Here is a 206,152-nt window from a genome sequence, read left to right as displayed (position 1 = left end):
TGGAAAACAAAGGATAAAATTGTTATTTCCAGATTCCTTGAAGCCTCCACCCCACTTCTTTGGTTCCCTTACTGCAAAATATCTCAAAATAATAATCTAGTCTTATTGCCTACACTTTTTCTCCCATTTTCTCTTAAATGTACTCTAATCAGGCTTTTGTCCCCATTCCGCCACTGAAACAAGGTCACTGATGACCTTCATGTTGCCAAATCGAATAGTCAAATTTCAGCCCCCTTTACCTGCCAGATGAGCCGTTTCTGACCCAGTTGATGACTTCCTTCTCCCAGAAACCCTTTCTTCACTTGGCAGGTGGGGCACCACACTCCTGGTCCTCCTACCTCTTTGCCTTCTCTTCCTCTGTATTCTTTGCCAGATCTTCCTCACTTTTCCAACCTCTAAGTGTTAAAATTCCCCAAGACACAGTCCTTGGATCCCTTCTTATCTACATTCTCTTCCTGGGTTATTTCATCCAATTCCATGGCTTCAAATTCTGTTTCTATTCTGACAATCCCAGATTTGTATCACCAGCTCTGACTTTTCCCCTGACCTCCAGACAAGGAATTCCACTGCCACCTAAACTTTTCCACTCCGCAGTCCAAATAGGCACTTCAAACTTAACCTAATCAAAATGGAATCTTGAGGGACTTCCCTGACTGTCCAGCGGTTAGGACTCGATGCTTTCACTGTGGTGGCCGGGGTTCGATCCCTGGTCAGGGAACTAAGATACCGCAAACCTCCCAGTGTGTCCAAACAAAAAACCAGGAATCTTGATTTTCCCTGCAAAGCCGGGTCCTCTCCCAATCTTCCCAATCTCATTAGTGACAGCTCCATTCACCGAGTTGTTCAGGCCAAAAATATAGTGACCTTCTTGATTCTTCTCCTTCTCTTATGTCTCCCCTTTCCAATCCATCAGCAACGCTGTCAGCTCTGTCTTCAAAATATACCCCTAACTGGGACACATCTTACACCCGTACAATCACTGGGAGAGCTGCCATCATCTCTCTACTGAATTATTTAATTTGACTCCTAATTGCTTCCACCTTTGCCCCCATAGTCTATACTCAGCAGCCAGAGTGATACTTTTAAAACCGGTCACTTCTCTACTTAACCCTTTATCCCCCAAACACATCAAGCACATGCTCACCTAAGACCTTTACCTCTGCCAAGAATATTCTTCCAGTAATTTACATGATTCGAGTCACTACTAAAATGTCACCTGATCACAGTGGTCCTCCGTGATCATTGTATCTAAAATAGCCCTGCTGGTCACTCCCTACCTCTAAGCCTGCTTTATATTTCTTATGGCAGTTTATCGTCCCCTGATAGATATCGTCCCCAGATAGATTATGTATGCCTGATTATCTATCTCTCCCCACTAGATTGTAAGCTCTGTAAGGACAAGAAGTTTCCTATGTTTCACATATTAATGGTATCCCAACACCTAGAACCTTTGGCCCATAGTAGTCCTTGCCTGATAGTTGGTGTTCAGTAAATATCTGCTGAGTTAATGAATGCTGAATGATATTTTTATTTACTTAGGAAAACCCAGTAAACGCTAGTTAGAAAAACAAATAACAAAAAACACCAAATTAGCTGTGGTAGGTTGAATGGTGGCTCCTCCCAAAAGATATGTTTACCTCCTGGGTCCTGTGAATGTGACCTTATTTGGGGAAAGAGTCTGCAGATGTAATTAAGCTAAGGATGTTGAGACAATCCTGAATTATCTGGGTGGGCCCTGAATCCAATGACAAGTGTCCTTATAAGAGAACACACAGAGCAGAGATGGACAGAGTAGAAAAGGGACCATGTGAGACAGAGACAGAGATTAGTTATTCAGCCACGCCAAGGAACACCTGGAGCCACCAGGAGCTGGAAGAGGCAAGGAAGGGTCCTTCCTCAAACAGCAGGCCCCTGCCACCTTGATTGTGGACTTCCAGCCCCCAGAACTGTGAGAGAGAACAACTTCTGTTGTTTTAAGCCACCAAGTGTGTCATAGTTTGTTATGGCAGCCCTAGGAGACAAATACACTACCAGACTATTAATGGAATTTGGCAAGAAGGATGACTGCAAGATAATGACAACGGACGACAAAATCAAGAGTTTTTCTTTGTATTCTCATCAATCAGAAAAAATTAGGGGAGCCACACACACAAAGTTACTGCACCTACTTGCAGAAAAGTATAAAATTTTGTAGAACAATATAAAATAGGACCTAAATAAATGGAAAAAATATACAGTTATTTCAGACTTCATGCAGAAGAGTAACATTTTCAACCGGCCAAGAAAATGATAAAAAAAAGAATAAGGATGGGGTCTTGCCATACCAGCTAATAAAACTTGCAGTAAAGAAGTTTGACAAATATTATAACTTAATACATATATTAAATACTATAAAATTAAAAGAACCAAGAGGAATCCAGAAATAGATTTATGTATACACACACACACACACACACACACAAACATTTATGTATGTGTACATACGGCAAGGGTAGCATTTCATTTCAGATCAAAAATATGGTCATTTACAGCTTCCCTGGTGGCGCAGTGGTTGAGAGTCGGCCTGCCGATGCAGGGGACGTGGGTTCGTGCCCCGGTCCGGGAAGATCCCACATGCCGCGGAGCGGCTGGGCCCGTGGGCCATGGCCGCTGAGCCTGCGCGTCCGGAGCCTGTGCTCCGCAACGGGAGAGGCCACAACAGTGAGAGGCCCCCATATCGTAAAAAAAAAAAAAAAAAAAAAAGAAAGAAATTAAATGGAAATGTACATAATATGATCCTACTGTTGATTAAAAAAAAAGACAAAAAAGGGTATATATACTATATATATATAAAATAATTGTGTGAGCATGAGGAAAGACATGGAAGGATATACATTATAACGTTCAGAATGTTGTAATTGATTACCTTTGAAAAGAGAGGGGGAAAGAAGAGGCAAGAAAAGTTTTTAATTGTTCAAACAAGGACAATAATATAATTGTTTTTAAACAAGTATGAGAAATACATTCATAACAAAAATGAGGGAACAATCTAATTGTTTGCTTCGGGGTTTGGTTAAATTAATAATGGAATGGAAATCCCTCCAGAAAAATAAAGGATAGCTATTAGGAAACAGTGCTATACATGTATATTTCCATGCTGAATGTACCAAGTGAAAATAACAGGCTACACAGAGCACACACACGTTAAGATCTCTTCTATTTATGTATGTGTATGTAAATGAAAGGTAGCCTGAATGGATAAGGGCAAGAAAGTTCATGGTAGTACCTGTGCTTTGGCATTCAGGGTTATCATCCCGCCTCCCCATACCTGCCTTAATTTCGTTTACCTGTATTTTCTATTTTTTCTAAATTAACTTCAAATCTAAAAGAAAAAAGACAGGAAGGTGAATTCAGAAGGAAGAAGAATATCTGACTACTAGGAATTACAGAAAGAGAAGAGAGAAGACATGTTAGTCCTTCAGACATGGTCTAATAACACTGACCCTTGAAGAGAAGGGTTGGTGTTTCAATCTGATCATTCCCAGATTGCAAATTTCCTTCCCTCCTCCTGTTTCCATCCAGATACCAAATTGGAGAGGCAGCCCTTGTTAGGCCACAAAGGGCACCTTCACACACACACACACACACACACACACACAAATACATAACTAATAAGGATCACTCCAGGAATCCTTTTCTGGACAGTTCAGCCCCTAGGTAGCTGTCCTTCCAGGCTGAGAAGCAAGCAACAACTTTAAAACAGCAGCTTCTCTTGCTAAACCAAAACTGAACATCTATCTCACCAGGCAGGCTTCTACATTATTAACAGCTAACAGACCATTAAAACCTGCCCTATCATGTCCTTCCCTGACCCCACCCCAGGCCTAGAAGAATCAGAAAGCCCGAGCTAGATGTGTTAGCAGGACCCTAATTTCATATGCCTGGGCTTGTCCCTCCTGTTATTTACAGAGGATCAACCTAAATTTCCAGTCTGGGGAGCAAGTTCAAGGTGGCTCATCTCAGGGGCTACCAAACTCAGATCAGACCTGGTCTCCTGTGCCTTTTCCACTCCACTATTTAGAAAGACTTATGTGGGAATTCCCGGGCGGTCCAGTGGTTAGGACTCCGTGCTTCCACTGCAGGGGGCCCAGGTTTCGATCTCTAATGGAGAACTAAGATCCTGCAAGCTGCGTGGTATGGCCAAAAATAAAAATAAAAGGCTTATATGACCACAGGTGATTCTGCGCAGAAAAGGGTGACCAGCGTGTTGGAGGCTACCTGTGGTGTGCTGGTCAGTGCCCAACGATGGGCTCTCTGGGGAGAAAAGACAGCTCTGGTTTGCAGCATTTGCCAATTTCCTTGGTGTAAATCCTCTCACTATGGCTGATTGCAAGCTGATTTCCAACTTGACGTCCACCTGAAAATTGAACAGTCTGCTCTTGGACTCTAGCACACCATGGTAAACTCAGGGCCCTTCGCAGGGGACATACAGACCCAGGGTTCTGACACCTTCTAGGTCAAGTCTTGCCCTCGTCCCACCTCAGCAGGGCCCTGTTATTTAAAAAAAAAAAAAAAAAAGTCATTTATAAGGCTTTACGCTGAGGCAACGTAAGCAGAATGGGACAGAAGCTTGGGAGTCCAGTAACCTTAATTTCCTACGCATTAAGCAGCCTCACCTCACTGGACTTGAGTTGCCTCACCTGTAAAATCAGGATAATGATTCTTGACAAATTTGTTGTGAAAAATGAATGAGATAATAGTCATGAAGTACTTGACAGTCAATATGACTTCCTTCTATACATTACCATGAACAACTGCTTATGACATGACACTACATGCAGAAATCAGAACACCAAATTCCTCCTAAGTTTTATTATCAGGGATGCACTGGTTGCCTGGGATGAGGGTGAAGAGACTAACAGAGAAGGGCATGAAGAACCTTTTTAGGTGGTGAAAATATTCTTTATCTTGAGAAGCCTGTGGGCTACAGGAGTGTATGCCTTTGTCAAACCTCATCTAACGGTACACTTACAATCTGAGGATATCATTCTATGGAAATTATACCTCTATTAAAGAATGAAAAAAAGTGGGTAAGGGGACATGATTATAGATTCCAAGTGACTTTTGAAAGCATACAAATTAGCAAATGGATGAGAAAGAGCTGGGTGGGCAGGCTTATCATCAGGAAAGGCCAAAACCCTCCACCTGGCTTTGCCGAGGATGGCCCGGCCCAAACTCTCTCAGCAGCGTGGAGACAGCTGCTAATCACAGCTCTGGGGGTTCTGGAGTTAGACAAGGGCACCGTGTGTCAGGCATCATCACACACCAGCTAACATCTCTCCAGCAAGCCACTGCTCTAAGACCAAGTGCTAAGGGAAGCAGAAGTTAAGAAGTTAGTTAAGGCTTTGCCTGGGCGAGGGATGCTCAACCCAGGCAACAGGACTCAGCTGAAAAGTCTCACCCAGCCAGAGTTGGCTGTTGGACCAAGTTTATTGGACAGACACATTCATTGACCCCAGCATACCTTTGAAGACTGTTGAGCAACACCTTCCTGCTTCCTAGATTCCTACAGCCAGTGCCTCTTGTACTGTACTGAATTCAACCCTCTCCAACCTGCTGGCATCTGTGATCTGACCGGAGACTATTGCCACGAAAGAAAAGGCTTAGGAAGCCCAAAGGAAACCTGTCTTGCAACATTTACAAAAAAAAAAAAAAAGAAAAAGTTGTCAGAAACATTCTCCCGAACAGAAATCAATAAGAGCTTGTCTATTTGGACTCCTTCCTAAAAAAAGAAAAGAAGAGAAAAGAAGAAAAGAGAAGAGAGAAGAGAAAAAAGAAAAAGTGCCACAAATAAGTCAGGAAACAGCAATTACTTCAAAATGAAAACTGAGTAATTAGTAAGAAGAACAGAACTTCCCTTTTCTATCATTCGGAAGATAGATACTTGGCCTGAGACCCTAGCAGATATACATTTTTTCATGGTGTGTTCCCATTTCGTTTCCACTGATTGTAATCTGGCTACCAAAAGACTGCAAAAGAATTCAATATTAACATTCAGCTTTTACAGCACTATTTACAATAGCCAAGGCATGGAAGCAACCTAAATGTTCATCAACAGACAAACAGATGAAGAAGATGTGGTATATATACAATAGAATATTACTCAGCCATAAAAAAGAATGAAATATTGCCCTTTGCAGCAACATGGATGGACCTAGAGATTATCATACTAAGTGAAGTAAATCAGAGAAAAACAAATATCAAATGATATCACTTATATGTGGACTCTAAAAAAATGATACAAATAAACTTATTTACAAAACAGAAACAGACTGACAGACACAGAAAATGAATTTATGGTTACCAAAGGGGAAAGGAGGAGGGAGGGTAAATTAGTAGCTTGGAATTACTATATATAAAATAGATAAATAACAAGGACCTACTGTACAGCATAGGGAACTATATTCAATATCTTGTTATAGGCTATAATAGGAAAGAATCTGAAAAAAATATATATATATATAAAACTGAATCACTTTGCTGTACACCAGAAACTAACATTGTAAATCAACTATACTTCAAGTTAAAAAAAAAAAGATTCAGCTTTCACAACTTAAATGTCCATCAACAGATGAATGGATAAGAAGATGTGGTATATATATACAATGGAATACTATTCAACCATAAAAAGAATGAAACATTTGCCATTTGCAGCAACATAAATGGACTTGGAGGGCATTATGCTAAGTGAAATAAGTTAGAGAAAGACAAATACTGCATGATATCACTTATATGTGGAATCTAAAAAATACAACAAACTAGTGAATATAACAAAAAAGAAGCAGGCTCATAGACAGAGAACAAACTAGTGGTTACCAGTGGGGGGAGGGAAGTGGGAGGGGCAAAGTCAAGGGTAGGGGATTAAAAAGTACAAACTATTATGTATAAAATAAGCTACAAGGATATATTGTGCAACACAGGGTATATACCCAATATTTTGTAATAACTATAAATGGAGTACAACATTTAAAAATTGTGAATCACTATATTGTACACCTGTAACTTATATAATATTGTACATCAACTATATTTCAATTTAAAAAAAATAGATTCAGCTTTTAAAAGAGTCTAGGACTTCCCTGATGGCCCAGTGGTTAAGAATCCGCCTGCTAATGAAGGGGACACGGGTTCAAGCCCCGGTCTGGGAAGATCCCACATGCCACGGAGCAACTAAACCCGTGTGCCACAACTACTGAAGCCCATGTGCCTCAAGCCCATGCTCTGCAACAAGAGAAGCCACCACAAAGAGAAGCCTGAGCACCGCAATGAAGAGTAGCCTCCGCTCACTGCAACTAGACAGAGCCGGCACGCAGCAACGAAGACTAATGCAGCCAAAAATAAATAAATAAATAAATTTATTTAAAAACAAAAAAAGAGTCTAATGTGGTTTACTTAGTTTTATCCTCTGGGTGGCCAATTAATACAGAAACATCTAAACATCTAATTAGGGACTTCCCTGGTGGTTAAGACTTTGCCCTCCGATGCAGGGGGTGTGGGTTCGATCCCTGGTGGGGGAGCTAAGATCCCACATGCCTTGTGGCCAAAAAACCAAAACATAAAGCAGAAGCAACATTGTAACAAATTCAGTAAAGACTTTAAAAAGGGTTCATATCGGGCTTCCCTGGTGGCGCAGTGGTTGAGAGTTCGCCTGCCGATGTAGGGGGCACGGGTTCGTGCCCTGGTCCGGGAAGATCCCACATGCCGCGGAGCGGCTGGGCCCGTGAGCCATGGCCGCTGAGCCTGCGCATTTGGAGCCTGTGCTCCGCAACGGGAGAGGCTACAACAGTGAGAGGCCCGCGTACCGCAAAAAAAAAAAAAAAAAAAAAATGGTTCACATAAAGAAAAAATGGTTAAAAATTGTTCACATCAAAAAAAAACCCAACTTTGAACATCTAATTATACTGAACGTAAAATTTTTTTTACAATAAAGAATAAAGGAGCACTTGGTTGTTATCTCTTTTTATCCATAAGAATAATGTATTTATAGTGTTTCCCTATTTTTCTGGGAAAATAATTTTTTAAATTACATAATACTGATTTGGGGGAAAGTATCTCAACAGGGGTTTTTGTACGCACTGATGCCAAAAAACCTCCCACAATTTTTACTCTAGGACACAGTTTGTGATGCTCTATAGCTATAAAATGGAATTCTGAATAAAAACAATTTGACTTACAAATTAGGAATTTCAGAGTATAAATTCACTACTGCCTTTAAACTAAGACACTTGTAAACAAGTTGTCTACATATACTGAATTTATTTTGTTGGTGAATATATTTCAGTTTATCTATTTCAAAATAACCCAGGTAGAATATTCAATAGTCAATCTGCTATAGAAAAATCCATCAAGTGACACTGAGGACAATATTTGTAAATAACTTACTTTTATTTTTCTTTTGAAAGAACATGTGTGTTGAGAGTTATGATTTATGCTAGAAATTGACACCATGATATGAACGCTTGAATAAACACCAAAGTTGCTTGAATTTTCTCCAGGGGCAAGCTAAATTAAATCTTGTGTTATCAGAGGTTACTCAGCTAAAGAAATGTGTGTGTTGCAATCCACTTTCCAGTTTTTCTTTCTGTCCAAATATGCCTTGATGAGTAATAAACCAAAGTACAACAAAAGGAACAAAAGATAACCCGTGGCACTGCGTACAGCAAGCATTCTCTGTCACTAGGAAATAGAAATATAACAAGCGTATCTGAAAAAAAAATCCCTGGACACAAATGGCAGTCATAATTAGTAAACAGGAATAGCAATAAAAAGACTTTACAGGGTTAGGGTCACAGGTTAAGGGCATCTTGGAAAGTAATTTACTTTGCTGCAGAAGGATCTTTGTCTCTGATGAAAGCAGTTGGTATTGGCTAGCTTTCAGGGCCATCTGACCTTAGGGATATTGAGTATAATCCGAGTGGCCATTTTGTCATCATTATGGTACTAGATTTCTAAGTGAGGCAGAGGGGTTGCATGCTTAGGCACAGTGGCCAGGCATGCGGTGGGGCAGAATGTGGAGCAGCATACCAGAGACAGAGTGGTTACTTCCTTATGTATTGATACAAAATGTCCCATTTCACCCTTACTTCACTTGGGCTAAATCAAATTAACATTCACAAGCTGAATGTTAGTCCCTGCCTTTGAATAATTGTTCCCCTTCCTAATATTTTACAAATGCTAGCAATGGTTAAAATACGAATGCTAGGGCTTCCCTGGTGGCACAGTGGTTAAGAATCCTCCTGCCGATGCAGGGGACACTGGTTCGATACCTGTTCTGGGAAGATCCCACATGCCGCGGAGCAACGAAGCTCACGTGCCACAACTACTGAGCCTACGCTCTAGAGCCTGCTAGCCACAACTACTGAGCCCGCGTGCCACAACTACTGAAGCCCGCGCGCCTAAAGCCCATGCTCTGCAACAAGAGAAACCACCGCAATGAGAAACCTGCACACCACAACGAAGAGTAACCCCAGCTCACCACCACTAGAGAAAGCCTGCGCACAGCAAAGAAGATCCAACATAGCCAAAAATTAAATTAAAAAAAAAAAATACAAATGCTAGCAAGTGATTTTTGTAATTTTTTGGTGAAAAACATTTTTCCTATACTTTAAAAATTTTAATTCACTGTCAATCTCTCAAAATGGACAAGACTTTTACAAGGATTGCAACTACATTTTTCTTTTAACATTCATTTCTTTATGAAACTTTCTATATTGCCACATTTTAATATTAATATCACGTGCTTTCCAAAATTGTTGTAGACTGTTTGAACCATCACTACATTCTAAAGCATTCTTTATTGATCTATTATAACACAATCAAAGTTCAGGAAAAAAAAATTAAAGATAATACTAAGAACTTGACCCAGAAACAAAAGAGATGAAGGAAAAGAGAGCGAAATTAAGAGACGTGGAGGCCAGATTGAGAGCATCTAACAGGCAATCCAGGAGTTGAGAATGGGGCGGTTGGCAAAGAGGCAATACTGGAAGAAATAAGGGCTGAAGATTTTTCCAGAATAGAAGAAAGACATAAGTCTTCAGATTGGAAGTGCCCAAGTACTGAGCAGCTTCAATAAAAATAAGTCAGCCAACTGATAGCAGTGGTTACCTCTGAAAGGGTTGGGATTGGCACGATGCCCAAAGCAGATTTTAGCCTTAGCTGTAATGCACGCATTTTTTATAAGGAGACTGCATCTGTGTATTTCATATGCAACCGGGAGCTCTTTTTTTTTTTTTTCGGGAGCTCTTTTTAAAAGAACCTAACCAGACGGAAATGTTGAGTTTCTTACTGGGAGACCAATCAGTTGGAAGCCGGGGAGAGGAGTCTTGAGTGAGCAGCCACTTGGATGACCACCTGGGGTGTCTGCCCTGGAGATGCCGATGCCTGGGGGAGACAGAGCCATGGAAAAGTACACTGTGGAAACTCTCGAAATAGATGGAGACATCAAGTGCTGGCAGCAGCAGCTCCTGTTCATCATCATGCGGATGATAATGCCAGGTGGTTAACAAGCAGTAGCTGATCCGAATCTCACTACACTCCAGCAAGGCTGGGCTCTCGCGATTTTCATGTTAGAGATAAGGAATCTAAGGCTTAGGAAGAGTAAGGTACTTGCTCGAGGATAAAGTTATACATTAGCAGTCACCATAGCCAACACTGAACTGAATGCTCACTACGAAGCAGGCACTGAGAACTTGTTATATGCATGTATTAATTCATTTAATCCTCACAACAACCCTGTAAGACAGCACTAGGTTATCCCATTTTACAGATGAAAAAACTGAAGCCCAGATGTGTTAAGACCCTTACCGAAGCAAGTAGGTGGTAGAGCTAGGATTTGAACTTCAGCTGAACAGAGCCTATGCCCTTAATTTCATAATATTTTGTATATGTGCTGAGGACACAGAAGAGGCTAGGAGATAATCTGCACTTGAGGATGAGGGGTTCAGGTTGGAGCAAGGCAGGATACTTTTGAGTGGGTATTAAAGGGTGAATAGGATTTTGCCAGGGAGAACTGAGGAGGAGATAAAGCCTGAGCAGGGTGGCCAGGGGTGGTGGCGGGGTGGGGGGGGGCAGGAAGGGAGTGTCCCATTGAGGGGAGGGCCTCTGATGTATTGTACTTGAGTTTTAGTCTCAGACAGCAAGGAAAAAGAAACCCACCTGTTTCTTTATCTGTTTTATGGAGAAGATAAAGGGACCTACCTTGAGGGTCTATCGGGAAGATTAAATGAGATTATACACTGAAAACATTTTCACAGTGCCTGGTACATCATAAAGCTCAACACACATCAGTTATAATTATTAATTATTACATAAGTAAGTGTAGTTGCCCTCACACATTTCTATATTAGGCACAGATCTTTATTTCAAATGATGGAAACCCAGATCAGACAAATGTTTTTGGTTTTGTTTTGGGAGACTCACTTGGCCATGGAAAGTACAGGGGTCCAGGGACTTCCCTAGTGGCACAGTGGTTAAGAATCCGCCTGCCAATGCAAGGGCCACGTGTTCCATCCCTGGTCCAGGAAGATCCCACATGCCGTGGAGCAACTAAGCCCGCGTGCCACAGCTACCAAGCCCTCATGCTGCAACTACTGAAGCCTGCGCGCCTAGAGCCCGTGCTCCGCAACAAGAGAAGCCACCGCAATGAGAAGCCCACGCACCGTAACAAAGAGTAGCCCCCGCTTTCCACAGCTAGAGAAAGCCCATGCGCAGCAACAAAGACCCAACACAGCCAAAAGTAAATTAAAAAAATAAAGAAACAGACTCCACGATTCCAATGCAGGGGGGAGTGTGTTTGATCCCTGGTCAGGGAATAAGATCCTACATGCTGCACGGTGCAGCCAAAAGATTCAAAAAGAAAGTACAAGGGGTCCAGCTTGCACTGGATTCAGGGACAGCCGACTCACAGGGCTCAGACACTGCCAAGTCTCTCATCTCTGCCTCTCTTTGCCTGAACGCTACTGTTTCCAACATATGTTGGGATCACGGTGGCCAGCAGCTATAGAATCTCCCATCTTTACCACCCAGGAGAAAGTTAGAGTTGTTCTTTCTAGCTCTGCATCTCAACAATCTTGCGGAGGCTCTGATATAACATGGCCAGGGAGTTGGGGGCCTGTAAGACTGGGGAGCCCCCATTTGAAACACATGGTTTATGTGGGGGACAGAGATAGGACCATTTCCCAGAAGAGTGAGATGTAGTTCTGAAACAGGAGGGAAGGGGGGCAGGGCACAACCTTTAAAAGAATGACATAGCCATAGAAGGTGACAAAAACTGGTCAGAACCAACTAGGTCCAGGACAGTGGAAGATTTGACTTCCAGTGGCCTTGAGCCTCATTATACTCTCATTGTTATACATTAGCATAAGCTAAGTGACATACCCGCCAGCGCGCCATGACAGTTCAGAGGCTGACCATCAAAGATCAAACAGTGGGTGGTGGCCCAATTCCTGGAAATCCCCAGCCCTTCCCCTAAATAGTTGGAATAATCCTCCCACTCATTAGCCTGATAAATTACCCAGCCCATAAAAACTAACCACATATTTCAGGGTCTCTTGCCTGCTGAGATGGCCCACACTTGTCTGTGGAGTGTGTTTCTCCCATGGTCCCTCTCACTTTCCGAGACGTCCCCATGCCCTGGGGCTGCTGTTGCCTTTTGAGACAGACTTTATTCCATCTATGGAATGTACATCTCTATAAATTAATCCACTTCTTACCTATCACGTTGTCTCTCACTAAATTCTTTCTGCAACAAGACATAAAGAGCCTGAATTTCATTAAGTCCTGAGACCAGGTGTGTGATCTCAATTAAAAGACAGTGGGTTCAGGGGACTTCCCTGGTGGTCCAGTGGTTAAGACTCCATGCTCCCAAAGCAGGGGGCCCAGATTCAATCCCTGGTCAGGGAACTAGATCCCGCATGCTGCAAGTAAAGATCCCGAATGCCACAGCGAAGATCCCATGTGTCGCAACTAGGACCTGGCGCAGCCAAATAAATACAAAAAAAAAAAAAAAAAAGGAAAGTGGGTTCAAGTCCCATTCTGGGTTCTGGCTGGGCTTGAGTCCTGGCCCGTGGGTTCAAGCCCCGATATGAGTTGTACAGTTTCACTTGTACATCATGCTTTTTGCGTAGTAACAAAGTCAATGTCCTTTGCTTACCAAGATTTAACATCACAACCAGACTCTGTGTGTGCATGCCTGTGGAAAACTTGTTTTTCTCTCTGGAATCTTGTAACATCTTTTTTTTCCTATTGTTCTGAAATTTCCTGCCGATGTAACGTGGCATGGAGTGATTTTCATCTAATTTTCTGGGAACTCAGTGGACCTCACTATGGTAACTAGTGTTCTTCAGAGTTCCTGAATTGTTTCTTTGAGGATTTCCTCTGCTCTGATTTCCTCTCTTCTTTCCGGAACTCCTGAAACTCAGACCTTCTAGGGTGGCCCTCTAATTTTCTGATAATTCCTCTCTTATTTTCCATCTCTTTGATGTTTAGCTCTACTTTCTGTGACATTCCCATAACAACGTTCTTTCCAACTCTTCTGTTCTCATTTTCATTGCTATTATCATCATTTTCATTCCAAAAGCTGTTTTACATGTGTGTACAACATCATTTGACACAGGGGAAAGAAAGGTTTGAATTTTTTTTTTTGGCCATGTCGCACAGCTTGCAGGAACTAAGGTTCCCTGACCAGGGATAAAACCTGGGCCCCTGCAGTGAGAGTTCTGAGTCCTAACCACTGGACTGCAAGGGAATTCCCAAAAAGGTTTGAATTTTTAAAAGCATCTCCACATGCAAAATAAAGAACAAAGTTCTTTTTACGAGACTGGTTTTCAGAGTATTGGGTCCAGCTCATGAAGGTAGTTTCAACTTCACACAATTAATGGCTGAAAGCAAGATGCCTTTGTGCAATGGCCCAAGTGCTGATTTTACTGGCTTGCATGGAATTAGTGAAAATTGCATTTTGGACCAAGAGAAACACCATGTTTTTGTTTGTTTATTTTTTATAAATTTATTTATTTTATTTATTTATTTTTGGCTACTTTGGTTCTTCGTTGCTGCAGGCGGCTTTCTCCAGTTGCGGCGAGCAGGGGCTGCTCCTCGTTGCAGTGCGCGGGCTTCCCATTGTGGTGGCTTCTATTGTTGCGGAGCAGGGGCTCTAGGCGCACGGGCCTCAGTAGATGTGGCACGTGGGCTCAGTAGTTGTGGCTCGCGGGCTCTAGAGCACAGGCTCAGCAGTTATGGCGCACGGGGTAGTCGTTCTGCGGCATGTGGGATCTTCCCAGGCCAGGGTTCGAACCCGTGTCCCCTGCATTGACAGGCGGATTCCTAACCACTGTGCCACCAGGGAAGCCCTAAAACACCATGTTTAGAAGCAAAAGGAAATGGGAAAGGTATCACTTTAGACTAATACTGTGCCATTAGCTGGACATTGACAACATGTCAGACGATTTAGCATTAGTCCAGAAAAATGTTAAATACAGTAAAGTTTTCATTGTAGATTGATGATCCTACAGACTGTAGTAATTGTTGTATTTATGTGGTACCAGTTAGAATCCCAAAAGAGTAAAGTCTGGAAGAACTTCTGAAGTTCCAAGACAATCTGCTGGAGATGAAATATTCAAAACGGTAATAAAGGCTTTGAAACTCATGAGCTATTTGGAAACACTGGGTGAGTCTGGGTACTGATGGCCAGGCAGGAAGCAGGCAGCTCTACATCAGGAATTCCTTCTGGGAAACCTGCAAGTCAGGTAATGCTTGTCTTATTTGTAAGGAAGCTTTTCTGTATGAGCTTGCAGAAGTTTGCCCATAGATCTGAATCCCACATTAAATGAGGTTAGCAGAAATGATGGATCTAAGGAATACAAACTGCTGCAATCTCTTCTGCTTAGGATCGGGATACCACTTCTGAGATTTCATATCAGAGTACACGGCTTCCAGGGACAAGTTTATAGCTCAAAGAAAGACTTTTTTTTTTTTTTTTTTTTGCGTTATGCGGGCCTCTCACTGTTGTGGCCTCTCCCATTGCGGAGCACAGGCTCCGGACGCGCAGGCTCAGCGGCCATGGCTCACGGGTCCAGCCGCTCAGCGGCATGTGGGATCCTCCTGGACCGGGGCACGAACCTGTGTCCCCTGCATCGGCAGGCGGACTCTCAACCACTGCGCCACCAGGGAAGCCCCTCAAAGAAAGACTTTTTTGTGTGAATAATTCTTACTTTTCAGATTTGTCAAAGGTTATTATTATCTTTGAGAAGGTTTTATTCATTTGACTTTCTTTTTTTTTGAAAACCTGGTTGATCTTAATTAAAAATTGCAAAGATGGCATGAAACTAGTTAACCAGTATTGACGAAAATGTTCATAAAGTTAAGGCAAAATTGAAATTTGGGAAACAGATTGAAAATGATACGTTGGTGGTATGTGAAATAGGAGAAGAGTCTGAGGGTCTTACGCTTCTCAAAGTGCATTTCAGCAAGTCTCCAGTTCCTAGCCCCACCCTCGCTCCTAAGCCAGAGCCACCTGGTTCTACCGTTTCCTGAGCTTTGTGGGAATGCTGCAGTGAAATTAGGTGGCTTCTCAGCTGTGCCCTGGCTGGTTTAGATTCAGCTCAATCACCTTTCTTCTCATTTTAGTTAGAAGAAACACATATTGAAGTGTGCGTACATTCTGCCATATTTAACTAGAAATAGTGATTTTTCAAACTCTTTTTTTTTTTAACCAGAGAACCTTTTTTTTTTTTTTCCAGGGGGAAGTCACTTCAAAGTCCAATTTATGAAAGAGAAAAAGTGGAGTTGCTTTGGTTGGGGTAGGAATGAGGCTGTTTCCACATGGGATATTTTCTATTTCTGAGTCCCTTAATCCCTGACCAAGGATTCATTTGACTCAGTTTGACTCAATTAATTGGCAGCAATAATGTGATTTTTATGAGCCAGGCCTTGTGCTAATTCCTGAGAATACAGATGTGGACAACAAAGTCCTTGCCTCAGGGAGCTTATGGGCCAGTGGCAGAGACAGATGGATAATAAAGAATGACGAGGTTGCAGCTTCCTGAAATGAGATGTGGAGTGGGCATTCATTTTTTTCCTAATGGAAACCCAATCAAACTAGCTTAAGCAGAAAGGGTGGGAGTGGGTGAACCTGAACTGGTGTTCATCGGAATGACACAAGTGCATGTGATGGTTTCCCAGGGCAAGACGTGGGGCTGGAGGCCCTGGACCCAGAAACCGGCAAAGCTGTCTCTGGCAGTCACGTGGGCTTTCTGGTTGCTGGTTTCTCTTTCTCTGCTAGTCATCCTTGGAGTCATCCTTTTTTTCCTTTTTTTGGACGCACTACAAGGCTTGCAGGATCTTAGTTCCCTGACCAGGAATTGAACCTGGGACCTCACAGTGAAAGCGTAAATCTGAACATGTCACTCCTCTGTTCCAAACTTCCCAGTGGCATTTCTCATTCATAAGGCCCTACAGATGCAGCCCCGATGGCTTATCCAGCTCACTCCCACCCCGGGCCTCTGCCTGGACTGTTCTTCTCCCAAGGACCACTGGGCTGGCTGCCTATCTTCTTTCAGAGCTCTAGTCAAACATCACCTTCTTGCTGAAGACTTTCCTGGACGCCTTAACCAACATTTCAGTTCTTGCCCCAATCCTTCTTTCTACCCCACTTCCCAGCTTTATTATTTTTTCTTCTTAGCTCTGAACATCATCTAACTTTTATTTTTCTTATTCATCTTGCTTACTGTCTCTCCCCCACTAACCAAGAGAGCACGGATTTTTGATTTCATGGTTCACTTATGTATCTCCAGCACAGGGAATCATGCCTGACACACTGTTGCTGCTCAATAAATATTTATCAGATCAAAGGAAGTCTGGTCCCTCTTTACTCTCAGTAGCTTCTCTTCTCCCCTGTCCCTTCCTCTTCTTCCTCCTGCTTCTCTTCCTTTCCTCCTCCTCTTCTGCCTTCTTGCTTCTGGAGGTAAACTGCTGGGTCAGTTCTGGAGCTCTATGATAAATTCCAGCTTCTCAGCTCAAGGACTCTGCCTGACCCAGTTTGAGTCAGCTGTTGTGCCCTGGACCAATCAGCTATGGTCACTGGGGTGGGATCATATACACACCCTGCTCTGTGGTGGGGGTCAGTTCTCCGAGAATCCAGGCTGGACACATGGGTCCAAATGTCTCTATGAACGGGAAGAAGCAACAGAAAATTTATCTAGAAAACAGAAGCTGCTATATCCATTTTCTTAAAGCAGAAAAAAAAAATTAAAACCCCCCAAAAAACCAACTTTGTGTTTTTGGTTCCTTTTACATTTGTGGCAAAAATGCAAGTCAAGTCTCCTGCCACATTCAACTTCCCCACTGACTTAAGCTGCCCTGGTTCCCACAGTCCTTCTGAGGCTGTCCTGGCCAGAGAGGAATGGCAGGGATGGTTCCCTGGCCCCAGGGAAACCAATCCTTTTGTTGGGTTGAAACAAAGGAGACTTTTTCCCAGGAACTTGAGCAAAGAGACCCACAAACAACGGTCAGTAGGTGCTGGGCTCCAGGAAAGGTCCTGATGTGGAGGCAAGACCTTGATGGGTCCAGGGGCACCTGAACTGGGGTGGGCGTGAGGGGGCAAAGTGATGGGAGGGCAGCAACTAGCTGTGAGTGGTTGTCATTGATGTGTAGAGAGGAGTGGCCCGGGGTGGAGGGGAGGCCCAAGAGCAAAGCAGAGACAAGAGACAGCCTTGCCTCAGAGAGAGGGAGACGGAGACAAGCTGCCTGCTGACGTCCAGCTCCTCCTCACCATCACTCGGCAGCCAGTTGTTGAGCATCTCTTCCTTGCCCTGGGCTGCGCTAGTCACTAGGGACACGAGTGAACAAGACAGAAGGGGCTGCCCTTGTGGAGCTTGCACTCCAGTGGGAGATAAAAATATGAAACAGAGAGTCATGGGATAATCGATTCATTAATTAGAAGCATAATCACCAATGTGAATTAATGACAAGACAAACTATTTATGAGTGCTCCAAAGATAAAACACAGAGTGCTATAAAGACAGAGGACATGGGATGTCACTCAGCCTGGGACCCCAGGGGAGGCTTTTCTGCCGGGACCTCATAGATAAGTAGGAGTTAGCTAGGCAAAGAGGGAAGGGGAAGAATATTCTAGAAAGAAGAGATGGGCTGTGCAAAGGCACTGAGGCAATAAAGGGTATGGCACATTCTAGCAACTGACTAGAGTCTACTGTGGCTGGAGTGTCATGCACAAGTGGAGGAGAGCGTGAAATGAGATGGAAGTGGTAGGCAAGGCTATATGAGGCCACCCCTGTAGCCGAGGAAGGAGTTTGGATTTTATTCCTCCAAGTGCAGTGGGAAGCATTACTTCAAGGGCTCTATCAGGGGAGCAGCATGTCACAGGCAGTTTAGGAAGGTCACCCTGGAGGCAGGTCTAGATGTGCTGACATGGACATTCAAGACAGATCTTTAAAGAAAAAAGGCAGGTTGCCAAATGCAACACACAGAGTGATCCCAGTTATGAAAAACAAGCAAACAAAATACAAGTCTGAGTGAAAACACATAGTCGAAGGTCTGAAAGGACACACGTATAATCAACAGCACCGTTTGCCCTCTCAGGGAGCAATGGACTTGGGACTTAGGAAATTAATCATTGCTCTGTGCCCAGTTTTGTTTGAATTTTACAGGGATACTAAAGTAAATGTCTGGGGCTTGCCTGGTGGCGCAGTGGTTGGGGGTCCGCCTGCCGATGCGGGGGATGCGGGTTCGTGCCCCGGTCCGGGAGGATCCCACGTGCCGCGGGGCGGCTGGGCCCATGAGCCATGGCTGCTGAGCCTGCGCGTCCGGAGCCTGTGCTCCGCGACGGGAGAGGCCGCAGCGGTGAGAGGCCCGCGTACCAAAAAAAAAAAAAAAAAAAAAAGAGTAAATGTCTATTACTTGTTTAATTCAATAAATAAATAAATGAATTCTGTTTTAATAAAAGCAAAGAAACAAATAGGTGGGTTTTTTCCAGAAGCAGATCCCAAGATAAAGATTCTTCTACAAGTGATTTACTACCAGGAGAAACTGGTTAAGGGAGCATGGGAAGCAGGTCAAGGAAGGGGAAGAGGGCAAACAAGGATGTGATTTCAGACAAAATCCTGAGGTGGCTGTAGCATCTGCTTGACCCTTGAGGGAATTCTGGAGTGGAAGCACAGCCTCTAAGTTGTCTGGGCCTGAGGCGAGGGAGCTGGGCTGCCGTTTCCGTTCTGATCAGTCCTGCCCACATAGGGTAGGGGTGTGGGGTATGAGGCCAGGGCTGGAACTTAAGCTTCCAGGTACTTCTAGCTCTCTGGAAGGCAAAGCAGCCCCAGCAGCTGTGTCCAATCTTCCAGAGCAGGCTCTCAGGGATGGGCCATTGGAAACTATGTCACCAGCACCCAAAGCAGGGGAGATACACACAGAAAAGGATAAATGGGAATCTAGATTTAACATCAACAGTGTCCACTACAAAGTTAAAAAAATTTTTTTAATAGGTAATATGTACAGCGCAGAGTAACTAAGCCCATGCTCCACAACTCCTGACCCTGCGCTCTAGAGCCCACGAGCCACAACTACTGAGCCCACGTGCCACAGCTACTGAAGCCCGCATGCCTAGAATCCACGCTCCGCAAAAAGAGAAGCCACCGCACTGAGAAGCCCGCGCACCACAACGAAAAGTAGCCCCCACTCGCCGCAACTAGAGAAAGCCCGTGTGCAGCAACGAAGACCCGATGCAGCCAAAAATAAATAAGTAAATTTATTTTTTTTTAAAAAAAGGTAATATGTATACACGGTATGTTCCCAGAGCTATTCTGTACATGTACAAGCTTGTATGTATATATTTCCTACCCTCTTTAAAAAAGAAAAGAAAACAAATAGTAGCATACACTGCATATTGTTTCTTTCTTTCCTTATTTCACATCCTGGAGATGGCACATGGCAGTACATTTAGATACATCTCATCCACTTCAGTGACATAGTATTATATTATACGAGCAGACTTTAAGTATTTGAGGGCTTAACATTTGGATTATACCTGGCCTTTACTATAACAAAAAAACTGCAATGAATCTTGCTTGTATATGTCTTTATGTACATGTTAGATCTGTAAGTCAGATTTGTAGATGTAGACTTTTTTTTACATCTTTTTTTAAAAAATAAATTTATTTATTTATTTATTTTTGGCTGCGTTGGTTCTTAGTTGCTGCGTGCAGGCTTTCTCTATTTGCAGCGAGTGGGGGCTACTCTTCGTTGCGTTGCGTGGGCTTCTCATTGTGGTGGCTTCTCTTGTTGTGGAGCACGGGCTCTAGGCACGCAGGCTTCAGTAGTTGTGGCACGTGGGCTTCAGTAATTGTGGCATGTGGGCTCAATAGTTGTGGCTTGCGGGTCCTATAGTGCAGGCTCTGTAGTTGTGGCGCACGGGCTTAGTTCCTTCGCGGCATGTGGGATTTTCCCGGACCAGGGATCAAACCCGTGTCCCCTGCATTAGCAGGCGGATTCTTAACCACTGCGCAACCAGGGAAGTCCCTTTTAACATCTTTATTATAGTTGCTTTACAATGTTGTGTTAGTTTCTGCTGTATAACAAAGTTAATCAGTTATACATATACATATGTCCCCATATCTCTTCCCTCTTGCATCTCCCTCCCACCCTCCCACCCTCCCTATCCCACCCCTCTAGGTGGTCACAGAGCACCCAGCTGATCTCCCTGTGCTTTGCGGCTGCTTCCCACTAGCTATCTATTTTACATTTGGTAGTGTATATATGTCCATGCCACTCTCTCACTTCGTCCCAGCTTACCCTTCCCCCTCCCCATATCCTCAAGTCCATTCTCTAGTAGGCCTGTGTCTTTATTCCCCTCTTGCCCCTAGGTTCTTCATGACTTTTTTATTTTTTTTTTAGATTCCATATATATGTGTTAGCATACAGTATTTGTTTTTCTCTTTCTGACTTACTTCACTCTGTATGACAGTCTCTAGGTCCATCCACCTTGCTACAAATAACTCAATTTCGTTTCTTTTTATGGCTGAGTAATATTCCATTGTATATATGTGCCACATCTTCTTTATCCATTCATCTGTTCATGGACACTTAGGTTGCTTCCATGTCCTGGCTATTGTAAATAGAGCTGCAATGAACATTTGGTACATGACTTTTTTTGAGTTATGGTTTTCTCAGGGTATATGCCCAGTAGTGAGATTGCTGGGTCGTATGGTAGTTCTATTTGTAGTTTTTTAAGGAACCTCCATACTGTTCTCCACAGTGGCTATATCAGTTTTCATTCCCACCAACAGTGCAAGAGGGTTCCCTTTTCTCCACACCCTCTCCAGCATTTACTGTTTGTAGATTTTTTGATGATGGCCATTCCAACTGGTATGAGATGATATCTCATTGTAGTTTTGATTTGCATTTCTCTAACAATTAATGATGTTGAGCACCCTTTCATGTGTTTGTTGGCAATCTGTATATCTTCTTTGGATAAATGTCTATTTAGGTCTTCTGCCCATTTTTGGATTGGGTTGTTTGTTTTTTTGATATTGAGCTGCATGAGCTGCTTGTAAATTTTGAGATTAATCCTTTGTCAGTTGCTTCATTTGCAAATATTTTCTCCCATTCTGAGGGTTGTCTTTTCATCTTGTTTAGGGTTTCCTTTGCTGTGCAAAAGCTGTTAAGTTTCATTGTCCCATTTGTTTATTTTTGTTTTTATTTCCATTTCTCTAGGAGGTGGGTCAAAAAGGATCTTGCTGTGATTTATGTCATAGAGTGTTCTGCCTATGTTTTCCTCTAAGAGTTTGATAGTGTCTGGCCTTACCTTTAGGACTTTGATCCATGTTGAGTTTATTTTTGTGTATGGTGTTAGGGAGTGTTCTAATTTCATTCTTTTACATGCAGCTGTCCAGTTTTCCCAGCACCACTTATTGAAGAGGCTGTCTTTTCTCCAGTGTATATTCTTGCCTCATTTATCAAAGATAAGGTGACCATATGTGCGTCGGTTTATCTCTGGGCTTTCTATCCTGTTCCATTGATCTATATTTCTGTTTTTGTGCCAGTACCATACTGTGTTGATGACTGTAGATTTGTAGTATAGTCTGAAGTCAGGGAGCCTGATCCCTCCAGCTCCATTTTTCTTTCTCAAGATTGCTTTGGCTATTCGGGGTCTTTTGTGTCTCCATACAAATTGTGAAGTTTTTTGTTCTAGTTCTGTGAAAAATGCCAGTGGTAGTTTGATAGGGATTGCATTGAATCTGTAGATTGCTTTGGGTAGTATAGTCATTTTCACAATGTTGATGTTTCCGATCCAAGAACATGGTACATCTCTCCATCTATTTGTTTCATCTTTAATTTCTTTCATCAGTGTCTTATAATTTTCTGCATATAGGTCTTTTGTCTCCTTGGGTAGGTTTATTCCTAGATATTTTATTCTTTCTGTTGCAATGGTAAATGTGAGTATTTTCTTAATTTCACTTTCAGATTTTTCATCATGTGTATAGGAATGCAAGAGATTTCTGTGCATTAATTTTGTATCCTGCTACCTTACCAGATTCATTGATTAGCTCTAGTAGTTTTCTGGTAGCATCTTTAGGATTCTCTATGTTTCGTATCATGTCATCTGCAAACAATGAAAGCTTTACTTCTTCTTTTCTGATTTGGATTCCTTTTATTTCTTTTTCTTCTCTGATTGCTGTGGCTAAAACTTCCAAAACCTTGTTGAATAATAGTGGTGAGAGTGGGCAACCTTGTCTTCTTCCTGATCTTAGTGGAAATGGTTTCAGTTTTTCACCTCTGAGGACGATGTTGGCTGCGGGTTTGTCATATATGGCCTTTATTATGTTGAGGAAAGTTCCCTCTATGCCTACTTTCCAGAGGGTTTTTATCATAAATGGGTGTTGAATTGTGTCAAAAGCTTTTTCTGCATATATTGAGATGATCATATGGTTTTTCTCCTTCAATTTTTTAGTATGAAGTGTCACATTGGTTGATTTCCGTATATTGAAGAATCCTTGCATCCCTGGGATAAATCCCACTTGATCATGGTGTATGATCCTTTTAATGTGCTGTTGGGTTCTGTTTCCTAGTATTTTGTTGAGGATTTTTGCATCTATGTTCATCAGTGATATTGGCCTGTAGTTTTCTTTTTTTGTGACATCTTTGTCTGGTTTTGGTATCAGGGTGATGGTGGCCTCGTAGAATGAGTTTGGGAGTGTTCCTCCCTCTGCTATATTTTGGAAGAGTTTGAGAAGGATAGGTGTTAGCTCTCCTCTAAATGTTTGATAGAATTCGCCTGTGAAGCCATCTGGTCCTGGGCTTTTGTTTGTTGGAAGATTTTTAATCACAGTTTCAATTTCAGTGCTTGGATTGGTCTGTTCATATGTTCTATTTCTTCCTGGTTAAGTCTCAGAAGACTTCTGCATCTCTAAGAATTTGTCCATTTCTTCCAGGTTGACATTGACTTTTGACACATCATCTCATCATGGTATCTTTCCCAGACAGGAAAGGAAGGGAACTATTTGTAGTTGAGTACCTACTAGGCCCTTGACATCTATTATCTAAATTGGTCCATGGTGTTGTGTTTACTCCCCACCTCTCACATCCATTCCACATCCAGGTGATGCAGCCGAGCTGGTCATGATAATTCTACCCCCCTTGACCGTGATGGCTCAAGAATGATCATGGGAACAAATTCTGTCCTGACAGGGCTCTGCTGGTGGGCTTCTGGGTAATGTTTTCCCCGAAGAGAGACTCACAGGATGGTGTGGATCCCCTCTCCCCCTGAGCACTGTGGTGCTTGGACGTAAGGGCTGGAACTGTAGCTCCATCTTTCAACTGGCCTGAGGATGAAGCCAACACTAAGATTGGCAGATCAGAGAGATGGGCAGACTTGGGACCTGGATGGCATTGTGGAATCATCAGCCAACTGGAAGCCCTCCCAAGTCTGGGCCTTGTTTAATGTGAAGTAATAAACATCCTTATCCTTTAAGGCAGTTTGAGTTGGGTTATCTGTTCTGTGCAACAGAATGCAGTGCAACTGATTCATACCAATATTGTCAACAGCCCTTCATCACACAGGTAGGCTGCTGAATTTGGATCAAAACGTAAAATGCTTTTACTATGCTTTACCTGAGGATACATACTGTTACCATGATGTCTGGCAGACAGATGGCTGAGAGGTGTAACAACTTCAGCTGATGCCCAGGAGAGATCCTGTCTGGACTGTAACATGCAAGACGTTAGCCTTCTGAGTATGAGAGAACACAGTGAAAGCAGGAATTGTTCTTCTCCAACAGTAAAACAGTTCTAAAGGCACCTGACCCAGCATGATACCTGTGAGTGTTTTGTAGACATCATGCAATGTCAAGGTTCTGTGGTCATATTGCACTGTAATTACTTCTAATTTGCATGGTGTGATCATCAGTCTTTACATTCTTTCAAGGTTGCTACCAAAAGTTCTTTAAGTTTAAAATGTGAAGGGACTTCCCTGGTGGTGCAGTGGTTAAGAATCCGCCTGCCAATGCAGGCGACACGTGTTTGAGCCCTGGGCTGGGAAGATCCCACATGCCACAGAGCAACTAAGCCCGTGTGCCAAAACTACTGAGCCTGAGCTCTGGAGCCCACGAGCCACAACTACTGAGCTCACGAGCCACAACTACTGAAGCCCGTGCGCCTAGAGCCCGTGCTCCACAACAAGAGAAGCCACCGCAATGAGAAGCCCGTGCACCCCAACGAAGAGTAGCCCCCGCTCGCTGCAACTAGAGAAAGCCTGCATGCAGCAACGAAGACCCAACGTGGCCAAAAATAAATAAATAAAATAAATTTTTAAAAAATGTGAAATAAACATAAAAAGGTCAAGCCTGAACCACTGCTATATAACAATGCTGTGAGTTAGCAATAGAGGCTCAAAGAGCTCAGTGTCAGACCCTGGGCTTGAGCTCAGACATGTTTGCCTCCAAAATCTTGCCTCTTTCCAGTACAAACTGTAGGCACAACTTTCCAGGTTCAACTACATAAAGTCATAATGGAATGGCCAGAATTTTTTGAAGAAGACTTGTTGCACTGGCCTGCCCAATACTCCTTCCCTATACTTTTGGGGATAAAACCCTTTTTTATAAGTATCTATTCTATGTGGTTTGACTGATTCTAACTCACCTATTCCTGCATGACAGGGGTGGGCACATGACCATGCCTTGCCCAACGGAGTATCCTATTGGCCTAGCCTCAGTGATTGGATCAGGGAAAGAATGGGCTCTTGCCTCTAGGTGAGTCAAATGAGTGTTCCTGAGAGATTTTCTTCCAGAACTTTTTTTTTTTTTAACATTTGAATTGTGTCATATTTAATTCTGCATGCTCTTGTAAGTCAGCAAAATATTCCATATATCATTTAAGTTGTCACTTACTTTTTTTTTTACATCTTTATTGGAGTATAATTGCTTTACAATGGTGTGTTAGTTTCTGTTTTATAACAAAGTGAATCAGTTATACATATACATATGTTCCCATATCTCTTCCCTCTTGTGTCTCCCTCCCTCTCACCCTCCCTATCCCACCCTCTCCCAGAAATTTTGGAGAAAATTACCTCTTTTCCTTGAAGTTGCTAAGCTAAATCTTGGACTGCTGGAGGCCGTCATACTTCCCACTTAGACATCCTGTAAGACAAGAGGAATGGAAGGTATCATTTGAGCTCCTGGATCCAGCCATACCTGAAGCCAATATTGTCATATTTCTAGTGTTCTAATCTCATTTTTCTTCAACTTATTTGATCTGAGTTTCTGCTCCTTTCAAGAGAATTAGTCCTATCATACATCACAACCTACAATACTGACACATGTGCTCCTTGAGTCTCTCAAATATATGAAGAGATTTTTACGTGTAACTCAGGGTCAATACTAAGAACTTGCTTGAGAACATTTGGATGTCATTCATTTTGCATAGGTAACTTTTGGGGGTGATGTAAATAGGTGGATGGGATTCTGACCCCTTGAAGGTTCCTTTGGAGTATAAGGCCTCACCCTGATCCATGGAACTAAAAAGGCCTTGGATCCTCCTTTATGGTAGAGCAAAAAGAATTGAGTGCCAGCCAGGAAGGTGATATTAGGCAGAAGGGGGGGGAAGGGCATAGTTTACAGTCATTGTCCAGTAGGGTTAATTGCACAAGCTTCAGGGTTAGTGAGTCTGTCTGAATCCCATCTCTACCTCTTAATCTCTGTATGGCCCTGGGAAGTTCACTTTCCCTCTCTAAACCTCAGTTTTCTCAACTGCAAAATTGGGTTAATTATAGTGGCAATCCCATAGATTTTTTTTAAGGATTAATGAAATAATGCACATAAGCTAAGACTCACTTCATTTCCAAGTGATAGAACCCCAAATCAAACTCTCTTTAATCATAAAAAAGAATTCATTGGCTCATATAACTGAAAAGTCCAGGAGGGACAGCGTCAGGCATAGCTGGATCTAGGGGCTCAAATGATGTCATCAAAAGCAACTCTCTAGTCTCTGCTTTCTTTCTTGTATTTTATTTTATTTATTTGGCCATGCCACACAGCATGTGGGATCTTAGTTCCCTCACCAGGTATTGAACCCACACCCCCTGCATTGGAAGGGCAGAGTCTTAACCACTGGACCACCAGGGAAGTCCCTCTGCTTTCTTTTGCTCGGCTCCATTCCGAAATGAGCCATGCCAGATCACTCTATTTTTCACCACAGCTACTACCCTAGTCCAAAGCACCATTGTTTCTACCCTGATGACTGTAACAGCCTCCCAACTGGTCACCCTTCTTCATACACCCCTACCCCTCACTCCCAGTCTCAACTCCACAGAGTGCTCTTTAAAGAGCATGAGTCATTACATGACTCCCCTGCCCAAAACCTTCCAAAGATCCTTGGAGTAAAATCCATATCCCTCTCTAAGGCCCACCCGGCCCTTCAAGACTGGCCTCTGCCTGACCCCCTGACCTCATCTCCTGCTTCCCTTCTCTCTCACTGTACTGTACTGGCCTTCTTCCCATTTTTCCTCATGCTGGGGGTGTTCCCTCTGCCAGGAACTTACCCCTGTACCTTGTTCCCTAACTTAATTCAAAATTCAGCTTCCTTGATCTCATCTCTCCAGTCTTCCTTCCTCACAATTCCAAGTCCGGTAAGAAAAAGAGAGCTCTCTTGCCCAACAGTTTATACACAAGTCTGGGGCTAGCTTTCGTTGGCCCAAATTGCACTCTGGGCACATCCCTGAACCAATCACTGTTGCCAAGGGACTGAGATGACCTGATTGGTTAGGCTCGAGTCACATGTCCACCTGGACCTAATGCAAGTGTGGCCTGCCCATGGAGGAAGGCAATTCCCCAGAGAAAATTTGAGGCCATGTTACCAGATGGGTGAAGTAATGCTAGGCAGCTGAAATAACAGATGTCTATTTTCTGTGTTTTCATAAGTGCTTGACAAATAAGTGTTTGGGGAAAAGGAAAGAAAAAACAAAAAGGGAAAAGAAAAAAGCTAGCAGCCATTGCCTGCAAACGTCCCCTGGGATCTTCAACAACGTTCATTCATTTAACAAATTTTTATTGAATCACTCAATTCCAGGCTCTGTCCTAAGGGACTCTGCTACTCTCTTAAATCAAAATGTGATAATATAATAGATTATATGACTTGTCTAGAACAGTGCTGGGCATTCATTCAACAATATTTATTGGGCTTTTATTAGCATTGGGGAGGAGCTCAGATCACAGTGGTGAACACCATAGGTGGTCCCTCTCCTCCTGGGGCTTATATTCTAGTGAAAAAAAGACAGATAGCCAAAAAGAACATTTAATCTTAAAGGAAGCACACGACATTCTTAATTAAGTCTGATACTTTCTAGAGAGAAAAAAGGAGTGGCCTGGGCCTCTTCTTCTTTTTTTTTTTTTTAATTAATTTACTTATGTATTTATTTTTTGGTTGCATGGGTCTTCGTTGCTGTGCGCGGGCTTTCTCTAGTTGCATTGACCGGGGGCTACTCTCTGTTGTGGTGCGCTGGCCTCTCACTGCAGTGGCTTCTCTTGTTGTGGAGCACAGGCTCTAGGCATGCGGGCTTCAGTAGTTGTGGCACGTGGGCTCAGTAGTTGTGGCTCACGGGCTTAGTTGCTCCGTGGCATGTGGGATCTTCCTGGACCAGGGCTCGAATCTGTGTCCCCTGCACTGGCAGGCGGATTCCTAACCACTGCACCACCAGGGAAGTCCCTGGGCTTCTTCTTTACTGATGAGCCTTTTGAACCTTTGGAATTGTGTACTCGTATTAATCATTTAAAAAATATTGATTCATTATTTTTAAAAGTAATGCCATAAGGAGATACATTGCACCCACTAGAATGGCTAAAGTGAAAAGATTGGCAATGCCAAACGCTCAGGAGCACGTGGAAGAACTGGAACTCTCTTACATCGCTGATGAGAATGTAAAATGGTACAACCACTGTAGAGAATTATTTGGCAGTGTCTTATCAGATTAAACCTACAACAACCCTATAACCCAGAATTCCACTCCTTTACCTAAGAGAAATAAAAACTCAGGTCCACAAAAAAAATTGAGACGTTCATAGCTTAATACTAGCCCCAAACTGAAAACAACCCAAATGTCCATCAACAGAAAAATGAATAAAGAAATTATGGTATGTCTATATAATGAAATACTACTCATCAATGAAAAGAAACAAATTACTAATCATACGATATGTATGAAATCTCAAGAAGAATATGCTGAATGAAAGAAAGACTCAGAAAAGTCATACTGTATGCTTTAATTTATATGATGTTCTAGAAATGGCAAAACGTATCCAGGGTGATAGAAATGGGAACAGTGGTTGCCTGGGGTGGGAGGTGGGCTTCATTGGGGAGGGAACTTTCTGTGGGGCTGGCAATGTTCTCTGTTTTGATAGAAGTTTAAGTTACAGGGATATTTTCATTTTTCGGTTTTTGGTTTGTTGCTGTTGTTGTTTGGCCACGCAGTATGCAGGAATCCTACTTCCCCCACCAGGGATCTAACCCTTGTCCCCTGCAGTGGAAGCGCAGAGTCTTAACCACTGGACAGCCGGGAAAGTCCAGGGATGTTTTCAATTTCTCAAAACTCGTGGAACTGAATGTTTAAGTTCTGTTTGTGCATTTCATTGAACGTAAATTATACCTCAATTAAAAAAAAAAAAGTAGTTGCAAGTATTTGAATCGGGGAAGTTACTGCCTACTAAGAAATGTGTGACAGGATGACTCCAGGAGCCTGTAGGTGCGGGGGAGATCAGGGAAAGCCCTTACTGAGAAAGTGCGACTTCAAAATCCTGAGGAAGGCCAAGAATTGTCCGTGCAAAATGGGATGAAAGGAAGGAGGTGAACTCAACACATAAGTGTTAGCTTTTTATCAGTGGCGACCTTCCAAAGCCAGGTATTTAGCGTTCACTTTGGGCCTGCAGCTTTCATAGCTGTGTTTTCGCAGTTAATCTCCCAGATGACGCTTCGATAGCAGCATTTTGGTTCCCATTTTACAAGTGAGCAAACTGAGGTTCAGGAAGGTCAAAAGACTTACTCAACGACTAGGACGTGGCAGGAGCCAAGTTTTAGGGCTGCATATTTGGTGTCACTGTCCCGAAACGTAACCTGAAACAGTAACCACAGACTCCAGGTTGGGAAGGCTGGAGCAAAGGAATGTTCTCTGAACAAAAGAAGGGCGGGGCCGGCGCGGTCGCACCTCCCACCTCCCCAGGCGCCAACCTCCAGTTCTCTTGGGAGAGTGGGGTAGGGGTGGGGCGCCAAGGTCTGGTTTCATTCCGCTGAGTCAGCAGCTCCCAACACCCGGGACCCTTGGCTCTGGAACAAAGGAGTCCATGGGGCTGAGGGGCGGGGCCCGAGCCGGGAAAGGAAGGGGTGGAGGCCGGGGCGGGGCTCAGCTCTGGGGAGAGGGGGCGGGGAGCGGCGGGGTAAAGTGCGGAGTGGGCGGGGCCCTACCTGGGGGAGATGGGCGGGGCTCGGAGGGGCCCGGAGCCTAGGAGACGCGCTCCACGGGGTGGGGTTGGAGGCGGGGCCCGAGCTTCGGGAGCTGAGGGCCGGGAAGGACAGTAGTGGCGGAAGGCGTGAGGTTGGAGGGGCGCAGTGGGCGGGGCCCGAGGGCCGGACGCCGAGTCTGAGCGCCTGGGGGGCGGGCCCAGACGTTTCCAGGAAGCAGCTCGCTCCGCAGCTCCACCTGCTGGTCCCGCCAGATCCGCCCGTCTTGAGGACCAGCAGGTCCGATACTCTAAGTCCTGGAGCAAGTCCTCCCCCTGCGCGGGTCCTGCTCCTCTTCTCGTGGTCACAGGTACAGTGACCACGACCTGTCTTGTTTCGCAGGGTCGTTGGAGAGTGGATTGGGAGAATGGAAGTGAAGAAGACGCCTTGTTGTCAGCCCCGTAACCAACATGCATTTTATATACTTGCTAGGAAGAATTGTATTAATAGCTGTACTAATACTTCACACAATTTCCATTTTTCCCACACGACAATCCGTAGAATAGGTAATACTATCATCCTGTTTTACACTGAGAAAACTTGAGGCTGAGAAGCGTTTATGTGGCATGCCCACGTTAACACAGCCAGTAGGTGGCAGAAGCACTTAAACCTGGGGTCTGACTTAGCATTTTTGGAGTCTTTCTTACCCTAAAGCCCATGCTCTTAACCACCATGTAATTACTGCCTAATTATTTATTCACTGATTCATTCATTTAAAAAATATTTATTGATCACCTACTCTGTGTTTGGTCATATAATGGGTGGAAGGTATGTAGTGAAGAGTTTCTATACAAATGCGGCTTACAGTCTAATTGGAAGACAGTGAAAAATTAATGACAAGAATAATTACTCAATTAAAATCGTGACATGTACTTTGGTGGAAAAGTATAGGGAACTATAAAAATGGTGTTTTCTGGGCGATGCGTGCCTATTATGTGCCAGGTTCATGCTAAACCTTTTATGAGTTCACTTGGGTCTCCTGCCCACTTAAGATCTAGATTAGACTTGTTTGAACATTGTGGTAACCAGGATTCTAGCAGTTGCAAGTGGCAGAAACCTACCACAAACTAAAGCCAAAAGGGGTTGGTGGTGGGCGGGGAATTACTGACAAGCTCTACAAGTATACTAGTTTGAGGTGTGGCTCCATCTCTCTCATCATCCCTCAATTCTCTTTTCCATGCAGCCAAGCAAGATGATTACAAACAGCCCTAGGCTTTCATTGAGTTTACAGCTCTCAGTCCCAGAAGAGAGCGCCTACTTCCGCCCAGCTTCAGCATAAGAAAAGAAGTCTTGGGACTGTTTCCCCTAAACTTCCTGAAGTTGTCCTAAAACCTTGCAAAAGCTGAATCCCAAACCAGGTCTGTCTGAGCTCCTCACTGTCTCCTATCTAAGGTTACAGCATTAACTGTTCTTCTTTTATAACAAGTATTGAACTTAATGCCTGTACCATTTGGCTTTAAATTAAGCATTGTTTTATCCCATTCTGGATTACGACCACATTAACAGGTTTTGATTCAGCTCCTCCCCCTTGTGTGTTGGGGGATAGGCACATGGATGTACAATTTATTCATTCAGCAAATATTTGCTGAGCTTTTGTTATGTGCTAGGTAAAAATCATCTGGTGAGGAGAACAGACCCCAATCTTGCCCTCATGGGAATTTATTGTCTGGTGGCGAGACTGATAACAGACACTAAACACAAATGAGTATATAACTATTCTTGTGAGTAGTGCTAGGAAGAAGGGTAGGATGCTCTAAAAGCTTCTAAGCGGGGACACTGGCCTGGTCTGAAAGGTCAGGGAAGACACCCACCCCCCCACCAGAGGAATGTTTGATGTGACATCTGAAGGATTGATAGGTTAATTAGGCAAAATAGGAGAAAGAGCATTTTAGACAGAGGAACCTGCATGTGCAAAGGTCCTGGAGTAGAAGGGAGCATGGTAATGTCAAGAACTTGAAGGAAGATCAGTGTGGTGCATGCAAACAAGAATGAGGACTGGCATGAGATGAGGAGGAAGGGGTGATCAGAAGCTGGTGGATTTTCTCAAAGCGTACAGTCTGAGGAGACAGGGGCTGTGCACAGAGGCTAGTAAGGATAGTGGCTACCATTTTTGTGTGTGTGTGTAAATCAAATGAGGTGTTGTGTGAAAAGGCATAACAGTGCCTGGCATTCAGACAGTAAATGGTAGCTTCTAATATTGTTCCACTGAACTGTGAATTCCTAGAGGTCAGGGATTGTATCCAATCCATTTCTTCTCTGTGTCTACAGGCCCTCTATGGAGGGAGAAGACTCAGCAAATATTTGTGAACCAAGCTGGAAAGGGTGGCGTTTAATCTATGTCTCAGAAAATGAGGAAAAGAAAGAGCACTTCTGGCCAGGGGAGGGTATAGGCCGTGGCCTGGAGGCAGGAATAGACTTTATTTGTTTGGGGAAGGGGGAAGAGACTTTGAAGTTGGTGGAAAGTGGAGGGGGTTTGTACCATAATGGTCATTGGTGGATTGCCTCCCAAGCAACCATTCCCTCTGATTATTTTTTTAATATAAATTTATTTATTTTATTGTTTTCGGCTGCGTTGGGTCTTTGTTGCTGCGCGCGGTCTTTCTCTAGTTGCGGTGAGCGGGGGCTACTTCTCGTTGCGGTGCGCGGGCTTCTCATTGCGGAGGCTTCTCTTTGTTGCGAAGCACGGGCTCTAGGCACGCAGGCTTCAGTAGCTGTGGCTTGCGGGCTCTAGAGTGCAGGCTCAATAGTTGTGGTGCTTAGTTGCTAAGTGCAGGCTTAGTTGCTCTGTAGCCTGTGGGATCTTTTTTTTTTTTTTTAGCCTGTGGGATCTTCCCGAACCAGGGCTTGAACCCGTGTCCCCTGCATTGGCAGGCAGATTCTTAAGAGGGAAGTCCCCCTCTGATTTTTATTTGGAGATCTACCAGTTCCCCTGCACTTAGACAGGTAAGGATAGAGCCATATCCTCAGCATCAGAGCACATGAGGTGGCTTGGCCAATCTTTTTTTTTTTTTTTTTTGCGGTACGCGGGCCTCTCACTGTTGTGGCCTCTCCCGTGGCAGAGCACAGGCTCCGGATGCGCAGGCTCAGCGGCCATGGCTCTCGGGCCTAGCCGCTCTGCAGCATGTGGGATCTTCCCGGACCGGGGCACGAACCCGTGTCCCCTGCATCGGCAGGCAGACTCTCAACCACTGCGCCACCAGGGAAGCCCTTGGCCAATCTTTATATCCATTTTCTTGGCTGTGGTGATTGGCTCATGTGTGGGCACATGACCTACACAGGTCCAATCAGAATGGGTTTCAGGCAATGGCCTGGTGAGGATGGGGGCTGGAGCATGTCCCTACCATGAGGGCCTGTCTGAGATTTGGGCCAATCCAGAAGCCTTGTCACCGAGAGATGAAGAGGGAAAAACCAGTCTTTGGGGACATCATTCGAGAGCCTGCAGCCAGGCCTATACCTGGGCTGTTCAACTGTGGGACCAATAACTTTGTGCTTCCCCTGGTGGGCATTAGGCTTTCTGTCACTTGGCTCCTGAGGTTAAAAAGTTGGTGAAACCAGTCTGGGAAGAGCCTGGATGTGGGTCCAACCTGACTTCAATGAGGAGACAAGTCAGCCCCATGCTATGTCTTTTTTGACCCACAGGAACATGGTGGAGACAAGGGTTCCCAGTGCAGAGTGAGCAGCAGGAGAGGAGCAGGCAGTGGAGGTGTGTGAGCTGAGACAACTGCAGAGACCTTGATGATGACAATTTTGTAGAGAATGGCCTGGGTTCTTGAGTAACTGCAAGGAACAGAGCTGGCCACCCACCTGGACGATTAACAAACTAATTCATTCTGGCTTGACACAAGCTAATTCATTCTCCCTGTGGCCCAGCAAGCTCCTTCTCATCCTTTGAGGCACAGCTCAAATGTCCCCTCCTCCAGGAAGTCTTCTCTGAACTCACCCAGAGGAATAATCAGTTCTCCCTGCTCTGTGTTTCAAGGTTGTGCTCCTAAGTCCCTCCTTCAGGCCTCCGTCACCGGCCACATCTGATTCCGATGTGCTCCAGATTTGTAGAGGGTGCCTCCCCTGTTGGATTGTGACACACTCCCCCACCAAGGGCAGGAATCGTGAACCCAGATTGTGATGGATCATTTGATTCCTCCATTCATATACTCTGCAGAGGTCCCTACACTTGCAAGATGTCTGCAAAATCCTGGAAATGCAGTGTGGGGATGGAGCTAGGAATCTGAGCCCCTGTTCGTGCTTAATTAGTTCAGCTCATGCAAGTATCTCCGTCCTGTTCTCCTGTCTCTGGTACTAATTTTTTAAACCAGATCTAGAACTCAGCCTCTTTCTCTGATTCCCACAAATCCCCCTCACACAGGCCTTTGTGTGGGTAGCAGACTACTGAAGTAGTTGTGGCACGTGGGCTCTAGAGCGCAGGCTCAGTAGTTGTGGCGCATGGGCTTAGTTGCTCCACGGCATGTGGGATCTTCCCAGACCAGGGCTCGAATCCATGTCCCCTGCATTGGCAGGTGGATTCTTAACCACTGTGCCACCAGGGAAGTCCTGCAATTTGTAATTATTACGTTTTTTAAAAATATTTTATTTATTTATTTAGGCTGCGTCAGGTCTTTTTTAAAATTTATTTATTTTTGGCTGCCTTGGGTCTTCGTTACTGCACGCGGGCTTTCTCTAGTTGCGGCAAGCGGGGGCTACTCTTCGTTGCAGTGCTTGGACTTCTCCTAGCGGTGGCTTCTCTTGTTGTGGAGCACGGGCTCTAGGCACACGGACTTCAGTAGTTGTGGCACACAGGCTCAGTAGTTGTGGCTCACAGCCTCTAGAGTGCAGGCTTAGTAGCTGTGACACATGGGCTTAGTTGCTCCACAGCATGTGGGATCTTCCCGGGCCAGGGCTCGAACCTGTGTCCCCTGCACTGGCAGGCAGATTCTTAACCACTGTGCCACCGGGGAAGCCCTGCGTCGGGTCTTAGTTGCGGCACACGGGATCTTTCATTGTGGCACGGGCTCTTTGTTGTGGCATGGGGGCTTCTCTCTAGTTGTGGCATGCGTATTTTCTCTCTCTAGTTGAGGCACTGCGGCATGTGGGATCTTAGTTACCTGACCAGGGATTGGACCAGCGTCCCCTGCGTTGTAAGGTGGATGCTTTACCGCTAGGCCACCAGGGAAGCCCTGTAATTACTATGCTTATCTGTCTTTTTACTTTTTGTTTGTTTGTTTGCGTCCTCCACGAGACTGTAAGTAGGGACCTATCTTGCTATCATCATGTTCACAGTGCTCAGCACTGGTGGACAGGAGATAGACATCAGCTGAATGAATGAATGAGAATATTAGACATCTGTCTGAAAAGTTCTTCTTCCATCGGAAGATTTTCATCCAGCTCACCCCCTGCAGGTTTCCCAGACCTTTTCCCCTTTCTCCCCTTCTTCCCAGTTTGTTCCACAGGGCCTCCAACTTTCTTCTCTCCCTGTACGTGGAAGATGTTCCATTCTCTCTAGCCCCTACTCCCCTGCAAATCCACCCCCTTAGGAATTCAGAAGAAACAAGACGCCTTCTGTACGAGAGAATCTTCACTCCTTAGGACACAGCCGTAGCTTTAAACGTCCCCTCTCCTCCGCCATTACCATTTCATCTTTAGTACCCTGTACATTGGCACAGTTGGAGCTGAGACTACCTATGTTGTATTAAATTCAGGGGAATGGAGAGGCTTTAGATGGTGTGACAGATTGAAGGTGACCACAGATTCTTTGCCAACCCTCTCATTAAGAGGTGGGGTCAGAAATTGCCTGGCGGTCCAGTGGTTAGGACGCCGCACTCGCACTGCCGAGAGCCTAGGTTCAATCCCTGGTCAGAGAACTGAGATCCCACCAGCCGCGTGGTGCGGCCAAAAAAACAAAAGAGGTAGGGTCAGTGGTTCCCTCTCTTGAAGCTGGGCTGGCCGGTGGCTGCTTTGACCAATGGACTATGGTGGGGGTGATACTGTCCCAGTTCCAAACCTAGCTTTTCTGAGTACTTGCAGTTACCACTTTGGTTTCTTGGAGCTCTGAATCACCGTGTGAAACTCCAACCATTCTGCTGGGGAGGCCACGTGGGAAGACCCTGAGACGACACGGAGAGGGCAATATTTAGTGAGCGGTTAGGTTAGTCTGGTCTTAGGATCCAAGACGCCAGGCATGTGAGGGCAGCCTCGTGGGTGCCTTGGATCCTAAGACCAGACTAACCTAACCACTCACTAAATATTGCCCAGTGGCCCGGGTTGACGCCACGGTGCAGAATAGCCCAGCCGAAACCTTCCCAAGTCCTGACCCCCCAGATTGTGAGATATATTAAAATGCTTTAAGCCACTACATTTTGGGCTGATTTGTTAGGCAGCAATAGATCATTGGAACAGAGGGAGCAAGCCCTTTGGGGAGCCAGACCAAGGATGCTGGCTGGGCCAACACCAGGAGTCAGGAGAGCAGGCGAGTGACACTCTGGTGGGAAAAGGGAAGCAAAGAGAGCTTCATTTGCACCCTGATAGGGCTGTGGCTGGAGGCACAGGCAGTCACGGGCCACCCCGTCTCTCCCTGGCTGGCCTAAGCTGAAAGACGCCTTGGCGGTCCATGGCATTGGCTTCACCATGGAGGTGCTGATGTACCTTGTACTGATGACATGGGACGGAAAAGGCACATGTATATTGAGCTCCTACCGTGTGCCAGGCACAGTGACGCATGGCTCCTTACAAACCCAGTACACCCCAGAGACAGACAGAGAAAGAGGGAGAGAGGTGTGCAAATAACAGGTCTGTATAAGTAAAACAGAGGCTTGCAGAGGGAAAGTGATTTGCCCTGGGGCGGAGCTGGGATTGGAGCCTGTGCTGCCTGTTCCATAGCTCCAGCTCCGGAACTGTGGCCTGGCCACATCAGAGGGGTCAGAGGGCCTTGAAGACTTCATGGTGGTGGTGGCGGTGACCACAGATCCCAGTGGGGCCGACCCGTGCATTCACCCAGGGAATTAGGTCAGCTAGTCTTACCAAGCCCTCGGAGAGAAGGAAATGCTGCAGGACCCAGGCAAAGAGGCAGAGTCTCCACCCAGAGGAGGACAGTGGGTTTAGAGTCGGAGACCAGGAGTCCGGTCACGGCTGCGTGGCCTGGCGAGGGAAAGGGCCCTTTGCCTCACCAAGCCTCAGTTTCCTCATTTGTAAAAGGGAATAACAATACTAGCCGCCCTGCTGCTCTTTCACACATTCGTTTAGTCATTCATTCATTCTCTTACTTACTCAGCAAACACCTACTGGGCACCGACACGACCAGGCTGGACACCTAAGGTGCGGCCCCAGCAGCAGCGTGCCCGCGACCTCCAGACCCCCGGCCAGTCCTTGCAGGCATGGAGTGGGGAGGCAGGATGTTCCCCAGACCTGGAACAGTTCCTTTCCCTTCCAGGGGCTCTGTTTTCACTTCTGGGCAATGGGAGTACTTATCACAGTGAAGGCTCAGGACACTTCCTGGGGCCTCTGGACAAAGGCTGCAGGGAGGTGAACAGATCATGGGGTGGAGAGAAGGCACAAGGAGATGGTGGCTGGTTCTCAGGGCCAAGGCCTGTGACAGTGAGATGGGTCCTTTGCCCATTGCCATCCCAGGAGGGCAGACTGGGGCTGCAGAGGCAGATGGAGGAGGCCTCTGTGAGCCCCATGGGGGGTCAGAGCTAAGACCCAGGTGCCACCAGACTGCTCCAGAGTGTGGGGTCTGGCAAGGAGGCCTCAGGCCACTCCCGAATATAATGAGTTCTTTCCCTGTGTACAGCTTTTGCAATTTCCAAAGCCCTTACCCTATAGGGCCTGAAGGTATAAATTATTAGGGTCATTTTACAGATGGGAATCTTGAGGCTCAGAACAGCAGCTGACTTGTCTAAAGTGACCCATTAAACTGAGAAAAGAACTCACCTTCCTGGTCGCTCCCAGTGCTGTATGTCACCGTGACTCCTCCCATCTCCCCATCGACCTTCTCCCAATGGGGTCCCATTGACCCCAGCTCCCCATCTACCTTCTCCTTGGGGCCCTGAAACCTCCCTGTCCCCATCCATGGTAATTCATGAGATGTTATCTTTCAGGAAGAGGGGAGATGCCAGGGAAGGGCAGGGATCCAGAGGGCGCAGGCTGGAGTGGAATCCTACTGCATCCCACTCACTCCAGGCAGGCAGAGAGGACACCTGCTGTGCCTGGAGGCCAAGGGAAGGGAACTCACACTTCATATGTTACATTCAGTACCACCTGTGATCCTCAGAGAACTCTGCCCAGTGAGGGATTTTACAAGTGACACAATGAGCTCCTGAGAAATGATAAGACTTGGCCAAGATTACCCAGTTAGTAAGTACCAGAGCCAGGACACAAACCCTGGTCAAACTCCAGGGCCCATGATCTTTCTGAAGCCGAGAACAAGAAAGGAGAGGGAGAAGGAGGACACTGGCTAGGCCGCAGGATGGCCAGGCATTCAGGAGGACATGGACCCAAGGGTGGGCTAGGTGGTCCCCTCCCAGTCCAGATGTCTGGAGGCAGCACAGATGCAGCGCCAGCCAGCAGATGTCGCTGTGACGCCGTGCTCCCCAGTTTTCTTATGGAAGGTGGCAGAGGGAGATAATGCGAGAGCAAGATTAAGATTGTGAAAACAAGCGAGAGACAGCAAGGGTAAAGCAGGGGCTGTACCTCTGCTGGAGATGGTGGGGAGGATGAACCATATCATTTATGAAGAGTGCCCAGCCAGGCGCTCTACAAACAGGCGTCTTCCCCCTTCACCACCTGTGAAATCTTAATTTCTCTATGCCTCAGTTTCCTCATCCATAAAATGGGAATTACAGCAGCTGCTTCACGGGGTCTCTGTGAGGATTAAGGGAGTTAATGTAAGTCTGGAACGTTGAGAGGACTCGGTGAGTATTTACTATTGATTATTTTCCTCCTGTCAGTAGCATCCTACCCTGTTGGGTCCCAGGCCTTTAGTTCCCACCACCCTCACAAACCCCACCAGTCACACTGAGGACCCTCCCTAGACACAAGAGCAGGAGGCCAAGAATGTGGACAGAAATGCATATAGGGTGTGTTCACCTGGAGAGTGAGAGAGTTTGGAAGTCAGTGTTCTTGGCAGGTGACATGACACGATACTATATATAGAAAACCCTAAAGACTCGACACAAAAACTACTAGAGCTGATAAATGAGTTCAGCAAGGTAGCAGGATTCAAGATTAACATACAAAAAATTGTTGCATTTCTTTACAATAAAAATGAAATATCAAAAAGGGAAAGTAAAAAAAAAAAATCCCATAAAAAAAAAAAACTTCAGAATAAACCTGACCAAGGAGGTGAAAGACTTATATGCTGAGAACTATAGGACATTGATAAAGGAAACTGACAATGATTCAAAGAAATGGAAAGATATCCCATGTTCTTAAACTGGTAGAATTAATGTTGTTAAGATGGCCATAGTACCCAAAGCAATCTACCAATTTAATGCAATTCTTGTCAGTGTCCTTATCTATGAAATGGACACGATATCACTGAATGAAGCAGCGGCACAAGTGAAACCCCAAGCCACGCACGTCCCTGGCACAGTAGCTGCAGGACTTGGTGTTGGTGCTGGGGGCTTGGGAGTCCCTGCTCTCATATAATCATCAACCGATTTGTGATTCTTTTTTTTTTTTTTTTTTTTGCAGTACGCTGGCCTCTCACTGTTGTGGCCTCTCCAGTTGCAGAGCACAGGCTCCAGACGTGCAGGCTCAGCGGCCATGGCTCATGGGCCTAGCCGCTCTGCGGCATGTGGGATCTTCCCGGACCGGGACACGAACTCGTGTCCCCTGCATCGGCAGGCGGACTCTCAACCACTGCGCCACCAGGGAAGCTCACCGATTTGTGATTCCTAATCTGCTATTCGGAAGCCTCTGGTGACAGAATGGGGTCCTTGTGCTCTCGTGGTATTTCTGAATCCAGAGAACCACCCCATATTGATGTGGCAAGAGGTTGTCAAGCCAAGAGGGGAATCTGTTCTGGGCTGGGATCACCAACTCTCTAGGAAGTCATGTAGTGAGTCCTGCCCCACAGAGCTGGGACAGCTGCCTTGGGCAATTGGGAAATAAATTAATCATTAATCAATGCTCTCTTTTTAAAAATGGGACGAGGGTGAGGGTGGTAATTTAAGAAGTTGGGAGTCATTGACCTAGCTTCATTCCTCTTCACCCCAGTGCCACTGTGTGGGCAGAGACACCGAGGCACTAGTTTGGGGCCTAAGGATCACAGTCTCAAAAGCCGCCCGTGGTTTGACGAGACTGGGGTCAGGGGTTGTCATTTTTGTCTTACAATGGAAAGGAACTCACATTTGCTGGGGGCCTTCTATGTGTCAGGTGCTTTACAGGCATTCTCATTAGTTGCCACAATAACCCTGGCAAATATTGTGCCATTTTACAGATGAGAAAAAGGAGTCTCAAGTTAAGTGTGTTACCCGAAGTCCCACTCACCCCTCCTTGATGACTTAACTCACTTTATTTCCTCTGCCTAGAGAGGCAATTCTCCACCAGGGGCAATATTGCCCCTCAGGGATATTTGGCAGTGTCCGGGGACACTTTGGGTTGTCACTGCCGAGGGTGGGGTTACATCTTGTGGGCAGAGCATGGGGTGCTGCTAACCGTCCTCCAGTGTACGGGACAGCTTCCCGCAGCAAGGAATTATATGGCCCCAGACTGGAATAACGCTGAGTTGGAGAAACTCTGATCTACAGAAATCCATGCCCTTCCCTCTGGGTCACTCCAGGAGGCCCTCCCTGAGTGCCCTGGGAAAGGTTGCGCCTCCTTTTAGCCCCTGCAGCCATCACCTCCCCGAATAGGTGCTGATCATGCTGCCTCGAACCAGAGCTCTTTGGGTAAATGGAATTGGATTGATAATCAGTAAATGCTTCCTGCCTTGACACACAAGGTAGTGCCTGTCTTTCTTTTCTCTTTTTAAAAAAGTTTATTTATTATTTTTGGCTGCGTTGGGTCTTTGTTGCTGCGCGCGGGCTTTTCTCTAGTTGTGGCGAATGGGGGCTCCTCTTCGTTGCAGTGTGCGGGCTCCTCATTGAGGTGGCTTCTCTTGTTGTGGAGCACGGGCTCTAGGTGCGCGGGCATCAGTAGTTATGGTACGCGGGCTCAGTAGTTGTGGCTCGCGGGCTCAGTAGTTGTGGCTCGCAGGCTTAGTTGCTCCGCGGCATGTGGGATTTCCCTGGACCAGGGCTCGAACCCATGTCGCCTGCATTGGCAGGCGGATTCTTAACCACTGCACCACCAGGGAAGCCGGTGCCTGTCTTTCTATTAAGGCTTTGCTTCAATTAGGCTGGTGATTCCTAGCATTTCAGGACTGGAATGAAAGACCTCCACGGCCTCTTTGTCCTGGCCGGAGAGATGGTGAGCTTCCCGTCACTCCAAGTGTGCAAGTTGAGGCTACAAGACCACTTAACAATGCAGATGTAGTGCAATGCAGAGGTTAAAAACACAGGCTTGTATGTCAGAAAGATCCTGATTCAAGTTCCAGCTCTGCCACTTACTCGCTGTGCAGCCCTGGCCATGGTACTTAACCTCTCTGAGTCTCGGTTTCCTCAATTATGAACTGGAGATAATCATAATAGGCACCTTATAGGGTTGTTGTGAGGTTCAAATCAGACAGTCCGTCCACAGTGCTTAGCACAGTGCCTGGCAGGTGGCAGTCATCTGAGAATGTTGGCTATTACTATTATGAGGAAAGGCAAGGAGCACTGGGGTTTCCGCTAAATAATACCAGGGTTCCTTCTAACTCTGAAACTCCCCAAACATGCTAGGCTCTCTCACACCTCTACGTCTTTGAACAAGCTGTTCTTTTGGCCTGAAATGCCATTTCTCTCCACACAAGTCTTCCAAACACACTCCTCCTCATTCTTCAAGTCTCAGTTCAAAGTGCCACCTCTTCTATGAAGCCTCCCTCGATTGCCCTCTTCTTCTGCGCTTCCACCATGATTCTCCACTGCATTCCCCAGATCATACTGCCACTTACAGCATCTATTTTGCTTTTTGCTTTTTGTATTAAATTTCCCCCCCTCCAGTCTGAGGGCTCCCTCTGGGGACAGGGACTAGGTCAGCTCTATCTTTGCACTTTAGCACCAGAACAGACATGTGGAGGCAGTTTAGGAACCCATGGGTTCATAAACCCATGGAATGAACCCATATGTCTGATTATAGGAGGTCCTCCAGCAGGTGTCTTCCATAAATATTTATCAAGTGTCTACCATGTCCCAGGCACCATGCACTCTCCACCAATGAACAGATCAGATCCCCTTTTCCCTAGTGCTCAAAGTTTTGAGTTTTTGAATCCAGAAGGTCACAGGGAAGAGTGAAGGAAAGGAGACGGACAGTCCATTTCTTCTATGCACCTGTTTGGTTTCTTAAAAATATTGGGTTGGCCAACAATTTGTTTGGGTTTTCCCATAAGATGTTACAGAAAAACCCAAACGAACTTTTTGGCCAACCCAATAATGTAAACGTATTATAACAACAATCAGAGTCGCTGTAGGGCTTTTAAAGTATGTCTACAAATTCTTTGACAATCTTTCCCTCAAAAGGTGAAGACTAATTGCTTACTCATTCATGTGGATTGGACTTAGTGAGTCAGTTCCAACCAACAGAATGTGGTGGCAGTGGTGGTGTGTGACTTCTGAGACTAGGTCTCCCTAGCCTCCTTGCTCTCTTTCTCAGATCACTTGCTCTGGATCCACTTTTTACGTGGCTCACTTCCTCCATGTGAAAGGGAACTGAAGCCTTCTATCAACAGCCACGTGATTATGCAATCTTGGAGGTGGACCCTCCAGCCCAGGCAAGCCTTCACACATCTGCAGCCCTGACCTAACTCTAAACTGCAAGTTCATGAGAGACCCTGGTCAGCACCACCCAGCTAAGCTGCTCCCGAATTTCTGACCCATAAACTTTAAGACAGTGTTTGTTGACTTAAGCTGCTAAATTCTGGGGTAATTTGCTATACAGCAGTAGAAAGCTAAGAGTATCCTAGAGCAGTGGTTCTCAGCCCTGCCTGGGCACTGGAATTCCCCATGAGGCAGTATGTGTTCAGTGGTTAGATAATGAGTCAGGGGTCAGAGTGGCTGGATTTAAATGCTGATTCTGCCACTTACTAGCTGGGTAACTTTGAATAGGTGACTTAATCTCTCCCAGCTTTAGTGACTCCATCTATAAGATGGTGGTAATGGAACTTCTTAGGATTGTTAGGAAGACTAAACAAGAAAATATATGTCAATTCTGCCTAGAAGCTAAATTGTAAGAGAGAAAGCTAAAGCGTTGTCTGCGTTGTTCATTGCTGTAGCCTCGGTGTCTGGAACAGTGCCTGGAATATAAGAGGTGCTCAGTAAATATTTCTTGATAGAGAGTGAAATCAGTAAACTGAATGAACTCAAAATGCTAGTTTGTATCAGCTCCCTGGTTTGCCTACCTCAGCCTTCTCTGCTGGTTCCTCCTAATGTTCTCCAGCTCCAAATGTACAAGTGCCTCAGGACTGTCTTCAACCCTCTTCCCTGTCTACATTCACTCTCTTGGTGATTTTATCTATTGTCGACTTGAAACACCATCTCAACATTAATGATTCCAAACTTCCTATCTTCAGCCCAGAACTCTCCTCTTTTATACCCAACTGCCTCCCTGACATCTCCACTTGAATGCCTAACAGGCATCTCAAACTTTAGGTGTCCAAAACCAGAACACGGGAGTCTGTCCCCAAACTTTCTCCTCCTGATGTCATCCCATCGCAAGGGCAACTCCATCCTTCTGCTCACTCAGGCTGAAAAACTTGGGGTCCTGTGTGACTCTGCTCTTTCATTCACATCCCACAGCCACCCTCCCAGCAAATCTTCTTGGTCCTACACTCAAAATATATTGGAATCCAGCCATGTCTCATCTCCTCCACTGCTGCCATTCTGACCAAGCACCACCATCCCACACCTGGATTATCTTGATAGTATTCTGACCTGCTCTCTGTGTTTCAGCCCTTGACCCCTTACAGTGTGTTCTCCACACAGTATCCAAAGGGATTCTTCCCAGCTCTGTGTTTTCCCATCTCAGATTAAAAACTGAAGCCCTTATGGTGTTCTTCAAGCCAATACAGCACCTGACACTCCCCCCACCCCTTTATCTCTCGGACTTCATCTACCACTCTCTCATTTCCTTGCTTTGAACCACGCTGGCCTCCTTGCTTCCCTCCAGTATTCAGGCTCTGACTCAGAACCTTTGCACTTGCTGTTCCCTTTGTCTTCTTCTTCAGGTATTTTATCAAAACTTTTTCTCAGTGAGACCTTCCTGACTAACTTGATGTCCAATTTAAAACCAGAATCGATCCCTATCCTGTGTTCCCTTCCCTGCCCTGTTTTGCTCCATGACACTTATCTGACACACCATATACTTTACTGGTTTACCTATGTATGTCTGCTTCCATAGATATCCCCTACGAGAGCAGGGATTACGTTCTGTTTTGCTCACTGCTGTATCCTCAGTGCCTGGCACATAGTAAGTTCTTAATAAATATTTGAAGGATGAATTCAGATGCTTTGGGTCCAATGAATTAGAATCTGGTACATGAGTGGAGCCCAGAAATCTGTATTTTAAAAAGACATCCCAAGTACAGTTAGGATGGAGAAGCCCTGTTCCAGGTCAGCAGTAAAGAAGCCCAGGCATATTCTGCAAAGTCCAGCCCTCTCATTTCACTGAAGTAACCAAGACCGGAGGCAGGAGGAGTGGCCCCAGGTCCCAGGATGAGAAAGGGGCAGAGGAAGAACTCAGACTTCAGTTTTGGAGTATTTCAGTATTGGATGCCCAGCACAGGGCTCTCTCTGCAGCCCCAGTCGGCCTGGGCCTGATCAGTCTGGTTGAATTGCTGAATCCCTGGAAGCAAGGCTCAGGGTGGGGTGTGGTCCCCGGCACAGGTGGTGGCAGGCAGACTCAGACCTGCCTTTGCTCAAACTAACCAAGTGGTAAAGTTGTCAGTTTAAGTTCAAGAGTTGATCCTAGACTTTGAAATTATTAACCCATTTTTTAAAAATTTAAGACTGTAACAATTATTAACAAATGCAATTAAACTTGGGGGAGAGAGTCTTAGAGTCAAGTTCTGATGTGAGGGAGCTGGCAGGCATAAATTGGTAGGCCTTCCATGACACTGGAGGAGGGCAAGTTTCAAAAATGTTTGAATGCCTCTTTACCTGGGTCTAGGATTTCCCAAACCTGGATCACCTGGGGCACCAGTGAAAAACACAAGTTCCTTCCACTGCCCAGATGTTGGGTTCAGTGTGGCTCAGATCAGGCTCAGGAATTTGGATTTTTAAGAGATGCTTATGCTCTGCAAGTTTGAGAAACCCTGTCCAGGGCCATGCCTGTGGAGTACTGAATCTTACAAGGCAATAAGGTCTTGGTGTCAGGCCCTCCCTCATGCCTAGTCTGTTTAGAAACAGCAAGACCCAATTCCAGTGCATTCAAGCAAACACTAGTCTGTCTACAAATCCCAGGAGACTCTTATGCTTGTCAAATGCACCTTGGGGAATTTGTATTCTAGTGCTTCAAAGAATGGCTTGGGGGGACTTCCTTGGTGGTCCAGTGGTTAAGACTTCGCCTTCCGGGCTTCCCTGGTGGCGCAGTGGTTGAGAATCTGCCTGCTAATGCAGGGGACATGGGTTCTAGCCCTGGTCTGGGAAGATCCCACATGCCGCAGAGCAGCTGGGCCCGTGAGCCACAACTGCTGAGCCTGCGCGTCTGGAGCCTGTGCTCTGCAACAAGAGAGGCCGTGATAGTGGGAGGCCCGCGCACCACAATGAAGAGTGGCCCCCGCTTGCCACAACTAGAGAAAGCCCTCACACAGAAACGAAGACCCAACACAGCAAAAATAAATAAATTAATTAATAAACTCCTACCCCCAACATCTTCTTAAAAAAAAAAAGAAAACATTAAAAAAAAAAAAAAAGACTTCGCCTTCCAATGCAGGGGGTGTGGATTCGATCCCTAGTCAGGAGCTAAGATCCCATGTGCCTTGGGGCCAAAAAAACCAAAAACATATAACAGACCAATATTGTAACAAATTCAATAAAGACTTTAAAAATGGTCCACATCAAAAAAAAAAAAAAAAAAAAAAAAAAAAAAGAATGACTTGGGCACCGTTATGACCCAGCAGTTATTGGAAGGTATGTCCTACCTGGATTATTCAAACGTGCAGAGGTTGCCGGGAGATGGCCCCAGGATGGCAGGAGCCCCACGGGGCTTTGTGGGAAGGCCAGCTTGACTGGTTCCAGAGTGATGAATGGGGACCCAGGGATGTCTGACACCTGAAGTTCATGCTGACATTTACCTCCCAAGTTTACATACATACCCACGAGAACACACATTTACACAGGGAAGTAAGAAACCCTAGGCCTCTTCCAGACAAAACACTGCTTCCTGCTTCCTTCCTCCAACCCACCCTTCCAGCCCTGCCAGTTCTCTCTACAGAACAGTTCTAATTGAGTAGCTTCTGCTCAAAATCCTTCAATAGTTCCCCCTGCCACCACACCAGGCCGATGCACTCTGGTTTGACATTCAGGGCTTCTGGATACGACTCCTTCCCTGGGAAGGCAGAATAATGGCCCCGCAAAGAGGTTCACATTCTAATTCCTGGAACCTGTGAATGCATCACATGGCAAAAGGGACCTTGCAGATGGAATTAAGGACTTTGAGAGGAAGAAATTATCCTGGATTATTCGAGTGGGCCCAATCCAATGACACGAATCCTTATAAGTGGAGAACCTTTCCTGGCTGTGGTTAGAGAGATGTGATGGAAAAAGGGTCAGAGATTGGGACTTCCCTAGTGGTCCAATGGTTAAGACTCCACGCTTCCACTGCAAGGGGGCGCGGGTTCGATCCCTGGTCGGGGAACTAGGATCCCACATGCTGCACGGCCAGGGAAAAATCCAAAAGGTCAGAGGGCTGTGATGTTGCTGACTTCGAAGATGGAGGAAAGGGGCCACGAGCGAAGAAATGCACATAGCCTCTAGAAGCTAGAAAAGGAAACGGATTCTCCCCTAGAGACTCCAGAAAGAAATGCAGCCCCCCAGACATCTTGACTTTACCCCAGTGAGACCCATGTTGGACTTGTACTGAACTGTAAGATAACAAATGCATACTGCTTTAAGAGACTAAAGTTGTGATAACTTATGACAGCGATAGAAAACGAATACATTCCCCACTGAGGCTCCCTCCAGCTAGTTCGTCTCTGGCCATTTTTACCCCGGACACTACGGGTTTTCCTCCCTCCACACCTCTGCTCATGCTGTCGGTCCATCCAGGATGTTCAGATCACCTCTCTCCCGGGCTCCTACTAACAACCACCTTTCACGCTAAACTGTCCTCAGCATCGACCACCTGCTATCAGTGTCACCTTCTGCCTGCTCACCCCCTGGGCTCGCCACTAGACCATAAACTCCTTATTTCCCTCTGACTCCACGACCAGGAATGGTCCACAGAGGTTTGAATAGTGGACCTGGGCATCCTTATGTAGAACCTCTGGCTCTTGGCCCCTAACTGCGTCAAGGTCACCTGGGGATCTTAAAAATCCCAATTCTACCAAATCATTGTGGAAGAATGGGAGGTAGCGCCACATGTGTTATTGGGAGAAGATTTCCAAGATTCAGAGTTAGGTGAAAGAAGCAGGGAGTTGAAGAGTGAGTAAAATATGTTACCATTTGTGTGAAAAAGGGAAAAATTTTTTTATATAATTAAAAAAATTTTGACTATCTTCAGAAAGATATGAAAAGTAAGTAAGAGTACATAGCCCCCTGGAACTTTCTGAATCCTGTACCACATATACTTATTACCTATTCACACACAAAAGTAAAATTTTAAAATTCAAAATACTGATTCTTCTTGTACAGTCAGAAAAGGAGCCAGGATGTCCCAGTTGGGATGCAGGAATCTGTGTCTAAAGTACTGTCTGCCAGCTTATTCCAAGTCAGGAACCGAATTTTTAGGAAGAGGACAGAACCAGGATGCAAAGGATATTTGAAAGCATAACCTTAAAATGCACTTAATCGGAAAAATGAAAGCTCTCCAAGGGATTGCAAAGCCAGTTTTGGGAACCCACTGATTTAATCCCTTCTCTGCATTTTATGGATGAGGAAAGAGAGGGAGTGTGACTTGCCCAAAGCTACACAGCCAGCCAGAGGGACAGGCCAGTGCCCCAGCAATGTCTGATAATGACAATGACAGATTCCCAAGCTCTGCCCACCCTCCATGCAAAGACTTCTCCCTTAGAAGACCCTGCCGACTCACAGGGCAGGAGGACAGAAAGATAGAGACGAAAACACCACTTTTTTTTTTTTTTTAAATTAATTTATTTTTTGGCTGTGTTGGGTCTTTGTTGCTGTGCACGGGCTTTCTCTAGTTGCAGCGAGGGCTACTCTTTGTTGCGGTGCATGGGCTTCTCATTGTGGTGGCTTCTCTTTGTTGCAGAGCACAGGCTCTAGGCACGAGGGCTGCAGTAGTTGTGGCACATGGGCTCCGTAGTTGTGGCTCACGGGCTCTAGAGTGCAGGCTCAGTAGTTGTGGCACACGGGCTTAGTTGCTCCGTGGCATGTGGGATCTTCCCGGACCAGGGCTCGAACCCATGTCCCCTGCGTTGGCAGGCGGATTCTTAACCACTGCGCCACCAGGGAAGTCGGAAAACACCATCTTTAATCAACCCACCTGCACAGAAACCAGGGCAACACTCCCTGCCTTGCAAGGTCCCAGCGAGAAGAAAACAGTCTCCTTGAAAAAACCATCTTACAAAAACAAAAGGCTTCAAAGCACCAGTGGCTCAAGTCGTTGAGTAGAAAGGGGCTTGGGGGTGAGATGACAGCTGGCTGGGGGTGGCTCTGAGAAGAGAGGGCTGGAGGCAGGACTTGGTCCAGGAGCAGAGCAGCAGCCAGGCCTGAAGGGAACTGTTGCCCTCCTGAGCTGTACCCATAGCTAACAGGCTCACCATTTGGGACCTTGGGCCCTGTAGTGACCAGAGGGACTCCTGGGTTAGGCTCTTTGGCACAGACCTGCAGATGGGATGGTGGGGTGGGGTCCAAGTTCAGGATATTTTGGCCTTAGATGGGAGGGAATGCTAGATCAGAGGGTGGAGAGCAAGGAATGGTCCCCATGGATGGGCTCAGGTGTGCAGCCGTCTATATTTCCATCTGGTTCCCCCGTGCCTCCCACCCTCCTTCCTAAGCCAGGACCACTCCTACTTCACAAACTGGAAGCCGAGGCCTGATCCTTCTGCCCTGAGATTCACCAGCCAGCGCACAGGATGCAGGGTCCTCAGAGGGGTCTGTGGAGGGAGGCGAGGAGAATGGGCCCTCATCTCTACTTGCTCTTAAGGAAGGGTGCTGGCCCTCCAGACCCCCCACTATGACCTCCACCCCCATTCCGCCTCTTCAGAACAACTTCTGGATTTGTTAGAGGTTGCTTCTGGACACCGGCGTGATCATCAACACTGGTGATCTTTGAACACTGTTGACCAGGCAGCACAGATGAGCCCTTTTCCACTCCGGAACCACAGGTCTTCCAACTGGTGAGGTGGATGGAGCCACCAGGGGTTGGCAGAGTTGCTGAAGGGGTGGGGGATCATGGGTGCAGCAGGCTCAGGGACGTGGAAGGGGGTGGGGCGACTGAGTCGTGTCCCCCCTTTGCTAGAGAGAGCTTGAAAGCTTTGCCAAGGGTGGACAGAGGCCGAGTCTAAGAAGGCTTCCCTGTGGGTCAGGCTGAATTCAGGGCTCTGGGATCCGTCCACCCTGTTCCCAACAAGAGAACGAATATATTGCTTTAAGAGAGGAGTTAGCAAGTGGTGGTGGTGGTATGTGAGTGTGGTGTATATCACATGGGTTCTAGAGTGTCCAAGCTGGAAGGGGGCTTGGAAATGGGTTTTGGAGTCTGAAACTACAGATCATATTCAAGGCCTGCCGCCACCAAAAGCCCAGCTGTGTGGCCTCAAGCAAATTGCTTTACATCTCTGGGCCTCAGTTTCCGTATCTGCAAAATGGGGATTATGTAAAATCCCAGTATAGTCCAGGGAATTGAGAGTCAAGTGAAAAGGCTAGAAAGAGCTCCATTTACGAAGGGATTATTTTAATTATTTGAGGTCGGAAACTGAGGCCCAGAGAGGGCAAGGGCTTTGCCAGATGTCACATAGAGAGTTAGTGATGGAGCTGCGCTTAGAACCCAGAACTCCTGCTTCTAGTTCAGGGTAACTTTCCCCAGGGCTGGTGAATGAATGTGGTGAGATGGGGGTGAGTCTGTCCTGTCCTTTCTCTCTGGACAGGGAACAGGATGCTGGGTGAAGAAGGGTGAAAGGGAGAGGCTGGAGAAGGGCGGGGGGCTCCGGCACACGCCAAGGTGGAGATAAAAAAATACAAACCCTGCGAACCCCCTCCCCCGCCCCACCCCCGCCCCACCCCTTAAGTCCAGGCGGCTAAGCGCCAAGTCCATGTCTCCTTCGGACCCATGTCAAGCCGACCCAGGCTGCAGTCCGGTCAGCGAGCCGCCGGGGGCACGCCTGCCATCTTGGCCAGAGCTCGCGGCTGCGGCGGTCTGTCTAGCCGCGGGGGTGGTCGTGGGGCAGAAGCTACTACCCCGCCCTGCAGGAAACAAAGGCAGGTTAGGGAAGTGGACCCCTAAGTAGGGAGGCGGCGAGACCCGGCTGCCCTCTCCGCTCCTCCCTCCCCTTCTTTCTCCTACACTAACGCCCGAGCCGGGGTCCCTCCACCCCACCCTGCTCCGCGCCGTGACCCACGTGTACAGAGGCTGCAGTTGTAAATGCGACGTCTTCTGCGGCGCCTGGTATCCATAGGAATCAAAACCGCCGATGAAATCAACTGCGGAAGGGCAGATGGCACGTGGTTAGAGACGGGCCTGTGAAGGGGGCTGGGTCCTGAAAGGGAGGAATCTGAGGCCAGACCCTGTACAGGGCCTTAGGGGTTGGGCTTTGTTCCAGTGTCCTGATGGACGGGCCAAGGCCCAAGAGGATAGAGAGCTGGGGGGTGGATGGGGAGGGTGGCCCTTTAAGGGAGAAGGGTGCGGAGAGGCAAGACCTGTTGGGGGTGGGAGTGGGACGAACTGGGAATGGTTGGTGCTTGACAGGAGTGGGGCTGTGGAGCCCCTCAGAGCGACAGGAAGGGGCCTAAGAGGGGCAGGTAGGGGGGCAGTGCTGGAGCCTTGGATCGGGCACCTGGACGTCTGGGCCTCAGCCCAGAATGGGCTGGCTATGCAGATCCCCACTCACCCTGCTGCCTCTTCTTCCCCAGCCCCCAGAGGGGCCCCTTAAATCAGGGATCCCCAACCCCCAGGCCACAGACCGGTACTGGTGTTAGGAACTGGGCCGCACAGCAGGTGAGCGGCAGGCAAGCAAGCGAAGCGTCATCTGTATTTACAGCCGCTCCCCATCGCTCGCATTACCGCCTGAGCTCCGCCTCCTGTCAGATCAGCAGCGGCATTAGATTCTCACAGGAGCAAGAACCCTACTGTGAACTGCGCATGCGAGGGATCTAGGTTGCGCGCTTCTTATGAGAATCTAATGCCTGATGATCTGAGGTGGAGCTGAGGCCGTGATGCTAGTGCTGGGGAGCAGCTGCAAATACAGATTATCATTAGCAGAGAGGTTTGACTGCACAGAGGCCATAATAAATCAATGCACTTGAATCATCCTGAAAGCACCCCCCCACCCCCCGTCCACGGAAAAAATTGTCTTCCATGAAACCGGTCCCTGGTGCCAGAAAGGTTGGGGACCGCTGCCTTAAATAACCCAGGGCTCCTGCTCTGGCCCCTGTCCAGGGTGCTGACTGCGTGGGGTGGCACGCGGCCAGGTTTCCCCAGTTCCCTAGGGGCTCCGCACTCACAGCTGTCCTCCTCCTCCAGGAATACTTTGCTCACGTAGCAGGCGAACACGAAGCCGAACAGCTGGGGGAGGACACAGCGCGTCAGGGAGGGAGGGAGGAGAGGGAAGCTCTTCCTTCACCCCCTGCCTGGCCCTGCCCACCCCCACTGGGGGGTCCATGTGTGCTAAGAGGAAGGCAAACCCATAACAACTCCAAGTCAAATGACTGCGCCTTAAACTTAATATACCTGGTTCTATTCTCCGTTCTGGGAGTATGATTTTGGACAAGTAATTATTTTACCTCTTTGAGCCTCAGTTTCCCCAGTTGGACCTGGGCAATACCTTACTGGCTTGTTAAGAGGAAAGAGGATCATGTAACTGTGTGTGTAAAGTGGCTAGGGCAGGGCTGAGACAGGCAGGGGGACAGAACTCACAGCCAGGAAGATCTGCAGGGCACTGCTGAGTGCTTCAATGTAGGGGTAGTCAAGCAGGCAGCCGGTGACCGAGATGACATGGTGGTCCTCCAGGGCCAGGCGGGAGTTCAGGACAGGTGTCACCAGGCAGCCTGGCCCGTTCTCCATCCACCAGGAGCGGTGCAGGGATGTGTTGAAGGTCATGATGAAGTCCCGGTCCTAGGGGCAGAGGGGCCTAGGATACTGAACTTGGGCCGGAGGCGGTGGGGGTGGGGCGGAAATCCTCCCCAGGCTCCAGGAGACTTCTTTTTTTTTTTTGGCAGCACCGCACTTCTTGTGGGATCCTAGTTCCCTGACCAGGGATCGAACCCGGGCCCCGGCAGTGAAAGTGCCGAGTCCTAACCACTGGACCCCCAGGGAATTCCCTCCAGAAGACTTTATATAAGGTCTGCTTCACACCTGGGTTGTTGTAACAGCTTCCTTTCCTGGCTTGATTTGCGAAAGGTATGGAGGAAGTCTGTATCTGCAAGTCTACATTTGGCCAGTAGGTGGCGCTTGATGACCATGCAGGCCTCACTCCTCTATCAGAGATGGAAGGGGCTGGTTCAAACCCACAGGAGTCTCAGAATTTCAGGGCTGGAAGGGACATTAATGGTGACCGGGTCCAATTATCCAGCTGTTGGTGAAATCCTCAATACAGACCCCTTCACAGCCCGTTCAGCCTCTCCACTGCTCCCTGTGTGTGACCCTGGGCAAACCTCTTTAGACCTTGGTCTCCCCGTTTGAAATGGAGAAGGGGCTGGCCTACATCAGAAGTTCTTACCCACGTGTGCATCTGTTTTCCTCAGTCCATTCACTCAGGCAGTCTGTTAACAAATATTCACTGCATGCTGACTTGGTGCCAAGCACTGACATGTTCGATCTCCTTTCATCCCCGCAGCAACCACATGAAACTGGGGTTTCTATTCACTATACTTACTAGATGACGAAATTGAAGCTCAGAGAGGGTAAGCTACCCTCTGGACCGCGAGGGAATTCCCCATCATTTGTTTTTAAGAAGTACAGAGAATGCCAGAAATGAAAACGTAGGGATAGGGGACAGGGAGCACAGATTACTCGAATGTGTAGAGGGCGGTCTCTTCAAGAGATGATGCCCCTGGGACCCACACCACAGGAGCCCTTGGGGCGGGGGATGGGAAAGGTCAGTCTCTGCTCTCTGGCACTGCCAGGCCTGAGGCTTACCTGGGACAGCTGTCCAACCTCCAAGTAGAAGCAGATGATAAACGCATTCCAGCCAACCCAAAGCACCAGCCAGGCTGCATACTGGGGAAAGCAGAGGTGGGATCAGGGTGGGGCCTGGAGGAGTGGGGATGGGATGGGTCAATGGACGGAGGAGACCTTTGCAGGGGAAACTATGACAATGCCTCACGCAGAAAGCAATATAGTTTACACATCATTTTACAACCATCCAGTCCTTACCAGAGCCCTGCAGGGAAGGCGCTGTCTTTCTCTTTAAAGATCACTAAGTAAAGGCTCAGAGAGGTTGACATTTTCCAAGATCACACAGCTAGGAAGAGGTAGGGCTGGCATGCAAACCTAAGTCCTCTGGTAGCTAATCCTATCCACTCTGCAGAGAACCACAGACACCAGATGGCATCCTACCCATGGCAAAGAACTAGAAAGGAGCTGGATATTTCCACCCAAATCCCATGCCTAAGCCAGTGGCAGCCGTCTGGCAGACAGTGCCGTTTACAGTGGTGCCGGGGGCTTTCCTGAGAACTGGAGAGAAGGGTCCTCTTATCTCAGGTGAGGGAGAGCTTTGGAAGGGCCCTGTTCACCTGGCTTCTGGAACTGAGCCCGTGGGAGGTGTGGAGAAGCCCTAGAATGAGCGCGAGTGGGCTCTGGGGGGGGGCATGACATTACATGGCATTGTTACTTTGGGTGTCAAGCATTTCTGTCATAAATCTATCAGAAAGCCTTTTCCCTCAAGAGAGGTGTATAAATGAGTCACTGAGGAAGAGCAAGGGACAAGGATGAGACTAGTTGAAAACAGGAGTTTGATAATCAAGGACCAGAGCTTGGAAAGAGGAAGTAGGAGGAGGGAGCCAGGGACATAATGCACTCCTGGGATTGGGGCACAGGAGGCACTGGCCTCAAGGCCACACTAGCCACACTAGACCACATTTTTGATGAACATCAAGGGACAGAAGCCAAGCCTTCCTGAAGCAACTTGAGAAACCAAACAAGACGAAGTCCAGCCCTCGCACGGGCTTACTGGGCAGCGTGGTGATGCGGCAGGAGCCTCCGCTCTGGACAGGATGCTCTAACCCTGCCACTTATTAGCTGTGTGACTTTAGGAAGCCTTGTCACCTTTCTGAGCCTCATTTCCTCATCTGGAAAATGGAGATAAGATATACTTCGCAGGGCTGTTGTAAAGATAAGTAAAGCAGGTGAAACTCTTAGCACGTGCCTGGAATATGGTAGGCACTCACTAAATGATATACCTTGTTAATATTTGGAATTTTCTGTAGAAAATTCTTTAGGAAAAATACTAATTTTGTCTCCACTGAGCAAAGAAGCATTGGGATTTGAACATCCACATCACCAGCTGGGCTGGAGCCCAGCCAGTGGCAGGGGTCTAGGTGCCCAGGGTGGAGGGCAGCTTTGGCTGGAGAACAAGGTGGGAACGGATGGGGCTGAGAAGAGGGGGGTTGGCTTGTGGAGAGGCCAAGTGAGCCATACCAGAATGAGGTACCGGGAGCGGTACTGCACGGTACCAAAGATGCCCAGGATAACTGCCATGATGTGCAGGAAGTTGGCTAGGATAGGAGCCCACTGGTAGCCCAGGAAGTCAAAGATCTGCCGCTCCAACGCAGCCACCTGTGGGAAAGAGCAGGCTGAGGCCACAGTCACCACCTAAAAAAGGAGGACAGGTACTCCTTTTCAACCCTGTGGAGCAGGTGACACCAGTTACCATGGTGATGAGGAACAATGACCTGATTATACACAAGTCTCAGCGCCATCCCAGCCCCGCAGTACCAAAGGGATGCTGGGAGGTGAGGACAGGTCTGTGAGGATGAGCGGGACAGAGCCCTGTTCATCACTTTGGGGTGGGCTAAAGGCAGATGGGAGCCGGGGTTCAGAACGCCTTCCTCCCTGCCAAGAAGCCTCCCCATTGGCACCTATACTTTCCCTGGGGGGCAGATCTCTGCCCGTGGTCAGGATCCAGACTGCCTCCCCCTAGCTCTGGCCTAGGGCTGAGCCAGGGCCCTGGAGACCCCGGGGAAGCCTGGGGGCTCAGTCACGTTCTTCCAAGGACCCCTATCTGGAGGTTGCCCTGGCCCACGGGATCCACAGGCTACAGAGAAAAGGGATTTTTTTCACTCCCTGTCCCTGAGGGAGCTGTAGTAGGTTGCACAATTGGCCTCAAATTCTTTCTCTTCCTACTTCCGTGCTCTTTAGCAGTGCCCTCCCACACTAATTTTGTGCTTGGTCACGTGACTTGCTTTGTTCAAGGGGACTTTAGCAAAGAGGAAGCAAGTGAAGGCTTGAAAAACGCCGGTGCATTGGAGCTTGCCCACTTGTTATACTTGTAACACAGAGAACACCTTGTGAAAGAGCTCAAGCCGACCTGCTGGAGGAAGAGAGGCCACAGAGAAAAGAACCAAGGCACCCCAGCTGACAGACAGTCAACCATCAACACACACGAGTGAGGCCATCCTAGATCATTCAGATGCTAGCCAACCCACCAACTGACCAAAGACAGGTCGCCAGACCAAAAATTCTCCCAGCTGACCCACAGAATCGTGAGCTAAATAAAATGGTTGTTTTTTTATTTTTTATTTTATTTTTTTTGCGGTATGCAGGCCTCTCATTGTTGTGGCCTCTCCCGCTGCGGAGCACAGGCTCCGGATGCGCAGGCTCAGCGGCCATGGCTCACGGGCCCAGCCGCTCCGCGGCATGTGGGATCTTCCCAGACCGGGGCACGAACCTGTGTCCCCTGCATCGGCAGGCGGACTCTCAACCACTGTGCCACCAGGGAAGCCCTTGTTTTATTTTTTATTATTATTTTTCTTCAATTTTTGGCTGCGCCACGCGGCTTTCACAATCTTAGTTCCCTGACCAGGGATCGAACCCAGGCCCATGGCAGTGAAAGTGCTGAGTCCTAACCACTGGACCACCGGGGAATTCCCTAAAATGGCTATTTTAAACCACTGCATTTTGGAGGGATTTGTTACGCAGCAAAAGGTAACTGATATAGGACTCAGTCAACACTCCCTTTCCAGAAGCCCCTGGTTCAACCTTTCAGCTGATACATTTAGGAACAAAGGTACCAAGGATACCAGTTGTTATTGACTGTCCCATATTCCTTCTTCTGTTGACAGAACTTATCTCTTTGTTGTGGAAACTGCCTCCCAGACCCTCAGTCCATGTGGCTTGGGCAGGGCTGAGCCCACTTCTAATTTCTTTTTTTTTTAAATAAATTTATTTATTTTATTTATTTATTTTTGGCTGTGTTGGGTCTTCGTTCCTGTGTGCAGGCTTTCTCTAGTTGAGGCGAGTGGGGGCTACCCTTTGTTGCGGTGCGCAGGCTTCTCATTGCAGTGGTTTCGCTTGTTGCAGAGCACAGGCTCTAGGCATGTGAACTTCAGTAGTTGTGGTATGCGGGCTCAGCTGTCGTGGCTCATGGGCTCTAAAGCGCAGGCTCGGCAGTTGTGGCGCACGAGCTTAGTTGCTCCACGGCATGTGGGATCTTCCTGGACCAGGGCTTGAACCCGTGTCGCCTGCATTGGCAGGCAGATTCCTAACCACTGCGCCACCAGGGAAGTCCCCCCACTTCTAATTTCTGCAGTGGGCTAGTGACCCAAGTCTAAGCAAATAGGCAACACACAGTGATCTGTCCAGGGATGGGCACTCAGCCTGCGCCCTGAGAGTTATCCTGGATACTTGCTGGGGCATCAGGACAGAAATGCCACCTGCCAAGATACCTGGATGGGCATAGTGTCAGCTGAGAGCTGTTGGTGGCTGTCTTTGCCACCACTTGGGGGACAGCCAGCTTGAGGAGGAAGCCAAAGCTAAAGGAAAGAGAGTGAGGAAGGAAGAGTGAACAAACAAGGGGAGTGTCTGGGAGACATCGTTTTAGGTCTGAGGATCTAGCCATGCCTAAACAAATTCTCCCTACTTGTACTTCTGATTCTGTCACTTGCACCCAAGAGTCCTGACTACATAGAAGGAGAGAGAAGAGGGTCTGCCTAGGGAGGAAGAAAGAAGATCCTGATAAAGTAAGAAGATCCCAGAAGCCTTTTTCCTGGCAGGGAGGCAAGAGGAGATGGACCTGATGGTACCACACAGATGGCAAAGCCTGGGCAGAGACCCAGGAAGCTGCAGGCCCAACCCTAGCACCCACCCACCTGGCACCAGCCTGCCTCTTGCTGGTGACTCCCCTCCCAGAGCTCTGCAGATTGTAAAGAGCCTTCCAAGTTCATCTCTCACTGGATACTTCTTGGCAGAAAGGCACTGCTGAGATCATTAACTCAGAAGAAAGAAACCATGAGGCTCAGCGAGGGGAAGTGACTTGCCCAAGGTCACACAGCAGGTTGGTGGCAGAGCCAGACAGCCATTCTGCCTTTGTCTGCCTCCTGTCCCACCTTGGCACCAACACACCACCTTTCCCAGTTGGCACTGGCTCGGGAGTTAAGACATGTGGTTTCTGGTTGAGAGTCTGACACTGGTTCCTGGCGTACTTGGGCAGGCTGCCTTCTCTGTGGGTCTTGAGATCGTCTTACATAGAGGCTGCCAGACTAAATGACCTCTGAGGGCCCTTCTGGTTTTGAATCCAGTGGCCTGCCAACCTTGGGGGAGAAACTCCCCAGGCTGCTTCCCCTGCCCAGAGCTCCTGCCCCACTTCTCTCCTCCTTTCTACCCTGACTCTGTTAGGCCTTGGGGAGTCCTGGTGGTTTGCGGTCCAGCTGGATGCTCTCAATTCAGCTGGCACGGGGTCCTGGCAAGGAGGGTGAGCCAGAGTTGCCCAGGCTCATAGTGTATTGGGGAGACACCCTGCCTGGATACAACTACCTAAACCTGACATCACCCCTACCCCCACTCTGGCCCTAGCTCAAAACTCCTGTGTTCTCAGGGACCTCATTGATAAAGTGAGCAGCACTGGAGTCACCAAAACTCAAGTTCAAACTGCAGTTCTGCTGTGTGACTTAGGGCAAATTACTTTCCCTCTCTGAGCCTATTTCTTTAACTATAAATGGGGAAGATAATCCCTCCCCTGAGAAGTTGTTGTGAGGATATGGAGACATCACATAAACTAATAATTAGACTTAATATACGGTGGTTAATTAGTAGGAGACCTAACAGTCAAAGCTTCTTAGTTGGGCTTTGACGGCTGCTAGGATCTGGCTCAATTCTTTATTCCCAGCCAGTTCCTGCCCCCAAGCAGCTGAAATAACAGTTGAGGATCCACCATCATTTCCCTTTCCTTATATCCAAGTCCTCCTTGGTTTTCAAAACATAGCACAATTTTCTCCGTTCCTAGGAAGACCTCCTGACTGGCCCAAAGGGATCTCTCTTTCCACTGAATATGGAACACTGGCTGTTCTTGTCACTCTGAGCCATCCTTCCAGCCTCCCTCCAGCCTCCCATCCAACAACTGCCCACTCATTCATCAAAGCGCCATCCACATCCATTTACTCCTCCATCTGACATCTGACATGCCCTCATCCATCCAGGGTACATCATTTACTTATTCACAGAACGTTTAGTCTGTGTCAGACCCTGTGCTGGCGCGGATATGCTGAAATGAATACGTTGCAGTCCCTGCCCTTTGGGAACTCAGAGCCTAGGAGGGGAGACGGATGGAAAATTGGACAGTTAAAAACCACTGTGATCAGCGGGATAACCCAGGCCTGAACGATGCTGCCTCTCCCTCCAATGGTGAGTGCAGAAATCGATGTAAATAAATAAATAGTTTAATTGAGATTCAGTGTCTTATAAATAACCCCAATTCTAAAATTGTTACCTTTTATTCAAAAACAAAGGCAAATATTCCAGAACTCCTGCTTCTGCAGCAGTGACATGCAGGTAATTAACAAATAAAGATAAGAACAAAAAATAGGAGGAATATCTTCCCCATCTGGTTGCAATGGCTTAGAAACAATAATGTCAGGGCTGCAGTGGTGGTAAATCATAACTGGCCTTGGAGTGTCTCTTTTTTTCTTCTTCCTTCTGGCCGCACTGCTCTGCATGTGGGATCTTACTTCCCCAACCAGGGATGAAACCTGTGCTCCTTGCACTGGAAGTGCGGAGTCTTAACCACTGGACCACCAGGGAAGTGCCTAGAGTGTCTTTTTCACTTTGATGGGAGGACCTGTGTGGAGACAATAGCAACCTACTCCGTTGCAAAAAGTTCAAGTACACGTGCATTGAGAGGGAAAAAGTGACTTCGGTGGGCTTCCCTGGTGGTGCAGTGGTTAAGAATCCCCTGGCCAACGCAGGGGACACAGGTTCGAGCCCTGGTCCGGGAAGATTCCACATGCCACAGAGCAACTAAGCCTGTGCTCCACAACTACTGAGCCTGTGCTTTAGAGCCCACGAGCCACAACTACTGAAGCCCGCGAGCCTAGAGCCCGTGCTCCCCAACAAGACAAGCCACCGCAATGAGAAGCCCACGCACTGCAACAAAGAGTAGCCCCTGCTCGCCACGACTAGAGAAAGCCCACACGCAGCAACAAAGACCCAACGCAGCCAAATTAATTAATTAATTATTTTTTTTAAAAAGTGACTTCAGGGATATTTTTTCCTGGTTAGCCTACAAGTTAGGTGAGGCTGGCTTCTTGGGTCTCTCTCCTAAGTGGGCCAGCACAGAAGCTTCTGTGGGCAACTGCTGTAGCCTCCCGCCTCATCTCCTGGCAGAAGGAGGCTGCCTACCGACCTACCGAATGCTTTTTCTAAAGCACAAATCTGGTCGAATCACTCTTGTCATCAATGCAGCCCAGAGAGCCTGGGGTAATCCTTATGGCCTCTGGGTCAGCCAATCCCCCGGTCACAAGGACCCCAGATAAGCGGGGTGAGTCCCCTGACTGTAGTCCCAGAAAGACAGATGAGATCCAGTCCCCCCAGCCTCACAGCCCTGTCTGGATCTGTCAATGCCCACAGAGTAAGGCCCACTTTCCTGCCCATTGGTCCTCTCTGCCCTTGATCTACACAACGCTCTATGCCGCTTCCTCTGACCCAGCCCTCCCCTGGCCCCCGGCCCCCTTTCATGACCCCTTCCACACCAGCAAGTGTCTCTACGGCCTCGGCGCCTTCCCTAAGGGGTCCCCCCACCCCTTAAACGTTGCACCCAAGGATGCTGTCTTCCCTGTAGTCTTCTCAGTGACTCTGTTTCTCTTCTCTCACCCCATGCTCCTCAGGCCCAAAGGTGGGGCTGGTATCCTCTGGGGTCCCCAAACTGCCTGCAGAACTGTGCGACCCAGTGGCTATCCCACCCTCATCCACTGCTGGACTCATCAGCCACTGGCCTCCGGGTCTTGTCCCTTCCTTGAAAACGATCCCACGACCGCTGCATCATCCTGGTCGACTCTGACATCTGGGGGCCACCCCCTCCAGCACCCTAACCTCTCAAGTCCTCTCCCATGACCTTTGCTTCCATTCTTCCTTGTCCATGGTCACTTCTTGGAATGCGTCATCACCCATAACTGCCCTGCCTCCGAAGTCGCCAATTTGAGAGCCCCTCTCAGACACTCCAGCTTCTTCCCAACACCCTTCACGATGACGGGCCCATCAGCCTGCTGGGATCACATGACCCCTCACTTCACCATCAGTTTTGCCTGTAACCCAAACTGTCATACTCCTCTGCCTTTTCATCACGTCTGTGAGGAAAAGCCCACACCTAGATAAACCCAATTAATAGTTTTCTCAGTTCTCGCAAAGCAGCCAAGCACTTCTGGAGAAAGTCACTCCACGGGGCAGACTGGGGCCACTGGAGATCCGGAATAATCGACTACAAGAAGCTCCCCGATGCTGTCCCACAACCCAACTAGGCTTCTCTGAGGAACTCACTCCTAATATTTCAGATCTTCTTGCTGTCCTCAACCTTCCTGGGTCCCCTTCGCCCCCACCCTGGTAAAGACCTGGTCTCCCCCCACCCCCTATACTTGACGCTCTGCCCCTCCCCGCACTAAAGGTCAGTGCCTCCTCCTGCATTCTGAACCCTGCCTTCTACCTACCCGGGAGCCCACATCACCCACGATCTCTTCTCTTGTAAACCCAATCTCTTCCCCTGCCCAGAATCCTTCCCACTGGCTCCTAAACATGCTTAAGCCTCTTCTACTTAAAAAAATAAAGTAAATTGGGCTTCCCTGGTGGCGCAGTGGTTGAGAGTCCGCCTGCCGATGCAGGGGACACGGGTTCGTGCCCCGGTCCGGGAGGATCCCACATGCCGCGGAGCGGCTGGGCCCGTGAGCCATGGCCGATGAGCCTGCACGTCTGGAGCCTGTGCTCCGCAACGGGAGAGGCCACAACAGTGAGAGGCCCGCGTACCGCCAAAAAAACAGACAAACAAGCAAAAAACAACAAAAAAATAAATAGAAAGTCCCCTTTTCCCCCTCCAACTAATGCCTTATCTAGTCCAATGCTCTCACATCCAAAACTGTTTAAAGGTCTCCATGCCCTCCCTGCTACTCACCCCTCCAGCCACTTGCTACAATTTGGTCCAGGGGTTAGGAGCAGAGCTGGGCTAGAATCCTGGTGCCGCTGGTTTTTCTACAACTCTGGGAAGTCACTTAACCTCTCTGTGCCTCAGTTTTCTCACCAACAAAATGGGTATGATTCATGGTACTTCCTTCATCTGGTTGTGAGGAGAGTCAGCATTATTTAAAATTACATTCCGCTGCCGAGCTCCCTGCCTCCCCCCTTGCTTTATTTTCTCCACGGCACTTATCACTGACTAACCTACTATTCACTCCTTATTTACTGCCTCCTGCATTAGAAGGCAAACTCCACGAGAGTGGGGATGTTCACTGCTGCATTTCCAGCGGCGAGAGCCGTGCCTGGAGCACACATTCTCCACCTCCTTGGCCTGATTCCGGTGCAGCCTATCCTCCTGCGCAGTCAGGCCCCTAAGTATCAGAGCACCTCAGGGCCACAGCCCAGCCCCTCTTCACACTCCACGTGTCCCAGCAAATGCATGTCCCCCCCCAGCTTCAGTTCCTGCAGCCTCCAGCCCTTTTATAACCAAGTATCCATTGGACGGTTCATCACGAACTTAATACATCCAAACCTAGTCCATTTGCAGTGATGTGGGCCCCATGATGTGTCCGGCTGCATGACCAAGAACGGTAAGCTGTAGGCCCTGGTCTTCCTGCTGCTCACCTGCGTTCCCAGTCTGTCATCAACTGGCTCTCTGCTCTTCTGAATCTCTCTCACATCTGGCCACCTTCCTCCCTCTACCTTCTCTCACCTGGCCAACTGCAATACCAGCCCCCAGTCTACTTCAAGCCTAACCCACCCGTTTCCGTTTCCGGAGTGAGGCTTCCACGAGGCTCCCCTGCTGCCCCTCCCCCTGCCCTTAGCTCCCCACCCCCATCCCTGATTATTTATTTATTGGGTAGCTGCCAGCTGAGGGGGATGCAGTTGCCATGGGAACTTTCAGCCCTGAGTCAGGGCTGCCTCTGCTCTCAGTAGGATGCTCTTGTCTGTCTAGACGCCAACCCCAGGAGCCCAACACCAGGTGGGGGGTTGGGGATAGGGAGTGAGAAATGAATAATGCAGATGGGCCCACCCCGGCCCCCAGGAAGCCGGCTGGGGGAGAGGGCGGGCAGAGGGCTGGGCTTGGGGCCACAGAACCCAACAGAAGGCTCTTGTGTCCAAGCCCTTGCCAGCCAGTTCTGCAAGTCAACTACTTTCTGTCCAAAATTCCAGCCATATCGCCATGGGACTTAGATACAGAAGTCAGGCTGTCTGGGGGATGAGGAAGGGGCTCCTGAAGTTTCTGGAGAATAGTTTGGTCGCGCCTGGTCTCCTTTACTGACATTAGTTCACACAGATGCTGAGGTGGGAAGAACCCGCCATTGGGGGTCAGGCACACCTGAGTTCCATTCCCAGCTCAGTCCGACTCACTGTGTGACCTCAGGCAAGTTACTCCCCTTTCTGGGAAAACGTCCTGAGGGTTTGGACAGTGCATGTAAAGCTCTCATCCCGGTACTTGGTACACAGTTGGTGCTCAGGATATGACTACAGCCTTTGCTGCATCCCCAAACTCAAGCCCCCCTTTTCCCAATGGATTTCTGAGGCAGCTGACAAAATTAAACTCGACTCAGCCCCTCATCCGTGAAATGAGGTAGTGGGACTGAAGCTGCAGATGGCAGAACTGGAAGGACCCCTGGAGATCTGTTGGTCCAACCCCCTCATTAGAGAGGTGAGCAAACTGACAGCAGAGAGGGGCAGTGACTCGTCTAAGGAGAGGGTCTTCTCTCTTTCTCTGAGCTCTGTCCCCATCTCCAGGGTCCATCTGGCGTCCATGCCATTTGAGTATGAGTTGAAATAAACACCCAGCAAGAGATTAAAAGGAGTACAGTCATGGAGACCAGGTAGTCTCTGGCAGGGTCAGGGAAGATGGGCCTAAAAGGGACTCAATTCAGTGAACAAATATTTCTTGAGCACCTACTACGTGCCAGGCCCGGGTATACAGCAATGAGCAAGCTGGCGTGGTTTCGGCTCCATAGAGTTCTAGTCTAAAGACAGATACCACAGTCCTCTGGGAGCTGATGAAGGGGGCTTCTCTGCCTGGTTTCCCACCCACTGTGCATAGTGATCTGTGGGGAGTTCTTTCTACCCCCAACACACGCACACATTCTCTCTCTCTCTCCTCCTTTTCCAGGGCTCCCACAGCCCTTCTGCCTCTCTCTGTCCCAGCCTGGATCCTGCTGGAAAATGGCCAAGGCTATCAGAGTTAAGTGAAAAAAAAAAAACCAAAACAAGCTGCAGAACAATATGATTCCATTTATGTAAAAAAAACAAAAGCAAAAAAAAAAAAAGACACATGAAATGCGTGTGATTGTAAATGCAGAATCAAGAGCCTGGGAAACATAACAAACGGTTATGAGAACCTCTCTCCAGGGAGCGGGAAGGGGGAAACTTTTACTTTTAAATACATAAACTTTGGTATTTCTAAGATGTTTTAAAACAAAGCTATAATTTTTAAAAAGTTAAGAGAAATGTTGTAAGATGTTGTTGACTCGTTGTTAGACTGTGTGAAAGAGCACTTGGGTGGCTCAGAGGATCTGAGGTCTCCTTCTGTGATGTGAATGTGCCTTGGGATCCAGGGCAAGACTCCTCTGGGCCTCAGTGTTCTCATCTGTATAATGGGGGCCTCTGCCGCTCCAAGTCGCTATCTAGGCCTGGTGTTGCTGTAGCCCGCCTGCCTTCAGGGGGACTGCCCTTGGGGTCCTGTGACCTCTGCTGAGAGCCTAATGGCCCGTCTTCACCAGAAGGTGGTTCTGCCAGTCCCTGGTACAGCCTGCCTCTAGGTTCTGCCTGGGTCATCAGAGCCCTGCCTCTCCCTGACTACACACAGATCCACCATCACCCCTCCTCCAGGTGCCATCAGCCCTCTCCCCACAGCCCTTGTGTGGCCAGCTTGATATGAGGAGGCTCAGTGTGGTCACTTGAGTCTCCTGAAGTCACTCAGACAGGATGTGGCAGAGCTAAGGTCTGAGCCCTGTCTCTACACCCACTGCTCTTCCCACTCACCAGACATCTCTCCAGAGACAGTCACGGGCATACGAAGGGACAGAGTGGAGGCGGGGGCAGAACCTGCTCTGCATCAAAGGGCCTCTCATGAGCCGCCCAGCCCAGCCTCCCATGGGCAGTGAAGTAACAGCTAATGTTTATTAACCTATTAGTGCCAGGCACTGTCCTGAGTACTTCACACCTGTTCATTCATTCATTCTACCAGTTCATTCATTCGTTCTACCAACAGTTCTTGAGCGTCTTTTCTAGGCTTAGTGCTGAGAACTCAGTGGTGAATACAGAGGGCCCAGCTCCTGTCCTCACGGGATGACAGTCCTGCCCGTAGCCTCCTCAGTGCAGTCATCAGAACACCTGCCCCAGGCCAGAGAGCAGGGGAAGTGGGAAAGGGGCAAGAAGAGAGGAAGCTCTTTCCCACTAGAAAACTAGGGAATTCCCTGGCAGTCCAGTAGTTAGGACTCCGTGCTTTCACTGCCGAGGGCCTGGGTTCAATCCCTGGTTGAACTAAGATCCTGCAAGCCGCGCGATGCAGCCAAACAACAAAACTAAACTAACCTCTCCCAATGGGTCTGAGAATTGTAGAGTCATTTATTGAGTACCTACTGTATACTACCCCTCATACTCGGGTCACATTTCTCTTTTTTTTTTTGGCCTGTGCTGAGTGGCTTGCAGGCCCAGGCCCCCGGCAGTGGAAGCGCAGAGTCCTAACCACTGGACCACCAGGGAATTCCTGGGTCACATCTCTTAATCTTCCCCCTACTGATAGATGAGGAAACTGAGGCTCAGGAAAGCCAAGGGGCTCGCCCACAGGCACTCGGAAGAGCTGAGTCTGCAGCCGGTCTGCCGGGGCAGAGCCCTTGGTTCCCCACCAAGTGGTTCTCTGAGACTAGGCTACTCTCAGCCCTACAGCCCTGCTGCATAGCACCTTCTGCTCTCAAGGGTAACCTTCCTCTGCTCAGTGCTGCGCCCTCCTCCTCGGACAGCTCCCCAGCCCCCAAGTCCTCAGACTGCCATCTGTCTGTCCTCACACCCTCCCACTATGGCTCAGCCCCCTACCTCAGCTGGGCCTGGGGGAGCCAGGGAGCAGCTGGTCACTACCTTCCACGTAATTAGCCCTCAGAGACCATGCCTGGAGCTGTTAGAGAGGCCCAGGACTGTCTCAATGGGCTGGTCTGGCCAGCCCTGAACCTGTCAGGAGGCAGCGGCTGGGGCTTGGCCTGTCTCCATGGCAACCCCATCCCCTCACCCCAGTGATTACTGACCCGTCCACAGCTGGGGGGCTCCTCAGGCCCCTTCTGGGCAGACCTATCCCACTATACTTCTGAGCTGGCAGCTCCATTAGAACAACAGGTCTGGTAGTGGTCTAATTGGCATATATCTACATTAATTTGCATAACTCCCGGGCCTAGCAGCCCAGGGTGATATCAAGGTCAGTCTAAAATCAAAGGGTCCCTCTAATCTCATGGGGTGCCTAGCTCCTCATCGACCATCTGGTCCAAACTCACAGGCGCCAGACTGGGAGGTGGTGTGGGCAGTGCAGAGAAGGGCCTTCAGGCCAGTGACTCTCTGTGACTCAGTCTCTTGCTCTGTAGAATGGGCACAAGGTGCCTACTTCACAGCGGTGTTGAGAAGATCAACACCGGGACTTCCCTGGTGGTCCGGTGGTTAAGACTCCGAGCTCCCAATGCCGGGGGCCCGGGTTCCATCCTTGGTCAGGGAACTAGATCCTGTATGCCGCAACTAAAAGATCCTGCATGCCGCAACTAAAAGATCCTGCATGCCGCAACTAAGACCTGGCGCAGCCAAATAAATAAATAAATATTTTTTTTTAAAAAAAGATCAAGGGGTCTTCTAGATCCATTCCCAAGTCCAGGCCTCACCCCACTCCTCCAACCCCCAATCTCCACTCCTGGAGCGCTCTGCTTCCTGCCTGTAGGGCAGGCCCTTCTTACAGGCCCATAAAAGCCTGCAGGAACCTGCTCTCCCCCAGGAGGCTCCTCCCACCAGGCCCTCCCTCAACCTTAATTTCTGGGTCCTGGCTGGAAGTGGATTAGAAGCTGCAGGCTACCAGCTTTGGCCTTTCATCAGCACCTCTGGGCTTTGACCTGGTTGGTGCACAGCTGAGAAGCAGGGGAACAGAGGGCATCTGGCCTCACCCTGGCCCCCAGCACCACCCACTCCAGCGCACCCTTTGGAAAACCATGTGAGGCAGTTTAGGGCATGCTCTGGAGTCACACTGCTTGGGTTTATCTTCCAAATGAGCCTCAGTGTCTCCATCTGTAAAATGGGGACAACAAGCCACACTTCTTGGAGTCATGAAAATTAAATGAGATAACGTATGTCAAGGGCCTGACATAGTAAGCACTCCTTAAATGTTAACCTTTATTATTAAAATAATGACAGTAATAAGAAAGAAACCTGAGACCACCTTGAGGGTCAAAGAAGGGTTTACAGAGGAGGTGATATTTAAATTTGGCCTTGAACTGACTATAAAAAAAAAAAGCCAACAGCACTGCAAACACTCTGGATGTCCATCAGAAGGACACACAGTAAATTACGCCATCTCCCTGTGATGAAACCAATACAGCCATTACAATGGTGAGGAAAGAGGGCCAACCTGCGTGGTGTGAAAAGGCTGCAGGGCCACTTGAGATGTATGATCTTATTTTTGTGTCGAAGAAAGAAAAAGAGGCTTCCCTGGTGGCGCAGTGGTTGAGAGTCCGCCTGCCGATGCAGGGGACACGGGTTCGTGCCCCGGTCCGGGAGGATCCCACATGCCGCGCAGCGGCTGGGCCGTGAGCCATGGCCGCTGCGCCTGCGCGTCCGGAGCCTGTGCTCCGCAACGGGAGAGGGTGCAGCAGTGAGAGGCCCACGTACCACAAAAAAAAAAAAAAGAAAGAAAAAGAATCATCAAACTGTTAACTCTGGAGAGTGGAATTGGAAGGGGTCTTTGAGAGTCAACTAGAGATATTTCTGTAAGGTTGTTACATTGACGAGTAATACTTTTCTAAGAAAACAAAACAAAGAAGAAATTACTAGGGGCTGAATGAGCATGGGCAAAAGCCCTGAGGTGCGGGCGGGGCGGCCAGCTGCCCTGGCTGGCCTGGGGCTGTGCAGTTTCCTGAGGTGCAGCACCTGCGTGGATAAACCCCAGAGTCCCAGGGAAACTGGGACAAGCTGGTCACCCCAGATGTGGAAGGGTATGGGCCACTTATGGGCCTGGGGACAGCTCTGGATGGATGAAATGAGGGGTGGCAGGGTGGAAACACTGGGCTGGGCCTCAGACCTAGAGCTTTATCCCGCTGGCCCCAGGAGCCAGGGAAGGTTCGAGCAGAGGGACATGGAAGCTGGATGCTTCAAAGCACGGGGCTCTCTGGCTGGGGAGGAGGCTGGAGGTGGGCGATCAGGTGGTGACTCAGAGGCCTTCCTTGGACGGCTGAGGGCAGGGCCCAGAATCCCCCTCCATGCTCGCGGTCCCACTCTCCTAGAAATCCCACCTTCTTAGAGATGCCCTCTCTACCTCTGCCCCCGTCCCCGTGTCCAAACTGTTGGCACAGCCCCAGTGCCAATCCTCCAACAGGCTCCGGAGCGGGCAGTGAAGGCCTGGGAGGAGGGCACCCTCCAGAGAGAAGCACTTCAGACAGGGTGGAGGGGAAGACAACCCAGATGGAGAAAACCCACCAAAAACCAGGCTCTCCCAGGAGACGCCAGCTGCAGACAAATGGACATTTGGATAAATATAAAGGTGATTAACCAGATCTCCCCATTAAGTATAATGAATGACACCACATAATTAAGTCAAAAACTCATGGCAGAAAGCACCTTAATGGAGCAGGCACTTAGGCAGGGAGAATTCATTAAGGAGGTGTGGAGAATTTCAGGAGTGGCTATGAGGATGGAGGCAGGTGGCAAAGACCAGAAGGTTGACAAAAACAATCGGGAGTTAACGTCTGTCCAGAATGGGGCTGAGAACAGAGCCCAGGAGTTATCAGCCCAGGCTCTGGAGACCTGGGATGGAGTCCCAGCTCTCACTTACAAGCTGTGGGACCTGAGAAAGTCATTTCTTGGAGCCTCAGTTTCCCTACCTGCAAAATGGGAATACTACTATTACTAGTAGCCACTTCCTGGGGTTGTGAGGATTCAGTGAGGTAATGTGAGTAAAGGACTTTGCATATAGTAAGTGCTCAGTAAATTATCATTAATTGGACAAGTCACTTTCCCTATTGGGATCTTAATTTCTCACTGACAAAAAGAGGATAATGTCCTATCTTCTTCCCAGAGAAACTGGAGGATGAAGTAAGATCACAACCGTGAAAGCAATTGCTATGCTATAATATGCTTTTTAAACTGTGAAGTGCTCTACCCACATCTGTCATTATTAGGATAATTATTAAGTCCTTGGTTTCATCCCAAGGCCAGATTCTTGCTGTTTCTTCCCAGAGAAGCTACACAGTGTAGTGGTTAAAAGTGTGGCCCAGAAGCCAGACTGTCTGGGTTTGAATTTGACCTTTAATGCTTACTAGCTGTGTGACCATCAGCAAGTCACTTAACCTCTCTGTGCTTTAATGTCTCCATCTGTAAAATGAGGATGATGATAATAGTACCTACCTCATGGGGGTGTCGTGAGGCCTAAATGACGGAAGATGTGTAAAGCGTTCAGAACATTTCCTGGCCGATGGCTATAGGTAAAGCCAGGTTAACTGCGATGATTGTTACCCATCGTGTAGACTCCGGGCCTGAGTCCCTCACAGGTTCAGAGGACTCCTGTTCTGAAGGAGACGAGACCACAGTCGTCCTGGTATGCAGGCCCCTTTGGGGCCAGGTATTACTCCACGCCCCCCCCAAACCCCCACCTCACTCCATCCAGTCCAGCAGCTGCCTGGCCCAGCCTGGCCCCTTGCTCCACCCTTGCTCTTCTCACTCACCCACCGAGCATTCGTGGACACTGACTCGTGCCAGGCCTTCACTGGCTGCACAGACGACCAACTCCAAGTGTCTGCGTAGTGAGAGCAGAGAAGAGAGCCAGGCCTCCACTCTGGGCACCTGCCCTGTACACGTGGCTTCATGTCCATTTCACTGACTCCTTTCACTCTTGAGAAGTGTCATTTTACACATGTGGAAACTGTGGAGCAGGGAGTAAAGTCACAGGCCCCAGGTCACAGAGCAGGATTCAGACACACAGCTGTGGGCTCCAGAGCCTGCACACCGCCCCACGCTTCCCTATTAGCTCCTCTGGTCCATGCACAGCATCGCTGCCACCGTGGCCTGACCACCTCCACCCCTCCGCCACTGCTGAAACTGGTGCCCTCTCAAAGGATCCATGACAGCCACGGAGAATGCTGAGATGTGTTCTGTTCAAGCCCATCATTTGGGGACCTCCCTGGTGAGGCAGTGGTTAAGAATCCGCCTGCCAATGCAGCGGACACGGGTTCGAGCCCTGGTCCACGAAGATCTCACATGCCGCGGAGCAACTAAGCCCGTGCGCCACAACTTCTGAGCCCGCGCCTACAGCCCGTGCTCTGCAAAAAGAGAAGCCACCGCAGTGAGAAGCCCGTGCACCACAACCAAGAGTAGCCCCTGCTCGCCACAGCTAGAGAAAGCCCACATGTAGCAATGAAGACCCAATGCAGCCAAAAATAAGTAAATAAATTTATAAAAAAACAAAAAGCCCATCATTTGTGAGCAGTGTGAAGTCCAACAAGTCTAAACCTCCTAAGCCTCGGTTTCCTCGTCTATTAACAGGAAAAGAATTAAATCTACCTTTCGGAGTTGACATTAAAGGATGTAAAGCAGGGTACCTGGCACAGAAGGTGCACCCAACAGATGCCATTCTTTGGTCCCTCTGGGTCCAATCCTTCCGCCCACCCCCATCCCCACTTTTGTAGATGGTGTTCTGAAGTTTTCTCATTCCTTCAGTGAAGGTTTCTTTCATTCCTTCTGGAGGCCTTTCTTCTAATAAGACAAGGCCTTCCTGCAGCCATTCTGCTATCACCTCAAGCAGGGCGGCCTGCCTGCCTTCACAGCACCCCCGCAAAGCTCCAGTGTTAAGTGTGCTATTCGCTGGGTCCCAGGGCTCCCTCAAAGAGCTCCCTTGAAGCTGACCTGGCGCTCCCTCTGAGCCAGCCTGGCTAAACCAGTCTTTTTTTTTTTTTCTTTTGCGGTACGCGGGCCTCTCGCTGTCGTGGCCTCTCCCGTTGTGGAGCACAGGCTCCGGACGCGCAGGCTCAGCGGCCATGGGTCACGGGCCCAGCCACTCTGCAGCATGTGGGATCTTCCCGGACCAGGGCACGAACCCATGTCCCCTGCATCGGCAGGCGGACTCTCTGCGCCACCAGGGAAGCCCTGAGCCAGCCTTTGAGAGCGGTCAGCCCTTGCCTGTAGCAGAGGCGCTCCGACAAACACCGGACAAGATGCCTCTGTATAAAAACCTCCCGACTTTCCGTGCCTCCTCCCGACTCTGCCTTTTCCTTCCTGGACTCTGGTGTGAGTCTATGACAACCTGTCTGACTCAGAAACTGATGATGCTGAGACCTTGGGCAAATCATTTGACCTTTCAGGGCCTCAGTTTTCTCATCTGTAAAATGGGACTTGTAACCCCTACCCTTCTTGCCTCCCAGGTTGAGGGGTGGATTCAATGGGATAACTGACACCTGGGAACCATCAAGCTCCCCCCCTTGCTGGGGAGACCTCCAGGGCTCGCACTTTCTGTTTCAACTGGGTCAAGAGAAGCAGTGCAGTAAAGCCCAGGCCCCTCCTTCCCACCTGAGCACCCCCAACAGCAGAACTGACCTCCACGGAGTCTGGTGCAAGAGAGGAATCTCCTGGAAGTCTGTTTTATCTTAAAAGAATATGCACCTAATATTGTGCTCTGACACAGAGCCTTCTCCTTCCATCATTTCCCGCCAGGTCAGGATAGAACAGATGCTCTGCAAAGATGCAGATCTCTATCCTGTGGCTCAGCCTCCTCCTGCCCCCAGCCAGGCAGGTACAGGAACTGCAATCTAAGGAGCCAGCCAGACCGGGTGCAAATCCTGCCTCCACACTTACCCACAGGCCACACAGCTAGTAAGCCATTCAGCATGGCTGAGGCCGTTTCCTCATCTGATATGGGGATAACTGATCCCAGGGCCCACGTCTGTGGGTCAGGCCAGGGTAAGGCTGAGGGGAATGAGTGAAGAGAAAGGGTCCAAACCTGAGGTCAGGGACATGGAAGCTGAGTCATTGTAGGAAGGGTCTTGAGAAGACTGGGCTCTTCAGGCCATTATGAGACCTTTTCATTCTCCTTTCATTTGCTCAACCATTACATCGTTACTGAATGTCAGTCCCAATACTAGACATTGGAGATACAGTGGTGAACAAAAGCAAAAACAGACACAGCCGCTGACTCAACCAAACACTCAACGAAATGGGAGCAGAAGGGAACGTCCTCAGCCTGGTAAAAGGCATCTATGAAAACCCCCACAGCTAATACCATACTTAATGGTGAGAAACTGAACGTGTTTCCCCAAAGATCAGGGATGAGACAACGATGTCGACTCTCTTCACTTCTAGTCAACATTGTATTGGAGGTTCTAGCCAGGACAATTAGGCAAGAAAAAGAAAGCAAAGGCATCTGGATTGCAAAGGAAGAAGTAAAACTATCTCTATTTCCAGATGGCATGATCTTTTTTTTTTAATTGAATGAAAGATTCTTTAAATTCTATAGTGCTTTACAATTTTCAAAAGTTTTACCATAATGGAAAAGAATATGAAGAAGAATATGTAAATATACGTATAACTGAATCACTTTGCTGCACACCAGAAACTAACACAACATTGTAAATCAATTATACCTCAATTTTTAAAAAAGTTTCACACAACTAATTTCATATAATAGCCCTTTTTTCCCCATCCCTATATTGCCCCTCCCCCTACCCTCTCCCTACTGTAACCACTAGTTTGTTCTCTGTATCTGTGAGGCAGATGACATGATGTTGTATATAGAAAGCCCTAAAGAATCCACAAAAAACTTAGAGCTACTAAATCAGATCAGCAAAATTGCAAGATCCAAGATCAACATACAAAAATCAGTCGTTTTTCTTTCTTAAAAAATTTTTAAAATTTAATTCAATTTATTATTGGTTTATTTATTTTTGGCCGTGCCACGCGGCATGTGGGAGCTCAGTTCCCCAACCAGGGATAGAACCCACGCCCCCTAAAGTGGAAGCACAGAGTCTTAACCACAGACTGCCAGGGAAGTCCCTCAGTTGTTTTTCTATACACTAGCAATGAACAACCCAAACTTAAATTAAGAAAATTCCATTTACAATAGTATTGAAAAGAATAAAGTAAATTTAACCAAGGAGGTGCAAGACTCATACACTAAAAACTACAAAATATTACTGAAAGAAATTAAAGAGCTAAATAAATGAGAAGACATCCAGTGTTCACAGACTGGAAGATTTAATGTTGCTAAGACTGCAATACTTCCAAATTGATCTACAGATTCGATGCAATCTCTATCAAAATTCCAAGTACTATTTTTGCAGAAATGGCTAAGCTGGTCCTAAAATTCGTATGGAAATGCAAGGGACCCAGAAGAGCCAAAATAATCTTGAAAAAGAACAAAGTTGAAGGACTTACACTTGTTGATTTCAAAACTTACCAACACACTACAGTAATCAAGACAGCGTGGTAGTGAGATAAGGTTAGACATATAGACCAATGGAATAGAATCGCGAGTCTGAAAATAAACCCATATATTTACGATAAACTGATTTCCAACAAGGGTGCCAAGACTATTGAATAGAGAAAGCATAGTGTTTTCAACAAACGGTGCTGGGACAAATAGATATCCATATGCAAAAGAATGAAGTTGGACTCCTACCTCGCACCATATATAAAAACTAACTCAAAATGAATCACAGACCTAAATGTAAGAGCTAAAACTATAAAACTCTTAGAAGAAACCACAGGTATCAATCTGAGTGACCTTAGAAAAGGCAACAGTTCTTAGATATGACACCAAAAGCACAAGCAGCCATAGGAAAACTAGATAAATTGGACATCATCAAGATAAACTTCTGAACATCAAAGCACATTATCAAGAAAGTGAAAAGTCAACCCACAGGATAGGAGAAAATATTGGTAAATCATAGATGTGATAAGGGTCTAGAATCCAGAATATACGGAGAACTCTTACCAATCAACAATAAAACGATAAATAACCCAATAAAAAATGGGCAAAGGATTTGAACAGAAATTTCCCCAAAGAAGATACACAACTGGCCAATAAGCACATGAAAAGATGCTCAACATCATTAGTCATTAATGAAATGCAAATCAAAACCACAATGAGATGCTACTTCACACCCACTGGGACAGCTATAATAAAAAATACAGATAATAATAAGTGTTGGTGTGGTGAGGATGTAGAGAAACTGGAACCTTCATGCATTGCTAGTGGGAATGTAAAATGGTGCAGCCACTATGGAAAACAGTTTGACAGCTCCTCATAAAATTATATAGTTATCACATGGCCCAGCAATTCCATGCCAAGGCATATACCTGAAAATTAAAACAAAGTTCACACAAAACTTGTATAGGAATCTTCACGGCAGCATTATTCATAGCAGCCAAAAAGTGGAAACCCAAATATTCATCAAGTGATTAATGGATAAACAAAATGTGATTCGTCCGTTCAATGGAATATTATTAAGCCACAGAAAGGAATGAAGTACTGACCCATGCCACAACATGCACGAACCTTAAAAGCATTATGCTACGTGAAAGAAGACAGTCACAAAGGACCACATATTGTATGATCCTATTATACCAAGTGTCCGGAGTAGGCAAATCCAGAGAGACAGAAAGTAGATTAGTGGTAGGCAGCCAGGGGCCAGAGGGAGGGGGGGATGAGTTTGAGGTTTCTTTTTTGGGGCAATGAAAAATGTTCTGGAGTTAGATAGTGGCCATGGCTGCAGAACTCTGTGAACATATTAAGAACCACTGAATTGTTAAAATGGTGAATGTTATGGTATGTGAGTTTTATCTCAATAAAAAAAGGAGAAAAAAAACCTCCAGACATTTTTGCCCTCCTTGTCCTTATGGAGGTTCCATTCAGTGGCGGGTAGTGGGAGAGGGAACCCCCCGCACCTCCCCACACTACACACACACACGTGTGCACAGAGACAAACTGAAATTACTATTGTGCTAAGTGCTCTCAAGAATGACAGCTATGGGCTTCCCTGGTGGCGCAGTGGTTGAGAGTCCGCCTGCCGATGCAGGGGACACGGGTTCGTGCCCTGGTCCGGGAATATCCCACATGCTTTGGAGCGGCTGGTCCCGTGAGCCATGGCCGCTGAGCCTGCACGTCCGGAGCCTGTGCTCCGCACCAGGAGAGGCCACAACAGTGAGAGGCCCACGTACAGCAAAAAAAAAAAAAAAAAAAAAAAAGGCAGAAGAATCCACCTGCCAATGCAGGGGACACGGGTTCGAGCCCTGGCCCAGGAAGATCCCACATGCCCCAGAGCAACTAAGCCTGTGCACCACAACTACTGAGCCTACGCTCTAGAGCCCACGTGCCGCAACTACCGAAGTCCGCGCGCCTAGAGCCCGTGCTCGTGCTCCGCAACAACAGAAGCCACCGCAGTAAGAAGCCGGCGCCCTGAAACGAAGAGTAGCCCCCGCTCACCGCAACTAGAGAAAGCCGGTGTGCAGCAACAAAGACCCAATGCGGCCAAAAATGAATAAATTAAAAAAAAAAAATGACAGCTATAATGGAAGTAGTTGAGGAAGACTTCCGGGAGGAAGTGATGTGAAGGAAGAGAGATTAGCAACGAGAGGAAGGGAGGGAAGAAGTTTCAGGCAGAGGGAAGTGCAAGGATCCTGTATGGGAGGAGCTCGGCAAGTAGAAGGGTCCAAGACCCCTGTGTCTAGAGTAGGGGGAATGAGAGGGCGCAGGGCACCAGAGAGAAGGGCTGGGAGGCCCACTGTGGCTGGGGAGGGGCCCCAAGCCCTCTGAGTACTCTGGGTCAAGATTCATGGGGCGGGGGCGGGGGCGGGGAGGAATATGCACCTACTGCAGGGGTCAAGTGCTCCCAGTCAACATCTGGAATGAGTTGGGAGGTCATTTCTCCCGACTGAATCACTCTTCATGTGACCTGATGGAAGGAGGAAAAAATCCAGTTCCCTGACTTATTCAGTGGCACCTCTTGTACTGATGCTCCCAGGGAGGAAATACTGATGAAAACCAGCCTCACTGCTATGGCAACAGCAACCACTTCTCACTTTCCATCCCGATGAAAGGCCAGGTGGGAAGTCTGCCTAGCAGCAGTGCTAGGCGACAGAAGCCCCTCCCAGGGGCTTCAGGAGCCCCTCCCATCACCGTCCAGGCTTTGCTGGGGTCCCAGCTTCTCCTTCCAATGGAGAATCACGCAGCTGCCAGCATCTGAGCAGCCCCTCCCAGCTCAGGGCGTGACTTATGCCACCACCCTGTAACGTGGCATCGTTAGCCCCACTGGACAGATGCAGACACTGAGGCTCAGAGAGGTGAAGGGTGCTTCCAGCGTCCTTCCCTCTGTGCTGCCTTTACTCCCCCATATGGTAAAGGTCTGTTTATCTGTGCGGGTCTCCTGCTCCGATTCACCTGTGGCATGAAGGAATAAGTGAGTGGAGTGAGCATCACCCCCCCACTCTCCTGTCACCCTCTTCCTTCCTTGGTGATCTACAAGTTCCGGGGGACCCCACCCCGCAGTGTTCTGTTCTGGCCAGGGGAGAGGGTCATGTGGGGCCTGTGAGAGCCAGGGCGGTAAGGAGGGATGGCAGGAGAGGGCCTGCATGGGAGGGGGTACCCCTCCACCCCCCTGCCAGGGGACAGGGCTGAAGTGTTTCCCTGCAAAATGCCTGGCTCGGAACTTCAACACGAGCATTAATATCGATGGCTAATATTTGGGGTGCACTTACGGTGCACCAGGCTTTGTGGCAAGTGCTTTGCGCGCGCCCTCTCATTTGAGTGAGGGATTGGTTATCACCCCTGCTCCACGGAGGGGAGTGCAGCCTGAGATCTGAGCTGGAGAGGCGGCAGAGCCGTGGCAAACCAGGTGGTTCTGGAGCCAAAGCCTGGCTCTTAACCAGATACCTGCAGCCCTGAGGAGACCATCTCGTCCTCACCTCCCCATCCCCCATCCCAGGGGCTGGCTGGGAAGATGAAAAGGGAGGGCAAAGGAGCTGAGGAGTGAGAGTGGAGCAGCCTCCTGCAATCGTCTCCTGGCCCCGGGCCAGAAGGCTGCTGGTGGGCCTGTTGCAGAAGAGGTGTGCCGTCTGTGTGGCAGCAAGAGTGGAGGGAGGGCCCCTCCCGAGGACCAGGCCCTGCCAGATCTTCAGGCCTGGTTTACGGGAGGAAGGAAAGGGAACGCATAGTTCTCAAGCGCCTACTGTGTGCCTATGCTGAGCATCGCCCTTTACAGGTGGCATTTCCCTTTACCCCCAGAATGACACTGAGAGAGACTAACAGCTAACGCTTATGATACGTCAAGCATCTCGGACGCTCACCATGCTTCGATTCATTTAATCCTCACAGAAACATGCCAGCTACAGACACTCTGCACATGGGAAAACGGAACCATGAAGAAGAAAAGTATCTTGCCCAAGGTCACACGGCTGGTAAAGCTTTGATCCAGGTCCTCTGGCCCTAGAGTCTATGAGTAACACACTTTGTATCCTGCTAGGGGAGTGTCGTCCCCATTGTCCACAGCGGGAGAGTGAGGCCCTTTCTTGAGGTCACCAGGGGTCGGAGTGGGGTTTGAGCTCCGTCTCCTGGGAATGTCTGTGGCATTTTGACTTCGTGGCACCCTGCCCCTGCTCCCCACCAACTCCTGCCCAGAAACACTGAGACCACAGGAATGGTTCTAGCTGTAGCCGCTGGCCCATGGCTGCCCAGAACTGAGCAAAGAGCAGCCCCCTTCCACCCACCTGGAAAGCTTATGTTTGTTCAGGGTTTCTTTGTCTGGAATCACACATCCAACCGCCATCCTTCCCAGAAATGGCGCCAGCCTGCTTCCTGGAACAGCCCACGAAGGGCCCCGATGCCAGGCTCCCTGACTTTCTTTGGGGCGGCAAGGGAAGGAGACAGGGATTAAACCCCTCGGGCCCTACCGCCTCCCTGGGCCTCTGTGGACCCATCCATACAAAAGGTTGGCACGATGTCTCTGGGGACCTTCAGGCTCCTGCATTCCAGGATTCTCTGCCAGGAGCTTCCCACTCAGCAAACAGTCATAACTGTGCGCCCTACAGATGCACCACCTCCCAGAGCCTCAATGCCATTCCCATTGGCTGTAATTACAGCAGCTCCCATTTCCTAAGTGTTGCCTAAGTGCCAGGTGAGTGACTTTCGTGGATTCTCTCCCTGAATTTGCTGGACAGCCCTAAGAGGCAGGTCCAGTGACCTCCACTTTACAGATGAAGCAGCTCGGCTCAGGGAGGCTGAGCGCCTTGCCTGCGTGCACACTCCCTGGGAGCAGCAGAAGCAGGACATCTCACCGTTGCCTCGTGCAGCTGGGAGGGGGAGAGCCCATTGCGTATGTCAAGGATTTGGCCACAGACCTTGATAAACCACGTCCCCACACCCTCCATCCTGCCCCATCAGGCCTGGGTGCCCACCAGCCCAGCCTGTCACAGCTGACAAGCATGGTGTGATTCCCAGACAGCCTCTCACTTCAGTGGAGGATCCCTGTGTCCCTGGCAGCCTAGCATGAGAATGACAGCTAGTGGCAGCTTGGGGACAGCAGCCCACTCAGACGGCCCATGGGGCTGCTGACCGGCAGACAGACAGTGCCAGGCTGGAGCAGCTGGCATCGCCGGAGGCAGGTGAGGCACCTGGGAGCCTCTCATGGCACCCACCCCCAAGTCCAGACCCTTCGCTAACATTTGGGGGCCTTCAGGACCGAGGCAAGAGTACCAACAGCGCACCATGTGTCCAAATATTTAAGTTACAAATCAAGCTGACTAACTCTTAAATAAAATATGTTATATCTTCCCACCCAGACATAATGGTCTGGAAGGCCAGCCTGTGCGCTGAAATTTCTCAGACTCCCGACTTCCGTGCCAGAAGACAGCAGTGCCTTCTGGGTTCCTTCTGTGCAGGGGCCTCATACACAGGTCTGGACACCCTGGGACACACATGTAGGCAACATCCACACCCGTCCCTCCCCCAGGTAGCCGGCCTTTGTCTATCCCGGGGGCTCGGGGGGCGCACACACCAGCTGCACAGGCTCCCTCTCTCCCCTCCCTCCCTCCTCCCAGGAGATGCCCTGGCAGGTCCTGAAAGTGGGCTTGGAGCTGACCGAACAGGGGACCCTGGGGTCTGTCACGAGCAAACTGGTAAACCCTCACTTGGAGACACGTTCCGAAGAAAGAGTCTCGGACCACACAGGTGCCTGGACTCCGGGCGGCCCAGGGGGAGGGAGAGAGCTTAGGATTGAGCCATCAGGAAATCCAGGCAGACACCAGCTCTGCCATGTGCGTGCTGTGACTTGTGGCCGGTGAATCCCCCTCCTGGGTCCCATTTGCTCATCTGTAAAACAGGGACGACAGTTCCTGCCTGGTGGGGCCGTAGTCAGGAGTAAATGCAGTAAGTCCATGAAAAGGTTCCTGCCTTGCTTTCAGACTGTTCAACTCCACTGAAGACTGTCTCTAAGAAACCCTCCCTTTAACACTGGACTCCTTTACCGTCTGCTTTTCCATATGTCCCTGGCCACACCGCAACATGAACACTGACAGCATCTGAGCCCACACTGGCCGGGTGCCTCCCACACCACAGAATCCCCGGCACCTAGCACAGGGCCAGACACAGAGTAAGCAGAAGCTCTGTGATTATTCACCCGGCCTTTCCGCCTGCTTATGGGGTTCACCCAACCATCGCCATCACTGAGGGCCTTCTGAGGGCCAGATGGCTCAGGCACCTCTCCAGGCCACACGGAGCTCGCAGTCTAGAGAGCGATTTGACGTGGAAATGAGAACAGGTGACAACAGAGGGATGCCTGCCGTCATGCGGGCAGTAGGGGCAAGGTGTTCCCAGAGGCCAGAGGAAGACGGGTGCGAGAGTACAGTGAGGCCCCGAAGAGGAAGTGATGGGTGAGCTGGCCTTAAGGAGATTAAGAGCGGAGGGGACTTCCAGAGACAGAAACAGCAGGTGCAAAGGCACAGAGGTGTGAGGTACAGCTGGTGTGCTTACCTCAACGTGGCCAGAGCTCAGTCTCCTAGGAAGTGGTGAGTGTCGGGGTTGGCGGGGCCGCCAGGGCCACCTAGCGTCCCACTAGCCAGCCCAGTAATTCTCAATGTGTGACTAGCAGCACTAGCAGCACCTTGGAACTTGTTAGGAATGCAAATTCTCAGGCCCCACCTCAGACCTACTAAATCGGAAACTCGGGGCAGGATGCAGAAATCTGTATCTGAATGAGCTCTCTAGGTGTCTGTGATGCACGCTAGTTTGAGAACCACTGGACTTCCTCCTGAAGGCAACAAGGAACCATGTTATAAAGCGGCCCACATCTGAAAGCTGGCCTCACGCGAGTCCTCGCCTCCAGCGGGACAGAATAATCTATCTTCACCTGTGAGGGAGGGGCCACTGGGAAGTCAGAGACCCCTGGTGGGCACAGGGCCCATTATCAGGGTGACCACCTGTCACTCGGAGAAAGGGGGCAGCACCCTACAGACGGTCAACGGAGGGGAGCCTGTTATCACGCCTACCTCCCCTCAGGTGGGACAGGGTAAGGGAAGAGGGGAGCCTGCGGTGTCAGGTATCCACCCCCATCCCCAGGTGGGAGCATCACAGACCTAGGCTCCTCTTCTGACTGAATCTAGCCCACCATCCCCTTCTCTGTCCATCTGGGCCCCAGGTGGCAATTTCCTCCCCTCCCCATCATGAAGCCACACCCTCCTGTCACAGCCTAAGGGCTGTGGGGCTGTCTCCTTGGTTACAGCCTGGGCTCCTTTATCCATGGTGAGCCTCTCTCAAGAGGCCCCACACCCTCATCTGCTAGGTCTTCACTTTCCTTTGCCAAGGCTGGCTCTAGGGGCCGTGACCCAGATCAGTAGCAGGGCTCTCCCACTCCCTCTTCAGCTGTTGGCACATAGTGAGAAAAAGAGGAACCAGAGGATTCAACACGTTACCTTCGACCAGGAGATGGACACAGGGGGTGCGTCAAATAGCTTTACAAGGTGCAACTTGAAGTTCAAGAGAGAGCAAACTGCACCCTCAAGCCTAGTCAAGTACAAAGCGTGAGAAGGGAGGGTTCTAGAGCCCGAAAGGCCTGGGTGTGAGTCTGCACCAACCCTGCGTTGTCCTGGGCAGGCTTTGTTACTTCCCGAGTCTCAGCTTCCTCACCTGCACATTGGAGATAATATTAATATCTACCCCCTAGGCTCTCTGCAAGATTAAGTAAGAAAATGCATCTGAAGTGAGAAACATAGTACCTGGCACCTCGCTGCATCTTACCTTCCTGTTCCTCAGAGAGGGGGAGGAATGCCTGTTCCCGGGTGACCTCTCTCTGCTGGTGGGACACCTGGTGGGGAAGAGCAGTGGCTGTGGGGTTAGAAACAATCCATAAACATCCACTGCTGGTACCGTTATGATTACTATTAATCATGGGCAATGAATGGGGCCCGGCCTGGTAAATTGCTTCCTCCAGGTCATTTCCATTTCCTATTGTCATTGTAGCCTTCATTCACCGCAATCTGATACAGGGATGTTTTCTAGAAAGCGGGAGCCATGTTGTGCTTCTTAGTTATCCTGCAGTGCCTGGCCCCTGGCCCTGGCAGGGAGCACCCAAGCAGCTCAGCGTGGAAGGAACTTGGAAATCACCCACTCTAACTTAGTATGCAAGGCAGAAAGCTCTCCTCCCTGGCTTTATCAAGTGCTTCGATGCCTCCAGGGAGGAAGTCCTTATTCTCTGCTGAAGATGGACTAGTGCCTGGGGCTCCAGGGAGGCTGAGCCCTGCGGGGTGAGCAGGAGCTGAATGGGCAGCCGCAGGATTTGGGGCGATGGGAACTCCTAGGGCCACCCCTACACCCTAGCAGCCCCCCTTCCTCTCCCGCTGAGAGTTGATAATAGGAATGGTTCTAATTATGCTCTAATTGCTTGCTTCCAGGCAGTTTCTCTGGAGCCAAGGAGTTCAGAGTTCATGAATAAATGAAGAGGGAGGAAGCGGGAGGGGATGTTTATTGATCCACAAATCTCCACGTGCCAATGTCTGCCCCACAAATGCTTGGGCGTGCAGCTGCGTGCAATTTTGCATACATACAAACACACAGATATACACACCACAGCCCCCCAGACGCCTCTCTCCAAAGGACTGGTGGGGGGTAAAAGGAAGGTAACAAGAAGTGTCCTACACTGGCTTTGGGTCCCAGTCTCAACTCTGCCACTGACTTGCATTGTGGTCTTGGGAAAATCCTAGTTTTCCCAGCTGTAGAGTACGGAGGTGAAGTGATGTCTGATACCCTCCTCTCAGCCTTTAGGATTTCAATGGGGTATCATCCAGTTAGACAGAACCCTGGGCAGTGCCAGGTGGGCACTGTCGCCCTCAGATTGCCCTTTCACCTGGATGCCTCATTCCCTAAGAACTGGCCAAGCAGTCGGGGGCTTCAGGGAAGTGGTAGGAGGAACACACACATCTCCATCCTGGTGGGACACTTAGTAAAGATGAGTAGGGGCTCTGGACTCGGGGCTGTGGGGGCCCTGGGCAAGGCACTTGAACTTCAGTTGCTTTGTCTGTTAAACGGCAATGAGAGACTCTGTGTTATGAAGGTTCACCCAGGGCATACAGTGGCCTCAGTCGAGCGCCTGGCACACAGTGAGCATCTGGTAAGTGGTAGTTGTTATTGCTAATACTGTCAACACCCTGCAAGGTGTAGATTGGAGCCTCATAACAGAGGAAGAAACTAAGGCACAGAATGGTCAAGCAACTTGCCCCAGGTCATGCATTAAGTGGCAGGATTTTAACCCAAGCCCATCTGACCCTGAAACTTCTGTGTTCCAGTCTTGTTTCTCCACTGTGTCTGATCCACCTGGTCCCCAACTGGCACACAGTAGGTATCCACAACATGCTGAATGACAGAGAAATGTGGAAAAGAAAAACAGAGCATAAAAATACGCTCTGTTTCCAGTGACCAAGGTGGGGGTAGACAGATGAGAGAAGAACTAGACCAAGACTCCCTCCAAGATCAAATCGAAGCGTTGGGTCTGGGCGGACCCCAGGCCTCCCTGCCTCGTGGCTGGGGCTAGTCCAGGTGGGGATCAAGGGGGTCCTTGGTATGTGCTTGAGGAAGTAAATCTTTTCACTCTTTATGATTTCCACTAAGAAGCCAAAGCTAGCAATCCTGGCTTTTGGCATCAGCCCGAACCTGCTATGTCACTGCCTTGCTGTGTGACACTGGGCAATCAACTGCAGCTCTCTGAGCCTCAGAGCCCTCATCCAGGAAATGGGGATAACAGTGGTCCAGCCCTGGGGCTGCTGGGAGGGTGATAAGGGATGACACATGTGAGGCCATACGCTAGAGGTTAAGAGTAGGGCCTGGAGTCCGGCTACCTGGGTTGGTATCCCAGCTCCTCCACTGCCTGACGTAACCGCCCGCAGCCTCAGATTCTGCTTCTGCAAAACGGGGATCATAACTGTCTACCACAAAAGGGTGCAGTGAGGGTGAATGAGCTACCACAGGTAGAGTTGCGACAGTTGGCAGTGCTTTGAAATGCTCAGTAAATCTTCTTTATTGGACATTTCACATATGGGGAAACCGAGCCCCTGAGCGGGCAAGGACTTGTCCAAAGTCACAGAGCCAGTTCAGAGCACAGCCAGTCCTCTATGGCGGCTGGCTGTTGGCAGGGCCCCTTGTCCAGACCACGGCTTCAATGGGTAACCACAGACCTTTCACAGTACCTGGGCTATCCTGCTCCAGCCTTGAGGACTCTGGGGGACTGAACCCCGCTCCTCTTCCTGTCCTCCCCGGTGCCTCTGAGGCTGGCTCAAACCAGTGGGGTATGTCAGAGGGCAGGGAGGGCTGACCTGCCTTCCTGGCCCACCTGGCCGGCCCCTCCACTCCAGGACTGGCTGCAGAGGCCTCAGAAACAAGCCAGGAGTCCAGGACCAGAACACCATTTGTCAGCCCTGCATGGTAGTGGCAGGCTCATCTCCATGGCAACAGTGCAGTGTGAAGGCATCCTAGCATCATTAGGGAGAGCTCTGAGTAGTATAAACAGAGGCTGCAGTAGATTACATGCCTATTATGAGCAGTCTCAGGCTCTGAGCACTGGTAATTATGCCTAATTGTGCATTTAATTCTGTAATTGAAAACCCACATCTCTGGTTCAGGCTGGGGCTGCAGAACCTAACCCCCCAACCTCAAAAGAAAGAGGCATAGGAGCCACCCCTACCCTACTAATCCCAGGGCTGCCTCTCCTTCTAGGGCAAGGGGTAGCCAGAGAGGGCACGGAAGTAAAGCACCTACAGACTCCCATTTCCCCCTGTGCCAGGAGCTCTGCCACGCTCTGTGATTTGGGGTAGGGGGGAACATGCTTAAGGCAAAGGGACGTGGTTAAAAAAGCACAAAAATGCTCACAATTTTCATTATTCATAATAGAAACCATTTTGCACTATTGCCACTGTCCTCTCAGGACCCAGAATCAGCCTCTGGTGGTTCCAAGGGACTCGGATCATCACTAGATCCATTACACATCCAAGTCATCCAACCTACATATAAATTCTTAATCACTGCCAGAGACAGGGAACTCACCACCTGATTGTCAGTCCACCACTGCAGAGCCTCTGTAGATAGTTTGAAGACCGCTGATGGAGTTCAACACTCTCTCCTCCATCCCCTGGTTTCACAGACTGGAGAAAATGAGACCCAGAGAGGGGCAGGGCCAGCTCAAAGTGGCACAGGAAGTGAGTACCAGAACCCTGGGATTCTGACTTGCAGCTCAGGGTATATTTTGTACCCTAAAGTGACCCAGCACCAAGAATCGTACCCAGCACTTTGTAGGTGCTTCATAAATACTTGCTGAATGCAACTCAGGGTAGCGTTAGTTGATGGCCAAGCTTACTCTCTTACCCAACAATATTTTGCCTTTCTAGGGGTCAGGGAGTTCCCCTGTAGTGGCTCAGGGGTTAATGATGGGCTAGAACCTCCTGCTCTGAACCTCTGGGGTCTGAGACTTGATCTTACAACCAAATATGCCATGTAGGCATTTGGGATGGGGATAGTACCGACACTCATTCAAACAGAGGAAAGAACAGGTCACCTGAGTCCCTGACAGCCTGACACCCAGGTGTCAAGCCTCAGGCACACCATTGGAGGCAGGAGTCTCCTCCTCTCCCCAGAGCCTGATACTCCCATCTGTCATCGCTGCCTGCAGCAAGGTGGGCTGATGTGGCAGCAGCTCTGATCTCCACCTAGGAAAGGATGGAATTCACTGATGAGTCAGGGCTGGAGGAGTCCTTTGAGATGGAGAGTCCAACCATCTCCCTTTACAGAGCGGGACACAGAGAGCCAAGATTCCTCTCTGATTTCCTCTGAATGGGCACTGGACTCTGTGCCCAGAGCTCTCCCTGCCTTATCTCAGGTCACCCTTACTATAGTCCCATGAGGATGTGCAATTATTATTCCCATTTTACAGAAGAGAAGATAAAGGGACAGTAAGGCCAAGGCCACAGAGGTTTAGCAGAACCTCTGCTTCAACTTGGGCCTTCAACTGGTTGAAAAAAAGGACATGTCCATTTCCCATCCCACAATATTCACGTTCATAGAACCTGCTGTCTCACTTCCGGGGCATTGAAGAGTGTGAACCCTTTGTGAGCTCCTACTCAGTATATCTTACCTGCGGGAAGGACAATTCTCTGAGGACGATTACTAGTATCCTGATTTAGAGAAATGCAGGTGGAAGCTCAGAGAGGTTAAGTGTCTTGCCCAAGGTCACTCAGCTATAAAGAGGCAGAGATGGAACTCAAACCCCAGCCTGACCGCACAGCTCAAGCTCTTCCCAGTTGAACTCCCTGCCTCTGGACGTACCAGCTGCTCTGAAAGGCAGTGGCCAGGAGGCCAGAGTATCCCATTAAAACCTGCAACCACAGTAACTGCTCTTCCAAAACCCTGGTACTTGCTGGCAGGAGCACATGTCCCAGAGAGGCGTGCTTTGCTGCCTGAGTCTCTCCCTCAGTCTCCGAATCACCATCCCTCTCCCTGTCCAGGACCAGCAGGGAGACCAAGAGCATTGGGACTGGCGTTCCCCAGACCAAAGCCAGCTCCATCTGCTGTGGCCAGGAGTTAGCTTTTAAAAACACATCTCTGGTCTCATCGTGCTCTCCTATCACCTACTCCTCCCTGAAACTAGATGAGAAAAGAGACTTCAACCATTAGAGCTGACCATCTCCACTTGGTCTAGATTTTGCAATTGTTCTCAAACCCTTTCCCTGTGATCATTTATGTGAAGCCTAGACTGTATCTCTTGTTTCCTTGGTAACAAGTCACTTCATTCTTCTGACCTCAGTATGCCCATCAGTAATTGGGTATAAAGACCATCCCTATCTCATAGAGTTGTTATGAGGGCTGATAACTCTTCAATACAGGTTAATTTCTTTCCCGTATAACTTGTTCTTAACCTGCATCACAGTTCCTTTAAACCCAACACAGGGCTTGGGGTGAGGAGAAATGGGGACGGGGGATGGGGTTAGCATTTGAATAAGCAGCTCAGAAGGTCTGGCATCTAGTAACAACCCTTTATGGATGAAGAAAGCTTTAGATCTCTCCATCGGTTTCCACATCCAGCATCGCCACAATCCTACGGGGGAGCAGTAGGGCATCCAAGGCAGAAGCTGTGGAGTCCTGATGTGTGAATGCTCACTCTGTCCCTACTATTTATGTGGCCATGGATAAGCCAGATAGTAACAAGGGACAAGGCATACAGAGCACTTAAGCACAGCGCCTGGTTCATAGCAGACACCAAATACAAGGAAGTTGTTGTTATTATTTCCCACAGAACCATTCGTTTTCCATATAAAGAAACTAAGACTTGAAGAGTTTATGGGTATGAGTCTGGTCACTAAACTCTCTAATCCAGGCAGAGATGGGGGCTGAAGTGACTTATCCAAACTGCAAGGCAAGTAACAGCCAGCCGCAGGGAGCACTGCCTGGGCCAGTGCTGTCTGGGCACCATCTCAGGGAACCCTCCCAAACTACCACGGGGTAGGAGCTGTTGTCCTGACTACTTTACAGGAAAGAGGCAGAGGCCCAGAGAAGGTAAGGGACTTTCTGGAAGTCACAAAGCAAGGCAGCAATGCCTGCCTGATCCCAGAGGTCCTTCACCCCTCTGTGCCAGATGTCAGAGCGGCTGCCATTTATGGGGTACTTATGTCAAAATCCCCCAGCCACCACCCCTGCAAGGGAGCAGAACCAGGGCCGTCCACTGCACCTCCCCCCCGGGCGGGGGGCCCTGCTCCATTCCACCTTGCCCACCTCATAAGGGTTTTGAGGGCAGTTTGGCCTCAGTCTGTCCATCTGCAAAAGGGACTTGATCACCCCAGCCTCTACCCTGTCAAAGAGGTATAAAGAACAAAGAGGGTCAGTGGCCTGGACGATTTCGTGCTCTGACTCTGAAGCCCGGCCCAAGGACCTGAAGCGCCCAGAGCAGAGCCAGCCCCTCCCCAGGAAGCCATGAGCTTGCAGATGCAGCTGCTTCTGAACGCAGGCCCCTGCAGAGCCTAGCTCCCTCCGGTCTTCACGTCTTCACCATCCGCTGCTAATAACGACATCAATCAGGTTGACCACGTTTCACACCATTACTCGCAGCTCAGCAGGAAGCAACATATTTCCCCCCTCACCCACCATCTTCCAGAAAGCAAAGAGCTTTCCAGAGGGGAAAAGAATGAAACCGATGTGTTTTCTGAGTACCTACTGTGTGCATGGCAGCTGCCTAAGCCCTTTTTCTAACTCTGAGAGGTAAGGAAGACGCTTTTTCTTTGACAGGGAAAGACATTGGGGTCCAGAGGAGCGAATGCATGTGTCCAAGGTCACACACAGCTGGGACAAGTACAATCATGGCAGTGATGTATTACTGACCACTCACTGGCTCATGGTGCCAGGCACGTGCGTGATCCTATTGAAACAGTATCATTTTCGTTTTCAGATAAGGAGACTGAGGCCTGAAGCAGTGAAGAGACCTGTCTGAGGTCACGGGCTGCTTAACGTGAGGACCAGAGTGAAATGGGGCGGAAAGGGTGGCTCTCTGCTCCGGCAAAAGAGCGCATGAATCTTGGTGCTGTCACTGACTAGCTTAGAGACCTCTCTGAGCCTCAGTTTCCTCATCAGAAAAAGGGGCTCATAAAAACATCTATCCCATTTTGTAGGATAAAAATAAGAAGGATAAAAACAGTAAAACAGCTAACGTTTATCGATCGCTGAACATGTACCAGGCAACTTTGCCAAGCACTTGACATATGTAAGCTCACTGGGTTTAATGAGGTTATGCATATAAACTGCTTAGCACAGAACTCCAGAAATGGGACCGATCATGGTGATGATGAAGAAATTGATGATGATTCCCTTGGGCAAATCTCCCTGGTTCATCCTTTTACTGGAAGAATAGAGTAGCCTGTAAGCTTTCAGGAAGGAGGTGGACCAGGAAAGAAGGGCAGGGTTTGGACAGGAGAGGGAAAAGGGAAACACATAAAAATTAGGGTGTGAATAGCATTAGTAATGTTAAGATGATATGCCAAGTAGGGAGACAGCAAGGCACCCAAGACGTTCTACAGAGTGGAACTAGACTGAGACACACGGAAACCTCCAGGCCAGTCCAGACATCCTCCCAGGGTCCCAGATGGGCAGAACTGGCAGGACCCTAGAGACACAGACCAATGGTTGTTCCCATTTTACAGATGGGGAAAAACCAAGGCTTGCAGTAGGGAAAAGACTTGTCCAAGTTCACAGGATGTCAGTGGCAGAGGCAGGCTTGAATCCAGGCCTCCTGACTCTTAGCTCCATGCACAACTACCTGCTGCTTCCCACAAAGGAAAAGTGCAGGAGGGCATTTGGATATGTCTGGGTCACAATTCCAGGGAAGCATACCAGGGTATACATCATTAAGATAATAACAATCAAAAACTATAGTTTATTGAATGCTCACTCTGTGCCTGGCACAGTGCTAAGCTCATCTGCATTAAGCTATATGCATTTCATCCTCACAACAACCCTAAGACTTGGGAACTGTTTCTATCATCTCTATTTAACAGATGACAAAACTGTGGCTCAGAGAGGCTAAGCAACTTGCTTAAGATCACACAGCTAGGAAGTGACAGAGCCAGGGCTCAAACCCATGTCTGTCCTGTCAAACTCCAGAGTCTTGTCTCCTTTACTTGTCCACCTGAACGGTCCAGCCCCCACCTCCTTCTCCCACCCTCCAGTGCACCCTCACATCCTACTCCCTCACCCAAATCAAGTCTACCCCAACTACAGAACAGTGTTTAGAACTGGCCTGTTATCTTGTAATCATCAAGCCCCACACAAGTAGTTCCTCTTCTAAAGTTTTCAGCTGAGCAGCATTTAACAGTCCCTTCCTTCTCTGCGCCTGTCCACTGGATGAGAAAACAGGCTCCCTTCTCCCTGGAATGATGTCAGGCTGGTGAATTCCAGCAGCCGGGCGCACATTACCAAAGCTGCCAGGCAGCGAAGGCTCCTGGGGGTTAGCGACAGCTGAAGGGACCCACTCTGCAATCGGACCAGACAGAGCAACAGACTCAAGAGACCAACTTGCAAGTCCCTCCTCAGAGCACCTCTGCAAGTTATGTCATGTAACCCTCACAAGCTGCCCAAAGGCACCCAGCCAAGATGTAGAAGGATCAGAATCCCACCCAGGTCTTGTCTAACTCCAGAGCCCCTTGTGCTGGTGAGCCCTCCAAGTGGAAGCGTGGCTTTAGCTGAGCTGGGGAGAGCTATGGAGGCAGATGAGTGAGAGGCAGGGCTACTGTCTGGCCACCTTCATCTCTCTAGAGTAGGAAGCACCTCCCAAGGGACCCCTGAGTCACCAGAGCCAGAACTACTTCTACAGTTAAGAAGGCAACAGAGGATGCTGGTCAGCTGTCTGGCTTCACAGCCTGGCCCCTAACTGTAGAACTTTGGGAAAGCTACTTCATAGGGTTGTTAGGAGGATTAAATGAGTTAATACACGGAAAAGTGCTTACAGAGTACCTAGCACCTAGTAAGTGCTCCCCAAAGCTAACCACTGTTATTATCATCAACAGAGAATGACCGTGGGCCAAACTGTTAATAGTGCTTACCTTTGGGGTATGGGACTGGGCATAGAAGGAAACGTCTTTAACTTCTGCTCTGTTTGGTTATTTATTGATTTAATCATTTTATAATATGTGTGTGTTACTTTTCTAATTAAAAAAAAAGTCCTAGTTTAAAATTTTAAAATTAACACAGAAAAAAAAATTCCTTGGAAAATTTCAGCACTTCTTGGCATTTTACGTTCCTCAAAGGAGATAAAGAGGAACTGGGAGCCTGGAGTTGCCAAATAACTGATTCACTCATTTATTTTACAAATATTAATGGAGTGCCAGGCACTGTTCCAGCTGCTGCGGATTTAGGGGGAACAAGGAAGGTAATCTCTGCCCTTCTGGAGTTTCCATTCTACCTGATCTTAATTAATCCCCTGTGCCACACTCAAGGATGAGGAATTCACCGAGAGGCCGACCAAGATGGCCCAGCCCGGGGAAGTCACTTGCCCTGCAGCCCACAGCTGGGAGCAGGGCTACAATCTTCAGGGCCCAGCTGTTTCAACCGCTGCCCAAGAGGGCAGGTCTGTGGATGCAAGTTTGGGGCTGGGGTCCACAAGAGGAGAGAAAAAAGATGAACGAGGAGGTCTGTATAGCCACACGCAAAGCTTCATTCTACATTACTGTACACACCTGTGGTGGAGGAAGGGCAATGGATGCAGGCAAAAGTGGAGACGCAGACCACGGAGTCAGGCAGTAGTGAGGCTCAGGTTCCCCCAACTCAGACTCAGACCTGAGTTCCGTCCATGGAGGTCCCCATGCACCTCTGCCCCCAAAGTCCCCAGTTGTTGGGCCTCAGCTCTAGGGTAGGCAGGAGATCCTGGCCTCTCCTTAAACACCTTCCCAAATTCACCTGCCAGAGTCTGAATTGAAGGGCAGAGCTGGTCCCCTTCGGCCCCCAAATTCACTCCACTGGCCTCCCTGAGACAAGAACCTTAGTTCCCTGGGCTGGGATTAGGTATAGTGTCCCCAGATGCTCCCATCCTCCCCAGGGCACCCAAGTATCCCACCCCTATCAGTGCCAGCCCAGGCAGAGGAGCCTGCCTCCCCCCAACCCCCACTCTGGTGGCAATGGTGACTGACAGAATGCCTGTGGCCTCAGCCAAAGCAGGGAGGGCGATCCCCACCTGGTTGGTCAGACTGGCCCAGGACCTGGTAGCTCCTTGTGACCCTCTCCAGGGAGGGGCTCTCCATTCCCAGGCCTGCCCAGTCAGGAGGATAGAGGGAGGCAGGAAGAGCACAAAGGAGTGAACGGTTCCTGGAGTCTACGGTCCCGACACACACAAATGAACATGGACCAGAAATGGTCAGAGATCTAGAGACATACCAAGGAGAAACCAGGAGAGAGACACACACAGGAGCAGAGACTTTGTGAGAAACACTGGGGCGGAGACCAGAGGCTGAGACCCACGCAAACGAGTGATCTAGAGGAAAACACACGGCAGTGACCTCAACGGATCCACATACCAGCCTCGGAAACACCCCCAAACCCCGGCGAGCCACAGTCCCACAGCGCATCTCCCCAACAGAAGGCCGCTCGTACAGTGCGGGCGAGACGCGCCGAGCCCCAGGCGCGGAGCGGGCCGGGGACTCGCGCACAGGACGCACTCGGGGACTGGGGAGCGCCGGGCGAGAAGCGCACACAAAGAGACAGCGGGCCAGCCCGAGCAGGCTCCGCCCGTCCGCTTCGTGACTCCAGACCACCCCCCAACCCGGGCGCTCGCCCCAGACCCACACACAGAGACACACACCCCACCCGCACGCCCCGGGACCCCGCCCCGCCGCGCCCCGCCGCGCCCCACCCGGCCCGGGCGCCCGGGCGCGCGGCGCTCACCAGCTGCAGGCAGCAGAAGGCGACTAGCGTGCAGCGCCCGCTGCACTTGCCCATGGCTCTGGGGGCCGCGCGCGCCGTTCGCCGCGGCGCCCCTCTAGCTCGGCGGCCGCCGCCTCCTCCGCGCCGCGCGGGCTCCGCGTCCTCCCAGCTGGGCGCCCCGGGCGGCGGGGCCGGGCGCCTAGGGCCGGGCCCGGGAGCGCCGGGTCCTCAGGGCTGCGGCCGGCCGCTCGCGCTCGGAGTCCATGGTCAGTCCGCCCGCGCGCCGGCTCTGCCGCGCCTCCTTTGTCTGGCCGGCCGGCCGCCAGGCGCGCCTCCCGCCCCGGGGCGGCTGGCGGGGAGCGCGGAGCGGGGAGCGCAGGCACCGAGAGCGGCGCAGCGCAGAGCAGCACTGCCCAGCAGGGGCAGCCGCCCGGGCGCTCGGCGGCCGCGGCTTCCCGGCCCCACCACGTGGCTCCGCCGCCGAGAGGTAGGGAAGGAGGGAAAGAGGGGAGGGAAGAGGAGGGGAGGAGAGGGGTGGGGCGGGGCGGCAGAGCACGCGGAGGGAGGGGAGAAGGGGGAGGGAAGCGCAGAGCAGAGGCGAGAGGCAGGAGTGAAGTGAGAAGAGTGCAGGCTTGGGGACTGATGGCCCTGGGTCAAACCCAGCTTCACTGCTCACTCGCTGTGTAACCTTGGGCAAATCACGTCACCTCTCTGGGCCTCCGTTTTCCTAACAAAATAGGAATAATAATGACTGCTTCAGTGTTGCCACAAAGGTGAAATGCAGTTTGGTGAATAAAGCACTTAGCTCTGTGCCTGGCCTCCCGAGGGTGCTGGAGCATTCCTCTGTCCACCTTGTCTCTAGGGCCCGGCGGCTCCAACCTTGGCCCTCTATTTCCACTCCACTTCCCAGATCTGCTCCCCATCCCAGCCTCCCTCCTGAGTTCTTCCTTCCCTCTTTTCTTCTACTGGCATTTATTGAGCCCGACTGACTACATACACACCCCTGGGAGCCCTATGATCCAGAGATGAGCCCTGCAGCACTGTTCCAGAACCCACTGAGCTTCCCAGGCCGGGGAACAGGCAACCCCCAGGGGCATAAGCAGGAGATGCCTGATGGCAGCGGTCTGCCCAGAGGGCTGAGGCCAGCCCCTCACCCAGGCTGCAGTGGGGAGGGAGTCAGGAAGGGCTTGCCAATAGAAGACTGCCTTCTTCAAGGCGCCCCCTCCAAAAGCACTCAAGCTCTCAAACACATCCCCAGTCCACTGAATCATCCCAGCCCCACTCCTAACTTCTTATATAGGGATTAGCATCACTCAGGTGGGAATCCCTGCGGCATCCTCCCCGCTCCTCTATCCCATCTGACCTGTCATTACATTCTGTGAACTTACCTTCCAGCTGTTATCTATGAAATACCTGCTACCTACCAGGCTCTCCACTGGGGATTAAGGGGATGAACCAGTCCTGCACTCACTGAGAGAATAGTCTAGTGAGGAATTGTCATTAAAACCAGAAAACGTGCAAATAAATAATGAAATATTCTGATGAGTACCTTAAAGGATAACAAAAAGTGAAAGAATAAGGGGGCCATAACTCAGGTCCGGAGACCAGGAAAGGCCTCCTTGAGGACATGGCATTGATACTGAGAAGACAGTAGGAGGGAAGGAGAGGCCAAGGCCTGGAGAATAGTGTTCTGGCAGAAGAAACAATGTTTCTTTTCTTTTCCTTCCCGTCAGCTCTCACTGGCCCTCTGGACTCAGAAAACAGTATGACACAAATTAAGACCCATGGTTCTGGAGCCAAGCAGCTTGGGTTCCAGTTCCAGCACTGCCACTTAGGCGCTGTTTACAGAGTCAGCACTCAAATGCATGATTTCTCCTAGGACTGGTGACATAATTTGTGGGGGCCAGTGCAAAATGAAAACGCAAGACTCCTTAAGGCCCATTAGGAAGGAAGACACAGCAGACCATAAAACCAAGCACAGGGAGGGCCCTGTGTGGCTGCAGAGGACACATGCCCCTGAAGCCAGTCGTGTTTTCTCCCTGGACTGTCAGAATGGTCTCTTCACTGGTCTCCCTCCTCCACCCACTTGTCAGCCGCCACTTTTATTTTATTTATTTTATTTTTCGCCACTTAGTTGTGCTTTTTTTTTCTTCTTTGACTGCGTTGTGCGGCATGTGGGATCCTAGTTCCCCAACCAGGGATCAAACCTGTGCCCCCCGCATTTGAAGCTCTGAGTCTTAACCACTGGACCGCCGGGGAAGTCCCAACCACTTAGTATTTTAAAACACACAGAATATTCGTAGAGTTGAAATTATGGGGGGGTGGGATGAATTGGGAGACTGGGATTGACATATATACACTACTATGTGTAAAATTGATAACTAATGAGAACCTACTGTATAGCACAGGGAACTCTACTCAGTGCTCTGTAGTAACCTAAGTGGGAAGGAAATCTAAAAAAGAGTGGAGATATATATACATATAACTGATTCACTTTGCTGCACAGCAGAAACTTACACAACATTGTAAAGCAACTATACTCCAATAAAAATTAATTAAAAAATTAAAAAAAAAGAAATTATATGAGCTGAGGTTTTCACCTGGAATAATAAGCCGAGATAACAGTGGGAACTTTTCTCAGCCATGCTTGGCGAGTAACAGCTGTGTCCAACCAGGTTCCATGACTAGACAGGCCTCCAGGAGTCTGTGAAGTCCCTGAAATAATATGCAAATCTTCATCTGAGCAGATGTGTCATTTTCTGGGGAGAGGGTCCACAGGTTTCATCAGATTCTCCAAAGTATATTTCCCACAAAAGAATAAGAACCAGCCCCGCAAAGTCTCAGCCCAGATGTAACAGTTCTCTAGGAGATCCTCTTTAGGGCCTCTTCCACACAGAGTGTCTGCCAGTTCCCTCTGTGACACTAAAAATGCAGTTCAGTAATAATAACCATCATGGCTCCCACTTATTGAGTGCTTACTCTGAGCCAGGTACTTGGCATACATTGTCTCATTTAATCCTAAAAACAGTGGATTCCCCTGGGGCTGTGACCTGCCTTTGCCAGGCTGTTGGCTGTACTACATCATGCCTGTGACGCCCTGTTCCAGGGCCAGGCTGACTCACCCTTAAGTTTGTCCTATGGGACCAGGGATGATGGCCTGACATCAGCAGAACTAGCCTCTGCCCCTGAGCCATTCCGTTTAGTCGAAGTCTTGCCCACACCACACACACACAGCATGCCATCTCTCGCTTCCATGATTTGCACGTGTAGTTCTGTCTAGAATGCATCTCCCATCCAAATTTTCAGCCTGGAGGTCTCCTATTCAAATTTCAAATCTCAGCTCACCTGTCACTTCCCCCACCCATCCCAGACCTTCCTTAACACTCTGTGACCTCAAGGAGGCACCCTCCTTTGGGATCACATGTGGTCTGTGTTATCTCCATGAGAGATTTTACTGGGATTTACTGTCCTTGTCTGATTTTGTTCCCCCAATAGACTGAGCTCTATGAAGACAGTGACTGTATCATAAATTATCTCTATATTCCACAGGACTTGGATCACGTCACGAGTCAACAAATACGCGGTGAATGAATGATCTTCCTGCCTTGGGCCCTAGCATACCTTGTGCTCTCTTTACCACGGGGAAGTCCAGGATGCTAAGGGGGAAGGCAATCTAACTATAGGAAGAGATAGAAACATCTTTGGCAAGAAATTGGGGATGTCAGGAGCTGAGGATGATGTCAGGAGGGGCTTGTAGTAGTCAACACAAAAGATGACTAACCCTTGGACTAGGGAAAGAATGTGGGGGAAATGAAGCAGGATTTAGAAGTAAAGGACAGAGATGATTCAGAACATTCCCACGCTTCCTGAGTAAGAAGGCAGGATCATGGTCAGCCCTAGAGAGAGGCACATTGCGGAGCTGCTGAAGTGAGGACATTTCTGAGCTGTTACGTCCTTCCCTTGCCCTAAACCAAGCCTAGTCACCATGTCTGAATCTTCCACCATTAGTCCCTCTCTGGGTTAAAACACTAAAAGCTTCTGAGAAAGTTCATTCATAAGATAGCAGAAATGTTAAACCTATAAATTTCTCCTTCCAAGTTAGAGGACTGAACGTGCTCCCTAATTATAGTTTGTGGGGTGTTTTCTGACACCAACCAATTCTCCAACACCAGCTGGTTGTCCAACAATTCAATTCAATTCAATGCGGACACTACCCAGAGTTGGCGCAGACCCACAGCTTAAAGGTTCAGTTCCACAAGACTGCCTCTCCTTCAGATGCTAGTTGCAAATCTCCAGCCAGCCCTACTTTTGACCAACCAGCTATAAATCAGGGGTCCCCATGACCTCCTCCTCAGGTTGGATAATTTGTTTGTGAACAGCTCACAGAACCCAGGAAGGTAGATTACTTACATTTACTGGCTTATTATAAAGGAAACAAATGAATAGCCAGACAAAGAGGTCTGTAGGGTGAGGTCTGGAAGGGTCCTGGGCACTTCTGTCTCTGTGGAGTAGGGGTGCACAACCCTCCCATCTGGTTCACCTACCTGGAAGCTGCTCTGGATCTCATTGTTCTAGAGCTGTTAAAAAGCTTGGTCACCAGCTACCACCCCTCCTCCCTGGAGCTCAGTAGGAGGGGCTAAAAGGTTCATCTCTAATCACTTGGTCTTTCTGGTGACCAGTCCCATCCTGAGTCTGTTGAGGGGTCTCTTTCTAAGTCATCTCATTAGAATAAACTCAGGTGTGATCAAAAGGGACTCATGAATAACAAGAGACACACCTGTCACTGAGGACACTCCCGGAGTTTTAGGAGCTCTGTGCCAAGACTAGGGACAAAGACCTCATTATATCACAGTAGCTAACACCTTAAGCATTCTGTGCCAGGCACTGTTCTGAGCAACTTCTATGCATTAACGCGTTAAATCTCACAGGAGCCCTCTGAGGTGGGTACTATTATCACCACCAGCAGTTTCTAGGAGAGGGGACTGAGGCTCAGAGAGGTTAGATCATGTGCCTGGGGTCATACAACAAGGAAGTAGCAGAATCAGGATTTGAATCCAGGCAGAACTACCTATACCATTCCTACTGCATTCCTTACGGTTTTTGAACTTTAATTTTTTTAGCAGCAAACGCTTCTCTTCAAAAGAAATCATATATTTCTAAAACTGAAAAAATGTTGGACCACTCTGGTTTTGTGGAGCAAGAGGACTGGGAACCTGCTGTCTCAGTCTGCCCCTGCATCCTGTGAAGATCAGCCCCTCGAGCCAAAGTCCCTCAGGAACAAAGTGAAAAAGCCACTGACTGGCCTAGATGATCTGCAAAGTGCCTTTTCTGAAGAGGCGTGAGATAAAGAAAGGGAGAACCTGAATGGCAGAGAGGTTGAGTGAGTTCTGTAATGTCACACAGCACGTTAGGGCAGAGCTGGTTCTCAAGACCTCCGGGTAAGTTCCATTACTGTATCAGGCACTGAGCTAGGATCTTTGGAACCAAAGATGAAAAGGATAGGTGCCCCTGACAATCCTTGGGCTAAAAGCCTGAGGGTTAGCATACTGGCCAGCAGGGTGACATCATCCACTGCTTGTTTCCCTAAACCCAGCAACTTCACCCATTTGCTTTTCCTCTCTGGGCCATGATGGCATCTGAGTTTGTGACTCTTGGGCCTGTGGGAGAGGCAGACATATAAACAGACAGTTATGAGTGATACACAGAAGGGCATGGTGCCTATGAGGTACAGAAATCAAATGGTGGAAAGAATGGCTAACTCTGCTTGGGAATAGGCAGTGATGGAAAACTTCAGAGAAAGGATGATGCCTGAAATATAGGCTGCCAGACAGAAAAAGAAGTGCAAGAAAAATTAAAAATAAAAGAAAAAGAAGTGCAGACACAGAAGTATTTAACAGCAAGCTGTGTTCAGGAGCTATGACCCCTTCTCTTTAATTTCTGTGCATACTTTTTACTGTTGTCACCTCCTTCCTGCCACCACCCCTGTCCAGCCAACTTCCTTCAAATCTTAAAAGGAAAAAAATTTCTAAGAAAGAATGATTGAGGGACTTCCCTGGTGGTCCAGTGGTAAAGAATCCTCCTTACAATGCAGGGACACGGGTTCGATCCCTGGACAGGGAACTAAGATCCCACATGCCATGGGGCAACCAAGCCCACACGCCACAACTACCGAGCTCGCGCGCCTCAACTAGAGACCCTGAGTGCCGCAAACTACAGAGCCCACGCACCCTGGAGCCTGCGCGCCACAACTAGAGAGAAAACGCCCACGCCACTAGAGAGAAGCCCACGCGCTGCAACGAAAGATCCTGCATGCCTCAACAAAGATCCCTCAACAAAGATCCCACATGCCGCGATTAAGACCCGATGCAGCCAAAAATAAATAAAATAAATAAATAAATAATAAATAAATCTTAAAAAAAAATGATTGAGAATAAAGGAATAGGAAGAACAGGGTGTATGTGAATGGGCAGGGTCTAGGTCAGGAAACCCTAAACAGCTCTGATGGCAGGCAGTAAAGCTTGTAGAAAGTTGACTTTCCTTGTCTCGTTCCAGAATCCCTAGCACACAATCTGCTGACAGCCAAGACAAATCTCCCTTTTCACTAGCCCTTAGCAGCTGCCTGGGCTTTCAGTTAAAGTCTGCCCTAAGGCCAGCTGAGCTGGGGACTTTGAGAGATGGCGGGAGGCCCTCTCCAATCGGCCCCATACTTCGCTGGGCCTTTATTATGCTGCACTGGGCTTGCCCAAGGGCCAGCTGGGGATAGGAAGACAGATGGGGTCAGCTCAGGCCTGGCCACTCCAGCAGGTCCCAAATGCCCTGATAGGATTCTCAACCCCCTGCTGGCTCCCCACCCTGTTATCATTTTCCATAAGCCCTGACTGACCCAGACATCCTTTCACAGCCAACAATTCACTGAATCCTAAAATTACCATCTTAGAGTCTGAGGTAAATGGCATGTAAAATCATAGAACAATGGTGTTGGAAAAGACCACAGAGGTCCTCTAATTGAGTGGCTCCCAAATATTAGTGTGCAGACCACTTGCATCTGAATCAGGGCCCCACACCACTTCAACTTCAGCAAAATCTCTGGAGGTGGGACCTGGTTACAGGTATTTAAAAAATATACTCCCCAGGGATTCTGCTGAGCAGCTCTAACCCTCTAAATCAATTATAACACAGGCCTTCCTGTCAAATGGTCACCCAGCTTCTGCTTGTACATTCCAGAGAGGAGCACCTCTTGACCATTCTGTGTTTGGACAGCTCTGACTCAGCTGCTTTCTTTGTTGAGTGTAAGTCTGTCTTCTTATAATCCACTTGTCTTGGCTTTGCACTTTGAGGCTTCCCAGAATAAGAGCATCTTCTCTTTTCCAAGGTAGTCTTTTGATGTTTGAAGATACTGATCTCATCTATCTCCCCTGGTTCCTACAACAGTTCCCTATAATGATTTTCTGGGAGGGTACCCAGAATCAAAAGCATCCTCAGGTGTGGTTGAGCTCTTGCGCAGAGTACTGAGAGAACTTTGCTGGCTTCCTTCCCATGGAACAAAGCCCAGAGCTGCCCCACCTGGCTTTTAGACTCTTTGCAATCTGGCTCCAACACTTTCCAAGGTTCCTACTCATCTGTCACTCCCCCAACATGCTGTTACCACCACCATGTGCTGTGTGTCATTTTTGATCGCACCAGGAGTTCTGGTGATCTGTGAAGTTGTCCACTATTCAGACTGTACTTACTCCCCTCCCAGATCCCTCTGCTCCCCAATTTCCAATCTTCCTTTAAGATTCACTTAAAGTGTCATTTCCTCAGTAAAACTTTTTCTAATTTCTCCTGAGGCACTTCCTCCTAGTTTGTAGGTATACCTCAGACAGTATGTATTAGATTGAATTTGAATCACTTATTCATATCTGTTTCTAAAACAAGGACATAAGAAGACACAGAGCACAGATAAATAAGGTACATCTTCCTGGAGTGTCAGTTTTACTTGGTGCTCAGTCATTTAAAACATTTATTAATGTAAAACAAGCACAGCTATATTATGAAGCAGCATACAAAACCACATACATTTAAGTAGTCAGTTTCACTGGGGAAGAAGGTATGGGGGAATGTTCTAGATTAAGAGACACTAGAGCGAATACCCCAAAGCATAAAACTTGAATCTAGATTGAAAAATTAGCTATGAAAGACATTTTTAATACTGGGGAAATTTTAATATGACCATAAGATGGTATTATGGAATTGCTGTTAATTTTCTTAGATGCGGTAATGGATTGTGGCTATGAAAGTGAATGTTCTTAGGAGATAGATACCTGCTGGAGTATTTAGGAATATTTGGGAGTAAGGAATTATGATGTCTGCATCTTACTTTCAATAGTCATTGAAAGTTGTACATATACAATGTGCGTGTGTGAGAGACAGAGGAGAGATTATTGAATCTAGATGGAACATATACAGATATTCACTATGTTAATCTTTCAATTTTTATGTTTGAAACTTTTCAGAAAGTTGAGAGGGGGGAATCATACATTTTATAGATTCAAGGTGAGATTTCAAAGTTATTAATTTCAGGAGTCCCTCCTGCTCCAGTTCATTCTCCTCTGCCATTAAGGCACTTACGGGGAAAAGTTTGAGAAGCCCTGATTTTTGTTTCCCTCCCCACTATTCTGCCCTGTGAGCCTTCAAAGGTGAGGCTATGGGGGCTTCCCTGGTGGCGCAGTGATTGAGAGTCCGCCTGCCGATGCAGGGGACACGGGTTCGTGCCCCGGTCTGGGAAGATCCCACATGCCGCGGAGGGGCTGGGCCCGTGAGCCATGGCCGCTGAGCCTGCGCGTCCGGAGCCTGTGCTCCGCAATGGGAGAGGCCACAACAGTGAGAGGCCCGCATACCGCAAAAAAAAAAAAAAAAAAAAAAGGTGAGGCTATGGGCTTCCCTGGTGGCGCAGTGGTTGAGAGTCCGCCTGCCAATGCAGGGGACGCGGGTTCGTGCCCCGGTCCGGGAAGATCCCATATGCCGTGGAGCGGCTAGGCCCGTGAGCCATGGCCTCTGAGCCTGCATGTCCGCAGCCTGTGCTCCGCAACGGGAGAGGTCGCAACGGGAGAGGTCACAACAATGAGAGGCCCACGTACCACAAAAAAAATAGATAAGGCTATGACTCAGTCATTTCTGTATTCTCGGAGCACAGCACAGGGCCCACCACAGAGGCCTGTTGAATTAATGTTTCCTGAATGAGCAAAACCTCTAACTTAATATGCATGTGACCTTGGTTAAACAGTATCTCTTTTCAGTTTCCCCTTCTGTAAAATGAGGTTGGACTAGATGACCTAAGTACCTGTAATGTCCTTTCTGGCTCTAGTATCTTTGGATGCTATACTTTGAAGGAAGATCAGAGGTCATTTTTCTGCACAAAGCCCCACAGTCAGTCAGGCAGAGATGACCACAGTAGATCAACCTCTGCTTCCTGGCCAAACTCCTAAGTTGCAGCTCAGCCATGGGCACTGGGAGAAGTGTTCTTAAGTTCACACAGACCACATGTCAGAGCAGTGGTTTCCCTGAGATCCAAGGGGTGCCAGGAGAAGTCAACTTGGCTTTATGCTACCCTCCTGTCTATAGTTATAGCCATGGCTAACACTAGTATCAACTTTAAACTGCACATTGCAATCAAAAAAGAAAGCTTTAAAAAATACTGATGTTTACCCTGGAGATTCTGATTTAATTGGTTTGGGGTATGATCTAACATCTGGATTTTTAAAGGCTCCTCAGGTGCTTCTAATGTGCATTCAAGGTTAAAAGTCACGAAGGCCTACACTGTGGTGATGGGGTAAGATCTCTAGCTGGGTTCTATGTCCTGGCTTTGCCACTTCCTAGCTGGTTGATCTTAGATGTTACATCTCTTTGGACATGTTGCCCCAAATGTGACAAGTGAGATAAAGCATGTAAGCCAAAAAGAACAGTTAAATAGTAAAGGACAACTATCACTGAATAAACAGGAGAAGCCTCTGTGGCTCTCCCAGGAAAGATTAAAACTTTGAGTCTATAGAGCAGTGGTTCTCAAACTTGCATCAGAATCACGTGGAGGACTTGTTACACCGGACTGCTGAACATTCTTTCCCCCAAAGTTTCTGATTCAGTAGGTCTCAGGCAGAGCTCTTGAGTTTGCATTTCTAGCATGTTCTCAGATGTTGATGATGCTGCAGTTCCAGAGACCACACTTTGAGAATCACTGCTCTAGAGCAGAGTTTCTCAACAGCAACACTAGGGACATTTTGGAGCACCTACTTCTTTGAGCATCCCTGGCCTCTACTCACTAGATGTGCTAGCATCCCTCGAGTTGTGACCATTGAAAATGTCTCCAGACATTGTCAAATGTCCCTTAGGCAGCAAAATTGTGCACAGTTAAGAACTACTGCTCTAGAGGATATAAATTAAAGAAGAATCTAAGAGTGTAGGTGAGTTGCAGAGGCAAGTGAGGAAAAGAAATTGAAACCTAGAAGAAAGGAGGAATTTGGGATAGCTCAGGGCTTGACGTGGAAAGGGTGGGCGCCCACTCAGGGGTTTTTCAAAGGATCATTATGTGTCTGGGGTATAGAGACAATTGACCAGAGGGCAGAGGGCAGGCTCAGAGGTCAGACTTGGCTTTATTTGGTTCCACAGGAATAGTAGCTGTCTTTTAAGTCTGGCCCCTCCTTCCGTCCTGGGACACAGCTGTCAAGCTCTAAAATCTCTTGGAAGAAATCCTGTCCTAACTCAAATGGCCTTCCCCTAAGGCTCAAATGCCTGCAGCCCCAAATTGTTCAGAGCTCTCTCTCTTACCTCTATTTCCCATCCACACCTTGAGATGTTAACAAGCAGCAGACTTCAGGTCTATCAGGAGAAACAAATTACTCTGTAGTTTTGCTGTGAAGAAGCAACTCTGTTAAGAGCCCTGACCTGTCCAAATCCACCTCCCTGACAGTTCAGCTCACAAAACTTAACCACCCAGTGAAAAAAAGATTTGGCTCTTTAAGTGCCAATGGTATTAAGTGCTAGAGACTGGAAGTCATAAAGGGAAATTAACTGAAAACCAGAGATGGCATTACTCATTCGGGAGCAATCTATCTCTCCCAAAGTGAGAATACAATTTGCACCCTCTAGGGATGTTTTATACTCAAATCTTTATTCCCCAGGCTAGGGCCTCTATTCCCTACAAATTCCAAGTGGTGCTGCTATTTCCTGCTAATGGGTTTCTACCCAGCCTTCGAAGAAGGCACTTGGGAGGAGTGAAGAGGCTGAGGTTAGAGGAAAGCCCTTGCAGCCTCCAGGACCTTGGTTCTTCCCAATCATTGCCAACTTCTCAAGGGATTGGTAGGCTTTTAAAAGTGCAGCGTCAAAGTTCAAGCCTTGTTTTACCCCAAGCCAAGAAAGATGAGGGTGTGTGGAAGGGACTGGACTAATAGTGAGGTATGTAGCCCGGGTATTTATAAGGGATTAGGGAGTGAACTGTGATTGTGATAGAGGTGTGAAAAGTGGCTTGCAAACTATCTTTGGCCAAGTCTCTTCTGGTTAAAGGCATAACCATATCTATAATTACTGCTTAGGTCTGAAATCTGAGTCACCATTCCTTTTGAAGATCTCACTCTACTTAGTAAAGGTTCTAAGCATTCCTGTAGTAAAGGAATGCTATTTCCCTTTATTTAACCCAGTCTTTCCTGAACTTATGTGAGCATGGGATCTTTATGCCCAAAGTACCTAAGATACCTGGGAAACAGTGTTCTGTGGAATACACTTTAGGAAACCTCAACCTGTAAGATAAATTATAGTACAAGCTCTCCAGCACTTGGCTCCTACTTAATTTGGCCTCATCACTAACCATGCTGAAGTTCTTTTGGTTCATGAAAACACACCAAGCTTTCAAGCTTGTGCCTGCTGTTTGTTAGAATGCACATGTTTTTTGCCTATTGGCAAAGTCCTACTCATTCTCTAAGTCCCAATCTAAGCATAATCAATCTGTGAAACTTCCTTAACTCCCAGGAACAATAAAGTGCTTTCCATTTCCAGTGTAAAGTGAATAAACTTTATACTTTATTCACTGTACTAAAAGTAATTAGTTTGACAGGTTTATCACCCTGCTGGTTCCTTCATTAATGAGTTAAATCTTGGACATGTGCTCACTTAAAACTATCCTCTTTCTTTTATAACTTAAGTAGATGATTCAGTTTGTGAGCTAAAAGTATAAAACCAAACACGTTGAGAACAGGTTGGAGGTGTGAAGACCTCTGTGTTGAGGTAGGAGATTCGGAAAAGACACACTGCGCTCCCCAGTGCCAGATGAGATTCATCAGTGCTGATCTGTGTGCCGGGCAGAGTCACCCCGTGAGCCAGAGACAGTACCTGTCGTGGGGGTAGAAGGCAACTAATAGCATTTCTTAATGCCTGTCAGTTTAAGAAAGACAAGCACAATGATAAAAAAAAAAGTCTTAGACAATGTCATGGCCCAGCAGCACCAAAACTTTCTCATATTCTTTTTGAGTTGAGTTTGATACAGCATTCCAGCCAATGCTATTGCTACCAGCTGAGAATGCCCCAAATCTGCCCACTTTAGGAAACCAGAGGGGAGGGACTGCTGCTCAGAAAAGTGCTTTTGGCAGGAGGCAGAGTAGACACAGACTATGTTCAGCTTCTCGGAAGTTTAAATGGACTGTATGTATCCCCTGGCCATACCATGCTCTGCTAAGATTTACAGTGGTCAAGCCTCAAAGAAAAGACAGCAATAAATCCAATCCACATGGCTCTTGTAAAAAGGCATCAATTTGGCTTTTAATACAAAATGAGTCAGAGAAACAAAGAAAGAAAATATCATACAAGTTAACTGAGTTAAAAAAAAAAATCCCCAACGAATAAATTTCGGTCACATTCCCTGTCTTCAGCCTAAATTAGGAAACAGAAGACTATGCACCAACCAATGTGTGTCCCTTTGAAGAAACCTTACTTAAAAAAAAAGGAAAAAAAAAAGTCAATCCCTGAAATCTGGCAGGTGGTTTTTAAGAGGCCACTGTAAGGTTGCCTTAATGATCCTGATGAAATAGGATACTGGGATACTTGTGGTTGCTGGAATATGGCCACCTCCTCCTTGTTTCTTGCTAGTAATGATCTTCATCTGAAGGGAGGATGCTCGCTTGGGCATCATTTGATGCCACTTATGCTGTCTGAGGTCTCAGGGTCAAGCAGCCTTGTGGAGTCTTCCATTCCATATCTTCACTGAATCTCTCCCATATATAGTCTCTTGTCACTGGATGCTGAGAGAACTGAGGTGAAAACAACAGAGAAGATAACTGGAAATAATGAAGGCTAAAGGAGACCTGGTGCTCAAGGGCTCTTACGTTAAGAGGCAATTTTGGTATAAAAAAGCAATTGGATTTAGCTTAAATTCCTCTCCTCTTAAACACCATTCACAGGAAACTACAGTATAGTCTGACTTTTCAATCCAAGTCCTCTCAAAACCATGAGGGTGGACTGTGCTATGGGAAATACATTATCAGGGTCTAAATCCTGATGTCCCTTGTCACTCAAACCTTAAGAAAAAGACCTTCTCAGTCATTATAGAAGAGAAGAATCAATGTCTTTGTCAGTCATTTTGTAAACGTGCGTCTGCTTGGAGAAAGTTACGTTTTCTCCTTAAATTCAGAGCTCATTATCTAGTTTAGCTAGCCAATAAAATGTTAAGTTGAAATTTATATCTGAACATTAAGAAACATCATTTTTTTTTTTTTTTTTTTTTGGCGGTACGCGGGCCTCTCACTGTTGTGGTCTCTCCCGCTGCGGAGCACAGGCTCCGGACACGCAGGCTCAGCTGCTCTGCGGCATGTGGGATCTTCCCAGACCGGGGCACGAACCCATATCCCCTGCATCGGCAGGCGGACTCTCAACCACTGCGCCACCAGGGAAGCCCCGAAACATCATTGTTTTATCCAACTACATCACTGAATCATAGACCTGAAGCAAGTAAACTCAAAAGAACTAGAAATAAACAGACTAACCAACCCTGCTTTGAGGTTAAGAAAATGGATCATTGCTCTTACCCTCACCACTTAGAACAATGGTGAGACTGTCAACGATACCCATAAAGACTGTTTAAAAGGAAATTCACATAAAACAGATGCCCACCTCTGCCTCTGTATTCTTAGGTCTCTTTAGGGAGATTCCCTCACTTTCCCTTTCCCCACAGTCAGGACAGACTTACTGATGGGTTCGTCGGGGTGGAAAGCCACTTCATTGATGGAGCCAGCGTGGCCGGGTAGCTTATACAAGATCCTCCTGCTTGTGGTATCCCACACATACACAAACCTGCAAGGTATCATGAAGAGCAAGGCTAAGGCCTCCCAGAACTGAGGATAGAGGAGAGGCATGGCTTTTTCAGGGAAATGGAAGCAACCCTTTATTTATTCAATCCGTATTTATTGAACTGTGCTCTGACGTTTAGAAACTAGGAATATAGATTTTAAATAAGGCATGGATCCTGCTCTTGAGCAACTGAGTGAAAAAATAGGAATAGCTAAAAATATCAGCATTACTGGTATTTTCAAACACAAGCTTCTGAAATAGGAAAGATCATGGAGAAGAAAGACAAACGTTTTTCCTACAGATCCCACACAGAAACCTTCTTTAAAGAGCATCCAATATAATTAGGGTGTAGTTAACTTCATATGCACCTAGGAATGTCTTAAAGGTAACCCAACTCATGGCAGGTTGCGAGACTAGGCTGTAGATCCACCTGAATTTCTTCGTACTGTATTCAAATCACAGAGCCCAGAGACGGGACAGGACATTTCTGCTATATAAACAAAACCCAAACACACACTTGATCCAAATCTTGCATTGAATTCATGGACAGAAAGAATACTGAATTCTAGCATGGGAAGGGGCCAACAGAAACCAGCTAGTCTAAACTCATTTTACAGAAAAGAAAACTAAGGTACAGTGACTTTTCCAAGGTTACACAGTTCATTAGTGGCTCAGTGGCAGAATTAAAATGAGAACTCTTAATATATTCCGGTATTCTTTCTCTTACCACCCTCAAATACCTTGTGTCCCTTGCCATCCTCCATTCTCCCCCACCCCTGCCAAAAGAAGTTCCTTTGACCCTCAGCCTTGCTTGGGTCATTTTAAACTGAAGGTAAAATAAATAGATATTATCTTCATATGACCATGCAAAGACAATCTGTTGGTAAATTTAAAAGGCTGGTTGTTTTCAAACAGGTTATACCAATTATTTACGTATTTGTTTTGTTCAGTCAACACCTAAAAGGGTACACTCATCAGCACTTGATTATAAAATACCTACTTCTGAACAACGTTACACTTTTGGTCTAAAATGCAAACAAACAAGAGCTTATTAATTACACTGTTTAGCTCACAAGGGCTAGGCTCTGTAGGAACTAAATAAAAGTTCCACGCAAGGTGGAAGAGAAGGAACCCCATCTGTCTACAGACTCCCTGGCTCTCATGCTCATATTTTCCTCAGTGTCTTCTTTCTTGCCATAACTGTCCTCATTAATCCATCTACAGCTATGTGGCCTACTGAAAAAGTGTATAAGTTCTGGGTTCAAGTCTCAATGCAACTATTTAATAGTTAAATAACCTTAGACATTCATTTAACTTCTCTGAGCTTCTCTTTCCTTAGTCAAATGATGGAGTAATGATGGAGACAATGTTGATCTCACAGCTTTGTTGAGAGAAATAATGAAATAATGTATGCAAAGTGCCTGGCACAGAGAATTAATGATAGCTATTGTTATGATGAATAAATAAACGAGCAAAACAGAATCACATGAAATCAACAGGCTGAATATGAATAAATCACTCACAACAGAGAGACTGACCACTCTTCTCGTAGTCCTTGATAGGAACTGTTGAAGGGTTTCAAATCTGAACATAAGGAGGTAGGTGAATTGCAAGTAGGGAGAAGAAATTTGCCAAATTCAGGCCAAGCTGAAAAGCAGTTTTCTGAGAAGGAACAATACATTTTCCAGGCACATAAAAGCCAGCAAAACCCCAGCGCTCCAAGGGTTTACTTTGAGGCCTCACTCTGCATGGCTGCCGATTAGATGCTAAATTTAGAGGGGTTCCTTATCCTCTCCTTACTCTGGCATGGCAACATTTGGGAGGAACCAGGCTCCTTATGTAACAGCGCTGCTTGTTGACTTGGGGCTAATTGGTGAGGTGGCCAGTGAAATGTGGCCAACCCTCAGCAGGTAGACATACAGGCTCTTCCTAGACAAGAGCCATGCTTCCACATGTAAGGTTTAAAGGAACAGTGGGGAGGGAAAGAGGGAAGAGAGGACACTGAAAGTTAGAAAGGACCAATGTCAGAAACAAACTGCTCAGAAGAAAAGCTAGGCAGATATCATTTAAAAGCTTAATTACATAGGAAAGATATATCTCTGCTGAAAATCATGTAAAAATACTTAGAATGGTTCTTACTCTGTCAGAATGTAAGACATCTTAGGCTGTGGGCCTGTTTTTCAAGGTCTTTAGAAACCTGGCAACTGAAAATCCCTTAGATTCCCTCTTCAGAGCAGCTTGCTAAACCACCAGGACTCAAACCAGCAATGTGGCATGGTTTTACCTGTGCCCTTTTCCCCCCATAAAATACTCAAATACTTGTCCATTTTTCCTGGCATTAAACATGCCAGGGAAAAAAAGTGGACTCTGGAATCTTCAGGTATGTCCAGCATTGTTCACAAGTCAGAAAGGGTGGGACAGACCAAAGTGAGGTTTCTTTATGGTTGTGCTAGAGCCGCAAATAGGAGAAAACTCTGGCACATGCTGAAAGCCCAAGCTAGCCTAGGAAAGGCTTCATGCTTATAGGATGGTGCCTGTTTTAGTCAGGTAGCAGGAAAATCTCTAAGGGGGGGAGAAAGATGGGGTTAAGCTAAAAAGGGTTAAGACACCTCCCACTGGGAGCTAAACCTAGAGTCTGCCATCAGAGGGCCTCATCATTCTTTACCATTCCACATTTGCAGCCCTAGGCACTTGAACACCCCTACTCAACCTCTGACTCCCAATTATAGGTCACCACAGACATGTCAAATACAACAGCATCGGAATGAAGAATTCTCTCCCTTCTGTTTCTCATTCATCACCTAATTCCTCAGGCAGTTTAAATTGATAGTTAAAGCTTCACAGTCTCTTAATTCAGCTCAGGGTTGGAAAATACCTAGCCCACATGCTGCCATACCCCTCACTTAGCAATCTTGACACTTTTCCCATCGAACCCAGACCCAGCTCTGAATCATCCCCAACATAGGCAGCCATTACCAATAGATGAGCTGATATGCAGGGCAAAATTTGACTACCATCCTTGAGCTAGGAATTTATTCATGTAATATTCACTAGCTGCTTACTCATTCAGAGATGAGTAAGACTCATTTCCTGACCTCTAGGAGCATATAATTTAGTAGGGGTGCCCCACTATGTTTGTCTTACTATAAGATGTAATAAACGTTAATAAAGGTTAGATGTATACAGTGTGACTACAAGCCAGAACAAAGAGCAATTAGTAATGCTTGAGAGGTAAGGGAAGGAGAGAGCCAGGAAAGTTTATAGATATAACATAGGTGATTACTGGAGAGATATAGGAGTTTGGATAATGGAGAAGAGGAGATATAAGAGAGAAGCCTGGAGGCATAAGGGATGTAAGAACAGGGAAAGTTCCATGTGAGTGAAGCATTGTGGTGATGGTGGGGGAGGAGTACACAATATGTATCTGAATGAACTGAAGCATGGCAGAAGAATCTCATGAGGGAAACTGGAGCCAGATTAGGAGTTTGAATTTTACTTTGATGGCAAAGGGAATCCAATAACCAAAGAAACTGTTCACACTCCAGGTGTAAAATGTATCCAGAGAGGGCAGAAATGATGTGTTTGTTCACATGATCCTTAAACTCTTCAGACCACACATGACTTCATCTCTGAGTACAGCTATAACTCTCTGTCTGCTATAGCTCAGTATCTGCACTTAATGTATTAAACATGAGAAGATACCTGCACGGCTACATCATTCTTTACCTCATGCCCAGTAATCCTTACCTGTCGGCTGAGCCAGCTGCTATCTTGCTTCCATCAGGTGACCAAGAACATCTCAGAAGATTCTATAATGATGAATAAGCAGGAATCCAATGAATATAATAATGCCCCAAACCCCTCTTTATTAGACTACAGCATCACTAAGAGACTTTAAATTTCCTGAGTTTTTTCTTGGCTGTGCCAGACGGCTTGTGGGATCTTAGTTCCCTGACCAGGGATCGAACCTGTGCCCCTACAGTGGAGGCATGGAGTCCTAACCACTAGACCGCCAGGGGATTCCCCCTCTTAAATAGAGTTTTAATTATTCTCCTCAGCATATAATCAATAATTATCTTATATTCTGTGGCCCAAGACAGCCTAATTTGATATATTTAAAACCATATAAAAACCAGCTGTAGAAACTGCTTAATTTACAGTAAATTAAGAGTGGACCTGGCAACAAAATTTTATTCTGCCTACACATGGAGGCTCCCCTTGCTCCTTTATCTTGATCCTCATTAAATTTTTTGTTTATATTATAGGAAAATAAAAATAAAACCAATTCTAACAAAAGATAAAATTTGATTTATAAAATGAAAATGAATTTTAATAGGTTCTCAAAAGAAAAATATTAGTCTATATTAACAAACTATCTGGAGGAAAAGCTTTTTTGAAGAGCTGACCTGGGATTTGAGAGTTTAGAAAAAATTTCTGTCTCTCAGAACTTGGCCTGTGGTGCTTACTGAGGGAAGGGATGTATTCTCAGGGCTCTAATAGCTGGTCACTGGGAGGGTGAGGGAGGTCATCTGGGTAATAGCCATGGGAATCTGAGCCCCATATGGAACACTGATCTATGAGGGTCAAAGTTCCCAAGGAATTAAAAAGATAGGAGTGTCTTGTTGAAGCCCGAAGTCCTAAATTTGAGGGGGGCCCCATCACTATCTATCTATGTGATTGCCTTCTTGCCTATGCTTCTGTTAGTTTTATTTCTGGCAAGAACAGTTTTGATGCAGAACAGTGTTACTAGAATGCAGCCCCTTCTCAGTAGAGCTGTTGTTCCTTATCGTTAGCACCATCCTAAATGTTTCTTTGAATCAAATGGACAGTAAAATTCCTCTACCATGCAGAACTCACCTTTTCAAAGTTGTGCACATTTCCTTGAAATATCTTCACACACCTTTCTTTGGGAGCAAATGGCCGGACATCCCAGACGCGCACTGCAAATTCAAACAAAGCAAAACAGCTATCAGCCAGGGGCCTCCTGAGAACCCAGCTGAAATCAGTATCATGTCAATGACAGATGCTGTTTCCTGGGTGGAGAAAGACCAACATGATACACTGCTACCTGACAAGGCTTTTTTATTTTTCTAATGGGAACGAAATGCATCCAAGTTCTATTAACAGGGACTAAGGACACAGAGGAAAACTGAGAAGGTAGGAAGGGAAAATGTCAAACACATTGCTGGGGATCTGCAACAGAAAGTAGTTGGGTGTGATACTGATTTCAACAAAACATTCTGCAAATGATTCCTCTGCCAACCCCAAGAGTCACACCTAGCAAAGTTTCAATATGACAATCTAAATACCACTGACTACTGTGACAATCAATCTATAAAAATCAAACTCAGGACTAACCTTTTCTAATTTTGCTCATAGGAGAAACTGACAACTACTAAACTACCAAGAATTAGAAAAAGTGAACTTTGATTCCAATTCTAGCTCTGCTGTATGTATGGGGGATATCAGGAAAATAGTGAGGTTCTTTGTGTTTTGGTCGCCTTTATAAAACGAGAATACCACTTGCTCTTTTTTAAAAAATAAGAATATTTTAAGGGTCAAATAAAATGATACATGTGAAAAAGCTCTAAAAGATTGGCAGCAATAAACAAAACAATAAAAATAAACAAAAAAATTTGTTATTTTATTGTATAGCTATAACAAGAGATTCTTATTTTCATTTTAATAACCATTTAGGGAATCTCATCTTTCCTTACTATGCACAAAGCTAGAATTAGACAATGGCAAATCTATTGAAATAGGATATAAACACCCACAGTAAGCAGTGGCCACAGCCATTGTTAACTAAAGCTAAGAATCTCATCTTTCCTTACTATGAACAAAGCAAGAATTAGACAATGGCAAATCTATTGAAATAGGATATAAACACCCACAGTAAGCAGTGGCCACAGCCATTGTTAACTAAAGCTAAACCTACAGTGGAATTTGAGTGATGTCATTTTATTTGACTGTGAAAAAACAACAATCCTTGAAGTCAAACAGGTATAAAAAGGTGAGGCTATGCATGAAAGTTTGCTATTCAGCTGAGAATACAGTCAGAAGGTAAGGATGTTCATTCATTCAACAAGTATTAATTGAGCACCCATTGAGTGCTAGGCACAGTTTTCATTACAAAATGTCAGTGAAAACATTTTCATCTATCAAAGGGGCAGTTCCAAACTCTCCCAATATTAAGCATATAATCCAACAGGTCATCTTTCTTTTTTGCTATAGTAAACCCACCCTCCCATCCAACAATTCAAAAATAAGCAAAGAAAGGACAAGTGTGTGTGTAAATCCAGAATACTGAGGTGTTTTAATGAGGACCTCTTGTCACATAGGGAAGGGAAGATAGACTGGCAGAAAGAGCACAACTGAGATATCAATAGGTCTACTGATCATCTGAGCTTGGTACTCTTTGAAAATGCTTGAGAACTGCCTTGGATGGATCTCCAGACTCATCTTCCTCAGTAAACTAATCACTATGAGTTTTTTGTACACCGCTTGAATCCATAGCCTTGGATTCATAACATACCAGAGCTGAAATGGGCCTTAAAAGTAAAGTCCAGGTCTCTTATATTATCAGTATAGAAACTGATGCCCAGAGAGGACAAATGCTATGTGCAAAGTTGCTCAGGGATTAGATGGCAGATCGGGGACTAGAATCCTGGCCTCTTGACCATCTCTTCTAAAGTTTTTTCTTTTTCTTCCTTTTCTTTTCTTTTCTTTTCTTTTTTATGCCCCTGCCTCCTCCCCTCAAAAGTCAATTTTAAAAGGTTACATATTCCAAGGTATTTAAGATATAGTTCCAACAGAAAAACACAAGCTCTGCAGCAAGAGTTGTGCTGTCTCAAGATAATCAGGTTTCACAGTTCAGGCAATTCAAAATTAACTCACTATTGCCCCCAAACTGATTAAGAACTGTTCACTGGCAATTTAGAGAATCTAAAGAAGTCATATGGAAACAAAAGCATTTTGTAGGTTTGCATGTACCTCTATCAGTTAGATAATGAAAATGACTCCTGCAAAGTTAAGACAGCCGCACACATAAGGCAGTGGTGGTTGTGACACGCAGAACGAGTCGCTTAGTAATGTCAGGGTCGGTTTTTTCTTACGCTTCTGCTTAAAATATGAGCACTTTCTTGTTCCAAATAATTTTTACTAAAACCTAAAATAAGAATAAACTACATAAGGACTAAAATTCTACTGAGATGACCATGATTTAAACAAAAATCACTGGAGGTTAATGGGGAAGGCACTAAAGAAAGAACAACATGGTGCCTGCTTCTATTTACCCACTGCCTTTCAGAGTCTTTATATACCACCGTGTTAACAAGGAACTGATTTCAAACTACAGTCTTTACAGACCAATTTCTACGTAACACTATTTTTAAAAGCTAAAAAATGTTCAACTTCAACTGCTGAAATTCAGAGATACCAGTTCATCAGAAATGCCTAAAGCATCCTCTGAACTCCTTTGTCCCTGATCACAACAGAAGTAAAAAAGTAAAAGGTTTCCCCTAGGCCCAGATATCACATGTCCCTTAGGATCTATCTCACCAAGCAGGCAGGGAACAAATTTATTTACTTTCTTCCCTATCCACTGACTAAACATTTAAAAAAATTACTTCCCAACTGGTGCCTTATAATGCAGTATGCTGGACATGTAAACATTCGTCTTTCTGTTCAGGCTTTTATACTTTGGGAGCAGCAGGTTCACTCCTGATGTCTTTGACATCATTGTTTCGGCCCATCAGATAGAATTCTTTGTTGGGAACAAGACTGACAAAATGAGCAAGGTGGCTGGACATGGCATAAAAAGGCTGAAATTGCAGCTATATCCCAGGCATCTTCTTGGTTGAAGACATGCACCTCGAGCTTTTTGAAATGGTCATCTGTTATGTCATCAGCTCAGGAAAATAGCAAGAGCAAATTCCAGCATTGCCTTTTCCTGGGCAGGGAGGTCAGACTTTCTCCAGTTCACACAGACCTGGTCAGAGAGCACTGGGTTCTTTGAGAAGACCCTGTACCGGGCACTGTGGACAACCACGCTATAAGAGCACCTGTCAGCCAGGCTGGTTACCACAATGATGAGTTCCTTGTCAGCTTTGCTGAGCTGGCCTGTTTCCTTGTTACAGATGGCACTGTAGTAAGCAAAGAAGGCTCTGAATTCCAATGGCCGGTGACACAACGCTTAAATACATTTGTTAAAAATCCTGTCTTCTTTTCTATCTCCTCCATGAGCTCTACAATATCAAAAGGCAGGTCCTCTTTGTAGTGAATGGGGCAACGGCTGATGGGTTTGGACTTCTCTTCCTGCTGAGTCTCATAAAGGTGCAAGTTCAGGGTCATCATAGGCAACTTTTTCCAAAACCTATTTGTCACAGGCAAAGAAGAGACATCTGCCTCACAACGCCGAGGCGGCAAAGCATCGACATGGTGGCATGTGGCGTGGAGGCCAGGCTGCCTTCCCGCGCACCCAGCCCTCTGGGCCTAAAGTTTTTTCTATTACAACCCGTTTTCCTAATTGTCCTGGTGGACACCTGCAAGCCATCCTGGACTCTTTCCTTGGACCCTCATTTACCCAGCACACATTTCTAGTTTCTAATGCCCACTTTCTTCAGGGTCTACAGTGACTGGGCACTGGGAGAGCTTTCCTTTCCAAAGTTACCTGTATTGTCCATTGCATTGGACAAGAGGTAAGAGCCTTCAGAGCTTAAACTCAGGCCAGTCACTGAATCTGCATGGCCTCTCATCGTGTAGGTCAGCTTATTTTGGCGCAGGTCCCAGACCTGCAAAACAAAACAAGGCAGCACTCCCAGAAAATCAAATTGTGAACAGCAAAGAAATAGTTATTAAAGAGTCAACTGCCTGGGAAAATTAGTATGCCTTCTTAATCTGCCTCTGGGCCAAGCATTACTTTACCACAAAATATAGGATTTCTACCAAAGAAGAAAAAACTCTTGCCTTTCTAAAACAGAGTCAAAGTTACTAAGTTTGACTAGAAAAATATGAACTAATGAATGTCAAATATTAAGATCAAGTTTAACAAAAAATAGAATTTAAAGAGGTTATTTTCAATTCATAACAAAATATATTAGGAATTAAAAAACAAAATAGCATTTAAAACACTTAAACTATGATTCTTAGCAACTAAAAATAAACTATTATAACTATATAAAAACAAGTAAACAAGTCATTTGAAAAAGGCATTATGATTGCATGTAAAATGCATATAACAAGGTAATATGCAAAAATACAGAGGCTTAAAATTTTTCATTTAACGTCATAACATGTATACAATGGAAAAGCATATTTATTAAAAGAAAAATAAATTGTAGGTTCACTGTTCCCTGGGTAGGAAAGGTAAGAGAAACAGTTCAGCTGAAAATAACCTAATGTCAGACAGAAAAAATAAATTGTTCATTAAGTTATGGCTCATAAACACACTGTAACACTATGAGCTCTCATGCTAGCATTCGAAGAGCAGAGTGGAAGGAGTGAGCATTTAGGGTCAGACCGAACCAGTCTTTGCAACTTAAGAGTTATGTATCACTGGGCCACTAACCCTCTCTGAGCCTGTTTCTGGTCTGTAAGATGGGGATAACATTTACTTATGGCTGTTGTGAGGATTACAAATATAATGCCTAGTACACAGCAGGCCCAATAATAATTGGTAGCTATTATTAAGCAACTCATACAAATATTCTGAAGATCAAATGTAAAAATGTTTATAAAATAATCTATTATTAAGCAAAGAAGGAAAATACAAAACAGTATATTTACATAGACTGAAACTATGTAAAAAATATATTAAAGGCAATAGAAATAGTCTGGAATGTCATATGGAAAAAGAACAGCAATTTTGTTAAGGTCATTGTTATTATATAAAATTTCATCCAAATTCGATTCAGTACTGACACATAGTTTTTCTAAATGAAACAATTTTCTGCTGTCCCTTTAAGCAAGGCACCTTCCTCATCTAGAAATGAGTTTGATGTTGTATGTCAAAGCAATACATAAGGCAGACAACTCCACTTTCCCCATCAATAATTCATGTGTGGAACCCAACACACTTCATATACAACCATTTTTGTGTCAGGATGTTTGTTGCCTCAATAATTAGGGAAGCTTGAAGTGGCTGACATTTTTTTGTTCAAGCTATTGTTCCTTCTCTTCAGAGAAGGCATTGTTGAAATCTTTAGCTTTTTAGGAGAGAATGTAATTCATCATCCCTCACAACACTTGGGTGCTCCTTCCAGACTTTCCTCTTTGAGGCCTGCACATGCTGTTTTGCAGAGCCAAAACGTATCTGGGATTTGCCAAAGAAGAGTGAGTAGGGCACTAATTTAAGCAAAATATTTTGCAGATGTCCTAATCAGCTGTTCAGTGAATGTTTGGGCATCTGATTAGTGGCAGGTGCTGCTGGAGATAAAAGAGATGTTGTCCCTGTTCTCAAGGAGCTAAAAAAGTGATGAGAGGCCTGGAAAGGGGGCAGTAGCCAAGACAGCAGAGGGATTAATGTTCCCATGGTACATGGATGGGAGGGAGAAAGGGAAGGTTTCACAGACTTGAGCAGGATATGGAAAAAGGAGATTTTTGTTTGTTTATTTGTTTGCCGTACCACGCAGCTTGTGGGATCTTAGTTCCCTAGTCAGGGTTGGAACCTGGGCACATGGCAGTGAGAGCGCAAAGTCCCAACCACTGGACCACCAGGGAATTCCCAAGAGGTTGTTGGGTTTAAAAAAAAAAATTATTTATTTAATTTATTTATTTTTGGCTGCGTTGGGTCCTCGTTGCGCATGGGCTCACTCCAGTGGCGGTGAGCGGGGACCACTCTTTGTACGGTGCGTGGGCTTCTCATTGCGGTGGCTTCTCTTGTTGTGGAGCACGGGCGCTAGAGCGCAGGCTCAGTAGTTGTGGTGCACAGGCTTAGGTGCTCAGCTGCATGTGGGATCTTCCCGGACGAGGGATCGAACCCGTGTCCCCTGCACTGGCAGGCGGATTCCTGAACCACAGCACCACCAGGGAAGCCCATAAGAGGTATTTTTTATTTAGACAAAACAGAAGGGTATTCCCAGGCAAAGATAATGCATGAAAGCAGAGAGGCATGAAAAAATTACTGGGTTGTAGGGAATTAGGCAAAGAGAGGCAGCAGACAATGCTTGAGTGATAGGCAGGCAAAGGGCAGCTCATGAAAGGTTCTGAATGACTGGCTTGGATTTGATCTCCCTCACTGGGGAGCCACAGAGGGTTCAGAGTAGTGGAATGAGTTGGCCAGATTCCAGAAAGATCCTTCTGGCCCAGATAATCGGAAAGGATGAGAGCAGAGGCGGGAAAATCTATCTTTACCCACTACTTTAAAAAAAATCATCAACTAAACTCCCATTCTGACTAGAGCTCAGGATTACAAGCAATGCCAAAGAATTGCCAATCAGATCTTCAAGTCATTAAGAAGAAGCACATTTTCTTCTTTTATTCATTTTCCTCTGACTCCACAATTCTATGCCCAGGAAGAAAATCCCAAGAGGTTGGCAGGAACAGTATATTTGCTCACAAACATATAGAGAATTTGCTCACTCCAGATTTTAAAAGGGGCTTCCATTCCGTTTGCTACCCCCCTTTCTCAGAATAGGCAGTGTATCTGAGAGACAGAAGCAAACAAAAACCAGGCTAGTCAGGAGTACTTCCTAATGTAGTAAGGCAGTAGGGATTTGTCAAGCAAATGCTCAAGGCTGGTAAGCCCCTGACTGCTTAAAGGGTACTTGTTAACTGACTAGAGGCAATTTGATAGAGGCAATTTGCAAGGGACACAGGTTGGGTTCAAGCCCGGGCCATAGCTACTGAAGCCCACACTCCGCAATGAGAAGCCTGCGCACCACAACGAAGAGTAGCCCCCGCTCGCCACAACTAGAGAAAGCCCGCACGGAGCAGTGAAGACCCAACGCATGCATGCATGCATGCATGCATACATACATACATACATAAATATTTTTAAAAAGAGTCTTTCTGGGTCCAAGGGCAGTTACTCACTCCTAAGCATGTCAGAACAGGATGTTGTTAAATAGGGAGAAGACTGAAATTCTATGGTCTCACATCTCTCAAGCACACCCCTTAGTTATACAAGAGCAAAATGAAGCCAAATAGCTATAGCAACCTGATTTCAAATTATTAACTACTGTCGCCAAAAAACAATCTGGCGACCTGTATCCAAAATGTGAAACATTCTTATATTTGTTAACACATTAATTTTCATCTAGAAATCTATTCTGAGAAAGTAACTAAATATGGAAAAAGTTTCACACACAAATATGTTGGATACAGCAGCATAATTTGTGATAGTGATACATATGAAACAGACTAAATGTTCAGTATATTGATTGCTGCTTACTACATTATGGAATATTCTAAAAATAAAATATCTAGAATATTCTAATATTCTAGATGATGGTAGCTGACATGTGCTGAACACTTACTATGTAACTGCCATGTTGCTAAGAATATTATATTTTTTACCTCATTTAATCCATGTAACAACTGTATGAGGTAGGCTGATTATTCCCATTTAGAGATAAGAAATGGAAACTCAGAGAGGTTAAATAACTTTCTTAAGATAACATAGCTAGGAATTAAGTGGCAGAATCAGAAAAATGATCCTAAGTTCTGGGGATGTTATGTACATCATGGTGACTGAAGTTAACAATACTGCATTGTATATTTGAAAGTTGCTAAGAAAATAGATCTTAAAAGTTCTTATCACAAGAAAAAATATTCTAACAATGTGAAGTGATGGATGTTAACTAGACTTCTAAAGTTACTCATTTTGTGTTATTTAAGTCATTATGCTGTATACTGAAAACTAATACAGTGTTATAAGTCAATTATATCTCAATAAAACTAGAGAAAAAAAGAAACAGAAAAATGATCCTAACTACAACGCTAAGAAGAAAATAAGATAAGAGTGATGTGATGGAGAGCAACTAGAAGGAGGGCCTAGTTTCATCTAAGAAATCCTCCCTACAGATATGTCTGAGCTGACATTTGAAGACAAGACTAAGCCAGCCATGGCAATATCTAGTGTCGGGGGTTCCAGACAAAGTAGTAGCTATATGTTACTAAGTGAAAAGAGCATCATATAAAATTTTATCTGAACATTAAGACATTTACATACTATTACATACTAATAGAACACTATGGCACAGAAAGAGACTGAGAGGAAATAAACTGAAATATCAAGAGTGACTAAATCTGAATGATGAGACTACGAGTGACTTTTTTTCTATTTTTATTTTTTCTAAACTTTCTTCAATGAACAAATGATCATTTTTACTACTAAAAACATTTAAATTGTAATAAATAATTTTATCTCAATTTTTAATAATTTTATTCCCAATAAAGTTGATTTATTAACCATACATTTAAATGCATTTTTACATCTCTGCAAAACTTTTAAGGAAAGCCTACCCAGATTTTTAGCTTGGAAAATAAGACATACTGTAAACAGCACACAAACACGGAGTTCCCAATGCTGACAAGAGAACGTAATGATCCAGAGCAGGTACATGATAAGAATGCTCGAGTTTTTAGAATACTGTGTGCATTTCTAATAAAAAAAAAATCCCTGAAAATGAGCACTGGCAGAAAAACTTGAACGTTTGTGGACAGAATAATGACTTTTTAGTTTAGAAAGATAAAGACTACAAAGCTATGATATGATCCAACAACCCCACTCCTGGGCATACATCAGGAGAAAACTCTAATTTGAAAAGATACATGCACCCAATGTTCACAGCAGCACCATTTACAACAGCCAAGACATGGAAGCAACCTAAATGTTCATCAACAGATGAATGGATAAAGAAAATGTGGTATATTATATAATGTAATATTATTCAACCATAAAAAGAATGAAATAATGCCATTTGCAGTAACATGGATGGACCTAGATATTATCATACTAAGTGAAGTAAGTCAGAAAGGGAAAGACAAATACCATATGATACATCACTTACATGTGGAATCTAAAATATGACACAAATGACCTTATTTACAAAACAGACTCACAGACACAGAAAACAAATTTATGGTTACCAAAGGGGACAGGGAGTTGGGGAGGGATAAATTAGGAGTTTGGGATTAGCAGATATAAACTACTATATATAAAATAAACAACAAAGGTCCTACGGTACAGCACAGGGAACTATACTCAATATCCTGTAATAAGCCATAATGTAAAAGAATGAGAAAGAATATATATGTACAACTGAATTACTTTGCTGTATACCAGAAACTAGCACAACACTGTAAATCAACTATATTTCAATTAAAAAAAAAAGTTACAAAGCTATGATGTAGAGTTATCAATTGCCGTACTCATGGGACTATATTTATATATTACTCATATATGAGATATATTTGGATTTCAGAAAAAAATTGGTATATATCAAAAGACAAAGACTGAGATTAGCTATCTGAAAAAAAGCTGATCCTAAGAGAAGGTATAACATATAACGTGTGTCTGAGAAGACATGGAAAACCTTCAAAACCTGAAAAGGGACTCAGTTCCCTTCAGGACTATAGTACAACTGAATATATTTGTTTATAAAACGCCCTGGAACAGTCTACACAAAGAGCCCGGAATAAGCCACACTACTTGTGGTAAGAAGACATTACTGACACAAGAGTATTAGGCTAGTCTATCCCCACAGTAGATATGAAAAGATCAAATTCTCATAGTTTAAATTTAAAAAGCCAGTCTCAAAAGGTTACATATTGTATGATTCCATTCATACGAAATTCTAGAATAGGAACTATAGGACAAGGAACATTATCAATGGTTGGTAGGGGTTAGGGATGGGCAGAGGGTTTGACACAGAGGAGTATTATGAAGATTTTTGGGGTGATGGAAATTGTTCTGTACTGTTTGTGGTAGTTACATGAATCTGCACAAGCATTAAAATTCATAGAACTGTACACTAAAAAAAGGTTAATTTCATAGTATGTAAATTTAATAATAATAACTTAAAAGTATGAAAATTATCATAGCTAGATGACACTAATCCACTTTTATGTGTATTAGAGCCCTCTAGTGATTCTAATGATAGTGGGCCCCCAAACTTCACTCAGGGAAATAATGCATTAGCTATTAAGATGATCTAATTAAGCCCCCATGTTCTGACTGTACATTCTCCAAATAGTTATAGGGTAGAAAAGGGATGTGAAGCTGAATTTTGGAAATGGTGAATTTTGAAGTACTTATGAGACATCCAAGTGGGGGATGCTGAGTAGCTGGTTGTACACATGGGCCTGAAGCTGAAGATCTGGGTTGAGAACAGACTCATCTGAACAGAAATGACAATTAAAGTCACAGAATTAGATGAGACTTGTCCAGGGAAAGGTATATATAAGAGGAGCATCTAGTTAAGAACCTGGGGGAATAATGACATTTAAAGAATGCATAGAGAGAATAGCTTGTAGAGGTATCTGAGGAAGGATATGCCTGATGGAAGGGGTAGGAAAGCATATTGTTACAGCCAGTTTAAAAAACAAACAAAAAAGGACTAAAAGGATCTACTGGGTTTAGTAACAGAGAGATCACTGGTGGCCTTGAAGAGAACAGTGCCAATAAAACAGTGGAGGCAGAAGCCAGACTGCTGAGGAGTGGTCAGAAGATAGGGAACTGAGGAATGGAATGGAGATAAGGCATTAGAGACAGTGAGTGTGGGAAATATTCAGGGGATTTCTCACAGGTATTAAATAAGAGCAGGACTCTGGAACCAAACTCTGCATTTTGAACTGAGGTCTCATCGCTTATTAGCTGTACAGCCTCGGGTTATTGTGCCTCTCTTAGCTCAGTTTCTTCGCTGGTAAAACGGCATTAGTAGTACTTATGTCAAAGGATTGTTGTGAGGCTTAAATGAATTAATAAAGTAAAGCTCCAAGAACAATGTCCGACACAGTTAAGTATTAGAGGATAATGATAACACTATTATCATAACCACTATCACCATCTTTCAAGAAGTCTGGCTGGGGCTTCCCTGGTGGTGCAGTGGTTGAGAGTCCGCCTGCCGACGCAGGGGACACGGGTTTGTGCCCCGGTCCAGGAAGATCCCATATGTCGCGGAGCAGCTAGGCCCGTGAGCCATGGCCGCTGAGCCTGCGCGTCCAGAGCCTGTGCTCCACAACAGTGAGAGGCCCACGTACCGCCAAAAAAAAAAAAAAAAAGAAGTTTGGCTGTAAAGGGGAAGATTGACAGGGCAATAACAAGAGAATGTGGAACTGAAGGAAGACTCCCTACCCCACCAAGAGAAGACCTGAGCATAATGAAATGCTAATGAGAAGCAATGCAGTTGTTTAAAAATATAGGATCTGGGGGACTTCCCTGGTGGTCCAGTGGCTAAGACTCTGCGCTCCCAATGCAGGGGGCCCGGGTTTGATCCCTGGTCAGAGAACTAGATCCCACATGCCGCAACTAAAGATCCCGAGTGCTGCAAGGAAGATCCCGAGTGCTGCAACTAAGACCCAGCACAGCCAAATAAATAAATAAATATTAAAAATATATATATACATATATAGGATCTGGGAAAATTGATGGCATGAGATCCCAGAGACAGGAAAAAAAGGTTGAAATCCTTCCATTTAAGGGACTACCTTTAGACAAAAGGACATTCCATCCATAGTAACAGCAAAGGAGGCAAGAAGAGATGGGAATACAGTACAATTTCTAGGTAGAGACAACATAAGTTGAGTATTTGCCCAACAGTTACTAGTCTCAGAAGGTAAGCAGAAGGTAAGTCAAAGTCTTTGAAATACCTAAGGAAGCCAATAAGTAAAAGCAGACGCAAACTGAGTGGCCTCTCCCCGCCCCCACACATTTCATATTTACTGGCACTTGCTATGTCCAAAAACTCTGCGAGGTGCTCCAATGAATTTGGCTCATTCAATCCCCATGACAACCCTATGAGATAGATATTATTATTACTTCTGGTGCACACATGATGAAACAGAGGCTGAAAGAACTAGTTTGAAGTCACAAAAAACTAGAAAATAGTGGAACTGAGAACAGACCCCCAAGTCAATTACTTGAAAGCCTGAGCTACACTGTACTGCCTCTAGACACTGTAGTCTATTGCCTCTTTCTCCAACATCATTACCATCTCACATTCTTAGCTATGGACCCCCCAAAACTTCGATTCCATAGTCTCAAAAAGAAAGACACACTGAGAGATTAGGGTACAGAATCACAAATTGATTTACTGCTATCTCATGAGGCCAATGTACATTTTAAAAAAAAGTTTCAAATGCCTCTAGGCAGTGAATGCACCCTTCATTTTTTGGAGTTCCCACACAGGGACTTCCCACTTCACATTAACTGCCTACTCCCTAATGGCATTTACATGAGCTATAATGCAATCCTGACTTAGGAAGTCAATGAAGACAGGACAGAAGGAAAATAAGTTCTAATTTATCTTCCATTTAGTTGGCATAAAGTGCAAAGCTAAGAAGTTTGGAAAGATTTACCTCTGTGAGTGGAGATAGGTGAAAGGTAAATGTAATAAGATAAACATCTAACATACCTTGATATCGTTGTCTATTCCACCAGAAATAATCTGATCACTTGTGTCATTGAAGGTCACAGCTAACACTTGGTAGGTGTTCTGAAATGTCTGGATCGCTGCTTTCTTACGGATGTCCCAAAGCTGAAAAAGAGGGCAAGAGAGTCTATAGTAACAGCAATTGCACAGTGTACCCCTAAATCCAAGGACTGTGGAGATGAAAACATCTGTAATGGGGACCCTGTTCAGAAACTTGTCTGAATATCCCATTAATATGGTGAGAAGTGACTATAATTTTGCCAACATATCTGAAGGCTGGTGGAACAAACCACTTTGGTTATATTTCAGTCTCCTTTGTTAAAGTTTGAATAAACATAGTTAATTAACATGCCCTCAGAGTGGAAATCTTCACCTCGCTTATTAGTTCATATGTTCTTAGTACACCAAGGATATTAAACCAGTGTTTTCGAACTGTAGATCTTAATTCATTAGTGGGCTACAACTTACGTTTAAAAAATATATATGGAGAGGAGGTTACATCAGTGAAAATGGCAGAGTAGGGAATGCTCAAAGGTTATCCCTCTACAAAAGCAGAGAAATACCCAGCAAAAAACCCTGTCAGAACCAACTTTATCAGAATTCTAGAAACTAAAGTTTACAGCAACTAGGTGAATACTTATTGAGAACAAAAACCACCTGGGTCCTAGTAAGACAGTTTTGTAGCATTTTAACTTATCCAGGCTCCATCCCTACTCGGCAATAGTTTTGAAGACAACAGCCTACATTCCTAGTATAGGTTCCTAAGTACCCAAGGAAGAATGGACCTTATCTCTCATTTTCAAAGAATTGTAGGTTTAAATATAAAAAAAAATAATAATTTTTTTTTTTGGACCTGTTTGGTGTCTCCCTGATGGCTGAGCTCAAAGGGTTTGACTTTATTTTGCCTAACTTGGAACTCTCCCAGGGCAGAAGCAATTGTCCAAAACATTTACAGACAAATGCATGAGCCTCTGCTGAATGGGGCAAGGGATAAACAGCAAACAGGAAAGGCTGGGGAATGAGACAGTTTGGAGAATAAGGGCTTTGAAAAGCTTTGACATATTTTTGCAACTCTAGAAGGCCACTTGCATGCCATGGCTGGGCACATGCTTAGGAAAGACCTGAGAAGGCCCTAAGCTCTCAACCTCTTGCTGACCACAAGCAGGAAGTGAAGGCTAATACAGAGTTGTAAACTGCCTGGCTGAGAGGTGATAGCAGGCCCCAACACACCCACAGAGCCAATCTACAAAGACTGGAAGAGTCCTCCCTGCCCCCCCAGGTGTTTAGGGAAATCTCTGCTGAATCGTTAGTGAACCACTAAGCTGATGAAACAGAGATTTCAGTGTCTATACATGACAAAGAATGCAGAGTTTACAAAACTAGTTCATAAAATTCACTAAATAAACAACAGCTTCAAAAAGGAGCAACAGGGCTTCCCCGGCAGCGCAGTGGTTAAGAATCCGCCTGCCAATGCAGGGGACATGGGTTCGATACCTGGTCCGGGAAGATCCCACATGCCACGGAGCAACTAAACCCATGTGCCACATCTACTGAGCCTGCACTCTAGAGCCCGCGAGCCACAACTACCGAGCCCATGTGCTGCAACTACTGAAGCCCACACGCCTAGAGCCTGTGCTCCGCAACAAGAGAAGCCACCACAATAAGAAGCCCGCACATTGCAACAAAGAGTAGCCCCCACTCGCCGCAACTAGAGAAAAGCCTGCGTGCAGCAGCAAAGACCCAATGCAGCCAAAAATAAAATAAATAAATTTATTGAAAAAAAAAAAAGGAGCAACAACAGGGACTTCCCTGGTGTTACAGTGGTTAAGAATCCACCTGCCAATGCAGGAAAATGGGTTCAATCCCTGGCCCGGGAAGATCTCACATGCTGCGGAGCAACTAAGCCCATGCGCCACAACTACTGAGTCCTCGCACCACAACTACTGAAGCCCACGCACCTAGAGCCTGTGCTCCCCAACAAGAGAAGCCGCCGCGAGAAGCCCGCGAACCGCAACGAAGACCCAACGCAGCCAAAAATAAAATAAATAAATTTATTAAGAAAAAAAAAGAGCAACAACAGACTCTGGAGAGCATCTAATTTCCAGAGTTGCCACACTATAATATTCAAACGTTCAGTTTTCAACAAAAAATTATGAGGCATGAAAAGAAGCAAAAAAGTATTGCCCGTACAGAAGAAAAAAACAGTCTTTCAACAAATGGTGCTGGGACAAGTGGATAACTACATGCAAAAGAATGAAGTAGACCCTTACCTCACACACGCAAAAATTAACTTGACATGGATCAAAGACCTAAATGTAAAAGCTAAAATCATAAAATTCTTAGAGGGAAACATAGGGGTAAATCTTCATGACCCTGAATTTGGCAATGAATTATTAGATATGACACCAAAAGCACAAGTGACAAAAGAAAACAGATAAATTAGACTTCATAAAAATTAGACTTTTGTACATTAAAGGATATTTATCAAGAAAATGAGAAGACAACCAACAGTGGGAGAAAATATTTGCAAAACATATATCTGATAAAGGTCTAGTATCCAGAATAAATAAATCTTATAATTTATAAGATTTATAAATAAATATAAATAATCTTATAATTTAGCATCAAAACCACAAAGAGCCCAATTAATAAATGGGCAAAAGGACCTGAGTAAACATTTCTCTTTAGAAGATATAAGCACATAGAAAGATGCTCAATATCACAAATTATTTGGGAAATGCAAGTCAAAACAATAATTAGGTATCACTTCACACTTACTAGGATGGTTATAATTAAAACACACAAACACAGAAAATAACAAGTATTGGTGACAATGTGGAGAAATTAGAACCCTTACACATTGCTGTTGGGAATATAAAATGATGTGGCTGCTATGGAAAAGTCTGGACGTTCCTTATTAAACAAAGAGTTACCATATGACTCAGCAGTCCCACTCCTAGATATATACCCAAGAGAAACAAAAACAGTTGTTCAAACAAAAACTTGTACATGAATGTTTGTAGCAGAATTGTTCATGATAGGTAAAAAAGTAGTAACAACTCAATATCCATCAACCGAGGAATGGATAAGCAAAAGATGGTATAGCTATACAGTGGAATATTATTTAGCCATAAAAAGGAATGAAGTACTGATAATACAACATGGATGAACCCTGAAACCATACACTGAGTGAAAGAAACCAGACACAAAAGGCCGCGTACCGTATGATTCTATTTATATGAAATGTCCAGAATAGGCAAATCCATAGAGACAGAAATAGATTAGTAGTTGCCAGGAGCTGGAAGGTAGAGGAAAAGTAATGACTTGCTTAATGGGTATGGGGATTCTTTTGGGGGATGATGGAAATGTTCTGGTATGGGATTGTGGTGATGGTCACACAACACTGTGAATGTACTAAAAGCCACTGAATTGTACACGTTTTAAAAGGTTAAAACAGTGGATTTCATGTGAATTTTACCTCAATTAAAAAAATTATGGGAGATATCAGAGAATGTCACATATAGAATGGGTTGGTTCATTCACATATAAGACATACTGAAAGGAATATATACTAGACCATAGTATAAAATGTATTCCTTAATGTTGGTTGTGATAAAAATATTTAAGTTACTGTGCATAAACTACCTAGATGAGGAAACTAAAGCTCAAAGAAGGAAATGACTTGATGAAGAATACCTAGGAAGTCAACAGCAAAATGAGGACTAGATTTTAGTACCGTTTGATTCTATTACGTTAACATTGCATTAATTTAAAAGTACCAAAACGTGTGCTCATTCCTTATAATAACTAAAGTAATATATGCTTGTTTAAAAAAATTAAGATTTTTTTTTAGTTCTGTTTTTTTTTTTTGGCCATCCCTCGCAGCTCGTGGGAACTTAGTTCCCTGACCAGGGATTGCAACCGGGCCCTCCACAGTGAGAGCGTGGAGTCCTAACCACTGGACCACCAGGGAATTCCCAACACTTACTTTTAATGGGGGCTTGATTCATTAATAATAGAAGAGGAAGAAAGATGAAGATTAGGTATAACAACTCTAGATTCTCATACTCCAACTAACCAATTGGTTTCTATTTTTTTTTAAATAATAAACTTACAATACAACATGGGTCTACATTTTTAAAGTGTGGATAGTAGGTCCTAAATATGGTTCAGTAAATGACTGACCAGACTTGAGAAGAACCATGAGGAAATGTCTTAAGAGTATGGGTCATTTCATTCAGAAGAGAAAGACTTTGGGGTGACTATGTTCTAGGTTTTAATTTTTTTTTTTTTTGCGGTACACGGGCCTCTCACTGTTGTGGCCTCTCCCGTTGCGGAGCACAGGCTCCGGACGCGCAGGCTCAGCGGCCATGGCTCATGGGCCTAGCCGCTCCACGGCATGTGGGATCTTCCCGGACCGGGGCACGAACCCGTGTCCCCTGCATTGGCAGGTGGACTCTCAACCACTGCGCCACCAGGGAAGCCCCTGTTCTAGGTTTTAAAGGGTTGTCATAAAAAAAAGAAATCAACCATGGAATCATAGTAAAGGCCAGGGGTTTAAATTCAATCCTGTGGTAAACAAGTAGAATATGAGTTGTCCCTGTGCCAAGATACCTCTTCTTTCCAATTCTCATGGTTTAGGATGAAAAGTAGTTTCTACTTCATTGATGGAAACAAGAACTAAAAAAGGCTTAGTGTTACTCAGATCGATGATGCAAAAAGAGTGCTTCACTCCTCTTCTAGAGACCCAACAGCCAATCCTTACCCATCAAACTCTCTGGCTATAGAAAGAAGTCCAAACCTCTTAGCTTGGAATTCAAGGTCTTGATAATCTAGCTCCCACATCTTACCAGACTTACTACAATCTCTGTCTTAACAAATATTCTCTACTCAGGTCAAATCAATCTGTCTTTATCGTAAAAGCTATGGTAGCCACTTAAAGCTTGATTCAAATATTTCAGAATTTTAGTTCCAGACAACCAAAATTTTTAAAAGATTATTTTATTCTGAAATATTCACTTACCAAAAAAATTGTAAACGAGAACATTTTTTTGCCTAAATCATTTGAGTTGCTGACCTAATGCCCTGACACTCCTAAATACTTTAGTATATTTAGTGTGCTTGTCTCACAAGATGTTCTCCTACATAATCTCAACACAACCATCAGAATCAAGAAACTAACACCCATACATTACTATCATCCTCAGATCTCATTCAAGTTTCACCACTTGTCCCAATAGGGTCTTTTATTGCAAAAGGATTCAGTTCAGAATCATATGTTGAATTTATTTATTTATTTATTTGTAAATACTTACGTATTTATTTGGCTGCGCCGGGTCTTAGTTGTGGCACGCAGGATCTTTAGTTGCAGCACGCGAACTCTTAGTTGCAGAATGTGGGATCTAGTTCCCTGACTAGGGATCGAACCCGGGCCCCCTGCATTGGGAGCGCAGAGTCTTGGCCACTGGACCACCAGGGAAGTCCCCATATGTTAAATTTACCTGTCATGTTTCTTTAGTCTCCTTCAGCCAGGAAGTTTCTTAGACTTTCCTGGAGTTTCATAACCTTGACGCTTCGCAAAATTATAGGACAGTAATGTTCCTCAATTTGTGTGTCGGATATTTTCTCATGATTAGATTCAAGTTATTTGGCAGGACTATACTGAAGTGATGTTGTATTTTCATTGTATCCTATCGAGTGGCTCACAATTTTCATTTGTCTCATTACTAAAAACATTCAAAACATTTTTTTTTCTTTTAAATTTTGGCTGCACCACATGGCTTGCAGTATTTCAGTTCCCCGGCCAGGGATTGAACCCAGGCCATGGCAGTGAAAGTGCTGAATCCTAACCACTAGACTACCAGGGAACTTCCATAACATTCAATTTGATCATTTAAGAGATTCCTCTGGCAAGCTTTTTTGCATAAGACATTCTAGGCCCACCGTGTACTTTCCCTGCCCAGACCTGAAATAAGGAGCCCTTTTAGTGGAAAATGGTATTTAAAGGCCAAGACCTATACAGTAGATGTGCTCATTGGTTTTGGGGTGTTGTTGTTCCTAGACCCTCTAAGTGGACAGTTAAGCAATATATGCATACATAGGTGCACACACATACATCTACAAACACACATTTACATCTAATTTTTTTCCCTACACTTATCTGTTTATATATTGAATGTCGTGAGCTCACACTGATACTCTGAATTCGATACTGACAACACAAGATGCATTTTAGTTTTCTCTTTCTGTATTGGTAAATCCTTTCTCTGACAGTGAGAAATCTGCCCCCCATTATACTTACTATATTTACTTATTTGATCAGGCTTCCTGTATGTAACCAATCTCCTACATCCTCTTCCAGTTGTCTCCTGCATGGATGTCCTCTTTCCCAGTTTGAATGTGACTCCCATTCTGGGCTGATTCTATGTGAAACCCCTCCTCACCCCATTTGGGTGACCTCTCTGTGTGAACACTCTCTTCACTCTGCTCTGGCTCTAATACCACTTTCCAGGCTGCCCTTCCTCAGGGACTCCATCCTTGTCTGAGTCTGCTCAGACTCAGACTCCCTACCTGAACTGCTCCCACCCTGTGTGGGCACCCTCAACTCAGGCTCTGACACCCACTGTCTCCCCCACAGCAACGTGTAGATGACTCTTTGACCCTGCTACGGCACTGACTCTCCATGCTGGGCTCCTCCCTCCGGTTCCCCACACTGGGCCATCCACCTCGTGCTGTGTGGATGCCCTCCTTACCCTATGCAGTTTCCATCTCCCTACACTGGATGCGGATACTCCCCCATCCAGTGTGGATGCTCTCCTTTCATCTCACTTGGGTTCTGACACGCCACTCTGGGACACTTTGGCCTATCCCCACCTCTAACCCAAACACCTTTCCTACTTCGGTCTATGTAATGGTACCAGGACTTGAATTGTTTGTAAAAGGGAATAACATATATGATTTCACTTAATTGCTTCATTAGAAGAAAGAATGGATTGCTGAAAATGGTTTGAAAAGACTGGTATGGACAATGCTGAGGATACCATTTCTAGACTGAAAAATACAAGAGTTATTGAAACCTCTGCTTTCTGTTGAGAACTCTGACAAATAAGAAACATGACATATTCCTTCTTAGATAAGCACAAGTTATTAAACTCCTATAGTTATAAACCTAGCAACAGAAAGCAACAATAAAGCATTCCAACTTGGCAAGTTATTAAAAGGCATATGTAAAAGGCTGTTCAATGAAGCAATAATTATATAAATAATATATTGAAATTAAAAATAAAGAACTGGTTAAAAAGTCACTTTAAGTAATGTGATATATTGCACATTTAAAAAATACTGCCTTGAAAATAAATACTGCCTTGAGTATGATTATTTCAAACCATGTTTAATTAAGGGAGAAGAGAAGCAAGAAACTGAAAGAAGGAAAGAGTAGAAAAGAAAAGAACGTATACAATGGAAGGTAGTAGAAAAAGAAAAAGCTAAGGAGAGATGGAAAGATAAATTTGAGCACAAAGACAAAATGAAACAAAGTCAGAGAAAAGAAAAAAAAAAAAAAGGTGAAACTAAACAAGAATAAGTTCCTAAGGACTTCCCTAGTGGTCCAGTGGTTAAGACTTCACGCTCCCAATGCAGGGGGCCCACATTTGATCCCTGGTCAGGGAACTAGATCCTGCATGCTGCAACTAAAAGATGCTGCATGCCGCAACAAAGATCCCACGTGCCACAACTAAGACCCACCACAGCCAAAAAAAGAGAAAAGAATAAGTTCCTACATGGTTACCATAGCAAGCCCTCAATAAATGTTTGTTAACAAAATTCATTAGGGCACTCTTGCCTCTGCCTTTTGAAATGCCAATTAGCAAATCAGCTGTTAGGTCTCTCCAACTATAGTACACCTACGTTAAGACCTCTGGGAATTTCATGCAAAACTTGTGAAATCTGAACAAGATTGAGGGATCATAGCAATGTCACCTTTTATAGTTATGAGACAAGTTAACGTTGCTGAAAACTGGGTGAAGCGTAAATGGGATCTCTGTATTATCTCTTAGAACAGCATGGAATCTATAATTCTCTCAACAAAAAGGAAAATAAACCTATTAAAAAACAAAAACAAAACAAAACAAAACAAAAAGACCTCTGGTAGTTATTCCTAAGCCACAGACTCTCAGCCAAGCATCAAGGGGCCCAAGTGATTGTTTATTACAAAACCATTTAGTAGAAAACATCTCAAAGCAGATAATCCAGTAGGTCAGTGTCACCACCTTTAATTATGAAAAAAAGCAAATTCATTTAAAAAAGCAACAAACAATCACAAGTTGAGTGTGATTTCTCAGATGTTCTTCTTTGAAATCCCTCCCTGTTTAATCATTAAAAAAAAAAATCCAGAGTCAAAAACTAGTGCCAAAGAAAGAATAAAATGGTACTACAAAGCAGCGTGTCCTGTGTGCCCCTGAAGTAGGTTACTATTTCTAGGCCTCATTTTCCTCATCTGTAAAGTGAGGATGCTGGAGGAGATCAGTGGCTCCCAAAATGTCATACCTGCTACATCAAATCACTTGAGGAACACATTTAACATTCTGATTCTAAAAAACACAATACCATTGACATTAGCATCCCAAAAAAGAGAAATACTTAGGTGTAAATGTAACAAAATCTGTACACGATCTCTATGCGGAAAACTTAAAAACTCTAATGAATGAAATCAAAGTAGAACGAAATAAATGGAGAGATATTCTATGTTCACGGGTAGGAAGACTCAGCATTGTCAAGATGTCAGTTCTTCCCAATTTGATCTACAGATCAATCATACTGATCAATGCAATGTCAACCAAAATTCCAGTAAGTTACTTCACGGATATCAACAAATTGGAGTTTATCTGGAAAGGCAAAAGACCCCAACTTGCCAGTACAATATTGGACAACAAAGCTGGAGGACTGACACTACCCAACTTCAGGATTTACTATAAAGCTAGTAATCAAGACAGTGTGATATTGGCAAAAGAACTGACAAATAGATCAATGGAAGAGAATAAAAGGCCTAGAAATAGACGCCCATAAATACAGTCAATTGATCTTTGACAAAGGAGCAAAGGCAATACAATGGAGCAAAGATAGTTTCTTCAACAAATGGTGCTGAACAACTGTATGTCCACATGTTAAAAAAAAATGAATATTTTTTTGCACCTTTCACAAAAATTAACTCAAAATGGATCACAGACCTATATGTAAAATATTAAACTCCTAGAAAGTAACACAGAAGAAAACTTAGGTGACCTAGGGTATGGTGATGACTTTTAGATATAACACCAAAGGCAAAATCTATGAAAGAAATCATTGATAAGCTGAACTTCATTAACATTAAAAACTTCCCTGTGAAAGAAAATGTCAAGAAAATTAGAGGACAAGCTACAGACTGTTGAGAAAATATTTGCAAAAGACACATCTGTTAAAGGACTATTATCCAAAACACAGTAAAGAACTCTTAAATTCAACAATAACAAACACGGACTTCCCTGGTGGTGCAGTGGTTAAGAATCCGCCTGCCAAAGCAGGGGACACAGGTTCGAGCCCTGGTCTGGGAAGATCCCACATGCCGCAAAGCAACTAAGCCCGTGCGCCACAACTGCTGAGCCTGAGCTCTAGAGCCCATGAGCCACAACTACTGAGCCTGCATACCACAACTACCGAAGCCCGCGTGCCTAGAGCCTGTGTTCTGCAACAAGAGAAGCCACCACAATGAGAAGCCCACGCACTGCAACGAAGAGTAGCCCCCGCTCGCCGTAACTAGAGAAGGCCCGCATGCAGCAATGAAGACCCAATGCAGCCAAAAATAAATAAATAAATTTATTAAAAAAACAAAACAATAACAACCAGATCAAAAATTGAGCTAAAGAACTTAACAGATACCTCACCAAAGAAGTACACAGATGGCAAATAAGCATATGCAAAGATGCTCAACATTGTGCTACCAGACGAGGAGGGTAGAAGAAGTGGGAATTGGAGGAAGGTGGTAAAAAGTACAAATTTCTAGTTATAAGATACATAAGTACTAGGGATGTAATGTACAATATGATGACTATAGCTAACACTGCTATACGATATATAGAAAAGTTAAGACAGTATATCTTAAGAGCTCTCATCACAAGAAAAAAATTTTCCCGTTTTTTTCCTTTTTGTTGTATCTATATGAGAAGATGGATGTTGGTCAAATCTACTGATAATCATTTCACAATATATGTAAATAGAACCATCTTGCTGCATGCCTTAAATTTGTACAGTGATGTATGTCAATTATTCTCAATAAAACTGGAAAAAAGAAGATGTTCTACATCATATATCATTGGGAAAATGCAAAGTAAAACAAAAAGTAAGATACTACTACACACCTATTAGAAAGGCCAAAATCTGAAACACTGACAACACCAAATGCAGACAAGGATGGGGAACAAAGAAACACTCATTCATTGCTGGTAGGAAGAAAAAATGGTGCAGCCACCTTGGAAGACAGTTTGGCAGTTTCTTACAAAACCTTTACTGCACAATCCAGCAATTGTGCTTCTCAGTATTTACCCAAAGAGTTAAAACCTTAGGTCCACACAAAAACCTACACACAGATGTTTAGAGCAGCTTTATTCATAACTGCCAAAACTTGGAAGCAACCAAGATGTCCTTCAGTAGGTGAATGGATAAATAAACTGTGGTACATCCAACAATGGAATATTATTCAGCACTGAAAAGAAATGAACTATTAAGCCATGAAAAAACATGGAGGAATCTTAAATGCATATTACTAGGTGAAAAAAGCCAATCTGCAAAGTCTATACACTTTACGAGTCTACCTATATATGACATTCTGGAAAAGGCAAAACTAAGGAGACAGCAAAAAGATCAGTGGTTCCCTGGGGTTGAAAGGAATGAATAGGTGGAACATAAAGGATTTTTAGGGCAGTTGAAATACTCTGTATGATACCATAGTGCCAGATACATGTCATTACACATCTGTCCAAACCCACAGAATGTACACCACTAAAAGTGAACCCTAATGTAAACTATGGACTTTGGGTGATAATGACATGTCAATGTAGGTTCATCAATTGTAACAAAGGTACCACTCTGGTGGGGGAAGCTATCCATGGTAGGGGCAGTGGATACACGGGAAATCTCTGTACCTTTCCCTCAATTTTGCAGTGAACCTAAAACTGCTCTAAAAAAAATAAAGTCTTGGGACTTCCCTAGTGGCACAGTGGTTAAGAATCCACCTGCCAATGCAGGGGACACGGGTTCGAGCCCTGGTCCGGGAGGATCCCACATGCTGCGGAGCAACTAAGCCCGTGCGCCACAACTACTGAGGCTGAGCTCTAGAGCCCATGAACCACAACTACTGAGCCCGCGTGCCACAACTACTGAAGCCCACACACCTAGAACCCATGCTCCACAACAAGAGAAGCCACCGCAATGAGAAGCCCACGTACTGCAATGAACAGTAGCCCCTGCTCCCCGCAACTAGAGAAAGCCCACCTGCAGCAACAAATACCCAATAACAAAACAAAAAAAATCCCATTCCAGACCTACTAAACCAGAATCTGGGTATTTTTAGCACGTTCTTCACGTAATTCTGATATGCATACAGGTCGGCAATCATTGGACTAAATGACTTTTAATACCCCATCCTGTTACTAAAACCACGTACTGTATAGTCAGTATATAAAACCTTTTTATTATATTGACTATAATTACACAACAGTCTTGTAAGACATGTATATTATTGTCAGTGTTCTAAAGACTGATAAGCTGAGGATCAGAAAAGTGAACTGCCTATGGTCACACAATTAAGTAAACAGCTAAGTCAAGAATCCAATTATTCTTGGATGGTGGTCCACTTTATTCCAAGTCACAATGGTTCAACAGTTGTAATATTATTCTATATGATACCTAAAAAAAGAAAAAACCCTTAACTGCTTATTATTTTAAACATATTTTAAATAGTGTCTGTTTTGGGAAATGTCTGATGAAACAAAGTTGTGGAGAGGAGGGTAAAGTACAGGTGGGAAGACAAGATAAGGTTCACATTATGTCACCTCAGAAACCCTCAACACGCAGACAGACAACACCCACCTTGACTGTACCGTCGTCACTGCCAGTGCAGACAAGCTGGGGACCCCTCCTGGCCGGATAACAGGAATTCACAAAGGAAGTGTGCCCCTTCAGTCTTTTAACTCTCTCGCCTGTTTCACTATCCCACACCGCCACAGTTTTATCTGTGGATGCTGAGAAGAGCATACTAGAAGGTGAGAGGAAGAACAAAAAAATAAGTGAAGACAAGGAATAGCAATCTATCTTCTCCACTTGCCAAAACGTGCCAGTTTTCAAGATCACTAACATGTGCTCTGACAGCTTGGCACCTGATGGAGGCTGGAATGCCTCACCTTACATAACAAAATCCTAATCATGCTCTAGACCCAGTTATAAGGTCTGCTCTACGAAATGTAAAAAAAATTTCCCTGTCAGTCCCCACATTATACATCTAATACAGCAGTCTTCTCAATCTTTCCCTCCTTTTTGATATACAACACTTTACACATCCTTCCACCTGGAAATGTTTAATCACTCCCTGCTGTGGAGGTGAGACACACTGTAGCAATTCCTGACCCAATGGCTTGGTAACTCTCTTTCTCTAAAACTCAAAAGGTTTTGTCTCTGAGGCTGATTTCTAAGTTATGATTGAATTTACGATGCTTTTTTTACTCAAGTAGGAAAAATTTGTACAAGGCTATGCACCCAGTTGTTCAGGGAACCCTAAAATTTTTAGGGGTCAGAGCTGTAAAACAATAAATGTTTACTGAAATACCGAATGGGATTAATTAACTTTGTATAACCACATTTTTATATTATCTGTAGTTATTCTAAAGTTACGCAATTGTTAAAATATTTATAATAAATAGTATGTTATACTAAACAGATATGACAGGTGAATAACGTTAAGGGTAAAAAGCAGCAGACAAGATTGTACAAGTAGTTCTTTTTTTTTAAATTTGGCTGCGCTGCGTGGCTTGTGGGCTCTTAGTTCCCCGACCAGGACTGAACCCAGGCCACGGCAGTGAAAGCGCTGAGTCCTAACCACTGGACTGCCAGGGAACTCCCACAAGTAGTTCTAATATATACCAAAAAACCAAACTGTTTTGAATAGGAAAAAGGCTTGAGAAAAACATATCATAATATTAACAGTGATTATCTTTGGAGTGGTAAAAACGTGGGCTATTTGGTCATTTTCCTGCTTTTTTTTTGAGTTTTCTTGAAATAGATTATTTTATTATTACTTTTATAATAAAAGTCGCTAATTTTTATATATGTAAATTACATTTTATGTCTTAAAATTTTTTTTTCTGCGATGTTGATATGTTAGATAGAGGTGATATGTCTATAAATGCATACATGGAACAATAAACACCTTACTTGGGTTACAGCGATAGGATAATAAAGTGGTTGTCCAAAATGCAGATTTTTTTCTTTTTAAACATCTTTATTGGAGTATAGTTGCTTTACAATGGTGTGTTAGTTTCTGCTGTATAACAAAGTGAATAAGCTATACATAAACATATATCCCCATATCTACTCCCTCTTGCATCTCCCTCCCACCCTCCCTATCCCACCCTTCTAGGTGGACACAAGAGCTGATCTCCCTGTGCTATGTGGCTGCTTCCCACTAGCCATCTATTTTACATTTGGTAGTGTATATGTGTCCATGCCACTCTCTCACATCGTCCCAGCTTACCCTTCCTCTTCCCCGTGTCTTCAAGTCCATAAAACGCAGTAGTTTTTGACAGCACAGTCTCCTGAGAGAAAACTCAGGGATGAAATGTGAAAGGATGCCAAGAAGAATTACTATAAGAAGCAGTTGTCACCCACTATGCAGAATACTCACCTGCCGTCTGTGTTATAATGCAGTTCCATCACTGCTCCACTGTGTCCCTTCAATGTAGCGTAGTTATCGCAGTCACCATAGACATTCCACAACACTGTTAGGGCGACAGGGGTTCTGTGAGCACTACTAGGCAAAAGAAGACTCATTATTGGCCACGGAAAGGGTACTTACGAATTCACTAGAACAAGTTCTGAAATTATATTCCTTTGGAACACTATTAGTTCTATTAGCTAGATCAATTTTCTTCACATTAAAACAAAAATAATGCAATATTTTCACATTTCATAAAATAAAAACATTTTAGTTAATGGCTATAATTTTTAAAATCTTAAGTGTTTCTCCTGTACTTTTAAAAAGTTGGCACTCACAGCTACTGTCGGCTATGAGTAGAAGCAGACTGCAAAATGATGGTACTTATGGGAAACTCTGGAAGCTGCAACTGACTTGAAGGTCATAGGAGAACGACTTTATACTACATTCACTCATTGCAAATGTACTAAATACCTATGCCAGGTGCTGGAGTAAAATAAGGTAAATGAATACACACAGTTCCAATCCTTAGGGAGCTTGGTCCAGCACAGAGTGAAGTTTGATGAGTGTTATTAAGGAACACTCTATACACAATAAGGTATTTAGAGTTATCTTCCTGCTGATAAAACTGTTTCTAGTTTGTTCAATGAAATTAAGCAAATCAGTAGTTCAAGTATGTTTTGCAAACATCCTTAAGCCTTCCAGAGACTTGGCCACTAGTAAGTTTAAGGAACACAGAACCAGAACACCAAAATCAAAGCAGACATCATCCACCCTGAGGCACAGTTATAAGCAAAGAGCCAAAAGACTCTTCTTGACTAGTAGCTGAGAATCAGGTAGCAGATCCTATTGACGGCCAGGTAGATTATCCAAGTGAGGTGCCACGTCAGGACTCCCTCCTTCCTTTCCAAATGCTAAGATTCTGAGGGAATGGATCAAGAGGAGAGCCTCAATATCTTTGGGAAAAAGTTCTCTCTCTCCTCTTTACTCCCATTAGCCTGTTAAGCCTAGATCTCCAGTCTTGCTAAATCAGCTCGAGATTTGCCTCCATGAGGACGATGTTCTCAAACTAGAGCGACTCACTTTCCAACTGGTAACGTAATTCCTTCTGTATTTACCACATGAACCCTGAGTTCTACACCCCAAATCATTCAGCATTTTCATGACCCTATTTTAGCATATTAGCCACATAGTTTGTTATGTGCCCAACTTAGACTTATACTCTCTATGGCACTGAAGGTTTTAAAAAGTAATCACTATTTGGCAGACAGCAATTACTCCAGATTCAAAAACTATGCCTTACATATCAGTCGGTCAAATCCTGCAGATGCTAAGGTGGATCCATTGGGGTGAAACTTGCAGCAATACACTTCCCCTTCATGTCCTGAGAGAAGCATGATTGGCGCTTGAAGGGAGGAACATCTTGGAGGCCCCTAAACAAAAGAGAGAAGTACAGAGTAGTCACTACATACAGGCAAAGGAGACTGAAAGGTCAGGGAATGGGGAGTATAAGGAGAAGACAAGGGAAACTGATTGAGTGTATTTCTCCTGATTTAGAGAATGGCAACTCTTCGCACATAACTTATGTCTCCAATTTTATACTCTCTTGCTGAAGTTTCCAGTGTCTATCTGTTATACTAACTCTCTTCCTCCCTCACTGTGCTCCCATCCCATACCCAACTTTTATTTAGTTAGTTAGTTTTTAAATTCGGGCGCTCAGTTGCCTGCTTGCCTTTCAAGTTTGACCTCATTTCTTAGGCTGAGTGCCCATATTTTTGTCTTATCATTGTCCTATATCATTTTTAAAAAATTAATTAATTAATTAAATTATTTATTTTTGGCTGCGTTGGGTCTTCGTTGCTGTGCGCGGGCTTTCTCTAGTTGCCGTGAGCAGGGGCTACTTTTTGTTGCGGTACGCGACTTCTCATTGCAGTGGCTTTTCTCGCTGTGGAGCACGAGCTCTAGGCGCGTGGGCTTCAGTACTTGTGGCATGCGGGCTCAGTAGTTGTGGCTCATGGGCTCTAGAGCGCAGGCTCAGCAGTTGTGGCGCGTGCGCTTAGTTGCTCCGCAGCATATGGGATCTTCCTGGACCAGGGCTCGAACCTGTGTCCCCTGCATTGGCAGGTAGATTCTCAACCACTGCATCACCAGGGAAGCCCTATACCCAACTTTTAACTGTTCAAACACATTAAACTGATTTCTGCCTCAGGATCTTTTACACTTGTTGTTGCCCCTGACAGGAACCCCCTTCCCCTAGATCTTCCTATGTGTGGCTCCTTTCAAATATTTCCTCTTCAGAAAGTCTTTCCCGGAACACTCAAGCTCAAGCAGCACCCTACCTCGCTCTGCATTCTATCAACCCTGCTGTGTTCTCTCACAGCACCTATCACTATCTGAAATTACCTTCCTTATGTGTTTGTTTACATTTTGTTTCCCCTGGCCTGCCACTAGAAAAGCTCTGTGAGTGCTGGAATCTTACCAGTGTAATTCTACACTGTTTTCCCAGTTTCTAGTTTGATGAATGAATGATTGAACTAAGCTTTCCCAAAACCCTGCAGGGTACAGTTATTAAGCAGAGTAGTTTTGATTATGGTCTTGGACATTAAGCCTAGGCTTGGGCAATTCAAAGAAACCTGGGCTGATATTCTTACTTGTCAGACAGAAGAACAAGTTCACTATTAATAATCCCCAAATCTCTTCAGTTATCCAGCTTACTCATTTACTCAAAAAATACTATGTGCCAGGCACTGTTCTATGCACTGATAAAACAGGACTGAACAAAATAAACAATGGAGCTTGTGTTCTAGTGGGAAGGAGGGGCAGAAAGGAGGGAGGGAAGGCAGAAACAAGTAAAACATATAGATGGTGGTATGTGCTATGGAGAAAAACAAAGCAGCAATGTGGGCTAGTGAGCACAGGGTATTGCAATTTAAAACAGGCTCGTCAAGAAAGCTTTCACGGAAAAAGTGATACTTGAGCAGAGGTTGGGAGGAGTTGAGTGTGTAAACCATGTGGACATTTGGAAGAAGAGTAAATCCGTAGGGGGAGCAGCAAATGCAAAGGCTTTGTGGCAGGAGCATGGAAGCCAGTGTGCCTGGAGCAGGGTGAGCAATGGAAAATTGGTAGTTCAGAGAGGTCAAGGGAAAGAGGGCAAAAGACTGTCAGGATTTTAGTTTTACTCTGAGTGAATTGAAAAGCCAGGGAAAGTTTTCAGCAGGGGGTAATACGATCTGATGTTCAGAAGGATTCCTCTGGCTGCTGGATTGAGACTAGACTGAGCATCCGCGAACAGAAACAGGAATACCATTAGGATCCTACAGCAATAATGCCAGCTGAGATAATGATGGTTTAGACCAGGAGCTAGTGATGGAGCTGGCAGAAGTAGTAGCAAGTCTGGATATATTTTGAGGACAGTGCCAGCAGGATTTATTGACCAGCTGGTTGAGGAGTTGGGGAGGGGGGGTACATATATTTCTTCCGCTGAGCCTAACAGGACCACCACCTCTATCGTACAAGAAATGTAGTTAAGAGCATGGATTCTGAATTTAAAATCTGTTCCTATCAGTTACTAGATAACTTTGTCTCCCCATCTACAAAATGGGATAAGAGCAATTCCTAACTTTCAGGCAGTTACCAAGATTAATGGAGTTTTCCTATACAAAGAAAGCACTTAGTACAAGAGCTCAATGGATGGTAACTATTCCACGGTTGTTACTAATACTAGTCAAGAGAAACAGAGTGAAAAGCAAGTTGCCCCAGGTTCCAAAGCGAGCCAGTATCTTTCATTTCCTTCCTTCCTTCGTTCCCTCATTCATTCATTCATCCATCCACTCTTCCAACTTTCCTGAACGTTTATTCTATGCCGGATCCCTGGAACATTTAAGATTCCAAAGCCCCGGCCCCGGTTTTGAGCTCAAGGTCCTTAAGCCTAATTCTAACGCCTCCTCACAGGGCGGTCGAGATGCCGAAAACGGGCGTCGAACGGGGAAATATATGGAGCATCGCAGAGTGTTGGCTGCTCTTACAGTGCTTTTCTGCTTTAACTCCAGGGTGAGAGAGTCCCGTTCCGTCCCCGCAGTGTGGGGAAAGGGCCGGTGCGGGATCACCAGGTACAGCGCTGAGGAGAGAGGAAGAGCTGAGGGCCGAAGGCCGCCTGCTCCCTTACTCACCGCTTGCAGCAAAGCTCCCGGCGCCGCCTGCTGCTGCCCGGCTCCGGGGCCCGACCCCGCCGCTCCCAAAAGCAATTCATGCCGCGGCCGCTTGACTGGGACCAGCGGCAACTCTGGGCCCTTTCGCTTCTGCTGTTCTATCATGGCGGCAGCCGCTCTCCTCAAGCCGCCACTGACCGCGCCGACACCCTCAGGCACCACACGATTGGCTCCAACTTAGTCTTCCCCCGGAACTTCCGGCTTGGAGAAACCAATCATCTTCCAATACTCCCCTCTGCACCGCCCCCTGGAGAGTCTCCTGTTATTGGTCAGTTCTTTCTGCCCTTACGAGAGTACTATTCCAGGATTGGTGAATAGAGCTGGAGTCCCACCTAGGCGCGCTGTGTCCTGTGGGTGGAAGCTCGCTGACTGGGTTTCGGTGTTGCGCGCAATGCTGCGGCGAGGAGACCGGACGCTGATACCGAGTAAGTGTAAGGAAGATCGTGGGTGGGGGCAGTGGAATCTGGAGGCGGCGCCTCCGTTATGTGGTCTGAGGCTGGCCCTTCTCAACTGCAGGTTTGATTGCAAGGGGCAGGGGGGGGCCCCGAGTTCCTAGCTCTTGTGTGTAGTAGCCTGGGTTCCCTTTCTAGGGCTGGAGCAGAGCTTTGGGGTCTCTGCGCCTGCCTGGGGCCCTCGACGACTGACTTTTTCAACAAGAGCCTTCCTTGTCGAGCCCCGTGCCAGGCGCTCCCAGGGAGAAGAGGCCTGTCTCCCAGCCTCCACTAGGGTCCTCTCTGACTGAGGAGGCCGACTTGTTTCTGCCATGATTCTGCAGCCTTTTTTTTAGCGCCTGCTCAGTGCTCCTGAGAGAGACGGAGATGAAGGAAATGTCCGACTCTCGGCTTCCAGAGCACAGTGTTGTTGAGAAATTCGGATTCATACCTGTGAACTAGGCCTTCTCCTTAATCGTGCAACTGATATTTATTGTGCAAAGCACTGGGGAGACATTGTGAACCAAACATGGTCTCTGACTTCAGGGCTGTTGTTAGTCCGGTGGGGGAAACAGATGCTCACCAATGATCTCACTAAGAAATGCAAAGTAAGTGCTGCCTACGAGAGGAAGCTGGTGTTATGAGTGCCTGGAATAAGCAGGAAGGTTTCTCTAAGGAAAAGATGCCTGAACTGATACCTGAAGGAACAGTGCTAATTAGTTGGGTGAAGAGAGGAAGGCAGCGTATTCCATACAGAACAGCATGTGCAGAGGTCCTGTGGCAAATGTGAGGAAAGTGACTAACAGGCACAAACAGGCCAGTGTGGCCAGGACAAAGGGAACAGAGGGGAATGTGGTACAAGATGAAGCTGGAGGTGGGCAGAGGCCAGACTTTGTAGCTTTTGCTTTAAGACTGATGGGAAATCCCTGAGGGTTTTTTTTTTTTTTTTGCAGGTGGTGGGGTGAGGGAAGCAGCTTGATCCCTCAGGCCTTAGTAGTGTGAACAGATTGGAGGGGAGATAGATGCAGATAGACCACTTTGGTGAGAGTTGTTGGCAGTGAAGACTGGGGTATTGGTGGAACTGAGAGCTAGATATTTCCTAGACTCCTCTGCACCTAAGATGAGAATTGAATTTGGAAGTGAGAGGAGGAGGAGAGTGAGAGGCATGCCGTTTTGCTGGCAAATACCACAGCAGAGGCAGTGAGTTTCTTAGTCATCCGCTTTTTGGTTTCATGACTTTCTGCAATGATAGCCATGACTTTCTTGATCATGGCAAAGACTGTTGTTTTGTGGGTTAGGAGGTGTTCCTGGGAAGTTCTACCAGTACTTCCTATAGCCCTTGCAGTAATTTTGTAAGTCACATAATACCTGGCAATAAATCCCAGTTTCTGTTTAACCTAGCTAGAATGTGTTCCAATATGTGCAACTGAACTCCATCAGGGTAGGGGTACTGCCAGTTAGGTGAGCTATAAAGACAGAGTTAAAGGGAAGTTAAGCTATTGTTTGAATGATGGACTATGGAATCTAAGCTGGATAGGGGGGAAAGTGAAGAAAAAAAGAGGGCTGATAGATTGGAAGAAAATAGAGGTCAGTATATCAGGATTCTGATGAGGTCAGTCTGCTAGAGGACTTCCGTTTATCCTTAAAGGCCTACTCAGTTGTCACCTTTTAAACTTCTTGCTTCCCCCAAGCCCTTCTTCTCTTTCTTGTTTTCTTAATACTTTGAACCTAATCACTAGCCCTGATCATGCTGCATTGTAATTGGTAACCATTATCCTTACGCGACTAGGAAGCCTTTGATGACAGGGACTGTGTTGAAAAGAATGGTTTAGTGGCAAGTGTGTGTGGCTCTTGGAATGGCCTAAGATTTATCTCTTTCTAGCTATGAATTTTCGACAAGTTACTTCATTCCTGTAAAACAGAGATAGCTATTTTGTAGAGTTGTTTTAAGGATTGAAAGGAGGTTTATGGGGACTTCCCTGGTGGTCCAGCGGTTAAGGCTCTGTGCTGCCAATGCAGGGGGCCTGGGTTCAGTCCCTGGTCAGGGAACTAGATCCCGCATGCTGCAACTAAGAGCCCACATGCTGCAACGAAAATGCCGTGTGCTGCAACTAAGACCCGGCACAGCCAAATAAATAAATAAATAAATATTTTTTAAAAAAAGAAAGAAAGGAGGTTTATGAAGTGCCTAGCACAGAGCCTGACATATAAACATCAATAAAGGTGCTGAACTGATAAATTAACTAACAATTTAAAATAGAGTAAAATTAAGTACTTCAGTATTTCAGTAGACAGTTACAAATTCCTGTGTGCTCTATACTGTGGTAAGCACTGGAGAGTTGAAGGATATGATGGAGTGCAAGACAAGGGCATGCTTGGAAGAATTTCACAATCCATAAAGGAAAGAAAAAATATTCGTAAATAGGATTTGAATCCCATCTCCATCATTCATAGTTTTGTAATCTTGAACAAGGTAATTTAGCTTCTCCTGTGTCTTAGTTTCTTCATCTGTAAAATACCTTACCAAACAGAACGATAATTGCCTATCTTGTTAGGGAGGTCGAAAGGGAATTAACTTAGTTAAGACAAGTAAAGCTTCTAGGTTAAAGGCAAGTAGGGAGCACTCAAATATTAGCTATTATTATTAGAAGACTTGGAAGGGACCTTAGGGATTGTTGACTGGTCCTGGGGTCCAGTACCAAAATGGCTAACTCTGAGCAGCCCTTGTCAAGACATTTGACCTCTGTTAGCCTCATCTTCAATTAAATAAGAGTAGTGGACTGAATGACCTTAATAATTGCTTTCAGCTTTCACTTTTTATGGTCCATTTTTGTTTTTCCTTGTTTCTTACTATTTTTCCTCTTTCCTGCCTTTGACCATTTTGTCAACAGATCCATGACCAGAGTGCAAAATGGGAAAAGCATCTGTCTAAGATAGTTACTCTAGAAATTTGATGGGAAGGAGGAGGATTGGGCCACCAGTTTGATATTTGAAAGTCTTCCATCTTTTGACCTACCCAGCGAATTGTGTGGAACTCAGTTCCTTCTGCTACATTCTTTAGACCAGAATGCTTTCTTTTTTCTTTACCTGTGTTTGCCACATAGTAAGGCTCTATTCACTCATTCAAGAAAACTTTGAGTACCTACTGTATACAGGCACTGGGAAGACAAAATCAAATGAGAAATGGTCCTTGGTTACATGAATGAATAAATCCAGACCCTGCTCGTCCTAGCCTCCAGGAATGATGCCCTTCTAATTACTCCTTACTAATTTGGGACCTAGTTAGTGTTAGAACTGTATACTACTCTTCAGGGACTTCCCTGGTGGTCCAGTGGTTAAGACTCCTCGCTCCCAATGCAGGGGGTCCAAGTTCGATCCCTGGTCAGGGAACTAGATCCTGCATGCTGCAGCGAAGATCCTGCGTGCCGCAACTAAGACCTGGTGCAGCCAAATAAATTAAAAAAAAAAAGGAACTACATACTCTTCAAAATTTAGATGTAGACGGTGAGTTCTTTCTGAGGGAGTGTGGAATAGTGGCTGAGAATGAAGGCTCTGTCATTATTCTGTCTTTGATGTGTCCCAGTATTTTGACTTACCAATTGATTCGCCTCAATTCTTACACATAACTTAAAAATAAATTAAAATCACTTTAACTCTCAGAGGTCTATCTAATTGGTACTGTTAAGTAACAACAGTAAATCTAAATCTTAAACTTAAAAACAACAACAAAAATCTTGGCCAGATCAGTGAGGTGACATATGAAATGAAGTTTCAAAGGGGCTACATATTATCTTTCCAATTTAATATTATTCTATGAATTGCTCATTGCTTGAGGGGAAGGAGGAGAGGACGTGGTTATTTTTTTTCCTAATTGCAGGCACATTAAAAAAAAAGCTGAAAAATCACAAAATTATGGAGGTACAGTACAAATAACACTTCTTGCGGTACGCGGGCCTCTCACTGTTGTGGCCTCTCCCGTTGCAGAGCACAGGCTCGGGACGCGCAGGCTCAGCGGCCATGGCTCACGGGCCCAGCTGCTCCGCGGCACGTGGAATCTTCCCAGACCGGGACATGAACCCGTGTCCCCTGCATCGGCAGGCAGACTCTCAACCACTGCGCCACCAGGGAAGCCCCAAATAACACTTCTTAATGAATCATTTGAGAGTTAAGTTGCTGACTTGATGCCCCATCACCCATGAATACTTTAGTTTTCCTATAATCATGGACATTCTTCTATATAACCATAATATAACTTCTATAGTCAGGAAATTAACATTGCATGATTACCTCTAATCCTCAGGCCCCGCTCTTCCATGTTTGGGCACTGACTCCCCATTCTGGATTGCCCCAGTGTGCAGACACCCTTATAATCCTGCTTCTCCCCACACTGGGTTGCTCTTTGTAGATTTACTCCTCGCCCAGCATAAGCTCTGACCTCACTCTAGGCTACCATTCCCCTGCCACAGCTCCCATTCCCGTTCCCACGCTATACTTTTCCTTGCTCTGCCCTTTGTTTTGGGAAGGAGGTGGCTAATAAATAACTGGGTCCTTATTGCTTCCCTCCATATCACAATTGTTTAAAACATTCAAGTAAAATGAAATGCATAAGGAATTTTTTGTTTCTAGAACTATTGCAAGGCAACTTCAAATGGTGTACCTCAATCCTTGTCAATTTACTCGCTCTTTTAAGTCTACAGATGTGGTCCTATTGAACTACACTGTATCTGTCTCAACGTTTTATGAACTTTTTAAAAGCAGCAGAACTATTTTTTCCAAATGAAATGTTACATAGAAGCTTAATAGGTAAACCAGATCAAAGCAGAATATGCTGTTAAAAGTAGACCTTCCTCACATAACCTCCCTTCCCCCTTGCTACCATGACCCACCCCAAAGCTGGGAGGGCAAGTGGGAATCAGCAATAATCAACCTCTGCCTAATGACTGAGGAGAGGCTCCTAGCTTTGCAACTGCTCTGTGTGGGACCTCCCGTAACTCAGATTTCTTTGGGGTTGTTCTCCCCCACCTTTGGTATGGAGGCTGTCCTCTGGTTGGTTGACCTAGGGCCCTTCTTCTTTGGCCTTCCTGATCCTGTTGTCCCTAGATATTTCAGAACTGACTTTTTAAAATAAACTTGAGTTAACTGAGAAGCTTCTGGATAACCACCGTACCTCCTTAGGTAGGTTTTTTCCTAGGTATTTTATTATTTTTGATGCGATTGTAAATGGAATTGTTTCCTTAATTTCCCTTTCTGGTAGTTTGTTGTTAGTGTATAGAAATGCAACAGATTTTTGTATATTAATTTGTATTTATATTAATTTCGTATCCTTCAACTTTAACAAATTCATTGATGAGCTCTAGCAGTTTTTTGGTGGCATCTTAAGGATTTTCTATGTATAGTATCATGTGATCTGCAAATAGAGACAGTTCTACATCTTCCTTTCCAATTGGGATTCCTTTTGAATAACGACCATAGAACAACCCTAGGTTTCTACAGAATATAATTCAAAAAAATTTTTAAATACCATTTGGGAAGGAGGTGGCTAATAAATAACTGTGTCCCTGGCAACCCTTTACAATTCTGAAATCGTAAGCCTGTTACTGTCGTATAACAGGATTTCTCTCAAAAATGCATGCCAATTTCCTGCTTGAAGAATTGCATAGGGTTTCTCAGGCTACTGTTCTACAAACGGAGCAAATAGGGGAGGTTTAAACTTAGCTGTTCATACTCTTATCACCGCAAAAATCTGTACGAAATAACTTAAGATTGTATTGCTCTTTCTGTGACCTTTGTTTAAAGAAGAACAGTTGATAGACTAAGTTGTTTGAGCTTAATTTAGATGTCCTAGCTGCCGATGCCTCTATGGATTCTGTACCTCACTAGTGCTCCAAAAATTGGAGGGATAATTAAGGTTTCTTGATAGAGTCATTGGCCTCAGGTTAATAACCTTTGTTCTAGGATATGAGGTGAGGATGCTGGGCAGAGGGAAGGGAAGGACTAGAGGTGAGACTGCATAGCTGGGAAGTGGAAGAGGTAGGATCCAACCAGACTGTGATACGTGGTTTTTGTTTTTTGTTTTTTTTTTTGCGGTACGGGGGCCTCTCACTGTTGTGGCCTCTCCCGTTGCGGAGCACAGGCTCTGGACGCGCAGGCTCAGCGGCCATGGCTCACGGGCCCAGCCGCTCCGCGGCATGTGGGATCCTCCCGGACCGGGGCACGAACGCGTGTCCCCTGCATCGGCAGACGGACTCTCAACCACTGTGCCACCAGGGAAGCCCCAGACTGTGATACTTGGATTTAAGCTGTTTGTCAGCCATTTCTCAAGAACGGACAAATCTGCCTTCATTCTATCTGTGTGCTTTTAATAATGTAATAAAACTCACTTCTGGCTGACGTAAACAGGAAAGGGCAAGTTTATTATACAGATACAGGTTGTCTTATGGAACTCAAGAACAGGGATGTTCCTGGGCTTTGCGATGATACTAGAACTAGGGTCTGGAACCTGACAGAATTTTCTTTCATTTCTGTTTTAAGTGAGGCAGTTCAGTTAATGGATGGTTATTGTAAATCAGGAAGACTTTCCAAAAGTAAGACCTGAAGTAATCATCTGAAAGTGTAGGGGTGTGCTCAGGGTTGAGGAGAGAAGGAGGTATTTGCACACGAAAACCCAAGGAAAATAAGAGTTTCAGGTCTTATTGATGTCAAGTAATTAGGAGGAAAAAGAGAACTGAGGACTGTAGCATTAACTTTATCTTTATGTAGCAGTGATTTATGCAGCAAGTAAAGAGGCATGGTTAAGAGCCACTAGATTGCTGGTTTCCTCCCTGTTTAAAGCCAGAAGGCTGAGCAAGAGTACCTCTAAGATCCCTTCCAACTTCGAAGCTCTAAGACTTGGTACTCTGGCAGCATCAGCATCACCTGCGAGCTTGTTAGAAATGCCCATGGAATTCCCTAGTGGTCCAGTGGTTAAGAATCTGCCTTCCAATGCAGGGTACTCGGGTTTGATCCCTGGTAGGGGAACTAAGATCCCACATGCCTTGGGACAACTAAGCCCATGTGCCAGAACTACCAAGCCCACACACCACAACTAGAGAGAAGCCCGCTCACCTCAACGAAAGATCCCACGTGCTGAAATAAATAAATTAATTAATTAAAATAAATAAGTTTTTTTTTAAAAAGAAAGAAATGCCCAATCTCAGGCAACACCCTAGACCTACTGAGTTGCAATCTGCATTTTAATATGATTCATAAATAGTTAAATAAGTTTGATGCATCCAGCAATGGATTATTATATAGGCATTAAAAAAAGATGTGTTTGTGTATGAATTGCTAAAAAATAATATAAAATGACTATTAATATTAATTAATGGTTTCATGATTCCATTAAAAAACCTACTTGTACATGTAAAAAAGTCTGAAAGGATATAAACCAAATTGAATTATAGATGATTTTCTTTTCTTCAAATTAATGTGTTATCTGAACTTTTAAAATGAGCATGTGTGATTTTAATTTCATTGGAGAAAAAAGTAAGCTATGCTTTCTTTCTGCTTTGTTTGGCTGCGCCGTGCACGGCTTGTGGGATTTAGTTCCCCGAACAGGGATCGAACCTGCGCCCTTGGCCGTGAGAGCACAGAATCCTAACCACCAGACCACCAGGGAATTTCCCTATGCTCTCTTTTCGAAGTCACTTCAGATTTAACGCCTAGAATAGTGGTTAAAAGCGTGGACTCTGATGTCAGCCAGAGTTTGACTCTACCATTTTCTGGCTTTTTGACATAGGCCTAATAAGTTGGCCTCTGGAAGTCTTGGTTTTCTCATCTACATAATGTGATAATTAATAGAACCTACATCTTGAGAGTTTTGAGGATCAAATGAGATATTGGATGTCCAGTGCTTAGCACAGTGCCTGGACATAGTAAGTGCTTGATAAATGTTAGCTCTTATTACTATTATTATTCCTTTTTTACAGATCCATTCACACCCTCCCCCACCAAAAGCTTTCCCTTGGCAAAAGAATAGCAATAATAACAATAAAAACAAAACAGTAGGCTAATGGCCTTGGTAAAGTATCAAATTGAAAAGAAATAAGATCAAGGTTTCCAAAACTCCCCACAGTTATAGTGGACAAAAGAGGTTTGGATAAAAGTACATGGTGGGGACTTCCCTGGTGTCACAGTGGTTAAGAATAATCCACCTGCCAATGCAGGGGACACGGGTTCGAGCCCTGGTCTGGGAAGAACCCACATGCTGCGGAGCAACTAAGCCCGCGCACCACAACTACTGAGCCCGTGTGCCACAACTACTGAAGCCCGTGCGCCTAGAGCCCATGCTCTGCAACAAGAGAAGCCACTGCAATGAGAAGCCCCTGTACCGGAAAGAAGAGTAGCCCCTGCTTGCTGCAACTAGAGAAAGCCCGCACCCGGCAACGAAGACCCAACACAGCCAAAAATAAATAAGTAAATAAGTAAATTTAAAAGTACATGGTATTAAATCTAATGGTATTATCCTGTAGGGACAACCTGTGGATTGGCAGCACATTTTTTTTTTTGTTGCAAATGTTTCTCTGTTACCTGTTCTGTTTCTTTGTGACAGGACACTTGAATTAGCTTTAGCAGAAGAGAAATGGAGGAACCATAGAACATTAAGGATGAATTCAGGAAGACCTGAGACCATGGAGAACTTGCCTGCTCTCTACACTATTTTCCAAGGAGAGGTATATTCTTTTGGCTTTGAAAACTTCCCATTTATATTAAGCGTAGATTGAAGGTGAAAAGCAGCTGTGTTTGGAGCTTCTGTCCACTTGAGAATGTCTTGAACATTACAATTTAAACGAGAAGGGCTAGCAGAACATCTGGCTCCCACATGTACCTCCTCTGAGATCCAGACTTCTAACTACATACTTGGCATCTTCATTTGGATACCTCACAGCATCTCTAATTTATGCTTTTTTATTTTTTTTCGGCTGTGCTGCATGGCTTGCAGGAATCTCAGTTCCTCACCAGGGATTGAACCCGGGCCACAGTAGTGAAAGCCCATAATCCTAACCACAAGGCCATCAGGGAACTCCCTCTAATTTATGTTTTAAACTGTATTTTTGGTTTTCTCACCAAATCTGTTCTTCCGGTCTTTCCCATCTCAGCAAACGAACCCATTATTCATTCAGGTACCCACGCTAGAAATCTGGGCATCATCTTTGATTTCTTCCCTTGATTTGATCTTTTTTCCTTCCCTCTCCAGTCCATTATCAAGTACTGTCTTTCTGCCTCCCAAATATGTCTCTGGTGTCTATACTTCTTTATCCCTTTGGCACCCCATTAGTTTAAGTTTTCATCTCTTGCCTGGCCCTCCTGGGCTCCCTACTTCTTTTGTAGTCCACTTCCAATCAGTTTTCCACATTGCAGCCAGAATAACACTTGATTGATTGATTGATTGATTTGACTCCCTGCACAGCTTGTGGGATCTTAGTTCTCTGACCAGGGATTGAACCCAGGCCCTTGGCAGTTAAAGCCCCGAGTCCTAACCAGTGGACCGCCAGGGAATTCCCCAGAATAACATTTTAAAAACAGATTGGACCAAGTTGCTTTCTTGAAGTTCTCCTAGGCTTCTCATTGTACTTGAATGTATCCAAACTTGTTTTCATGACCCTTACCTGACTTGGCTTCTGCTTACTCTGGCAATGTTGTTTAGTTCCACTCTACTCATGCTGTGGCCACTTTGGCCTCCTTACAGCTCCAAACATCTAAGCCTGCTTCCTTCTCAGGACTTTTACACATGCTGTTGTTTCTAACTGTCCCATTTTCTCACCAACTTCTTTTCATCTTTTAGGTCTCAGCCCTAATGTCATCTCCTCAGATCTTTTTCCCACCATAAATAAATAGGCTCATGTTATATTTATTTTGTACTTGTTTAAAGTCTTTCTTTCTCAGAGGACACTAAGCTCCATGAAGACAGAGCCCTGTCTGTTTTGTTTACTGTTGTATATCTCAGTCGCAGGTAGGTGGGTAGAAAATAGTAGGTGCTCAATACACCTTCATAACTGAGTGAATGATCAGTCTTTGAGGGAGGAGACATTGTATTTGTTTAGAGAGCAGAGGCTTTGGAACCAGGCAAAACCTGGATTCCGTCCTAGCTCTTTTACTTACTAACTGTGTGATCCTTGAGATCGTCACTTAATTTCTTTGAGCCTCAGTTTTCTCTTTTGTTAGATGGAGATAAAAACAACTTTCATAGGATTGTGATGATGGTTAAATAAGCTATCATCTATAAAAACACAATGCCTGAGACGAAGTAGGAATTCATTAACGTTATCACCCTTTTTTTAAAAAAATTATTTATTTATTTTTGGCTGTGTTGGGTCTTCGTTGCTGCGTGCAGGCTTTCTCTAGTTGCGGCCAGTGGGGGCTACTCTTCGTTGCGGTGTGCAGGCTTCTCATTGTAGTGGCTTCTCTTGTTGCGGAGCACGGGCTCTAGGCGCGCGGACTTCAGTAGTTGTGGCACTTGAGCTCAGTAGTTGTGGCTCGCAGGCTCTAGAGCGCAGGCTCAGTAGTTGTGGCACACGGGCTTAGTTGCTCCATGGCATGTGGGATCTTCTGAGACCAGGGATCAAACCCGTGTCCCCTGCATTGGCAGGCGGATTCTTAACCACTGTGCCACCAGGGAAGTCGCCAATCGCCCTTCTCTTGAAGCAAAAGTAAAGCCAAAAAATTGTTTTCAGCGTCTTATGAGTGCCTGTAGTATTTTAACTGTATCATTCTTATGGCATTCATACTTGCTTTATGGTTGACAAAAGTTTTACCACCTAATAACATGAGGCCTTTGAAGACAGACTTTGTGACTGTTGGTTGGTTATAGATAAATGTGGCTCTAGACTTCTGTTAAGTGTATCCCAACTTGTAATGTAATAGACAGGATACAAAGGATGATAACATTCTAACAAATAGCAAACAACTCTGCTCTTCAGAGCCTCTGTCCTCATTCTTTAGGGCCCATAGTATCCCCAGAGATCAGTGAGGTACCAGGGCTTAGAAAACGGAAATGGTAGCTCTGGAGATGAAATTGATTTTTCTGATCATGAAGCCCTCACTTGTCAGGTGTTGCACAAAAGAAAGAAGAGCTCTCTGCCCTCCACAAACTGACTTAGATTTCTAGTAAAGTGGCTCCTGATCTATGTCTTTTTCTTACATGAGATGGGGCTTGAATTAGTGTAGGTTTTATATTTTACCGTCAAGGATGGATGGGCTAGGGTGATGTTCAGAAAGAAGTTTATAGTTCTAATACTAGAACTATAGTTTTACTATTTCAGGAACACATTTTGAAAAATGCCTAGGAGTGACTGGAATTAGGGAAAGAGAAATTTCATGGTAAATTGGAAACAGGAAACTATTTTTCAGAATATTCATCCAACAAACACTGAGTGCCTAATATTTAAAAAGAAGAATTTAGATTAAAATTCAAAAGAAATTTTGTAGGCCTAATGTATGTTAGCACTTTGACACGTTACCTGTCAATTGACTTTCTGCAAAGAAATTGTTAACCCCATTTTATGGATAAGGAAACTTTTTAGAAGTTAAGTAATTGCCCAAATGATTAATAAATGGCAAGTTCTAAATCAGGTTCTCCAAGTCTGCAGCTGGGGTTGTTCAACTGTTCATAAATGCATGGAGGAACCAAAAGACCCATAAGAGAACTCTTTTGACTGAATTGGGGTAGTATAGGAGGAAGGTAGATGTTAAATCTGGTTGTTCCACAGTCATTTGTTTGTACCTCTATCACGACATTTATAGTCTGTCTTGTACTATTCTTACTTGTATATGTGTCTGTCTCCTCCATTAGATTGGGTGTTACTAGAGAGCAGAGGCCATGTTTATCTCATGTATCTTGGTAACTTATTCAAATTCATTTAAAATCAGACTGGGCATCTCTCTCTCTCTTTTTTTTTTTTTTTGTTTTTTGTTTTGGCTGCACCAAGTGGCATGCAGGGTCTTAGTTCCCTGACCAGGGGTTGAACCCGTGCCCCCTGCAGTGGAAGCATGCAGTCTTAACCACTGGACGTCAGGGGAAGCCCTGGGCATCTCTTTTTATACGTTGTTTTTATTTCACAGTGCTTGACATGGTATCTTGCATGCAGGTGCTCAGTACATGTTTGAATTAAATTGAATCCAAGCCTCTTAGGACCAGTTGCCTTTGAAGAAACTGGTGGTGCAGCCCATATCCTAGCAGCTCTTCTCTTAGCAGGCTCAGCAGGGTTGGGGGGCCCAGTGACAGAATAGCCGAGAAGCTAGTATTCATCCTTCCCTTGTCCTCTGAGGGACTTCTTGGTGCCGGAGTCCATTAAGCATGGTAGGGAGCCCAAGCATAGCATTGAGATTTGGGATTTGGCTTAGCCCAGCCATAGCCAAAGAAATGCTGAGGCGAGACTGGTGTTGGTAAGTTGGAAATAGCATTGGACTAGAAGTCAGAAAACTTCTTTTCTGTACTTGGTCTTGATACTTTCCAACTTTGTGACTTTAGACAAGTAACATATCTCTGAGCCTCAAATTCCTCATTTACATTATGGGGATAACAAGTTTCAAGGCCAGTGCAACCTCTAATCTGAAGATGGTAAATTCATTTTACCCAAGCCCTGAGTTCAGCTGAGATAATCACTGAATTTTCTCCCCTGAGCTATTTGATTAATTGTTCCTGGGACATCAGGCAGACGGTGTGAACATCTAAGGCAGGTGCCATTCTGTTAATTTCAACTCTGACTGCTCCCTAGGAGACACAGTGATGGAAACACCTGCTGCTGGAAATAGGCAAGAATGTGTTTTCCCAACTGAACAGTTGAGTGCATTAACCTTTCCTTTGGGAAGAGGCCAAATTTAGGTCTATTATGATATTTCCTCAAAAGATAATAATGTGACACTGGAGCTTCAGTATTGAAAAGTGAGGTTGTTTTAATTTATAGCAGCAAGGTGATTTGGACTCCAACTTCCAGGTGCTGCTTTTAAGTTGTTTAGATAATTATGCCCTTAACTAATGATGTTAGACAGTATGAAGCATTTTAGCCCTCTTTCTAGAACCCTGGAGCAAAAGCCAAAGTGCCTTTAGTTGGTCCAGAAAGAAGGGATTTTCTTTTATTGCAGTTAAAAATATTGTCTTCTTTATCCATGCGGCCCTGTTTTACAGAGAACAACTCGCTTTGTGAACTTGGATAAGTACTTCATGTTTCTGGTCTTCACTTTCCTTATTTGAAAAATGACAGGATTAGATCAGCTAATCTCTAAAGTCCACCTTGCCTTGATTTTAAGTACTAGTATCTGCCTGGTTGTACTGTTTCTTTGGGAATATCTGGTCCCTAACCCAGTGTAGCATATTCATCATTGTAAAACAAGAGTTTAGAAATTTTGGTTCTTAACCCATTCTTTTTTTTAAATAAATTTATTTATTTATTTATTTATTTTTGTCGTTGTTGGGTCTTCATTGCTGCGCGTGGGCTTTCTCTGGTTGAGGCAAGTGGGGGCTACTCTTCGTTGCAGTGCACGGGCTTCTCATTGCTCTCATTGCTCCTCTTGTTGCGGAGCATGGGCTCTAGGCGCGTGGGCTTCACTAGTTGTGGCTCACGGGCTCTAGAGTGCAGGCTCAGTAGTTATGGCGCACAGGCTTAGTTGCTCCATGGCATGTGGGATCTTCCCAGACCAGGGCTCAAACCTGTGTCCCCCGCATTGGCAGGCAGATTCTTAACCACTGCGCCACCAGGGAAGCCCCCCCTTCTCCTTCTTCCTTCCCCTTGTTTTAGTTATGTTTAAGCCAAAACAGTGATTGCCCAATATGAGATAACTAATTTTAAAGTCACTGGAAAGGACAAAGTTTATATGTGTAAGATCGTATTGAATATTTTATAAATAATAATGAATTTAGTGATGAATATAGTATATAGTGACAACTTTAATCCCAATCCACAATTGGGGGGTGGGGTGGGCTGGAGGAGAGCAATAGAGGTAGAGGCTGGGATAATGATTTATCTGGCAAGGCTTTTGGGCCTTTTGTTTCTATTACATATTGCATATTACATAGATCCATCAAGCCTCTAACTTCTCCATTTAAGGTCAACTCTGCAAAAGACAACTCTTTTTCTCTCTGATTACATCTTTTCAGGTTCTGTCAGATGTCTGTGTATTGGCTTTTTCTCTAATTGTCTTGATAAAACCCAAGACTCTGGTTTGGAGTGAAGTGGAGCAAGCTGTATGGTCTGGTTGGTTTGAAGGTTAGGAAAAAGAGATGTTCTACATGATCCATTTCAAATTATTAAACTTCTCCATTTGGATTGGAGGCCTCAGTTCCAGATAATATAAAGTGTAACTTTATTACCTAATTTTCTGCTGTTTGTTCCTATGTCTTTTTGAGGGATTTCAGTACATGTGGGATTTGGGCATTCCTAAGTACTGTCATACCATCTGACAAACACACCAATCTCACCAATGTTTTTAATATGATCACCATACCTGTCAGTCTAAACTTCAAAAAACCAAAAAAAAAAAAGCATTGCAGTACTATTTAACAATAGCCAGATCGTGGAAGCAACCTTAATGTCCATAAACAGAGGAATGGATAAAGGAGATGTGTTACATATATACAATGGAATATTACTCAGCCATAAAAAAGAATGAAATAATGCCATTTTCAGCAATACGGATGGACCTAGAGATTGTCATACTGAGTGAAGTAAGTCAAAGAAAGACAAATACCATATGATATCACTTACATGTGGAATCTAAAAAAAAGCTGCAAATGAACTTATCTATAAAACAGAAATAGAGTTATAGAAAATAAACTTATAGTTACCGGGGAGTGGGGATAAATTGGAAGACTGGGACTGATGCATACACACTACTATATATAAAGTAGATAATAAGGACTTACTGTGTAGCACAGGGAACTCTACTCAATACTCTGTAATGGCCTATATGGGAAAAGAATCTAAACAAGAGTGGATATATATATATATATGTATAACAGATTCACTTTGCTGTACACCTGAAAGTGACACAACATTGTAAATCAGCTATACCACAATAAAAATTAAAAAAAAATTTAAATTGGGGAATTCCCTGACAGTCCAGTGGTTAGGACTCTGCACTCTTACTGCTGAGGGCCCAGACTCAATCCGTGGTCAGGAAACTAAGATCCCACAAGCTGTGCGGTACGACCAAAAAAAAAAAAACTTCAGAAAGAACATAATGTTTGACAGAACATCACTTTTAGGCAGTTTTGCAGCAGACAGAGGCAGTCAGTACCAAGTAGAAATTCAGGGAGACAAGGTTAAATGCTATGGGAGAGAGATTCTTATTTGTATGACAAAGATTTTTTTTTTGTCTTTATAGGTTGCTATGGTGACAGACTATGGAGCCTTTATCAAAATCCCAGGCTGTCGGAAGCAAGGTGGGAAACTATAACTTGAAATTCAGTACTCTCATTTCACTCTCTTTACTGTCACCCCCACCACAGTTTAATTATAGGCTCTACTTTTTTCAGAGAGTAGTTTGTGTTTTTATTGTAAAGATACGAATACGGACAGTTGATGACAGTTCGTTTTTAGCAAGTCTTAACTCAGAAGAATGGTGCTCTCTGACTTGTGGGGAGGGCTGGGGCGTAACCACTTGTGTTCACTTCTAGAACTGACTCTTCCCTAAATTTCACCTGTGATCCTAGGGCGAGTCACTTGACCTCCTTTGGCTTAGGGTTTTGGGGAGGGCAAGCTACTTATTCTCTGAGGACAACATTGTGAGTTTTCTGGTATATGGCATGTGGAAAGGAAATAGTATTGTAACCAATACAAATATACATAATGCTTTCCTTTTGTTCACAATTGAGAGGTATCTATTGAACATTTTTGGAGTATCCTTTTCACATCTGTAATCTCATTTGTTTCTCAAAACAATTGTGTTAAGTAGAAAAGGTAGGTTCCACAGACTGGTGGCCTGCTCAGAATGATTGAGCTAGGTCGTGGCATGGCCAGGACTAGAACCCAGGCCTCCTGATGCCTAGCCCAGTGGGCTTTCTGCTCTGTTATACTGCTAGTGAATCAAAAGACTCAACTTGCTAATTCCTTGTGCTAAAATAAATGAAAGATTTATTAAAGATTTTAATGTAAAAGATGTAACCATAAGTGTTTTATTAGAAGAAAATAAAGAAGAATATTTGACTGTATAAAAGTCAATATAGGGCTTCCCTGGTGGCGCAGTGGTTAAGAATCCACCTGCCAATGCAGGAGACACGGGTTCGAGCCCTGATCCAGGAAGATTCCACATGCCGCGGAGCAACTAAGCCTGTGTGCCACAACTACTGAGCCTGTGCTCTAGAGCCTTCGAGCCACAGCTACTGAAGCCCACGCACCTAGAGCCCGTGCTTCGCAACAAGAGAAGCCACCGCAATGAGAAGCCCACGCACAGCAATGAAGACCCAACGCAGCCAAAAATAAACAAAAAGAAAAAAGTCAATACAGAAGTATATTTAACTACGTAAAAGTCAAAAACATAATTGCAAAAATCATCACATGCAAAGTTAAGTTAGGAAAAAGAATTTTCAGTCCATATCACACAGGACTAATAAAAAAGAGGAGAAAGTAGGAAAATGGGCCAAGGATATGAAAGGATAATTCATAGGAGAAAAAAATAGCAGTTGAGCAGTAAATATCTTAAAAGATGCTCATTCTCAATATTGATTAAAAATATAATATAAACTGTGATGTATCCATACAATGGAATACGGTTCGTCAGTACAAAGGAATGAGAATGAAGTATTGATACATGTGACAACCTGGATCCGTTTCCAGAAAATTTTGCTGAGTGAAAAAAGCTAATCCCAAAAGTTTACATATGTTATGATTCCATTTATGTAACATTTTTTAACAGCTTTTTTGAGACATAATTCACATACCTGCATTTCATCCAAAGTGTACAATTCAGTAGTTTCTAATATATTCTAACATATTCACAGAATTTTGCAACTATCACCACAGTTTGAGAACATTTTCGTCAGAAAAAAGAAACTCTGTACCTATTAGCAGTCACTCCAAATTCCCTGTCTCCCTCTCTCCTCTGCCCCCAGCCTTAGACAACCAGCTATCTACTTTTTGTCTTTATGTATTTGCTTATTCTGGACATTTCTTATAAACGGAATCATACAACATGTGGTCTTTTGTGGTGGGCGTCTTTCATTCACTTAGCATGTTTTCAAGGTTTACCTGTTTTGTAGCATGTATCAGTACTTCATTCCTTTTATTGCCATTCCAAAATGTGTGGAATCAACAGGCAGTTCTCCGGTTCTCTGATTCTTTGATAGCAAGTGGGCGTCCAACAATTCAGTTAATTCTGACACTAACTACCTAGAGGTACTGTCAGACTCTACAGGTTTAAGGTCTCAGTCTCACAAGACTGCCCTCATTTCAGACACCACTTGCAAGTATCCTGTCCCTGTGTTATGCACACTTCTGTCTGACCTGGCTATGAATTTGAAGGTTCCCACACCACCTTCCCAAGATTGGATAACTTGTTAGAACAACTCACAGAACTCAGGAAAATGCCATACTTAACAGTTACAGTTTATTATAAAAGATACAAATGAACAGCCAGGTGAGGAGGTACATTGGGTAGGGTCCAAAAGGACCCTGAGTGCAAGAACCTCTGTCTCTGTAGAATTGAAGTTCATCACCTTCATGGTGTGTGGATATACTTGCCAACTCAGAAGCTCTCCAAACCTTATCACTTAAGGGTTTTTGTGGAGACCCCATTACATGGCCATAATTGATTAAATCATTGACCACTGATCATTTAACTCCATCTCCAGCCCCTCTTCCCTCCCTGGAAGTTGGAATGGGGCTGAAACTTCCAACCTTCTAATCACACAATGATTCCTCTGGTCGTTACCATCTCCCATCTTGAAGCTCTCTAGCGGCTGACCAATAGTCACCTCATTAGCATAAACTTGGGTAAGATTGGAAGGGTCTTGTTATAAATCACTAGATGCTCCTATCAGGAAATTCCGAGAGTTTAGGAGCTCTGTGCCAGGAACCAGGGACAAAGACCAAATACATATTTCTTATTATACCACAGTATCAGTGCCGATATCCTAGTTGTGATAGTTTTGTGATATCCTAGTTTTGCCAAATGTTACATTGGAGGAAACTGGGTAAAGGGTTCATAAGATCTTTCTGAATTATTTCTTTCAACTACATGTGAATCTAAAATTATTTTTAAAATATTTTTTAAAGTGTTGGCTATTTCCAACAATAGTTCCATTTACTATTGAGAACATAAATTGTTACATACTTTGGTAATATCTGTTGATGTTTTTGATGTGCTTACTCTTTTGATCCAGCAGTTCTTTAGGGAATATAGTTTGCTTTATGGAATTATGTAAATTATGTACATCTATGCAGTGAACTATGCAGATGATAAAAAGAATGATAACTGTATTTCTAAGATACTTTGGTGCTGGTACTGTCTTCCTTTTACCATAAGGGTCAATGGAAAGTTTTTTGTTTTTTTTTTTGCGGTACGCGGGCCTCTCACTGTTGTGGCCTCTCCCATCGCGGAGCACAGGCTCCGGACGCGCAGGCTCAGCAGCCATGGCTCACAGGCCCAGCTGCTCCGTGGCATGTGGGATCTTCCCGGACCAGGGCATGAACCCGTGTCCCCTGCATCGGCAGGCGGACTCTCAACCACTGCGCCACCAGGGAAGCCCCAATGGAAAGTTTTTATACAATTCCACCACACCGATACCTGACGGATAGCAGTTGTAAGACACCATTGGTTATAAGAAGCATTCCAATTTCAGAGATGTTAAAGTGAGGGGGAAAAGTGCATCAGTAAAACAGGGTAAGTCTCAATTTACTGAAATGGAAAGGTGTCTAAGCTAACAAAATGAAAAAGCATGTTGCACAACAATTTGTATAGCATGACCCTTCCCCCTTTTAAAGCATGTTTACATATGCCTAGTATTTTAAACATTACTGCATATATTTAGAAGAAAGTCTGGAAGAATAGGCAACAAATTATTAACAGTGGTCACCTCTGGGGATCTTGGTTTGCTAAGGGAGAGATGTACATGGAAAAGGGACTTTCACTATTTGCAATTCTTTAAAACAAAATTTTTCTTTTACAGAAGTCCAACAGCTGATTTTGCTAATAAAGCCATACCTCTAGCCTTGGAGACTATGTACTCTGCTGCAAATTGCATCTTGGCGAATTAGAAATGGCTCACCAGTAGTTTCCAAGCTTGCAATAAGCAATCTGTAATAAAGTTTCTCATTTTACGTTCACTGGGATGTAATGAGGTGTAACTCATCCTCATCCCTATAGGGTATGCACCTCTTTTGATCCGAGGACTGCTTTTCTTGTCAGTGTACTTGCCATAGCTGCCAGTACCTGAAAGTCCCATCCTTACTTGAATATTTATGTGACACTTTGGGGACTGTGTGGCAATTAAAGGCCTGCCATCTTCCAGCAGTTAGTCTTCAACTCACTTGTGTCCATAGCCTGTCAGGTGATGCCTCTGATTGTGACTGCCAGTTTACAAGTCAATCTGTCAGTCTGACAGCTGTGCTAAGACAAGCCTTGGAAGGGGAGCTCAGGGAGCCAAATAATTAGATGGAAACTCTGTGAGTTCTAATCCTGGGCACTTCTGTAGGTTCATTGGGTAACTGGAGCAGTTACAGTGTATTTTAGCTTCTCCACCCTTGAATGGAGGAAGATTATTAAGTCCCATTCTGAAAGGACTGAGTTATGAAATAACTGGTCTGTAGATTTTAACATCGCTCATTCAGGAAGGTAGACTCTAATTTGAGTCATTTTTCTCAGATTTCTATTTTCAGAATTTTTTAATCACTACTGAGTTAAAGACCCCTTCCTAGTATTGAAGTCTAAACTAGATTTTCCTTCCCCTCTCATGGTGTTGTCCAATAGAACTTTCTACAGTGATGGAAATGTTCTATATTTGTTCTGATGTGTTTTCTAACACCAACCAGTTCTCCAGTTCTCTGCGCACCAACGGGGTGTCTAACAATTCAATTCAATTTTGACACTACCGGGAGTTAGTGTCAGGTCCCATAAGTTAACGGGGCTCATTCCCACAAGAATGCCCCCACTTGAGATGCTAGTCGCAAGTCCTGAGCCACCCTTATTTCTAGCTGACCCACTATGAATCAGGAGTTCCATTGACCCCCTCCACAAATTTGATAATTTGCTAAAATGGCTCACAGAACTCAGGAAAACACTTTCTTTTTGTTTGCTGGTTTATTATAAAGGATACAAACAGGAACAGCCAAACGGAAGAGATGTATAGGTTAAGATACGGGAGGAGGGGTACACAGAGCTTCCATGTCCTCTGGCATACGACCCTCCAGCAAGCTGAGGTGTTTACCAACCCAGAAGCTCTCTGACTCTCATTGTTCAGTTTTTATAGAGCTCTATCTCCAGCCCCTCCCCCAGGAGGTCAGTGGAGCTGAAAGTTCCAATCCTTTAATCACTTGGTCTTTCTGGTGACAGCTCCATCCAGAAACTATCAAGGGGCCCCACAACTAAGTCACCTCATTAGCATAAACTCTAGTATGATCAAAAGGGGCTTACTATGAATTACAAAGACACCCCTATCACTGGGGAAATTCCAAGAGTTTTAAGAGTTCTGTGCAGGGACCAGGGACAAAGACCGAATATATTTTTGTATTATACCACATCTGTGCTGTCTAATACAGTAGCCCAGCAACTTTTAAATTTTGTTTATTTTGATTAAACTTCAGTGTAAAACATCTGTAGCTAGTGACTATTGTAGTGGACAATGCAGCCTTATATATTTATGAAGTTCTTTTTTTCTCTACTATCCTCTGCCCACCAGCACTAAACTATGAAATTTTGAGAGTAGAGATTGTTCAGTGTTAAACACTTTTAAAGTGGCTTGCTTGTGGTAGTAGCACAAATATTTTTAGCAAAGAATTCAGGTTTAACAAATAATTATTGAGTTCTATTTTCTGGTCAGTATGTTATGTGGGAACACAGAGATAAGAAAACATAGTCCCTGCTGCTCTCAGATTGTTCACAGTCTAGAGATGTAAACAAATTACAATGTGGTGTAATGAAATAAGTGAAGTTGCCGTTAATCCACTGAACTGTGGAATAGTTAGGCTGTTGGGATGAGTCAGGGCCTACTACAGTGCCTGAGATATAGTGGGTGTTCATTGAATTTTATTAAATGAATACATGAATCCTAGTCCCAGCTCCCCCATTTACTAGCTTCTTGACTATAGCAGGTTGCTTAGTCCTTGAGCCTTAGTTTCCTTATCTGTGAAATGGGATGATGTGTATACTTTAGTTTCTTGACAAGCAGGATGATGTCTCACTCATCCTTGGATCCACTTTTGCTTATAATATAGTGGATATTTAGTAAATGTTTGAAGGAATTCATAATCTCAACAAGATAAAGGATGTGCAAGCACTTTAATTTATGTGCTTACATTATTGTCATATACTGCTGATTGGAGATAACTTATTTGACAAGTCTAGAGAGGGAATGCAGATGCCCCAAAGATAAAGGAGACCTTTTATTTTGACATTTTTGGGCTGCAGCTGTCCCCTAATAGTTTGTAAGTTTTAACCTCTTTCCTTTATTGTCAATGGAATTTGTGAAATTAATGGTGAACCTAACACAGTTGGGAGAATATTTTTAAGGGAACTATAATAGGCTGTCTGTTTTTCTCGTATGGCGATTTAGATGCTAGCTCTTTCCAAGTTGTCAGAATTTTTTTTTCTTTCTTTTACCAGCATACACTCAGATGGGACTCATTCTGTTTAAGTGTTATGTTAGGTTTACTGAAATATGATGGATTTGATATGCCCTTTGGGCATTTACGGCTTAATGTCAGAGATCCAGACACACACTCCCCCCTTCCATGTGACATGATGAGCAAAGCATTTTTGTTGGTTTCTGTTCTGGAGCGTTTGCTAGAACAGAATTAGATGTGTTTCTACTGTTGTAGATGAGATCTTTCTCTTTTTAATTGAAAAGATAACAGATTGATAATAAAGAAAAAAATGGAGAAATATCTACTGTGTTGTAGAAGACCTGACAGACTCATATTTGAATTGCAGTTCTTTCTTTATCAGCTTTGTGACCATGGACAATTTACTTAACTTCTAGACTATTTCCTCATGTGAACCTAATGTCACAGGGCTGATGTAAGGTTTAAATGAATGTGTGGATGTTCTGTATCTAGTGAAATATCCAGTACCAAGGAGGGAGCCTCATGTTTTATATGGTGCCTTCTACCATATGCATTTAATCCAACTGTTGGTGGTGTATCTGGGTAACAATGAAGTACCTCCCAAGAATTCAGGCTGTCTTCTGAGAATGAAACTAATGATGAATCCTACACAGAGTGTAGGATTAGCCATAGACAGAAATATACCAGGTAATTGCCTATAAATCTGTGACTGAGGAGTTGGGAGCATTCAAGACTTCAACAAGATAATCTGGGTTTAATTCTAGGGAAAAAGGGATTGGAATGAAATTGCACTTTAGTAAGCTGAAGTCTAATTGATTGTATCATTCTACTAGGGAGAGATTATATGAGCAGATATCAATCTCTGGAACATAGTAAAAGAAAGCCTGAGAGCCTGAAGTTGGCAGTGTTTATTTTGCCTTAATAAGGAAAAAATGAATCTGATGGTAGGAACTAGAGAGATGGATTCTTTTATGAGGGGGTCCGTTAAACCTTCATGGACTGGAAACATCTCTCAAAACGTTTGTCTCCCTTTTGTTCTGATTCCGTGTTGAAGCAATTTTTGATCACTAATCTAATTTTTCGGTATTTGATACTGGGGTCAGTGGGTAGTTTACCTAGATAAGGACTTGGAACCTTCCAAGTATAAGAAAAGTGTATCCTCTGTTGTAAATTAATAAATTGGTGAATTGTGTCTATCACCGAACCAATCACTAAATTGACAGTCTGATTAATGTATTTTGGCATGTAAGCATCTGCATGCTGAAGGCTCCTACATTTGTATCTTCAGCTTACACCCCTTGTCTGAGCTACAGACTTACATATCCAACTGCCTACCTGACATTTGCATTCAACACTGTGGGCTAGACCATTTCTCTTGTTTAATTCACCCAATAAACTAAGGAGATAAGCCATTAATGTTTCAACTATAAAAATCCTATACCCCAGTATAACAATTTTTATGTTCCCTTTTCATCTGTGTGCATATGAGACATAATTTTACATAATTTCAATCATAGTGTACATATAATTTCACATTTTGCTTATATATATATATATATAGGTTTTTATGGTTAAAATTTTTATGGTTAAAACTATTGCATGCTTATAGAAAAATAAGGGAAAAAACTACCAAAGCAAATGATCGTTGTGTGATATTACTACCACACAGAGATAGGCACTGTTAACATTTCAGTGTATTTTTTTTTTTAATTTTTATTTTATTTATTTATTTACTTTGGCTGTGTTTGGTCTTCGTTTCTGTGCGAGGGCTTTCTCTAGTTGCGGCAAGCAGGGGCCACTCTTCATCGCGGTGCGCGGGCCTCTCACTGTTGCAGCCTCTCTTGTGGAGTACAGGCTCCAGATGCGCAGGCTCAGTAGTTGTGGCTCACGGGCCTAGTTGCTCCGTGGCATGTGGGATCTTCCCAGACCAGGGCCCGAACCCGTGTCCCCTGCATTGGCAGGTAGATTCTCAACCACTGCGCCACCAGGGAAGCCCAGTGTATTTCTTTATGGTCACATATGTGCATAAAAATTAACATTGAGATTAAGATTATATTCTATATATACATTTTGCAGCTTTTACACTTAATGAATGTTAAACATTTCTTTGTCTTTTAAAATACTTTTTGTAAACATCTAACAGCATTATTCTATCATTCAGATGTACCACATAATCTTTTTAAGTTGTTTGTAGTTTTTCATTATTAATGCTTTACAAAAGTGCCATATTTAACTAAGAGAGATGACTGGGCCAGAAAATATCCTGCTTTGGGATCACATGGGAGAAGGACAAATGGTTAACTCATTCTTTCTTTGTGGTACTCCAATAAATAGACCTGTTTGAGAAAAAAAAAAAAGTTCTCTCAACTATATTAGGTTCAACAGTAATTTCTTTCCCAACTTCCATTAGCAGTTCAGGAAAGAAGTGAATTTGAGAATTAGAGGACAGTTGTAGCGGAAAAATGTCAAAATGAAACGTTACCCATTCCTTTAGGGCATCTGAATTTCCTCTCTGGATTTTCCATTTAGGTTACTCTGCTCATTACATGATCATGAAAAAGAAAAAAGCCCAGCTCCATGAATTTTATCCAATTTAGAGATTATGTGATGGTCTAAAATTTTAAACATGGGTTATATAATGTATATAGAATATTTTGGTTCCTGGGGTATTGAACGATAGGCTATCAACCTCCAGAATCAGCTGAAGTAGGTCTGAGAGACCCAATAACCATGATCAGAGAAAGCAGTGGCTTCCCACAGGAGCTCCAAACACAGAGGGTAGATATTTTGAGTTACAGGCATGTGCTGACAACTTTGCGTATGCATGTGTGTGAGAGAGAGACTGAGAATAAAGGTTAGTAATTCTCTCAGGAAACTTCAGGTAAGGCAGGTTTTTTGGACATAAATCTTTGTTTGACTTGTCAAGTTTTTTCTTTAGATTCCTGGTTTATTTTCATTCAAAATAATTGTTTATTATATTCATTTCTCTCAATATAGTTTTCTCTATTATTAAAACATCTGAAAATAAAACATTAACCTGCGATCCATAGCAGTTTAGATTATTTCTTTCTAATTTTTAGAATCTGTGTTAAGCATTTTTATTATTTAAATGAGAAAATGCTAGTTGCCTACAATGTTTGGCACATAGTAGGCACTCAATAAATATTTGCAAAAGAGTGAATTATTGATGTATTTTTACATAATCTTTTGAACATTGTTTTTAATGGGCCAAGTAGCTGTACCATAGTTGACTTAACCATTACTCTATTGCTAGATATTAGGTTGTTTCTAATTTTTTTCTGTCTTAAAAATACATTGAATATTTTGATATAGATCACTTTTCTAGGTGCATATAGATTTTTCTGTGTATAAGATTATTTTTTTAGTCTCAGAAGTGATTATGGGTCAAGTTAATTATTAGAACTCTTGGTTGCAAGGGACAAAAATACAGGAGAAACGTTTTGTCTAATTTAGTTGGGGAGTAAATTTAGCTTCCACCGGGGCTGGATTAGGTGCTCAGTTTATGCCTTCAGGGCTTTGGTCCCTTGTTTATGCAGCCTCTTCTTTTGCTTCCCTCTGGCTTACTCTTGCCACCTGGTGGTAAAGATGAGCATTGGTAACTTTCTGTAGTTTATAATCCTGACAAAAGGCTTGAGAAAGTGGATTTGATTTAGCTAGCATCTTGTGTCTGTCCCTGAACCAATCAATTGTTGTGGCCTGGGGAATGAAGTAACTTGATTGACCACGCCTGTGTCATGTGCCCACAGCTGGGGGTCAGATCAGCTCCAACCAAATTACAAGGACTGACCAGATTATTTTAGAATGTAGGGAAGGTGGTTCTCCCAGAAAAGGACCTTGGACAGACAAGGAAAAGGATTTAATTTTATTAAATATTTTTATCACTCTTGATAGCCATTGCTAAATGGTTTCTAAAGATTTATATTAGCCTCAGAAATATTTCTTATTTTACTATACTCATATCAACATTGGATATTATCTTCTAAATATTTTGCTAATTTAATAGATTAAAAATGTCACCTTGTTTATATTTACTTTTTTCACTTATCATAATTATTTTCTGTAACTGTCATTTAAATGGCTACTTACTCCTTTCTTTTTTGCTTTGGCTGCATTGGGTCTTCGTTGCTGCGCGCAGGCTTTCTCTAGTTGGGACGAGCAGTGCGTGGGCTTCTCATTGCGGTGCTTCTGTTGTTGCGGAGCACGGGCTCTAGGCGCGCGGGCTTCAGTAGTTGTGGCGCACGTGCTCTGCGGCACGTGGGAGCTTCCCGCACCAGGGCTCGAACCCATGTCCCCGGCATTGGCAGGTGGATTCTTAACCACTGCGCCACCAGGGAAGTCCCTGTTGACTCTTTTTTGAAAGATTTATCATAATTTACCAAGCTGTTTTCCAATTATTCGTCGTTTAGATTGTTTCGTAATTTTTATTTTTAACCTTGGTAGGTAATAATACTGCAAGTATTTTTTTTTTTACATCTTTATTGGAGTATAATTGCTTTACAATGGTGTGTTAGTTTCTGCAAGTATTTTTATATGCCATAGATTTTTGCCTCTACTGAGTTTTTCTTTTGGAAGAATTCCAATGGTGATATTCTTGCATCAAAGGTATAAACATCTCTATGCCCTTTGTTTTCAAAGAATTTTACCAACTTGTATTTTTACCAGTATTATATAAATGTAGTTGTTGTATTACATCTCTACTAACATTAAACACTATTTTAAAGAATATTTGTTAGTTGATTAGGTATAAAAAGTGATCTCAAATTGTTTTTTTAAATAAGTTTATTTATTTATTTTTGGCTGTGTTGGGTCTTCGTTGCTGCACATGGGCTTTCTCTAGTTGCAGCGAGCAGGGGCTACTCTTGTTGTGGAGCCTGGGCTCTAGACGCACGGGCTTCAGTAGTTGTGACATGCGGGCTTAGTTGCTCCGTGGCATGTGGGATCTTCCCGGACCGGGTATCGAAACCATGTTCGATCCCTGCAGTGGCAGGTGGATTCTTAACCACTGTGCCACCAGGGAAGTCCTCAAATTGTTTTAATTTGCAGTTTTAAATTAATGAAACCTTTTTCAGTGAATCTCCAACTCTTCTCCTTACTGTGTTATTTAGAGTATGAATACCAGACATGCCCTGTGCCTTATTTTATTTCTTCTTCTTGTGCTCAGGTCTGGTCCATCGAACTCATATGTCATCCTGTCGCGTGGATAAGCCCTCTGAGATAGTAGATGTCGGAGACAAAGTGTGGGTGAAGCTTATTGGACGAGAGGTAAAGTTCTGTGCAACTTTAACTCATTAGAAAGGATTAGGAAAAGCTGGGATTTTCTTAGTATTTCATGATGATATTTCATGAGTGTGTATGCATTGTTAACCATGGCTGATAATCTTATTTTTGAATCCTGCCACTATAATCTGACTTGAATTTAAACCTTTGGGCTGTCTGTCATGCAAACTCAGAAGGAATGGTGTGAACTGTATGTAATAAGTGTGGTGCAATAAGTACATGTTTATAAAACTTCCTTCCCTGAAGTTCACCCACATGGTGGGTGTGAAGAAAATACCAAAAAAGTAAAGAACCAAAAAGAGAGAAGAAAACTTAATCTATGAGACTATCTTTTAGTAGAAATCTTCCAGATGGACTTCAATTTGGACCAAAGCAGAAAGGGGCATAGAGTTTACAGTCATTTTTTCCTCATACCTGGCACCATGCAATATGAGGGAAATGAGAAAGCACTGGAGGATCCTGTTAACAGCAACTCACTTGAGGGTCTGCGGGTATGGACAAACCACAGGAGAAATGTGCACATACACTGATACCTGCTCTTTTACCAGAGAATTGCAGGGGAGACAGGCCTGAAAGAAATATTATTCGACAGTATTTGAGTGCTTATTATGTACTAGGTCTGAGGGATACAAGAATCAGATGTAAATGACTCCAGTGGTTATGGAACTTATATAGATTATAACTGGAGGAGACAAATAAAAAGTAAGCAAGCTAAAATAATTAAAAATATAAGTTATAGTAAGTGCTCTAATAGGTTCAAACAATGTGGAGGTAGATTTAGATAAAGGGGTCAGGAATGGGCTTTCTGCGGGGGTGGTATATGAGCTGAGACCCAAAGGAAAAGGAACTAGTCATGTGAAATGTTAGGAAAAGAATATTCCAGGCAAAGAGAATAGCTAATACAAAGACCCCAAAGTGAAGAGGGCCTTCAAATGCTGGAGGAAGCAAAAGAAGACCAATGTGGCTAACAACTGTCTTCACATTTAAAGATGCTCTTAATTGTTTTCATGTTTTGTTTTGTTTTGTTTTTTTGCGGTACGCGGGCCTCTCACTGTTGCGGCCTCTCCCATTGCGGAGCACAGGCTCCGGATGCGCAGGCTCAGCGTCCATGGCTCACGGGCCCAGCCGCTCCACGGCATGTGGGATCTTCCCGGACCGGGGCACGAACCCGTGTCCCCTGCATCGGCAGGCGGACTCTCAACCACTGCGCCACCAGGGAAGCCCCTGTTTTCATGTTTAAAAAGCTTTTAGACGAAGTCCAAAAGGAGATCTAGTCCACTGGAATGTTCTGAAACCTATTCTGTGCTCATAATAATCTGTGAACAGATTATTATGCTGAACTATCTAAAAGAAACAGCTTTCATTTTCTTCCTGGTTACTTCCCCAGGCCCCAGATTTCTGAGCAACCATTTTTGTCTTTCCCCCCAGGAGGGTCAAGAATGATAAGAAAACCATTTCCTAAAATGCTTTTGCCATAGGATCTGCCTGTTATGCTTATTAGTACCCGCAATGTTCAGAGCACAGGACCTTGGCCATAAGAGGAACTCAGTGTTTGTTACATGATAAAAACTTCAATTCTTCGATAATTTTAGGCCAGCAGTCTAAATGATGTACTTTGAGCTTTTGCTGACTTTGCTTTTGTTTTTTTCAGATGAAAAATGATAGGATAAAAGTATCCCTCTCCATGAAGGTTGTCAACCAAGGGACTGGGAAGGACCTTGACCCCAACAACGTTATCATTGAGTAGGTAAAATGTTTGGAAAGGCTAAAATCCTTCTACTTCTCAAACCACAGAATGCTGTAGTGAATCAGGCCCACTTGGGAACTCTACTGTTTGTAGGCTGTGATATTGATGAGTTATGTGACCTTTGTGACTTTGGTTTTTAGAGGTATAAAGTGTTAAAGATAACACATTACTGCATAGAGTGCTAAGATGAAATGCTAACATGCACCTCCTAGCATAGAAGTGCGCTGTCAATGGTTTCATTTCCTTCCCCTTATTCTTTTTCAGCTTCTGACCTTGAACCAGTTAGCCAACGAGCATTCATCGTGAGATATTTGTTATTTGCCTTTCTCCTAGCTCTGGGACTGAAAAAAGGCAGAGACCATGTAGGAGGAATAACTCCAGTGGGGTTTTAGACTCCTGCATATTGGGATGTGCTGTGTTCTGAACACAGCACCTTACTTTCACTGGCTCTTCTGACCTTTCATTTATGAATGGAAAATTTTCTCTGTAGGATACTGGCTGGTGATACAGGGAATTTGCTGTCTCAAAATCTTTCTTGAATACAGGCATACTTTGGAGATACTGTGGGTTCAGTTCTGGACCATCACAATAAAGCAAATATCTTAATAAAGTAAATCGCATGAATTTTTTGGTTTCCCAGTGCATATAAAAGTAATGTTTACACTATATTGTAGTCTATTAAGTGTGCAATAGCATAATGTCTAAAAAACAGTGTATGTACCTTAATTAAAAAATACTTCATTGCTTAAAAAATGCTCAAACAATGACAGTAGTAACATCAAAGATCTCTGATCAGAGATCACCATAACAAATATAATAATAATAATAATGAAAAAGTGTGAAATATTGCAAAATTACCAAATTTGATACAGAGACATAAAGTGAGCAAATACTGTTGGAAAAATAGTGCCAGTAGACTTGCTCAACTCAGGGTTGCCACAGACCTTCAAATTGTAGAAATCGCAATATCTGTGAAGCTCAATAAAACGGGGGTATACCTGTATATGCCAGTGGTTTCTAACCAGGGGTTCCTAGGTAGCTAATATCCCTTGAAGGAGTCTTGGGGGTTTATGAACTGTTTCAAGTATTTCAGAAAGCCAACTAAAAAATCATACATTTATCCTCAGGTTAACCATGACATTATTTCACTGCTTCTGATGATAAAATATCACATTCTTTATCTCATGCTAATTGGGTGCTCTTAATGGCCATCATGTTATTTTTTTTTTAAAATAATAAAAAAATAAGAAATGTTGTTTGAGTGGGATCTTGGCGGCACAATGTTTGGAAACCCTTAGGTTTATAGTTCTGAGCAAAATCATTTTGGATATGAAGGAAATTTACCTAAAAGGAAGGGAAATGATATTTATTGAATACATACTATGTGCCAGGCATTATGCCAGGTGGTTGGTGTACATCAGTGCATCTAATTCTCATAACAACCTGCAAAGTGGGTGTTATCTCCATTTTACTTTATTTTCTTAGTTTTAGCTTGGTGATAATTTGCCTGTGGTTATATAACACTTTCCATTTACATTAGAAATCTTTTATAACTCTGAGCTCAGAAATGTTATTTAAGTCTGGCATTTACTGATTGCATTGTAATAAATTACTTCTGCTCCAAAGAATCCTGTCTATACAGACTCATTAAAAGCAGTGAAATTTCCCAAAGCCACCCTTATAAGGATAAAATATAAAACAAGTAAGATAAAAGAGCTACTTCTCTTTCTCACAACAAGGGAGGGGAAGGGAAAGGACCCCCTGGTTTTATGATGAATGTGTCTTTATGTATGGACTACTTCTAGTAATGACTAAGTGACCGAACAGTAACTTCTGTTGTAAACTATTTCTAGACTGCATCTAGGAAAGAAGCATGGCATAGTGGAATGATGACAGGTTTTAGAGTTAGACTTGAATCAGAAAGAGTCCTAGTTCTGCCACAAGCTAGTATACCACCCTGAGCAGATTAGCTAGCCTCTTTGAACCTCAGCTTCTTCAAAATGGAGGTAATGACACCTACATCTTAGAAATGATGGTATGATTTAAATAAAATCTTGTTTATGAAGAGCCTAATTGTCTAATCTATAGTAGAAACTTAACACATAGTGGCTACTTGTAGTTATTGTTTTAAAATGTTTCTTTGTTTTTCCTCTAATATCTGAGATTATCATACCCTTTCTTTTGAAAGGATATATAAAACCCATGAGGCAGAGGCCACGTCTTATCTCCCATAGTGCCTAATGTATAGTAGTCGTTAAGTTAGTGCATCCATTTACTCATTATTCAACATATATTTACTGGGCTCATATTCTATGTGAGGTATAATGGCAATACCAAGGTTTCTGCCTCAGGACCTTACTGCCTAGTGTAATGTGATAATTATGCAAATAACTTTAATTTTAAGACAACATGTAATAAATGTTAAAAGAATGTTTTAAAGGAAGAATTCTAGGAATTCGCTTGAAGAGGAAGAGTTGATATTAGGCCCTGATGGTCAGAGAAGACATGGCAATTGAGCTAGGTCTTGAAGAATGGATAAGATTTTGTCAGGCAGCAGGTGAAAGAATAGTATTCCAGGCAGAAGAAATAGTCTGAGGAAAGGAATGAGGCAGGAAAGCACATGGCAATTCAGGAGTCTTGTTTAAGGAAAGAAGAGGGGAGGGTATGGTCAGGTGCTAGAATGTAGGGCTTGAAATATACGTTGGGGTCAGATTGTGAACAGCTTTGAATAGCAGTCAAAGAATATGAATGATTTTTAAAGCCTTTGAGTGGGAGAGACTCCTGAGCAGATTATTCTCTCCAGGTACCCCATTCTCTGGCCTCACCCTGTTAGGCTCAGTATCTTCATGCTACACAGCTACACAGAGTTTGTCAACTACCTTTCATTTTTCATCAAAACCTAGCTGTCTTATATTTCATTCCCTCAGGCCCCAAAGTATTAACGAGGTCATCTAATAAGTGAATCTGCAAATGGAAAGGGGTTAAATGCAGTGTCCAGTTAGGTTTAGCCGGCATAGTATAGTCTTAAGAAAGAGCATTTATGTTTCGCCACACTGTAATTATCCATTTATATATCTCTTTCCACTGGTAGACTATCTACCATGTCCTATCATTTTAATGTATTTACTCATATCATTGTACTAGCACTGGTGCTTGCCACTTACTAAACTTAAAAAAAAAAAGAAAGATTAATCCAACTATGTGTGCTGGATGGATTAGAGGCAGGGAGACCAGTAAATGAATTACTACTGTTTAGGTGAAATGTAATGAAGCCTAAACTAGCATGATGGCAATAAGGACAGAAAGGGAGACAGGTGGTGAGTGACACATTTGTTGAATTGGGCATTAGGTGGGAGGTATGATTCGGCTTATAGTATGTTTGAATCTGCAGTGTATTGGAATTCATTATAATGAGGGTTTGATTAAGCTGCAACTCATAGTCACTTGAAACTCAGTTCTACAAATAAGGACATCCGAAAACAATAGAGTTTTCGTGACCGTTCAAGTTATGTCCCCAAGATCCTGCCTTGGTGGGGTTTTCAGTTTGTTTGTTTGTTTAATTTTATTTTATTGTAGTGAGAACATTTAACATGAGATCTACCCTCTTAAGAAATATTTAAGTGTATAATAGTATTGTTGACTATACATACAATGTTGTACATTAGATCTCCAGAACTCACTCATCTTCCTTAACTAAAACTTTATGCCTGTTGTTAAGTAACTCACTCACATTTACTTCTCCACTCTCCTCACCTTGGTTTTTGTTATTCAAGCTTCACCCTTTGAACTGACCCTCTCGCATGACCCATACCAGACAGTAGACCTCCTATCATTTGACTAAGATTCTTCTAGGGCAAAAGCTAGGGATTTGAACAGACATTTTCAGAACTTAAACCATATGCTTTTCTGGTCTGTCCCAACTGGGAAGCCACTAGTCACATAGTCTATTTAAATGTAAAGTAATTAAAAGTAAATAAAATTTGGGGGCTTCCCTGGTGGCGCAGTGGTTAAGAATCCGCCTGCCAATGACAATGACAGTGGCAGACAAAATAAATAACTTTATTTTTTAAAAAAAGTAAATAAAATTTGGTATCCAATTCCTCAATCACTAACCACATTTGAAGTGCTCATTAGCCATAGACATAAACTCAGACATAAATAGTCAGCAGTACAGACATAAATTTATAGAACTGTCCATCTTCGCATTCTTTTGGACAACAGTATGCTAGATGGTGTGCTCTCTGCTCAGATATAGAGAAGAACATGACATAGACTTTACTATTCAAGTCCTGGTTGTGGTACAGAGGGTGAGGCAAAATGTAAACAAATCAGTAAAATAAAGTGAGTATTTAACTCTGCTTGTGGTAGAGTTTATAGAAGATACGATATTTGAGCTGAACTTTAAAGAATGAATGGGACAGAATATGGAGTATCTTTACCCTCTCTGTTTTTTCTCTTGAGCCCACATATCCCATGAAACTGTTGGCTGAAATTTGTGAAGTGAGTAGCTCTGTTTTGCTTTGATATTGTTATCTTGCATTTCTCTGGGTAGTGTGGCTCTTTTGGCAGAATATTTCTGTTTTTGCTGGACTCTACAGAGACCTGGTTGGAAAATCTTAGGTGAAGTCAGAGGTCAAAGTTAAAGATGTTCAGGTAAAGAAAAATATTTTGGATGAAGAACAAAGAAATTTCAACAAGCTTTTTTTTTAATTTTTAAAAATATATTTAATTAATTTATTTATTTTTGGCTGTGTTGGGTCTTCGTTGCTGCGCATGGGCTTTCTCTAGTTGCGGCGAGTGGGGGCTACTCTTCGTTGTGGTGCGCGGGCTTCTCATTGTCATGGCTTCTCTTGTTGCGGAGCACGGGCTCTAGGCATGCGGGCTTCAGTAGTTGTGGCTCACGGGCTCTAGAGCACAGGCTCAATAGTTGTGGCGCTCGGGCTTAGCTGCTCTGCGGCATGTGGGATCTTCCCAGACCAGGGATCGAACCCATGTCCCCGGCATTGGCAGGGAGATTCTTAACCACTGCGCCACCAGGGGAGCCCCAACAAGCATTTATTGATGCTGTTGCTTGCCAAGCCTTGGGCTGAGGTGCCAGGGAAACAAACACAAGTAAGATTTTTTTTAAACAGGCCCACGATCTAGAGAAGAAACAACTCTGTGGTGTGATATGTGCTAGGATTGACATGTGTATAGTATACAGTTAGAGTTTGAAAGAAAGAATGATCAGGAGTGATACTCTTCAATTAAACATTTTCTAAGAGTACTCTTTGCAGGCACTGTGTGTTATAGTAAAGATAAGAAATAAGAGCTATGACAACTAGGGTACTTTGGCTCTTCTTGTAGGAGTGTAATTGGTAAACACACTGTCTGGCAGTGTCTACTAAGGCAGATGCCCTACAACCCAGTAGTTCCCCTCCTACGTGGAACTAGGCATTTCCCAAAGGAATGCATATACATATATATGTTCACCAAAAGACGTGTGCTAGAAAGTTCACAGAAGCAACATGAGCAACAGAAGTTCACAGAGCAACACAGAAAGTTCACAGAGCAACAGAAACAACATGGAGTATTAACTTGTAGTATCTCTGGCCATATCTCTTAAAAGGGCCAACAGTTAGTATCATTTCATTACAGGCAAGAAGAGAGGCGGAGGCGGTCCTTCCAGGATTACACTGGGCAGAAGATCACCCTCGAGGCTGTCCTGAACACTACCTGCAAGAAGTGTGGCTGTAAAGGTAAGGCGAAGTCTCTATCATTTCAATTTTTCTCTCCTTGTGGATGGACCCTTTATGGGATGCGGGAGGCCCCCTGGTGTGGGTTAGCTCACTGTGGTTTTTAGCCAAATGCTGGCCTCACCTGCTCATCTGCTGTTCCTACTAGACTCACATCAGAGTTCATGGCTTGTTGCTTTTTCTGTTCCCTTTTCTGAATGCTGGCCCTGCCAGATGCTACACCACCACCACTACTCCCCTCTCTCTACGGGTGATGCCCTGCCTGGGCAAGGTCCCCATGTACTATGCCAGGAGGGGTAAGAGTGTTGGATTATGATTAACACTCTAAATTTTTATCTCGAAGGATGATTATTGTTCTGCTGCAAAAATTAAGTGACTTGGAAATATATTCCTCTAAGGATCCAAGTCAAGCTCTTTCTTGCTTATTACCTTTATCTCTATAACTTCAGAGTTCTGAATACAGTATCTTTTTAGTAATAAAGAATACAGGCTAGTCACTTCCTTTTAGCTTTGTTTCTTCAAGTTTCCTCCAGTCCTACTCAAATATTAAAGAGCTCTTTCAGCCTGACTTCCCTTGTTGGAGCTATAATGAGAGGTATTGCCAGCTTCTCGTTTTCAGAGTGACCTCAATTTGTCACCCCTTCTCCCTAGCCTTTCACCTACCCAGCTCTCCTGATCTTTCTACAATGAGTGGTAGCAGATTTTTGCCCTGGTTGAGGTCGTGGGGTCTAAGCCCCAATTTATCATTAATGTAGAGGGAGGAAGGGAAAAATAAAATAGAAAGAATACTTCCTCATGAGTATTGTGGGACCATTTCCAGCATAGATATTTGGAAAACTCTATGCTGTATTCTCCTTCCAGGCACCATCCCGCTTCTGGACTCCGAGTTGCAAAGTAGTTTACACATAGCTTTTTGATGACTTCATCAAATTCTTTATGCCCCTGAGAGAGGGTCTACAAAGAGCTCAGACAAAACCAGCTGTGTAGCATCTGTTAAAGGGCCGCTTAATAGCAGTGTAGGCCCAGGGAGGGTGGGGTTCTCTTACCTTCAACTTGTGTCCACCAGGTGTTACATGAGGCAGAGAAGAATAATGAGAGATGGAATTTGGCCCAGGCAGGCCAAAGGTGGTTGGTTTTGATGCAGCAGAAAGAGCACAGGGCAGGGAGGTATGAGACCTGGGGTAAGTTTTAGCTCTGCTGCTGTCTGTGTGACCTTGAGGTACTTCTCTACTCTGGGCCTTCATGTCCTCTGCAAATGCAGTGTTGGATTTGATGATCTCTCAGGCCCTTGCCAGACCTGACAGTCTGTGAATGCTGAGTGCCCCTAGGTGACTGCTGTCTTTCTGTGTGTTAGCTTGAATCTGAGTGCTGCCTTCCTGCTTGCTGCCTAAGAGCTGTCTTCCTTTGGGGCTTGGCCTGCCACTCGGCTCCCTCTGCTAAGTATTCCGCTCTCTGGAGCAGCCTTTCATTGTCAGGAATAAGTTCCAAATAGACCTTTAAAAATTCCTGAGCCCAGTTGCTAATGGAGGGCAGCACAAGCCTGTGTCCTCACGTCCTTTGCCATTTCCAAAGCGGTGCCAGGGTTTCCCACAGCTCCAGGACCAGATGCTTGTCTGGCTCTGGTTAAGTGAGCAATGCCATCTTGAGGTGACAGAAAATCTGCTCTGAAGGCAATAGCTGCTCTGAATGAACTCATTAGTACCTCCTGAACGAGCCAACCCTTCAGGAACTTCTAGGGAAGATCCACCTGCTAAGGTGAGAGACTGCCTCTTCCCTCCCTACCTTTTCTACTTCTCTTCTGCAGGCCACTTTGCAAAGGATTGTTTCATGCAGCCAGGTGGGACCAAGTACTCTCTGATACCTGATGAGGAAGAGGAGAAGGAAGAGGCAAAGGCAGCAGAGTTTGAAAAGCCTGACCCCACGAGAAATTCTTCTAGAAAAAGAAAGAAGGTGAGTGCTGTCTTTATTTTATTTATCATATTGAGTTTTAAAATAAAAATATACTTTCTGCAGAAATTTTAGAAATACTGAAAAACATAAAGAACATTAGAATCTCTTGTAATCTTTCCACCCAGTGAGACTCTTATAGTAGTTTTGGTATATTCTAATATTTTTTCTAGGTAAATATGTACATACATATAATATAAACATATATATAATTTTCTAGGGAAGTGTATATATAATTTTCGTATATGTATGTGTTTACATATAAACACACAAGCATGGTCATACTAGGTATAGTTTATATCCTACTTTTTTCATTATATTTATCAAAAGCAGGGCTTCCCTGGTAGTGCAGTGGTTAAGAATCCACCTGCCAATGCAGGGGACACGGGTTCGAGCCCTGGCCTGGGAAGATCCCACATGCCGCGGAGCAACTAAGCCCGTGCGCCACAACTACTGAGCCCGCGTGCTGCAACTACTGAAGCCTGTGCACCTAGAGCCTGTGCTCCGCAACAAGAGAAGCCACTGCAATGAGAAGCCCGCGCACCACGATGAAGAGTAGCCCCCACTCGCCGCAACTGGAGAAAACTTGCGTGCAGCAACGAAGACCCAACGCAGCCAAAAGAATAAAATAAATAAAATATATAAATTTATATTTATCAAAAGCATTTTCTAGTATCCTTAAGTGTTCTTCAAAAACTTGATATAAGAGCACCATATGATATTCTACTCTATGGCTATATGATGGTTTATTTAATAATTTTTCTATTGTGGGATATTTTTGATTACTTCCAACCTAAATCTTTGGCCATATCTCTTATTGCTTTCTTCGGATAAATTCCTAAGTAAGATTACTGAGTTAGGGCTTTAAGACTCTTGATACATGTTATCAAATTGTCTTTCCAGAAAGTACTTATTTTACACCCAGCAGAGGATAAGAGTGCCTGTCTCACTGAGTTGTATCTTCCATCTACTACTTCTAGCAAAACAATTCATAAAACAGACATTAGGGCTTCCCTGGTGGCGCAGTGGTTGAGAGTCCGCCTGCCGATGCAGGGGACATGGGTTCGTGCCTCGGTCCGGGAAGATCCCACATGCCGCGGAGCGGCTGGACCCGTGAGCCATGGCCACTGAGCCTGCGCTCCGCAACGGGAGAGGCCACAACAGTGAGAGGCCCACGTACCGCAAAGAAAAAAAACAAAACAGACATTATTGTGGTGCAGGAAAAAAACGGTGCATTTGTAGCATACAACATAGAGAGGAAATGAAAAAAAAACTATGTTATAGTTTGGTCAGAAATAGTTGTTCTCATGTAGTATAGTGTTTTTCTTTTTTTTTTTTGGCCACACACCACAGCACGTGGGACCTTAGTTCCCCGACCAGGGATTGAACCTGCGCACCCTGCATTGGAAGGCAGAGTCTTAACCACTGGACTGCTGGGGAAGTCCCTAGTGTAGTGGTTTTCTAATTGTGGCTGGTTATTAACTTTTGGGGTTTTTTTTTGGTTTTGTTTTGTTTTTTCAAAGCTTTGGCAAACTTTTATTGAGTGGTCATTTTATTCCAGGCATTGCAAACCTAGGAATATAAAAACTGTGATAAGGTTCTTGCCCTCAGTGGGCATTATCTACAAATTCAGCATTATCTTCATTTTTTAGATGAGGAGGAAGGTCCATTGTACCATTATTAAGAATTGCCCCAAGTATATGGATAATAATATATCGATCTGTATATTCTTTCCCTGGGTGATCACATCCCTCCTAAGACTTCAGCTGCCCTGACCACTTTTACATCACTAAGTAATAGCCCACTGGTACTTCAGACTTTGGCTTGGAGTCAATCAGACGTAGGTTGAGGCCCTTCTGTGCTACTTACCAGCTATATAACTTTGGGCTCAAAGTAGGATCATTGTGCTCCTTGAACAACCAAAACCCTTGTTTCTACCTTGTATTACTAGTTTTAATGACAGCAGTAACCTCTCAGTCTCCCAAGAAAGAAACAATATGTAATTAATTTTCTTCTCCTTACTATCCCATGCCTAGTCAGTCACCAAGTCCTGTCCATGGTACCTTATAATATCCCAATTCTGTTCCTTCCTCCCACTCCCACTACTACTGTGCATTTCACCTGCTTCCCTCTCTCACTTATATTCAGACTATTGAATTAGCCTAGGGAGATTTTAAAACTACATATTTGCCTTCTACCTCTTGAGTACCAAGTTCACATCTGGGCATCTGATTTTTTTGAAAAAGCACCTTCTTTATCTCACTGCTCGATTCTCTTCATTAATGTTTTTTTGCCCTCTGCTTTAATTCTGAATGTGGACTGCTTGAGGCTGTGTCTGTTTTTATTATTCCCTTCTCATCTCTAACTACCTTCTCCCTAAGTGATCTCATCCTGTCCAGTGGTTTTGAATACCATTTATATGCTAATAATCCCCCAATTAAGTATATGTATCGTTTTTTAAATCCAAGTCTGTAATTCTCCAAGTGTGTAATTCTATCTCTAACTTTTTCTCTGGAACTTCAGATTTAGATATTCAACTGCCTATTTGACATCTCCATCTGATTGTCGAGTTGACATCAAGCTTAGCACACTCCAAAACTCTTCAATGTTCCTCCTACCCAAGGCTGCTCCCTTCATATTCCTCCCTATCTCAATGAATGGGTCACCAGTTGCTGAAACCAAAATCTGCAGCCTTTGGGTATAGTGTTGTTATTGTTCTAATTGTAGTAAAAGATATGTAACATAAATTTTACTGTCTTTTTTTTTTTTTTTTGGCGGGAGGCTGTGCTGCACAGCTTGTGGATTTTAGTTCACCAACCAGGGATTGAACTCGCCCCCTCGGCAGTGAGAGTGTGGAGTCCTAACCACTGGACCACCAGGGAATTACCCCATCTTAACCGTTTTTAAGTGTACAGTTCTTTGGCATTAAGTAAATTCATATTATTGTGCAATCATCACCACCATCCATCTCTAATACTCTTTTTTTTTTTTTTTTTTTTTTGGCTGCGTTGGGTCTTCGTTGTGGTGTGCGGGCTTCTCATTGCGGTGGCTTCTCTTGTTGGGGAGCACAAGCTCTAGGCCCGTGGGCTTCAGTAGTTGTGGCTCACGGGCTTAGTTGCTCCGCAGCATGTGGGATCTTCCCAGACCAGGGATCGAACCCGTGTCTCCTGCATTGGCAGGCGGATTCTTAACTACTGTGTCACCAGGGAAGTCCCTCTAGTACCCTTTTCATTTTGTAAAACTGAAACTCTATACCCATTAAACAATAACTCCTCATTCTCCTTTTCTCCCAGCACCTGATAACCACCATTCTACTTTCTGTATGATTTAGACTACTCTAAGTATCTTATAAAGTGGAATTATATAGTATTTGTTTTTTTGTGACTGGTTTACTTGAGTTAGCATAATGTCCTCAAGGTTCATCCATGTTATAGTATGTGTCAGAATTTCCTTCCTTTTTAAGACTGAAAATATTCCATTGTATGCATATTCCATATTTTGCTTATTCATTCATTCGTTGTTGATACTAGGATTATTTCCACCTTTTGGCTTTTGTGAATAATGCTGCTGTGAACATAGTTGTACAAATATTTCTTTGAGATCTTGCTTTCAATTTTGGGGGGTATGTACCCAGAAGTGGAGTTGCTGGATCATATGGTAATTTTTTTTTAATTTATTCATTTATTTTATTTAATTTTTGGGTGTGTTGGGTCTTCTCTAGTTGCGGCAAGTGGGGGCTACTCTTCGTTGTAGTGTGCAGGCTTCTCATGGCAATGGCTTCTCTTGTTGCAGAGCACGGGCTCTAGGCGTGTGGGCTCAGTAGTTGTGGCTCGTGGGCTCTAGAGTGCAGGCTCAGTAGTTGTGGCGCACGGGCTTAGTTGCTCCGTGGCATGTGGGATCTTCCCAGACCAGGGCTCAAACCGGTGTCCCCTGCATTGGCAGGCAGATTCTTTAACCACTGAGCCACAGGGAAGTCCCATATGGTAATTCTGTTTTAATTTTTTTTGTGGAACCACCATACTGTTTTTTACAGCAGCTGCACCATTTCACATTCCTACCAACAGTGCCCAAGAGTTCCAGTACAGCATAGTGTTTTATTACTGTCAATTAGGTAAAAGTGGATGATGTTGTTGTTCAGTTGTTCAATTCTTCTGTCTCTTCTCAATTTTTCTTTTTTTTTAAATTTATTTTTAATTCCCAGGAAAGGGTTGTTAATGTATCCAATCAGAACATGTCTCTTCCTGTTTAAGATCCTTCAGTGATTTCCCATTGTCCTTTAAAAAAAATCCAGACTGCCTCCTGTGAAAACAAACTGTCTAACCCTAGTCCTCTTCAAGTACTGCCTTTAGCAGGCAGTAAATTATATCTAGCAAAAACATTGTTGTGTCTTTTTTTTTTTTAATTTATTTATTTGGTTGCACCGGGTCTTAGTTGTGGCAGGTGGGCTCCTTAGTTGTGGCATGCGAACTCTTAGTTGCGGCATGCATGTGGGATCTAGTTCCCCGACCAGGGATCAAACCTGGGCCCCCTGCATTGGGAGCGTGGAGTGTTAACGGCTGCACCACCAGGGAAGTCCCTGTTGTGTCTTTTTTATGTATCTATTTTTACAGCTATCTTCTGCTTAAGACAGGGGCTGCAAGTTTTCTATTTACAGTGCTGTTATAAAGTTTCCCTTTTAAGTAGGACTTTTTAAAGCAAAAATTCAGATATTAAGAAAAAATTTAAGTAAAAAAATAGCAGTTCATAAACACACGGAATAAAAATTGTGGTACTATTATATGAATGAATGGCACTTGGAAGACACTGATCTAGAGCAGTGGGGATATTATTTTAATTTGGTACTGTTCTCTTGTGAACCAAAGAAATAGAAATTAACAAAGGCCCCTACTTCAAGTGCTGCCCTCCAGAAGCCTTCTGCAAACCTTCAACACTGCCATGTTTAGCCTAACTCCCTCACAGAGGCAACTGTCCCCAACCCTGCAGCAGTATTGCTTACTTTTTTTTTATTTTTTTGCGGTACGGGGGCCTCTCACTGTTGTGGCCTCTCCCGTTGCGGAGCACAGGCTCTGGACGCGCAGGCTCAGCGGCCATGGCTCACGGGCCCAGCCGCTCCGCGGCATTTGGGATCTTCCCGGACTGGGGCACGAACCCGTGTCCCCTGCATCGGCAGGCGGACTCTCAACCACTGTGCCACCAGGGAAGCCCCAGTATTGCTTTTTAAAAAAAAATTTTTTTAATTGAAGAATGGTTGATATACAATATTATATACATTAAAGGTGTGCAATATAGTAATTTACAATTTTTAAGGTTGTATTCCATTTATAGTTATTATAAAATATTGGTTCTCTTCCTCGTGTTGTACAGCAGGGGTCCCCAACCGTCCTCCCTACCTGCCCCTCGGGGCCACACAGCAGGAAGTGAGGGAGGGAAGCTTCATCTGCCGCTCCCCATCACTCGCATTACCAACTGAACCATCCCCCCACCCTCCATGGAAAAATTGTCTTCCACAAAACCGGTCCCTGGTGCCAAAAAGGTTGGGGGACCACTGTGGTACGGTGTATCATTGTAGCTTATTTTATGCATAATAGTTTGAGTATTGCTTATTTTTGAACACAGGGTTTGGCTTTACATATCTTTATTCTTGATGCTAGCCTTCTTCATAGAGGTCTGAGGACTTGATTTAAAGAGGGAAATGGGAAGCTTCCACCATATTACCTCATTATTTAAATATAAAACAAAAGAAGGGCAACCCATATCTTACTACTTCACCAGAATCTATATTATTGTGGCACATATTTTCTTCTAGCTGTTTTCAAATGCATGTTTTACCTAGATGTAATTAAAATGTATGTATAATTTTGTTTCCTGTTTTTTACTTTGTCATGTCATCTTTCCATTTTTGCCACATAGTCTTTTTTTGTAAATAAATTTATTTATTTATTTATTATTTTTGGCTGTGTTGGGTCTTCATTGCTGCACACAGGCTTTCTCTAGTTGCGGCAAGCGGGGGCTACTCTTCGTTGTGGTGCGCAGGCTTCTCATTGTGGTGGCTTCTCTTGTTGTGGAGCACGAGCTCTAGGCGTGCGGGCTTCAGTAGTTGTGGCGCAGGCTCTAGAGTGCAGGCTCGGTAGTTGTGGCGCACGGGCTTAGTTGCTCTACGGCATATGGGATCTTCCTGGACCAGGGCTCGAACCCATGTCCCCTGCATTGGCAGGAGGATTCTCGACCACTGTGCCACCAGGGAAGCCCACCACATAGTCTTAAAATGTTCATTTGCAGTGGCTATGCAATATTACATTAGGTGGATGCTGAGGAATTGCTTTTCTGAGGGCAGTGGAGGATGTACTTAAGAACCTGGGCTGTGGAGACAGACTGCCCGGCTTCTAATCTCAGTTGGGTCACCTCCTCACTGTGGAACTTAGGCTAATTACTAAACTTCTCTGAATCTGTTTCCTTTATAAAATGAGAACAATAAGCATCTACTTCATAAGGTTGTTAGGATGCGGAGATGCACATAAAACTCTGAGCACAGTGCCTGCATACAGCAAAGCCCAGTGCGTGTCAGCTACTGGTAGCTGTTGCTTAAAAACAGAGGCTTTATCATCACTGTGCAAGAGGTGCACAGTGCACCTCTTGCACTGTTGGTGGGAATGTAAATTGATACAGCCACTATGGAGAACAGTATGGAGGTTCCTTAAAAAACTAAAAATAGAACTACCATACGACCCAGCAATCCCACTGCTGGGCATATACCCTGAGAAAACCATAAGTCATAAAGAGTCATGTACCACAATGTTCACTGCAGCTCTATTTACAATAGCCAGGACATGGAAGCAACTAAGTGTCCATCGACAGATTAATGGATAAAGAAGATGTGGCACGTATATACAATGGAATATTACTCAGCCATAAAAAGAAACGAAATTGAGTTATTTGTAGTGAGGTAGATGGACCGAGAGACTGTCATACAGAGTGAAGTAAGTCAGAAAGAGAAAAGCAAATACCATATGCTAATACATATATATGGAATCTAAAAAAAAAAAAAAGCTTCTGAAGAACCTAGGGGCAGGACAGGAATAAAGACACAGACATAGAGAATGGACTTGAGGACACGGGGAGGGGGAAGGGTAAACTGGGATGAAGTGAGAGAGTGGCATGGACATATATACACTATGAAATATAAAATAGCTAGTGGGAAGCAACCGCATAGCACAGGGAGATCAGCTCAGTGCTTTGTGCCCATCTAGAGGGGTGGGATCGGGAAGATGGGAGGGAGATGCAAGAGGGAGGAGATATGGGGATATATGCATATGTATAGCTGATTCACTTCATTATAAAGCAGAAACGAACGCACCATTGTAAAGCGATTATACTCCAATAAAGATGTTAAAAAAAAAGAAAGAGGCTTTGTGGTCAGAGACTGGGTTTAAGTACAGACACTGGGTTCAAAAAGTTCTTTATATATTCTAGATATCAATCTCTTATCAGATATATGACTTGCAAATATTTTCTCCCATTCTTTGGATTGCCTTTTCACTCTGTTGGTAGTGTTCTATTTTTATTTTTCAGATTTACATTAAAAAAATTGTGGTGACCAAACACATAAAACTTGCCATCTTAACCATCTTTAAGTACAGTTCAGGAGTGTTAAGTATGTTCACATACTAAGTATATGATAATGTCTTTTAATGTACAAACATTTTCCATCATGATGAAGTCCAACTTATGTATTTTTTTCTTTTGTTTCCTGTACTTTTGGTGTTATGTTCAAGAAATCATTGCCAAATCTAACGTCATGAAGCTTTTTCCTTCTGTTTTCTTCTAAAAGTTTTATAGCCTTAACTCTTACATTTAGATCTTTGATCCATTTTTTGAGGGTTTTTTATTGTTGCTGTTTGTTTGTTCTAACATGGTGTAAAGGAAGGTTCCAACCTCATATTTTTGCATGCAGATATCCAGTATCCCCAGCACCATTTGTTGAAAAGACTGTCCTTTCTCCATTGAATGGTCTTGGCATCCTTTTCAAAAGCCATTTGACTGTACACATGAGGGTTTATTTCTGACTCTTCATTCCATTCCATTGGTCCATATGTCTGTCTTTTTGCTAGAGCCACACTGTTTTGAATGCTCTAACTTCATAGTAAGTTTTGAAATCAAGAAATGTGAGTCCTCCAACATTGTTCTTTTTCGAGGTATTTTGGCTCTTTGGGGGTCCCTTGAGATTCCATATGAATTTTAGGATGAAATTTTCTAATTTTTCAAAAAATGTCATTGGGATTATGGAAGGGTTGCATCAAATCTGTAGATTACTTTGTGTAGTATTGATGTCTTAACCATATTAAGTCTCCCAATCCATGAACGTTGATGTTTTTCCATATATTTGTGTTGTCTTTAATTTCTTTCAGCATTGTTTTGTAGTTTTCAGTGTACAAGTATTTATGCCTCTTTGATTAAGTTTATTCCTAAATATTTTATTCTCTTTGATGCTATGGAATTGTTTTGATGCTATGGAATTGTCTTCTTAATTTTCTTTTTGGATTGCTGATTGTCAGTATATAGAAATACAACTGATTCTTGTGTGTTGATTTTGTATCCTGCAACTTTTCTGAATTCACTGATTAGTTCTAACAGCTTTTTTGTGGAATCTTTAAGATTTTCTACATGTAAGATCATGTTTCCAAACAGGCAATTTTACTTGTTTAGTAGAGCTAGATTTTTAACTGTGATTCTATGTGTATGTTCCAGGAGTTTTTCATTCTCTTTTAACCTTTTAGGGGTTAAATGGTATTTATCAGATTCCTGAAGTGGTTCTGTGGATATCTCACTTCTGTGGGTCTTTGGTTGTTTTTGTATTGCTTAATACACCTGGTGCAACTAGTTATTGCTTTGCTTCTAAAGCTGCTTTGAGATGTGTATTTCAGTTCGCTGAAATAATTATTAAGGATCTGCTAGGTATGAGGCGCTTTATGACCTGCTTAGTCAACCCATTATTCTACCCTCTGTTGCTCTTCACTTAGTAGAGAAATGTTCTGATGAACAATGGCAGTAATAATCATCATTTCTTATTATTTTTAAAGTACCTTTATGTATATGAACTTCTAACTCATGAGTCCTCTTTGATTAAAAAGTGCTCCAGGGGGCTTCCCTGGTGGCGCAGTGGTTGAGAGTCCGCCTGCCGATGCAGGGGACACGGGTTCGTGCCCCAGTCTGGGAAGATCCCACATGCCGCGGAGTGGCTGGGCCCGTGAGCCATGGCCGCTGAGCCTGCGCGTCCGGAGCCTGTGCTCAGTAACGGGAGAGGCCACAGCAGTGAGAGGCCCGCGTACCGCCAAAAAAAAAAAAAAATAGTGCTCCAGGGAGCTGAAACTGTAAAAAGTTCCCCCTTGATGCCCATTGCTTCTACCAAGATATCATCTAGCGTCATTGTCTTTTCACCTTGTCGTTAATCGCTTTATTATCTTTTATGCCTTATATTTGTTTAGTACTTACAGTTCATTAAATACCTTCTTTTGTTTTTTTGGCCACACTGCACAGCATGCAGGATCTTAGTTCCCCGACCAGGGATCAAACCCATGCCCCCTGCAGTGGAAGCGTGGAGTCTTAACCACTGGACCGCCAGGGAAGCCTCAAAATATCTTCATTTTTTATTTTGTTTTATCCTTACACAATCCTGTGTGGTACCCAGAGTAGGCATTATTATCCCACCATTTTATACCTTAGGAAAATGGAGATTAAGAGAAATTGTCTCACCTGAAGTCACACAACTATAAGAGATAGTGCTGAAATAAGAACCCAGTTCTTCAGATTACTAACCCAATATTCTTTTCTATACCACACTTCTACCATTAATTCATTTAGCTCTTCAATTATTTATTTACTCAACAACTATGTATTGAGTGCCTCATACTTTTCTATTGTGCATTGTGTTAGGTGATTGACTTATCAGGTCTTATAAGATCACTTTTGGGCCAGATTTTGCTCTGTTACCCGCTACCCTTAGTAATCATCTGATGTCATCTATTGATTTTTTTTAAATTTTCAAATGTGTTTCATTTATTTGTTTTACGTGAATTTGTATTCCTTAAATGTATTTCACCGAGCTGATAAAGTGAAGTGCTGTAGGAATATGCTCTCTATTGATCTGTTTCTGTTCATAACCGTAAATCAAGTTTCCAGGCCTCCTGTTTCTTTCCCCCATCTAAATCTTTGATTCCAACAGGAGGTTGGCTTTCCTTATCAGTAAAAACTTCTACCTGAGATGGATATTTTGGAGTGTGCGAGAGTGGCAGATTTGGACACCTGTTCCAGCACTAGTTGGCTCTGGGCCATCCAGAATTAGAACCAGAAAGTCAAAAACAGTCTACTGGGTTCTCATCTCTGCTTCTTTACGAGACTGCTTCATTGTCCCACTTCTTTCTGCAGTCTGGTAGAAGAGAATGTCTAATGTAAAGTCTCTAAGACAGGAGAAGGTGCTAGGCATGTTGGGAAATCAGGAAATGGCCAGGATAAAGAAAGGGTGTCACCTGTTTCAAATAGTGCCTGGCACATATTGGCATGCACCTTTGAATTGATAGACTCCATCATATGTGCCATGTGTAACTCCTCGGGTTCCTTCACTCAGTGAGGCCTACCCTCAGTTTGGAGAGTAATAGGGACTGACTCCTGCTGCTGCTGGTGAGTAGGGGCAGGAGTAAGAGATCTTTCTAGCCCTGAGCCCTCCACTTCTTTTTATCAAACATACATGAATTGAATGCATGTTCTTGTCCAAAAATCTAGTACGTATTGGTTTAGTTCTATGCAATACCTATTCAGTACCATGATGGTTTTCATCCCAGTGTCTGAAAATTATAAGTCATTTTTGTTGGGCATAATTAGAACAGGAGGAAGCTTTGTGTTGCAAATGGAAATGGGCTATGAAGAGGTTGATAAAATAGGAACAAAGGTTTTTGTAGTGAAGCCCTGGATAATCTTTCATGAACCTGTGGTATGTGCTTTGCTAGCCTCTTTCACTTATCATATGCCATCGTGGGTCTTTCTGAATCAGGCTATATTATGAGGAAGCATCTGCTTTGGGCATCAGGCTGCTGACTTATTATAATGAAGTTTAGCTATATTTGATCCAGAATGTAATTTTCTTCTTTTCATATGGCTACTATAATTACTCTCTGCTGTACTATATTTAGAAGAACAGAATAGGAATGTCATCCCTTTGGCTGCAGTGCTGGCTCTGTTCTGTTCTCCAGAGAATTTCTGGTGCCTATCTGAGAGAGAGGTTGCCAGTCCTGGGCCTGTTCTGCTGGAGCACAGAGAGTCGTCCAGTGTATTCTGCTCGAAAGCCTTCAGGATTCTCCTTCTTCTATGGAATAAAGTCTGAGTTCCTTTAAGACTCTTCACAATCTGTCCAACATCCCAGCATCATCTCTCACCAGTCCTTTCCCTCACACACTGTACTCCAACCTCATTCATTAAAAGAATTTCTGTTGTGTGCCAGGTTCTGTTCTAGTCGTTGCAGTAACAGTAGTGAACAAAACAGGAAAATCCGTCTTCATGGTACTTACTTTCTAATGGGGTCACAGACAACGAACTAGTAAATAAATATAAAATAATACTAATATTTCAAGTACTGAAAATTGCTATGGAGAAAAATCAATTTGGTAATGAGAGCTAGGGAGTACTAGAATAGGGGTAAAGGGATGGCTGACTTGCCATTCTAGATAGGATGGTAAGGGCAGACCTTTCTCATAAAGCATCATTAGAGTGGATCTTTGAAAGAAGCAAGAAAGCAAGCTACTCAGATAAGTGGTGAGAGAACATTTCAACAAGTACAATAGTTAGAGATTGGGAATGAGCTTGGCATGTTTAAGGAACAGTAAGGAGGCCAGTGTAGCTGGAGGAAGTGAATGAGTTAGAGGAAACCAGGGCCTTATAGGAGAATCTGAGGACTTCAGCTTTCACTTAGAGTGAGATGGATGTCATTAGGCATTTTACTAGAGGGATGACATGATCTGACTTATCTTTTAAGAGAATTATTCTGGCTACTGTATGGAAATTAGATGGTTAGAAGGCAAAAGTGGAAGTAGCAAGCTAGTTAATAGATAGTATTAGTAATCCACATGATCAAGTAAATGAGGCCTAAGAACTGACCATAAATTTGGCCATGTGGAGATCATTGGTAACTTTGACAAGAGCTGTTTCAGTAGAGTGGTGGGTTGACAACCTGGTTAAAATTGTTTAGGAGGGTTGTTTTTTTTTTCAAAATGGGAACTATTATAGCACATTTGTTTATTTTGGGGAACAAATTGATGCAGGAGAGAGGGGACAATTCCTGGACCTATGTCTTTGAGTAGGAAAGAAGGGATGGGATCCAGTACAAGGTAATTATGCCACACAGGATCTTTCAGGCATTTGCTTCATTCTGTCTTCCATCTGGCTGGAAGGCCCTCAGTTCCCTTCTTCCATCAGCACTACTACCACTGCTCCACCTGCCAAAGCCATGTTCATCCTTCAAAAGCACAACACATTACATATCCTTCATGAGACCATCCTCAAATTCCTCAGACATAATTGATTTCTTTCCCTTGTGTGTCCATGGCATGTTGTTTGTACTTTTCTTACATCACTTCCGTGGACTGCCTAGTGTCTTAATTAATCTTTCTCCTTGATTAGTGTATCCCTTGAAGGCTTCTGTTCCCTGATTTCTAATGTCATTCAAGTACTATAAGAGACAAATTAGTTAATAGGTATTACTGGCTTTTAGAAGGTACTCAACAAATATTTGTTGAATGAATGTACTGTATGGTTATTGGGAGTTATTCTTTCCCTTGTTTGATGAGGTTGGCTCAGGTTTGGAGGAATGGTGCCAGTCACCACTCCTGAGCTACTGAATGTGTTTACTTTGCATGCAGCTATGGCTTTGCACTAGTAGGTACTCTGTATTTGTCTGAATTCTATTAAAAATATGTTCTTATCTCCTAAGCGACACTGTATGTAACTATGGCTCTCTAAAATGCTTTATAGGTAGTAGAGTTCAGTAAATACTTGTGAGTTGATTAATAACCTTCTCCCTCTGGTCTTACCCTTTCCAAGCTATGATAAACTGGTGCTTATAAGCAAATTCTAACCAGGAATCACCCTCTATCCTACTTTATAAAAATTAACCCTAGAGAATCAGTTTGAGAATCAAATTATCTCTTGAGAATCAATCATTTCTCAAGAGTAAGAGAATAAGTAACCAGTGCTTTCTCAAGAATAATTCTTAAGAATAAATAAAACAGAATAAATGCTTGCTTGCTTGCTAGATCAGTGCCTTTGGGCTAGAAAATGCTAACTTAGGTGCTGGCTTTAACACACACAGCTAAAAAGAACATCTAATTTGGGGCCCAGCCTGAGTCAAATCCAGGTTCTACAATTTGGGCAAGTTACTTTATCTCAGTAAACCTCTCTGAAGGTATAATTTTCTTTCCTGAAAATATAGAGATTATTATGCCCACTTAATAGATCTGTTTTGAAGGTCATGGGGTATGTGTGCAAAGTGCCCAGCCCAGCATCTAGAAAATTAGGTACTCAGTAAGTGTTAACTGCTGTTACTCCCCTTTCTCAGTTTACGCTGAGCTGCTGCTAACCTGTTTTTAGAACTATAGAGAAAGTGGATGGGCTAGCTGCTGTAGCACAGGATATGTGCTTCTCAGAGAGAGGTTTTGAGCAATGGCTTCTTCCCCCTGCCCCTCCGGCCTGTCTACCATGAGCTCCCACTTCTGGGTCATTACCCTTTACCTTATGCTCCTCTTCCCCAGAATGTAGCCAAGGGACCAGAAGCCAGCTTCACCTCTGACTTTCCAACTTCACCTCTACTCCAACTCCCAACTTTCCTCTTGAACTACAACATACGAAGTAATTTTTGTTCTCTAGCTCAAGGTTAGAGACAAAATGAAAATGATGCCACCTGCTGGAAAACTAGATTTTCCTTATTCGGGTTGCAAAAGAGCTTTTACATCAAGATTGAGGTCCAGAAAGCCATCTCCCCAAGTCCTCCTTGCTACCTAGAGTCAGCGTTCTAGCTTGCCAGGGTTCTCTAGTGATTTGCTTTTCTCTTTCCTCCTTCTGAGCCTGTATCATTGAGAAAGTGGAAATAATGCCAAATTCTGAGTTAGAAAGTGTGACGTTCTTGTCTTGTCTTTGGTCACTTCTTTGAGTTGCAGTTTTCACCTCTGTAAAATAGCAATAATAATTCCTGACTTCTGACCTTACCAGATTATTATTACAAGATACGAGATGCAGAAAGTTTGATAAACTAAAGTGCTATTTGTTTGTAAGGAAGTATTATTACTTTCCTTTCTCATTTATGTATCCAGGCTGGGCCAGTCTTAGGGGAATTGGTGCCAGACTCTGCATCTGCTTGTTTACTTTCCCAGGACTCTGTCCTACCTAAGGGGCAGAGACTGGTGAGGCTGCCAAGCCCATGTAGCCTGTGATTGACTTCCATTATCTTGCCATCTAGGAAATTGCAACACCATAAGCCAAACCATGGATTTGCCGACTCTCAACTTCTCCCAGCCATGGTTCCTACAGCTTGATAACTTGGGCCTGGGAAGCTTCCCCTCTCTCTACTCCACTGGAGACTCCAAGAAAGAATTTTGGTTTAATCTTCTCTTAGAACTTTGACTCATCTGCTGTAGATACTTAGCCAGATTGTCAGAACATTCTGGGAGTTCTCTGAAATAAGAGAATAATACAATACTTCTAGCTACCACTGAGTTCCTACCATGTATCAGGCACTATAGTTAGTACTTACCATGTTTAGTCCTCATAGCATCCTTTGAAGTAGGTATTTATTATTTTTAATTTACTGAAAAGAAAACTGAGGTTCAAAAAAGTAAAGTCTTGGGACTTCCCTGGTGGTCCAGTGGTTAAGACTCTGTGCTTCCAATGCAGGGGGCGCCGGTTTGATCCCTGGTTGGACAAGTAAGATCCCACATGCCACCCAGCGCGGGCCAAAAAAGAAAAAAAAAAAGTTAGGTCTTTTGTTCTAAATCACATAGTTAGTAAGTGGCAGAGTTGGAATTTGAACTTAATTCTTTTTTTTTTAAATTTTTTAAATTTATTTTTGGCTGCGTTGGGTCTTTTTTTTTTTTTTTTTTTTTTGTGGTATGTGGGCCTCTCACTGTTGTGGCCTCTCCCGTTGCGGAGCGCAGGCTCCGGACACGCAGGCTCTGCGGCCGTGGCTCAGCGGCCATGGCTCACGGGCCCAGCCGCTCCGCGGCATGTGGGATCTTCCCAGACCGGGGCACGAACCCGTGTCCCCTCCATCGGCAGGCGAACTCTCAACCACTGCGCCACCAGGGAAGCCCTGCGTTGGGTCTTTGTTGCTGCGTGTGGGCTTTCTCTAGTTGCGGCAAGCGGGGGCTACTCTTCATTGCGGTGCATGGGCTACTCACTGGGGTGGCTTCTCGTTGCAGAGCACAGGCTCTAGGTGCACGGGCTTCAGTAGTTGTGGCGCATGGGCTCAGTAGTTGTGGCTTGTGGGCTCTAGAGCACAGGCTCAATAGTTGCGGCACATGGGCTTAGCTGCTCCGCAGCATGTGGGATCTTCCTGGACCAGGGATCGAACCCATGTCCCCTGCATTGGCAGGCGGATTCTTAACCACTGTGCCACAAGGAAAGTCCCTGTACTTAATTCTGTCTTATTCCAAAACTGTTGTTCTGACCACCATATACCGTGAGGCCTCCCATCTCTATACAGGAAGAGGGGCCATGTGCAATCAAGGAAAACTCAGGAGATTTCCAGTCATATGATCTACATGCAGATCCCAACCCTGCCTGTGTGATCTGGGGTGAGTGGTTTTCAACTTCTCCAGCCACAGATACTATCTCTTCACCACCATGTGACACAGGTGCTGTTCTTATCTCCGTTTTACATTTGAGGAGACTAGGCCTCAGTGAGGTGAAATGACTTGCCCAGGGTTACAGAAGAGTAATAGTAAGTGGCAGAGCCAGAACTCATGTCTGGGTCTAACACCTGGTTCTGTGTTTTGTCCACCATTTCTCACAGCCAGCTCCCAAGACCTAGTCTATCAGGCAGACTTACAGTCTCCGGATGCTGGATGGAAGCCTAATGGGAGGAGCAGGAGCCTTGCCCTCTTCTACTCTCACTTTCGCCCCCCATAGTCTCTCCTTCTTAGAAACCTTACCAAGGCAATATACACATTTGCAATTCAATGAAAAGGTTTATTCAGTGCTTACAAACTGCTCCAAGTACCCTACAGAAGCCTGGGGATCAGGGTCTCAGCCTTTGTGTGCGTTTGTGCTGTTAATTTGGTGGCGTAGTGTGGTGGGAAGTGTTGAGAAAGTTTTCTCTGAGCTTTTTTCTTTATCGGTATACTCTTGTAAGGTTGGTTGTGAAACTTAGAGATGGTAAATATTCAAGGGCAGCAGGTGGGGCCTTATTAATTGATGGTGGTTATTTTCCCTGGCAGCAGGGTCTAATAGAAACCAGACTGGGAGTCAGGAGTCCTGAATCCATTACTCTCATATTCTTGGGCATGTGAAGTACTGTCTCTAGTCAGACTAGGTGATCTCTAAGGACTCCTTTCAGCTTTAATATCCTGTGCTTTTTAAAAATAAAAGTAATAGGGAGTTCTCTGGTGGTCCAGTGGTTAGGACTCAACGCTTTCACTGCCACGGCCCGGGTTCAGTCCCTGGTCGGGGAACTAAGATTCCTCAATCCGTGTGGCACGGCTGAAAAAAGAGAAAGAAAGTAATAAATGCTTGTTTAAAAACAAATGAAAAAGGACAGCAGAAGACCTCAGCTTCCCTGTATGCAGTTCATTCCTGAGGTAACACTTGTGACTGTTTGTGTCCTTTCCATTGTTTTCTGTGTATTTTAAATATATACAGGTATGTTAAATATACATATTATATTATGATTTAATGTACTAAATATTATAATTTATATATGTAAATATATATAATACATATGGTATGATGTGTATGTGTGTGTGTGTGTATAAACATACACACATATATTGTTACATACCCTGGAACCTAGAATGCATACTGCGTTATGACTTGATCCTTTTTCGCTCATTTTGAGCACTTTTTCTTGTTAGTACTTAAAGATATAATTTGTTTTTTTAATTAATGTTTTTTTAAAATTATTTATTTTTGGCTGCGTTGTGTCCCCGTTGCTGCGTGCAGGCTTTCTCCAGCTGCGGCTCGTGGGCTGTAGGCACGCAGGTTTCAGTAGTTGTGGCGCACAGGCTTCGTTGCTCCACGGCATGTGGGATCTTCCCGGACCAGGGCTTGAACCCGTGTCCCCTGCATTGGCAGGCGGATTCCCAACCACTGGCGCCCCCAGGGAAGCCCTAATTAATGTTTTTTAATCTATTAAGTTATCCCCTAATGATTACAGGCCATGATTTTTTAAAGCAAATATATACATACAATGTTGAGTTTTTATTTTATTCATTTTTTTTTTTTTAGGAAAAGAAGAAAAAGAAACATAGAGACAGGAAGTCATCTGACTCTGACAGCTCAGACTCTGAGAGTGATACAGGCAAGAGGGCAAGGCACACGTCAAAAGACAGCAAGGCAGCAAAGAAGAAGAAAAAGAAGAAGAAGCACAAGAAGAAGCACAAGGAGTGAGAGTGGAAAGAGTGGAGGGGGTGGTGGAGAGAAGGAACCAGGAGCCTTGTGCCTTGAAGCGCTGGCTCCTGGAAAGACTCAGTAGTGAGAATATGGCCTTCCACCCCATTGACTTCTCTCCCATGGGAGATGGCTTCCCCTCCTGCCACAGGCAGGTTTGCGAGATATCAAAAGTATCTGCCTGAATGAGTTGTTTTCTTATCACTCCAGTCCCTTTGCAAGTGACCCCTGCAGCTGACCCATTCATTCACCCAACTTCCTTCATTCAGCAGAAGGTCCTATTACCCTCTTCCAGCTGCCACTGCCAGAGCCAGAGTCCAGGCTAGAGCCACAGGTACTGCTGTGGAGGTGAGTCTGGCTGTAGTTGGAGAACACAGTGATTGGCCCCACCCTGTTGGCCTTCCTTGGGCTGATTGGTGGGTGATCTCTGCTGCATCCAACACAGGGGCAGAGGGAGACTGGCAGTACTAGGGAGAACATGGTAAGAAGTGGTGCTCACTTTTTCCATTCCCCCTAACATGATTCTACTATGTTAGAATGACAGCCAGGGGTCACAGCCAGAAAACCATTGTTTGCAGTGACTGAGCTTGTGTGTGACGTTCCGCCCGATCACTGAACCAGACAGTTCAAGCCAAGATCATTGCTTTACTTTTATTTACTACAATGTGAATCAGTTGGTTCCATTTCAGGTCTCTGCTTAAATTCCTGGCCCTAAATGGAAGTGTGCTTGGTTTTAAACTTACTGAGAGTCCTTATTGGTATAATCCCTCTTCCTGTAACTTATAGATTTAAAAGTCACTGAGGCTGCGTTAGGTGACAGAAAAACATTTAACATGTTACCTTAGACCTTAGAGAGTGGCCCAGCTAAGGTACAGCGCCAGAGGCACTAGCAAGTCACAGCCTTCTCAGATCACTTATAAGCCCTCACTTCTGTAATGATCAGATGACCTCTCCCCCAGGGCTGATTAGAGAACCAGTAAGAATTTGAACCATGAGTAATGGCCTAGCACATAGGCAGATGCTCAGCAGTCATCTTCGCCAGTGGGCATTTTCTCCCACTACCAGGCACAAGCCTGGATCCTGTGTCCTAAGCCTGTGTTCTGGAAAGAGAGAGACCACAGCATTCCACAGAGAAGAGCAACTGTCCAGACCCAAAGGCATTCAGTGCAGGATGGACCTGAGGTGACAGTTCAGAAGCCCCACCACTGAGTGATTATTCCAGGTTGGACTAGCTCATTTGGCCATAGGGAGGGGGCAGTGTAAAGGGAAGTTGTAGGTACAGCCGTTTTATTTTCTGTACGTGTAAGGTGATCAGCTATCACTGTCCCTGAGACTGTCCATTGCAGTCTCTCATCCAGTGCTTCTTCCTGAGTGGCAGTCGTTTATGCCTACTCTCTGACACACATAGAAACTGAGACTCCCAGAATCATGTCACCAAAAGCAAAAAGGCAACTGGGTGGCCTAGGTGCTGCTTTATTGACCTCAGAGCACCCTTTGGGTGCAGTTAAAAAAACAAACATACACAATGAGAACAGAACTGGATCCAGGCTGGTGCCACCTGACCCCAGGAGAATTTCCCCAATCAAGGTGGATTTATACAAAATGCCAAAGGAAAAAAATGAGTCAATCTGGTGCTGAGTCCAGGAGTAGCCAACTGGCAGAGGAGGAGTTGTTGAGGGAGTGGGCAGGTCATGCCCCTTTCTCATAAGTGCGAGTGCAAACTGCATTGCAGTGGGTGAGTGTCTGGAAGAAAAGACAGAGTCAGGTTAGGGCAGGGGTGTAGACACAGAAGGTACTGGGAATACTCTCCACTCTGATGGGGAGAGCCCTCTACCTTCATGCTAAAAATTTTCATTTACTGCCTACCTACTACGTGCCAGGTACTTTACATGTATTTTTTCCTAATGCTTACACCAAGTCTTCTTTTTTTTTTTTGGCCATGTCATGTGGTTTGCGGGATCTTAGTTCCCCAACCAGGGATTGAACCCGGGCCACAGCAGTGAAAGCACCAAGTCCTAACCACTGGACCACCAGGAAGTTCCCCTAAGTCTTTAAGTTAGGCATTGTAATTCCTCTTGTAGAGATTTGGGGAAATGAGCTTTCAGGGAGGAAGTAACTTGGTCAAGATCCCAGAGTGTTTCTCTTTCCCTTGTACCACTCCTCTCCCTTCATCTTTAGTGCCTAAGATGGTGCCTGGCACATAGTAGACAAACAGGTGAATAAAAATGTCCAGAGGCTCTTGGGAAAGGACTTTACTAGGCCACCAACTCTCCATTCTTTCCCTAACTTAGGGTAGTGCCAGGGCCAGAGGCCTGAACCCCCAGCATCCTGCCTGGCATCACAGAGCCAGGCCCATGGTTTCACCATAGCTTAACTGCCCAGTGAGTATTTGGTGCTGTATATCACATTCCCACCAGAGCTAGGTAACTCATTATTAACTCTGCAGGGCCCCCTGCCCCGTGTAAGTGCAAGAATGCAGTGACCAGGTTACACTGACCCAAGAAGGTCTGCAGTGAAGATGCTGAGGCAAAAACCTGAGGCCCTACAGAATAAGGAGGCAGAGATCACGGGTGGCTGCTGTCTCCACCCCTGGGGGTGTTCAGTCAAGCTACATTCTTCAAGTGAAGTCCCCAAGTTTGTCCCTAAACAGACAGATCTGCCAGCTTGTTTGTCATTTCCAACCCAGGCCTTAGGTACTTGTAGTAGGCCAGGCATGGAAAGCTCTGAGAGGAGGTGAGCCTGGAATGAAGTAGAAATGACTGTGCTGTCAGTTGGGGCCCCACCGATCACCAGCCTGTCCCTGCCCAAAGGCTTGGGAGATGGGAGCCTCTCCTATGGGCCTGGAATCAGATTTGGCCAAGCTTTCTACCTCTCCCTGGGGCAAGGCAATGCGGCAATGCAGAGAATGAAACTAAGGCCATGGAGTGCGCCTACTGTAGTGGTCCCACGCCAGTGATGCTCTGTGCTCTGCATCCACTGTCTCCTTCAGACTTCCCAGCAGCCCTACAAGGTTAGTGTTATTAACACCCACTTTACAGTTGGACTTGGAGAAGGTGACTTGTCCGAAGTCATGCACCCTATAAGCTGAGATTTAAACCAAGTCCAAAGCCACTACATAGAAAATTCCTACCTAATACCACCCAGGCCTGCCTCCACCCTCCATTGTTCCAGCTTCCATTGGTCCCACTGATGACCTTGGCTTTTCACAATAGGCTTGGCTGAAGGGGCAGTAGAAACGAATTGGGTGAGGCTCCAGAGTTATCCATCTTACCAGGATGAGTTTCCCAGCAACTACTTCCCGCACAAGTGTTGTCTCTTGTCCGTTCCACTTCTGCACGTGGACGAGTTTGCCTCCATCCAGCGTCACAATGGACTGTGGAAAGAGGGTAGAGGCCTGAGCTGAGATCTGAGCTAGGATTGAGGGGCAGGAAGGGGTCTGGTCACTGGGGCCACAAAGGACCCAGCCTCTATCCCTATTGACAATGCTAGGATCAGAGATCAGGCAGCCCACCTCCAACCTAGCCCCATAGGATGTCTAGTTCACCACTGCTGCTTGGCCGGGGGAGGGGCCTTCAGCTGTTGGGCGAGTAGGGAGAGGCAGATGGCACAGTGGAGAGGAACAGCCTGGCTCTGAGAAGCGCCACCAGCCTTCAGGATGGGCACTTATCCCGTACTCTAGGTGATGCCCACAGCCCAGTCTCACTAAGACACAGAGTGGGGGGACCAGCCCAATGCCTGTGAAAGACTGGTGAGGAGGAGTAATCCTGAGACTCTCTGGCCAAGTGGTGATCACACGTAATGTCTAAAAGACCCTTGGGGGCGGGAGGTATTGGAAAATTGGACCCTGCCCTGTATTCCTACTCCTCTCGGTCCATATCAAGTGACCCCCTTCAGGTGACGAGTGGGCAGCAACTGCCAGGTCCTGGGACTGCGGGACCTTGGAGTGTTCCACAGCCCTGGTCAAATGTCCACTTAATCTTATGGGTGCTGCCAGCCTGCATCAGCTGGCTCTCATTTGGCAACTCTCCCAGGTCTCTCTTCTCTAGAAATTTGGGGGCTCTAAGCCAGGCTAGGGTACCCTGACTGACCAGGGTTCAGTAGAAGAGTCTGCAAAGGCTGTGTGTATGTGCTTTGGGGCCAGTGGGTCGGTGGGTGTGCACCCTTACCACCACCTTCCTCCTCATTCTCATTCCCCTAGCTTTTTGTCCATTCAGAGCAGGTTATGTTTAGCCCAGGCATCCCAGAGAACTACTGTTGTGTTTAACTGGGGTTCTTGCCCTTCAAGAAGGTAGGCTAGTTCAAGGAGGTAAAGGCATGTGGTAGGGCAGGCACCTCTCTCCAAGGTAGGCTGCCATCTTTGGGTATCATCCCATCTCTGCTGCCAGCTTCCTGTATGATCCTGGGCTGGGCTCCAGCTTCCTCCACAGGGAGGAGATTAGACCCTCTCCTCTCCTTGGGAGCAGCTGTGAGGAAGAAGAAACAGCTGAGGAGCTGAATGGAAAGGTCTGGTGGAAAGGTACTGCTATAGGTACACCCTGTTGAGGGCAAAACCCCTTAGTTCTCTCTTCCATGCCTGGCTCAGTGGCTGGAAGGCCTGAGGCAAGCTGCCAAGACAGCCACCACCGGGTGACAAGTCCTAAGACTGGGGGCAGATGTACTCTCCCTCCCCAGAAGGAGAGGGGCTAAGGCTTGGTGAGAAGACACTATAAACACACCAAAGACAATGCTCTATCCAGAATATAGTTTTTCCTGCCTGTAGGCTGGCAGCATTGGAAATGGTTTCTCAGGGTCACTGGCCAAGCCCTGGAAGTGGAGGCTGGAGAAGAGGAAGCATCTGAGTAGGTCTCAACCTCTTGTCCCCAGCTGTCTCCTTGGCTCCTGAAGGCCAGGATGACCTTTCAGTGGAGGACCTTGACTTCTGGGCATTGTTCCTAAAGCACCTGAGGTCACAGCCATGTCCACATAAGCCCCCATCTATGCAAGGGGAAAGAAAGCCAGAGCTGTTGCATGCCATACACAAGGTCACCCAGCTGGAGCTGGCGCAGACAGTGAGGTTAGACTATCCAGGCTCTGTGCTGCCCACTCCCAGAGGCAACAGGTAGATGCTTCCCAAGATGGGAGGGAGAACGAGATAGGACAAACATGCATTTAGCACTTGGGACATCCCAGCACTGCACAGGCGTTATGGACCTCATTTGCCACTTCAATCCCCCATGATAGCCTACCGCTCAACGTGCAATAATAGGGCGCCACCGTAATCCCCTTCAGGGCCTTCCACTCCCCATGGACCCTTCCTTGACTCACCTTGACCTTCCTGTCATCTGCTGTTGTCTCATCGAACTCCACTCCCAGCTTGAAGCTGACCTCCGTGTTCTTAAAGGTGCTTTGTGTTTTTATGGTGATTGTGTCCCCGTTCACTTCGATGACTGTGGTAGGCTTGGTCACGTTGGCCACCTGCCTGGTAGCAAAACCCACACCTGAGGGCAGAGGGAAGGGTATGAGTATGAGCTAGAGCGAGAGGCAGGGTACAAGGAGCTCAGTGACCAACTCTTAGGCCTGGATGTGGGGAAGGGGGAAAAGAAGGGTGAGAACTTTCAAAGACTTTGCATGGCTGTTAATTCAGTCTTCCCGTTAGCTCTGTGTGGTGAAGAGACATTACTGATCCCATTAGACAGATGAGAAACTTAATGGACAGGCATGTCTCACAGCAAGTCAGTGGCAGAGCTGAGATTAGAATAAGCTACTATTAAGTGCTTTCTGTGTGGTAAAAACTACACGTGTAGTCTCATTCAGTCCTTCCAGTCTCCCCGAAGGACTGATGCTATTATCTCTATTTTACAGATGCAAAAACTGAGAATGAGTTGAAGCCCAGGGTCACAAATCTGGAATTCAAATCCAGAATGTTCAACTACAGAGCTCACTGTACTGCTCATCTATAAAGGCTGGAGCGCAAGCCTCCCTTCCAGGGCACCTGAGCAGCTTTCGAGGCACAGGCTGAGGGAGAAAGAAGTAAATGTGGACTTTGCCTTCCAGAGCCTATGGACAAGAATTTTCCACCTTTGAGTTTTTACCCTGAGATGCACTGGTGCTCTTGTCCCCCATGTATGGTAACAAAGACATTTTCCAAGCCTCTTAACCATGATCTAGGAGGAGACAAAAGGGAGTGTTTGTCTCAGTGTGCAGATTTAGGAGAGGCCTAAAGTGGTAGGCAGTCAGGACTCCAATCCAGGTCTCCTGGTCTAAGGCTCTGTGGGAACTCCCCTCCTGGCCCAAGCATGGCTTCCCTGAGTGCTGCAAGAGAGTGTGGAACAAAGCCCTGCAGGTTGTGGCTTTCCCGAGATCTGTCCTTTTGCCTCCAACCTCCCCCTCTGCTCCGAGCAGCCTCTGCTGAGCTGTCCTCCAAGGGCAGAGGCTGTGGTGAGGTGGTGGGTGGAAAGTCTCCAGATGTGCCTGGCTACATGGGTTGTTTTACTTAATGTTTATTACAGCCCTGAATGGTGGATTTTATTATCCCCAATTTACAAATAAGGCTTGGAGAGTGAAGTGACTTTTGCCCAAAGTCAAAGGGTTAAGTGGTTGACCTAGATTTGAATTTAGGCTCTAAAACTGTTCACTTTTCCTCCTGGGCCATCCTGCTTCCCGGCATGTATTTCATCTGTGGCCTACGGCCACCAAGTGTGCCTGAGATCACTGGTACTAACTAGGCTGGGCCTCTTTGTCCTCTGAGAACTCTTGGTTTAAAACAAGAGGGGCACAGGCAGCTGTGCTGCTGCTGGCCCACCCTGCCTGGCTACTGAGGGACTTGGCCTTGCCCCCTGTTATCAGAGTGAGTCAGGTCAGTCCCACGCCCCAGCACAGAGCAGGGCCTTGTCACTGCACAAGGAGCTCTGTTTACTTAGGACCTACCCAGAGGTGTGGAGCGTTTGAGGAAGGAAGGCATTGTGGAGTGGGTGAGAGACTCAGCTAAGAGAAAGTTACAGCGTTTGGAGTCTTGCAAAGAGATGGGTTCTACTTAGAAACGAAGCTGAATCTATTTACTGAGAGCTAAGGAAGGTTTTTTCTCCCCCTTGGGAATCTCATTTTTTCCATCTAAGGAAGGTCTTTTCTCCCCCATGGGTATCTCATTTTTTCCATCTAAGGAAGGTCTTTTCTCCCCCATGGGTATCTCATTTTTTCCATCTGTACAACAGCAGGCTAGCTGGATTCTCAGCCCCCTAACCCAGGTTGGGGCAAAATAAGGGAGCAAGGATGGTACGGATGGTATGACTCACTTCAGGGACCCAGGTCTTCAGTCCTAATGTCTGCTGGGAGACACTTGGGAGAGGAACTAGCTGTGGGCATTCCACCTTCCTCAACAGCTGCCAGGGTCCCCTACTTCTCCAAGAATTACTACCTTCCTGGAATCATTGGGCATAATGCTCAGCATAGAGTAGGGGCAGTTGAGCACTTTGGCCTTAAAAGCCAACAGTTGTGGTCCTTATTTCAGGGGTCAGGAACAGGTGGGAGGTGCCTGGAGTGGACCCCCCACCCCTTCTTTGGGTTATCCAGCCCCCCTTCCCTGGAAGGAAGGCATGGAACCTAGCTCAGTCATGAACAACATTCCAGTTTTCCCTGTCCTAGCCTGGGGGACCAGGATAATCTCATAGCTGGGGCTTCCAGAGAAAGGATATCACCCTCTTTGCCTAGCCCATATTAGAAGGGGAAGGGCTGAGGTCAACACTTAGTTAAGCAGTTCTTACCACTCCCACCCCTGGGGTCCATAATGGGAACTTCTCTGGGTTGCCGATCTAGAAATCTAGGCTTTCATAACAGCTCTGCTGTGGAATTGATTTGACAAGTTTCTACTCTCTGGGTCTTGGCTTCTTCAACTGTTGAACCAAGGCACAGAGCCCTCCAAAGTCCTCCTCTGCAAGATTCTTTGAATCTTCATTCTCCCCCATCCCAGCACCACAGCCTCCTAGACCAAAGACCCTCCCTGGCTTTACCAGGTCTTGGCTTTGCTCCAGGCCCCTTTGCTGTACCCCTCCACCAGACACCTCCCCAGTGAGCAGTTATCCTTGGGTTGCAGCTGGTGATGGGGCCTCTTGCCCTACCCTACCACTAGGCTGGTTAGTGAGAAAGAGGGCACCCTGCAGCGACAATCCTTTACCCTAACTAACCCAACGTGGAGGGTGAGGGGTTGTTGCTAACTGTGCAGGCTCCTGTCTCAGCTCCTCATATCCTGTTCAGGGCTGTTCCCCCTTCCATCTTCTTCCTCCTGGGGATCCCCTACTTTAGGCCATAGGACACTTCCCATCAATCTGCCCCCTTTCACTGTTCAGGCTCCAGTTCTTAGACCACCCACGCTCCTCTTCTTTTCCTCCCTCCCCTCCCGTTTTATACAAACCCGCCCCTACCTCCAGATCAGAAGCCTTTCTTACCCGAAAGCGCCTCCCTGCCCCCACATCGACCGACACAGCTGCCTCCTTGAGCCTCCTTGCCTGGGAATCCCTCTTGCCAAGTTCAGAACATGAAAGCCCCCTCCCCGGAATTCCTTGGCGGTCCAGTGGTTAGGACTCTGCGCTTCCACTGAAGGCGGCAGGGGTTCCATCCCTGTTCGGGGAACCAAGATCCCGCGTGCCGCGTGCCGTGTGGCGAGCGCGGAACTGGAAGAAACCCCTCCCAACAGGCCTCGCATGCCCTAGCGCAGGCTACCACCTTCTCCGCATCCCCGGGTTCCCCAACTTTTACCAGGAGGGATGCAGCAGGCGTGCAGGGTAGGTAGCCACAACTGGAGCGCTGCTCCGACCCGGCACGCGGCCAGCCCATCCCCAGCCCAGCATCCCGAGCCGCCCTCACCGATTGACTTCATGTAGTCATCGAAATTCTTGCTGTCCACTAACTTCCAGGTGCCCACGAAGGCGTCCACCATGGTGAGGCTGGGCTAGGCTGAGAAAGACACGATAGAGCACGCGTGCAAGGATTCCGCGACCTGCGGCTCCCAGCCCGCGCTGCAGCTTTAAAAGGCCCTTGCATCACGTGACGGGGCGTGGCCCACACCCCGCTCCCGAAATAGGAAGCCCCAGGCAGGCGCTAGCTAGCCTGGGGCTGGCCGCCCATCCTCTAACCCGCCGGGGAGGGGGAAGGGGCACCCAGTGGCGCCCGGCTCGCCTACGTCAGCGCGGGTCCCGAGGGTCCGAGTCCCTGCCCCGGGCTGGTAGGACCTACTCCCTTCCCTGGCCTCAAGGCGCTCTTCAGAATCTAAAAAGAAAACAGTTCGGGGCACGGTGCCCGTGAGCTGGGGCGCACGCCAGGGACATCTTCCCTCCCCGAGCTTGAGGTCAGAACAGAGATGAGAGTCTAGAGGAG

General features: G+C 45.1%; 4 protein-coding genes across 6 annotated transcripts; 1 reads left to right on the top strand and 3 right to left on the bottom strand.

Annotated features, from left to right (window-relative positions):
* Positions 1–50,561: 50,561 nt before the first annotated feature.
* On the bottom strand, positions 50,562–92,260 carry NKAIN1 (sodium/potassium transporting ATPase interacting 1; the record flags this gene model as incomplete). The annotated part of the gene is given in 9 exon segments (XM_082859838.1): positions 50,562–50,666; positions 50,800–50,903; positions 51,924–51,984; positions 52,336–52,533; positions 53,557–53,637; positions 55,057–55,194; positions 91,700–91,751; positions 91,753–91,796; positions 92,207–92,260. Coding segments are annotated over 9 exon segments (837 nt in total).
* Positions 92,261–105,172: 12,912 nt separating this feature from the next.
* SNRNP40 (small nuclear ribonucleoprotein U5 subunit 40) lies at positions 105,173–142,372 on the bottom strand. Its single transcript, XM_082833319.1, has 10 exons — positions 142,216–142,372; positions 139,350–139,479; positions 138,017–138,110; positions 136,210–136,375; positions 124,072–124,194; positions 115,167–115,287; positions 111,353–111,435; positions 110,243–110,304; positions 106,395–106,498; positions 105,173–105,459 (listed from the first exon to the last, which is right to left on the bottom strand). The coding sequence occupies exons 1-10, from the start codon at positions 142,357–142,359 to the stop codon at positions 105,410–105,412; spliced, it is 1,077 nt and encodes a 358-aa protein (XP_082689445.1). The 5' UTR covers positions 142,360–142,372; the 3' UTR covers positions 105,173–105,409.
* An 8,909-nt stretch (positions 142,373–151,281) lies between these two features.
* Positions 151,282–197,624, top strand: ZCCHC17 (zinc finger CCHC-type containing 17; the record flags this gene model as incomplete). Of its 3 annotated transcripts, XM_082833320.1 has the most annotated exons (7): positions 151,282–151,396; positions 158,046–158,103; positions 169,620–169,720; positions 171,387–171,478; positions 177,120–177,220; positions 179,022–179,167; positions 196,643–197,624. In XM_082833320.1, the coding sequence occupies 7 exons, from the start codon at positions 151,331–151,333 to the stop codon at positions 196,802–196,804; spliced, it is 726 nt and encodes a 241-aa protein (XP_082689446.1). In that variant the 3' UTR covers positions 196,805–197,624. The 3 variants fall into 3 exon arrangements, with proteins under 3 accessions (XP_082689446.1, XP_082689448.1, XP_082689447.1); XM_082833321.1 differs by lacking the exons at positions 151,282–151,396; positions 169,620–169,720 and having other exon boundaries at positions 158,065–158,103; XM_082833322.1 differs by lacking the exons at positions 151,282–151,396; positions 177,120–177,220; positions 179,022–179,167 and having other exon boundaries at positions 158,052–158,103.
* Positions 197,625–198,261: 637 nt separating this feature from the next.
* Positions 198,262–205,773, bottom strand: FABP3 (fatty acid binding protein 3). Its single transcript, XM_082832538.1, has 4 exons — positions 205,643–205,773; positions 202,109–202,281; positions 200,076–200,177; positions 198,262–198,547 (listed from the first exon to the last, which is right to left on the bottom strand). The coding sequence occupies exons 1-4, from the start codon at positions 205,713–205,715 to the stop codon at positions 198,494–198,496; spliced, it is 402 nt and encodes a 133-aa protein (XP_082688664.1). The 5' UTR covers positions 205,716–205,773; the 3' UTR covers positions 198,262–198,493.
* Between the last annotated feature and the right edge of the window lie 379 nt (positions 205,774–206,152).

This window comes from Leucopleurus acutus (assembly GCF_964270905.1).
Source record: "Leucopleurus acutus genome assembly, chromosome: 2".
Lineage (NCBI taxonomy): Eukaryota > Metazoa > Chordata > Mammalia > Artiodactyla > Delphinidae > Leucopleurus > Leucopleurus acutus.
This window is presented reverse-complemented; position numbering and strand designations above follow the sequence as displayed.

Coding starts and splice junctions, on each gene's coding strand:
- SNRNP40 (XM_082833319.1), bottom strand. CDS start 142,359: ATGATAGAACAGCAGAAGCGAAAGGGCCCAGAGTTGCCGCTGGTCCCA. Junction 111,436..115,166: donor CAATGCAATGGACAATACAG/GTAACTTTGGAA, acceptor TTGAATTTGCAG/TGCGCGTCTGGGATGTCCGG. Junction 110,305..111,352: donor ATGTGCACAACTTTGAAAAG/GTGAGTTCTGCA, acceptor TCATCATTATAG/AATCTTCTGAGATGTTCTTG.
- FABP3 (XM_082832538.1), bottom strand. CDS start 205,715: ATGGTGGACGCCTTCGTGGGCACCTGGAAGTTAGTGGACAGCAAGAAT. Junction 202,282..205,642: donor TGACTACATGAAGTCAATCG/GTGAGGGCGGCT, acceptor CTCTGCCCTCAG/GTGTGGGTTTTGCTACCAGG. Junction 200,178..202,108: donor CAGATGACAGGAAGGTCAAG/GTGAGTCAAGGA, acceptor CTCTTTCCACAG/TCCATTGTGACGCTGGATGG.